This window comes from Balaenoptera musculus, chromosome 2 (genome assembly GCF_009873245.2).
Source record: "Balaenoptera musculus isolate JJ_BM4_2016_0621 chromosome 2, mBalMus1.pri.v3, whole genome shotgun sequence".
In the NCBI taxonomy this organism is placed as follows: domain Eukaryota; kingdom Metazoa; phylum Chordata; class Mammalia; order Artiodactyla; family Balaenopteridae; genus Balaenoptera; species Balaenoptera musculus.
In genome coordinates this window covers 88,092,966-88,318,626 of record NC_045786.1, presented here as the reverse complement: position 1 = coordinate 88,318,626, position 225,661 = coordinate 88,092,966, and the positions used below count along the sequence as shown (strand labels likewise).

The following is a 225,661-nucleotide window of genomic DNA, read 5'->3' as shown; positions in this document are numbered from 1 at the left end:
ATCCACATTATGGAGGGTAATCTGTTTTACTCAAAATCTGTGTCTTAAAGGTTAATCATAAACAAAAAATACATTCACAGCAACAACTAGACTAGTGATTAACCAAAAACTGGGTACCATGGCCTAGCCAAGATGACACATAAAATTAATCATCACAGTCACTAAATTCTGTTGATTCTGACCCTTAACTATTTCTCTGATTGGTTCCTTCCTCTTTTGCCACTGCCTTGCTTTAGGATGGTGTTCTTCTCTATTAATTCATAAAATATTTACTTATGTATTAGATACTGTGCCAAATGCTGGAGATATAACTGTTAATAAAAGACAGATTGTGCCCTAGGGACCTTACATTCTAGTCTTTCCTTGCCTTCTGTCTTGCCTCCTTCCAATCCCTCTTTATAAATGGATGGCTGTATAGCATTGCCTCTCACACTTTAACATACAATCATCTGAGGATCTTGTTAAAAGGCAGATTCTGATTCTGGGATGGGGTCTGAGATTCTACATTTCTGACAAGCTCCCAGGTGTTGCTGATCAGGAGCAAACTTTGAGTAAGTGGGCTGTAGGATATCTTTTGGAAGACCATCTTTTTTTTTTTTTTTTTTTTTTAATTATTTTTTTTAATGCTATTCTTGTCTGCTTACATTCTTTTTATTTATGTATGTATGTATGGCTGTGTTGGGTCTTCGTTTCTGTGCGAGGGCTTTCTCTAGTTGTGGCAAGCGGGGGCCACTCTTCATCGCGGTGCGGGGGCCACTCTTCATCGCGGTGCGCGGGCCTCTCACCATCGCGGCCTCTCGTTGCCGAGCACAGGCTCCAGACGCGCAGGCTCAGTAGTTGTGGCTCACGGGCCGAGTTGCTCCGCGGCATGTGGGATCTTCCCAGACCAGGGCTCGAACCCGTGTCCCCTGCATTGGCAGGCAGATTCTCAACCACTGCGCCACCAGGGAAGCCCTGGAAGACCATCTTTTATAAAATGTGTACTACTTGTAGACTCTGAAAAGGTACACAAGAAGTGGGAAACAATAGTTGCCACCAGAAAAAACAGAAGGGCTGATCACTGTGTATACCCTTTTATAACCTGAACGTTGTACCAAGTACGTGTTACATATTCAAAAATAAATTAAGAAAACAACAAAAACAAAATAAAAATATCTGAAACTGCACGCCTCTGAAAATCCTGCAGTGGAGCCCAATGGCCCAAAGGACAGAGTGAAGGTTAACCCATCTTAAACCCTTTATTACGATCAGTTTACCTGTTCAGCTTATCTCCAATTGCGCCATTCAGTCAGATCAGGGATCATATGCAATCTTTCTACTGGAAATGCACTGGAGCAAATTTCACTTGGTCTTTAAAACTCGTTACTGCAGTGCTTACCCTCCCGAAGCCTTTCATGTAGCCTAGAGCTCCCCGCCCGCCCCCCGCGGTTAATGTTACCCTTTTACATTTAACCTCGCAATGCTTCTTTTTGTTGCGGTCATCGCACTGCGTCGAAATTTGTTTACATGTCTATTTTTGCTACTTGATTGTGCGCTCCTTTAGGGCAAGGCTAGAGTTTATGCTTAGCACAGACCGAGTTCCGAAATTATTCTGCGAAAGAATGAATCATGTATTGGCTTCAAGGAGCTCAAAGGAAGGGAAAATCCTTGAGCACTGGGGGCTGCCTTCGATCCCTTCGTGACGAACTGGAGGCAAGTGTGCCAGGAGCTGACTCTGAGCACCCTGGCTAGGAAGGCTGCCAGGAGCTCAGCCCTCTCCGCTCGCTTCTTCCCGGGAGCCCTGCGTACCCCGGCTTCCAGAGGGACCCCACCTCGCCCAGCGCAACCGCGCCCTCCAGGGATCTGGGAGGCCAATCCACCGCCCCCACAGGTGGGCGTGGAGTTCAGAGCCCGCTTCTGAGTGAGGCGTGGAGAGGCTGTGGATCTCCTAGGTATCAGCCAGCGGCAGCGAGTGGCGATCCGTGTGACCAGAGGAATGGCGCATCCGACTGGTAGGGGCGCGGATGGGGTTGACAGGGGAGGGGTGGAGAGGGCAGGGGAGAGCCCAGCGCCAGGCAAGGTACCGCCCTGCTAACTTCCTCGCACTTACATTTCCTTCCCAGGGCCCAGGATTGGGTGCCTTCCCTCTGCCGCTTCCTCTCTCCCCACCCCACTAGCCCACAGGACCTCCCCGGGGCGTGGAGTACAGGACACTCCGCCTCGCCCGCCGCATTCCGCGCCCCCTTCCGGCCCGCGCGCACGTCGCCCCAGCAGCCGCCAGAAGGGGCGGGGCCTGGGCCCTGGCTTTCAGTCAGCCAAGGTCCCAGCGTGCCCTGCGCCGGCCAACGAGAGCAGATCCAGTGAGTCACCTCCGCCGCGCTAACTCTTTGCTCGCTCTCTACTCGCACACGCTTACACCCGGCTCGAGATGGCGGCGGCAGCGGCGGGGGACTCCGACTCCTGGGGTGAGGAGAAGTTCCGGCGGCAGGGCCCGGGCCTGCGCTGGCCCCACGCCCAGGCAGGCATTAACGTGGCTCGCTCTCTTTCGTAGACGCGGACACGTTCTCCGTGGAAGACCCGGTGCGGAAGGTGGGGGGCGGCGGCACCGCCGGCGGGGACCGCTGGGAAGGCGAGGACGAGGACGAGGACGTCAAGGTGGGTGCGGGCCGGGGCTCCGAGCAGTGTTGGAGCGGGCTGGCGCCGTCGCGGGCAGAGTTGCCCGCCGACGGGCGGGCGGACGGACTGTGGGCCCAGGGGCGCCGCCCGGGCCTGCGGGCCGTGGGTCTAGGCGGGAGCTTAGGGCCTGGCGGTGCCCTGTTCCCCTCCTTTCGCCGGCCATATGGGCCGGAGGCGGGCAGCGTGGTCTGTTGAACTTCCCTGGCGAGTCGCCGGCCCCAGCCCTAACCTTAGCCCTGGGGCCAGCCCTTCTTTGAAGGTCTGCTCTCCGGCCTGGAACCCACCCGCCAACTGGGGACGGGAGGTGACAGCAGGGGCTGGACCGGCCCACGTGCAAACTTCGCGGTCCGGAGTTGCTCGCGGGGATGAGACTGGGAAGCTGAGAATGGAGCCCCTGGCTTATCCCATATGGAAAGTCTTGCAGCCCACCTGCGCTTTCAAGCCCAGGTCTCCCCGGGGCCAATAACTCATTTATATCCCCGAAGGCCCATTTGTAGAGTTTGTTTGAGGTGTTAAATGAGTGAAATATTGTGGTTTAATTTCAGCCACTTTTTTTTTTCCCCCCACACAAATGCAGTAATTTTTAGCCTCTCTTCTTGCATCCTGTGGTAAAAGGATGAACTGAGTACTGAGATAGCTAGCAATTAGTGATGAGAAACCTGGGTAGTCCACACAGCGACCTATTATTCATCTACACACGAACGCGTAAGGGAATAGTGAAGATTTGGTGGTTGGAGAAGACGAGGGAGTCAGTGTTTTGTGTTTTTTTGGTGGTTGTTTGTTTTTCCTATGCCTTGTAGATTTGAACCCGATTTACCATGTTCGTTTGTTTTTGAGAACTCCTGGGGGCTTTAGATGCAGCTTCAGATGACATTATGCCTACTGCATTCGTTTTTGTTTTTCAGGTAGCTACAAAAGTCTTAAGCACAGAATGTTAAGACTCTTATTAACAGAGTTTTCAAAATCTTTTTATTTTTGTGAAGATAAAGTTTAGTATGAGTTGGAAAATGGTTTTTTATGGTTTCGATTCATTTAGTGAATGTTTTACTCTTCTAACTTCTACCCTTCAGCTCATGCTAACAACCCTACAAATCCTTCTGCTTGGGTTGAAAAAAATTTAAGCTAGGTAATCACTCTGAATTTTGTGTTAATACTGCTTTTGTTACATTTTACCCATTTTACCTGAGTCTGATGAGGTGGATGTCCAATTCATTGAACAGCCTGAGGTTCAGGGATGACCTGAGCTTTGCAAATCTTGGGGTTAATAAATGAGCAATACTATTGTGAAGATACTTAAATGCTTCATTTAAATGTTGTATAGACATGGGAATGGATTGTGTTATCAGCCTCATTGCAAGATATTAGTTACCTCCCTACATTGTAGCAGATTTTCTGTTTTGAGCCTTTAGTTCAGATTTGTCCTTTCACTTTTTCTGTGCAGAGTGGATGTAGGAGTTAAGACATCTGTTATGAAAATTGGGAATAAGTGAGAAGAAACGACTAGAGAAATCAGAAAAGAATTACCAGAAAATGAAGTTTGAATGAAGTAGTCTAGACTGATATCATGAAGAAGCCTGACTGAAACTATTGTATCTAAATGGTGTCAATCCTGATAAATATAATTCTTACCACTTGGAACTAATTTTGGAGATTTATAAGTTGTAAATCTTATTTACAAAAAGGTAAATCTTATGTACCCTAAAGGTCATCTCGCCTCTTTGCACTCTTTTAGTGCAGAATTTCTTTCTTTTATACAAGTAGCTTATTTCTTTTACATAAACTTTGAAGTTGATATTGGAGTAGAAAGCTGAACTTGTCCATTTTATTTCCATGTTGAAATGCTGGTTTATTTCTGTTGAGTTTCTCCAAGATTTCCAAGATAAGGTGTTCATGGAATAGTTTGATTCCTAGTAGTTTGGAATAGACAGACCTGGATCTATATTTTTGCCTTGACATTTTCTGTTTGTGGTCATGAACCAGTTTTTTAATCCTTTTTTTTTTCTCTTCCATTTCCCAATCTTGTCATTACAGAAGCTACCTCAGAGGATTATTTTGCACTTTAAATGAGATAATATGTCAAGCATTAAGCAGAGTTGCCTGGCACTTGGTAGGCACTCAGTAAATGTTAATTCTCTCTCTCTGCAAGAGAGAATATTTTTCTGGCTAATGGAAAATATCTTTAGGCTGTTTAGATCGAGTAGCTGGGGTTATTTTTGTGCCACATTTTTTTGTGCTTTCTTAAGCTCAGTAGGAGTAAGTTCTCTCCACGGTGGCTGTTTACTGTGAATTTTTTGTTTTGAACTGAATGACCATGGTTATCAAGCAAGTTTTTGCTTGCTCAGAGGTTACCAGTCTAGAGTTGAAATTTGTCACTTTGAATGGTAGTGAGTACAGGTTTTCCCTGCTATCCGAAAGTAGAGCATTCCTATGAAACCTTCCCTAAGCTGAAAGAAGCAATTGCCTTAGGACACATCTTGCTAACAAATGCACAAGATGAATCAAGGTAAAGCACAGATGCTCGCAGACACAGTTCAAAGCTATGACAGCTTGATGCTGAGATGCTGAGCAGCTTGGTGGAGAAGGAGCTTGGCCTTGGCGGTGCCACTCTTGCTGCTTGGGTGCACGCTGCCTCTATAATGGCTCAGTGCAAAAACAAATGCTATTTTCACTTGTAATAAAAGCGAAAATCCTCTTTGGATTTCTTTTACTTAGCGAGCACAGTTATTAATGAAGGTCATTCGAAAAAGCGAAGTGGCATAAAGTGAACTTTAAAAAGTGAGGGGATACCTATAATACCAAATTTCTGATTTCTAATGTTTTAGCGTTTAATCCTTTTGTAAGGAGATGCTAACAAGGTTTAGTTTCCATGAGATCGAATAATCATAGTCCTTAAATAATACAGTATGTGAATTTTTGAAAAGTCCTTCAAAAGTAAGGTATGTAGAAACAGTAAGTTCTTCAGTTTATGTCAGCATCTAGTGTTTAACCTTTAAGAGTATAGGTTTAATGTCATTTGTAGTGTCCTGAGAAATGAAAGGAAAACTGAGGTCTTCGTTACAGTAACTTGCTTCAGTAGTTTACTGTCTTTCAGTAGATATAGCATTTTGCTGCCCTTGACTTTTCAAATAGCTATCTGAAAGTGGCAGTGCATTTAGGTGAAACTGTAGAATTTTTAATATTCATGGGGGGGGGGAGTCTATGCTTCTTCCCAGTGAAAAGGTGAGAACTAGGGAGCGTACTTTCATGTCACATTAGCTTTATATTCCCTTTCTGTACTATTCTGATGTTATGCAGAGGCACTGGGAGGAATTGTTTGCTTGGCATATATCTCTGGACTCCTTCCCCATTGCTGGAATGGTGTGTAGGCTGTGTTGATTAAGAAGGCACAGACTTCCCTGGTGGTGCAGTGGTTAAGAGTCCGCCTGCCAGTGTGAGGGACACGGGTTCGATCCTGGTCCGGGAAGATCCCACATGCTGCGGAGCAACTAAGCTCGTGTGCCACAACTACTGAGCCTGCTCTCTAGAGCCCACGTGCCACAACTACTGAAGCCTGTGTGCCTAGAGCCAGTGCACTGCAACAAAGAGTAGCCCCCGCTTGCCACAACGAGAGAAAAGCCCGTGCGCAGTAGTGAAGACCCAACGCAGCCAAATAGATACATGGAAAAAAAGAAAGAAAGAAGGCAGTGAGTACCTACCCACTGCAAGCTGGAACAATACAACTTTTACTCCATTTTACTAGTATCCCATCATTTCAGTAAAACAGATTAGAAGCTAGATTTATTCAGAGTGTGTAGAGTTTGTTTTGAGAAAACTTCTGGCTTTGATCAAGCATCTCAGACATTTGCTTCTGTAATGTTATTACAGAATTTCTTTAAAAGATCCTAGAGAGCTGACTTAGTTGAAAACTCTCTGCCTCATCGTGCCCGTTCAACTGTCTGTTAGGATCCTATCCTGGTTAATAGTTTAAATCTACCAGAGTAAGGACATTTTTAAGCGTTGGAAACATTACTTCTGAAGTAGGGGATCTGTATTTCAAAGAAATTGGAGATTGCTGGGAAGTTCTCAGAAGGTGGCATTTTGCTAGGAAATGGGTATCTGGAAGTGTGTGTGTGTAACTTATGAAAAGTTCTAAACACATACAGAAGTGGAAAGAAAAGTTTAATAAACCCGTGACCAGGGACTTCCCTGGTGGTCCAGTGGTAGAGAATCTGCCTTCCAATGCAGGGGACGCAGGTTCGATCCCTGGTCAGGGCACTAAGATCCCACATGCCACGGGGCAACTAAGCCTGCGTGCCGCAACTACTGAGCCCACACGCCTCAACTAGAGAGCTCATGTGCTGCAAATTACAGAGCCCACCTACTCTGGAGCCTACGCGCCACAACTAGAGAGAGAACCTGCACACCACAGCTAGAGAGAAGCCTGCGTGCCACAACTAAGACCCGACACAGCCAAAAAATAAAATAAAGAAAAATAAAATTTTAAGAAACCATGACCAATCTTTTATCTTCTGTATCCCCACTTACTGCTTTCCTCCCCAAACCAGATTATTTTGAAGAAAATACCAATTATATCATTTCAATACCTTGACAGTTTTTTTTATAAACTAGTAAGTTTTTAGTTAGGAAGCATGTTTAGTTAGGACGGTTATTTTTACAATAAGGCATCCATTACCCCCTCCGGGCCCCCTACCCAGTTCGCCATAATTAAACTCGGCTACCTTGTTTCTATCGAGTAAACAACTCCTCCACTTGTGCCTCTGTATTCTCCTTTGTTTTGCAATTTGAATCTCCTTTTACCTTTTTTGTTTTGTTTTTGTTTTTTCCTTTTTAAAAGAAAAACACAATAAATGACATCTTAAGAATTTAAAAGGCAGAAAAAAAATACTGAAAAATGTTTACCTAATATGTTTGTCATGCTGGACCATTGAAAATAAATAAGCCACTTGTTTAGAGTTCAGTGTCTTGTTCTTGATCTAGCTTAGCCAGGAATTTAAAGTAGAATTGATAACAGTTCCAAATATGAGACAGGTCAGCATTCAGATGGAATTTAGCAGAGTGCTGAGCCATAGTAGGGTGTTAAAAACTTAATGAATTGAATTAAGTGAAGTAGAATTTATTGAGAGAGGTACCTTGGCTTCCAGAGACCATCATAGTTTTGAGGTGATGAAAGAATATTTGGGCTTCTTTTAAAAACTAAACTTTCCTGGCAGGTCTAGCCATGGCAGGAGCTCACTACAGAGTTCTGAGGCTTCTCAGAGCAGGTTGGTACAGCTTACAGAACACCAGTAAATGACTCTTACTGCAAGAGATTACGCTTTATCTAAACCAAACTAAAGAAAGGGGGAGGAGTATATGTTAGTTAATGGGCTATTGCTGTGGGACAGAAGAAATTTACTGCTCATTTGAAGCTACTTCTATTTGACGATCTATAAATATATCTTGCTTAAGTTGGAAAACATTTTCAGCCCTAAATGTGTTCTCTCATTGCATGTGACATTCTGTAGTTGTACATTATAAAAATGACAGACTGGCCAACTATTGGCTGCATTATTAAGAATAAAAAGAAAGCAGGGTTTAAATTTTTTATGTTATGTTTTCAATTCTTAGTCATATTTGATTGGGAAGCAGGTTTTAAACTTGAAAAGCAGCCATCTCTCAGAGAAGTGGCTCAAATGATGCTGGGTGTGTGTCTGTAGAACATGAGTATAGATAAGCGAGTAGTTTATCAACAGCCTCTCTTCTAAGGAAGCTGGCCATTTCAGGAGAGCAGCCTGGTTAATACTTTTGGAGATAGATTGGATATTATAGTTGGAAGAGTTATTGGCTACCAATGATAATTGGGTAAAGAATGTAACTGGATATTTATAGGTAATCTTTTGAACCAAAAACAACCATTTAGGGCTTACTAAATTATAGACTTAACTCCCTATTTTAAGTGTTCATTTTAGGTGTTTCTCTTGGAACCCTTCTTACATTTTATCTGAATTTATTGTCAGCATTTACAAAGTCCTGATGTTTATGGAAAATTGGGCAGATGTAGACATTCGTCTACTTTTATACATTTACTTTTATAACTAAGGATGCAGAAACTCTTAAGTTCTGGGGGAAAGCTACCTGGCCTTCTGCATCTATTTGCAAGTATGGCCAGTCTCTTTTTGCTGACATCACTATGCTCCTTCTTTAGGAATTTGTCCTCAGTATAGGAATAACTTCAGGGCAGTTATTACTGTTTCAAGCAGTCTGGGGTGAGGGTGCCTTTCATGGTCCTTTTATGAACTGAGGAGCAGATGTCATGGCTGTTTCCAGGACTTATTGATAGGAACCACTGTTTTTGCTACTAAAATCCATTCTGTGGTGGAATTCTAGGTAGCCTTGTTATGCTTGCACTGATGGGACAATGTAATGACTGTCTGGAATAAGGTTTATTCTTTGATAGGGAAACCAGGGCGGGGTAGGGGTGGGGCATAGAGTTAGTGCAAATGAGATACTGAAGGAGCAGTGATATGGGTGGGGTGATGTTTTACTGGTAAAGGGAACTGAGGCACATCAGCATTGAACAAAAATGTTACTCTGTTGTGCTGTTTCTCTATGTTGGAGTTACTGGGATGGAGCTGCTCATTTCCAGCTATACCTCTCCCTTCTTGGCCTCCTAGTACCAGAGGCTGCTAGACTCATTTGTTAAAATTAGTGGAAATCTAGCACAGGCAATTTGAGATGAATAATTGACATAGTTGTAGCTGGGCATATCTTAGTATGTACTGTAACCCTTCTCTTTGATATGGGGTTCCTTGAAATTCCAGGGGACCTCATTCCAGAACTAATTGAAAGAACAGATTTTGGTGTGGAGGGACCTAGTTCCCAGACATTTATTTTATACTTCAGCACTCAGTTAAGAAGTCATGTTTAATATGACGCTTTAAAGGAACTTTGGCCTGTTCAAAACAGGTTCCTTCATTATTTTTCCATTCAGATTGTGGGATAGCTATCTCTGGGCCTTAGTGTACTTATATGTAAAGTAGGGATAACACCACCTTACTTACAGAACTTTTGTGAGGGTTAATTGTTACTATATGTAAAGTCCTTTGGGGAATTCCCTGGGTTTCCAATGGTTAGGACTCTGTGCTCTCACTGCCAAGGGCCCAGGTTCAATCCCTGGCTGGGGAACTAAAATCCCACAAGCCTCTCTGTGCAGCCAAAATTTTTTTTTTTTTTTTCACACACACACACTGTATTTTATTTTTACAAGAGATAAATAGACTGACACCAAGCATTGTACATGGATGACCACAACAAAAGCAACAATGATTGCAATTTCCAGACCTGAAACACATTCATACTATGTTATAATATTGACATTCAGTCCAGTAATCCTCCACTGTAACAGCTCCTTTACTTTGCAGTGAAAATTGATTTGTATATTCTTTGCCTCTGAGTCCTTGTGGGATTTTTTTTTTAATTCAGACAGAAAGTCACAAAAATTATACTCATCCTCATCAGTTCACTCAGTCCCATGTAATTAATTTTGTTTTCCATCTTGATCTTTTGTTAGCACTTTTTTGAGTTCATCAGTTTTTCATTAGAGTTCTGAAAATGCTTATTCATTCAGTTCAGCAGTACAGTCAGTTACCAGAAACCTGTACTTGTCAGAGTCTTTTCCATGAATTTCTTGAAGATGAAACCCTTTTATAGGAACATATTTGCAAAAGCATCAGAGTACACCCAGAACTGTCTGTAAATGACAAAAGACTTAAAAATGACCACAGTTAAAGATTTGATGAAAGTTCATAATAATGCAGTTGACAAGAAAATTGGTTATTTCTGAGATATACATTTTAAAGTAATAACTAGGATTATTACTTATAACATTATACCAGAACATATAAGATTTTTAGAAATTTCATGTAATGTCTGAAACATTTATATTAACATATTTCCATACATATTTCCATACAAATACAAATATAAGATTTTTAGAAATTTCATGTAATGTCTGAAACATTTATATTAACATATTTCCATACATATTTCCATACAAATACAAATATAAGATTTTTAGAAATTTCATGTAATGTCTGAAACATTTATATTAACATATTTCCATACAAATAACCCAATGAAAGTTTAGTATTAGTTGTTTTGTTTGTTTGTTTTTTCATACTACAGGTTCTTATTAGGCATCAATTTTATACACATCAGTGTATACATGTCAATCCCAATCGCCCAATTCAGCACACCACCATCCCCACCCCACCGCAGTTTTCCCCCCTTGGTGTCCATTCTCTACATCTGTGTCTCAACTTCTGCCCTGCAAACCGGCTCATCTGTACCATTTTTCTAGGTTCCGCATACATGCATTAATATACGATATTTGTTTTTCTCTTTCTGACTTACTTCACTCTGTATGACAGTCTCTAGATCCATCCACTTCTCAACAAATGACTCAATTTCGTTCCTTTTTATGGCTGAGTAATATTCCATTGTATATATGTACCACAACTTCTTTATCCATTCGTCTGTTGATGGGCATTTAGGTTGCTTCCATGACCTGGCTATTGTAAATAGTGCTGCAATGAACATTCGGGTGCATGTGTCTTTTTGAATTACGGTTTTCTCTGGGTATATGCCCAGTAGTGGGATTGCTGGGTCATATGGTAATTCTATTTTTAGTTTTTTAAGGAACCTCCATATTGTTCTCCATAGTGGCTGTATCAATTTACATTCCCACCAACAGTGCAAGAGGGTTCCCTTTTCTCCACACCCTCTCCAGCATTTGTTGTTTGTAGATTTTCTGATGGTGCCCATTCTAACAGGAGTGAGGTGATACCTCATTGTAGTTTTAATTTGCATTTCTCTAATAATTAGTGATGTTGAGCATCTTTTCATGTGCTTCGTGGCCGTCTGTATGTCTTCTTTGGAGAAATGTCTATTTAGGTCTTCTGCCCATTTTTGGATTGGGGTGTTTGTTTCTTTGATATTGAGCTGAATGAGCTGTTTATATATTTTGGAGATTAATCCTTTGTCCGTTGATTCGTTTGCAAATATTCTCTCCCATTCTGAGGGTTGTCTTTTCGTCTTGTTTATGGTTTCCTTTGCTGTGCAAAAGCGTTGAAGTTTCATTAGGTCCCATTTGTTTATTTTTGTTTTTATTTCCATTACTGTAGGAGGCGGATCAAAAAAGATCTTGCTGTGATTTATGCCAAAGAGTGTTCTTCCTATGTTTTCCTCTAAGAGTTTTATAGTGTCCAGTCTTATATTTAGGTCTCTAATCCATTTTGAGTTTATTTTTGTGTATGGTGCTAGGGAGTATTCTAATTTCATTCTTTTACATGTAGCTGTCCAGTTTCCCCAGCACCACTTATTGAAGAGACTGTCTTTTCTCCATTGTATATCTTTGCCTCCTTTGTCATAGATTAGTTGACCATAGGTGCGTGGGTTAATCTCTGGGCTTTCTATCTTGTTCCATTGATCTATGTTTCTGTTTTTGTGCCAGTACCATATTGTCTTGATTACTGTAGCTTTGTAGTATAGTCTGAAGTCAGGGAGTCTGATTCCTCCAGCTCCATTTTTTTCCCTCAAGACTGCTTTGGCTATTCGGGGTCTTTTGTGACTCCATACAAATTTTAAGATGATTTGTTCTAGCTCCATAAAAAATGCCATTGGTAATTTGATAGGGATTGCATTGAATCTGTATATTGCTTTGGGTAGTATACTCATTTTCACAATGTTGATTCTTCCAATCCAAGAACATGGTATATCTCTCCATCTGTTGGTATCATCTTTAATTTCTTTCATCAGTGTCTTATAGTTTTCTGCATACAGGTCTTTTGTCTCCCTAGGTAGGTTTATTCCTAGGTATTTTATTCTTTTTATTCTAAAAAGTAAAAATAAAACATAAAGTACGTTGCACAGTGCTTGGTGCAAAGTCAGCCCTCAGTAAATGCTATCTATTGTTATTATTATCATCATCACTGTTATTAGTAGGGAGTTATAAATAAACATCCCCTGGAAGTAAGCAGATGGTCCTTTTATCTGAAGCACCATCTAGGCAGCACATCACTCACAGACCCAGCTTTCCTGTGTTCTGTGAAGAATAAAATGACAAAAAACTCCTGGTAGTAGTTAACTTTTATATTTAGCTCTCTGGTTCCTTTTGTACTATGGTGTATTGATACAAGCACTTAAGCAAACCAGCAGGGTAATATAAACATTTGCTGTCTAATTTCTAATCTAGTGTCTCAGATGTTCAAACAATGACTAGCTGGTTTGCTTTCATTCTGTTTGTTAACTATGAACTAAGGGTTAAATTGCGAAGGTAAAGTTATTATAAAAATGCTTTTGTACAAAGTTCTTCCCACTGCTTGCAGACCCCATGGCAGCCTTAATCAGGATTTTTTATTTCTTTGGATTTACAGATTTTTATTAAGAATCAAGGCTTGGTTAGTTTATATACCTAGACTGATTCAGATTTATGACCTGTCTTGTTAAAAACCAGAAGCTTGGTGTCATAGTTATGGCACATTAGTCAGCCTCTGCATCTTCCAGTAGCGTCAGGGCCTCCTGCTTTGCACCTGCCATGCTGTGGCTCAGCTTCCAGTGACGTGTCCTGGTGTGCCTGGCGGTTGTTGAGACAGTGGTCAGGCTACCTATAGATTAAAGCATATTTAAACACAGGGCTGTGTCTTTCTCTATTAAACTTAAACCTTCTAACTTCTTTGGAGCCTTTAGAAGATTGTTTGATAATTGGTTTATATTTAGCCCAGTGACTGTGCTGGCCATAGAAAAGACAGTATAGATCCACCTTAAAGTGCCTCACCCAATTTAGGGAGTGGGTTCCACGAAGCTGTTGATCAGCTCATGACTTTTCTAATACTGGGATTAACTTTTTTTTAATTTAATTTTTTAAAATTGAAATATAGTTGATTTATAGTGTTGGGCTTAAATTTTTATAAAGATTTAATTCATTAACCAGGGTTGTGTTGTATGGAATATTGCTTGAAATAATCAAGCCATTAGCTAGAATGTTGGATGCCTTTACATTTGGGGAAGTAAGAAGTATAAAGACTGCTCAATTTTTCATTTAAAACAACTGTGAATTATTTAAGAGAGGCTGTTAGTTTTGGCTTGGTTGTCTTGTGTTTTAATTGTTAATGGAGAAGCTTTTTTGTGGAGTTAGACCAGTTGATATAAGAGTTCATATGGAAAAACAAATGTGCAAGAATGGCCAGGAAAACAGTAAAAAAACCCTGAAAACCTGCAAGGGGTGACTAGCCCCAGCTTACATACGATAAAGCCTCTAATCAAAACAGTAGGTACTGGTACGTGAAGAGACAACAGACCAGTGGGTAGAATAGAAAACAGAAATAGACCAGGTACCTAAGAAAATTTAGTATATGGTAAATCACAGGGCAAAGATGGACTTTTTTTAAAATTGAGATATAGCTGATTTACAATATTATAAGTTTCAGGTGTACAACATAGTGGTTCACAATTTTTAGAGATTATACTCCATTTATAGTTAGAAAATATTGGAAAGGTGGACTTTTCAATAGATGGTGCTGTGACAGTGGGTAACCATTTGGAAAAAGATAAAATTAGATCCATACTTGACACCATACAAAAGAAAAACCTCCGGTGGATCAGAGATCTAAATGAAAAAACAATGAAAGCATACACGTTCTAGAAGAAAATTCCTTGCTTTAAGAAAAGACTTTCTGGGCTTCCCTGGTGGCGTAGTGGTTAAGAATCCACCTGCCAACGAAGGGGACACAGGTTCGAGCCCTGGTCCGGGAAGATCCCACATGCCGCGGAGCAACTAAGGCTGTGCGCCACAACTACCGAGCCTGCGCTTTAGAGCCCGCGAGCCACAACTACTGAAGCCCGTGCGGCTAGAGCCCGTGCTCCGCAACAAGACAAGCCACCGCAGTGAGAAGCCTGCATACCTCAATGTAGAGTAGCCCCCGCTCGCCGCAACTAGAGAAAGCCTGCGTGCAGCAACGAAGACCTAACACAGCCAAAAATAAATAAATAAAATAAATAAATTTAAAAAAAAAAGAAAAGACTTTCTAATTGACTTGGAATCCAGAGGGAATAAAAGAAAAGATTAAATTTTACTGCATAAATGTGGTGGGGTACATAGCACTTAATGGGGAAAACACTAGAGGCATTTCCATTAAGAGAAGAACAAAGCAATGATGCCCATTTTCTCTGCCACTGTTCATTCACACTGTACTAGAGGTTTTGCCAGTGCAGTTAGAGAAATCAACTGTGGAGGCACACGAATTGGTAAAGAAGAAGTAAAGCTATCTCTTGTTTGCAGATGATATGGTAGTATACCTGGGAAAACCCTAGAGAATCAGTGATGGAACTAACTTAAGTGAAATGAATTTAGTAAGGTAGCAAGATATAAAATTAACATAAAAAAACCAATAGGTTTTCTATACTAAAATAGTAACTGGTTAGAGGACATAAAAGGGAAAAAAAAAACCTATTTACAATGGCAACAGAGATGATGAAATACTTAGGAATAAACCTAAAGAGAAATGCGCAAAACCTCTAAGAGAAACTTTAAAACACTCCTTGAAAGATACAGAGGTAGCCTTGAACAGATGGAAAGATAGCCCTTTTTCTTGGCTAGGGCAGTTCAACATTATAAGATGTCAGTTCTCCCAAAATTAATTTAGAAATTTAATGCAACACCAAAAAAAACCCCAACAAACTTGTTTCTGTGGAGTTAGACAAGCTGATAATAAAGATCACATGGAAAAGTAAACATGCAAGAATTATTAACGGAGGTCCTTTTCTTTAGGATAACTGGGATGATGATGATGATGATGAAAAAAAAGAAGAAGCAGAAGTAAAACCAGGTGAGCCATTGGGGTTCTTCCATTTTTGGTTTTATATCTTAGTGAATATCTGATGCTTATGTTAAGACAAATGAGAAAATGCCTACAAAATCGGAAATTTTGGTTATTTTTAGAAACCAAACATCCTTCCATTCCCACTTCATTCTCTTCTCCTTGTATCTCTTCTCTCTCCTCAAAACATAATCAGATTAGATACCTGCCAAATTTCTGTTTGAGTGTTTTTGTTAAAGGAGAGAGTAAAAGATAAGGCATCATAGTTGAATGATCTAAGTCCTGCCTAAAGGACTGTAGGGAAATAAGAAGGGAGATGTTTGGATCTTAGGGGTCAAATTAGAGAGGAGAAAGGAAGAGTCCCAGAACTTTCCTATTCTTATTTGCCAGGAAATCACCATACGAAATTGGAGCTGGGTGAGGTTTGGTCTCTTGAAGTATATAAGTATCATGTCTGTCTCATTCATAAACTGGCAAGTATTCAAGATAACTGTGATTAAAACATTACTTTCAGAAGTAAAAATTTCAGAAAAGAAAAAAACAGCAGAGAAGATAAAAGAGAAAGAACGGCAGCAGAAGAAAAGGCAAGAAGAAATTAAAAAGAGGGTAAGTACTATTTATTTTCTAAAATACAGAATTCTCACATCAGTAGTGGTGCAGCATCTTAACAGGCAGTATTACCTAATATTACCTAATAGTAAGTACTATTTATTTTCTAAAATATAGAATTCTCACATCAGTAGCGGTGCAGTATCTTAATAGGCAATATTACCTAATCATTTGAAGGGCTTTGTAAGGACTATAAATGGATACCGTCAGATAAGATGATCCCAAACAAACTGAATTTGTGGTTTTTGCAAAAACCAAACCCAGAAGCTTTATGTATTAGAATGCCTTTTTAAGTTTTCACAGACATTTGGGAACATGACTGTGTTGTGACCATAGTCAGTGATTTTTGTCAGTGCCTGCAGTTCTCTCTAGCTGTGATTAGTCTTTTTTTTTTTGCAGTGTACATTTTGAGTGAATACAGAAAGTGTCCATTTCTCTGCCATGTGCTGTATAAATGTTTTTGTTCTTGATTATTTGGAGCAAGATCAGGAATTTTGTGTTAATTTACTTGCTTTTTGAATAGAACACATTTACATGATTCAAAAATCAGAATGGTATTAAGAAGCACTCCCAACTCTTCACTCATTTGTCCTGTTTCTCTCCCTCTATCCCATAAGTAAATATTGGTTTATGATGTCTCCAAGGTGACTTTGTACATTTGTATACAACTGTATAGTCATATTCCTGCCAATTTTTATAGTTTTCACCTTGCTTTATTTAATATATCATGGAAATCTTGCCATAGATCATGGCGAGCTTTCTTATTTTATTTTTAGCCTGGGCCCCCGCGGTGAAAATGCCCAGTCCTAACCACTGGACCACCAGGGAATTCCCTTGACTTTTCATTAAGAAAAATTTCAAGCAAATAGCATGATGGATAATCATACAAATTACCTAAATTTAACAGTTGTTAATATTTTACCATACTTCATCTGTTCTTTTTTTGCTAAAATATAATCAAATAAATAACAAACATTATGCATTTTACCTTTAAATACTTCAGTATGCATCTCTGAAAAAGCAAGAATGTTTCTCACATGATTACTTTCCTAATGTAATGAACAATAATTTTTTAACATCATCTAATACTCAGTTTATATACATTTCTTTAATTGTCCCAAAATGTTTTTACATATGGTTTGTTCAGACAAGGACCTTGCATTTACTTTGTTGTTAATGTATCCTAAGTCTCTTAGAGTGTATGTCTTTCTCTTTAAAATGACATTGACTTATTGAAGAGAGTAGGGCAGTTGTCTTGTAGAACACCCCACCTTCTAGATTTGTCTTATTGCTTCCTTGTAGTTACAATTTCCTGTAACTTGGCGGTGAAGTCTGAAAGTTTGATTGGATTCAGATTAAACATTTTTGGTTGGAATACTTCAGAGGTAATGCTGTATGCTTCATATTGCATCACACACATCAGGAGTCATGTAATGTCTGTCCTATTATTAGTGATGCTAAAATTGATTACTGGGTTAAGTTGGTGACAGTCTGATCCTTCTGTTGTAAAATTAATTACATATTTCTTCTTACAGGTAATCCAGTTTCACATCAACTTGTCACCCAGTAGTTTTAGTGTCATTGATGATCATTGCCTAATTATTTCTTAAGGGATTGCAGAATGGTGGTTTTTCATTCTATGACTTTTCTTCCATTTTTTTATTGGCTGGCTTTTTTTTCTTTTTTGCTATTTGGTTACTTTGGATATGGTTTGTATTAGAAAATGTAAAAGCTTCTTTTCTTTTAATTGCCAATTTTCAGAGTAAGGAGGGGGTGTAATAACTTTAAGTGGTGAAAAATGAGGGATTTTGTGGGTTTTTTTTTTTTTTTTAAGGAAAGAGAGAGGATGCTTTCACTCTCCCTTATTTTTATTTTTATTTATTTATTTAATTTATTTATTTATTTATTTTTGGCTGTGTTGGGTCTTCGTTTCTGTGCGAGGGCTTTCTCTAGTTGCGGCAAGCGGGGGCCACTCTTCATCGCGGTGCGCGGGCCTCTCACTATTGCGGCCTCTCTTGTTGCGGAGCACAGGCTCCAGACGCGCAGGCTCAGTAGCTGTGGCTCACGGGGCCTAGTTGCTCCGCGGCATGTGGGATCTTCCCAGACCAGGGCTCGAACCCGTGTCCCCTGCATTGGCAGGCAGAGTCTCAACCACTGCGCCACCAGGGAAGCCCACAGCGATTATTTTTGATGCTGAAATTGTTCCAACATTGGACAGTAGGGGTCCCTCTAAGCTGTTCCTATCTTCATCCTTTTGACAGAACTCCATTAGTCTTTGAAAGGTTCCTTGTTTTCTGGCACAATAAGTAATGCCTGGGGCTTCCCTGGTGGCACAGTGGTTAAGAATCCGCCTGCCAATGCAGGGGTCACGGGTTCGATTCCTGGTCTGGGGAGATCCCACAGGCTGCAGAGCAACTAAGCCCATGCGCCACAACTACTGAGCCTGCGCTCTAGAGCCCATAAGCCACAACTACTGAAGCCCGCACACGTAGAGCCCGTGCTCCGCAACAAGAGAAGCCACCGCAATGAGAGCCCACGCACCGCAACTAGAGAAAGCCTGCGTGCAGCAACAAAGACCCAATGCAGCCAAAAATAAATAAAAATTAAAAGAAAAAAATGTAATGTCCAGCTTATCTGGTAAACTCCCTTAGGCCTGGAATCAGCTACTAAAATTCCTTTTTAGTAGCAAATTGTCATGGCCAACAGTGTGTGAGAATGTCTGTTTCCCCCAAGTCAGGAACATTTTAGATTCTTTTTAATAATTTGTATATCTAAAAATACCTACATGTGTGTTTTTTAATTAATTAATTAATTATTGGCTGCGTTGGGTCTTTGTTGCTGCGTGAGGGCTTTCTCTAGTTGCAGCGAGCGGGGGCTACTCGTCATTGCAGTGTGCGAGCTTCTCATTGTGGTGGCTTCTCTTGTTGTGGAGCATGGTCTCTAGGCACACAGGCTTCAGTAGTTGTGGCACGTGGGCTCGGTAGTTGTGGCTCGCGGGCTCTAGAGCGCAGGCTCAGTAGTTGTGGCACACGGGCTTAGTTGCTCTGCAGCATGTGGGATCTTGCCAGACCAGGGATCGAACCCATGTCTCCTGCACTGGCAGGTGGATTCTTAACCACTGCACCACCAGGGAAGTCCCTACATGTGTGTTTATATGATCAGAACAAGCAATGGATTCTTACAGCTCAGTCTAAGAAGTTGTATTGATTTCATCTTTCTTGGTCATTGAAGTTAGAATTATACTTATTTTGTTGTATCTTGATATTAGTCTCCAACATAAAGAAACCTTAGTTTGAGTAAATTAATTTTATCTTAGCTCAAGTATTGAGTTAAGATATATTCAATTTTGATGCAGGAAATACTTAATGATGTTCATGTCTACTAAAACAATTGAGATATTTCCCTTTTTCTTTCGAGAAAGTGTTCTGAGATTTCCTAACTTGGCATCATGACCTTTCTTATTTCATCTTCTCCATGAGAAATAAAATGTGGTCTATTTCAGAAGTGGACTTCTGAATCAAACTTGTCGAACTGCACAGGCATGGGTAACCATGAATGGCACAAATTCCCTTCATCTTTTCCCACTTTGATAAATATTATCAAAGATAGCCCCTTGTAGTAACATATTTGTTGTAGAAACTTGTATCACAGTATATAGAAAGGATATAAACTAAACTGTTAACTGTCATCTCAGAGAAGTGGAACAAAAAGATAAATAGGGGGGAAATGTTTTTCTGATTCTTTGAAAAAATTTTTTTTTCTGTCTACATTGTATTGTCATATGGATGTGCCATCTACTTTATTTAACCATTCTATTGTGGAACATTTAGGTCACCTCTAAATTTATTTGATATTATGAATAATACCCCATTTGACCTCCTTTTGGTTAAATATTTGTATGCAGCTTTGGTTTCTTAACATGAATACCTACAAGTGGAATTATTTGATTAAAGCATATAAGAATATTTTTAAGACTTGATAAATATTACCAAGTTACCCTAGAAAGGTTGTTTCAATATACAGTCTTAGCCACAGTATGTGAGAGTGCCATTTTCAACTCGTCTGCAATCTCAATTCCTTAATTTAAAAAAATTACCATAAAATAAACCCAGTCTTCAAATCTGAACTCTGTCACATGACCACCTGAGTTAACCCTCTGTTACCATGGGCAGGTTGCTTACCCTCTCTGTGCCTCAGGTTTTTTTCTTGTAAAATTGGGATAAGAGTATCTAAAAGAATGCCTGAAATACAGTAAACACTTTATAAGTGTTTGCTATTATTTATATGTGTCTAGAAAAAAAATTCATACAATACAGAAATGTTCTGAGTCCATTATAATCCCAGCCCTTTTAAAACTTCATTGCTGTCTCATTTTAGTTAGAAGAACCTGAAGAATCTAAAGTGCTAACACCAGACGAACAATTAGCAGATAAACTGCGGCTAAAGAAATTACAGGAAGAGTCAGACCTCGAATTAGCGAAAGAAACTTTTGGTAAGTGGGGGTGTGATAACAGTGCAGTATTGAAGTTCCAAGTGAACACCGTGGAAGTCTTACTAGTCACGAAAATGCAGAAAACACCTTTTTGAAGAAACATGATACTGGCTAATTTAGATAGTAGAAAGCAGTTTTTAATCTCTTTTGTTTATATTTGAGATTTCATTACTTAAGGTAGAGTGAGATACATGTTCAGATTTTTGAATAATTTATTTTGAGTATTGTATAAAAGATGATTAAGATAAAAAGTCATTGTGGAAGCAACCTAAGTGTCCATTGACAGATGAATGGATAAAGAAGATGTGGCACATATATACAATGGAATATTACTGAACCATAAAAAGAAATGAAATTGAGTTATTTGTAGTGAGGTGGATGGACCTAGAGTCTGTCATACAGAGTGAAGTAAGTCAGAAAGAGAAAAACAAATACCGTATGCTAACACATATATATGGAATCTAAAAAAAAAAATGGTTCTGAAGAACCTAGGGGCAGGACAGGAATAAAGACGCAGGCGTAGAGAATGGACTTGAGGACACGGGAAGGGGGAGAAGGGTAAGATGGGATGAAGTGAGAGAGTGGCATGGACATGTATACACTACCAAATGTAAGATAGCTAGCTAGTGGGAAGCAGCTGCGTAGCACAGGGAGATGAGCTCGGTGCTTTGTGACCACCTAGAGGGGTGGGATAGGGAGGGTGGGAGGGAGACGCAAGAGGGAGGAGATATGGGGATATATGTGTATGTATAGCTTATTCACTTTGTTATAGAGCAAAAACTAGCACACCATTTTGAAGCAATTATACTCCAATAAAGATGTTAAAAAAAAAAGATAAAAAGTCATTGGACCCAAATAAAGTATACTGCTGCTTTAAATGTATGTATCCGCTGGATGAAATTTGGATGAAATGTGAAGTCTGTAGCTTTGAGACTTAAATATTGAACTGACTGTAGGACTGTCCTGTTGTCTTATGTCTGGATAAGATTTAGACAATAGTATGCTGGTCCCAGTGGGGCATTCAGCTTTGGTTGTGCCTTCTTGTGCTCAGGGTCCTTTCTTTCTGTACCCCTTCTTGGCCTTCACCATGCCCTATCTTTAGAGGACTTCCATTTCTGTGTGCCATGCCTGCAGCTGTGGTTAGTGTGTACGATAAAAGATATGTTCAGGATTCTGTGAACAGATAATAAGTTCAGAGTGTTCCAGGGGGATAGTTACATGGCACAGAGGGTAATGTAAGAAACATTGTCAGAGAAATAATTAAAGTTCTCACTTCATTTAACCAAGTTTGTTGTTGTCTATTGAGTGCTTTTCAGAGTAGAATGTTGTGTTGAAACAGTTAAATAACTTTTTTTTTTTCAGTATTTATTTGCTTGTCCTGGGTCATAGTTGCGGCACACAGGCTCCTTAGTTGCGGCATGCAAACTCTTAGTTGCGGCATGCCTGTGGGATCTAGTTCCCTGACCAGGTATTGAACCCGGGCCCCCTGCATTGGGAGTGCAGAGTCTCAACCACTGTGCCACCAGGGAAGTCCTGAAACAGTTAAATAACTTTTAAATGAAACCTAGAGCCAAGAAGGATCTAGTTATTTTGATTTCCACCCCCCCCCCCTTCTTCTTTAAAATGGATCAAGCAGGCTGACTGTAGCGATCATTCTCCTTTTCACTGGAAGTATGACCTTCTCTCTCAGTGCGTCTTTAGCAATCTCAAGAGTTGCTATGGATGCTCCACTGGCGAGTGCTTGGCATGTCTTAACCACACGCATCTCATTACAGAGAGCACTTGGCCACTATCCTGTCTTTGTAGCATGGTAAAAGCCACCCATGTGTTTATTAAAGAGAAGGGTTTATGTGGTAATAAATTCTAAGATGGGACACCAATTATAGATTAAAAAGCAAAAATATGTATTCATACAGTGATCATTTGGTTAATAGGATTTTAATGTGTTTCTCATACTAAAGTACTGGATCAATGTTAACAACTAATTTACTTGATAATTGAGGAGTATACAGAAGCATAGTGTCTAATCGCCTAGAATCCTTTTAGGCCAGATTAATTTTTCTATTGGGATTTAACACATGGTTTGCTCTTATTTAGCTTCTGTAGTTAGCTGGATACTTTCACAGGAACCATCTTCGTTTGCTTTGCTTTTTTCTTTCTCTCCCAACTTTTCTGTGGGCTGTTCTTGGACAGATGCTTTAAGAGCATCGCTTTTGTGCCAGGGACTCTTTGGCAGTCTGGTGAAGCCTTTGGGCCCCTTCTTAATATACTGTTTTTAAATGCATAAAATACACAGGATTTTACTTACAAAGGAAACCTGTTATATTGAAATAGGTATCAAAATATTGAAATAACCTGTGATACAGTAATTATGTACAGACCATTTGAATTCTGTCCAAGGATTTCAGTAGATTCAGGTTAAGAACCTCTGTTTTAGAATGAAATAACAGGGTTATTCAGGTATCTAATTAGTTTCTAAACTTTAAAAAAATCTTTCTGATATTTTCTGTGTCCCCTTTCTCCTACAGGTGTTATTAATACAGTTTATGGAATAGATGCTATGAACCCATCTTCAAGGGATGACTTCACAGAGTTTGGAAAGTTACTAAAAGATAAAATTACACAATACGAAAAATCACTATATTATGCTAGTTTTTTGGAAGCCTTAGTTCGAGATGTGTGTATTTCATGTAAGTAATTCTAATCTCTGGCCTCTGTGAATGGATTTAAGTAGGGGCACATCATACTTAGGAGGATGGAGATTGACTTTCGAGGGGAGGGGATGCTCTAATATATTTAAGATTTGCTTTTTAGCGGTTAGCTTGGGAGTGTTGTTCTGCAGATATACATTGAGTTTGAGCGGTTTTGTTTTTGCTTTTTGAGGGTGCCTTCTGAGTGTTTTTACAGTGGCTTCCCAAAGAGACATCTGTGCTTGTTGGCACAACAGCTAATAAAACACTAGTTTCTTATTTTATCTAATTATACATTGGAGGCGGCGGCTAGCAAAGTGTCTTTTGGGGAAAATCATACAGAATTTTAGAGCCTGAGTGAGACCACAGTTCATTTTATAAATGAGGAAGCCCATGACCAGATGCAAGTTGCTCAGCAGAGCTGGCACCCATTCTCTGGGTCCATGGGTTTGGCTTCGTGCTCTGAGTCATATATTTCAGGGGGCAGGGGATATGGGAGTGACAACCCGGGGTGGTATAGCACTAAGGTGGGAAGGATGCTTTTGCTAGTGTTCGCTGTTTTTAAGATTGAGAAAAATAAATTCTACACAATGAGTTTTTTTTTTTCCCTTAATTAATTAATTAATTAATCTGGTTGCGTTGGGTCTTCATTGCTGCACGCGGGCTTTCTCTAGTTGCCTCAAGCGGGGGCTACTCTTCGTTGCGGTGCACGGGCTTCTCATTGTGGTGGTTTGTCTTGTTGCGGAGCTCAGGCTTTAGGCGCACGGGCTTCAGTAGTTGTGGCACATGGGCTCAGTTGCTCCACGGCATGTGGGATCTTCCCGGACCAGGGCTTGAATCTGTGTACCCTGCATTGGCAGGCAGATTCTTAACTACTGCGCCACTAGGGAAGTCCCTACACAATGAATTTTAAGTTAGGTTTTCTTTGGGAAATTATTACTAAGCTGAAGGTTCTGAATTTGATCAGTGATATACCCATAGTTGGTATTTTATTTTCCATATACTATTTTTACTGTTTTTTATTTTTTTTAAAGTTTATTTTTTTCAAGTTTATTTATTTATTTATTTATGTTTGGCTGTGTCGGGTCTTCGTTTCTGTGCGAGGGCTTTCTCTAGTTGCGGCAAGCGGGGGCTACTCTTCATCGCGGTGCGCAGGCCTCTCACTATCGCGGCCTCTCCCGTTGCGGAGCACAGGCTCCAGACGCGCAGGCTCAGCAGCTGTGGCTCACCGGCCCAGTTGCTCCGTGGCATGTGGGATCCTCCCAGACCAGGGCTCGAACCCGTGTCCCCTGCATTGGCAGGCAGATTCTCAACCACTGCGCCACCAGGGAAGCCCTATTTTTACTGTTTTTGAAGGTGCTCTCTAACCAGACCGAACACTTTTTTGGGTAGCTAAAAACTCATGTCTGTTTCCAGCTTTATATTTTTATAAGGATGGAAGGATGTGTTGTCCACTAAACAGGCTTATTTCCTGGTGGGGCACTTAGATTTCTGAGATAACTACCATCTTCATTCTCGTTCCTATGCTAGAAGATGGAGACCCCGAGGGGTGGGGAGTTATCATCTGTAGGTTTAAGAATTGTCATTACATATTCATTCAGATACTCCTCACTGAGCATCAAGGATGTTTATTTCCATAAGTCATGGTTATTCTCTGCGTATTTAGACCGGATAAGGAAAAATGGTAGGGAGCACTGTGAGCTATACAGACATTTCTAGTTTCTCTCTGGTTGAGCAGTGTCATTATAATTACAGTTTATTATAAATTTTTGTTGCTGAGTTTGCCATTTTACTTTAAACAGTTCTGATCTGTGAGCCTAGCCATAGACTGAATGATTCTCCATCGTGTTATGTTAAACAGGAGAAATTAATAGTCTTTTCAAGTTACCGAAGTTCATGATGGACAAATTAGATTTCTCATAACACTGTGGAAGAATGTATATTTTGCTTTTACTTATTCTCCAAAATGCTTAAAAATTACTGGTATTTTTTTTTTTTTTTAGTGGAAATTGATGACTTGAAAAAGATTACCAATTCATTGACTGTACTTTGCAGTGAAAAACAGAAGCAAGAAAAGGTAAGAGCTAGCTGCATGGGAAATGTGTATTACACAAGGATCGGGGTATAGGCATAATATTCTCAACAAGTGTAGTAGGAGCCTGAGAAGTCAAGCAATTCACCAATACCATTTATATTGGAATAGAACAGGAGTATGAGTGCCATTACCATCCTTTTGTTTACAGACATGTTCCATGTTTTTCTGAATAATAGAAATTTCTCTGGGTCAGGTGTGGGATCTCCTTTAGAGAACTAAGGTTTTTCTGGAAGCAGAGCTTTGTTGACTCTATGAGGGTTGCTGTACCATATGAGATGCCCATAGTAGATAAAATCTCATGAATTAATTCTCTTTTTATCTTCAGCAAAGCAAAGCCAAAAAGAAGAAGAAAGGTGTGGTTCCCGGAGGGGGATTAAAGGCTACCATGAAAGATGATCTGGCAGATTATGGTGGTTATGATGGAGGATATGTACAAGATTTTGAAGACTTCATGTGACGTTTTATCTTCTCCTGGTGTCTTCTTTCTGTTGCCCACAATCCCTTCAACATGTAGCACAACTTCCTTTCCTTTCAGTTCTGCCAAATGCTACAATCAGAAGTGCAGTATCTTTTGTGCTGGTTATTAACCCCTTGACACTTAGGTGCTAATGTGCAAATGAGGGAACTTGGATCTTGCTGCCAAGGGGTTAAAATTGGGAACCTCCATTGCTACTAAATCATAGTTTAAAAAAACAGACCTAATAATGTTGTTGTTGTTGCTATCTGATTCCATAGCAGCAGTCACTAAATTGGAAACAAAGGTTGCAACATGACAAAAAATTGTGTAGTATTTACCAGCACCATTCAGTAATACAGCCTTAACCATACCTCCTTGAACTACTTCATAACTTGTCAAGAAAAGCAGTCTGCTGCAAGGGCATGTGGTGTGCACCTAGTATTAAAGTTGCTTTGTCTTAAAATTGAGCGTGAGGATATTAAAAATACATTGTGAAGAAGACTGCTTATCTCAGAGTGAAGATACGGCGGCTGAAAAGCACTAGTTTGATACTTAAAAATTAAATGACCAAAACCCTCCAACTTTGAAGCTGAAGAAGGTAAACCTCTCCATTATTGCATTACCAAGTTGTGGAATCTCTTGAATGCACAGACTGTCTAGTTTCTATTTATCAGACTATTCTGCTGATGGAGTGCTTCAGATGGGGGAGGGAAACTCCTTACCTATTATTTTATTTGTCTGATTGATTTAAGTGTCTGAGAAACAAATCTCCTTTGTTCTCTGAGGCTGCAGTGGATCAGCTTTAACAGGGTTTTGGCATTTCCTTTCCTTTATAAAACGTGTTCAGCAAACTGCGCCACTTAACTACAGTTTGGTAAATTGTTATGTTAACAATTATGACATCTGCAATGTTTTATAAAGCAACTAATTTAATAAAAGTCACTATTGTGAGGACTTAAATTTTGTGTTACCTCCCAAGAGATATTTTTGGAGAGTAAAGAACAAAGCTCTTGGGACTACAGTTCTCTGTATACTTAAAAAGCTTAATAAGTGCTTGATGAGTAGATGTAGTTTTAAAACAAAAATGATTTGTGAGGTCCTTAATAGTGTCACCCTAGAGCAACAAAGGCATAGAGCTGCCTTCCTTTTCTTATTTATTTGGGGAAATTGTTTGGTTGTTTAGATACTAAGGCCTAATTAAGTACCTAGAAGAACTATCTATTTGGAGTAATTGAACTTATAACTCAGGTTGTGGCTGTAAGCAGAGATAGGGTGATCGTCTCTATTATATATTTTCTTTTAAGCAATTTAACCAAATCTGTGGTTGGAGTCTTTTTTTTGAAACTGCCACAGAATCAGAAGTAGGGACAGAGCAAAAAATATTTTAAATTTCTCTTACACAGGAATTAGGAGCCTCAATCAAAGCTGTGTAGACCACTAAGTGGAAGACAGGACCATCTAAATGATTTGAGGAATTAACAGAAAGCAGTGACTACACAGCAATAATTACAGCCAATAAAGATTGTTTTAAGGCAGACAAGGGCTAAGATTTCCTTAGCAGTGATAATGACATACACTGAATTTAAAATTATTTCATTATAGAGATCAGTTTCTAATAAATGGAAATGTATCATCTGTTCCTTAACTGTGTAAATAATATTAAATTCCTTTGAAACTGGAATCTGCAGGCACAGGTATTCTTTACTAAATATTGTATCATCTCCTAAAGTAGAAGCTATCCTGAGGAAGATGGAGCTTTTGATCTTAATACCAATATCTATATAAAATGGTACAGATGAATAATTATTTTCAAATAGGAATTTCCTTGTGAAAATTCTCCTTCTTCACCCACTATTCACAAAGGACTGGTATGGTCAGTCCTGGGGTTTTACAATCAGACATCAAAGATCCCCATGGCATTTCTCTAGTCTGACCACAAACATCTGTCAGTACCTCATTTCAGTATAAGAAAACAGGCATGTATGAATTCTTGGCAGTAACCATCCTCATGTCATCTGAATCCAGCTAACCTGCTAGCATGTCCTTTAGACAGCAACCTGTCTGAGGGTCCTTCAGAAGCACATTTACAACGTCATAAAATTTGTGTTCATATGCCAGCTTGTAATACAAGTAGACATCTTCACAATATGTGAGTAACTTCTTCAGGTTTTTCACAACTAAGTCAGTAGGCTGATGATGTTTACATCTAGACAAAGAAACAAGAACGTACAGGTTAAGATACTGTATCTTGAATGAGGCTATCAGCTCTGATACTTATCACTGTCTATAGAGGAGAAGGTGCTTGAATCTGAGAAATCATTCAGACTATTAGGGAGTGCTTGATAGACAATGAAATTATTTCATTAAAAATGAGTATCTTAATGCTGGCCTTAATTAGAATAATTTCAGTAATCCAAAGGGGACCTCTGATGTTTAGTGTTTTTGGCACCTCAGACAAGCTGAGTAGCTCTCCTCCCATTTTAAGTACAGAGCACCATAAGCAAACTATTCTCATTCATCTGTTTGCATAAATTTGTTAAAAGATTGTCTTTCTGGGTATTCTTGACATCTCTTTGCCATCTCAAGCAGAGGAGTAGCCTATAGGCATGTTATACGTGGTCATAAAATTCTTACCCGTGCCTGATCTCAAAGCTGAGGCATTTTAACTTACTTTATTGAAATTTCTTCAAATATACTGGATCTTAATAACCTTTGCTGCTTAAATTCTTCCAAGTAATTAAAGTCTCCTTTAAGAATCACTTGTTGGTATAGAATTTCAGCCCAATCAGGAACAAAGTCATAGGCCTCAGCCACAATAGAAGCCTTAAAAGGATGGAGGGGAAGGAGGACACCATTAGAGCCTATTGGATGTAAAACTGAAGGCAAACTGCTCTAGAAAATGACTTCATATTCACTCTATGAGTGTACAGTATTATCATCACCAATAATGTTAGAAGGCTCTACGTATCAGGGTTGGTGAAAAGTTTGCTATTTCCCCTTCCCTGACACCCCAAACACCTTCCTTCAGTGTTTTTAATCTTCCTCACAATGGGTTAAAAGAACTGCTGATGAATATTTTTCTCACTAACTCAACTCTCTAAGGAACAGTGAAAGGGCTGATTCCCTGATAACCGTCCCTCCTTGTTAAAGGGCTAGAACCAGCCTCCCAGAAGCCCTGACTTTTAAATTTATTTATTTATTTATTTTTGGCTGTGTTGGGTCTTCGGTTCGTGCGAGGGCTTTCTCTAGTTGCGGCAAGCGGGGGCCACTCTTCATCGCGGTGCGGGGACCGCTCTTCATCGCGGTGCGCGGGCCTTTCACTATCACGGCCCCTCCCGTTGCAGGGCACAGGCTCCAGACGCGCAGGCTCAGTAGTTGTGGCTCACGGGCCCAGCTGCTCCGTGGCATGTGGGATCTTCCCAGACCAGGGCTCGAACCCGTGTCCCCTGCATTAGCAGGCAGATTCTCAACCACTGCGCCACCAGGGAAGCCCGCCCTGACTTTTTATGCTAACCCAAGTGCACTGTTCTGGAATTGCTGGGGCTAAGAGGTGCTTGCAGGACCACTGGCAGGGATGTTCCCCTGAACCTCAACTGTCTTAAGTGCAAAGATGTCTGCCTCTCTGCTGACTTAATAGTGTGGGGAAAGGAGACAGTATGTCTCACTGTTCTCCAACCTCTGCCCAAACAGTATGCTGGTAAGAAATACTACTATGGAAAGGCAGCTGGAGAGCTGGACTGTCCTGGTTCTGTCACTAGCCCCGAGACCTTAGGTAAACCACTCAGTTTCTGGGTCCCATGACAGAGACAGCAGGAGAGGATGCTGGCAGCACTGGCTAGGTTTTTCCTCCTTGCTCACCTGGTAGAACCGAGGTAGGGCCATGATACAGTCCATCAGCCTGTGGCGGCCCAGGTTGATGAGCATTGTGTTCTGGCCGGTGTTCAGAAAGTGAATCTGCAGTGTTATCAGCTTGGTGAGCCGGTGACAGTGCAGGGCCTGTCGCACGCAGGAGTCCTGAAGGATAAGGGTGGCAGTAGGCACAGATTAAGACTTTGTTGCCGTCATCTCCCCCGTGAACCCTCCAGCAATGGAACAAAATAAAATTATTCCTATGGCAGACACCAAACCCCAAGTCCAGTCTGGAATAAGACTCTCGTGGTTACCTTGGCATAACTCTCTGCTGCATCCAGCATCAGAGTCAGGGCCTTCAGCAGCAGCTGCTTCAGGTGGTGCCCATCCTTGAGGCTGTCCTCTGCAGGGGAGTAAAGGAAACGTGGGTGTGTCTGACTCCCAAGGCTGGCTACTCTCATCCCACTCAGTAGTAGGGTGGACTGTAGAGACAAGCCAGCTCCTGTTCACAGGGAGGCAGGTATGTCTCACTCAGGTAAAGGCTATTGGGCCAAAAGTACACACACACACTGGAGTAGGATTCACTGCCCCATCTAGTTCAATTTCTCTCTGAAACATCAAGGCAGGCTTACACAGCATCAACATACATTGGTTCTTGACAGATGACACCCCTGGATGCACTGGCTACAAGAGGGGTAAAATGCCTTCCAACCCCCCTTCTGTCTCCTTTCTGCCCCCTGGGGCCCCACTGAATAAATGTTAGAAGCTGAGGTGGGTATTAGTCTCATGGACTCTTGCCCTGCTTAGCCCTGAGAACCTTCCCTGGCCGGCAGCACTGCCCTGCTGTGACCTCTGCTCACCCCAGGGCTGAGACTCAATCAATTTCAATTGGATGCAGGCAGCTGCCTCATGGTTCTCCCCAATCTCCCGGCACATGCTGAAACACAGGGCAATCATGTTGTGCTTCTCACTGTCCCCAGGGCGGCAGCGTTTGATGTAGTCCAGTAGGGCTGTCTTCAGGGTACCACTCTGCCCAGAAAAAAGGGGGGGATACCAAGGTCTCAGCCATGTACTGCAAGGTAGGCAGGACTGGCCTAGTCCTTTGATTCTGAAAGTTCCTCAGAAACTCCCAAGGAAAAGGAAAAGATAAGCAAAAATGAATACCAAAGTTTATACTATCCTGGGTATAAGGAAACAGCCACAGCCTCTCTGCTGGTGAGTGTAAATGGTAAGACCTGTCAGAGGCGAGAAGCCTTACAAATGTACACACGTGCATTAGTCTAACGGTTCCACTTCTAGGACTCTATCCCTAAAGAAGTAAGCAGAGAAAAGTGCTAAGATGGATGTAACAAGGATATTTAATAGCAAACAATTAGAAATAATCCAGATGTCCAGAATAAGATCTAAGAGAACACCATGTAGCCATTAAAACCGATGTTGACTTGAAAATTATTCATGCTTATTGTTAACTGAGAAAAGCAGGCTATTTCCTATCTGCACAGCATGACAAATTTGATAAAAATATGTGAACATGTATGTATATATGTTTGTGGGTATATGTGCAAAGAAAGGGCCTATACCAAATTGTTAGCAGTGGCTGTCTGCAGACAGTAGCTAGACACACAGGGCTTTTTTTCGTGTTCTGTTTTCCAGGTGTCTTTTTTTATTTTTAAATATGGAACGCTTCACGAATTTGCGTGTCATCCTTGCACAGGGGCCACACTAGTCTTCTCTGTATTGTTCCAATTTTTAGTATATGTGCTGCCGAAGCGAGGACCCAAGTGTCTTAACGTTGAATATTCATTACTTTTGTAATCAGAAACAAAGTTATTAAAAGAATATTTAAATGCAGGAACAAAAATGCCTCAAAAACAATTTTAAAAATCCTGAAGGTGTCCCTATGTCCAGGACTTGCTCCTTTCCTTACAACCGGACTGGTCTGTCCTGAAACTAGCCCGGCACTGAGGAGAGTTTTTCTGCTTTGTCTCTTAATCCTGCTTGTCTGGGCCCAAGTTCCCAGATGTCAAAAGTGCACCTAGGTTTTTATTTATTTATTTATTTTTTGACTGCGCCACACAGCATGTGGGATCTTAGTTCCCCGAAGCGCAGAGTCTTAACCACTGGACCGCCAGGGAAGTCCCATAGGTTTTTAAATCTTTAGAGGTGAAAACAATGAATTAGCCAATGAATAACTTGAAAACAGAGGCTCTGTGAATGCATGCCTGGTGTCACATAGTATGCTGAGGACAGACAAGCGCCCAGAGACCAAAGGCCTGGCAAGTCAGGCTTTTGCTTCCCAGCCTCCTTCCTGGTCATCATCATAAATAGCTCCACAGCTTTCTAGACCCAGACCTTGGCATTCACTTCTGAATAGCTCTCGGCAACACACTTTTTCATGGTCCCCTGAAAACTCTCCACTCTAAAAGGCCCCAGACACAGCCTTCCAAGCTGGTCAATCCATTCCCACCTGGCTCTCAGGAAGGGTTTTTGCCCCTGCCAAAGCAGGCACTGGGACAGTAAGGCAGGAGACAGAGACAGGTGGAAGCGCACAAACTCTTTTTCTTCATTATTTAGCACCTATCAGCATAATTGTGACCTGGTCTGAGCTCTGTAACCTTAAAGCTACTGGTTACAGTATATGTCTTAGGGAGGTCCTTAATTCCCTCCCTCTATATCCTGGGAGTCCATCCTGATTGGGATTATTCCTGAGAAAACCTGAGACTCCCAAGTATCAATAGTACATGTCATACTGCAGCTCAAAAATACTGTACACCTACCGGGTCCAACTTCTTCCTCATCAGCACTTCAAAGTAGTGTTTTTTATGCAGCAAATCAAATATGTATGTCATCTCATTGTACCTTCCAATGCCAGTGAGGAGACGCACCTACAAAGGGAGAGGGCAGCTTGCATCAGCATTGCTTGGAGTTCTCTGAGCCAGACCACTACCCCAACAGTTTGGTTGCTTTCAAATACCAAACTCTGGCGGGAAGAAGGGTTAATGGCCAGGCTGCCATGCTTATTAACTCCTTTCCTCCTTGCCTGTCTCCCCCCTTCCCATCCCATGTACCCAACAGGGGCCTTCTCTGGAGGATTCAGAAATGCTAAGTCATTGGGAAACCACTGGCTGTCCCCTCCTCTGTTGTCTCTACACATGACTATCAAGTGCTGAAGTGCCATCCTCCTGGGCAGGCACTCTTCCTCTTCCCACCACTCCTTATTACAGCACCCAATGGCTTGCTCAGACACTTGGGTCAGTTTCAAGCCTAGAGAATTTCGGGGAGGTACAGGAAGCTTGAGTTGTCAGTTCATTTCAATTCAGATATAAGAGGCAGGTCTGACCCTTGTTTTGCGGGGGAAGTAACTGCCGTCTTAGCCCTCTAGAAAAGCTAACTGCTTGGTAAGGGGGTATGACAGTCCTGGAGCACGGCAGGGATCCTCGTTGATTTCTATTCCTTTGGTGCAATCTCTGATTTGGAGAGAAATCATAACCTGGAGCAGAGGGTTGAACTGCCCAGCCAGCTACCAAGTAGGTAGTGGTATCCAGATAGGCAAATTCCCTAAGACCACATCAGCTCTGAGCTGATAGTCTCCAGCCTATCTGTTCTATCAAAGGTTTCCTCAGGATGGAGGGTGAAGGTGAGGGGGTGACTTACCACCAGTCCATACTCCTCACTGGGGGCCAAGTGGTTGTCTGTGAGCAGCCGGGCGGCCTGCAGGACTCGGATGATGCCCTCCATGTGGCAGGTCAGTGTGAAGCAGTGATGAGCCAGGATCAGCAGCTCTGTGGCTGGGTGGGTTGGGCACTGGTGAGACAGGACTGTCAACCCTGGCTAACCCCTGTCTAGCTCTGTGCCTGGCAGGAGGGTCAAGGGGCCTGGGACAGCTGGGCCTGTCTGGAGAAGGCTCTCTCACCAGTCCTCTGAGATCCCTGACCTCACCAGTTCTAGCTCTGGGATGGCCCCCAGATGAAGTCAGTTCTTCTCTCAGTGACAGCACAGGGATTAACTCGCTCCTCAAAGACAGTCTGCATATAGAGACAGCATTTCCAAAAGGCTCAAAAAACGAGAACAAAAAACGCTAGCTTTCTAAAGATGGAGAAACTTTCTGCAGACAAACTGATGGAGTACCTTCCAATACAAGTCCGAGGGCATTCTCTGTAGCTGAGTGGAGAGTCTTAGGACCTAATCAAGTGCTATTTGATGCTCTGCACTTCTATAGGCTTTCTAGATTGAGATGTGACACACACAAATTTAAAACTACTATACACAATCACTATGAGCACAATTAAAAGGCAAACTGGGAAAAATATCTGGAATGCTGGAAGACAGAAGAGGGGTTCTCAGCCTTAATACATGCTGTGCCCTCTGGGCCTCTGCACCTGTGGGGCCCTCCCCAAACCTACTGGCTACTAATGCTTCTGGTCTTGGTTTGCACATTTCCTCCCAAAACCTTTGTTGGCCCCATCAGTATGCTTACTGTGAATTACACCCCTAGTCTGTGAGCTCCAGGACTGCTGCTTAACTTGTTCACCATACCCCTGATTTTAGAGTGCCTGGTACACAGTCAGTACTCAGTAGATGTTGCTGAACTGGACTGAGAAGAGATACAGAAGGCTGTTTTATTTATTTATGTTTTGGCCGCGCTGCACGGTTTGTGGGATCTTAGTTCCCTGACCAGGGATCGAACCCGGGCACACAGCAGTGAAATTGCCGAGTCCTAACCACTGGACCGCCAGGGAATTCCCAGAAGGCTGTTTTAAAAATAAACCTATTCAACCTCTTAAAATCTCACGTGTTCACTAAACATCAGTAAAATGCCTTTTTCACGTCAAATTTGCAGAGTATAATGGGCTCCAGGAAATGATACTCTCACACACTGCTTAAGAGGGAGTGAGAAGTGAATTTTTTTTCCTGAAGTAAATTTGGCAATATATATATAAAACCTTAAAAATGGGCATACTCCTGAATCAGGAATTTGTCTTAGGGAAATAACCGTGGATGTGCACACAGATTTGCCTATAAGCATGTCTATCACAATGCTTAAAACAGCGGAAAATTGGAAGCAATCTATAGGTCCTACAATAGGGTATACATTTTTTAATTACATACAAGAGAAATATTATGTAATGACTAAAAATTATAAAAAATTATATAGAATAGTGTCATGGAAAGATATTAATGACAGCATAGTGGTAATTATAAACAGTATACACAGTATAATGCTATTTTTGAAAAATAAAAACCTATGGACTTGCATAGAAAAAGATGAGAGGGACACATACTACTGAATGCATACAGCAACACTGTGAAAAGTGAGCAGGCTTTGAAATCACACAGACAGGGTTCAAATGCCAGCTCTGCCACTTAATAGTTATAAATTAATCAACTTTTCTAAAGCTTCAGTTTCCTTCTTCTAAAATGGGGACAATAATAGCCATTTTTCAGGGTAATGTAAGAATAAAATAAGCTAAATATGCCAAATGTTAAAAGGTTACCTTTTTGTGTGATTTTAAATTTGGGGTTGCTTTGCCATACATATTTTCTAGCTTTTCTTCAATGAACTTATGGCTTTCTACTAAGAACTTATAAACAATCCTGGAGGAGTAGGGATCCAGAGAAGGAACAAGGATCCAAATTGAGTTTTGAAAAGACTTAACCTCAGAAGACTTCTTAGAGACCTGCTTGGGCCCAAAACATGTAAGAAAGTGGCCAAGAACTTACTGCAAGACAATTCCCCATGGGGAACGGAGGAAATCTTATCCAACAACTTCATGCCTACCAAGGTGCGGTCTTGACACAGAGCGGTCAGCTGAAGAAACGTCTGGCTTTCCTCTGTTGGGGTGAACGTCTGCTTATGTCCTATACAGAAAGATGTGGAGAAAGGTGCTAGTTTTACCTTGAGAGAGATGAAAGGAAGACAAGAGCCCCAGGGCAGGAGGCCCACCCTGCCCAGGCCTGGGCACCAGGAGGTAATGATGAAGACGCTCCGGGGCAGCTCTCCTCTTGCTGGGGTCAAATATCTCAGGTGAGATGCCATCTTACAGGACAGCAGGAGCTCATTAGCTCAGAGAAAGGCACAGTTACTCTAAATATAATCATAAAACAATAAACAAAAAGCAATAACAACAAAATAAATGCAATGTGTTCTCCTCTTACAAGTGCAACCTGGCAACTTGAAAGGACAGCATACAAGATATATATGAGCATAACATCAAATCCTTAATGCTGGGAACTTGAGAATGTGGTCTGAAAGGCTGGGGAGGCCTGAAAGGTAGGGCACCTGTTCCCTCTGATGGGGTCAGCAGCTCCCGGGTCACCTCTTCAGCCACAAGTTCAGCCACTGTGTCTGGCTCGAGGCCCTGGGTGCTGATGAAGGCTTGAGCTCGCTTGCATCGGTCAGGCTGCTGAGAGGCCAAGATTACCCGGAGAATGGCCTCACCATCCTGGGCAGCGACATCTGTGTAGGGACAGCCCAACTCCTGAGAGGAAGGCAGAGCCAATCCAAGCCATCATTAGGAACCAGGAAAAAGCTAGCAGAAGACAGCCTTTCCTGAAATCTGATGTGGACAGACGCCATGGTTTTCTGAGCTTAAAGATCCCTCATCCTGAGCAGGAACCTTAGAAGAAGCCAACACTGTTTTCTAGCCCTTTCTACTGCTTTGCCAGTGAGGTGAATCCAAGCAAGAGAAAGGCTTGTCTTCAGAAAACATCAGGTGACTGATCTCTCACTGAACACTGAGCTTTTCAAATGTTATGAAACCTAAGGAAGTTGAAGAAAAGGCAGAGCCCCTTCTTTACTGTTCCCATGGCAGCAGGAACCCTCAATTTCCAAAGAAGTCTCTGAGCCTTGTTGTCCAAGGAAGGGCTTTTAGTGCTCGGCTTGCTTTCTCTCGTGCTCTTCCATTGCACTTAGAATCTACTCTTTTTCTCCCTCAATCAGCACAAAGCCAGAACAATTCCTGGCTGCTCTGGCTCCTGTTTTATAGTCATTACATTCCATTTAATTTTATTTTAAAACTTATTTTGGGCTCTTTCCCATATGGAAAGCTCACCACTATTCCCCAGGGATGGATTTATAGGGGCCAACGTCCTGACAAGAGCTCTACTCCCAGGTCATGATTATAATCTGAAGGGCTGACTGAGGGCAATGTCCAAAATCCACCTTCACCTTCTCCCTTCCCTCCCTCTCAGAGGGAGCTCCTGTGGAGACCCAGCCCTTTGGCACGTACCTTGGCAAGTGCATAGAGACAGAGGACCTGCCGGCAATAATTCTTCCCATGGAGGCATTTGCTTGTCAGAGTTTCCAGAGTAGTCACCACTTCATCACTGGGGGGCAGCATCACAAATGACTGACTATCCAAACTTGAAGCTGGAAGCAAATACAGGTCTGAGGGGGGCTTTAAGGGGCTTTTAAGGTCTCTCCTCAGCCCCCTATGACTCTACCTCTCTGCTCACAGCTTCCTTCACTGCACCCTGTTGACTCCCCCTGGGTCTGGGACCACTTCTAACAGGGCTCACACCCCACTTAAACTTCTTTCATTGCCTTCTTCTAGGAAATCCCCAGCCCAGGATACTTCAAAGACTCAAAGCCACCTAATGAACACTCTAGAGATCATCACCAAAGATGCCTGCCAGACTCTCCTCCACATACACTGCCTCCCAATTTCCCCTTATGTCAAATAATCACCAGGTCTACCTGACTGTATCTCCAAAACATCTCTCCAGTCACCACCTTAGTTCCAGCCTTTATCACCCTGCATCTAGAGGTGTTACTGTCTCCTGCCGCCAGCCTCCCTTCTTCCCCAACTCAATCTTCCAAACACTCAGCATTCTTCACATTCTAAAATGCAAATCACAAAAATCAAGGATCATCTGACAGATACCTTAAAGGCACGGTAAAATCAGAATCCATTCCTGATTTTTTAAAAAAAGCTCTTAGCCTAAAATAAAACTTTCTTAATTTGAGAAAGGGTTTCTCTTAGTGGAAAAAAGTAGAAAAGAATATTTATATAACACTGTTTCTAATAGCAAAAACAAAATGGAAAAATTTTAAACGTGTCTCAGTAAATCATTGTTAAAAAAATCATAGTACATGACCTAACTGAGAAGGAAATCCAAAAAAGAGGGGATATATGTATACATATAGTTTATACTGTACAGAAAAGTGAATCAGCTAACACAATATTGTAAAGCAACCATACTCCAATTAAAAAAAAAAATAGTACATTCATATAGTAGAATACCCTGCAGTTATTAAAAGAATGAGGTCAATCTATCTGTACTGAGAGGGAAAAATGTTGCAGAACAATATAACCGTATTTTTGTTGAAAATAAATATTTGTGTGTGTGTGTGTGTGCGCACACCCGCACACATGTGCGAGCCCACACGTAGAAAATAATGCACGCCAAGCAAGTAAAAGATGTTATTCTGGGGAATTTGGTGGGCGTGGTGTTCAACGGATAAATAACTCACTTTTTACTTTATGCACTTCTGTATTGTGTGATTTATTACATTAAGCATGTAATACTTTTGCTTTTAAGACATTACTCTTTTAAAAATATGCTTTAAACACAAAAATATAAAAGGCAACTCAGACCATGTTATTCCCCTGCTTAAAATCCTTCATTAGAGTTTTCAGTTCTAGGTCTCTCCCACTGACCTCAATATAAAAGCTGGACACAGCGCATGCAGTGCTATATGAGGACTCTGAAGAGCAAATAGCAGCAGATGGATCGAAGATAACCTGCATTACCATTTTCTCCCCTCTAGGAATCTCCAGAGTGAATGCAACGCTGCCCGAAACCCAGAGCCAAGCACTACAGCTCACAAAGAGAGTGGGCTCCAGGAGACGTCCTCCAGAGCAGGCTCAAGGAGCGGAAAGGGAACTCCCACAGCCCGTTCTCTCTGGTCCTAGCTCCTAAGCAACCACTCAGCTGTGGTGGGAGGGGCTGCAGCAGCAGCTGGCAAGAGCCAAAACTCAGAGAGGGACCTTCTTTTTGGATCAGAAGTGCTCTGGTCCTAAGGGGGCAGACTGAATCCCTGTTCCTTTTTGTATTATCCTCCTGTCAGCTGGCCCTAGATGCGGGCAGTCAGGAAAGTACATGACAGGATGGGGTAACTAAACCTCCAGCTTTGGCCAGAATACTGAAAAGGAAAGCCTCGGGTAACCAGAAAGTACTTGGAAGACAGATTCAGGAAAGCAACACAATAAAGTTGTTTATAAACATTAGGGCTCATTCCTGGGCTTTGCATGTATGGATCTGATCCCGACCAACATATCAAAGACTTTGAGAACTAAGTCAACAGATAGACCACTACGCAGGTTGCGGACTGACCACAGGATGGCACATACAGGATGGATGTGAAGAGCACCACAAAGAATTTGAAAACTGAACTGATGTTAGAACCACAGCCCACAGAAAGTACATTGGAACGTGTAGTCTGAACATAGTCTGAACAATTGACTGCTAAAAAAATATCAACATTCTTCATAGGATTTAAACAAGACACAGCATCCCATAACACACTATTCGAAATGTCCAAGATACAACATGAAGTTATTCAGCATACAAAAATACAGGAAGATCTCAACTCATATAAGACAAAGGAAAGACAAACGATGAAACCCAGCACTAAAATGACATAAATGTTGAAATTATCTGAAACAGACTTTAAAGCAGCTATTACAAATGTTCCAACAAGCAATTATGAACGCTCTTAAGATAAACAGAAAAACAGAAAGTCTTAGCAAAGAAATTAAAGGTATAAAGAAGAATAAAATGGAAGTTTTAGAACTGAAATTTAAAAATCACAGAAATTAAAAAAAAAAATCTTGATAGCAGAATGGAAATGCCAGAGGAAAGAGTCAGTGAAACTGAAGATAGATAAATAGAAATTATCCAATCTGAACAACAGAGAAAGATTGAAAAAGACTGAACAAAGCTTCAGGCACTTGTGAAACAATAACTTTTGTTTTTGTTTCATTGGAGTCATTGGAGTCCCATAAGGAGAGGAGTAAGAGTATGGTGCTGGAAAAATATTTGAAAAAAATGATGTCTGAAAACTACCTAAATTTGATAAAGCTACATATTTAAGAAACTCAGTGAACCCCAAATAGCATAAGCCCCCCAAAATACATGTCCAGTCATGCTATAACCAAACTGCTGAAGACAAAAGACAGGAAAAAATCTTGAAAGCAACAAGAGAAAAATGCATTATCTACAGGGGAACAATGATTCGAATGACTGCAGATTATTCATCAAATACCATGGAAGTCAAAAGGAAGTGTCAGAATATTTTTAAGTGTGGAAAGAAAATAATAAATGTTCTATATCCAGCAAAAATCATCCTTCAGGAACGAAGGTGCAATAGAGACATTCTCAGATGAAGTAAAACTAAGAGAATCTGTTTCCAGCAGACAACTCTGAAAGAATTACTAAAGGAAGTCCTTCACACAGAAGGAAAAAGAAACTAGAAGTAAACTTGGAACATCAGGAATGAAGGAAGAGCAACAAAAATTGTAAATATCTGAGTAAATATAATAAACTACTCTCCTCTTGAGTTTGTTAAAATATATTTTCTGGTTGAAAACAAAAAATTAGCATTGTTTGATGAGATTTTCAGTGTATGTAGGTGTAATATAATAAGGCAACTAAGACATAAAGGGAGAGAAGTAAAGTAACCTACATGATGGTAAGGTTTCTACCCTTAAAATATAATTTTAAGTAGACTGTGAAAAGTTACAAATGTATAATGTAACCCATAAAGCAACCAATTAAAAAAGCTATGCAAAGCTATACAGTCAAAATCACAAATTAGGGCTTCCCTGGTGGCGCAGTGGTTGAGAATCTGCCTGCTAATGCAGGGGACATGGGTTCGAGCCCTGGTCTGGGAGGATCCCGCATGCCACGGAGCAGCTAGGCCCGTGAGCCACAAATACTGAGCCTGCGCATCTGGAGCCTGTGCTCCGCAACAAGAGAGGCCACGATAGTGAGAGGCCCGCGCACCGCGATGAAGAGTGGCCCCCGCTTGCCGCAACTAGAGGAAGCCCTCGCACAGAAACGAAGACCCAACACAGCCAAAAAAATAAATAAATAAATAATTAAAGGTGCTAATAATTAAAAAAAAAAAATCACAAATTAAAATGGATGACTAAAAAATGTGCAAATAACCCAAAGGCAAGAAAAGGTTTCCTCAAAAACTGCAAACTACCAAAACTCACCTGAGATGAAAAAGATAACCTGATTAGTCATATAACTATGAAATAAGTTTGTAGTTAAAAATCTTCCAGGGCTTCCCTGGTGCCGCAGTGGTTAAGAATCCGCCTGCCAATGCAGGGGACACGGGTTCGAGCCCTGGTCTGGGAAGATCCCACATGCCGCGGAGCAACTAAGCCGGTGTGCCACAACTACTGAGCCTGCGCTCTAGAGCCCGCATGCCACAACTACTGAAGCCTGTGCACCTAGAGCCCGTGCTCCGCAACAAGAGAAGCCACCACAATGAGAAGCCTGCACACTGCAATGAAGAGTAGACCCCACACACCCCAACTAGAGAAAGCCCGCGTGCAGCAACGAAGACCCAACACAGCCAAAAGTAAATAAATAAAATAAATTAAAAAAAAAATCTTCCAAAACAAGAATCTCCAGGTTTAGATGGTTTTACTGGTAAATTCTACTGAACATTTAAAGAAGAAATAACACCAATTCCAGGTAATGTTTTCCAGAAACGCATTAAACTAGCATTACCCTGATGCAAAAACCAAAGACGGTATTAAAAAAAAAAGTACAGATCAATATTCTTCATGAACATAAATGTAAGAATTCTCAACAAAATAGCAAGTTGATTCCAGTAATATATCAAAAAGAATAATGCACCATAACCAAGTCAGGTTTTTCCTGGGAATACAAAAGCTGGTTCAGTATATTAAAAGATCAATTAATGTAATCTACTGTATTACTAGTCTAAACAAGAAAAAAAAAACAAAACACGATCATATCAATGGATGCAGAAAAAAACAGGAAAAAATTCAACATTGATCCATGATAAAAACTCTCAGCAAATAGGGAACTTCCTCAACATGACAAAGGGTATCTTCAAAAAACCTACAGCTAATATCACACTTAATGATGAAAGACTGAATGCTTCCTCCCTAAGATCAGTAACAAGGCAAGGATGTCCGCTCTCACCACCCCTATCCAACATCATGCCGGAAGTCCTTGCTAGAGCAGTAAAGCAAGAAAAATAAATAAGGCAAATAGATTGGAAAGGAGGAAACAGAACTGCCTCTATTCACAGATATGATTATCTCCATAGAAAATCCCAAGGAATCTATAAGAAAACTCCTAGGATAAGTGAGTTCAGCAAGATCACAGGATTAAAGGTTAACCTAAAAAATCAATCATATTTCTATATGTGATCATGTACAATTGGAAACATGATTATGTACATAGGATAAATTTCAGTGAACTAGCCACAAGTCAGAGAGATTCCCTCTAACTTTGCTACTTAGCTAGTTAAAAGACCTAGATGGGACTTCCCTGGTGGTCCAGTGGCTAAGACTCCACGCTCCCAATGCAGAGGGCCCGGGTTCGATCCCTGGTCAGGGAACTAGATCCCACATGCTACAACTAAGAGTTCGCATGCCACAACTAACGGTTCTGCATACCACATCTAAAAGATCCCACATGCTGCAACTAAAGATCCCACATGCCACAATTAAAGATCTCGCATGCTGCAACGAAGATCCCACGTGCCACAACTAAGACCCAACGCAGCCAAATAAATAAATAAATAAATAAATAAATAAATAAATGAATGAATGAATAAATAAATAAATAAGTGCGATAAACTAGAGCTCTAGGTTTAAAAAAAAAAAAAAGACATAGGTGTTTCTACTTCATTGACTAGTTAATTACCTAGTTTATGAATTACCCTTAACTTAGTGTAACTGGTACACCAAAAGGGACCCTTTCTTCCTGGAGAGAATGCCAACAGCACCTCACAGGACTCAGGGCAATTTGATCTCCTTCACTTACTGCTTTGGACTTTCCTTAGAGGAACGCCAGGTTCTTCTTCTTCCTCAAGCAGCTCAGCACTTTGTAAGAGAGCATGGATCTCTGGGTGCAGGTCATCTACACTAGCTTCCCCTGAAGCTAGTGCTCTGCAATGCAACACCAAGGCAACATCTTGGTTATAGAAATGAAAATATCGGCATACTCTACTTGCTTCATGCACACAGCCATCATCCAATAGGCGCCCAATCAAAAAGTTTAGGGACTCCTGCTCCTTCCAATTCAGTTTGTTCTCACAAGTGTCTTTGGATGGAAGGCCATTAAATTCTAAGTATTTTGATGTGTTCAGAGCAGCCAACTTAGAGAATGAAAACTCATTGGCTAAGCTTTCAAAGGAAAGTTCACCAGTAGTTGAAATCTGTTGAGAACATCTGGGGTCTATTTCCTCCTGGTTTCCCCTGAGGGTGTGCTGGGTGATGCGGCAGAGCCAGATCTGCTTCTCTAGCTCCTCCAGCTCCTCCAAAGGCACCAGGTCCTCCTGGGCAAGCCAGTGTCCTGCCAGAGTGAGCAGCAGATGGCGCTCCTCAGTGCTGCTTGGTCCCTCTTCAGCTGGGCACTCACATGCCGTAAGAGCCTGGGCTGAGAAAAAGGAAGAAGCTGCTTTGCTTGAAATGGAATTTTTCTTAAAATTCTCATGACATTTTTTCCAGAAGTCAATTCTTGCTTGTTTCAGGGACCACTGGTCAATGTGTTTTAAGGTCTGCATTTCCTGTGTTATCTGTGAAATTGAACACAGCAATTTTTAGCCTTTCCTGGATAAAAAAATATCATAAATGCTAATGCTCCCTCGGTATACCATACTTGTTAAAACCCAAATCAAGTTAGAGAACATGGGACTTGGCTACAGATGCTCCTGGATATTTTATCTGGAAAGTTAAGGTATGAAAAACAACTCTAAATTGATCTAATTGAATGAGGTTCAAGAGGAAGCCACCTTATATTTAATTCTATTCAAAGTAAAATAATTGTAGCATGTCCTGTAAGCTAACCTTATATTAAAGGAAACATTCGTCAAAAATGGGCATTCTAGGCTCATTCATTTCTGAAAGTAATGTCTGTGTCGAAAGCGAAAAAGTATCATCACTGGTAAATCACATACCTCATTTAGTTCTGTTTAATGCTGGTTCAAAAAGCTAAGATTTTAAATAACTTAAAAGACTAATGATACCTCTTCAATAACCAAGTTGTCCACAGGTAGCTCAGCTAGTTCTGCTACCCTCCTGGCCAAAGCAAAGTATCCATCTGTCTCCAGTTTTTCCAAAATTGATCTACATTCATGCTGAAAATTCTCAAGGCTGTAGCTGGTAATAATTACACGATTAATGGCTATGGACGTATCCTTCAAAATTTGGCTAAGGACACACAGCTTCTTCACATCTGGACCTGTGCCAAAGAGAAGCAGATATAAGCATTTAATCAGTAAAATACTGCTATGGCATTTCAAGAGTAACTAAATATGAGGGGAGAATATATTTAACATAATAATGTAGTTAAAGGGAAAATAAAAACCGATTTTTCTACTCTGGTTGGCTGGCAGAGGAAGCCAAAGGCAACTCCTATATAGTAAGAACTATTAAGATTAGCACATGGACTCCATCTATAAATCTGGCTTTATATACCAGGCAGAAGTTGGTGGCCTACTATGTAGTAGCAACTCAGTTAACCTTGGGAAGATTTGGCCATTCATTCAGGTTAGTTCCATCTTTTTCCAGATTTTTCTACCTTGAACAAATTTGTTGTTTATGATTGTTCACTCATTCATTCACTGCAGGCATCATGTGGATCAAGACACAGAACTTCTAGGACAGTTGAAACTGCAGGTGGTCAACAGCCAAAGCTCTAACGTGGTACACTGTATTCAGAATGGAGCACCACTTGCTCCTCCAGATACCTATCTAACTTAACCCAGGGAGACCCAGCTAAGCACTGCCTGATGTCCCCAGGAAAGTCTCTCTCTCTTTTTTTAATCAAAGTATAATATAAGTGACTTAATAATATTATATCAGTTTCAGGTGTACAACATAGTGATTTGATATTTTTGAACATTACAAAATGATCACCATGATACATCTAGTTACTATCACCATACAAAGTTATTACAATTTTATTGACTATATTGTATATTTTATTGACTATAATGTATATCTGGTACATTACATCCTTGTGACTTACTTATTTTATAACTGGGAGTTTGTACCTCTTAATCCCCTTTACTTATTTTGCCCATCCCCTCACCCTCCTCCTCTCTGGCAACCAACAGTTTGTTCCTGGTATCTATGAGTTTGTTTCTGTTTGTTCATTCGTTCTTTAGATTCCACATATAAGTGAAATCAAACACATTCTTATCCTTAGTAACATTAGGAATTCTCTGCCAATAATTTATGTGGCTGGGTTTGCTCCTACTCCCAAATATAGTATGCATAGAGCCTACGTGTGCCCTACCATAAAGGAGGGGCATGAAAAACATTCTGTAGGAGCCTGCTCCCAATGCCACCTGCTGAGCTGTGCTCTGATTTACGCAGTTCCAGGGACAGTGAGACACCTCGCACAATAACCACCAGTATGAGCATACTGGGTTTCTTTGCAGGCATAATATAAAACATAAGTCTTTTAAAAAACCTTTCTTTTCTCTAAGCACGTACATGATATACACGTACAACTATTCTATAAAAACAGAAATAATTTAATTACGTGAATAAAAGCATTATAGTAATGGTTAACAATGTAGACAATCCTTGTAATTTTTTAAGGATAGGGTTAACTCTGGCAAGAGAACAGGAAATTTATTTCTTAAGAAAATTAAAGTTGCTAGAGACCAATGAAAGTACCTTATATTAAAAGGACCTACTGTCTGGTCTACGTAGTAACTGACAGTAGCTTATATACACTGCATTTTGGAAACACCCCCCTTCCCTTCTAGTCACCAGCCCCACAGCCTACAACACGGGCATGAAGCCCAGGCATTCTGCGCCTGTTCTGTGCAAATGTGAGCTTTCCAGTTGAACATCTGTGAGTTTAAATGTGATAAAATATCCCTGGTAGTGAAAAATACCAGAATCTAGCGTAAAAGAACATTATCACTCAACAAAAACTTGAAATTATCAGACAAGTAGAAAAGAGGGTAAGGCAATACTGGTTTCATTCAATCAGCAACAAGCTTAGAGACTGCCAATGTCTGGAGGAATCTGGAAAAAATCGACACAATTAGTCTCTTAAAACCTTCAAAATGAATTAGGCATTCCTGAAACAAGTCTGTGACCTTGAACAATGATGACGTGTTAAGGTTACTTGTCAAAGAAAACAATAATAGTGACAGGGTAGTATAGAGGTTAGCCAGGGGAAATTTGGCTATTTGCTTAGAATTAGTAGATAGTTGTACTACTTGTGTTATACCCTGTTGTGCTGTTGTAAATGCTTTAACCATGACTGAAGTTTCCTGTAACCTCTTCTTCACACCCTGTTCTGGACTGTAATGTCTTATATCCTATGCATTTTAATTTCCTGAATGCCCTTCTAAAATATTTTCAGGATTAGGTAAGCTAACTTCTTAACAGCAACTTACCTGTAAGTATTGTCTTACCGTCAGAGAAGAGATGCTCTATTCCAACAAACAGCTGTAAAAGCTTCCCCAGCTCATACTGGGTCCTACACTGCTGCAGCATAAGCTTCAAAAGAAAATACACATGCTCCTTCAGCCATGGGGCAGGAATGATAGCGTGGACCCTTGTGGCTGCCGTTTCAAGCTATGAAAAAAAAAGAAAGGGTCAGGGAAAGTGGTTTCTCAGGAACAGCAAATCAAAACCTCTGAACTTGGGAATGTCTAAGAAAGCCAAGGTACCATCAAAGGCATCTCCTATTACAAAGGAGAATGCTTATTCAGGTCCTTTTCAAACAGCAGTCATTTGTAATGCAGCTCAGAGGAGTAGCAAAAATAAGCCCTCTTTGGCAGCTTTGTAGTTTGTCTCTTTGTGGGACATCCTGTTGTAGAGAGCTATGTGTGTGAAAGTCAAAAATGGGAAAGAGACCTAAAGACTGAATGGAGTGAAGCAATGCAAATACCGCCAAGTTAGGGACTGCCAAAGTAACAGTCCTGTGAGTGGCTGTGAAATTAACCAGACATGTTTCACTTAGCAGCTTCTTTAGAGAGGGGTCTAGTCCTGCCCTGAGTCCAGAAGATTTGAAATTCACATACGAAGACCTCTTAAAAAGACCTGCTTAACATTGCTGAGCTGGTTCTATTAGTTTGCTTGTAGTTTATACTATCATTAGAGAAGGATCGCAATTAGCAAGCCTGAACTTTTGTCATTTCAATCAAATGCTAAAAATATTAATAGGAAGATGACCCCAAGAAGCAGCCACATCAAGCTTGAATCAGAGCATTAGTTCTTTTTTTAAAATTTTATTTATTTATTTATTTTTGGCTGCGTTGAGTCTTCGTTGCTACACGCAGGCTTTCTCTAGTTGCGGCGAGCAGGGGCTACTCTTCATTGCGGTGCGCGGGCTTCTCACTGCAGTGGCTTCTCTTATTGCAGAGCATGGGCTCTAGAGTGCAAGCTCAGTAGTTGTGGCGCACGGCATGTGGGATCTTCCTGGACCAGGGCTCGAACCCGGTCCCCTGCATTGGCAGGCGGATTCCTAACCACTGCGCCACCAGGGAAGCCCCCAGAGCATTAGTTCTTAGTCTTTATTTACTTGTTTCCCTACCTCTATCGCTCTAAGAAGAGGGTCTATGGCAGACAGACGATGGAACTGGTTAAAGTAAAAAATAAATGGAAGTAAAGGGCTCAGGTAACGACGGAGCAGCTGCACTGCCCCTTGGTTGGGGGCTGGAGCACGGGCAGACAAGCAAGAATAAGAAGAGACCTGGAAGGATCTAAATGTAAAATGCAAAACTATAAAACTCCTAGGAGATAACATGGGAGGAAACTTAGGTGACCTTGGGTATGGTGATGGCTTTTTTAGATAAAATACCAAAGAAAGAATTCATGAAGGAAATAACTGACAAGCTGGACTTCATTAAAATTAAAAACTGCCCTACAAAAGACAATGTCAAGAGAATCAGATGACAAGCCACAGACTGGGAGAAAATATTTGCAAAATACACACCTGATAAAGGACTGTTATCTAAAATATACAAAGAACTCTTAAAACTGAACAAAAGAAGACAAACAACACTATTAAAAAAAATAGGCCAAAGAGCTTAACAGATACCTGACCAAACAACATACACAGATGGCAAATAAGCATATGAGAAGAAGATTCATACCATATGTCATCAGGGAAATGCAAATTAAGACAATGACATATCACAACATACCTAAGAATGGCCAAAATCTGGAACTCTGACAACACCAAAGGTTAGCAAGGATATGGAGACACAGGAACTCTCATTCATTGCTGGTGGGAATGCAAAACAGTACAGCCATTTTGGAAGACAGTTTGGTGGTCTCTTCCAAAACTAACATACTCTCACCATATGATCGAGTACTCCTTGGTATTGATATTTACCCAAATGAGTTGAAAACTTATGTCCACAGAAAAACCTGCACACGGATGTTTAGAGCAGCTTTATTCATAATTGCCAAAACTTGGAAGCAACCAAGATGTCCTGCAGTAGGTGAATGGATAAATAGACTGGTATATCCAGACAATGTAGTATTATTCAGCACTAAAAAGAAATGATCTATCAAGCCATGAAAAAGACATGAAAGAAACTTAAATGCAGGGTGTGGAGTCAAGATGGTGGAGTAGGAGGACGTAGAGTTCATGTCTCCTCACATCTAGGGCACCAACCAGGCGCTGGTGAGGGACCTTGGACACCTAAGGGGACGGGAGGAATCCCTGTGTGACCAGGGCCTTGGTTCCCAGGCCAGGGGTCAGGCCTGAGCTCCTGTGGTGGGAGTGCTGAGTCCAAACCACTGGACTAACAGAGAACCTCAGACCACAGGGAATATTAATGGGTGTGAGCTCTCCCATTGGTCCTCATCTCAGCACCAAGACCCAGCTCCACCCAACTGCCTGCAAACTCCAGTGCTGGACGCCTCAGGCCAAACAACCAGCAAGACAGGCACACGGCCCCACCCATCAAAAAAAATGAGATGACAAAAAAATATGGTACAGACGAAGAAACAAGGTAAAAACCTACAAGACCAAATAAATGAAGAGGAAATCAGCAACCTACCTGAAAAAGAATTCAGAGTACTGATAGTAAAGATGATACAAAATCTCGTAAATAGAATGGAGGCACAGATCAAAAAAATACAAGAATGTTTAACAAGGACCTAGAAGAACTAAAGAACAAACAAACAGTGATGAACAACACAACAACTGAAATGAAAAATACACTAGAAGGAATCAATAACAGAACTGAAGGAGAAGAACAAATAAGTGAGCTGGAAGAAAGAATGGTAGAAATAACAGCCAAGGAGCAGAATAAAGAAAAAAAAATGAAAAGAAATAAGGAAAGTCTCAGAGACCTCTGGGACAACATTAAACGCACCAACATTTGAATTACAGGGGTCCCAGAAGAAGAGAAAGAGAAAGGGTCTGAGAAAATATTTGAAGAGATTATAGTCGAAAAATCCCCTAACATGGGAAAGAAAATAGTCAATCAAGTCCAGGAAGCACAGAGAGTCCCATACAGGATAAATCCAAGGGGAAACATGCCAAGACACACATTAATCAAACTAACAAAAATTAAATTCAAAGAAAAAATATTAAAAGCAACAAGGGAAAAGCAACAAATAACCTACAAGGGAATCCCCATAAGGTTATCAGCTGATTTTTCAGCAGAAACTCTGCAGGCCAGAAGGGAGTGGCAGGATATTTAAAGTGATGAAAGGGAAAAACCTACAAGCAAGATTACTCTACCCAGCAAGGATCTCATTCAGATTCAACAGAGAAATCAAAAGCTTTACAGACAAGCAAAAGCTAAGAGAATTCAGCTCCACCAAACCAGCTTTACAACAAATGCTAAAGGAACTTCTCTAGGTGGGAAACACAAGAGAAAAAAAGACCCACAAAAACAAACCCAAAACAATTAAGAAAACAGTAACAGGAACATACATATTGATAATTACCTTGAATGTAAATGGATTAAATGCTCCAACCAAAAGACACAAACTGGTTGAATGGATACAAACACAAGACCCATATATATGCTGTCTACAAGAGACCACTTCAGACCTAGGGACACATACAGACTGAAAGTGAGGGGATGGAAAAAGATATTCCATGCAAATGGAAATCAAAAGAAAGCTGGAGTAGCAATGCTCATATCAGATAAAATAGACTTTAAAATAAAGACTGTTACAAGAGACAAGGAAGGCCACTACATAATGATCAAGGGATCAATCCAAGAAGAAGATATAACAATTATAAATAGTTATGCACTCAACATAGGAGCACCTCAATACGTAAAGCAAATGCTAACAACCATAAAAGGGGAAATCCACAGTAACACAATAATAGTGGGGGACTTTAACACTCCACATACACCAATGGACAGATCATCCAGATAGAAAATAAATGAGGAAACACAGCTTTAAATGACACAGTAGACCAGATAGACTTAATTGATATTTATAGGACGTTCCACTCAAAAGCGGCAGAATACACTTTCTTCTCAAGAGCACACAGAACATTTTCCAGGATAGAGCACATCTTGGGTCACAAATCAAGCCTCGGTAAATTTAAGAAAGTTGAAATCGTATCAAGCATCTTTTCTGACCACAACACTATGAGATTAGAAATCAATTACAGGAAGGACTTCCCTGGTGGTCCAGCAGTTAAGAATCTGCCTTCCAATGCAGGGGACGCAGGTTCAATCCCTGGTCAGGGAACTAAGATCCCATATGCCGCAGGGCAACTAAGTCTGTGCGCCACAACTACTGAGCCCGCATGCTCTAGAGACCCTGTGCCACAACTAAAGACCCCACATGTCACAACTACTGAGGCCACGTGCTCTGGATCCTGCATGCCACAATTAGAGAGCCTGTGTGCTCTGGAGCCAGTGCACCACAACTAGAGAGCCTGTGCACCACAACTACCGGGCCTGCGTGCTCTGGAGCCCGTGCGCCACAACTAGAGAGCCCACATGCCACAACTAGAGAGCCCACACACTGCAATAAAAAGCCCGCACGCTGCACCTAAGACCCGATGCAGCCAAATAAATAAATAAATAAATAAATATTTTTAAAAAAGAAATCAATTACAGGAAAAAAACCATAAAACACACAAACACATGGAGGCTAAACAATACGCTACTAAATAACCAAGAGATCACTGAAGAAATCAAAGAGGAAATAAAAGAATACATAGAAACAAATGACAATGAAAACACAACAAACCAAAACCTATGGGACAGAGCAAAAGCAGTTCTAAAAGGGAAGTTTATAGCAATTCAATCTCACCTGAAGAAACAAGAAAAATCTCAAACAATCTAACCTTACATCTAAAGCAACTGCAGAAAGAAGAACAAAAAAAACCCTAGAGTTAGTAGAAGGAAAGAAATCATAAAGATCAGAGCAGAAATAAATGCAACAGAAACAAAGAAAACAATAGCAAAGATCAATAAAACTAAAAGTTGGTTCTTTGAGAAGATAAACAAAATTGATAAACCTTAAGCCAGACTCATCAAGAAAAAAAGGGAGGGACTTCCCTGGTGGTGCAGTGGTTAAGACTCCACGTTCCCAATGCAGGGGGCCCGGCTTCGATCCTTGGTCAGGGAACTAGATCCCACATGCATGCTGCAACCAAGAGTTTGCATGCCACAACTAAGGAGCCAGCTAGCTGCAACTAAGGAGCCCATGAGCTGCAACAAAGGAGCCCATGTGCTGCAACCATGGAGCTGGTGAGCCATAACTAAGGCGGCCACATGCCGCAACTAAGGAGCCCACCAGCTGCAATTAAGACCCGGTGCAACCAAATAAATAAATATTTTTAAAAAAAGGAGAGGATTCAAATCAGTAAAATTAGAAATGAGAAAAGGAGAAATTACAACTGACACTGCAGAAGTACAAAGGATCATAAGAGACTACTTACTACAAGCAACTATATGTCAATAAAATGGACAACCTGGAAGAAATGGACAAATTCTTAGAAAGGTATAACCTTCCAAGACTGAACCAGGAAGAAATAGAAAATATGAACAGACCAATCACAAGCAATGAAATTCAAACTGTGATTAAAAATCTTCCAACAAACAAAAGCCCAGGACCAGATGGCTTCACAGGTGAATTCTATCAAACATTTAGAGAAGAGCTAACACCCATCCTTCTCAAACTCTTCCAAAAAACTGTGGAGGAAGGATCACTCCCAAACTCATTCTATGAGGCCACCATCACCCTGATACCAAAACCAGAAAAAGATACTACAAAAAAAAGGAAATTACAGACCAATATCACTCATCAATATAGATGCAAAAATCCTCAACAAAATACTAGCAAACAGAATCCAACAACACATTAAAAGGATCATACACCATGATCAAGTGGGATTTATCCCCAGATGCAAGGATTCTTCAATATATGCAAATCAATCAATGTGATACACCATATCAACAAATTGAAGAATAAAAACCATATGATCATCTCAATAGATGCAGAAAAAGCTTTTGACAAAATTCAACACCCATTTATGATAAAAACTCTCCAGAAAGTGGGCACAGGCCACTACCTCAACATAATAAAGGCCATGTATGACAAACCCACAGCAAACATCATTCTCAATGGTGAAAAACTGAAAGCCTTTCCTCTAAGATCAGGAACAAGACAAGGATGTCCACTCTCACCACTATTATTCAACATAGTTTTGGAAGTCCTAGCCACGGCAATCAGAGAAGAAAAAGAAATACAAATTGGAAAAGAAGAAGTAAAACTGTCACTGTTTGCAGATGACATGATACTATTCACAGAGAATCCTAAAGATGCCACCAGAAAACTACTAGAGCTAATCAATGAATTTGGTAAAGTTGCAGGATACAAAATTAAGGCACAGAAATCTCTTGCATTCCTATACGCTAATGATGAAAAATCTGAAAGAGAAATTAAGGAAACACTCCCATTTACCATTGCAACAAAAAGAATAAAATACCTAGGAATAAACCTACCTAGGGAGACAAAAGACCTGTATGCAGAAAACTATAAGACACTGATGAAAGAAATTAAAGATGATGCAAACAGATGGAGAGATATACCATGTTCTTGGATTGGAAGAATCAATATTGTGAAAATGACTATATTACCCAAAGCAATCTACAGATTCAATGCAATCCCTATCAAATTACCAATGGCACTTTTTATGGAACTAGAACAAAAAACCTTAAAATTTGTATGGAGTCACAAAAGACCCCGAATAGCCAAAGTGGTCTTGAGGGAAAAAAACCGAGCTGGAGGAATCAGGCTCCCTGACTTCAGACTATACTACAAAGCTACAGTAATCAAGACACTATGATACTGGCACAAAAACAGAAATATAGATCAATGGTACAGGATAGAAAGCCCAGAGATTAACCCACATACCTATGGTCACCTAATCTATGCCAAAGGAGGCAAGAATATACAGTGGAGAAAAGACAGTCTCTTCAATAAGTGGTGCTGGGAAAACTGGACAGCTACATGTAAACGAATGAAATTAGAACACTCCCTAACACCATACACAAAAATAAACTGCAAATGGATTAAAGGCCTAAATGTAATACTGGACATTATAATACTCTTACAGGATAACATAGGAAAAACACTTTTTGACATAAATCACAGCAAGATCTTTTTTGACTCACCTCCTAGAGAAATGGAAATAAAAACAAAAATAAACAAATGGGACCTAATGAAACTTAAAAGCTTCTGCACAGCAAAGGAAACCATAAACAAGACGAAAAGACAACCCTCAAAATGGGAGAAAATATTTGCAAATGAAGCAACTGACAAAGGATTAATCTCCAAAATATACAAACAGCTCATGCAGCTCAATATCAAAACAACAAACCCAATCAAAAAATGGGCAGAAGACCTAAACAGACATTTCTCCAAAGAACACATACAGATGGCCAAGAGGCACATGAAAAGATGCTCAACATTACTAATTATTAGAGAAATGCAAGTCAAAACTACAGTGAGGTATCACCTCCCAATCAGAATGGCCATCATCAAAAAATCTACAAACAATAAATGCTGGAGAGGGGGTGGAGAAAAGGGAACCCTCCTGCACTGCTGGTGGGAATGTAAATTGATACAGCCACTATGGAGAACAGTATGGAGTTTCCGTAAAAAACTGAAATTAGAACTACCATTTTTTAGCAATAAAGTGTTTTTAAATTAAGGTATGTATATATATATTTTTAGACATAATACTATTGCACCCTTAACAGACTACAGTATAGTGTAAACATAACTTTTTTTTTTAAAGATTTATTATTTTTTTTTAAATTTATTTATTTTATTTTATTTATTTATTTTTTATTTATGGCTGTGTTGGGTCTTTGTTTCTGTGCGAGGGCTTTCTCCAGTTGCGGCAAGCGGGGGCCACTCTTCATCGCGGTGCGCAGGCCTCTCACTATCGCGGCCTCTCTTGTTGCGGAGCACAGGCTCCAGACGCGCAGGCTCAGTAATTGTGGCTCACGGGCCCAGCCGCTCCGCAGCATGTGGGATCTTCCCAGACCAGGGCTCGAACCCGTGTCCCCTGCATTGGCAGGCAGATTCTCAACCACTGCGCCACCAGGGAAGCCCTAAACATAACTTTTATATGCACCGGGAAACCAAAAAATCTATGTGACTCACTTTATTGCGATATTCACTTTATTGTGGTGGTCTGGAACTGAACCTGCAATATCTCAAAGGTATGCCCGTACTCTGCTTACAATAATGGACAGAATAACCTGACAGGAGACAAGTAAGGAAATAGAGGACTTCACACAATAAACCAACTAGATCTAACAGACATACACAGAACACTCTCCCAACAACAATAAAAAACACATTCTTCTCGAGTTCACATGGCATATTTTCCAGGAGAGAACATATGTTAACTGCAATTAAGTCTCACAGATTTTAAAAGACAGATATCATATGAAGTATCTTCTCTGACTACAATGGGATGATGTTAGAAGTCAATAACAAAAGGAAAACTGGAAAACTGACAAAATTGTGGAAATTAGACAACACATTTTTAAAGAAAGAAGACTCAAATTACTAAATCAGAAATGAAAGTGGGGACATTACTACCTATTCAACAGAAAAAAAAGGATTATAAGAGAGTACTATGAACAACTGTATGCCAAAAAGTTGGATGACCTAGATGAAATGGACAGATTCCTTGAAACACAAAATCTACCAAGACTAAATCACAAAGAAACAGATAATCTGAATAGACCAAATCTCCTAGTAAGGAGATTTAATCAGTAGTCAAAAATCTCCCAACCAAAAAAGCAAAACAAAACCAAAACCGATTCCTAACAAAGAAAAGCCATGGACCTGATGGGTTTACTGGTGAATTCTACCAAACATTTAAAGAACTAATACCAATCTTTCTCAAACTTTTCCAAAAAACTGGAGAAGAAAGAACACTTCCCTACTTATTCTATGAAACCAGCATAATCTTGATACCAAAGACAGATAAAGACACTACAATAAAACTACCGACCAATATCCTTTATGAACACTGATGTAAAAATCCTCAACACAAGACTGGCAATCTGAATTCAGCAGCATATTAAAAGGATTATATACCATAACCAAATGGGATTTATTCCTGGAATGCAAGAATGGTTCAACATACAAAATTCAATATATACATCACAGTTTTCTTCAACAGAATGAAGAAAAAAAAAAAAAAACCCACATGATCATCTTAATTGATACAGAAAAAGTATCTGACAAAATTAAACACCACCGCATGATAAAAAAACACTCAACAAACTAGGAATAGAAGGAAACTACCTCCAGATAGTAAAAGCCTTATGTGAAAAACCCACAACAAACATCATACTCAACGGAGCAAGACTGAGAGCATTCCTCTAAGATCAGGAACAAGGCAAAGATGCCTGCTTTCACCACTTCTATTCAACACAGTTCTGTAAGTTCTAGCCAGAGTGTTTAGGCAAGAAAAAGAAATAAAACACATCCAAGCTGGAAAGGAAGAAATAAAATGATCTCTGTTTGCAGGTATGATCTTATATAGAAAACCCTGAAGATTCCACCATAAAACTTAAGGGTAAATGAACTGAGCAAAGTAGCAGGATACAAAGTCAACACACAAAAATCAGTTGCATTTCTATACACAAACAATGAGCAATCTTTAAAGGAAATTATGTTTCCATTTCCAATAGCATCAAAAAGAATAGGACTTTCCTGGCAGTACAGCATTTAAGACTCTGTGCTTCCACTGCAGGGGATGGGGGTTCAATCCCTGGTCAGGGAGCTAGGATCCCACATGCCACATGGTGCAGCCAAAGAAAAAGAATAAAGTACTTAGGAATTAACTTAACCAATGAGGTAAAAGACTTGTACAATGAAAACTACAAAACACTGCTGAAAGAAACTAAAGACATAAGTAAATGGAAACACATTCCATGTTTATGAATTGGAAGTCTTACTATAGTTAAAATCTCATTACTATCCCAAAAATCTACAGATTCAATGCAATCCCTATCAAAATCCCCATGACATTTTGTTTTTTTTTGTTTTTTTTGTTTTTAATTTTATTTATTTATTTATTTATACATATTTTTGGCTGTGTTGGGTCTTCGTTTCTGCGCGAGGGCTTTCTCCAGTTGTGGCAAGTGGGGGCCACTCTTCATCGCGGTGCGCGGGCCTCTCACTATCGCGGCCTCTCTTGTTGCGGAGCACAGGCTCCAGACGCGCAGGCTCAGTAGTTGTGGCTCACGGGCCCAGTTACTCCGTGGCATGTGGGATCTTCCCAGACCAGGGCTCGAACCCGTGTCCCCTGCATTGGCAGGCAGATTCTCAACCACTGCGCCACCAGGGAAGCCCCGACATTTTGTTTTCACAGAAAATTCTAAAATCATATGGAATCTCAAGGGACCCCGAATAGCCAAAACAATCTTGAAAAAAACTAAAAAAACTAGAGGACTCACTCTTCCTGATTTCAAAACTTATTACAAAGCTACTACAGTAATCAAAATAGCCAAATGAAGACAGACATATAGACCAATGGCTAAGAACAGAAAGCCCAGAAATAAACCCTCATATACATGGTCAAATGATATTTGACAAGGGTGCCAAGACCATTCAATGAGGAAAGAACAGTCTTTTCAACAAATGGTGCTGGGAAAACTGGATATCCACATGCAAAAAAATGAAGTTGGACCCTTACTGAACAACATACACAAAAATTAACTCAAAATGGACCAAGGACCTAAATATGTAAGACCTAAAACAATATAACTCTTAGAAGAAAACACAGGACAAGAGCTTCACAACACTGGATTTGGCAATAATTTCTTGGCTAGGATACCACAGGCACAGGTAGCAAAAAAAAAAAAAATATGCAAATTGGACTTCATGAAAATTTAAACAATTTTGTGCATCAAAGGACACCATCAACAGAGTAAAAAGGCAACCCACAGAATGGGAGAAAATATTTACAAATCATATGTATGACATGGGATTAATATCCAGAATATATAGAGAATTCCTAAAATTCAACAACCAAAAAAACAAGCAACTCAATTCAAAAATGGGCAAAGGACTTGAATAGACATTTTTCCAAAGAAGATATACAAATGGCCAATAAGCACATGAAAAGATGCTCAACATCACTAATCATTAGGGAAATGCAAATCAAAAATACAATGAGGGGCTTCCCTGGTGGCGCAGTGGTTGAGACTCTGCCTGCCAATGCAGGGGACACGGGTTCGAGCCCTGGTCTGGGAAGATCCCACATGCCGCGGGGCAACTGGGCCCGTGAGCCACAACTGCTGAGCCTGCGCGTCTGGAGCCTGTGCCCCGCAACAGGAGGGGCCGCGATAGTGAGAGGTCCGCGCACCATGATGAAGAGTGGCCCCCGCTCGCCGCAACTAGAGAAAGCCCTCGCACAGAAACGAAGACCCAACACAGCCATAAATAAATAAATAAATAAATAATTAAAAAAAAAAAAAAAACAATGAGATACCATCTCACACCCATTAGGATGACTACTATCAAAAATACAGAAAACAAGTGCTGAAGAGGATGTGGAAAATTGGAAGCCTGTGTACTGTTAGTGGGAATAGTATAGCTGCTATGGAAAACAGTATGGCAGTTCCTCAAAATATCAGAAATAGAATTACCATGTCATCCAGCAATTTCACTTCTAGGTAGATACCCAAACAAATTGAAAGCAAGGTCTATATATATTTGTACACAATGTTCATAGCAGTATTATTTGCAAAAGCTAAAAAATAGAAGCAACCCAAATGTCCATTGATGGATGAATGGACAGGCAAAATGTGGTATATAAATACAATGGAATATGAATATTATTCAGCACTACAAAGGGAGGAAATTCTGACACATGTTACAACATGGATGAATCTTGAGGACATTATGTTAAGTGAAATAAACCAGTCACAAGAAGAAAAATACTGTATGATTCCACTTCTATGAGGTACTTAGTCAAAATCATAAAGACAGAAAGTAGAATGGTGATTGACAGGGGCTAGTGGGAGGGGAGAATGGAGAATTATTGTTTAATGGCTATAGAATTTCAGCTTTACAAGATGAAAAGAGAGTTATGGGAAAAAAAAAAAAAAGAAAAGAGATCTATGGGGATGGATGGTGGTGCTGATGGTTGCACAACAGTGTGAATGTAGTTAATGCCACTGAACTATGTACTTAAAAATGGTTAAGATGGTATAGGGCTTCCCTGGTGGTGCAGTGATTAAGAATCCGCCTGCCAAAGCAGAGGAAAACGGGTTCGAGCCCTGGCCCGGGAAGATCCCACATGCCGTGGAGCAACTAAGCCCATGCACCACAACTACTGAGCCTGCGCTCTAGAGTCCACGAGCCACAACTACTGAGCCCACATGCCACAACTTCTGAAGCCCACACGCCTAGAGCCCGTGCTCTGCAACAAGAGAAGCTACCGCAATGAGAAGCCCGTGCACCGCAACGAAGAGTAGCCCCCACTCGCCACAACTAGAGAAAGCCCATGTGCAGCAACGAAGACCCAACACAGCCAAAAATAAATAAATAAAATAAATTAAAATTAAAAAAAAGAGAGAGGCACCTGTTTTTTTTAAGAAAAAAAGGTTAAGATGGTAAATGTTATGTGTATTTTATCACAATATTTTTTTTTAAGTTTTTAATTAATTATTTATTTATTTTTGGCTGTGTTGGGTCTTCGTTTCTGTGCGAGGGCTTTCTCTAGCTGCGGCAAGCGGGGGCCACTCTTCATGGCGGTGCGCGGGCCTCTCACTATCACGGCCTCTCTTGTTGCGGAGCACAGGCTCCAGACGTGCAGGCTCAGTAGTTGTGGCTCACGGGCCTAGTTGCTCCGCGGCATGTGGGATCTTCCCAGACCAGGGCCCAAACTCATGTCCCCTGCATTGGCAGGCAGATTCTCAACCACTGCACCACCAAGGAAGCCCCTGACAATTTTTAAATATAATTAAAAAAAAAAAAGAAGATACTGTATGGCTCTAGCCATGGAGAGTGACAGATGAAGGAAATGAATGTCCCTATTTTCTGTGATTTAGGAACTTCAGGCATATTTGAATAACTGATTCAGTATTTTCGAATAATAAAACTTTAAAATCTTCATTACAGTTAAGACGAATGTGATTGAGAGGAAAATCATATACACAGGTTCCACTGTGATGTATTTGTTGGGTAAAAGCAGTATATGGTTCTGTCTCATTTATCATAAAGCTTTTTTGGGATAGAGAGGGCAAAAGTGCTGAAACCCCAAGCAGGACTAAGGTGTATTTTCCTTTTTTACAGCTTCCTCTTTTTTCCATAGGGTTAATTAGCTCCACATGTTAATAGGTCTGAAACAAGCATCAGAATAGGTAAAGCCTGAAATTGACCATAAGGCTCAGCATCATTTGGACAGAGACCACAAGGAGTGTTGATGGAAAAAACCATTATTTTCTGTCACAGTGAATAAAGCAGCATTAAACACCCTTCACTCTCAATGCTCTTGGAGTTATTTTGGATTGGCAAAACACGGCCCAGGTACCACCACACTCCTCTGTAGCATCCATAGTGGATACCATTATTCCCTTTCCCACTGAGCTTGGCTGCAGCATCAGGATACTGATCAGAGTTCATTAGCACACTGGATGAAACCTCTCTGTCATCCATGGCAACTGATGTGCTGTACGCAAGGTCACTGCAACCCCTGTCCTGCCTCTCCATCTCTGGAACAATACAGATGATTCAGTTTGCATTATGCCACGTAACAGCTATTCAACTGCTGCCCTATCCTGACTACGAGCAGACAAGAGGCCACTTGAGCCAATTTCAGATCAGCGAGAAAGAGCACTATAATTCCAACTTACAGTTTCAAGGCTCTTCTGGAACTCCAGAAGTTTAGCTTCGGCTTCCTCATAATTCTTGAAGAACATACACAGTTCATACATCTCCATCATGAATAGTAATGGGGACTCCTTTGAGGAAGAGTTTGAATGAAGTTAAAAATCCTGAAACTTAATCAATACTATATTCTCAATGAGTAATGCCAATATAAGAGAGGTTAAAGTAAAAAACAAAACAAAACAAAACAAAACTATTAATAACAGCTTTGTAGTAGAATGAAATCATATATATTAAAAAGAAGGGAAATTAAATTTATATTTCCTTTCGGAAAAAAGATACTCAGGCCAGGTACACCTACTCAACAGTCCATACTCCAGTCTATACTTGGTCCACTACACATGAGCAGGAGATGTTCCATTAGACGCTGCTAAGACATCTCTACATACACTCCTGGGTAATGGGCTCCACTGATCTGTTAACCTACTGCTTGTTTGTGGCATTAATCCATACATTTCCATCACTTCGGTGGGAGCTTTTTGGTCAGAGGATAGGAGTTTTAGAATTAGAGATTATGGATCTGAACCGTAAGTAAACCACTTACTAAAGTACTTTGAGACCGTGGGCATGTTACTTAAGTTCTGTGAGCCTTGGTATATCACTCTGAGGATAAAATGAGGATAATATCACTTCATAACATTCTTCTAAAATATTAGTTTATATAGGATTATTGTTAGAACTGACTAAAATAATATATATAAAGCACTTTGCTAAATAAATGATAGTTCTAATATCGTTATCTGTTGTTGGCTTAAAAAAAAAATCCCAGAGATAGGAATAATTTTAAAAGCCAACGGGGGATATTCTGAAGTAACCCTTTTAAACTGAGGAAAGAAATGAACTAACACTACCTTAAAGAAAAGCTGGAAACCTCTGATGAGAGTTTTGCTCTTCTGCCATGTTAATAATGTCCTCCAGATGACTGAGAGGTCCTCAAGGTCCCAGGTATGGCCCTCCAGTGAGTCCTGAATGTGTCCCATTGCTTCAGCTGCAACACTGTGCTCCACAGAAGTGATGATCCAAACACAGAGGCAAGGAATAGCACTGGCGTCCTGCCAGTGGATAAGAACTTTTCAAAATAAGATAATGACTGCGCATGGATTACTTGACTGCAGAAGCTTCCAGCAATGCTACAACTACAGATGGATATTTCCTGTTTAGAACAAGTCACCTCACTAAATTGGTTAAAATGACTTGAAAATCCTTCAAACATGAAACAAACTCTAATGAACAACCAAGGGACTGTTATAAACTGTCCTGCAGAGTATAGTAGGTCAAAAGGCCAAGAAACCGAGGGGATATGTGTGGAGGTCAGGAAAGTACTAAGTATAAGAAAACAAGACTGTCCCCTACAGAACTGCTGATCAAGGGACTGTTCGGAGCATCCCTCCTTCCCTGCTCAAGACACAGAGGTGGTCGGTCCACCAAAGCATCCTTCTCTATGACTGCCAACCGGAAGCCAAGGCTCTGATCACTTAAGTTACTGAACATTAAGGCACAAGGAAATGCACTAGATGGCCTGAAGCCTAAGCTGGGGAAGCACAAAAAGTGGCAGTGACCTTGGAAACACATGCTAGGGCCTCATTGTCATCACCTCACATCCTCCCTGATTATCAGCCTTCCCTGTCTCTTCCCACTTTTTCTACTGCCCTCTGAGTCCCTAATGTAGGCTTCTCAAGATTCTCACCTGGACACATGAGGCCAGGACACTAAGGATTGGGGCCTGTTGTTTCACTGCTTCTGCCAGGAGCCAGCACCAGGAGTTTGGCACCTCTGAGCACTGAAGCAGAATTTCAAAGAAATCAGTCATCTCTACTTCGTTTCTTTGGAGTTCCTGCGGGGACTTGTTGCAGACTTGATCACTGTCCATTCTAGACTTGGACACTGAGGGCAAGTTCTCAAAAGCCAGTCTTAAGTGGTCTTGAAGAACAGGGCTGAAATACTGGAGAAGAGATTTCACCTAGAAAACATATTAGATGAGTGATGATCAAAAAAGACAACCAACTTCCAATTTCAGCTGGAGCTGAAAATGCTGGAGAAAAGCATAGGCAAAGTTCTTTCTCACCCTGAACTGCGTCAGAGGTGACCATATAATTTTACATAGTTGTTGTGTTTGAGTGAGTTTCCATATTCAATCTGGAGTCACAAAAACTCTTCCTTCAGCTCTTTAGTAGTAATGACTAGTCCTCTGAAGCCAACCCACTGGAATCTTTGTAAAAATAACAGTATCATAGCAAACAAAAGCCTAGGTATACACAACAGAAAGAACACTGTCTTCTGAGAAGTGTTCCAATTCCCGCTTCTTGAGTAACTGGCAACAATCGGTGGCTTACCTCCTCTGGGTGGTAATTATGGAGTTGGCTGTGGATAATAAACTGTAACCAATCATTTGCTTTGGCACATTCTCTAAGGTAAGATGTGCTCAGTTTCAGATTGTGGAGCCTGCAGAATTGTACCACTAATGCCCACTGGCTGCTGGATTCACTGGATAACCTACAATTGGGAGTGGGGGTGGGGGGTTAAGAGGAAAAAAACTTGTTAAAATATAGTTTTAAACTGGAAACTTAGTAAAAAATAAACTACAGTATATTCTCTAAAAAGCCTTTCAACAAATACCAAATATTTATTAGACTGCTTTGGAAAAAAAAAAGGACTCTTTCACCCATAACGTACAATAATTTTCTTAGCATACTGGCAAAATTCATTCCTCATTTTATCGACCAAGTATCTATCAAACAGCTATGCACCATCGTTAGGAGAATTGAGAAAAATAGTCACTCAGAAATTGTCTGAGTGCTTAATTCTCTTGCATGATTCACTTTAGAGTATCAGAGCCCTGACAGGTGCCTGGGCTTCCTTGCTAAGGGGAGGGTACCTGCTGAGAAGGAAACTGTTGAGAACAGTCAGTGACAGGAGGTACATGAGAATGGTGCATTCCCAGGGTCGGGGTAGCTGGGTCAGCCCCAGCGGATAATAGCACAGAGGAAAAATGACATCAATGTATAAGGAGAGGGGCTTTCGTGGACAGATGGTCACCTCACCTTGCATTATCAACTGACATATATTAGCAAGAAAAAAATCAAGGACATCACTTAGAGTCAAATTTTGTGAGATCTATCCCGCTCCTTCTGAAATGATTTCAACATGTAACACTTAAAGAGACTTCTCAGACCAGCAGCACAGTGGAGGAGACAAAGCTCTTCTCCACCTCTTGGAAACTCTATCTGTAAAGAGGGAATCATTATCTTCACCCTCCTTTTACTGATGGCAAGATGCAATTGAAATCTGTTATGTGCTCGACGAGTAAGAAGATAAGGTCTAGGGGGACTGGTGAAAACATGTGTTGGAAAAAAGACTAGGCAAACACAGATTGGAACAATAAAGCTTGCTAGAAAAGAGGCTGGGATCACAGCTCACAAACCTCTTTATTTCCTGCTGCTGAATGCTGTCCCATATACCTTCTTCTACGAGAACAAGCAATTCTTCTATGGTTGACTTTTCACCCATAGCCAGTTTAGATAGTTTTTCAGCTATAAGAAATATAAACAACAAAATATGGTCAAGAGGGCTTCCCTGGTGGCGCAGTGGTTGAGAATCTGCCTGCCAGATGCAGGGGACACGGGTTCGAGCCCTGGTCTGGGAAGATCCCACATCCCGCGGAGCAACTAGGCCCGTGAGCCACAACTACTGAGCCTGCGCGTCTGGAGCCTGTGCTCCGCAACAAGAGAGGCCGCGATAGTGAGAGGCCCGCGCACCGCGATGAAGAGTGGCCCCCGCTCGCCGCAACTAGAGAAAGCCCTCGCACAGAAATGAAGACCCAACACAGCCAAAAATAAATAAATAAATAAATAAATAAATAGCATTCCGTTAAAAAAAAAAAAAAATATATATATATGGTCAAGAGAAAAGGTCAGGAACTAGGCAGTTCTGTTTGAAGAGTGTGGCCCAGAGACATTTCAGAAACCCATTAAAGTGCCCAATAATGTGAGATAAAGTGTAAAAAATTCTGCAGAAAAAGGATGAAACAGAAGAAAACTGTTTCCTCCCCAACCACTCACAATTCAATGCCTTAGACCTATTTGTCCCTTGTCCTCTCAACAAAACAAATGAAATAAAGGTGCTGTACCTAGAGACTCTCTGATAAAGTTGTACTGAGCATCTTCATTTCTACACGTGTAGCTCAAAATTATATTGGCCACTTTCATATCAACTCTGAGCTTGAGGCTGTCGAGGCCAAGCAGTTCTAAGAAACAAACACAGGCAGCTCCTATTGAAGGTATGTGGAAGGAGGAGAGCCCTAAAACATAGGCTTCATTGCCTACTTGCTGGATCCTGAAAAAGAAAGGAATCAAAATCACATGAGCATGTGAAAATTTTTTCTCACCAGGAAAAGCGGATTGAATTACATCAGTGATACTTGGAGCGTCAGACGCATGCGATTTTTGACTTCCTCCCCCTTCCCTTTTTCACCCCTCGTGTAAATCCATTTAGGTTCTTGGTAGCTTTTAGTCACCTTCCGGCTCCATAGCCCCCTATTCCCTTGTATTTTACCTTCTCCTAAAACGCCTACTCATAGTCCAAATTATTTTTGCTTCCAACTTTATTCAGGGAACATGGAATAGAACTTATGAAAGACTACCAACTTATGATCTTATTGTGAGTATGTACACGAACTACCAAGAAAATTAATGCCACCTAAAATTTGACATCATAAAGCACATACATTTTAAATGACTCATGTATGTACTTTTACATGAACAGGAAAATTTCGAGGACCATGTTTATATACTATGTAGAATGAAGATGAGAGAATGAGGGACTTTTCTCTTTCATTTTTCACCCTTCTGACCTACTTAAATATTTTAACATAAAGATGCATTACTTTGTTAACTATAAAACAATAAATCTGTATTTAGCTGCTGATTATATCAAATACTCCTCCCAATTCTGTGCTTTATAAAAGTGAATTATAAAAGACCAAGATCTTAAATACAGAATTCACATCTCACTATAGAATTCCCTCTTTATAATAAGCGCTAACATTTGGCAAGCTCCTGGATCATTATTTTAAAACATGGTTTTCAGATATATTTATTATCTTATTTAAAATATATTTTAATCTTTTTTCCCTGGTGGTCCAGTGGTTAGGACTCCATGCTTCTACTGCAGGGAGCATGGGTTCAATCCCTGGTGGGGGAACTAAGATCCCGCAAACTGCATGGCGCGGGCCAAAATACAAACAAACAAACAAACAAAAAACACAAAAGACAAGCTAAATGCCAAAAACCTGGGATATACAGAAAAGCACAAATGAAAAAATACATATATATATAATTCCCCAGTCAAATATAATTACTAACTGTGGTATGTTTCCAATAGGTTTTTTATATGCATTTACATGCATGTGTAAAAGTACACAGATATGCCTTTTATTAAGAGTGCAAATTATGTCTTAAATACTCACAGCTGCTTGGGGGTCTTGCTCTTGGTTAATTCCTGAACCAGAAAAGTACCAAACGCAAATGATGGTCGTCCATGATGTAAATAATAAGCAAAATTCAGACGTTCTACTATAGCATATTTATTAACCAGGTCAGGGCTAGAGAAATGTGGGAGCTGACTCGCTGCATCTGGGGGGAAAGTGAAGCAGTATTAATCCTCTGCACCTCACCGTGATTAATTTCAGATCTGCATGTGGAAAACTTTACTCTGCAATGGTAAAAGAAAACTGGTTGCTATAATCATTTTGTACCACTGTGTATCACTTTGAACCACCAAGATGTAATAATTTTAACGTGTGGAGGTAGCCCTCATTTTACACAAAAATGTGTACCTGAGAAGTTGCATAAAAACTTATAAACTATGCTTTTCCCCTACTGAACTTACTTGTTATTTTAGATGCTTTAATTTTACATCTGATGATCCATTAAGTTCACAGTGGCAATAACCCTTTAACTACAATATCTCTGCTAATGATTTGCAAATGTAGCTTTTAACTTCATTCATGCAGCTCATTGCACAATGAAATCTCTTCGTCTCATATTTATATGAATCCTCTATTCACCAAGGCCAACTCACTGTACCTTTCTCCAACAAATACTTTGAGAACATCCTTTTCTCCATATTAATACCCTCCTAATAAACTTTTGTTATCACTACCTGTACTTTCTGATGTTGGATTCATAGAGCACCTTATTATCTACATCATGATACCATCTTTCCAAGACCAGCAGAGTAGTTCAAAGTTCCTCTGTGCCCACGAAAAAGGCAGAAAAAAAATTTTTTTGTCTTTTTAGAAAAATACGAAGTCAAAAGATATTTGGATGTGAAAAGTTGGTATGAAATAAAGTTAGGGCTTGATAGGAACAGTTAACTGCTTCTTAACCACTTACTACCTATTAAAAAAATGAGACAAAACAACATTTTGGACTGTTAACAGTGTATCTGCTCTTATTACCAAAGTTCAAAGCTTATTTCTGAAATAAAGTTGTATCCCTCCCATGGAATTCCAAGGACGTTTTATATTGTGACTTAGCTCTTATTAAAAAAAACAGGACTTGAAGACTTTAGAGGAGTCTGTCGTCTTACAAAGCTATTACTTAAAAGTATACCTCCTTCGAGATTAAAAAACTGTCACACGCCTTATCTGTATTCTTTGTAAGATCAGAGTGACTCTGGTAACTTACAATTACATATAAAACCATTCATTCATTCAATATTTGCTGAGTTCATATAAAGCTGAACGAACAAACTTGAGTTTTTATTCAAATAAGACCCTGATTAGTGGTTTGGTGGCTAGTATGGAGATTTTTTATAAGAGAAAATTCTACCTGAAGAGAAATTTTTCTCTGGCCTGCTGCAGAAGCCAAATCACCACGCAGGTGCCTTGTGGCCACTTTCAGTGGTAAAACCATATGATAAAAGAAGTCAACATTCTAATTAAATACAACTCTCCAATTTTAAAAATCCGTATTATCTCTTCATGATAATTGTTTCATTTAATTTGTGCTTTATTTCCTCAAATATGTTTTAAACTTCTAAAAATTAGGCAGGGAACATGCCTTCAACTTCCTCTGTGTACCCAGTAGAAAGCTCCATCTCCACCAGGGTCTCAGGACTCTGGCTAACTGATGGAGTTGGAGCCATTAGAACAGTACAGGGGATTCTGTCTACTCTCCAGTAACCTCACTGAGATTAGAATGAGTATTTTCACTTGAAAATGCAATAAGCACTACTTTATCCTGCACTGAACAAATATCGATTGAATATCTATTATAGGCCCGGCACTGCACTAGGCACTAGGTAAATTCAATATATTGAAATTTGAACTTATAAAAGTGACACACTAGAAAATGCACTTTTACATAAGTCAATAAATATTTACAGGGTATATATTATGTGGAAAGTACTAATTTGAAGCCTCCTTTAGAGTAATATAGGCAGAGGCACCACAGGTAATATGATATTAAAGGCTAATTCAAAATGAATAAGTAAAAAGAAAATAGAAAAAGCAGAGTTTAAGAACAGCACAAAAAAAAATCCGGGGAAGTTTTATGGTCTAGAGAGGATGGCAGTGTGTGCGCATCTGGTGCTTACCACGTGTCAGGAACTGCAAGAGCTTTTTAGATGCCTTGTCTCCTTTCATTCTCATGTAACATGTGAGGTGGACACTGTCACTTACCTTATTTTATAGAAAACTGAAGAGAAGTTAAATCAGTTGCCCAAGGTCATACAGCTATTACATGGTAGAGTCAGGATTTGTCTAATGCCAATACCTATGCTCTTAACCTTTATAATACTATAGTGCAAGTGAACAAGGATTTTTGGAAAGGGAGAAATTTAAGCAGGTCTATATTACATTCCCCAGCAAGTAAAGCACTAGTGACCTCATACAATGACTTTTAACTCACAGTATGTTTTCAATTCAGCTTCTAGAAAATGTTTTCCATCAAAACTACCATGAGGTATCACCTTACTATGGTCAGAATGGCCATCATAAAAAGTCTAAAAATAATAAATGCTGGAGAGGGTGTGGAGAAAAAGGAACCCTTCTACACTGTTGGGGAGAATGTAAATTGGTACAGCCACTATGGAAAACAGTATGGAGGTTCCTTAAAAAACTAAAAGTAGAGCTACTATATGATCCAGCAATCCCACTCCTGGGCATATATCCAGAGAAAGCAATAATTCGAAAACATACATGCACCCCAATGGTCACTGCAGCACTATTTACAATAGCCAGGACATGGAAGCAACCTAAATGTCCATCAACAGAGGATTGGATAAAGAAGATGTGGTACATATATATATAATGGAATATTACTCAGCCATAAAAAAGAATGAAATAATGCCATTTGCAGCAACATGGATGGACCCAGAGATTGTCATACTGAGTGAAATAAGTCAGACAGAGAAAAACGAATATCATATGATATTGCTTATATGTGGAATCTTAAAAAAAGGGCATAAATGAACTTATCTACAAAACAGAAACAGAGTTACAGATGTAGAAAACAAACTTATGGTTACCAGGGGGTAATTGGCAGGGGAGGGTGGGGAGGGATAAATTGGAAGATTGGGATTGACATATACACACTACTATATATAAAACAGATAACTAAGAAGGACCTACTGTATAGCACAGGGAACTCCACTCAATACTCTGTAATGGCCTATATGGGAAAAGAATCTAAGAAAGAGTGGATATATGTATAAAAGATTTACTTTGCTGTACACCCGAAACTAACACAACATTGTAAATCAACTATACCACAAATTAAAAAAAAAAAAAAAGGCCGGGTGGAGGGTACATTGCTGTTCATTTTATTATTTTTACCATACATTTACATTATATACACTCTTCTATATATGTTTCAGAATGTAAAAGCCAACCTAAGGAAGGGCATCATATATCCAGTGAGAGCTTTGGGTGTTTTTTTTTTATATCCTCCATAGCTGATTCAACATAGAGAGTGTCTTGATATTATTTATGAGAATAAAGGATAAATATAAGTGGGGAAAAAAAAAAAGATCCAGCAATCCCACTCCTGGGCATATATCCAGAGAAAACTATAATCAGAAAAGATACAAGCACCCCAAAGTTCACTGCAGCACTATTTACAATAGCCAAGACATAGAAGCAACCTAGATGTCCATCAGCAGATAAATGAATAAAGAAGATGTGAGATAGATATAGATATATATATAGATATAGATTTATATATATATATATATATATAATTATACTGAGCCATAAAAAAGAAATAATGCCATCTGCAGCAACAGGGATGGACCTAGAGATTATCATACTAAGTGAAATAAGTCAAAGACAAATATCATATGATATAGCTTATATGTGGAATCTAAATAAATGATACAAATGAACTTATTTACAGAACAGAAAGAGACTCACAGACACAGAAGACAAACTTATGGTTATCAAAGGGGAAAGGGTGGGGAAGGATAAGTTAGGAGGTTGGGATTAACATATACATACTATTATATATAAAACGGATAACCAACAATGACCTACTGTATAGCACAGGGCACTATATTCAATATTTTGTAATAACCTATAAGGGAAAAGAATCAGAGAAAGAATATATATACAACTGAATCACTGTGCTGTACACCTGAAACTAACACAATACTATAAATCAACGATACTTCAATTAAAAAAAAAGAAAATGTTTTCCAGTGGAATGTGCCTTTATTTTTAAAATAGAAAGCAGGGGGGAAACTAGGTTGGCTTTACATAAATGAACTTCTGTCAACACTGCTGAAATGCTTCTAAAGCAAGAAGAATCCATAATGACTTACCTCCTATAGTCAGTGTGTTGGCAGACTGCCAGCCAAACAATCTGCTAGGATCAAAGGGCAATAATGACTGAAAAAGGGGAAAAGTCAAATCAGAGTTAAAAGTTAATTGATTCTAAAGCGAAGTAAACAAAACCATATGAAAGAGCTTCACACGCAGTCTGCTTCCCTTCTTCAGGGCAATTAAAAACTTTTATCTTTCTAGACATAAATTCTTTGAATACAGAGCATATGAGACATTTTTCTACTTTAATAAAAATAGAACTGGCTATGTTCCTTTTAAAGACTCTCCGCACTTCAAACTGTGTCTTCAAAATATACTCTCTTTTGGTAGAACCAGCATCAATTATAATGTAAAAATGGGCTTTAGAAGTCCTTTGGAATCAAAAGGCAAGAGGACTAAGAGGCAAGAAAATGTTACCACATAAATACAACAAGGTGTGCTGAGGCAGGTCAGGAAAGAGTGAGACAACTAGATCAAGGGTTAAAGGAATGTGATGACCAAACCATCAATAACAACAGCAAATATGTATGGAAATATGTTAATATAAATGTTTCAGACATTACATGAAATTTCTAAAAATCTTATATGTTCTGGTATAATGTTATAAGTAATAATCCTAGTTATTACTTTAAAATGTATATCTCAGAAATAACTAATTTTCTTGTCAACTGCATTATTATGAACTTTCATCAAATCTTTAACCGTGGTCATTTTTAAGTCTTTTGTCATTTACAGACAGTTCTGGGTGTACTCTGATGATTTTGCAAATATGTTCCTATAAAAGGGTTTCATCTTCAAGAAATTCACGGAAAAGACTCTGACAAGTACAGGTTTCTGGTAACTGACTGTACTGCTGAACTGAATGAATAAGCATTTTCAGAACTCTAATAAAAAACTGATGAACTCATAAAAGTGCTAACAAAAGATCAAGATGAAAAAAAAATTAATTACATGGGACTGAGTGAACTGATGAGGATGAGTATAATTTTTGTGACTTTCTGTCTGAATTTAAAAAAAAAAAAAATCCCACAAGGACTCAGAGGCAAAGAATATACAAATCAATTTTCACTGCAAAGTAAAGGAGCTGTTACAGTGGAGGATTACTGGACTGAATGTCAATATTATGACATAGTATGAGTGTGTTTCATGTTTGGTAATTGCAATCATTGTTGCTTTTGTTGTGGTCATCCATGTACAATGCTTGGTGTCAGTCTATTTATGTCTTGTAAAAATAAAATACAGTGTGTGTGTGTGTGAAAAAAAAAAAAAAAAAAAAAAAGAAAAAACAGCCGACTAAGATCAGGACAGTCAGAAAAGGTTTGAGAGCAAGGAGCGCTGGCTGTTTTGAAATCTGTAGGCCAAAGGTTTAGCAAAGACAGTAAGTAGATGGTGGGAGGGATATAGGAGATGACAGAACTCTTAGGCCAAGATCTGGATGGCTAAGAAAAGAGCAGCTTTAATTTTATTTATGTATTTATGTATGCATGTATGTATGTATTTACTTATTTATTCTTAGTTCCCAGACCAGGGATTGAACCTGGGCCATGGCAGTGAAAGTGCCAAGTCCTAACCACTGGACAGCCATGGAATTCCAAAGCAGCTTTAATTTTAAATTAAGGGAGACTCTTGTGGTCTATTAAGGAAGGAATACTTTGCCTAAAATAACAGGACTAAAAAATTGCATCAGTCAACCTGAAAACAGAACAAAGAACAACCTGAAACTGCTTATGTTTTAGGCTGACTGAATCCACTTTAGGTAGTAAAACTATGCTTTTATATAATCTACTTATATCTAGTTTACATACCAATGTTACTCAAAGTGCTGGTCTGCAATGAGATAAGAAGCTTGTGATAAATATAAATCTAGCTTACTGCTTCCTTCTTTGAGAAAGTCTTGCTACATAAAAACAAAACAAAACAAAACAAAACAAACAAACCAAAAAAAAAAACCCAACTCTGCTGACACATACCAGCAACAAGCAGTTCACGGACTGGCACCTGCCTGGGGACCACATTTTTAAGTAGCACCAGTCTGTATCCTAAAAAGTTTTCACATTAGAGTAAGAGAGGTTTTGTACCTTTATAGGATTATAGAGTTTAGATTGAACTGAAGACACTATAGGAATATTTGTACCCAGGAAAAAAAGCAAAGGCCTTTTGAAATGAGAAATGAGCAAAAGAAGGTGTCCTTAATTGAGGATCCCTGGATAGGTTTCAGGGAATCTGTGAATTCCTCTGAAATATAAGCAAAATTATGTGCAACTTTTCTGGGTAGAGAGTTCACAGCTCTCTCACATTTTTTTTTTTAATTTATTGTTTTTGGCTGCATCAGGTCTTGGTTGTGGCACATGGGCTCTCTAGTTGTGGCACGTGGGCTTCTCTCTACTTGAGGCACACGGGCTCTGTAGTTGCGTCACACGGGCTTAGCTGACCGTGCGGCACGTGGGACTCTTAGTTCCCTGACCAGGGATCAAACCTGTATCTCCTGCATTGGAAGGCAGATTCTTAACCACTGGACCACCAGGGAAATCTCTCACATTCTTAAAGAGGTCTTTGTCCTAAAGGTGACTTAAATAAACAAACAGCCCTATTCACTGAGAAGAGACAGAAATTATCAGTGGTAGAATGAAGCAGCTTTCAATGAAAGTAGCAGACAAGTATGCTGGCCAACTATCTGTCTGCTCTCAGATCCATTTCTACCTTTCCCATGTTCTGCCCTGAATTGCAGAGAACTGCATTTCCCAAACTCACTTGCCCTCTGGCTACCAGACAGGTTTAGCCATGAGAGACAACATGGGAGATTAAAGGTGGGAAGAGGGGAGAAACCAAGATATTTTCCCCTTCTTTGTTTTCTAGGGCATCTCTTGCATGGTTCCAGCCCTACCCTCTCGTCCCAGCTCCCAGTAGGTAGCCCGGTTGTGATTTTAGCTCCCAGAGAGGCTCCAGCTGTTGGGTTCAGACACCACCACTTTCTTGCAGCCTTAGGGGGTGTTGACTGCTTCCTTCTTTGTTAATTTTTAGGTTGTCTCATCATCACACGTTTGGTTTCTCCATTTTGCTATCATTCTGTGTAAGTAATTCCTTATATTAAATGGCTTCCATTTAGAAGACCCACAGTGGTTCCTGTTTTCCTGGCTGAACGCTGACTGATACTCCTAAATACTGTACCTGAATCAGGTGGTAGAGTGTAATATCTGGTGGCAGGACACTAGGGGCAGTGTACTGTGGGAAGAGAGCAGTTTTAAGCTTGGGGTAAGGAGTTAATGCCATCTTCAGTAGCTGGGGGTCTACTTTCTTCACACAGTTCTCATTTTCTTCATTCTGAACAACCTAAATAAAAAGATAACATGGTATAGAATAATGTTTTTCTCTTCTCCAAATTTAAGTCCTTTTTTCTTTTTTTTTTTTTTGTTTAATTTACAAAGACTCTACTGAGTCAGTTGTTGTTTTTTGTTTTTGTTTTTTTTTTTAAATTTATTTATGGCTGTGTTGGGTCTTCGTTTCTGTGCGAGGGCTTTCTCTAGTTGCGGCAAGTGGGGGCCACTCTTCATTGCAGTGCGCGGGCCTCTCATTATCGCGGCCTCCCTTGTTGCGGAGCACAGGCTCCAGACGCGCAGGCTCAGTAATTGTGGCTCACGGGCCTAGTTGCTCCGTGGCATGTGGGATCTTCCCAGACCAGGGCTCGAACCCGTGTCCCCTGCATTGGCAGGCAGATTCTCAACCACTGCGCCACCAGGGAAGCCCTAAGTCCTTTTTTCATAAGTAGCCTGTGAAACAAGATTAGCTTGATATAATAGGTGGTAGTGAAAACAGCACTGGACAAGGGGTCAGTAGCCAACAGTCTAGTTCTGGTTCTAAGACAAACAAGCTGTATGACCTTGGGCTAGATATTTAATATCAGGCAGGCTTCAGTTTCCTCATCTACAGAATTAGAAAGTTCAGCTAGATCAGTGGTTTTCAAACTGCATAAGGAAAAGCTGTTTGAAAAAAGGCTCTGCTACTACAATATTTTAAAATTTTAGATATTAAATAGTAAATATTTTACAAGAAAAAAACCTATTAGACTAGATGACTCTTAGGTCCTTTCCTCTCAGGTCTCAAGTTATTCTGACTGATTTCTGACAGGTGATCAAAAACAGAAGAATAAATAACCATGAAGTTAAGGTATACTGCAACAATCTAAAAGAGGTGGTATTAAATTAAGCTAGCATCAGTAACAAATTTTTGCAGATTAGATGTTTAACAGCATTCTTAAGTTCCCTCTAACCAGCCACACTATACTTTCAAAAAAGCAGAGATGGGCAACTTTTCACTGGATTCCTCAAAAGAGTTTTTAAGGGTAGCTAAAAATTATGATTTCCTTTTTAACTCTCAAAGAGGTCAAATAACAGAGAATAATTCCCAAGTCACAGATTTAAAGTATACTTACTCCAAGGAGCAATTAGATCTTGATTCTATCCTGAAAACAAACCTGGAGTATTAGAGAACAAATAAACGGGAAAAAAATCGCTATACAACATTCAGTCGCCCCTTGGTATCCACAGGGGATTGGTTCCAAGATCCCCAAAGATGCCAAAATCCGAGGATGTTCAAGTCCCTCATATAAATACTGTAGTACAGTCAGCCCTCCATATCTGTGGATGCAGAACCCCCGAATATGGAGGGCTGACTATAGCAGTCTCCTTTCAACTTGAGAGGATATGATATAAAGTTTAAAAATTCACCCTTGTTTTATGCTCTTTAATCTAATGAAATACTTGTAAGTGGTCATATTTTAATATCAACTGAGATCTAGAAAATCCACCGATATTTCTGCTAAATTTAAAATCAGTCCTATTTTGCCATAACAGGTAGAAGTGCTGTCCATACCTGGCTGACGCCCCCAGGGGCATACATTGTGGTAGCAAGGGCCAGGAGGGTATGTCCTTCCAATAGCATACTGCTTACACTGGCCTGGTTGCTGGGAATAAGTATCTGAGCATTTGCAAGGCTAGCCTGGAAGATCAGTTTGGGATCTGAAAAATAAGAGAGTACATTTTTCTCCTTGAGAGAGAGAAATACTAAACTAAGGACTACATAATTCTGAGAAAGAAAATTAATTTTTAACTCTATCCACAGTAAGAAGGATTTTCTAAGTTTAAGAGCAATGGGAAAACGTCACAAAGGGAAAAAAAGAACGATTTGTCCACATAAAAATAAAAACTTCCATTCAAACAAAGAAAATTGAAAGGTAGTAATGAACAAGGGGAAAAATCAACAACAGATGACAACCTAACAATTAATGCCTTCAACAAAGAGCTCATATCAATACAAAAGCCCAAAATACTGACTGTAACAGATAAATGGACAAAAGAAATAACCATTTTACAAACAAGGAAATATAAATGGTCTGACACATAAAAGTATATAATTCATTAGCAATAAAGAAATGCAAATTAAAATAGTAATTAGATGCCATACATCACCTATCAAATCAGCAATGATTTTTAAAAATATTCATCCTCAAGCACAGAGCTGGTCAGCGTGCATAGAAGCTGGGACTTACATATAACCCTCCTGGAAAGCAATCTAGCCTTATATCAAGAACCTTCAAAATGCATATAACCCCAGACCCAGGAATTTTATATCCAGGAACCCATCCGTACTAAGGAAATAATCTGAAACAAGCACAAAAATTTTAAGTTCAAATATACTCAAGATTATTATTTATAATAGGAAAAATTGAAAACAGCCTTAATGTCAAAAAATGAGAGGATAGTAAATTAAATAAGACTATTTCTATACAATGAAATATTATGTAGACATAAAATGGTCATTGTCTCTAAGAACATAGGAAAATTCTTACGTTATAATTACTATATGAAAAAACGCAATATACAAATACATAGATGTTTCTGGTTATATCCCTAGCACTTACAGACTGTCACAAGGTAGGGGATAAATAAATATTTGTTGGATGAATGAAATACAATACTGGGTTTAAAAAAAGTATAGAGAAAATAACCAGAACAAAATATATTAAAATATATCAAGAGTTCCCTATGGATAGTTATCTTCCTGTTCACTTAGGCTATCTACCTATTGAGGTGTTATCTTGATAGTTGTCTGTGGCTTCCTTTTTTATTATTATTATTTTTTAACAATGAAACATGTTACTTTATGATCACCAGAAAAATAAAACAAAACCAAAAAAACCTCAACCCACATTATGAAAAAAATTATTCATTAGGAAAGAAACCGGGCATTACATAAAAGTGAAAGATCGGCTGTTGACATTCCTTGCCTATGTTGCGGCTTGGCCTGTCCCCTTTCCTGACCCTCTAGAATAACACCCACTAAGCCCTCAGGGGTCACAGGGTTTTTCTACCTGATTATAACCAGAGCAAGGCTCTCCATCACTGGCTCCACTAAAGACACAACAATCCCACATATACGATGGATTTCTTTTCACTCCAATTGGAGTTCCTTACTAAAAGATTCAGGGCAGCCATTTGGAAGACAGACCACCTCCTCATGGAAACAGGGTGTCAGTCTACCAAAGAGCAGGAACCTGTGATGAACCGGTAGGATAAGAGATGACCAGCATAACCACACATGCTATCTGCTCCGAGTCTGGTTTTCTTCACTGTCAAGAGGCTAACATTTTTGGTCTTTTGCTTTTTAAATAAAGCTTGAGTCTAGATTATGGTCAAATATTTGTCTACAGCTAGACAGTTTATTCAAAGAGTTCGCAATTTGAATTCCATTCAACAGACCAGTTATTTATCCAAAGCAAGTTTTGTTATTTAATACAATACACCCATACCTGTTAAATTACTGGAAACTTGTCGACACTGAACTAAAAATTCAAACCAAGGGTGAGCTTCATGTAATTCTTTTTTTTCCAAAAAGGGACAATTTGGAGGACTAAGTCTGTATATAAAACAAACAAACAAAAAAACTATCTGATTAACACAGAGGATAAGACAGACAATTACAACCATGTTTGCTCAGGTGATAACTAGCATTAAAAAGAAAAGAACTTTGTAATTAAAAAGTAAATATAACACAATATAATCCCAGTCTTGTGTTGTGTTTTACATATGCCTTATGATCTGGAAATAGAGAACTTTAGAGACAGGGATAATATCACTTAAAATGTATTTCCTACCATGATGAAATTTTACCAACTCTGTATAAGATTACCAGATATCTTTGCACTTGAAGATACGTTGTACTGTTTTTTGTTTTTTTTTTAACAACAAAAGCTCTTTAGCTTTTTCAAACTTAAGAGGTTTTTGAAAACCTTTACATAACTACAAGAGAAGCTGGGACTAAGCAGTTAAGGCTCATAACAGGTCCTCTAAAAATACAGCTTTTAAACTTCCACTTGCCAGTAGCTTTGAGGAAAACATTTCTGTGTTCAAGTAAGTCTTAATGATATGAACAAGAAATACACCCTTTGCTTGACTTCCTAGTCTTCACTACACAAAATAAAATAAAAATGTTCTCATTAGCACATGAATGTGGGTTCTGGAATCAAACATAAGTATAATTAAATCTAGCTTTACCAATTACTAGCTGCACGCCTTAAATAGGGCACTTAGTCTCTTTCAAAGCTTCAGTTTCCTCATCTGTGAAATGGAGGTGTAAGTAACCACCTCACAGGGTTTTCTGAAGATTAAAAGAGATAATGCATGTAAAGTACTAAGGCTAGTGTCAAGAACACTGTAAGCACTCATATGTTAGAGACTACTACTATTTTTATTATTACTGACCCAATAGCAATTAACATTGGCCACAGATACGATTGTGCAGGTTGACCTTAGACATCTATATTGATGTCTATCTAACTATAAACTTTAGAGCATTTCTAAGATACCTTGCAGTGGCAATGAATTTAAAGTTTTTAACATTTGCTTGGTAATGGAAATGTCAAAGAAGTCCAAGTTAACCTTTAGAATCCTCCCTCTTTTAAACTTGTAAAGCATTTCTTTCTAATTTCTAGTTATTTAAAAGGTTAACAGAGATGTTACAGAATTAACATCACCAAAAAACATATAATAAGCATTTAGTTGAACGCAGTATTGAACTAAAAGATGTACCAAATGTTAGAGTGGGAGGCACTACTTCAAATAGATCAGTATTCCTCACGACAATGCTTAATATTTTCCTAAAAGTCACATTCAGAAGTAGTATGGAAAGAGGGAACGTGAAGGCCTGCTCAAGGACAAGTTAATTCTTAGTACTCACTTGTAATAGTCAAGAAAGACATAAAGAAGATACTGCAGACTGTGTTCCAAACAATAGAGAATGAAGTGAGAATGGAAATCCCAACCATCTTTGGACCTATAGTTTTGAACAGGGAGGGTATCTTGCATCACGCCCCCAATACGGTTCAGTCTTTTGAGAAAGAGTTCAAAGTCTTCTAGTTCAGATGTAATAAAAATTCCATTCCTATTGGGCAGGTTTAAATAAAAGACGGCAAGTTAAAAAGTTGCTATATTCAGAGCAGACCAAATCATTTCCATTGTTAAGTAGTCTCAACTAGTTAAAAGTAAGTATTTACAAATTAATACTTAACAATTCTTATCCCATAAATATGTTCTGACACACATATTTTGCTAGTTTCCAATAAAGGTTTCTGCACCACTGCAGTATTTTAAGGTAGTAATGACAGTCTCGAGTTATATTAAATATTTCAAAAACCTAAACTAAGCTACCTCCATTACTTTGTTTTTACTGAAACTGTACAACCCAGTGTGGCAACAGTGGTTAACTCTTGAAGCTAGATGCTTTACACACTGAGGAATTCACCAAAATATCCAAACAAAATCATTAAGAAATTAAAGCAGAATAATTTAAATAGACCAACAATTAAAGAACAGAAATTTGCATTTAAATATTTTTTATAAGTTTACTGATGAATACATCACACATACCATTAAAGGAGTATAGAGAACATATTACGTGGAGTTTAGAGAAACACTGCATAGCCACCACCCAGATTACAGAACATTGTACCTAGAAGTCCTGTGTGTATTCCTCCCCCTTTACATGTGCTTTGCCCTCAGAGGTAACCATTATCCTGACTTTCATGATAACTATTCCCTTACTTTTATTCACCCATATAGTTTTACCACCCATGTGTGTAACCCCAAATAATATAAGGTTTGGTTTTGCCTATTTCAAACTTTATATAAGAAGGGAACGTCCTAGATATATTGTTGTCTTGTTTCTTCTACTCACCATTGTGTGATTTATCCATGTTGATACCTATGGCTATAGTTTTTTAGTTTTCGTTGTTATATAGTGTTCCACTGTACGATTATACTACATTTTACTTATCTGCTCTAACTTTGATGGTCATTGTTCCTAGATTTTTGGTAAAATAAATTTCCATTTCCATGATTACAAATGAGGAAGAACATCTCCTCCTTTGTTTATTGGCCATTTGTGCTTCCTCTTTTGTGAAATGTCTATGTGTGCCGGTATCTTTCCCCTCCAGATCCAAGCTCTACTCTCCTGCTCTGTGTCCCTGGAGGCTCACCTGTATGGGTTGCTCTAGAAGACTCCTGTGCCCTCAGGTTTCTGTTTTGGTTTCGTCTCCTATGGGAGACTCCCATCGGGAGATAAGAATTAGAGAAAAAGGTAGGATGGGGATACCTTGGCACTCTCTGTGTGAGGTGAGAGCAGGTTGGCTGACATTCTCCACTAAGAGACACAACTCCTGTCAGGCAGCTCCCTTGGTCTCAGTAACTGTTGTCTTCCTTTGCCCCATCAGGCCTTTTAGAAAGCACACCCTACTCCCAAGGTCATGAAGATATTCTTCCCTACCTTCTAAAAGCATTATAATTTTTACATTTTACATTTAGGTTTTAAAATCTACCTGGAATTGATTTTATGCATGATATAAGGCAGAGAGTCCAATTTCATTTCCCCCATATAGCTATCTAGTTATCCCAGCCCCATTTGTTGAAAAGACTATTGTTTCCTCCAAAAAGACTGTTCTGCAGTGGCACCTCTGTCATATATAAGGTGAGCATACATATGTAAGTCTGTTTCAGGGCTTCCCCGGTGGCACAGTGGTTAAGAATCCGCCTGCCAATGCAGGGGACATGGGTTCGATCCCTGGTCTGGGAAGATCCCACATGCCACGGAGCAACTAAGCCCGTGCACCACAACTACTGAGCCCACATGCCACAACTACTGAAGCTCGCATGCCTAGAGCCTGTGCTCCGCAACAAAAGAAGCCACCGCAATGAGAAGCCCGCACACCGCAACGAAGAGTAGCCCCTGCTCACCACAACTAGAGAAAGCCGGTGCGCAGCTATGAAGACCCAATGCAGCCAAAAATAAATAAATAAAAATAATTAAAAAAAAAAAAAAGTCTGTTTCTATGCTCACTATTCTGTCTTAATTGCTATAGCTTTAGAGTAAGTTTTAATATCTGGTAGGGCAGGTTCTTCTTTTTCAGGGTTGTTCTTGACCCTCTGAATTTACATATAAATATTTATAATCAGCTTGTCAAATCCATTGCTGGGATTTTTATTGAGATTGCACTATATCTAAAGATCAACTTGGGAAGAATTGATAGCAGGCTTGTCTTGTTCCAAATCTAAAGAGAATGCTTGTGATGTTTCACCATTAAGTATAATATTAGCTAGAAGATTTCTTTTTTAACACCTCTTTAAAGTTAAGGAAGTTTGCAGCTATTCTTAGTTTGCTAATAGGTTTTATTATAAATAGATGTTGAATTTTATCAAATGCTTTTCTGTATCTATCAGGGTGGTATGATTTTTTCCCTTTAATCTGTTAATATAGTAGATCTCACTAATTCGTTATTGTCATAATTCATGTTAAAACACATATATTATCTTTCTAAACAATCAAGTATTAAGCAAAATATTTGATAAGCATACAAGTTATACAAAAGTCTACTTTTAGCAAACAAGAAGAAAAGGATTTAAGTGCAATGAAAAGAACAGTGACTAGAAAGTCAGGGGTAAAATGATTGAAGCCTGTAAGTAACTGGGTTAGGCAAAGCTGTTAACTTCTTTAGATCTCCCTCTCCACATCTTTAAGTTGGGTAGGACAGTACAGCTATACTTCCCCAGTAAGTATAAATATAAAAGAATACATGGGAAATAATTTTAAGAAACTTAAAAATTAACAAATATGTTAAGTCTCATATTATTTTGACAGCTTAGGGAGATAGGTTGAGCTCTATGAAATTGCTGATATTCAACCATTTTTGACCTCTACAAACGGCAAGTTCACATGGTTCAAGCTAACAATTATTTTTAGAAATGAATTAAAAGTTTAAAGTCTTCAGTTATCACTTAAAGAGATACTTCCCCTCACTGTTTTCTTAATTGAGCAGCCCTCTTTAGTTAAAGGCCATACATGGCGTACGGGTGCAGTGATAGTACTGAGAATAGTGGGAAACATTAGAGGATACTAAGGTATCCTCATCTCAGCTCTTGTCACTTGGTCCTTGTAGCCCCATGGATAGCTTACCATTTCTACACCAAAGCATATACAGTGTTTTGGGAAGAACCTTCATCTAGAATTTGAGGGCCTATTCACTACCTAATGTTAAATGCATGTGATTTTAAAACCTCAATATACAATAATGCCCTTTCAATTTTAAAATATCAATATTATGAAACAATGTTGCATTGGATTTATGGCATTTCAAAGGAAAAGTTGCACCACTGTATTTTATTGTTCTTCCTTTTACACATCCCCACAGTTTACAGTACCTGGCCAGCGTATCTAAAATTTCATTCCTCATGTAGTTGTTGCAGCGAGTATTCTGATCAACAACGTCAACAGTCAGAGGGGGCCATTTGTTCTGCTGAAGTGAGGCATAACTATTTCGGGTCTGAAATTCTCCAATCCACAAGATAATGCTGAACCAATCATGGCGAGCTGTGAGGTATCTCCAGAGGGCTTCGGGAGAATATGATTTGTATTCTACATTAAGAACAAAATACATTTTAGAATAGCAATGAATGATGATTACTGACACAAAACTCAACACTAATTGAGTAAATATGATGATCTGGACAAATATTTATATAACAGATGAATTATTCAGGCCCTCTGCTTCTTTTACTGTTTTCCTCTTTTGTGGTGGTGTTCATTTTATAAACGATATATCAGCTGGAGGAAGAGCTAAATGTTTCTTCTCATTACTACAGTGGTTAAATGAAACTTGGGAATTATCTGTGTGTTTCATTTACCTTTTCAGCCCTCTTTTTCCCTTTTCTTTTCCTTAATATAAATAAAAACTCTGGCTGTAATAATAAACACGAATTTGACACCCTATGAATTACCACTATTTGCCAGTGTTACATATTCCCCAGAGCCCTGGTATGATACAGATCCTCAGTTTAAATAAGAAGAAACCAAAGACTATTTGGAAAAACAAAGAATGTCACTCTGAGGCTGGGAAGAGAACTCTTAGCCTTGAAATCTCAATTCACTGAACCACGTGACTTTTCTCTTTCACTATCACATTATAAATCCCTTACAAAAACCTCAAGATAAGAAAAAGGGCTCAATGTAATGACTTACATTTTAAAGTAACTGAATATATTTTTTCCCCAAAAGGAATTCTAAAATGAGGACACACCAAAATATTCAAATACCAATGCCTAATTTAATCCTCATTCACTATGTTCAGATTTTAGGCTCTTTCACACTTGCCTTCTGGACTTATCCTGGGGAGAAGGATGGATTCTTGTGTTAGTTGATTCCACCACTGAGCCCAAGTTAACACAATTCTGTGATCTTGCTTGTTAAGTTTATCTGTATCTTTATGATCATATTTCAGGAATGAGTCCAAAACAGACTTGTGCTTGAAAAAATCTTGTTCCTTTATCGAATACCTAAAAGAGTGATATGAAATTTTTTTAACTTTGGAGGAAAAAGCATCATTCCTTTTTCTCTGCTCAAGAAAGTTCTACTCTTTTGGGGAACATAAAATTCAATACTCTTAATTTTGTATTTATTATTTTAAAAATATATATCTGATTATGCACATATTGAAATGACAGGGAATTCCTAAGTCCCTTCTAGATGATACAAGTTTTATCTTCATAAGGAATGTAAGCTCAGTTCCACATAAGAAGTCCATGCTAACAATTATAAGCTAAGCTTTGTCTACAATATTCTTCCCATGTTATAAAAAGGGGGCTAATGAGACTACCTGGGAAAAGACTGGATCTGCATATTTTCTTGGAAATGTCCTGAATAAAACTTCTCAACTTGATGCACGAAGTCTATAGTTCTTTTTTCTTCTTCAGAAAAATAGTTTTTTTCTTTTAAAATTTCAACCTTGAATAAAAAGTAATTAAAGCAGTGACCTCACAAAAATCAAGAACATTTGCAAAACAAATGTCATGATATTAAATATCATTTAAGAACTGTGTTTTGAATTTTTGAGGCAATGTATGTATTTGCACAAATTTTCCTTTACCACAAATGCAAAATGATCATTTAAAAAGACAAAAGAATTGTCATACTTTTACTTACTGGGCATTAGTTGAATATTAAAATAATTCGTTTTGAAGTTTCACCAACATTTACTAGAAAATGTAAACTACTTAGTCTCACCTTTACCTACCAAAAAGTCCCGTATGTTTTTATCAGTTGTATAGAAACATATCTTGAGCAACTGGTCTTTTACGTTAAAGCCCTGAAGTAAACACAGAAAATCAAGAAAACTTACATTTTGTAATGGAGCTATTTTGAACATAAATATATGTTAAATACAGAAGTACTCTATTATAGACATATGCCTTGTTAGAATTCCACAACTTTTCAGCTCTTGTAAACATTCATTTTCTACATTTATCATGCATATTTACTGCCTATCCCTAAACTCCTTAAGGCACTTTGTTTGCCAGAAGAAAGGCAGCACATAGAACAATTTAGGGTAATGCCAGGCGACCATAGTACCAAAACTACAGCTATCTGCTATGATGATTCACTTGAAGACAAAAGCCTGTGTAAATAAAAACCTTTACATAGTTTCACTCCTCTGAACTTCCAGAAAGTTACCGTGGGCAAGACCTCAACCACGCAGATGAGGCCCAGATCTCAGCTTAGTCCAAGAACCCCACCTCTAGGACATTCCCTTCTCAAATGAAGTAAAACCATGGAACACAAAGCAAAGGTAAAAGCCACTGGAAAGTTCAAACGGAGATATAAGAGGTCATATAAACAATAAAGAATGTCCTCCAACAAATAATGAGGTCCTGTGCATGCTCTGACATGTGTGAAACCTTTTATGAGAAACACTGTCTCCTTCTAACCAAAGTACCATATCTAACAGAGAACAAATGATGGAAATGCCAATCAAAAAATCTCTTCAAGAAAGTTCTTAGTACCAAAGAATGTTTCCCAGTATTACTGTCATAATTTCCTAGTAAAGTTACACAGATTTCTTAGTTTGTGACACATCTATGAATACAAGTCAATTTTTATATCAACCAGAAATTATATTAAATACATAAGAGAACTTCTCTTACATTAGAGACTTTATGATCAAACAGATTATGCCACTTACCATATTCTTCAAAAGCTCAGAGGCTTCCTTTATATTATTCTTTTTCAAATTGTCAAAGACCAAATCTAGGCCTATTCTAATCAACTCCTCGAGTCTTTGAGCAGAATGACTGTTAATCCTGAAGAAAGTTTGTGCCTCTGGTATTTTGTTGTTTAAAATGGCATTGGCAATAACTTCCTAGGAAAGATGGAAGGAAGAAAAATATTTGCTTTTTGAGTTCCTTTTTATTACCTTATTATGATTATCAACATGGGACATTTACTGAGTACCTCAATAAGGGACTTTTACTGAAAACCTTCTACTAGATTTGGGGCTTCGCACAGGGGACATGAATTGACCAAAAGATGGACTCTGCTCTCTAGGAGGTTTTAGACTAGTAGAAGAAATGCAAATAAAGCACTGATTATAGTACTGTATGATAAGGGTGATGATATAGGTATCCCAGGGTTCCAGAGAGGAGGGTCCAGAAAAGGAACATCTAAATAAGACAGATGAAAAAAAAAGAAAAGGTTTCCTAGTAGAGATGACTGATGAAGTAAAAGTTTTAAAGACAAGTATGTGTTACATACGTTTATTGAAAAAAGAACATGTGTTCCAAAAAAGAGAGAATATTATACGCAGAGGCATAAAGGCAAGAAACAGTATCAAGCATTCAGAGAACTCCAAATTACTTAATATAACTGGAGAAAAAGCTGAAGAGAGTAGCAGGCGAGACTTGAAAGAAAAGCAAAGGCTCCATCAGAAAGGGCATTGTGTGTGTGAGATGGATTTTATCCTGAAACTTATGCAGAGCCACTGAAGGATATTAAAAGCAAGGGTGATATAATCATATATATATTTTAGGAAGATATATATGTTTTAAAAAGAACATACATTCATATGCATGTTTTTGGAGACAGCATCCACAGCTTTCATCAAAGTGGACTGTGACCTCCCCCAAAATTAGAAATCAATGATTATGAGTAAAACGAGCAGAAGACCACGGATGAAGCCATGGAGCACATTAAAAGAGGGGAAAACAGGAAATGAAACCTGCGAAGGAGACAGGAAGAGAGACGCCCAAAAGAGTGGAAGGAAAATCAAGTATTTTTGGCTAGAGAATGATTAAGAGACAGAAAATGCAGTCACAGCAGGTCCTTCCCTACCCTTCCACCCCAAGAAGAGCAGTCTTGTGAACCTGGCAGCATCTCAACCGTATCAACTTTCAAACCCTATCAATTCTGATCCTCTGGGTTAAGCTATTCTGGCCTTTGTCTTTCCAATGCCAACACTCTCCAAGAGGTTAGAGGAATTCTTCCAGTCCCTAGTCAGAAAAAAGCATCAGAGTTTGGCTGTATTAACTTACACTATAAAAAGAAAGGCAAGTTGATAAATACAGGAAACTTAATTTACCAAATATCTTAACTAGAATCTGAGATAGGACTCAAATATACTTCTAAGCAATAATGTCATAAAATAAAATTTTCCTAAGATAGAATCAACAGCAGCAATTTGATTTATTCAAGGGTCAGGCAGAATGCATAAGTCCAAAGTGCCAGGCCCTAGACATTGAAGGAGTGACAGTTCACAATAAGTTTGGGGTTGGGTGTTTGTCCCTGGATCCAAATTGGCAGATCTGGCATAAAGAGGGAGCCTATCTGTGTTCTGAATTAAATAAATGAAACTTGTAGACATAAATTTGAAGTTGTGCCCAGAGATCCAAAAATCTATAAAACCTAAAACCCTTGCCAAAGATTCTGAATCACAAGTGTACAGATTCTAAATTCTGTTTCTTCTATCGTTTTCTCAGATCCTCTAAATCTGGCAAATAAAAGAAGTGATAATTACTCATATTTACCTCAAGGCTGAGCTTCTCCCATATATTGCTCTCCTTTACTCTGGGGACATTTTCATTTACATCATATTCATCTATAGCATCTGTTAGCTTCCAAGGAAACTTTATCATGAAGGTTCGAAGTTCATTAATGTAGCTGGTCAAAATGTTCACTCCTTTCTGTAGATGTTCATCTAGCCCTATGGAAAACACCAATGTGCCAATTTCACGTACATAAATGTGTGTGTGTGCGTGCGCGCAGACAGAATAAACCATGAGCTATTATAATTATAAAGAAATTTACAAAATGGGAAAATTCAAACTCAGCGTTTTCATGTCAAACAAAAAATCTCTGAGCTTTCTCCTATTTACAAGTACGTCCATGTTTTAATATAACCCTTTTCACCCTCTTCACAACGATTAGTTCTTTCTGCCAAATTTCCCAGTATTAAAACCCAATTCACTCACTCAGTTACACACTGACTTTACCCAACCTAAGCAAATGGTACTCCCCAGCTTATGCTCTCTCACGCAATAGGACTACTTATATCTCTGTCCTGACATAAGAATGGGCTAATTATCCCCTTCTTTGCTGCTGTTCTTACCTTCATTGTGAATAAAAAGCTCCTTTATTTGTTTGTTAAGGAAAGACAGTGTAAGATTAAGCAATTGTTCTGAAAAGTGTTTGCTCTGGGTTTCAGAATCATTTTCTCTAATTGCTGAGCAAAGTAAATCCAATGCTGGTGTCAGCTCTTCCACATCTGAGGAAAAACCAAAGAAAGGAACATGAAGAACACCAGGATACTCCCAGTAAAATTAACCTATCCAGAAATACCATGCTGCAATATCTTAAAACATAAGACAAAGACTGATGTTTTATTCTCAAAAAGCTCAAAAAACTTTCATGAAGTCTCATTATTTGCAAACTTTAGTTACTCTACTTACTACTAGTCATCATTTACTGATACTACTAGTAACTACGATTTTGCTGACCAACTACTATATTTTAAATACTGTACTTGGTGTTTTATAAATGCTACCTCATTTATTCCATTTAACAACCTGAGAGGTAGGTGTTATAGCCCCCTTTCCACAGATGAGGAAACTGAGGTTTAGAGTGGATAAATAACTTGTCCAAGCTAATTTGAAAGTAAGTGGCACAGACAAAATTTGAATTTAAGCCTGTCTGATTCCAAAACCATTCTCTTAAACACACAGGTGAAAGCAAGGCCCCTGAATCCTCTATTTGCCAGCTGCAAATAAATAAATCCTCTATTTGCCAGCTGCAAAATAAAAAAAAGATTCCTGTTTATCTTAGCATTGGCCCCACCTCTAGAATTGTACCTGTGTGAGAATGATGGGAAACATGGATTTTACCCTGAGAAAGCAGGTAAAGTTAGTCCTATGCTTCTTGTTTCCAGATCCATCCCTACCCTTTAAGGAAGAGCAGTGCAGCTGAGAGTGGAGTAAGGAGTAATCACTGACCACCAAACAGCAGAAGTGAGTAATGACCATATAATCGTTGATGGAGTCTCCTTCAACACCACAAACCAGGCCTTTCTCTATAAATTCAAGCAGACTTAAAAAAAACAATGGAGCATAAAATAATTAGCAATTCAAGAGGGAGGAGACCAAACTCTGCATGCAAAACAAAAGAGAATGTTTTTAAAAAGAAAATTTCTAATCCACATTGTCAGTAAGGACTAACGTTAAATTGATAGAAAAAGTAGGTTGTCATTTTCTCCACTTAAGAGTACAAATTGGTGAAACTTTTCTGGAGGATAATTTATAAAAAAATTTAAGAATGTAAATTGTGTGTCTCTTTGACCTGTGAATTCTACATCTAGAAATTAATCCCAGTAATTGTACATATGGGAAATTACACAAACACACAGCATTTATAGCACATTGCCAATAATAGTAAAAATCAGAATCAACCTAAATGTGTAATAGGAGTTTGGTTGGGTAAATTATGGTACAGCCCATACAATGAAATTCTATGCCACCATAAATAATAGGTATATCTATCATTATCAAGAAAGATGTCTGTAACATATTATCAAGTAAAAAAAAAAAAAAAGCAGGTTATAAAACTTCATGTACAAGGGAAAACACACTTTATTACCCTGTCCCTCTAAAGAGAGGATTTGCATGACTACCTGGTCCAAGAAGAAAAGCAGAGCTCCCATTTATTAAAAATGAAAGCCGAGTTGGGGTATTTTGAGCACTCGCACTCCTGAATTCCTTGCTTGGTGCCCTACAATAAACGCTGCGCTTTCCTTCACCACAACTCGGGATTAGCTAGATTAACCAAGATGGCGGAGTAGAAGGACGTGCTCTCACTCCCTCTTACAAGAACACCAGAATCACAACTAGCTGCTGGACAATCATTGACAGGAAGACAATGGAACTCACCAAAAAAGATACCCCACATCGAAAGACAAAGGAGAAGCCACAATGAGACGGTAGGAGGGGCGCAATCAGAGTAAAATCAAATCCCATAACTGCTGGGTGGGTGACTCACAGACTGGCGAACACTTATACCACAGAAGTCTACCCACTGGAGTGACGGTTCTGAGCCCCATGTCAGGCTTCCCAACCTGGGGGTCTGGCAACGGGAGGAGGAATTCATAGAGAATCAGACTTTGAAGCCTAGTGGGAACTGATTGCAGGACTCCGACAGGACTGGGGGAAACAGAGACCCCACTCTTGGAGGGCGCACACAAAATAGTGTGCGCATCGGAACCCAGGGGAAGGAACAGTGACCCCGGGGGAGACTGAACCAGACCTACCTGCTAGTGTTGGAAGGTCTCCTGCAGAGGTGGGGGGTGGCTCTGTTTCACCGTGGGGACAAGGACACTGGCAGCAGAAGTTCTGGGAAGTACTCCTTGGCGTGAGCCCTCCCAGAGTCTGTCATTAGCCCCACCAAAGAGCCCAGGTAGGCTCCAGTGTTGGGTTGCCTCAGGCAAAACAACCAACAGGAAGGGAACCCAGCCCCACCCATCAACAGTCAAGTGGATTAAGGTTTTACTGAGCTCTGACCGCCACAGCAACAGTCAGCTCTACCCACCACCAGAGCCTCCCATCAAGCCTCTTAGATAGCCTCAAACACCAGAGGGCAGCCAGCAGAAGCAAGAAAAACTACAAACCTGCAGCCTATGGAACAAAAACCACATTCACAGAAACATAGGCAAGATGAGAAGGCAGAGGGCTATATACCAGATGAAGGAACAAGATAAAACCCCAGAAAAACACTAAATAAAGTGGAGATAGGCAACCTTCCAGAAAAAGAATTCAGAATAATGATAGTGAAGATGATCCAAGACCTCGGAATAAGAATGGAGGCAAAGATCGAGAAGATGCAAGAAATGTTTAACAAAGACCTAGAAGAATTAAAGAACAAACAAACAGAGATGACCAATACAATAACTGAAATGAAAACTACACTAGAAGGAATCAATAGCAGAATAACTGAGGCAGAAGAACAGATAAGTGACCTGGAAGACAGAATGGTGGAATTCACTGCTGCTGAACAGACTAAAGAAAAAAGAATGAAAAGAAATGAAGACACCCTAAGAGACCTCTGGGACAACATTAAACGCAACAACATTCGCATTATAGGGGTCCAAGAAGGAGAAGAGAGAGAGAAAGGACCAGAGAAAATATTTGAAGAGATTATAGTCGAACACTTCCCTAACATGGGAAAGGAAATAGCCACCCAAGTCCAGGAAGCGCAGCAAGTCCCATACAGGATAAACCCAAGGAGAAACACGCGGACACACATAGTAATCAAATTGGCAAAAATTAAAGACAAAGAAAAATTATTGAAAGCACCAAAGGAAAAACGACAAATAACATACAAGGGAACTCCCATAAGGTTAACAGCTGATTTCTCAGCAGAAACTCTACAAGCCAGAAGGGAGTGGCAGGATATACTTAAAGTGATGAAAGGGAAGAACCTACAACCAAGATTATTCTACCAGCAAGGATCTCATTTAGATTTGATGGAGAAATCAAAAGCTTTACAGACAAGCAAAAGGTAAGAGAATTCAGCACCACCAAACCAGCTCTACAACAAACGCTAAAGGAACTTCTCTAAGTGGGAAACACAAGAGAAGAAAAGGACCTACAAAAACAAACCCAAAACAATTAAGAAAATGGTCAAAGGAACATACATATCGATAATTACCTTAAACGTGAATGGATTAAATGCTCCAACCAAAACACACAGGCTTGCTGAATGGATACAAAAACAAGATCCATATATATGCTGTCTACAAGAGACCCACTTCAGACTTAGGGACACATACAGACTGAAAGTGAAGAGATGGAAAAAGATATTCCATGCAAATGGAAATCAAAAGAAAGCTGGAGTAGCTATACTCATATCAGATAAAATAGACTTTAAAATAAAGAATGTTACAAGAGACAAGGAAGGACACTACATAATGATCAAAGGATCAATCCAAGAAGATATAACAATTATAAATATATATGCACCTAACATAGGAGCACCTCAATACATAAGGTAACTGCTAACAGCTATAAAAGAGGAAATCGACAGTAACACAACAATAGTGGGGGACTTTAACACCTCACTTACACCAATGGACAGATCATCCAAAATGAAAATAAATAAGGAAACACAAGCTTTAAATGACACAATAGACCAGATAGATTTGATTGATATTTATAGGACATTCCATCCAAAAACAGCAGATTACACGTTCTTCTCAAGTGCGCACGGAACATTCTCCAGGATAGATCACATCTTGGGTCACAAATCAAGCCTCAGTAAATTTAAAAAAATTGAAATCATATCAAGCATCTTTTCTGACCACAACGTTATGAGATTAGAAATGAATTACAGGGAAAAAAACGTGAAAAGCACAAACACATGGAGGCTAAACAATACGTTACTAAATAACCAAGAGATCACTGAAGAAATCAAAGAGGAAATCAAAAAATACCTAGAGACAAATGACAATGAACACACGATGATCCAAAACCTATGGGATGCAGCAAAAGCAGTTCTAAGAGGGAAGTTTATAGCTATACAAGCCTACCTAAAGAAACAAGAAAAATCTCAAGTAAATAATCTAACCTTACACCTAAAGGAACTAGAGAAAGAAGAACAAACAAAACCCAAAGTTAGCAGAAGGAAAGAAATCATAAAGATCAGAGCGGAAATAAATGAAATAGAAACAAAGAAAACAATAGCAAAGATCAATAAAACTAGAAGCTGCTTCTTTGAGAAGATAAACAAAATTGATAAGCCATTAGCCAGACTCATCAAGAAAAAGAGGGAGAGGACTCAAATCAATAAAATCAGAAATGAAAAAGGAGAAGTTACAACAGACACCACAGAAATACAAAGCATCCTGAGACTACTACAAGCAACTCTATGCCAATAAAATGGACGACCTGGAAGAAATGGACAAATTCTTAGAAAGGTATAACCTTCCAAGACTGAACCAGGAAGAAACAGAAAATATGAACAGACCAATCACAAGTAATGAAATTGAAACTGTGATTAAAAATCTTCCAACAAACAAAAGTCCAGGACCAGATGGCTTCACAGGTGAATTCTATCAAACATTTAGAGAAGAGCTAACACCCATCCTTCTCAAACTCTTCCAAAAAATTGCAGAGGAAGGAACACTCCCAAACTCATTCTATGAGGCCACCATCACCCTGATACCAAAACCAGACAAAATTCTACAAAAAAAGAAAATTACAGACCAATATCACTGATGAATATAGATGCAAAAATCCTCAACGAAATACTAGCAAACAGAATCCAACAACACATTAAAAGGATCATACACCACGATCAAGTGGGATTTATCCCAGGGATGCAAGGATTCTTCAATATATGCAAATCAATCAATGTGATACACCATATTAACAAACTGAAGAATAAAAACCATATGATCATCTCAATAGATGCAGAAAAAGCTTTTGACAAAATTCAACACCCATTTATGATAAAAACTCTCCAGAAAGTGGGCATAGAGGGAACCTACCTCAACATAATAAAGGCCATATACGACAAACCCACAGCAAACATCATTGTCAACAGTGAAAAACTGAAAGCATTTTCTCTAAGATCAGGAACGAGACAAGGGTGTCCACTCTCACCACTATTATACAACATAGTTTTGGAAGTCCTAGCCATGGCAATCAGAGAAGAAAAAAAATAAAAGGAATACAAATTGGAAAAGAAGAAGTAAAACTGTCACTGTTTGCAGATGACATGATACTATACACAGAGAATCCTAAAAATGCCACCAGAAAACTACTAGAGCTAATCAATGAATTCGGTAAAGTTGCAGGATACAAAATTAATGCACAGAAATCTCTTGCATTCCTATACACTAATGATGAAAAATCTGAAAGAGAAATTGTGGAAACATTCCCATTTACCGTTGCAACAAAAAGAATAAAATACCTAGGAATAAACCTACCTAGGGAGACAAAAGACCTGTATGCAGAAAACTATAAGACACTGATGAAAGAAATTAAAGATGATACCAACAGATGGAGAGATATACCATGTTCTTGGATTGGAAGAATCAATACTGTGAAAATGACTATATTACCCAAAGCAATCTACAGATTCAATGCAATCCCTATCAAATTACCAATGGCATTTTTTATGGAACTAGAACAAATCATCTTAAAATTTGTATGGAGACACAAAAGACCCCGAATAGCCAAAGCAGTCCTGAGGGAAAAAAACGGAGCTGGAGGAATCAGACTCCCTGACTTCAGACTATACTACAAAGCTACAGTAATCAAGACAATGTGGTACTGGCACAAAAACAGAAACATAGATCAGTGGAACAGGATAGAAAGCCCGGAGATAAACCCACGCACCTATGGTCAACTAATCTATGACAAAGGAGGCAAAGATATACAATGGAGAAAAGACAGTTTCTTCAATAAGTGGTGCTGGGAAAACTGGACAGCTACATGTAAAAGAATGAAATTAGAATACTCCCTAACACCATACACAAAAATAAACTCAAAATGGATTCGAGACCTAAATGTAAGACCGGACACTATAAAATTCTTAGAGGAAAACATAGGAAGAACACTCTTTGACATAAATCACAGCAAAATCTTTTTTGATCCATCTCCTAGAGTAATGGAAATAAAAACAAAAATAAACAAATGGGACCTAATGAAACTTCAAAGCTTTTGCACAGCAAAGGAAACCATAAACAAGACGAAAAGACAACCCTCAGAATGGGAGAGAATATTTGCAAACAAATCAACGGACAAAGGATTAATCTCTAAAATATATAAACAGCTCATGCAGCTCAATATTAAAGAAACAAACAACCCAAACCAAAAATGGTCAGAAGACCTAAATAGACATTTCTCCAAAGAAGACATACAGATGGCCAAGAAGCACATGAAAAGATGTTCAGCGTCACTAATTATTAGAGAAATGCAAATCAAAACTACAATGAGGACTTCCCTGGTGGCACAGTGGTTAGGAGTCCGCCTGCCAATGCAGGGGACATGGGTTCGGGCCCTGGTCTGGGAGGACCCCACATGCCACGGAGCAGCTGGGCCCGTGCGCCACAACTACTGAGCCTGCGTGCCACAACTACTGAAGCCCGTGTGCCTGGAGCCTGTGCTCCACAGCAGGAGAGGCCGCCGCAGTGAGAGGCCCGTGCACTGCAGCGAAGAGTGGCCCCCATTCGCCACAACTAGGGAAAGCCTGTGCACAGCAACGAAGACCCAACCAGCCATAAATAAATAAAATAAATTAAAAAAAAAAAAAAACTACAATGAGGTATCACCTCACACCAGTTAGAATGGGCATCATCAGAAAATCTACAAACAACAAATGCTGGAGAGGGTGTGGAGAAAAGGGAACCCTTTGCACTGTTGGTGGGAATGTAAATTGATACAGCCACTATGGAGAACAATATGGAGGTTCCTTAAAAAACTAAAAATAGATTTACCATATGATCCAGCAATCCCACTACTGGGCATATACCCTGAGAAAACCGCAATTCAAAAAGACACATGCACCCCAATGTTCACTGCAGCACTATTTACAATAGCCAGGTCATGGAAGCAACCTAAATGCCCATCGACAGATGAATGGATAAAGAAGATGTGGTACATATATACAATGGAATATTACTCAGCCATAAAAAGGAACGAAATTGGGTCATTTGTTGAGACGTGGATGGATCTAGAGACTGTCATACAGAGTGAAGTAAGTCAGAAAGAGAAAAATAAATATCGTATATTAACGCATGTATGTGGAACCTAGAAAAATGGTACAGATGAACCGGTTTGCAGGGCAGAAGTTGAGACACAGATGTCGAGAACAAACGTATGGACACCAAGGGGGGAAAACCGCGGTGGGGTGGGGATGGTGGTGTGCTGAATTGGGAGATTGGGATTGACATGTATACAATGATGTGTATAAAATTGATGACTGATTAAAAAATAAATAAATAAATAAATAAATGAAAGCCAAAATCCTGAAAAGAAGTGTTGGTAATGTAGCAAAAAAGCAGAAGAGTCAGGCTGGAAAGTCTTATAACAAGTCCCAGTCCCCAACTCAGCCAGCTGCACTGCCACTATACATCAATATCTCAGACAATTGCAAGAGTGGGAAATTTTTGCAAATGAATTTTATTCTCTTTTGAATAAAATTCTCTTGAATTTGAAAGATCATCTCTTCTTTACATACCAAAAATACAAAGCACAGTACAGGATATGAATAATCAACACCCAACATATGATAAGAACATTTATAGATTCTCACAACTATCTCAAGATTCCAGAAAGTAAACAAAATGTTATGACTGACACCTGGCAAATAAATGTGATCAGAAAACACAACAATAATTTGAAAGTGATTAAAAAGGAAAAATGATAAATACAAATGTAGAAGTCTCTACTTACGTTTTAAATATGAATGGGATGGAAAGTGATCAAACTGATCAGGTACAGAAGATTTTGAGGATGGACTCAAAAGATTTTCCTTGCTCTTCAAAAAGAAATCTACTGTGTCCAGCTGACGATTTTCTATTCCTGCCTGAGGTGAGAGAAAATCAGAAAAAAATTACAATAGGAAAAAAAATTGGGATACAGATTTTTTAAACTTTACAACTTAATGTACTAACACAAAGAGACACAGGCTATCTTTTTTTTTTTAAGATTTTTATTTATTTATTTATTTTTGGCTGCGTCAGGTCTTTAGTTGCAGCACGCGGGATCTTCGTTGAGGCATGCAGGATCTTTCATCGCGGCGCACGGGCTCTTCGTTGCAGCGCACAGGCTTCTCTCTAGTTGGGGCATGCGGGTTTTCTCTCTCTAGTTGTGGTGTGCAGGCTCCAGGGTGCGTGGGCTCTGTAGTTGTGGTGTGCGGGTTCCAGAGCACGTGGGCTCTGTAGTTTGTGGCACGCAGGCTCTCTAGTTGAGGCGCGTGAGCTCAGTAGTTGTGGCGTGCGGGCTTAGTTGCCCCGCAGCATGTGGGATCTTAGTTCCCTGACCAGGGATCGAATCCGCGCCCGCTGCATTGGAAGGCAAGTTCCTTACCACTGGACCACCAGGGAAGTCCCCACAAGGCTATCTTTATCTTGCAAGAGTACCTGAGTTCTAGTGAGGATTCTGACAATGACCATGTGACTTGGGGCAAGTCTCTGTAACCTTTCTGAACATCAGTTCTGCTTTAGCTCTACCATTCTGTAATTCTAACACCATTCAAAGCTAGGTACTCAGGGATCACCCTCACAGTTATCGTCTATTTGAATTAAAATGTTAAAGCAGTATGATACAAAGTTAAACTGAAAAAGCAGGCTAAATACAGACTCCCATTTCTAAAGTAGGCATCTGAGGAAAGTTTTCTATAAAGAACACGTAAAAATCACAGATTTAAAAATATATATACAGTTGACCCTTGAACAACTCAGGAGTTAGGGACGTTGACCCTCCTGTGCAGTGGAAAACCCATGTAATAACTCTACAGTCATCACTCTGAATCAGAGGTTCCACATCCATGTATTCAACCAGCCTTGGATTGTGCAGTACTGTAGTACTCACTATTGAAAAAAGTCATCATACAAGCGGACCCACGCAGCTCAAACCCATGTTGTTCACGGGTCAATTATGTGTGTGTGTTTATAAAATATACCTTTAAATGCTCAGTTGAACTGGAAAGAAAGAGAAAAATCCTCAGAGAGTACAAACAAATCTCTGATGGCCTAAATAAAGCAGGGGCTGAAAAACAGGGCCCACCAACCAAATTCAACTCCTGTCTGTCTTTGTAAATGAAGTTTTATGGGAACATGGCCACATCCGTTCATTTACCTATTGTCAATGGCTATAATGACATATCTGAGTATTTGTAACAGAAATCTTCCTGGAAAGCCTAAAATATTTATTTTCTGGTCCTTGACAGAAAAACTTTCCCATGCCTAGCCTAAAGCACTGTGCCTAAGGATCACCTGGAGGGCTTGTTAAAATGTGGATTGCTGAGCCCATTCCCCAGAGATTCTGATTCCCTAAGTCTGGGGTGGGGCCTGAAAATTTACATTTCTAATAAATCTGCAGGAGATAGTGATGCTGCTGGTCTGGGGACCACACTGAGAATCAACGGGCTGAAGTTCGGGGTGCTAGGCCAGGCAGGCCAGGTGAGAGGTATTGGTGAAAGTTATGTGTGAAGGAAGAAAAGAGAGGATAAACCTAGGGTCTATGCACAGTGACAATCTCCAAGAGAAGATGAACTAGAAAAATTACTCCACCAGAGGGAGACCATAAACAAACCATGCCTTTGCACTAGGTAGTGAAAGGAAAAACTATATTATGTATGCTTAAATAAGAACATTATTGCTCTTAGGAGATATACGTTAAAGTACTTAGAATGAAAAGTTATGAAGTTTGCAACTTTCAAATAGTTCAGCAAAAATAAGAAGTACACATACAGTCAAAACAAATGTGGCAAAATGTTAACAGTCGGTAAATGGGAAAGAGGTAAATGGATGCTCATTTTACTATTTTTATAATTTTCCTATAAATTTGAAAAATTTCAAAATAACACATTTAAAAATAATGACCAAATAGTAATTCTAGAAATAAAAAAAATAAAAATTGAAACTAGATGCTCAGTGGATGTATTTAATACCAGATTAGATATAGCTGAAAAGAGAAATAACGAGCTAAAAGAGGGATATAAAGGAATTATCCAAAGACATGAGTTAAGAGAAATTAAGAGAAACTGAGGAAAGTATGAAAATTCTAACTACTTCTGATGGAAGTACCATTGTGACAACTGGAAAATGCATATTCAATTTTCACACACATGGAACATTTATGAAACTGAGTACTTACTAGGCTATACCTGAGTCTCAACAAATTCACTCGTTTGTATGTGGGGGGAGACTAAGGCCAAAACAATGCTGTAATACCACATCATCCTAATTAAACTCACTACATGGACACACTATGTATAAAGACAGCGGCTTTACAGTCACACTGCCTGGGTTCCAACCCTGGTGCAACTGCTTAGTGTCCAACTATATCTGTATTAGAATTCACAACCTCTTATTCACAGAAAGATAGACAACATGAAAAGGCAGAGAGCTACATACCAGATGAAGGAACAAGATAAAACCCCAGAAAAACAACTAAATGAAGTGGAGATAGGCAACCTTCCAGAAAAAGAATTCAGAATAATGATAGTGAAGATGATCCAGGACCTCGGAATAAGAATGGAGGCAAAGATCGAGAAGATGCAAGAAATGTTTAACAAAGACCTAGAAGACTTAAAGAACAAACAAACAGAGATGAACAATACAATAACTGAAATGAAAACTACACTAGAAGGAATCAATAGCAGAATAACTGAGGCAGAAGAACGGATAAGTGACCTGGAAGACAGAATGGTGAATTCACTGCTGCTGAACAGACTAAAGAAAAAAGAATGAAAAGAAATGAAGACAGCCTAAGAGACCTCTGGGACAACATTAAATGCAACAACATTCGCATTATAGGGGTCCCAGAAGGAGAAGAGAGAGAGAAAGGACCAGAGAAAATATTTGAAGAGATTATAGTCGAACACTTCCCTAACATGGGAAAGGAAATAGCCACCCAAGTCCAGGGAAGCACAGCGAGTCCCATACAGGATAAACCCAAGGAGAAACACGCGGACACACATAGTAATCAAATTGGCAAAAATTAAAGACAAAGAAAAATTATTGAAAGCAGCAAGGGAAAAACGACAAATAACATACAAGGGAACTCCCATAAGGTTAACAGCTGATTTCTCAGCAGAAACTCTACAAGCCAGAAGGGAGTGGCAAGATATACTTAAAGTGATGAAAGGGAAGAACCTACAACCAAGATTACTCTACCGGCAAGGATCTCATTTAGATTTGATGGAGAAATCAAAAGCTTTACAGACAAGCAAAAGGTAAGAGAATACAGCACCACCAAACCAGCTCTACAACAAATGCTAAAGGAACTTCTCTAAGTGGGAAACACAAGAGAAGAAAAGGACCTACAAAAACAAACCCAAAACAATTAAGAAAATGGTCATAGGAACACAGATATTGATAATTACCTTAACCGTGAATGGATTAAATGCTCCAACCAAAAGACACAGGCTCGCTGAATGGACACAAAAACAAGACCCATCTATATGCTGTCTACAAGAGACCCACTTCAGACCTAGGGACACACAGATTGAGAGTGAGGGGATGGAAAAAGATATTCCATGCAAATGGAAATCAAAAGAAAGCTGGAGTAGCAATACTCATATCAGATAAAATAGACTTTAAAGTAAAGAAGGTTACAAGAGACAAGGAAGGACACTACACTACATAATGATCAAGGGATCAATCCAAGAAGAAGATATAACAATTATAAATATATATGCACCCAACATAGGAGCACCTCAATACATAAGGCAACTGCTAACAGCCATAAAAGAGGAAATTGACAGTAACACAATAATAGTGGGGGACTTTAACACTGCACTTACACCAATGGACAGATCATCCAAAATGAAAATAAATAAGGAAACAGAAGCTTTAAATGACACAATAGACCAGATAGATTTAATTGATATTTATAGGACATTCCATCCAAAAACAGCAGATTACACGTTCTTCTCAAGTGCGCACGGAACATTCTCCAGGATAGATCACATCTTGGGTCACAAATCAAGCCTCAGTAAATTTAAGAAAATTGAAATCATATCAAGCATCTTTTCTGACCATAATGCTATGAGATTAGAAATGAATTACAGGGAAAAAAACGTAAAAAAGACAAACACATGGAGGCTAAACAATACGTTACTAAATAACCAAGAGATCACTGAAGAAATCAAAGAAGAAATCAAAAAATACCTAGAGACAAATGACAATGAAAACACGACAACCCAAAACCTATGGGATGCAGCAAAAGCAGTTCTAAGAGGGAAGTTTATAGCTATACAAGCCTACCTAAAGAAACAAGAAAAACCTCAAGTAAACAATCTAACTTTACACCTAAAGGAACTAGAGAAAGGAGAACAAACAAAACCCAAAGTCAGCAGAAGGAAAGAAATCATAAAGATCAGAGCGGAAATAAATGAAATAGAAACAAAGAAAACAATAGCAAAGATCAATAAAACTAGAAGCTGCTTCTTTGAGAAGATAAACAAAATTGATAAGCCATTAGCCAGACTCATCAAGAAAAAGAGGGAGAGGACTCAAATCAATAAAATTAGAAATGAAAAAGGAGAAGTTACAACAGACACCACAGAAATACAAAGCATTCTGAGACTACTACAAGCAACTCTATGCCAATAAAATGGACGACCTGGAAGAAATGGACAAATTTTTAGAAAGGTATAACCTTCCAAGACTGAACCAGGAAGAAACAGAAAATATGAACAGACCAATCACAAGTAATGAAATTGAAACTGTGATTAAAAATCTTCCAACAAACAAAAGTCCAGGACCAGATGGCTTCACAGGTGAATTCTATCAAACATTTAGAGAAGAGCTAACACCCATCCTTCTCAAACTCTTCCAAAAAATTGCAGAGGAAGGAACACTCCCAAACTCATTCTATGAGGCCACCATCACCCTGATACCAAAACCAGACAAAGATACTACAAAAAAAGAAAATTACAAACCAATATCACTGATGAATATAGATGCAAAAATCCTCAACAAAATACTGGCAAACAGAATCTAACAACACATTAAAAGGATCATACACCACGATCAAGTGGGATTTATCCCAGGGATGCAAGGATTCTTCAATATACGCAAATCAATCAATGTGATACACCATATTAACAAACTGAAGAATAAAAACCATATGATCATCTCAATAGATGCAGAAAAAGCTTTTGACAAAATTCAACACCCATTTATGATAAAAACTCTCCAGAAAGTGGGCATAGAGGGAACTTTCCTCAACATAATAAAGGCCATATATGACAAACCCACAGCAAACATCATTCTCAATGGTGAAAAACTGAAAGCATTTCCTCTAAGATCAGGAACGAGACAAGGATGTCCACTCTCACCACTATTATTCAACATAGTTTTGGAAGTCCTAGCCACGGCAATCAGAGAAGAAAAAGAAATAAAAGGAATACAAATTGGAAAAGAAGAAGTAAAACTGTCACTGTTTGCAGATGACATGATACTACACATAGAGAATCCTAAAAATGCCACCAGAAAACTACCAGAGCTAATCAATGAATTTGGTAAAGTTGCAGGATACAAAATTAATGCACAGAAATCTCTTGCATTCCTATACACCAATGATGAAAAATCTGAAAGAGAAATTATGGAAACACTCCCATTTACCACTGCAACAAAAAGAATAAAATACCTAGGAATAAACCTACCTAGGGAGACAAAAGACCTGTATGCAGAAAACTATAAGACACTGATGAAAGAAATTAAAGATGATACCAACAGATAGAGAGATATACCATGTTCTTGGATTGGAAGAATCAATATTGTGAAAATGACTATATTACCCAAAGCAATCTACAGATTCAATGCAATCCCTATCAAATTACCAATGGCATTTTTTATGGAACTAGAACAAATCATCTTAAAATTTGTATGGAGACACAAAAGACCCCGAATAGCCAAAGCAGTCTTGAGGGAAAAAAACGGAGCTGGAGGAATCAGACTCCCTGACTTCAGACTATACTACAAAGCTACAGTAATCAAGACAATATGGTACTGGCTCAAAAACAGAAACATAGATCAGTGGAACAGGATAGAAAGCCCAGAGATAAACCCACGCACCTATGGTCAACTAATCTATGACAAAGGAGGCAAAGATATACAATGGAGAAAAGACAGTCTCTTCAATAAGTGGTGCTGGGAAAACTGGACAGCTACATGTAAAAGAATGAAATTAGAACACTCCCTAACACCATACACAAAAATAAACTCAAAATGGATTCGAGACCTAAATGTAAGACCGGACACTATAAAACTCTTAGTGGAAAACATGGGAAGAACACTCTTTGACATAAATCACAGGAAGATCTTTTTTGATCTACCTCCTAGAGTAATGGAAATAAAAACAAAAATAAACAAATGGGACCTAATGAAACTTCAAAGCTTTTGCACAGCAAACGAAACCATAAACAAGACAAAAAGACAACCCTCAGAATGGGAGAAAATATTTGCAAACGAATCAACAGACAAAGGATTAATCTCCAAAATATATAAACAGCTCATTCAGCTCAATATTAAAGAAACAAACAACCCAATCCAAAAATGGGCAGAAGACCTAAATAGACATTTCTCCAAAGAAGACATACAGATGGCCAAGAAGCACATGAAAAGATGCTCAACATCACTAATTATTAGAGAAATGCAAATCAAAACTACAATGAGGTATCACCTCACACCAGTTAGAATGGGCTTCATCAGAAAATCTACAAACAACAAATGCTGGAGAGGGTGTGGAGAAAAGGGAACCCTCTTGCACTGTTGGTGGGAATGTAAATTGATACAGCCACTATTGAGAACAATATGGAGGTTCCTTAAAAAACTAAAAATAGATTTACCATATGATCCAGCAATCCCACTACTGGGCGTATACCCAGAGAAAACCATAATTCAAAAAGACACATGCACCCCAATGTTCATTGCAGCACTATTTACAATAGCCAGGTCATGGAAGCAACCTAAATGCCCATCGACAGACGAATGGTTAAAGAAGATGTGGTACATATATACAATGGAATATTACTCAGCCATAAAGAGGAACGAAATTGAGTCATTTGCTGAGACGTGGATAGATCTAGAGACTGTCATACAGAGTGAAGTAAGTCAGAAAGAGAAAAACAAATATCATATATTAACGCACATATGTGGAACCTAGAAAAATGGTACAGATGAGCCGGTTTGCAGGGCAGAAGTTGAGACACAGATGTAGAGAACAGACATATGGACACCAAGGGGGGAAAACTTCGGTGGGTTGGGGATGGTGGTGTGCTGAATTGGGCGATTGGGATTGACATGTATACACTGATGTGTATAAAATTGATGACTAACAAGAACCTGCAGTATAAAAACAAACAAACAAACAAACAAAATAAGAATTCACAACCTCTCTGTGTTCCCTCACCTATAAACTGGAAATAATAAACAATATTTATCTATAGATAAGAAACTTAATGAGCTAGCATCTGACTATTAACATTAATATTTAGGAAAAATAACTATAGGAAATAACCTAAGAGTAAACACTATTCCTTCTGAATAATAGATTTATAAGAGACTAATTTTCTTTTTTCTCCCATTCTCAAATTTTCTACAATAAATATTTTGTAGTATATTAAGGTAAGTTTTTCAACAAATGGTGCTGGACTATTGAATATCCACATGCAAAAGAATGAGGTTGGGTCCCTTCCACTGACCGTACACAAAAATTAATGAAAATGCATCAAAGACCTAAACGTAAGAACTAAAACTATAAAACTCTTATAAGAGTAAATCTTCATGACCTCAGAATAGGCACTGGTTTCTTAGATATGATACCAAAAGCCCAAGTGACCAAAAAAAAAAAAAAAAAAAAAAACCCCAAAAAACAGAAAAAAGGTAAACTAACTTCATCAAAATTAAAAACTTTTGTGTTTCAAAGGACACCATCAAGAAGGTGAAAAGACAACCCATAAAAACAGGAGAAAATATTTACAAATCATATATCTCATAAAGGTCTAGAATATAGAAAGAACTCTTAGAATTCAAAAATAAAAACAAATAACTCAATTACAAAATGAACAAAGGATTTAAGTAGACATTTCTCCAAAGAGATACACACATGGCCAGTAAGCATTTGAAAACATGTTCAACACATTAGTCATTAGGAAATGCAAGTCAAAACCACACGAGATACCACTTCACTTTGACTTCACAGCTAGTAGGATGGCTATGATAATAAAAAATTGGACAATAACAAGTTTTGGTGAGAATGGAGAGCTACAGGAACTCCCACACATTGCTGGTGGGAATGTAAAATAGTGTAACCACTGTGAAACTGTGAAACTGTGAAAACAGTTTGGTGGTTCTTCAGAAAGTTAAATGACTTCGTAATTCCACTGCCAGGTGTATACCCAAGAGAAATAAACACACATGACGACACAAAAACTAGTACACCACCTTTCATCGCAGGATAATTCCTAACAGCCAAAAAGGAAAAACCACCTAAATGTCCATCGACTGATGAATGGATAAAAAATATCTGCTTTATCCACATAATGGAATGTTATTCAGCCATAAAAACGGATGAAGTACTGACACATGCGACATGGATGAGCCTTGAAAACATGCCAAATGACAGAAGCCAGTCATGAAAGGCCACATTTTTTATAATTCCATTTATATGAAATTGTCAGAATAGGCAAATCCAGAGACAGAAACGAGATTAAGTGTTTAGAAATTAGGGTTTGTGAGGAATTGGGAGTGATTGCTAATGGGTATGCTGTTTCTCTTTGGGGTGATGAAAATGTTCTGGAATTACACAGGATGGTTGTATAACTCTGAATATACTAAAACCCACTGAATTGTACATTAGATAGGTGAATTTTATGGTATGTGAATTATACCTCAATAAAGCTGCCACTAAAAAAACAGTCTGGTACATAACATTATTAACTTCCAGTTTTCGACCTTGCTGGGCTGTGTGGTACAGTAGAAAGTGCCCTGATTTTGATTCTAGACCCTGCCTTATTAGTATGGCTATGGGCCACTCACTCAACCCTTCTGAGCCTTACGTTTTTCATCTGTAAAATGAAATGAATAAAAACTACCCAACCCGTCGCATGTGATTATTTTAGCACAATTTAGAGAATTCATAAAAAAGAGTGTTTGTGAACTATAAAATGCTACATAAATTCAGGTATGTCACTACCACAGCTGGATTAGAGGATTAGGGGCTATAGAGCAGGAATAAGAGATCACTCCTGCTCGAGCTTTCCATAGCTTGTTTCCACTTCATTTATTCTCATCAGCTTATTGTTGCCTCCAACTCTCGTAACTTTTTCTTTCTTAAATAGTGTTTATTATAATCTTTTATCTTTTAAAGCCAAAAAGGGTAAACAGCTAAGCAAAATTAGGGTAAAAAAACCACCAAAACTAACCAAACGGATGGGTAGAGGCTACAGATCCTTTGCTGCTAAGTTAAATGAATCTCCGAAATTGTTAGTCAAATAAGGGTAGATAACAGAAAATAACCAAGCAAAGTTCTACAGACATTTAATTCTGTTACCTCTAGTGCATGTATGGGAATGGAGCACCTCCCCCAACCATTGAGATGGCAAAGAGAGTCCACAGTGCTGGCACTTCCATGGATCATTAGCCTATTCAAAAATTCCTCTTGAGTCAAACCAAACAAAATCAGAGAGAGTCCACCTTCTATAAGAAAAAAAAGTTAGCTTTAATAAATTATTAGGAGTTAGGTTTTAGGATTATGACAGGAATTTCTAATTACTCAATACTTCAGCATTGTAATTACAAATAGATTTATTGGGTACTAGTAACTAATGACCTGAAGTAATAAATTCATCATGATTTTTCAAAGAATGTTATTTTTTAAAACAGTAACTGCAAGACAAATTCTCATAAGAACAATGCATCCTATGAAATAACATTGAACCTCTCTTTTCTACATTGTACTATATTGCACAATCAATACCTGGAACCTTTAACTATTTACCGAGATGTCAGATTTCTGGTTTACTAAAATAAAACAATTAATAGCATCCTCTTGACACAAAGAAATACATGATTACCAAAATTGAGATACTGAAGAAGAAACACATGGTTAGTTCAATGAGAACACTCAGTAGCTTTATAGGAGGTTATGGCATAAATGCTGAATCAATGTGTATCTGACACACCAAACCCAAATGCCTATGGGACCAAACAGGTGGGGAGAAGAAGTGCAAGAAAACCTAACCTGAAAGAAACTAACCCATCTAAGAGCACTGAAATTTGGCTCCAATCCATAAATTACTATGAGGGATGAGGGGCAGTGTGGCAGATCTTTTAATTTTTCAGTAACAACTGAAATTCCAGATTTCGTGTGAAACCCTCTAATTTTACATGTTTATAATAAATAAAATATTTTTTAAAAAGCCTAGGTAGTGTAGGCCAAACAAAATGAATCTGAGTTCATGCATGGCCCACGAGCTAACAGCTTGCAACCTTTGCCTGTACAGACTGAAGTCCCATGAACGACTCGCTGGGTTAAAACCAACCTTTCTTACTCTTAAACTCTTCCTGACTCAGTCCTAGCATTTAGCTGAGCAGAAATAACCTTAATTAAAAATCAAACACATGAGACAACATTACTGAGAGTAACACCAAATTTTCTCCATCAAAGCCTAGGCTTAGAGGAGTAGGCACCACCACCACCCGGGCAGCAGAAGTAAAATAGATAAGAGAGCACCTCTCAGCATGGATTTCAACCTGATACAAGACATTCTCACCTGTCAAAACAAGGCACAGTTGCTGGTCTCCACCACTGTCTACAGGAATACACTTCTTGCCCAGCGAAAAACACTGCATGCTCTGGGTCTCCAAATCCCACAGGACAATGGTACAGCCCGTCCTTTCAACTGACCAAGTAAACAGCGCAGTGAAGCCTGTCACAGACATACATGTAAGCTCAAGGGGTTCCTCCTGTTCACTGATGTGTATTCTTTTCCATGATCTTCCTGAATCACTGGTCTTGGCAGGACCTTTCTGTGGAAAACTATACTGGCTGCACATTACATCCTGTGGAGTGAAGGCCCAGTTTGGCACACTGGTACTGTGGTTACCAGATTCAGGGGGCTCCAAATGCAAAATATCCTGGAACCACGGAGCACAACAGGTACCTTCCAGCTTGGAGTTCTTTATTGTTTCATTCAGTGATGACAGCTGGGCTTTCCAAGACCTGGAAGATAGGGCAGAACTTACATCTGTGACAGTGAAAGGCACAAAGTAAAGCACTAAACCAAGCAAAGATGCACTTAGGAAAATAAAAGTGTCTACCTCTGTAAAGACTTTTTGTGAAAAGGCACAGTATCAGCATGACAAAAAATGGAAATAATAAAGTAAATCCAAAAAGGAGGTTTCTGTACCGATCAACTTGGAAGGAAAACTTGGTCAGTTTCATGTTGTAGTCAGAATTAACAGGATCATCTTCATCTATCCCCTTAGGGCCTTCAATAGGAATGTCTTCTAGTGTTCTTTCACATAGTAGGTGTCCTGGGTATTGCCTATGTTTTAAAAACAATAGTCATGGTAAAAAAATGATGATCAAACAAAATCTGTGTTATTATTGCTCCTGTTAAAAATGGAAGGGCAGGGGAAGGGGGGAACTTCCCTGGTGGTCCAGTGGTTAAGAATCCACCTTCCAATGCAGGGGATGCGGGTTTGATCCCTGGTCAGGGAACTAAGATCCCACATATTGCGGGGCGACTATGCCCGCACGCCACAACTAGAGAGCCTGCGTGCTGCAACTACAGAGCCTATGTGCGCTGGAGCCTGTGTGCCACAACTAGAGAGAAGCCTGCACGCTGCAACTAAGGGCCAAACGCAGCCAAAAATGAAATAAATATATATTAAAAAAAAAATGGAAGGGGGTATGGGGTGGAGGTGTTACAGAGTAGAAAGAGTATAGACAATAAGTTTCCTTTACCCAGACTCCTTACCTCCATTGCTTAAGGCAGATTGATAAAGTCAGCCTTAAAAATTTGACCCACTTGTAACTATGTGTGAAGATAGATGTCAACTAGATTGATTGTGGTGATCATTTCACAATATACATAGATATATGTTGTGTATTTGAAACTAATATAATGTTTATGTCAATTAAAAAATATTTGACCCTTAAGGAAAGTTAGCTTTATGTAGATAAAAGCATGGATTATCTGCTACATTGTAGATGTTGTGCTAAAAACTTTACCTAAACTAAGGTATTTGAGCCTTTCAACAACCCTATGAGGTAAATAGAAGTCAGTTTTGTAGATACAGAAAGTAAGGCTCAAACAGTGGAGCTGGATTTGAACCAGGTGAATGTGACCATAAGCCCAGGTTTTTAATCAGTCACCATACCGCCACCACAAATTAAGACTTAGGCTGAGACCCGGGGAACACATAAAAGCTAGGAAAGCAAAGTATGAGTGCAGGTGTGGATGGAGAGTGTATGTGGAAAGAGGGCTGTCACATTGCAGAAGGACAAAGAAGGCTACAGTGGTTAAAGCATAGTGAATGAGAAGCAAGGTGGTGTGAGATGAGGCTGGAGAGCTTGGCAAGAGCCAGATGGGGTCAGGTTTTATGGGCTACTAAGGATTCCTAGCTTCTATCTTGGGGTCGGGGGGCGGCGCGGGAAGAAGCTAAATAAGGGTTTTACGCAGAGAAGCCATATGATCAGACACAGAGGAGTAGCTGTGGGGAGAATGGGATGCATGTAAACCCCCTGAACACTTAAATTATTAACCCTTTCAACAATTTGAAGGTAACAGCTTGATATACATTTGTCAAGGAGATGATGTTAGAGAAGGCAGGGTGACAGTGAGAAAATATGATCCATGGAGAAGGTAGTTCCCGCACCAACAAAAGATACATACCCTGCCCCAGATGTTCATACCTGGCTATACTCTGATAAGACATGCATTGTAACACCACCACTCTGGCTACTCCGTAGATGATGGATTTGAGGGGGGAAGAACAGATATGGGGAGACCAATTACGAGGCTGGTAAGCTAGTTCAGGTAAGTGATGACAGCAGAATAGATCACAATGACGACAGAAGAGTTGAGACAAGTGGGCAGATTCAAGACACACTCAGGAGCTAGAATGGCTAGGACCTGGTGATTAGCTGGATGTGGATCTAATACTTAAAAGAGGCTAGAGATCTAGAAAAGAGAGGAAACAGAAAACGGTCCCTGAGAAGGAGGGAAGGAATGGGGTCCAGAGTACACACAGAAGGACTGGCCTTCATAGGAGAAGGGAATCCCTCCACTGTAACAGGAGGGAAGATGGAGAAGACGAGTGCAGGAAAGTGGGTTTGCAATTTAATGTGAGAAACTGAAGGAGCTCCCATTAGATGGGTTCTACTTCCTTTATAAAGTTGGAGGTAAAGTCATCCAAGAACAGTTGGGGGTAAAGAGATGAATAAAGGTTTGAGGAAAATGGAGGTTTAAAACATTGTTGTAAAGAATGGACTCATGAAAAATCATTGTAAAATTTCCAGGCAACATGAGAGACCACAGGAGGCACTGAATGTGAACTTATAGTGGTATCAATTTTCCTCTGTGGTTTTCTCACAAGTGCTCAGTTGCTTGAGTGCAGGGAATGAGAAGACAGAATAAAAAAAAAGATTTGTCAGATCAAGTGCTACCACAGGGCAAGAGCAAGAGTTTAGGGCTCATTCAAGAAAGTGACTGAAATGACAGGTCATAGAATCTATGCTGTAAAGGGAGGGCAGCGAAGACAGAGGGGGCTCCTGTCTTCACTCGTGAAGTCAGCATATTAGAAATTCCAGTGAGGTCAGATGAGAGAAGTGGGGGTACTTGAGTAAGCAAGCTGTACAGTTTGGCAAGTTGTGCTCAGAGTGGGATGTATAGAAGAGTGATTTGGGGGAGGAGCCGTGTCATATAATGACAAAGCCCTGGGTATGACTATGGGAATGGACAGCTAAGGTAAACTGGAAGAAAAAGTCATTGACAGTGAATTGAATGGACAAACCATGAGGAGCTTACATGGAGCTTACAAACTCTGTAGGCAACACAAAAAAATTAGAGAAATAATACAAGACTATACACAATTAAGTGCTAAACTGTAGTTCAAAGCAAAAGTGCTACAGAAGTTCAAAGGAGAGAAAAATTATAAAATGAGTAGAAATTTACAAGTGGAAGGGATTTTAGTAAGGAATGACTTCATGAAAGAGGTGGATCTCAAAGCATGAATAGGACTTGATAAAATGAAAAGGGGTGGCTGACTTTCTGTATGGCAGGAAAGAACAACTAGGGTCAGGAGGCAGGAATGGTAAAAAAAACACTGTTAGATTTCAGAGTACACTTAGAAAATAAACATGCAGTCAACTTCCTCAAGAAATTATACTAATTAAAGAGCACTCATGTAAATAATTAACAAACAGAGATCACTCATTTAGTTGGACAGGACAGATCCCTAAATTGACTATAGGGAACAGAACAGCAGCTCTTCACTGGCTGATGTTACAGTGGCTGAGTTCAATGAAATTTGTTCAAAGGAATGTGCCTGGTGCCCACTTCAGTGTTCTTCTCTTGCGGTGTTGCCAAAACATCCAGAGGAACAGAACCCTACACTCAAGGATCAGAGTAGCTGAGTGGGCTTTCCTTCCCCCCATCACCTGTCAAATTATTTTCCAAGGAAGTTGATTAGAAGGTAACTCTACACATACAGGATATATTTTAGTCAGTGAAAATGGCCTACTGATACACAAGCACACAGTCTGAAAATGTGACAATCATCCCTGCTCAAAGATTAAAAAAAAAAAAAGTATTAAAAGGCCATTGAAAACAAATGAAAAAATCACAGTAGTAAGAAGTTCTGGCTGATATGTGAAGATGAAATTAACCCTTTTTTGTAATCCAAACAATGAGCAATAAACCCATCAAAGTACATTCCCAATTTCTCAAGGATATGTTTATTTCATTCATATTAAGTTAGGACCAAAAATCCTAATGGTTTGAAATGTCCCTTAATACTGAAAGTCAACAAGCCTACCTCAAGAAACAGGAAACATCTCGAATAAACAACCTAACCTTGCACCTAAAGCAATTAGAGAAAGAAGAACAAAAAAACCCCAAAGCCAGCAGAAGGAAAGAAATTATAAAGATCAGGTCAGAAATAAATGAAAAAGAAATGAAGGAAACAATAGCAAAAATCAATGAAACTAAAAGCTGGTTCTTTGAGAAGATAGACAAAATTGATAAACCATTAGCCAGACTCATCAAGAGAAAAAGGGAGAAGACTCAAATCAATAGAATTAGAAATGAAAAAGGAGAAGTAACCACTGACACTGCAGAAATACAAAAGATCATGAGAGATTACTACAAGCAACTCTATGCCAATAAAATGGACGACCTGGAAGAAATGGACAGATTCTTAGAAATGCACAAACTGCCGAGACTGAACCAGGAAGAAATAGAAAATATGAACAGACCAATCACAAGCACTGAAATTGAAACTGTGATTAAAAACCTTCCAACAAACAAAAGCCCAGGACCAGATGGCTTCACAGGTGAATTCTATCAAACATTTAGAGAAGAGCTAACACCTATCCTTCTCAAACTCTTCCAAAACATTGCAGAGGGAGGAACACTCCCAAACTCATTCTACGAGGCCACCATCACCCTGATACCAAAACCAGACAAAGATGTCACAAAGAAAGAAAACTACAGGCCAATATCACTGATGAACATAGATGCAAAAATCCTCAACAAAATACTCGCAAACAGAATCCAACAGCACATTAAAAGGATCATACACCATGATCAAGTGGGGTTTATCCCAGGAATGCAAGGATTCTTCAATATACGCAAATCAATCAATGTGATACACCATATTAACAAATTGAAGGAGAAAAACCATATGATCATCTCAATAGATGCAGAGAAAGCTTTCGACAAAATTCAACACCCATTTATGATAAAAGCCCTGCAGAAAGTAGGCATAGAGGGAACTTTCCTCAACATAATAAAGGCCATATATGACAAACCCACAGCCAACATTGTCCTCAATGGTGAAAAACTGAAACCATTTCCACTAAGATCAGGAACAAGACAAGGTTGCCCACTCTCACCACTATTATTCAACATAGTTTTGGAAGTGTTAGCCACAGCAATCAGAGAAGACAAAGAAATAAAAGGAATCCAAATCGGAAAAGAAGAAGTAAAGCTGTCACTATTTGCAGATGACATGATACTATACATAGAGAATCCTAAAGATGCTACCAGAAAACTCCTAGAGCTAATCAATGAATTTGGTAAAGTAGCAGGATACAAAATTAATGCACAGAAATCGCTTGCATTTCTATACACTAATGACGAAAAATCTGAAAGTGAAATTAAGAAAACACTCCCGTTTACCATTGCAACAAAAAGAATAAGATATCTAGGAATAAACCTACCTAAGGAGACAAAAGACCTGTATGCAGAAAATTATAAGACACTGATGAAAGAAATTAAAGATGATACAAATAGATGGAGAGATATACCATGTTCCTGGATTGGAAGAATCAACATTGTGAAAATGACTCTACTACCCAAAGCAATCTACAGATTCAATGCAATCCCTATCAAACTACCACTGGCATTTTTCACAGAACTAGAACAAAAAATTTCACAATTTGTATGGAAACACAAAAGACCCCGAATAGCCAAAGCAATCTTGAGAACGAAAAATGGAGCTGGGGGAATCAGGCTCCCTGACTTCAGACTATACTACAAAGCTTCAGTAATCAAGACAGTTTGGTACTGGCACAAAAACAGAAATATAGATCAATGGAACAGGATAGAAAGCCCAGAGATAAACCCACACACATATGGTCACCTTATCTTTGATAAAGGAGGCAAGCATATACAGTGGAGAAAAGACAGCCTCTTCAATAAGTGGTGCTGGGAAAATTGGACAGGTACATGTAAAAGTATGAAATTAGAACACTCCCTGACACCATGCACAAAAATAAACTCCAAATGGATTAAAGACCTAAGTGTAAGGCCAGACACTATCAAACTCTTAGAGGAAAACATAGGCAGAACACTCTATGACATACATCACAGCAAGATTCTTTTTGACCCAGCTCCCAGAGAAATGGAAATAAGAACACAAATAAACAAATGGGACCTAATGAAACTTAAAAGCTTTTGCACAGCAAAGGAAACCATAAACAAGACCAAAAGACAACCATCAGAATGGGAGAAAATATTTGCAAATGAAGCAACTGACAAAGGATTAATCTCCAAGATTTACAAGCAGCTCATGCAGCTCAATAACAAAAAAACGAACAACCCAATCCAAAAATGGGCAGAAGACCTAAATAGACATTTCTCCAAAGAAGATATACAGATGGCCTACAGACACATGAAAGAATGCTCAACATCATTAATCATTAGAGAAATGCAAATCAAAACTACAATGAGATATCATCTCACACCGGTCAGAATGGCCATCATCAAAAAATCTAGAAACAATAAATGCTGGAGAGGGTGTGGAGGAAAGGGAACACTCTTGCACTGTTGGTGGGAATGTAAATTGATACAGCCACTATGGAGAACAGTATGGAGGTTCCTTAAAAAACTACAAATAGAACTACCATACGACCCAGCAATCCCACTACTGGGCATATACCCTGAGAAAACCATAGGTCAAAAAGTGTCATGTACCACAATGTTCACTGCAGCTCTATTTACAATAGCCAGGACCTGGAAGCAACCTAAATGTCCATCGACAGATGAATGGATAAAGAAGATGTGGCACATATATACAATGGAATATTACTCAGCCATAAAAAGAAATGAAATGGAGGTATTTGTAATGAGGTGGATGGAGTTAGAGTCTGTCATACAGAGTGAAGTAAGTCAGAAAGAGAAAAACAAATACAGTATGCTAACACATATATACGGAATCTAAGGAAAAAAAAAAAAAAAAGGCCATGAAGAACCTAGTGGCAAGACGGGAATAAAGACACAGACCTACTAGAGAATGGACTTGAGGATATGGGGAGGGGGTGGGGTGAGATGTGACAGGGTAAGAGAGCGTCATGGACATATATACACTACCAAATGTAAAATAGATAGCTAGTGGGAAGCAGCCGCATAGCACAGGGAGATCAGCTCGGTGCTTTGTGACCACCTAGAGGGGTGGGATGGGGAGGGTGGGAGGGAGGGAGATGCAAGAGGGAAGAGAAATGGGAACATATTGTATATGTATAACTGATTCACTTTGTTATAAAGCAGAAGCTAACACACTATTGTAAGGCAATTATACTTCAATAAAGATGTTTAAAAAAAAAAAAATACTGAAAGTCATAAATGTGGATTACCCTACTTGCAAGTTTCAATAAACAGGGTGCTGTGTGTGTGTGTGTGTGTGTGTGTGTGTGTGTGTGTGTGTATGCATACACACATATTCCTTTCAAACATTATAGAATTGGAAGCAATTAGAATTTCTAAATCAAAAAGCTACACAAAGAAATACTCAATTGTCACTAATATATTTAGGAAGTGTGTGGGCCCTCCAAGGGAAACACCTGAGGAAATCCTAAAATGGAGAAAGCACAGTTAATACATCTTGTCAAAGTCCTTAAGTGAAAAGTGATCCCCTAGGCAGCCAGGACCCTAACCCACATAAGATACAATTCTAACACAGGGTAAATCCCATTTTTCTTCTACTCTAGTGTTGAGAAGAAGTGAGTAGATAATGTATAATAGCTAAGGGCTTTTAAAATTGTGCTTGGTTACTTTTTACGTATGATGATATAAGCCATATATAATAATAAATATAAATCAAAATCAAACTTGGATATGTATCCAGAAATAAAAAGGTAGCCAGTGGTCACTTGTACATATTTTTATATAGTAACAAGCTCATTAGGTAGTAGCTAGAATGTGATCAAGAAATAGAGGAAGAAAACTGGTTAAAAGAAAAAAAAGAAGCTAACAAGTACATTTTTAACCTCTTATGGCTCTAATTATTTACCTGAAATCAGAGAAGGAAGTAATCTACATACCTGAAATACAAATTTAAGTTAAGAGCAACTGCAGTGTTGGAGGAGCTGACAATCACTACAACATCTAGGTCTTGAGACACTTTCAATGAAGTAAAGGAAGAACTCTTGGCTGGCTCTTGTTGCTGCTCATTATACATATCTTCTTGAGGAAGTGCTAAATCCACATGAGCTACATGTCTACCATCCACAGTGTCAAAAATGTCTTCGAGTTAGAGTTAAAGAAAATGTCAGTCTTAAGTATGCCTAACCATTTAAAACACAGGACGAAACAGAGTTATAGACTTCACTGCTCCAACCTTGTAGGAATAATAATAGAAGGAAGACGGACACTAAAAACCCCATCATATTAACCAGGTGACTATGAAGTTGGGGACCCATAAACAACCTGATAGAGAGTTCACTCAACAATACTTGCTGAATCTCCACTCTGTGCCAGGCCCTGAGACAACAATATCTTCCACTAGTGTCCTACAACAGTGCTGTCCAAAAGAAACAATGCGAGGCACATTTGTCACTGTAAATTTTCTAGCAGCCTTATTAAAAAAGTAAAAAGAAACCAGTGAACCTAATTTTAAGAACATATTTCATTTATCCTAGTATATCCAAAATATTATCTCTATTATGTAATCAATATTAAAAAATTGAGATATTTTACATCGTTTTTCACATAAGTGTTCAAACCTAGTTATTTTATACTTATAGCACATCTCAATTTGGACAATTAAATTTTCATTGGAAATATCTGGCCTGTATTTAGACTTCAAAAATTTATATTTAAGAACTTGGAACAGCCAGAGTTGTTCCAAACATACTCAAAAGTTCTCCAATAACTGAATCAAGTATCTGACTTTAAATCTAAAGTAATTAAATACAATTAAGAATTCAGTTCCTCAGTCACACTAGCCAAAAAATTTCAAGTGTTCAACAGCCACATATGCTTACTGCCTACCACATCGGACAGCTCAGTTCTGTAACCTGGCAGCAAAAATGAAGTTAATCCAATATTCTATAACATTTTTTACAAAATAAATTTTAACACAGGCTATGATACATGTAAAATAGAAAAATTACTCCTTTAATGCATAAATGAAAGTTCCAAAAACACATAACGGGTCGTTCTTCAAATAGTCTTCAAAATAATTTTGCTGGTGACCTATGAATCTGCTAAAGACAAAAAATCTGTGATATTTTCCAGCAACAAATTTCAAACAGTTATGCAAACCATCTGATTCCCTAATATGATGGAATCATCATCAGAGATGATAAGAATAGGTTATAATCATACATGAAAATGTGTGTATCGTATCATAAGCAGTCATCTAAATCTCTCCTGGAACAAGCACAAAGTAGATATTTAATAAGTATATTTTAAATAAATGGGTAATGCAGAACATATACAATTTAAAAACAACATAAATAAGTTGGCCAAGATGATTGATTTATAAACTGAAAAATATTTGAATGGAATATAAAGCAATGTAGTTGAGTATTTTAAGTTCATGAAGATCTTTTTCCCTGAAAGTTTTACTGAAAAATTAATCTTTCTACCTACAGCCCAGTACCTAAAACTAAGAGCCTATAAAAAGGCTCATTTTTCTACATATTCTCCTCCCCCACACATCAACATCTTTACCAACAAGGATACAGATCCAGCCTAAACGACTCAAAACAAAAAGAATTCCTCTGCAGAGCTGTGTGTCAATAATTCTGTCCACTGCCTGTGCAGGCAAGGATAATGTGAAACAGTTGAGTACCCTAATCTCAGCATCTCTTTCAGGAAATATAATGTGCAGGACGATACATTCATTGATGAACAATAATGATGTGTTACTGTGAAATGACAGAATTCTCAAAGATAATAAGGAAATACCTATAAAACAAAAGGATATTACGTCAAACTCGCTGGTCACAATTTTACAACTGGTAAATTTGATTCTGTTAACATAACACAAACAGGTAAAACAAAAAAAACAGCATTTAACTTAGTCCAACTCTAGACAATCATTGGTCAAACTCACCTAAGCAAGTGGAAGGTAAGTAAGGAACTGAATAAAGATGGCCTACAATGTCTCTATGCCTTCTGTTTACAGCCAGAGTGTGACAACACACCAGAAGATGATCAAAAAAGCCTACTTACCCATGAGACGCAATAAGAATAATCACAGACTCTTTTTTTAAAAGGAAAAGAAGGAACCTTATAATCAGGGTAGCGAGAATGCAACTGCCTTAAAGATAGAAGCCTGAGTGCTTTGATTTTTGCTCCCTGCAGCCCTCAGGATGGGACATAGCAAACAGGTCTGTAACCAGTCTAGATCAGCACATTATCCAACAGAAATATAATGTCAGTCACAAAAGTGAGCCACACATGGAATTTTAAATTTTCTAGTAGCTGCACTGAAAAAAGAAAACAGGTGAAACTGATTTTATTATATATTATTTACCTCATATTCAAAATATCATTATCAACATGTAATACAAAAACTATTCGTGAGATATTTTACATTTTTAGTACCAAGTCTTCAAATCTGGAATGTATCAATATTTGACATTTGAAGGACATATTAATTCATATTAACCACATTAAGGGCTTAATAGCCTCACGTGGCTAGTGCCTACTATACTGGACAGGGCAAATATCCCTCCCTGACTTCACCTCTATATAAGAACTTTTCCTGAAATACATAAAATTACATAGTAATACACAAATTCAAACATGCTGAAAGACCACCTGCAAATACTTACTGATAATTTGATCTTCAACGAGCTTTTGCAATGTCTCCTCAGTATAGCTATATGAAATGGTTGCATCACATCTTCCATCTTTCAAATTAAATTCACAGATGAGCAGTTCATTATTTTCACTAAGAGCAAGCAGTCTGGGCTTGTCTGTTGGTGTCCCACTGTTATGAGAGTCCTCCCATACAAACCTAAGGAAAAAGTTTAGACTATTTATTATATTCTATATCTACAATAATACTTACCCACAATGGTGAAGGTAGAAGGACAGAAGAAGTAGAGAACAACTCTTTGGTTCACCTAATAGCATTACTTCTATATACAACCTAAGGGAATGTAAACTGCTCTAGAACTTCCAGCCCCTTCCCCCATCTCCTTCCCCTTCCTCACTTCTTTCCCCTCAGCCCCCTTCAGGGCAACACAAGAATATAGGAGTCATTCGTGAAAAGGGGGCAAAGAGCAAGAAATGGTGGCTGCTTTTTTCCTTCATCCTAAATCTGGACTGATGATATGTATAAAGGAACTGTCATGATCAAGGATATGTTTCAACAACCAAATATGTCTCCTATTTATAAGAGATGGTCTTCACAATTAACAAAATACGTTTTGCTAACATAAATGCTTTCAATAACTTAAAAAAAAGAAAGTGATTATTTGCATTTATAGACTTTGAAGACTCTGAAGTGGCATATTATAAAATAGCTCTGTCCAATGGAACTTTCCATGAGATGCAAGTGTTCTACACATTTGCAAAGTCCAATACAGTAGCCAACAACCTCATGTGGCTACTGAGCACCTGAAATGTGGGTACTGCAACTGAGGAACTAAATTTTCAATTTTAAGTGGTTATAGAATATTTAAAGCAGTGTAAAGTCAACATCCCAACATGACTAACAAGGATGGAAAGAGGCTAATGATGCTACAGCTTCAAATTAAATAATAAAATTAAGTTACATTAAAAGAGAAAAAAAAAGCCCCAATTCTGAAAACAATGCAATGGAATGAGATGAGGTTACCATGCTGATAAAGTTTCACCTTTTAAAAAAAGCTTTTTTCTACAGAAGTAATAAGTTTTATATCTAAAAACAGTGGACTTGGTGCTACTATGTTATTATTAGAAAAAAACATTGACATTTTATATTTCTGTCTTTATTCTTAGAATGATGTTTCATAAACAGCCAATTCCTGACTGTTCACACTGAAATCTGAGGCCAAATATGGAAAAGGTTAAACAAATTAAGATATAAAAGGCTGAATACTGTGAAACCAGTAACATCATTAGCACATGGGACTATACTGCCACGTGGAAAGAGAATTTTCAGTGAACATAATATATAATGTACAGTGATTTCAACAATATACAAAGGACCATACATACTTTGAGAAGAGGAGGAAGCAAATTCTGTACACTATAAGCTTGTCCTTATTTTTACCCTACGAATTATTTTAATTGAATTAATTCAACTAAAAAAACTAAAAAGTAGCCCTTCTTGATCCTCCCCCACTAATTTCATGCAATAGCTTACAAAAGTCCCCATTATTTTATGTCTGTTCTGCTTATCTTCTCTGAGGTTCTCTCTCTGCCTCATTCCTTTCTTTACATGGCTGTGTTCACAGGTACTTAATACTGTTGAATCAACTAACTTATGGTAAGGAGAGATTCCTTTTCCTAGCAACTAGAGATCAGGAATAAAGAAGACAAACAGGTTAAAACATTCAGTGATTGAACAAACCAATCTCTACTGTGAGGCACTTTTATAGGACCTGGAGATTCCAGAAACTCCTCTGTGGCTACTCAAATCGTACCATTTCTACGTGTTTTGTTACTAAAGAGTCCAAAGTGTCGGAAGTCACTCTCAAACTTAATGATGTAAACTGTAAGAGTTACATATGTAGAAAGTAATACATGATTGAAATTGTTTCTTTTCTGTCTTCCCAACATACAACCTCACAGTAAGAACTGTCTTATTAAACCTTTAGGCACTCTGCTCTTAGGTAACGAACAAGAAGCGCATAATAAGTATTGTTTCAGTGAATACATGAATAAGAGAGTAGAAAAAGTAGGCTCTGTCCTTGAAGGAAGGGGGTGGAGGGAGGGGAAGCCCAAATGTGAAGGAAACAGCTACTTGTATCAGAGATAAGGAAAAAGGTAACAGGAGATTCAAATGAGAGAATAATGCCCCTCAGCTGGCATCTTTAACAGATTTTAACTGAAGAAAATGGGCGTGGGGCACGGCACAGTGACGATTAGTCAACCTGTGTTAAATGTAATTAAAAAGCGTCCAAGCTGGATCATTACAGGTTTCTCCACGTCCGGGAGAAGATCTGGATACTGTCTCCACCCACCCGGAACGGGAAAGAATGGGTGCAGGGACGCGACAAACCGAGGAAAATGTTCCGAGAAGGAACAGGGCCTGCCTCTGAGGCGTTGCCCTCCACCGTCATCCCTCTCCCGCTACCTCCAAGGTAGGAGGGGAGCAGAGGCGCCAGCCAAGCTAAGGCTGCGGACTCCCTCCACAAGGCCAAGCCCGGCCACAGCACTTACTGCCGAAAACGGCCTTCCAGGCGGCAGCCGCCCCCGCCCCGGCCGCCGGGCGCCAAGGGAAGCACTTGAAGGCTGCCTGCAGCCGTCAGGCTCCCCAGAACCTCCTGCTCCCTGTGCAACTGCGCCCGGGATCCCAGCCGCCCCGTTGCCTCGGCGGGGACCGGCACCAACAACACGGGTAGAACCCGCTCCACGGCTTCAGCGCTTCCAGCCCCCTTGTCTGCAGCCATCCCGCTCGCACCGGTCCTTCCGGTCCGTACGGCCCGCTGCGTCCTGCGCGTGCGCTGTGTAGCCGACCCGCCCCCGGCCTCGTGACTCCCGCGCGGAGAGATGCGCTGACGTAGTCTGCCCGGTGACGTAGTCTGCCCGGTTACGTTCTCCGCACCACCCACTCCAGCAAAGCTACATCTGCGTATGTTTTGAGCCCACGGTTTGCTGAGAGAGTTGAGGGCCTCCATTAGCGGCCTAAGGTGGCTGTAGCAGCTGTTCTCACTCAGTGGCATTACCCTTTGCTTTCTTACCCTTGCTGCCTCCTACCTATTGGAGGCCTGTGCCTGCCACTCTTCGCTTTTATTGGGCTGTTATTTTTGCTTGCAGGCCCTGAGTGGTGCAATGTCCTGGTATTTGACCGATCCATGATGAGGGAGCTGACTTGATGCTGACATCAAATAATATCCATTGTAACAGCCAGGGCAACAGGCTGGGTGGAAGTGGTAGAGTTCCTGTTTCCTACTACTCTTTCCTCTGGAAGGTATAATCCAAGATCGGCAGCAGAGGGGGCGAGAAGAGGTGGGAAATAGGCATTTTGGAATGGTCTCCTAAAGGACAGCAGTGCCTTTCTTAACACATTCTCTTCCACAATCAGATGGGGTCACACAGCTATCAAAGGTCACCTCCTTTGTCTGTGCTTTGATTCCCATCCTCCTCCTGTTGTAGGACTTTGTAAACTTTCTTCGCCTTCGTTACTCTCCACTCTTCCCTGCCCTGGCCACTTTATTGGAGTGCTTTCATTATCATGCAGGCATGCTGTAATATCACTCTTTAAAAGAAAAGTGTTCCTTAACCTACATAGACTACTACCTACTGTCCAATTGCTCTGCTACCCTTTCAGAAGATTCCAAACTGACTCTTTCTGTAGTCAGTGCCTCCCTCCTCCGTCACGTCTCTCTCCTCATTCCACACTCTTTTTTAAAAAATAAATTTAATTTTTGGCTGCATGGGTCTTTGTTGCTGCGCGTGGGCTTTCTTTAGTTGCGGTGAGCCGGGTCTTCTCACTGCAGTGGCTTCTCTTGCTGCGGAGCACCGGCTCTAGGCGTGCGGGCTTCAGTAGTTGTGGCACGCGGGCTCAGTAGCTGTGGCTTGCGGGCTATAGAGCGCAGGCTCAGTAGTTGTGGCCCATGGACTTAGCTGCTCTGCTGCGTGTGGGATCTTCCCGGACCAGAGCTCGAACCCGTGGTCCCCTGCCTTGGCAGGTGGATTCTTAACCACTGCGCCACCAGGGAAGCCCACACATGCCTTTCTTAAAGTACTTTCTTTCCAACTTTGGTAGCACCACTTCCGTAATCTTCAACCTATTTTTTTTCAGATAACTCCTCCTCAGTCCCCTATGTTGGCTTTTCTTCCTACATCATCTCTTCCTCACTCCTAACTTGTAATACATCTGTGTGCTGATACTCCCACTTTTGTGTCTTGATCCCTGACCTTTTCCTTCGCCTCCAGACTGCTCTTTACCTACTTGATATATCTACTTGGATTTCTAACAGGACATATTAAAGCGTCTACAATGTTGATTATAACCCTTCCCAATGCATTTTTCCTCATGTTTTCCCCACGTTAGTCTAGGGCACCCACCATTCACTCTGCCTGGGAGTCATCCTGGATTCTTCACCACCACCCTTATCCAGCCCATCAGCAATGTCTGTCAACTCTTCCAAAACCTTTTCCCAACTTCTTCTCTTTCTGTTCCTAAAGCTCTTCACTTCTTGCCCCAGCTTTGGAAAAAGAACTTCTGAACATTTTTTTCCTCTGCTTTCTATCCTGTTCCCCTAACAATCAACAGTCAGAGTGATCTTCTTCAAACAAAATCACGTCATGTCACTTCCCTGTTTAAAATTCCGACTTCCCAGCAGTTAAAAATCCAGACTTTAAAAAATAATCATGGCTTACAGATGTGTACTCTGCTTACCTCTCTCCTACTATATCACCCTCCCCCCCACCCCTTACCTGTATACTTCAGCCACACTGTCCTTCTTTCTTTTCCTGAAACACACCAAGTTCATTCTCACTTTGGGGGCTTTGTGCTCACTAGTGCCTCTGCATGGAATACTTGTCATTGATTCCAGCTTAATTGTAGGCTCTACTGACAGCCCTTCCATTCCACTCCGGTCACTCATCCCCCAATTTTGTTTTCACCACGGTATTTATCACTATTTGATGTCTTTTGTCAGTCCCTGTCCAATCAGAATGTAAGCTTCAGAAGAGCAGGGGCTTTTCCTTGGTCACCACTGTTTCTCGACCACCTAAAATGGTACCTGGTTCATAAAAGGGACTCGTGTTTTTTGATGAGTGCATGACCTTGTTTGTCAAAGTAAACCAAACATCCCATATCTCAAAGGAGATATTTATATAAAATGCTCTTAGCTCAGCTAGGGCTACTTATAAAAAATGGCAACAGCGGAACAGTTTCCAAGGTCAGTCTATTGTTAGACATAACAAGGACTTGTCCCTTACATTAAGGACACTTAAAGCTTCACACATAGGAGGTATAATGAAAGCCATTTTCTTAACTTACAAACAAACTGCAACACTTCATTATATTATCTTTTTAATTATACCTCATTTTGCCATGCCTTTTTAGGCACATAGTTCAACTTTTTGAAGCATAAGAAAAGGTTTTGGGCAGGGTTCACCAATATACCAAGGCATACAACTGTCTTCAGACTCTCTGGATCGCTTTAGGCAAAACCCATACACAACTAGTGTCTGATCATTAAACTCTTCCCACATATACGTATTCTGGAACAACCTGATCAGTAGATCAAGGCAAACCTACAAAGAGAAGAGATGTTAACTCCAAACAACTTCCCTTTAAAATATTGTGTGATGTGATTAATATGTCTCTTTCCAGCAGATGGTAAGTTCTGAGAGATGACCTACATGTTGTTTGTGTGTTTACATCTTATTTACGTTTGAGTTGTCCCTCAAATACTTCTTTAATGAACAGTTCATCTTCTCAAACTAGTTCTTACCCTCAGATAGCTTAGCATGATAAATAATCAAAGTTCCTGGGAATAAATGGAAAGGTTTAGCTGAAGAAACAGGCCCCACGACCCTAACTTGGAGCAGACTGGTTACTCAGTAAGTACCAATGTCTAGAATTACTTCTAAAAGCAAGTTATCCTCCATACTCTTGGTTTAAAAGTAGTAGAGAAGTGACAGAACCTAGTCTGGGCTTGAACAGGGGGCTATGACCTTGTTTCCACAGTCACTTACTCCATCCTAGCCTCCAGCTGCTGTACCAGTTGTTTGTCCACATGGTGACAGAACAGAGGAAGAAGGTTGCTGGGGAAGGCCAGGGGTTCTGCCAGAGAGGCTGTGGGCATTTGAGCTATCTCCCAGGCAGTGAGAACTACCATGTCTGTCCTGGAGGGCAGAGAAGTAATACATCAGCATCTTTGTATGCATGCAGGAAATAGGCTCAGGGCCCAGGTTTCTTATTATCTTTCTACCACCACTATCACCCTCTGTACCTCCAGCAACTAAGAGAGAACATTTGCACATTTGGTATGTGCCAGGCAACGTTTAGTGCTTTACACATCTTCCATTTCATTTAATCTTTAGATCTCTAACTGGTTAGTACCCTTATCCTTAGATCCCTAGTTTATAGATGAGGAAACAGGCTAAGGAAAGTAAAATAATGTGCCCCAATGTTATGTTCCTGATAAGTGACAGAAGCAGAATTCACACCTAGGCCTGTGAGTAATTAAAGGGACAAGCTTTAGAGTCTATCTTACACTGCCTTGCATGGGGGACAACGCTCTAGGGCATTACAGAAAAAAAAAAAAAAAAGGGCAGAACAGCTACAACTCTGTTTCTCTGTCCAACCTCCTCCCTGGTGCTTGAATAAACCACTCAGGAAACATCTCATCTGGCTCAGCCTATACATCCCAGGGGTATTGAAATAGTATTTACAAGGCTTTTATGATCTTACCAAGCTGTGTGGTCACTGCTGGGTTCCTCTAGGGAAGAATCCAGGGACATCAGCTGTTCCCCATGACTTAGCAGGGCATAGAGCAAAGATATTCCAAACTGCAAGTGATAAAGTATCCAGAGTAAAATGAGTTTACCCTAGGCATTCAGTGCTTCCCTGGCTCTGCTATTTCCCAACTAAAAGGGCAAGTTCACAGGTACAAATGGAGTCCAACACCCATAAACCCATCAAGTTTTATACTGGCTGACCAAGAACTCTGAGCCCTTTCCAAGGAAACCACTGCTCTGAATATTCCAAAAGATTCCTCTGGGGAGCTGATTAAATGCACACTTGTGGGCTCCGCCCCCGGAATCGGAGACTGCGGATCAGGAATGGACCCAGGAATCTGACGCGGGTAGGCCGTGGAGCCCATTTTAAGAGGCATTGCTTTAGGCAAAGATCTTCAGAGGGGTTCACAAGATAATCCACTAGGATATTAGAAGATATGAGATCTTTCACATCTAGAGTCTCATCTTGTATTTATTATGTACCTAAGGTAAGTATAGTGTTCCACGTACATGATTTATAAACACACACAGGTGGTATAGTTCAGCTTTTTTTGGTAAAAGGGATTCACTATCAAAAATGTTTGGTGACTTCTGATCTAGAGGTGATAGCAGCACCACCATCAGGGAGCTTGTTAAAAAAGCAGCCCCACCCTGGGTCCATTCCAGATAGCACCTGGAGCCACCTGTGGAAAGACAAAAGCCTCCCACGCGTGTTACCTGATTCTGCAGCACCACAGTGACTGGCCGCTCTGAGGAGCCAGGTGGTTGCAGCATGAGTCCCTGAAGTCCTTGGAGAAGTTCATGGAAGGTCAAGTGGCTGATACATTTGCCCAGAGGTTCGAATAACGTTTGCAGGGCCTGCAAGAAGGTCAGTAAGGGCCTCTCTCTGACTCCTCGACATCTTCATCTCCGGTCTCATTCCTTGCTCACCTGCCTCTGGCCCCTTCTGGTCAGGTCAGACCTACCAGGCCTATCACCACTCAGGTGTCTCCATCCCTAACACTGGTCCTTCAATACCCACTTGTCTAGGATGCCTTCCCTAAGCAAAGTAGCTATGGGGCTCACCACTTATCAGGGAGTCCTGAGCTTCTCAACCTCCAGAGCACATTCACACCTGTGTAACCATAGGCCTGTGGGTTTTCCTCTCTTCATTTGCCTGAAGATGATCAGCTGTTCCTGCGGTAGTTTGTTCTGAAACCCCCTCACCTGAGGGTGGCAGGGTCCACACTCCTCACTGCCCAGCACCTTCTCTGGCTTCTCTGGGGGTGGGGATCGGAAGGAGGAGGAGGAGGAGGAGGAAGGGGAAGAGGAGGAGGAATAAACACTCCGAACCCATCCACAAAACCGTCCTCTCCTCCACTCAATGCCACAGTACCTGATCAGCCACATCCCTCTTGACAAGGAGGGGCAGATGGCGGGTGATGGCCAGAAGAAGGCTGACAGTTCGATCTCGGGGCAGAAAGGGGAGCAGCCGGGCCACTAGGGCTTTTCCCTTCCTCACGGAGAGCACCTGCAGGAAGCCATCCGCTGCCTCCCTACGGGTGACGTAGGAGAGCATTGCAGGGATGTGCATAGAGCAAAGGGCCACAGGCCAGAAAGGAGAGGCAGAAGCTAAGCCACTGTCTTTGCTGAGCCGTCCCTTCCTGGGCTGAGGTGTGACCCTCCCACACTCACTCCAGATTATTCTGTTCCTGGGTCTTTAAGGCCTGGAAGAGCTTCTCAAGCTGGCTGCTCTGCTGCTCACAGGGCTGTGCGGGCCCGTCCTTCTGGCCCTCCTCTATCTCTAGTAACTGAAGGAACAGCTGGGGATGTGAGGGTGGGGAGAGAGGAAGAAGGGGTCAATGTCAGTATATCCTGTTCTCAAGGGAGGTAAGGAATTCACTGCTAAGGCTGATGTCTCACCTTCTCAATCCGGTACAACACCTGAAGCCTCTGACTGCTTGCAGCTCCAGTCTCCTAGAGAAAGAGTCCCTGGCTGTCAGCCACACCTCCACAGCAGCAGCCCAAGCCTCGGTGAGCTAGAACGTGGTCCGGAAAGGCTAGACCACAAAGCCCGATCACTCTTCTTCCTCACTCTTAGGTCCCAACCTGAACTCAAGCATGAGAGTGTTCCAGACCTTTCTCCAAAACAGGGGAGAGAAAAAGGCTGTAGGAAGATAACGCTCCTACCTGCTCTTGAGTTCCATGGGGCACAGCATCAATAGCTCGGCGAGGGCTAAAACACGTTGATACAGCTACCTGGCCCAGGGAACCCTCGATGCGAACCACTGCATGGAAGGAGTCAGACAGGCATGTGCCCCTCTGCTTTCCACCTGTGTCAACCCGGATGTCCACCCCAACCCAGCAGGTCAGCCCCGGTCCTACCTGACTCATAAGCCTCCGCCTTCTGAATGTAAGGCGTGACCAGCTTGAAGGACTCAAACCTGCTCCTTCGCCCAAGCAGCTCTTCATCTGCCTGCTTCTTCTCTAGTTTCTGATAATATTCCTGAGAGTCCATGGATTAGTCAAATGTATACTCATTGGCTGAACTTAGAGTTAGGGCTCTGCAATGCAACATCTTAATATACCCTTGCCTACAGCATTCATTCCAGAAATGCTCCTGGCACCTTAGGGCTTTATAGTAGCCACTATAATGCATCTTAAAGCACCCTAGGCCTCATGCCAGCTGTTTTAGGGTCCCCATCCTAAGGACTTGAAGAGCTAGTACCACCACCAGATCTGATGGAAAGGCAGAGAGCAAGGCAGAGAGCAAAGCAGAGAGCCAGGAAGCAAACGTGTCCCAGGGTCTGCAACCTTCCTGCAATCTTTATTCCAGGTTACACATGGGACACCGCTATCCTTCCCCCTCCCCATTTTAATTTGGTGATCCTACCTGTGATCTCCAAAATCAGAGTTATCTGATGGTATCTGTTATACCTGTGATCTCCAAAATCAGAGTTATCTGATGGACCAATCAGCAGCTTGAAGTACAGAGAGAACACTACTTCAATTGGCCTCTAGGCCAGTCCTACGCTTGTGAGGATTTGTGCAGCAGCTCTAATATCTTCTTAAGGAAGACTGTGAAATCCAGAACTAAAATAAAGCCACTGACTGAGAGACAAACAAGGATTTAAATACAGCTCCTTCATTGAGGAGCAATGTCTAAAAGTCAAGAGTGGAAGATGATCACATTCAAGGAATCCTGGCAGAAGGCAGAGGGTTTTGAAGCTGGTGGGAAGAAAGGAAGAAAGTAATGTCAATAGGAAGGAGATAAAGGTGGAAATCTCGGTAGGGGTCTTATGGAAGTTGAAGAGAAAATTGAAATACAACGTAGACAACCCAAAAACTCATGGACAAAGGGCAGACAGGAAGCAGACAGAAAGGAGTTCAAAAGTCTGCCAGCATTTGTTCAAGAAATTGAATCCCATGACTTATAAAAGTTCCCTGTGTTTTAGATCTTAAAAGTAAAAAGTAGATGAATGTTTATAACAAGTCATTTCTGAGAGAACCAAAGTGTACAAAGATGAGAGAGTCCTCATTTGCAACTGAATAGGAGAAATTCTTGCAAAGGACGGAGACAGAAACCTCAGAGTGTGTTTTGGGGAATCATAACTAATCCCATGTGGCTGAAATTTAGGAGAAGGGGAAGGAGAGTTTGGATGTCAAGTGTAGAAATATGACCCCCATCCTTTAGCAATCGTTCCTCCCACCTGAAGGGACGTGGCCACTGTGAGGAGAAGGGAGAATCTCAGAGGACCCACAGAGTCAGGCCCATTTGACACCAAGGTCAGAGTCGGGGCAGAGCCCCTGGGGCTCACCTGGTAGTAATAGTCATCCAGGCGGGGGTTCTCACTCTGCAGCTGAACCATCTGCACTTTTACCACCCAGTCCTTCTCTTTTCGGGTCATGAGGTTAGCATAGGGGTCTGGCTGCTGAGACCAAGGCTTCTTGGCTGGGGGACTTCAAGCCAGGAGGAGTGTCCCTTTAGACCTACCCACCCCTGCCACAGAGAACTCCCCCAAGGAGTGGAGAGCTCGGAGCGGGATGTCGGGGGAGGACAGCAGAGTGCAGAGGTGGGCCAGGGTGTGAGAGGCTTAACTGGTGGGGCTTTGGGGGAGGTGCTCTGTCACAAGGGAAACCCCAGCATGCAGGGGGCTCCCCTTAATCTTGCTTCTCCTCTCGGTTTTACCTTGGTGGTCGACCATGCTGCTGCTGTTGCTTCAAGATCCGCTGGTGCTGAGGGTGGAGCTGGGTCAGATGACTGGGAAGACGTAGAAAGAAACTTGGGCTGGGTGGGAGCAAGCTCTCAGCCCCCCGCCCCCATTCCTTTAGCCTCTGGGAACCTCAGCCAGACATCTAAGGGACCCTACCTGCTTATGACCCTGCCCAAGCGTCAGCCACATGAAGCATCACTATCCTAGCTCAGCAGGGCTTACCTCCCCTCCAGGATATGCTTTTCCCTGAAACTTGGCTGCAGGAAATCCTGACACAATATAAAACCATTTGGCCTGGTTGTCAGGACTTCTGAGTCCTACTCTCAGTTCTGCTGTGCTGGCTGACCTCAGATAGTCCCTGGGCCTCCATTTCCTTACCTGTGAGGGGAAGGAATTGCACTCTACCACATCCTTCTCTTCGTGAGTTTCTCTAAGTATTTTCTGTGGCAGCTGGTAGAGGAGCAGCCATGCCTCCTCAGCCACTACGTCCTGAGACTTCTGGAGAAGAGCTCAGCCTGTCCTGGACCCTGGGACCCTGGGCACTCTGAACCAGTACCTGAGCCTAAGGGGCCATGAGGTCGACGGGCTGCAGAGGACAGATGGGTCTGGAGAGGGCAGTCGAGGTCCGAAGTGCGGGGCTGCAGTGCTGGTGCTGGGAAAGGCAGGCCGGAAAGGAAGTGGTGCCAGGTAGTCCAGAGTCTGGGAGAGGAATTTCAGGGTCTGGGAGAAGGGCATCTCCACCAACAGAATCCTGCTTTTGCTGTTGATTGCCTTTCTGCCTCTATGGTCTCACCTGCCTTTTCCTTCAAGAACCTCACTCATCTTGGGGCCCCTCGAGCCAGTTGTGAGGACACCAGACTGTAGAGCCCGTTCTTGTTTCCAACAGGTTTGTCACCTCCTAGGGAGCAACTCCATGGTCCCTGACAATGGGGAGGCCTGTGCTTTCCCCACTGTGAGTCAACTCCCTGCCCTTTCCTCTCTGAGCGTTCACTCAGATCTTGTCTTTAGCCACTGGTGCCATGCTTAGCTCTTTTCGGACACCTCTGAAGCCCTCCAGGGCAAGGTCAAGGGCACAGTGAACATAACGGAAATAAGGGACAGGCGGCATGCTGCTTCTCAACACCCAGCCTATTTCTCACAGGATGGAGACTGGAGTGACTCACCTGCCACAGAAAGTGCAAGGAAGCAGGCGACATCCCCAGCACACCAGGGGCCTTGATTCCAGGGGAGCTGAGAAGACCTTTCTGGAATGAGAGGGAGGAAACCCCAGGCTGGAATGAGCCCCTGTGGCATCATCTACATTCACCTGTGTTAATGGGGGGAGGGGAGCAGCAGGACCAACCATTTCCAATACCCAGGACAGTGGCAGCCTGGCCCTCCCTCAATTTCAAAGTCAATACAATCAGGACCCCTCTCCTTCCACTGAAGGGAAGCCAGACTGGCATCTTAGGAGTTAAGCTGAAGCAGGGTCTGAGTAACTTCATTTCTACATGGGACTCCTTTGTGTCTCTCCACCTGCTGGGGGAATCCAAGGGAATAAAGACCAGGGATGGACTGGGAAGACACAGGGGCCCAGGGTCAAAGATGACTCACTTTCACCACCAGGAGCAGGGCCAGCATCTCTAGGTGATGCACAGCCCTGCTAGGACCTGGATTCAGGTGAGGGCAGCATCAGAAACTAAGTAGGAGACAGAAGGAGAGAAGGAAGGAAGGAGAGAGTCTTTACTGGGGTTCAAGCCTGAAATAGAAAGTGTTAGCCCACCTAGAAAGGGGTGAAGAAGAGGAGAGAGATGTGTAGCAACAGCCTGTGAGAGGCAGACAGTTCAGGACAACCCTCCCCCACGTCTTCCTGCTCTGGTACCTGGATGTTACGGACAGCGCTGAGGACAGCTGGATCCCCGAGATCATTCTCTTCCTCCTCCTCTTCCTGCTCCTCCTCCTCCTCCAGGTCAGGGGCTAAATCTGGGTCCACCTCCTCCTCCCTCTCTTCCTCATTTTGTTCCTCTTCCTCCAACTGGGAGGCACACACCAGCACTTCCTTAAGAGCCAAGGGGTCATAGGACTTGCCTGGGCTTTGGTTTAAGTGGGTGCCTGAGGAGGAAGTAGACAGGGGTTCAGCTGTGAAGGGCCTGGTCTAGAAAGGATGCTTCTCTGTAGCACTTCTGTTCACAAGCCATCTCCAGCACCATCTTCAAACATCTTCTCTTGTTCTATGAGTTCAACTCAGCCTCACTACCCCAGGGCACCCCTAACCATCCCCATTAGAGCAAACAGAACCTGGCAGGTGCCAATCACTTTCAGTTTCTTCATCCCCTCTTCCATTGCCTCATTAGTCCCAGCACAGGCTTCTCCACCTGCTCACCCCCTCTGACAGCCCTTTCTGTGCCTCTTTAATCAACCAAGTTCCAGCTGCCCTGACTCATAACAATTTAACCCCAGTGTGCCAGGGATTTTACATCTATCTGTTCATTTAATTCTCACAACAACCACACAAGGCCGGTATTGATCATTTTTCTCTGAAGGTGAGATAAATACAGGGCCCATAAAAGTTATCTCAGTCACCATCATGACGTCGCTGGGAATCACTCCCAGGAATTCTGGACATCCAAACCCATGTCTATCCCCTGAACCAGGCCATCAAACTGCCGCACTCCCGGGCCTTTTATCAGATACCACAGACCACTTGGTGATACTACCTTGAAGGCGTTTCATCTCTTCGGGCTGGCAGACTTGCTCCATGGCTGTTTCCTCTGGTGAGAGAGCACTGTCAGCCTCTGGAAGGTAAACCTGGGAAAAGGAAGAGACCCAGAGACCCTGTCCTGGGTAAGGATGGCATGGCACCCAAACAGCCAAGGTCTCCCCCCCAGCAAGGTTGTCAGAAAAGTTTTGACCCAGATCTCAAGGAGCAGGACCCTGGGCTCTCAGACTGCCCTAAACCTCCACCCTCTGAACTCACTAGCCCAGCTCTAGGGAGCTGTCCTGCAAAGGGACAGAAAGGAGGAGCAGGGCTAGGAATTGGAGGGGAAGCACTTCTTCACAGTCACCACCAGCCTCGGTCTGTGCACAGGGAGGGGGCTCACAGCTACCTGGGTGGCGACACCCACCCCAGGACTGTGGCTGTCCGTCCTGCTTAGCTTAGCCATGGCGGCCTGGGCCAGGCAGGCTCTTGGCCCCTGGCTTTAAGATTCCCAGCCCCTCCCCTGCTCCCCTGTTAAAGGGCCAGCATCCCCAACCACTGCATCCTGGTAGAAATGTCAGAACACAAACTCATGAGAAAGAAAACCCTTGAAAGGGCAAGAGAATTAAAGTGCATTTTTATCCATCCATGGTTGTGAGTACAGTTTATTGGGATCGCTATTTGGGAGCAGATACTTAAAAAGAGGATCCCTGTTTTCCACACCCTTAATAGGAATTTTGTGAGGTTCTGTTCTCTTCAATCCCTAAGCTTTGCTCCATTAAATTGGATAGGAAATCCCTGGGTGGATCTTGAGGCAATTACTGAGCAGCCAAATTCTCAGTGCTTCAGGGCAGGGTGCTTGTGGATCCCTAAGGTCCACCTGGTGATGCTTGCCCTTCACCGTGTCCTTGAGTCCGCTTGAGCTTGAGTCTACTAAGCATTCCTACTGACGAGGGACTCCTGTGAATATAGAAGCCAGATCTTCGAGGTAAAAACACTTTTGCATGAGTTACACAGATAATCCCACATCTTCTTGGCTGCTGTAAATGAAAACTGGTTCAGAAGCTCAGGACTAAAAAGAAAAGGAAACAACAACAAAAACAAGCACCTCGGGACTGCTGGTGGCAAAACCTGAGACCCATCTGCGCCTCATCTAGCCCCTCAGCGATTCTGGGTTCTGTGCCCACATCCTGTGTTCAGCTGAAGCACACAGGCTTTACAGAACTTCTGAATAAAACTAAAAATGAAGCTAATTCTCTACATTAAAAATGCAAGTTAGGGCCCTATTGTCATGGTTATAGGGCCATGATTCTTGGTGCCTCTAAAGAAAAATATTCTTTTCAAAAGTTTTGCTGTAGGTAGAACCATATGGGTGAGGGAAAAAATTTAAATAGCTTGAAAGTTATTGAAATTATTTTCAAATATCTAATTGGGTTCAGGCCTTTTTGGTAATGCTATTCAGCTGTTTCTCTCAATAACTCCCTAATCATTTACCCTGGTATTATTATCAAAAGGGCCAAATGGTGGGCTTCCCTGGTGGCACAGTGGTTAAGAATCTGTCTGTCAATGCAGGAGACACGGGTTCGAGCTCTGGTCTGGGAAGATCCCACATGCCACGGAGCAACTAAGCCTGTGCGCCACAACTACTGAGCCTGCGCTTTAGAGCCTGCGAGCCACAACTACTGTGCCCGTGTGCTACAGCTACTGAAGCCTGCGTGCCTAGAGCCCGTGCTCTGCAACAAGAGAAGCCATCGCAGTGAGAAGCCTGCGGCACCACAAAGTAGAGTAGCCCCCGCTCGCCACAACTAGAGAAAGCCTGCGCGCAGCAAAGAAGACCCAACACAGCCAAAAATAAAAATAAATTAATAAATTAATTTTTAAAAAAAGGGCCAAATGGTGACTTTCAGGGTTCCAGAAGTGATTTATCGGGTTGTTATAGAGACCAGGTGTTGGGGGAGATTCACTTGCTGTATGCAGAACTTCATTTTGAAGGTACTTCCTTGTACCAACTAGTACCAGAGCAGGTGGACTAGGGGTAGTCTGCAAGATTACAGCCCTCTCTTGGCTGTCTGAAGTTTCACTTGGGACCTAGAGCCTTTTGTAAAAGTCCCCTCCCCTTTTGAAGTCTTATATGTCTACTGATCCTTTAGATTTTCTAGCTTTCTGCCATAGTTTGTGCTAAGTTTAAGCCAAGCCTGTGCTAGCCTTGAGGCATAGGCAGTGAATGAGGTAATGCTAGCCATGGACTCTTAGAACTTCCCATAATAGAATAAGAAGTACAGACAGCTTAACAGGACTTTTGGATCAGACAAAACATATATTAGAACTGTATAGCACAGGGAACTATATGCAGTATCCTGTGATAAACCATAATGGAAAAGAATATAAAAAATGTGTGTGTGTGTGTGTGTGTGTATATATATATATACATAGAGAACTGAATCACTTTGCTGTTCAGAAGAAATTAACACAACATTATAAATCAACTATAGTTCAATTTAAAAAAAAGATACATTACAAAGGTTGGGACTTCCCTGGTGGCGCAGTGGGTAAGACTCTGTGCTCCCAATGCAGGGGGCCTGGGTTCAATCCCTGGTCAGGGAACTAGATCCCACATGCATGCCGCAACTGAGAGTTCACATGCTAAAACTAAGGAGCCTGCATGCCACAATTAAGGAGCCAGCGAGCCGCAACTGAGCCCGTTTGCCACAACTAAGATCCCACGCAACTAACTAACTAACTAAATATTAAAAAAAGGAAATGTTTACATTTGCTGAATAAAACACCTAAGGACTGCTCCACTTTTTTTTTTTTTAAGGTTTGCATTTTTTTTTTTTAATTTATTTATTTATGGTTGTGTTGGGTCTTCGTTTCTGTGTGAGGGCTTTCTCTAGTTGCGGTAAGTGGGGGCCACTCTTCATCGCAGTGCGCGGGCCTCTCACTATCGCGGCCTCTCTTGCTGCGGAGCACAGGCTCCAGACGCGCAGGCTCAGTAATTATGGCTCACGGGCCCAGTTGCTCCGCGGCATGTGGGATCTTCCCAGACCAGGGCTCGAACCCGTGTCCCCTGCATTGGCAGGCAGACTCTCAACCACTGCGCCACCAGGGAAGCCCTCCACTTTTATGGGGAGATTTTTAATCCGTTATTTCAGTTCCTTTAATGGTTGTCAGTCCATTCTGGTTTTCAATTTCTTCTTGAAGCTGTCTTGTTCAATTATATATCTTCTAGGAATTTGTCCATTCCTTGTAAGTTTTCAAATTTATTGGCATAAAGTCGTTCATAGTATAAGAGTATCTTTCAAATCCATGCTATACCTGTACTTTGTCCCCCTTTTAACTTCTAACATTATTTATATATTATCCCCTCCTTTTTTCTTCTTTCCAGAGTCTACATATTTTATTAGTCTTTTCAAAACATCACACATAAGTCAGGGTTTCTGCAGGGAAAATTAGGACACTGAAATTGGATAATTTTAATAAAATTAAATTTATTAAGATATAGAATTTTAATAAAAGGATATTTATAAATGTATAGAAAGAATATAGTGCAATCATAAGGAATAGTACAGTCCCCTGGGACTAGTAACAGTTGGTAGTAACCACTTTAGGCAAGAGAATGGAGTGGTTACCAGAACCTGGAGACAGAGAAAGCTGCCTGGCTGGCAGATAACTTCAACATCTGCATCCAGTGGGCTCCAGTGTGGCAGCCCTCTCCTAAACAATATCCCTTCTCTTTGAGATCTGGGATCCTCTCTCTCCTCTTGCCTCCTGAGGCCTCAGTGTGGTAAAGGCTCTCCACTCTTGCTAGCCCCTGGGGGCTTCACTATTCTTTATGCATTTCCCTTAACCGTGCTCACAGCTTGGTAAATATTCCCTTCCCCAAACTCTCCTCAGTTACCCCACTTGAATGTGCTGTTTGCTTCCTGTCAGGACCCTGACTGACACCATCTCCATCACCAGCTTGCTGAGCCATTCTTTCCTTGTTCTTGTTCAGCTTCCTCTCCCATTTGTCAATCATCAGGGATTCTAAAACAAAACCATTGGCCTCAGGGCCCCTACACAATCTCATCTCTTGACTCTCAGCAGTCAACCTCGCCCCTTGTGTTAATGAGAAAATAGAGGCCATTTGGGCTGATCTACTTAAATTTATACTTGAAGGAAATGTATACGCACCACAGGCCTCCTCACCTCATTCTGCCTGGTGGGGTGTCCCTCCTCCTTTCTAAGTCCAGCCTCTCTTCTGGGATTCTGTGCACTCCAGACACTGCAGGCCTGCTTCTCTCCTCTGTGTATTCAGCCTCTCCATCTGCCTTCATTCTTCTTCTTCTTTTTTTTTTTAAGTTTTATTTTTATTTATTTATTTTATTTGTTTATTATTTTTGGCTGCGCTGCGTTGGGTCTTCGTTGCAGCGCGCGAGCTTTCTCCAGTTGCGGCGGGCGAGGGCTACTCTTCGTTGCGGTGCGTGGGCTTCTCATCTCTGTTGCTTCTTTTGTTGCGAAGCACGGGCTCTAGGCGCGCGGGCTTCAGTAGTTGTGGCACGTGGGCTCAGTAGTTGTGGCTCGCGGGCTCTAGAGGGCAGGCTCAGTAGCTGTGGTGCACGGGTTTAGTTGCTCCGCGGCATGTGGGATCTTCCTGGACCAGGGCTCGAACCCATGTCCCCTGCTTTGGCAGGTGGATTCTTGACCACTGCACCACCAGGGAAGCCCTCCTTCATTCTTCTTATAGGAAAGCACAGAAATATCAGGACGTGTTCATTCATAGAAACAAAGTTACTTTCTTGTTTTTGTTTCTTATGTTAACTGCCCCTTATCGGGCTCCTATTCAACAAACCAAGCTTCTCCATTTCCTCAGCTCACATCATTCCTTCAGCCATTGCTCTCTGGCTTCTGACTCCATCATACTGGGGGCCCTAGGGGATGGATGAACTTAATCCCACATGCCCCTCAACCCTCTCTATGGACAATTCACAATTTTTCAACTTTATGTTAGTACTCTGCAAACACACCATCAAGACAAGTCCCCTACCCTCATTTCTACCCATATGCCACCCCTAAACACTTCTCGGGTTAAAAAAAATAAACCTGGAACTATCATTACCCATCACTCCTCAGAAACTATTCTCAATACTATTCTGAATCACCAGTGATTTCTTAACTAAGTGCAAAAGACGTGTTTCAGTCCTTACCTCAGCGGAAGTCTCTACAGCATGTGACACTGTCCTCTTTACATCTCTATTCTCCCACAGCTTTCTGACACTTCAGTCTCCTGGTTCTTGACTTCTTGGGTCTCCTCTCATTGGCCCCTTTCCTGCTCTGCTCATTTTCTTCCCATCCTTCAAATATCCTCTTCCTCAAGCCTCTTCCCTTTCCCCTCTGTGTCAAATATTCTTAATCAGAGGGTCCCCTGAAATTGTATAGACGTTTGTGTGATTTTTAACATGTGCATTTTTCTGGAGAGACAGTCCAGACCTTTCATCACATTCTCAAAGAGATCAAGAATCCCTCTAAAGGTTAAGTCCTCTGTAACTTGGTATCTCTGGGCAACCTCATCTACTCACATTTTCCTACCAGCCACACTCTGATGATTTCCAAGTCCTTTTGACAGATCTGACACCTCCCAACTTAAAGCATCTCAGTGGTTTTCATCTCCCGTCCTTTACGTAAGGCATTAGACTCTCTACAGTTGCACCCTGACTGCCTCTCCAGCCTCCTGTTTTCAAGTTCCCTGATCTCGAGTTTGTGTTTCAGAAATAGTGAACTGCTTTTAGTTGTGTGGGAAGAGTGGGACTCCAATGGAGCCCTCTCTAATTATCACTCTGCACCAGGATGTCTCTCCCTACCCTGGGGACCCCTCACCCTTGGTCTGGGAGTTATATTTAATTGTTATTAAAGAAGCTACCTGTATATCTTAGCAGGTAATATGCTGTTCACTATGTCACATCAGCAAAATGAATTTGTGAAGGAAGAGTTATTTTAATTGGAAAGCGATTTCAGACGCTTGATTGAATTGTCTTATACTAATATTCTAAATATTCAAATGGAGAACAACTCAGCTCAGGCCTTATCTCCTCCAGGAAGCCTTCTCAGACACCCTCCTCCCTTCCAGGTTGGATGAGGTGCCCTTAGGTGCGCTCTTTGGCCCTTACAGTTTTTTCTTCATTGTACCTACCACACTGAGTTGTAATTCTGCTTCTGTATTTGCCACTCCCAGTTGAGAACAGAGATGTGTCTTCTCCATCTTTGTGCCTCCAGCACTTAACACAATATCTACAACAGAGTAGGTTCTCAGTAAATGTTAAATGAGATGAACTTAAATGAAAAATAATGCTCCTTCCCTGCAAAGACTTCTTCAGATGGGGTTTCTTGCCTGTCCCCTGGATGTGTCCTACTCTGGCCCACTGTCCACATTGCTCCCAAGAAATGTAATTCTATGGAAACAAACCTCATGATACCTAAGCCAGAAATCATAAAAGAAAAGACATACAGATTTGACTGTTAGCCTTCCATACTGAAGACATATTTATGCCAAAGTAAATTCTTATGGAGCAAAGTTTTACATATTAAAAAAAATTAAACCTCAAAAATATACAAAGAAAATAGTGTAAACATTTTTTTTAAAAATGTGGAGTGAGTAGAGAAGGCTCTTCTAACCATGACCCCAAACCATAAGCCATGAAGGGTGACTGATAAATTTGCCTACATAAAAATGTCCAGCTTCTGAGTGTCAAAAAATAAAGCCATAAACAAAGAGCCATAAACAAAGTCAAAAGAACTTTATTTTGATCTGGTAATCTTATACTTACCTTTAAAAATTATTTAAAAGAACTTTTAGATGAAGATACTCTGTAATGTTTCTGAATTTTGAGGACTCAGAAAAAGAGATATTTATGTTAGACCCAGATCCTTTTATCCATATTTCCTTCACAACTGCTGGTAATCAATATTATCCTATCAGCACCCATGTCAAAATTAACATAACACTGTTGATGGATAATATAAAAATAAGATAGCTATTTTCTCTCACATTTACTTTTAAAGTCTTATCCTTAATTATGTGCTGAATATCTTGTAACATAACATTGCATCCTGTGGAAACTGAGAAATCTTTTACCATGTTCTCACTTCTTCAAAAGGAAAATTCGTCCTAATTTAAATAAATATGACTGTATTTTTAATTAATTATCGAAATGTGTCTTAATCCATTTGAGCCACTATAACCAAATACCAGAGACTGGGTAGCTTATAAACAACAAAAACTTATTTCTCACAGTTCTGGGAGGCTAGTAGTTCAAAATCAAGGTGCCAGCAGATTTGGTGTCTGGTGAGAACCCACTTTCTGGTTCACAGATGGTGCCTTCTCACCGTATCCACACATGGTAAGAGGGACGGGCAAGGGAACTCTCTGGGGTTTCTTTTATAAGGGTACTGATCCGATTCGTGAGGGCTCTACCCTCATCACATAACCACCTCCCAGAGGCCCCCTCCTCCTAATACCATCACCTTGGGGGATAGGATTTCAACATATGAATTTGGGGGGGGACACAGATATTTAGTCCAAAGCCATGACCTTTGAGGAATATAGGCTAAGGATATAAAACTACTATTTTTTAACCGATATTTTATGTTGAATTACAATATTTGGTTATAAAAATCTCAAAAATGATATTGTTTCCCAAAACTATGCTTCTATTTACATTATAGGACAGGTGCATATGTAGACAGAGAAAAGTTGAGACTTTGTTTTCCAAATCTATATTCACTCTATAATCAGGTAATTCAATTTCTGTGATTAATCTGTAATTGTCACATTTATAAAGAAACTCCTGGTTAAGAGAAACTTTTAAAAAGAGACTGTTTGGTGCTGCATTTAGTCTCAATGTTTGTTTGTTTGTTTGTTTATTTATTAAAAATTTTACTTTCTTCATTTCAATGTTCATTCATTTTATTTTTTTTTAATATTTATTTATTTGGTTGCGCTCAGTCTTAATTGCAGCAGGTGAGCTCCTTAGTTGCGGCATGCAAACTCTTAGTTGCAGCATGCATGTGGGATCTAGTTCCCTGACTAGGGATCGAACCCAGGCCCCCTGCATTGGGAGCGTGGAGACTTATCCACTGTGTCACCAGGGAAGTCTCAAGGTTCATTCATTTAAATCACCTATAATATTTGGAAAATTTTTTCACCTTAGGAAAGTGCAGTTTAGGGTTTCATTGAATTATACCTAAGCTCTAAAATATTTCTGTTACACAAAATTGAATGAATTACAATTGAATAAATAAGATTACATAGACAAAAGTGAAGATTTTCCTTTCACATTTAAATTATATTTGTTTTACACGTAAGACTGCCTGAAAACAAGTTGGAAGAGACTATTAATGACAGTGACAGTGACAGTTTATAGCATTTTTCAGCATCTTTTTTTTTTTTTCATGTTAAATAGTTGGGAGTACTAAGTTCAACTTTTCTGCTTACTTTCAAAAAGATGGATTAGCGTAAAACCTGAATGGCTGACACTACTACCATGACCATTAAATTGTTCATGGATCAGAACTCAACTCTATCAAAGTTGCTTCCTTGTAAATTTTGATCATGAGCTTTAAATGCTCTAAGCAGAATGTGGATATGACTACATTTGCCTAACCCTGATTCGATGCTGAAGATGGTTCCAGGATGTCTTTTGGTTTCATATCCAATTCATCTGTGCCTATAATATATTTCCTCCTATGCTTGGTCCTGTTCCCCCATATTATCCAGGATTAATTCAGAGGAAGTCACCTTTCAGAAATGGTGCTGAATGTATAGTCACCAACCTTAGTGTCCACCATGTGTACTCTACCTGATTTTCTCTGTTCAAAAACTGAGGTTTTCATTCCTGGAGAGGCATGATGAAAATCAATATCTTTTCCTGCTTTACCTGAAACGTGGTAGTTGATTTCCACTGAGGTGAAAGTCACTGTACAGAAGAGCTGAGGCTAGCTCAGGAGCAGGCTGGCTCTTGTCACCCATCCTGTTGGAAGAGGTGGACTCATTCAGGTTGGCTGAGAACCTCCAGATAGCGGTGTCAATCGTCCTCAGAGCTGGGAGCATGGTCGGAGAACGGGAGAGATCCAGGTTGGGCTGCAATCACTTTCTGAACACTTGTGGGCCTCTGTGTCCTCAGTACCCTCTTCCTCCTAGTGTTTTATTTTGAAAATCTTCAGTCCGACAAAAAGTTGAGAGGATAATAAAATTAACTTCTGTGTATCCTTTACTTAGCAGTTGATAACATTTTGCTTAGCAATATTCTTTATTTTTTTATTTTTTAAAATTAATTAATTAATTAATTTTTGGCTGTATGGGTCTTCATTGCAGCCCGCAGGCTGTCTCTAGTTGCGTGGAGCAGGGGCTACTCTTTGTTGTGGTGTGCGGGCTTTTCATTGAGGTAGCTTCTCTTGTTGCAGAGCACGGGCTTCAGTAGTTGGGACATGCAGGTTCAGGAGTTGTGGCTCGTGGGCTCTAGAGTGCAGGCTCAGTAGTTGTGGCACACGGCCTTAGTTGCTCCGCGGCATGTGGGATCTTCCCGGACCAGGACGCAAACCCGTGTTCCTTGCATTGGCAGGCGGATTCTTAACCACTGCGCCACCAGGGAAGTCCCGCAATATTCTTTAAATAAACTCCTTCTCTGCTACATCAGGCAGTGTCTGTCCCTAGTGATCAGGGACTTTGGCTGACAGACTATGAACAGGAAATTCACAGGAGAAAAACAAATAACAAGTAAACATATAAAACATCTTAAACATTTCCTCCTTGAGAAAATAATTTCCCCAAATGAGCCCAGTGCCCAGCACCTAGCAAGGTGACAGTAAAGGTTTGTAGAACCTGAATGATTGCTGTGAACACTGAGGCCTGATGGATAGGTTGGGGCCAGGCTAAGAAGAAAGAAGCCAAAGCTTTGGGGCACCTTTGTCCTGGGGACTAGAGGGCTCCTCTTCTTACTCTCCTTCCCTGTTCAGCACTGGCAACGGCAGGTAGAGCAGGAGTGGTTTGGCCCACTGGGTGCGTGCTGTCGGAGAAATAGTCCAGAAATGGCAGGGCCAGCTGGGCCCACATCACTGGGGATGACCCAGCTCAGTCGGGGCAGGGTAGGAGGGGGAGGACCAAGGCTCCTGACCAAGCCAGGCTACAGCAAAACTCCTCCCCCCTCAGCTGTTGAGCTGATGATAGCCCTCCCTCACACGAGAGTACCCAACATGCGCTGTGTGGCCAGATCTGGTTAACCGACAGGTAAAGACAACATTGAAAAGGCAAATATTTACACTGCGCTAGGCTCCTGGCAACCAAGGCCCAAACCTGTATGATTCTGGAGCAGTACGAATGGGGTTTGTTTTTTTTTTTCATGCTGCTGTTATAAATTACCACACACCTGATGGCTTAAAACAACACAATTTACCATCCTACAGTTCTGTAAGTCAGAGGTCCAACACAAGTCTCCTGGGCTTAACATTAAGGCAGGGCTGCTTTCCTTTCTGCAGACTATGGGACATTCCATGTCCTTACCTTTCCCACCTTCTAGAAGTTGCCTACATTCCTTGACTCATGGTCCCTTCTTCATCTGCAAAACCAGCATGCTGCATCTCTCTGATCATACTTCTGTAGTCACATCTCCCTCTGACCACAGTCAGGAAAGTTCTCTGCGGTTTTTTTTTTTGCCACTCAGCGAGGCATGCAGGATCCTAGTTCCCCGACCATGGATCAAACTGGTGCCCCCTGCAGTGGAAGCTCAGAGTCCTAACCACTGGACCATCAGGGAATTCCCTATAGTTTTTTGATTGTTCCAGTTTTCTATCATATGCATATATAGGGAAGCCCCAAAGTTCTCTGCTGTTAAGTCCTATGTGGTTATACTGGGCTGACCCCAATCATTTCTGATAATCTCCCCATCTCAAGGTCCCTAACCTTAATCACACCTGCAAAGCCCTTTATGCCATGTAAGGTAACATATTCACAGGCTCCAGGAATTAGGCTATGAACATCTTCTTTTGGGGGGAGGGGGGAGGCATTAGTCTCCCTACCACAAGGTATGGTAAGGAGAAAAGTATAATATTGTTAATGATAAGTAGGCAGCTCTGTACATAACGACAGGCATAGTATCGATGATATATAATGAAATGGAAATAAGCAAGTTCAGTAAGTATTTATAGAATGATCCAAATTTTGTGGAATCTCCCTTGCCCCCAATAAATGCTGAATGAATTCTCTCTGAGCCGCACCCCACCGCTCATAGCCTGGCTTCTTCGGGGAGATGGTGGAGCCCACCTCACCCACTCAACCCTCAAGGCACTGGTTTCTTCACAGTCCTCTTTTAGGAGAAGAGTTTAGAAAGGTCCGAGACACCAGAGAGTAGAGAGGAAAGGATCTGATGCAGGTTCAACATAGCAGGGGACAGCCAGAAAGGACCACACACTGTAATTGGCCAGAGGCAAGCATCAGCCAAGCAATGTGGAAAGTGAGAAGGCGAGGCTTACAGGAATTTGCCAAAAGGGAAAAAGGGCATTTGAAGCAGAGAGTCTTCATTTTTAATAGTGCTGAATAGAATCCAAGGCAGGATAGAAAGTCCAAGCAGGAATTCTGCAGTTTTAAGTAGGTTCTGAGATGCAGACCCAAGGACCTATGAGAGGAAAACACCCATGAAAGGAAGCTGTGCCAGTAACTTAGTCACTGGGCGTAGCATTCCCCAGGGATGGTGCCCAATCCTTGGCTCCTGGGATTGTCCTGTTGTCCCCACAGCGTCAGGGGGTCTTGGCTTCAGCATTTCCCTAACCCTCTCTCCATCCAAGCTGAGGACCGATGCTACCTCTAACTCCCTTTATGTTTTAGTGGGCACTGAGTTCTTAACACATAATAATTGCAGTCTCTGTAGTTATAATTTTAAAATTCCTCACCTTCCAAACTATATACAATATATATCCACGAAGGGATAGGCACCAAAGCTTAACAATGTTTCCAGAGGAGAGGACAGTGAGACGGGAAGAGACACAGGAGGGCAACTTTCACTTTCACTCAGTAGACCTCTGACTGTATTTTTGCAACAGACATACATTCATGTATCAGAATTGTAATTAAAAATAAAAAGTGCTTGAAACACTGTGGTTACTACTGTTTATAGTTCTGTACTGCTTGATTTATTTCATACCAAGTCTGTGCGGTTTTCCCAATAAAATCACCCTGGCAATTGGAAGAGCGTGGTGGTTACACGCAAGCCTGTGAGGCAGAGATTCCTCACCAACGAGATACTTCACCTGTCTCAACTTTAGGCTTCCCACATACTCTCTCTCAATTAGTGAAAACAGTACTTGACTTCCTGGGATCTTGTGAGGTTTTCCCCCTCCTTTGTATGGCGTCTGACTTTGTAACTATCAGGAAACAAAACAGCTCCCCTCTGTGTCCCATTTGCTTTGGGTCTGTTGCCTGTTACGTAACAGCACAAATCTGAGAATTCAGTCGGCATGAACACCTTAGGTGGCTGCTAATAAATTAATTATTGGGCTGATTTGAACTCTAGATTGGATTCTCCTGGTTGGCAGTCTGGCATCTTCTGATTTATCCTTACAGTATTTCCATTTGCCACAAAGCCTGCACTCAACTGACATTGGCTGTATTCAATGGAATTTAACACAGAAGACTGAGGATTTCCAGCCCCAAAACAGATCTAACCAGGATTGACTTTTTTGTTAATTCTATTTTTCTAATTGAAGTATAGTTGATTTACAACGCTGTGCCAATCTCTGCTGCACAGCAAAGTGACTCAGTTATACACATAGAGACATGCATTCAGGATGGACTTCTGAGCAGGCAACCACCTTCAAACTCATTAAATTAAACCATTTAACGATAGTTCTCTCTAGGTTGGAGGGTCACTATGGTTTTAATTTTCCTCTGTATAGTTTTTCTTATTTTTAATTTATTTTTAGTTTTTAAAAAATTTTATTTATTTATTCATTTCGGTCATGCTTCACAGCTTGTGGGATCTTAGTTCCCCAACCAGGGATCAAACCCCGGGGCCCCTGCAGTGGAAGCTTGGAGTCCTAACCACTGGACCATCAGGGAATTCCCTATAGTTTTTTGATTGTTCCAGTTTTCTATCACATGCATATATTATTTTTGTGGGCAGACAAAAACAAATGTGAGTTAAATAAAAACTACCATACATTGTGTTACTTGTTCCTGCTTCTCTGCACCTTCTCATATGCTTTTTTTTTAAATACATGGCTTTAAATTTATTTATTTATTTATTTATTTATTTAGGCTGTGGTGGGTCTTCGCTTCTGTGCGAGGGCATTCTCCAGTTGCAGCGAGCGGGGGCCACTCTTCATCGTGGTGCGCGGGCCCCTCCCGTTGCGGAGCACAGGCTCCAGACGCGCAGGCTCAGCAGTTGTGGCTCACGGGCCTAGCCGCTGTGCGGCATGTGGGATCTTCCCGGACCGGGGCACAAACCCGTGTCCCCTGCATTAGCAGGCGGACTCTTAACCACTGCGCCACCAGGGAAGCCCCCTCATATACTTTTAATCCTTGCCCTGATCCAAGCCACCCAATGAACCGTTTCCCGTGAACCCCTTCTCAGAAGTGGTTGTCAAGTGGACGTTATAAGCCCTTTCGAATCACATGGACCAGCATTGGAATCATAGCTCAGAGCTAACGTGGACAAGCATCTTAATTCTCTGAAACTGTCTCTTTATCTGTAAAAGAAAGTAAGACCTACCTTCTGGATTGTTGAGTAGTTTGGGGCAGCGGCTTCACAAACTTTAATGTGTATACGAATCACCTGGGATGTTGTTAAAATGCAGGCTAGGATGGGCCCGAGTGTCTCCATTTCTAAGAGCTCCTGGGTGTTGCTGATGTTGTGATGCATGTACCACACTTTGATTAGTGACATAACATTTGAAAGAGCCCAGGCACAAATGTCCTACATGTGCTTGTTCCTCTCCTTCCAGGGGGCCTGGATTTTCTGGCCGTTTGATGAGTTCACCTCAGAAGAGTGCTGACTGAGATCCACTGAGGTGCAACCCAACTCATTTGAGCTTTAACCTAGTCCTATTTTCTCCCCACTTCAATATCCTTCTTTTTCTTTCTGTTCAAGGACGTCATTCTTCCTTGGCCTAACAAAGATACAGGTACCTGTGCCTTTAGGTTTTTTTGGGTTTTTTTTGTTTTTGGTCGCACCACGTGGCCTGTAGAACTTCCCTGCCCAGGGATTGAACCCATGCCCACTGCAATGGAAGCGCGGAGTCTTATTAGGTTATTTCTTTTTAAAAGGAGCTTTACTGAGGTATAATTGACGTATGATAAATTACACTTAAAGTATACACTTTAATAAGTTCTACTACATGTACACACTTGAGAAACCATCATCATGCTCAAGATAATGGATCAAGTTTCCTTAGCCTCCTGATGCTCCCTCCACCCTCTGGAAACCGACCATCTGCTTCTGTTACATAGATTAATCTGCTTTTTCTAGAGTTTTAAATAAAAAGAATCATACAGCACGTACTCTTTATTGTCTTGCTTTTTTCCTTCAGCCTCATTATTTCATCCATTAATCTGTGTACCAATAGTTCATGCCTTGTTTATTGCTGGTAGTATTCCATTGTATGCCTGTTGATGGAAGTTTGGATTGTTTCCAATTTCTGGCTGTTACCAATAAAGCTGCTTTGAACAGTTTTGTACAAGTCCTCATCATGAAAATACACTTTCATTTTCTCTTGGGTAAATACCTAGAGTGGAGTGGTTGGGTCATATGGCCAGCATATGTTTAACTTTCTTAAAAACTGTGAAACTGTTTTCCAAAGTAGTTGTACCATTTTCCATTCCCAGCAAGAGTGTATGAAGTCTCAGTTCTTCCACATTCAGAAAATATTTACTATTATGAATAACATTTATTGTAAAAAATTTTTTTAGAAAAGTCAGTAGGCCAAAAAAAAAAAATTCCGTCATTCATTCCACTAATGGGAGATAACACTGTTAAAAGGCCATGTTTATACATTTCCAGAAGTCTGCCTTCCTAGGCAAACAGTGGTCTCCTTTAAAAAAAAACAAAAAACTGAAAACATATAATTTTCTCTGTCTTCACTGTTTTTTTTAAAGTGTTTTTAAAACTGGTTTTCCAAGTGAATAGATCAGATTCTATCGTTTAAGAATTTTTAGTACTCCAGTATTTGTCTGTGATGTGGTAAACAAAGAATACAGAGGTGACCACTAGCCCCGTCTCTTCCTATACTCCCAAGGCACTAGAAAAGAATTCAACACTGACATTCCAGGCGTTAGGACCCTTAAATGAGTTAACAACAAACAAACAAACAAAAGGGAGGGGCAGGAGTGTCTTAACTCATCACTTTATGACTAACAATTATTCTTTCATTTCGAGAGAGTTATAGAGAGCTGGTAGAAAAAATAGGTAACTAGCATCAATAATCATAGTACACTTCTTAATCATTACTGAACACTCCCTCTGTTCTCCCTGGGGCTCTCTCTGTGCATTATCTCCTTTCATTAGGTCTGCGGAGAGTATCCTACTTTTTCTAGTTTAGACACAACCACCACAGTAGGCGTAGTTGAAACATCTAAAAACATGTAAAAGAAATCCAGATGACATTTGTTGTGCTCTTTGGGGAAGCACCACCCAACTCCCTTCAACTGCAAACTAGGGTGATTTCCAAGATCTCTGCCCCTCCCCGCCCCCATGGTTCACTCCCTCTTCTGAGTGTTCCACTCAGAAAAGATCCCTGGACTCAGCCACCAGGTGATGTCAGCATCTTTTTTTTTTTTAATTTATTTTATTTTATTTTTTCTTTGATGACTGTGTGTCCTTTCTGGGTTGTTACCTTCTTTCTGATAGAGCATGATCTTGTCAGCAGGCAAATCACATGAATTCTGGGTGTTTCATACAACCCCATGTTTCAAAATTTGTATATAAGTGGTGTGGATTTGGCTGGGATTGAGGATTTTTTTTTTAATTAATTAATTAATTTATTTATGGCTGTGTTGGGTCTTCATTTCTATGCGAGGGCTTTCTCTAGCTGCGGCGAGTGGGGGCCACTCTTCATCGCGGTGCGCGGGCCTCTCACTGTCGCGGCCTCTCTTGTTGCGGAGCACGGGCTCCAGACGCGCAGGCTCAGTAGTTGTGGCGCACGGGCTTAGTTGCTCCGCGGCATGTGGGATCTTCCCGGACCAGGGCTCGAACCCGTGTTCCCTGCATTGGCAGGCAGACTCTCAACCACTGCGCCACCAGGGAAGCCCTGTCAGCATCTTTTTATGGTATCTCTGGAGTGGAGGTTTCCTTAAGGAGTCTAACACTGACACGGTCTTAGAGTCAGTAGGCCTAACTTCTTTGGCTGGGCCCACAGCAGATGCAAGCCAAATTCTCACTAAAATTGTCCAGTCCTCTATCTTCCAAGTGTCTGAAGCACGAATGACAAATGAATCAGGCCCGTCTGAAACCTAACACTTAGCCTTTGTTTTCCTATCCATTAAAATGTAACGGGGTAACTCCTACATCCTAATGTTTACTCACATATTCCCTCGCATGTTCGTTCGTTCCTTCATTCGTAGGTTCATCCATCCATCCTTCCATCCATCCATCCATTCATTCAGTCAGTTTACCAAGTATTTACTCCATGCCAAGCACCATTCTAGTGTGGTAATTCGCAGGGAATGATGTTCCTCAAGGGGTCGGTGAAGTCTAACGCTCTAAGCACTTACTGCTTTTACCTTTTACTATCAGGGGTCATGTCCCCACAAATCAACAAAACAAAGAAAATTACCTAAACTACAGCGGCAAGATACAGGCCACACTTTCTCCGCACAGGATTTTCCCTGAAAGGACTCAGGAAGCAAGAAGGTCCTCCTTCACTCTGGACGGTTCTCTGAGCTGTCCTCATGAGACCTCGAGGTTTCTGGACGACTTTTCTTGCCCAAAGAATCCAGAAGCCCTACAGCGTATTTCCGGGCTGTAATTGTGAACCCAAGTTCTGATTCTGCCCAGTACCATTCAATCTCTGTCCTTACGCTTATTAATTTTTCTGGGCTTCAGTTTTCCCGATCGAAAACCAGGTTCTAGGCTCCTAACTCGCTGGGGCATGCTTGGGGAGCAAGTGCCTGAGCGTTTCTGGTGCTGTTCCGAAAAGCGAAGCTTCCTCCAGACTCAAGTTCTCGGGTGGGCGGCCCGCGCCCCAAGCTTGGGCGCGCACCCCTGATAAGAGGGCGCTGATGTACAGACAGCGAATCCACCCGGTTCAACCCTGCCTTCCTAAGCATCACGAGACTTACCAGAAAATGAAACTGAAAACCGGGAAGTCCCTCTTTCTAACCTGCCCGGGCCTCGCTCGCTAGGAGACCGGTGACGTCCCGGCGGGCAGGGTTCTAATTGGCGGCCTGGGCGTGGAATATAAGTGCGGGCGCGGGACCGGGCCCTCACTTCGCTACCCGGGCTGCTCCTGTAGCGATGGCTCCCTTCGTGACCTTGGTCCTGCTCGGGCTGCTCTCGCTGTCTGGCCTGGACGCCGTCCAGCGTGAGTGTCCCCTCCTCCCTTTCCCTCTTCCACCAGCCCGTCCTGTCCCGCTCGCAGCCACTGGGCACTAACTCCGTACCCCTCGGTCCCGCTCCCAAGTTTTCCTTCCCGACTCGGTGGAGTAGCACGCGGCTTTCTCTCGGGCTGTGGAGGTGGGGGGTTGGGGGTGGGGAGTGGGGAGGGGGTGCAAGCCCAGGACGCCTGCTTCTCCGGGATGGGGGAGGGGACCTCTGGCACGCCCGCACCGGGTGGGTCGGGACAGAGCGACCGAGGTGGGGGAGGGGTTCTCTTCCGCTGGTTCGCGGGGCCTTTGGCTCCCCCCGCGCAGCGGGAGCGGAGGGCGGGCTGGCAGGTCCCAAAGGGCTGGGTTGGGGGCTGCGAATGGGTGGAGACCACGCGTGGGCTTTGGGGGAGTCGCCGCCAGGGTGTATCAGTCCGCTGGGAGCCCGAGGGCCTCGAGCTTCCTCCAGGCGCCCGCCAGGTTCAGCTGACGCTCTGCACTTTCCCCAAATACGCGACGACCAAACCACGGCGAGGAAGTTGCACGCGACTTTTGTGGAATGTCCTGAGGTGTTTACATACCGTTTCACGTCGTTCATTCTCTTGTTCCCGCTACCTGTCACTCTTAGTAATAATCATAGAGCTACGCGTTGGCGGCTCACTGACCTGCGCTATGCGCTGTCATTTAATTGTGAAATGCGCCTGCGATGTAAACAGGATGCCTTTATCATCAGTTTGTCACAGATGAGGAAAGAGAAGCTCGAAGAGCTGAAGTGACTTAATCACGCAGGGGATTAATGGCAGACAGTAGAGCCTGACCAGAGCATTTGGCGGGTCGTGAGCCCTTTGCCTGTAATCTGTGCGTTTTTCACAACCTTCTGGGGTGAGATTCTCGGGAGCAAGCTGGGCGGACATGGGCCCCTGTTGCCTTTCTTCACAGAGGGCCCCTCCTTTGGCTCCTTGCCTGGTTCTTTCCAAGATGAGCTGAGTCTCTACTTTCAGTTTTGAGTAAGCGAAGGTTTATCATTCAGAAAGGTTGTAAAACTAGGGATAAGAGTAATCAATATGCTTACCCAAGCTGTCTGTCAGCGACACCATGGATACTGAGTACCTTCTAAATACCCTGCAATATATCGGACCCTCAGATTTTTCTCTCTCACAAAAGGCTCTGTGAAGCGGGGTTTTTTGTTTGTTTGTGTGTTTGTTTGTTGTTCATGAGAAAAAGGAAGTTAGTTTAAAATTTATTTACAAAAGAAGCATAATGTCTGTATTATCACTATTATTGATATTTGTGGTGGCATATAGCTTTAGAAAAATAGCAAGCCGACATTAAAAACTATCTGAATTTGAAAATTTCCTAAGTAGTACATGCCTGGAAGATATACAAGGCCATTTCCGGAACGTATACAAGAAACATGTAATTGTGATTCCCTCTGGGGGATCTATTTTCTGCTCTTTCCCTTGTGTGGGTTTTATTTCACTCTGGGTGTAGATAATTTTTCGATTAAACTACAGAAACTAAAATAACTCTCCCCAAAACCCAGAGCCAGTAAGTGGTTGAGGGCAGATTCAAACCCAGGCCTGTCTGATACACCTCCTCCTCTTAGAAGCCACTATTGTGATATTCTTCCAAAAAAAAAAAAAACCCACAAACTGCCTAGCTCCCTCAGAGAGAGAATTCCAAGTGGGATGAAACTGTGCTCTTACTACTGTAGCACCTACTATGTTCTAATTATTAGAAGCTCAAATGCAAAGAGGTTTCTGAATTATCTTCACTTTGAACTATGAAAAAATATCGAGGCTTCATGGTATTTCCAGTCTAGCTGTTGGTGGGCCTAGGGGCCTTTTCTTTGATGATGGGACATTTCTAGACAGATACATCTGTTCAGAGTGGCCTGGTACTCCACCTTCTCTCTACCACTGGACATGGAGGATGAGCTCACCTTTATAACCATGTACTCTGAGTATATTTGTATTTAAGTGGTTATATATATATATTTATATCAGTCTGTATATTCAGGAGCAGTAACACTTCACTTTGGAAGAAAAATATAGAAATAGAGTTTATAATATTTTCTTTACACATCCCCATGAAGGGTCTAGACATGCATCCCATTTTGGAAGCCACTGTTCTGTAGCATTATGCAATATTCCCAACCTGGCAGATTATGGCAATCACTTGAGCATGCTAATTAAAAATACAAATTCCACTGTCACATGCATTACTCCACCTGGTCCTAATGGAGAGTATGTTCTCTCCCATTTGCCATAGTCCTCACCCTTCCCTGTTGTTCTTACCCAGCCCAACTACTTCATTTAAGGTATTTGCCAGCTCCTGTAGGTGTTTCAGTTTTATTTCTTTGTTTTCTAGGTCATGAAATCAGATACAGATTCAGATAGAGATTTGTCATATAAACTCTGGACATGATGAAGAGGTTGTGTTTTGTAGAAATATACTTTTGGTTGACTCTGTTAGGAACCTGAGCAAGGAGGTAAAATAATTACACCTGCCACTTACAGAGCAATTGCTGTGTGCCAGGCACTGTACTAGGCACATATTGAGAAGTCTGATCGGTCTGGATCTAGGCAGGAGGCAAAAAAAAAAAAAAAAAAAAGGAGTAAACATAGGGGAAAAAAATTGACTGGGTTGAAACAGCGTACAATAACGGGAATTTTTCATGTGGCTAATCTGGAGGGAGTGTGAAGTGAGAAACGAAGCTTGATAAGTAGATTAGTGCCAAATCATGTATACTCTTGAATGATAAGGAATTCTGTGGGTGCTGAAGAGCCATGAAAAGTTCTTGAGATTCTCCACAGAGAGATTATTAAAGATACAGCACAATCTCCACTGACAGAAGAAGATGTTAAGAGAAATCTGCTAGAAAAAGCCCTAAAGGCATGTGTAGGGGAATTATGTGGGAAAGATACTAAGTCATGGTTTATCCCAGAAAATGGAGGCTGCCTTTTGGAAAAATGGAAGCTCATTTGGCATGAGGGGAAATGGAATTGGGAGAAATGGAGGATCATATATAAACACCTGGGGCCTGATCTAGCTTTAGACCAAGGTAGCCCCAAGTGAAATACTCTGCAATTTCATCTGTCTTTTCCCTGCTGCTCCTCAGGTCCTCCGAAGGTTCAGGTTTACTCACGACACCCCGCAGAGAATGGAAAACCAAATTACCTGAACTGCTATGTGTCTGGGTTCCATCCACCCCAGATTGAGATTGATTTGCTGAAGAATGGGAAGAAGATGGAAGTGGAGCAATCAGACCTGTCTTTCAGCAATGACTGGTCTTTCTACCTTCTGGTCCACACTGCGTTCACTCCCAACGCAGTGGATCAGTATAGCTGCCGCGTGAAACACGTTACTCTCAGCGAGCCCAAGATAGTTAAGTGGGGTAAGTTCCCTTCCTTAGCTGCTGACAGTTGTATCTGAACATAGCCACAGCATAAAGCTGCCTTGATATAAAAACATCTGCATACTGGGATTATCAGGGAATGTTATTAAAGCTCTGATTAGTGGCACCTTCTGAGAGATCTCTGCACAGCGTGGTCACTGAGACAGTGGTTTCCCTGTAGTGAGAGCAGGGGGCAGTAGCAGCGCTTCCACAAGTGCACAGGCATTCCCAGTGGTTCTTCCCTGCTGGCTCCCTTGGGCCTTCCTGACAGCCTCAGGGATACTCAGGACCAAGGAGAGTCTCAGGAAGGCACCGGCCTTGTCTGTAAGCCCTGCTGTGGTCGTGCCCTCCAATCCTAGACTCCTGCAGTTCTCTGGCTGGCTTGGGGTCTAAGGCTAGTAGGCAAGGTGGGCACCTCCTGGGTTTTTCTTAACAAGACACTCACGGTGAGGGACAGTGGGCTCTTCTGCCGGCTTTATTTATAACAGTTTTAGACATTTGTTAGTACATAGTATTTCAAAAGTGAAACTTAACTGTTTTTCTTTTTCTTTCTCCATTTTCTTTTCCGTAGATCGAGAGCACTAACCAGCATCATGGAGGTGGGTTTCTAATCTTAAGAAAATCTTTCTTTTATAAATTTATTTATTTATTTTTGGCTGTGTAGGGTGTTTGTTGCTGCACACGGGCTTTCTCTAGTTGTGGCGAGCGGGGGCTACTCTTCGTTGTGGTGGGCTGGCTTCTTACTGTGGTGGCTTCTCTTGTTGCGGAGCACGGGCCTAAGCGTGCGGGCTTCAGTAGTTGTGGCATGTGGGCTCAGTAGTTGTGGCTCGCGGGCTCTAGAGCGCAGGCTTAGTAGTTGTGGTGCATGGGTTTAGTTGCTGCGTGGCATGTGGGATCTTCCCGGACCAAGGCTCGAACCCATGTCCCCTGCATTGGCAGGTGGATTCTTAACCACTGCGCCACCAGGGAAGCCCCAGAAAATCTTTTTTTAATGTCACTATCCTGGAGACTGTTATAGACAGCTCTAATATGATAACCCTCACCGTCTGGAGGACATTAATCAGGGTAGCAATTTAGCAGGCAGAGAAGAACCCCATGGGGTCACATTCCCTTCTCCTGTGGGGTGGCATGAGGAAGGCATGTGGCCGTGGGTGGGGCTCTGCCAGCATCACTGACCCTCTAAAGGGAGGACAGAAGAGCTGCAGGTGTGCTGTGACAGGACAGAGGCAGCGGTTACCCACAGCACCTGCAACGGTTTGCTCTTTCTTACGCCATTTCTACCTTGGGCATCTCTGGGCTTTCAAAAGTGAACCGTCCCTTCCTTTGCATGGCAGTTACTTTGTTATTTAGCCAGAAGGGAAGAGTGACATGGTTCTGCAGACGCATCATTCCTAAGTGTGTGGGCACTGTGGTTGCCTTTAGAAGCTCCCAGTCCAATAGAGGAAAGAAATGGAAACAGATTGTTGTAACCTAATGTAAAGCTACTATAACAGACGTATCTTGCAAGTATCTGTAGCAGCATGAAACAGGGAGCAATTGGACTTCTCTGCATCTTCAGTTGGAGGCCAGAGGCAGATAATCCAGCTTTTCTGGGAAATTTTACTCCACAGGGTATCTTGGCACTGAAAACATATTCAAATTTCCTGTTACACTGTAGGACAGGGAAGGTAATTTTCGAGAGCATGAGAGTTTGGGTGACCTGCCCAGAGTCACACAGTTACTAAATGGTAGAGCCAGAATCTGAACTATAGTACCAGCATTCTTTCCTCTAAGGTCGTGGGGAAACCAGTGGGATAAACTAGTAGGATATGCTCTTTTAATGGATCTGGAAAATCACCTGCACCTACTACTTTTACCAACAGTGAGTTATTTATACAGCACAAGTTACATAAGTTTGGTGGTGCTATCTGTAATCCAAATAAAATAAATGTATTTGCTAATATTCCATTTTTTCTTTTTTTCAGGTTTGAAGATGCCTCATTTGGATTGGACTAATTCCAAATTCTGTTGTCTTGCTTTTTATTTTTAATTTTCTTTTTTATTTTCTTCTTTTAAAATTTATTGAAGTATAGTTGATTTATAATATTGTGTTAACTTCTGCTGTATAGCAAAGTGATTCAGTTATTGTTGTCTTGCTTTTTAATGCTGATATGCTTTTTGCTTTACGCATATAAATCAGAAGTTGTATTGATGTTACCGCAAATATCATCTTCCTTATAATTCTACCTAGGGCGCCACGTCTCCCATGTTTGACCTGTCTTGGCAGGTAACTGGCGCTATGTCTCCATGTTTGACCTGTCTTGGCAGGTAGCTGTTGTGGGGGCTCTGGCAGCCTAGAGGTGGGGAAGACGGAATTTCAGGTTTAACATCAACATCTTGGTCAAATCTGAACTCTTCAGTCTCTTCTGCATACAAAACTGGATAATAAGATAGTATGCATGTTTAGAGTAAGCCTCCAATTTGTAATTTTTCTTAGAATTTTGGAAAAATTTTGAAAGATAATTTTCAGAATTATGGAAATTTGTTATAGTGGATAAAACATTTTGCCATATAAAATTCATATTTACCTCTTAACATCTGTTGGAGACTTGGTTGTACCTATTTTGTTTGTTTCACTAATTAAAACAATGGTAAAACATTGTGTTCAGCTTCTCAAAGGAACAACAGCTGACTTCTCAATGTCAGTGGGATCCAGAACATAGCAGAAAGTAATCATGAATGTAGTAAAACAACTGCCTACCTAGAATTCCATACACAACAAAAATATCTTTTAAAAAATGACAGCAAAGTAAACATCGTTAGATAAAAAGTCAGATTTCAGTACCCTTTAGATCCTCACTAAAGGACATTCTAAATGATACACTTCAGGCAGAGAGAAGGCCTAAAATGTGAGAAGAAAGGAAGAGCAAAGGAAATGTATCAGTTTTGTGTAAAAAGAAATCAACCTAAATAAGCACATAAACTGAATATTTAATATCTAACTAGTAGAGGGCACAGGAGCTTATGGAGTGCTAGTAATGTTTTATTTCTTGACAAGGATGGTGGTTACAAGAGATTTTGCTTTGTAATTTTTTGTTAAATGTACATATATTCTGCACATTTTAAAGGAATGTTATATTTCACATTAAAAATCATAAAATTGATTAATGTGCTTTATTACAGTAACAGATTAAAGGAGATGATTTATATGCTTATTTCAAAGATTCAGAATAAGTGTTCAATTAAATTTCAACACTCAATGAGTTTATGATAAAAAACTCATAGCTGGAGGAAAAACAGGCTAATTTACTTAGACTTATAAGGGTTTTCTTAACACACATAAACAGACACATACACACATTGAGAGATACCGGTATTTTACAGGTAAAATCAGAGATAAGATAAGGAGGCCCAATGCTACTTCTGAGTGTTATTATACTAGAGGTCCCAGCAGCAAATTAAGACAAGGAAAAAAAGTAAAATGAATAAGGATTTGAAGAGAAGAAACAAAATTATATTATTTTGATGTTATATATAGATTAACTGTATAGAAATGTCAATAAGGTATAAAAGATGAATTATTAGGATTAATAAGAGAATTTAACAAATTTGCTGGACACAAAAGTCAACATAAAAGTTAAATGCATTTATACTGGTAACAAAATGTAAATTAAAAATATTTAATTTATAATAGCAATATACATAGTACTTAAGTATATATAAATATATATGCTATATATGTTCAAATAACAGTATTTAAATTTAAATACACACACATTTAAATATATACAGTGTTTAAATATAAATGCATATACCAATATAAAGCTAACAAAAGATGTTAATGGAAGCTCTTAATGGAAAAATTGTAGGAATTGTTTTATTGGAGGAAATTAATGAAAACTTTAAAAAATGGGGAGAGAGAGTATGTTTATGTATAGGAAGATTAAATATCCTAAAGATACCACTTCTTCCCAACTTGATATATAGATTTAATGTAATTATTAACAAAATTTTAATAGTTTTTCATGAAACTTGACAAACTGATCCTAAAATACGGAAGAGGGTTAATGGAGGAAGAAAGACAAAGACACACTTGAAGAATAATAAAGTGAGAGATTTATAATTAAAACAGGATGGTATTGGCCCAGGGATGGACAAAGACCAATGGAATAGAAAAGAGCCCAGAAACAAACTCATGCATCTATGGAAACTTGACATACAAGACATTTCAGATCAATGGTAAAAGAAAGGACTTCTGAAAAAAAAAACGGTGCTGAGACAAATGGTTATCAATATGTGGAGGGAAAATAGGTCCCTACCTCACACTATGCACAAATGTTAAGTTCCATCAGAAAAGGACTTAGATGCAAGATTCAAAAATTTTAAACATAGGAAAAAAATATAAAACCATTTTTCTGACCTCAACATGGAAGTCACAAATTACATGCATATAGCAAAAGACTGATTGATTAATCTCATTAAAATTTAGAACTACATTAAAATTAGAGACCCCATGAAAACAGTAAAAAGTCAAGCCACAGATCTGAATATATTCACCACACCTACAACAAAGATTGGTATCTAGAATATATCAAACACTACAAACCACTAAGAAAAAGGCAACACCCAAAGAGAAAAATAGGCAAAAGACTTGAATAGTCATTTTACAAAAAACTCCACACCATATATATATGGTGTTTAACATTAATGCAAATTAAAACCCATCATACCATCAGATAGGCAAAAGTTTTAAAAATCTGGATATGCTAAGTGTTGGCAAAGACATACCCCAATGAGAACTTATTACATTGCTGTTGAGAGCATAAACTGATAAAACAACTTTGGAAAACTAGAGTATTATGTAGTAAAATTAAAGATGCACATGCCCTATGACCCAGCAATTCTACTACCAACATAGAGAAACTCTTGCACATGGGCTGCAATAGATGTATAAAATGTGTATGCATATGGCTGATTCGCTTTGTTGTACAACAGAAACTAACACAGTATTGTGAAGTAATTATACTCCAATAAAGATCTATTAAAAAAAAAAAGTTTACTGCAACACTGTTTCTAACAGCAAACAATGGAAACAATCTAAAGTTGGATAAAGATACATTCAGACAATGGAATGCTATGCAGGGGTGAAACTGAATGAATTGTTGTTATAAAAATTAACATGGATGAATCACAATAAATGTTGAGTGAAGAAAAACCCAGCAAGTCCCCCCAAAATATATACAGTGATTCCATTTTATATAAAACTCAACAGTAGCCAAAACTAAATAGCACTATTTGGGTATATATTTATATGGAGTAAGTAAGATAAAGAAAAACAGGGAATGGTAGAAAATTTCAGAATGGTAGTTAACTCTGAGGCTGGCAAGGTAAGGGAATAGAATGGGGATGGGCACACACATTCAACAGGAGGGGCACACATTTAAAGATATTGGAGATACCTGAGTTCTTGCCTGGATGGTGGGAACAAGAGTATGTGTTTTGTTATTATTGTTGTTATCAATTAAATCATACATATTCACTCATTTGTATGTAGGGGGAGACTAAGGCTAGAACAATGCTGTAATACCACAAAATAATAATTTAACTCACACACGCCTGCACACTGTAGAAGTGCAGAGGCTCTGCAGTCACACTGCCTGGGTTCAAATCCTGGCACTACCACTTACTGCCCAAGTACATCTGAATTAGAATTCCTAATCTCTCTGTGTTCCCTCATCTGTAAAATGGAAATAATAACAGTACTTACCTATAAAATTGATAAGATTAACTAGATAACACCTGATTGTTAACATTAATATTTAAGAAAAAACAACTATAAGGAAATAATCCTAATAGTAAACAAGATCACTTTGAGTAATAGATTTATAAGTGACAAATTTCCTTTTTTCCTCTATTACTCAAATGTTCTACAGCGATATTCTGTAGTATATAAAGGTAAGTTTTTCAACAAATGGTGCTGGAAAAATGGAATATCCACATGCAAAAGAATGACGTTGGGTCTGTTAGTCATACCATACACAAAAAATAATCAAAATCCATCAAAGACATAAATGTGAGAGCTAAAACTATAAAACTCTTGTAAAAAAATCTTCATGATCTCAGATTAGGCAATGGTTTCTTAGACGTGACACCAAAAGCACAAGTGACCCGAAAAAGGTAAAAACTGACTTTTAAAAACTTTTGAGTTTCATAGGACACCATCGAGAAGGTGAAAAGACAACCCATAGAAGAGCAGAAAATATTTACAAATCGTATACCTCAGAAAGGTCTAGAATATATAAAGAACTCTTAGAACTCAACAATAAAAACAAATAACTCAATTACAAAGTGAACAAAGGATTTAAGTAGACATTTCTCCAAAGTCATATATAAATGGCCAATAAGCACTTGAAAACATGTTCAACACATTAGTCATTAGGAAAATACAAGTCAGGGCTTCCCTGATGGCCCAGTGGTTAAGAATCCGCCTGCCAACGCAGGGGCCACAGGTTCGATCCCTGGTCCAGGAAGATCCCACATGCCGTGGAGCAATGAAGCCCGTGCGCCACAACTACTGAAGCCCACGCGCCCTAGAGCCCACGAGCCACAACTACTGGGCCCACGCACCGCAATACTGAAGCCCGCCTGCCTAGAGCCCGTGCTCCGCAACAAAAGAAGCCACCACTATGAGAAGCTTGCACATTGCAACGCTGCAACTAGATAAAAGCCCGCGCGCAGCAACAAGACCCAATGCAGCCAAGAAATAAATAAAATTTAAACAAGAGAACAAAATACATCCTCTTTAAAAAAAAAAAAAAAAGATTCCCAGCCCCTCCCCCGCTCCCCTGTTAAGGGCCAGCATCCCCAACCACTGCATCCTGGTAGAAATGTCAGAACACAAACTCGTGAGAAAGAAAACCCTTGAAAGGGCAAGAGAATTAAAGTGCATTTTTAACCATCCATGGTTGTGAGTACAGTTTGTTGGGATCACTACTGGGGAGCAGATATTTAAAAAGAGGATCCCTGTTTTCCACACCCTTAATAGGAACTGTGTGAAGTTATGGTCTCTCAATCCTTAAGCTTTGCTCCATTAAATTGGATAGGAAATCCCTGGGTGGATCTTGAGGTGATTACTGAGCAGCCAAGTTCTCAGTGCTTCAGGGCAGGGTGCTTGCGGACCCCTAAAGTCCACCTGGTGATGCTTGCCCTTCACTGGGACCCGTGAGCTTGAGTTGGCTACCCACTCATGGGTACTACACTCAGAATGTAGAAGCCAGATGTTCAAGTTAAAAACACTTTTGCATGAGTTACACAGATAATCCCATATCTTCTTGGCTGCTGTAAATGGAAAACTGGTTCAGAAGCTCAGGAGTAAAAAGAAAAAGAAACAACAACAAAAACAAGCACCTTGGGCTTCCCTGGTGGCACAGTGGTTGAGAATCTGCCTGCCAATGAAGGGGACACGGGTTCGAGCCCTGGTCTGGGAAGATCCCACATGCCGCGGAGCAACTGGGCCCGTGAGCCACAGCTACTGAGCCTGCACGTCTGGAGCTTGTGCTCCACAACAAGAGAGGCCGCAATAGTGAGAGGCCCACGCACCGCGATGAAGCGTGGCCCCCGCTCGCCGCAACTAGAGAAAGCCCTCGCACAGAAACGAAGACCCAACACAGCCAAAAATAAATAAATAAATAAATTTATTTAAAAAAACAAGCACCTCGGGACTGCTGGTGGCAAAACCTGAGACCCATCTGCGCCTCATCTAGCCCCTCAGCGATTCTGGGTTCTGTGCCCACATCCTGTGTTCAGCTGAAACACACAGGCTTTACAGAACTTCTGAATAAAACTAAAAGTGAAGCTAATTCTCTACACTAAAAATGCAAGTTAGAGCTCTTTTGTCATGGTTATAAGACTATTAATAATCTCTACTGTGACAGTTTATTGCATTTCAGCCCCCTTTATAAAATGTTAAATAGATTGGAGTAAGTTCTACTTTTCTGCTTACTTTCAAATAGATGGATTAGCATAAAACCCGAATGGCTGACACCACTACCATGACCATTAAATAGTTCATGGTCCAAAGGGCAGTTTCATAGTGTGCAGGATGAGTTATAATAGAAAAAAACTGGAAACATCCCCAATACAGGATTGGATAAAAATATGGAATATTCATATAATGAAATGCTATGAAAGTATGAAAAAACTATGTACATCTTTTATTATAGAAAGAGATATATTTTCATGACACATCATTAAATAAAAAAGCTGTTGCAAAGAAATATGAGCAGAATGATTACATCTTTCCAAACATATATATCCATGCTTATATCTGTATATGAATAGACAAAGTCTGGGAACAAACATCAATTCATTAGCAGTGGATATTTTTGGATGGAGGGTTAACAGGTGATTTAAATTTTTATCTTTATTCTTACCTATATTGTGTGAACTTTTCATAATGGATATGAATTTTATAATTGGAAAAAAATTAAGCTAAGTGGAAAAGTTTTTTAAAATATCAAACAAAAAATGCTCAAAAGAAAACCACAAGGAAAAAACAAAAACAAAACCCCAGCTCCACTGGCACCAGCATCATGGTCTAAAGGTTAAGTCCACATTATTTTTCTTGGCTCCAAAGTCGATCACAGGCACTTTGACCCCTCCAAGTGGAATAGGCTGCTTCCCTGGAATCATAATCTATTAAAGGTATATAAACCAGAGTCCATGAATTCTTTGAGGAAAGAGTTTTCCCCAGACCAGCCCAGTGCCCAGCACCTAGCAAGGTGACAGTAAAGGTTTGTAGAACCTGAATGATTGCTGTGAACACTGAGGCCTGATGGATAGGTTGGGGCCAGGCTAAGAAGAAAGAAGCCAAAGCTTTGGGGCACCTTTGTCCTGGGGACTAGAGGGCTCCTCTTCTTACTCTCCTTCCCTGTTCAGCACTGGCAACGGCAGGTAGAGCAGGAGTGGTTTGGCCCACTGGGTGCGTGCTGTCGTTGAAATAGTCCAGAAATGGCAGGGCCAGCTGGGCCCACATCACTGGGGATGACCCAGCTCAGTTGGGGCAGTGGTAGGAGGGGGAGGACCAAGGGCTCCTGACCAAGCCAGGCTACAGCAAAACTCCTCCCCCCTCAGCTGTTGAGCTGATGATAGCCCTCCCTCACACGAGAGTACCCAAAATACGCTGTGTGGCCAGATCTGGTTAACCGACAGGTAAAGACAACATTGAAAAGGCAAATATTACACTGCGCTAGGCTCCTGGCAACCAAGGCCCAAAACTGTATGATTCTGGAGCAGTACGAATGGGGTTTGTTTCTTTTTTTTCATGCTGCTGTTATACATTACCGCAAACCTGATGGCTTAAAACAACACAATTTATCATCCTACACTTCTGTAAGTCAGAGGTCCAACACAAGTCTCCTGGGCTTAACATTAAGGCAGGGCTGCTTTCCTTTCTGCAGACTATGGGACATTCCATGTCCTTACCTTTCCCACCTTCTAGAAGTTGCCTACATTCCTTGACTCATGGTCCCTTCTTCATCTGCAAAACCAGCATGCTGCATCTCTCTGATCATACTTCTGTAGTCACATCTCCCTCTGACCACAGTCAGGAAAGCTCTCTGCGGTTTTTTTTTTTGCCACTCAGCGAGGCATGCAGGATCCTAGTTCCCCGACCATGGATCAAACTGGTGCCCCCTGCAGTGGAAGCTCAGAGTCCTAACCACTGGACCATCAGGGAAGTCACAAAGTTCTCTGCTGTTAAGTCCTATGTGGTTACACTGGGCTGACCCCAATCATCTCTGATAATCTCCCCATCTCAAGGTCCCTAACCTTAATCACACCTGCAAAGCCCTTTATGCCATGTAAGGTAACATATTCACAGGCTCCAGGAATTAGGCTATGAACATCTTCTTTTGGGGGGAGGGGGGAGGCATTAGTCTCCCTACCACAAGGTATGGTAAGGAGAAAAGTATAATATTGTTAATGATAAGTAGGCAGCTCTGTACATAACGACAGGCATAGTATCGATGATATATTATGAAATGGAAATAAGCAAGTTCAGTAAGTATTTATAGAATGATCCAAATTTTGTGGAATCTCCCTTGCCCCCAATAAATGCTGAATGAATTCTCTCTGAGCCGCACCCCACCGCTCATAGCCTGGCTTCTTCGGGGAGATGGTGGAGCCCACCTCACCCACTCAACCCTCAAGGCACTGGTTTCTTCACAGTCCTCTTTTAGGAGAAGAGTTTAGAAAGGTCCGAGACACCAGAGAGTAGAGAGGAAAGGATCTGATGCAGGTTCAACATAGCAGGGGACAGCCAGAAAGGACCACACACTGTAATTGGCCAGAGGCAAGCATCAGCCAAGCAATGTGGAAAGTGAGAAGGCGAGGCTTACAGGAATTTGCCAAAAGGGAAAAAGGGCATTTGAAGCAGAGTCTTCATTTTTAATAGTGCTGAATAGAATCCAAGGCAGGATAGAAAGTCCAAGCAGGAATTCTGCAGTTTTAAGTAGGTTCTGAGATGCAGACCCAAGGACCTATGAGAGGAAAACACCCATGAAAGGAAGCTGTGCCAGTAACTTAGTCACTGGGCGTAGCATTCCCCAGGGATGGTGCCCAATCCTTGGCTCCTGGGATTGTCCTGTTGTCCCCACAGCGTCAGGGGGTCTTGGCTTCAGCATTTCCCTAACCCTCTCTCCATCCAAGCTGAGGACCGATGCTACCTCTAACTCCCTTTATGTTTTAGTGGGCACTGAGTTCTTAACACATAATAATTGCAGTCTCTGTAGTTATAATTTTAAAATTCCTCACCTTCCAAACTATATACAATATATATCCACGAAGGGATAGGCACCAAAGCTTAACAATGTTTCCAGAGGAGAGGACAGTGAGACGGGAAGAGACACAGGAGGGCAACTTTCACTTTCACTCAGTAGACCTCTGACTGTATTTTTGCAACAGACATACATTCATGTATCAGAATTGTAATTAAAAATAAAAAGTGCTTGAAACACTGTGGTTACTACTGTTTATAGTTCTGTACTGCTTGATTTATTTTATACCAAGTCTGTGCGGTTTTCCCAATAAAATCACCCTGGCAATTGGAAGAGCGTGGTGGTTACACTCAAGCCTGTGAGGCAGAGATTCCTCACCAACGAGATACTTCACCTGTCTCAACTTTAGGCTTCCCACATACTCTCTCTCAATTAGTGAAAACAGTACTTGACTTCCTGGGATCTTGTGAGGTTTTTCCCCTCCTTTGTATGGCGTCTGACTTTGTAACTATCAGGAAACAAAACAGCTCCCCTCTGTGTCCCATTTGCTTTGGGTCTGTTGCCTGTTACGTAACAGCACAAATCTGAGAATTCAGTCGGCATGAACACCTTAGGTGGCTGCTAATAAATTAATTATTGGGCTGATTTGAACTCTAGATTGGATTCTCCTGGTTGGCAGTCTGGCATCTTCTGATTTATCCTTACAGTATTTCCATTTGCCACAAAGCCTGCACTCAACTGACATTGGCTGTATTCAATGGAATTTAACACAGAAGACTGAGGATTTCCAGCCCCAAAACAGATCTAACCAGGATTGACTTTTTTGTTAATTCTATTTTTCTAATTGAAGTATAGTTGATTTACAACGCTGTGCCAATCTCTGCTGCACAGCAAAGTGACTCAGTTATACACATAGAGACATGCATTCAGGATGGACTTCTGAGCAGGCAACCACCTTCAAACTCATTAAATTAAACCATTTAACGATAGTTCTCTCTAGGTTGGAGGGTCACTATGGTTTTAATTTTCCTCTGTATAGTTTTTCTTATTTTTAATTTATTTTTAGTTTTTAAAAAATTTTATTTATTTATTCATTTCGGTCATGCTTCACAGCTTGTGGGATCTTAGTTCCCCAACCAGGGATCAAACCCCGGGGCCCCTGCAGTGGAAGCTTGGAGTCCTAACCACTGGACCATCAGGGAATTCCCTATAGTTTTTTGATTGTTCCAGTTTTCTATCACATGCATATATTATTTTTGTGGGCAGACAAAAACAAATGTGAGTTAAATAAAAACTACCATACATTGTGTTACTTGTTCCTGCTTCTCTGCACCTTCTCATATGCTTTTTTTTTAAATACATGGCTTTAAATTTATTTATTTATTTATTTATTTATTTATTTAGGCTGTGGTGGGTCTTCGCTTCTGTGCGAGGGCATTCTCCAGTTGCAGCGAGCGGGGGCCACTCTTCATCGTGGTGCGCGGGCCCCTCCCGTTGCGGAGCACAGGCTCCAGACGCGCAGGCTCAGCAGTTGTGGCTCACGGGCCTAGCCGCTGTGCGGCATGTGGGATCTTCCTGGACCGGGGCACAAACCCGTGTCCCCTGCATTAGCAGGCGGACTCTTAACCACTGCGCCACCAGGGAAGCCCCCTCATATACTTTTAATCCTTGCCCTGATCCAAGCCACCCAATGAACCGTTTCCCGTGAACCCCTTCTCAGAAGTGGTTGTCAAGTGGACGTTATAAGCCCTTTCGAATCACATGGACCAGCATTGGAATCATAGCTCAGAGCTAACGTGGACAAGCATCTTAATTCTCTGAAACTGTCTCTTTATCTGTAAAAGAAAGTAAGACCTACCTTCTGGATTGTTGAGTAGTTTGGGGCAGCGGCTTCACAAACTTTAATGTGTATACGAATCACCTGGGATGTTGTTAAAATGCAGGCTAGGATGGGCCCGAGTGTCTCCATTTCTAAGAGCTCCTAGGTGTTGCTGATGTTGTGATGCATGTACCACACTTTGATTAGTGACATAACATTTGAAAGAGCCCAGGCACAAATGTCCTACATGTGCTTGTTCCTCTCCTTCCAGGGGGCCTGGATTTTCTGGCCGTTTGATGAGTTCACCTCAGAAGAGTGCTGACTGAGATCCACTGAGGTGCAACCCAACTCATTTGAGCTTTAACCTAGTCCTATTTTCTCCCCACTTCAATATCCTTCTTTTTCTTTCTGTACAAGGACGTCATTCTTCCTTGGCCTAACAAAGATACAGGTACCTGTGCTTTTAGGTTTTTTTGTTTTTTTGATTTGTTTTTGGCCGCACCACGCGGCCTGTAGAACTTCCCTGCCCAGGGATTGAACCCATGCCCACTGCACTGGAAGCGCGGAGTCTTATTAGGTTATTTCTTTTTAAAAGGAGCTTTACTGAGGTATAATTGACGTATGATAAATTACACTTAAAGTATACACTTTAATAAGTTCTACTACATGTACACACTTGAGAAACCATCATCATGCTCAAGATAATGGATCAAGCGTCCTTAGCCTCCTGATGCTCCCTCCACCCTCTGGAAACCGACCATCTGCTTCTGTTACATAGATTAGTCTGCTTTTTCTAGAGTTTTAAATAAAAAGAATCATACAGCACGTACTCTTTATTGTCTTGCTTTTTTCCTTCAGCCTCATTATTTCATCCATTAATCTGTGTACCAATAGTTCATGCCTTGTTTATTGCTGATAGTATTCCATTGTATGCCTGTTGATGGAAGTTTGGATTGTTTCCAATTTCTGGCTGTTACCAATAAAGCTGCTTTGAACAGTTTTGTACAAGTCCTCATCATGAAAATACACTTTCATTTTCTCTTGGGTAAATACCTAGAGTGAGTGGTTGGGTCATATGGCCAGCATATGTTTAACTTTCTTAAAAACTGTGAAACTGTTTTCCAAAGTAGTTGTACCATTTTCCATTCCCAGCAAGAGTGTATGAAATTCCAGTTCTTCCACATTCAGAAAATATTTACTATTATGAATAACATTTATTGTAAAAAAATTTTTTAGAAAAGTCATTAGGCCAAAAAAATAAAAAATTCCATCTTTCATTCCCCTAATGGAAGATAACACTGTTAAAAGTCCATGTTTGTACATTTCCAGAAGTCTCCCCTCCTAGGCAGTGGTCTCCTTTTTAAAAAAAAAAAAAACTGAAAACATATAATTTTCTCTGTCTTCACTGTTTTTTTTAAAAAGTGTTTTTAAAACTGGTTTTCCAAGTGAATAGATCAGATTCTATCGTTTAAGAATTTTTAGTACTCCAGTATTTGTCTGTGATGTGGTAAACAAGGAATACAGAGGTGACCACTAGCCCCGTCTCTTCCTATACTCCCAAGGCACTAGAAAAGAAGTCAACACTGACATTCCAGGCGTTAAGACCCTTAAATGAGTTAACAACAAACAAACAAACAAAAGGGAGGGGCAGGAGTGCCTTTACTCATCACTTTATGACTAACAATTATTCTTTCATTTCGAGAGAGTTATAGAGAGCTGGTAGAAAAAATAGGTAACTAGCATCAATAATCATAGTACACTTCTTAATCATTACTGAACACTCCCTCTGTGCTCCCTGGGGCTCTCTCTGTGCATTATCTCCTTTCATTAGGTCTGCAGAGAGTATCCTACTTTTTTTAGTTTAGACACAACCACCACAGTAGGCGTAGTTGAAATGTCTAAAAACATGTAAAAGAAATCCAGATGACATTTGTTGTGCTCTTTGGGGAAGCACCACCCAACTCCCCTCAACTGCAAACTAGGGTGATTTCCAAGATCTCTGCCCCTCCCCGCCCCCATGGTTCACTCCCTCTTCTGAGTGTTCCACTCAGAAAAGATCCCTGGACTCAGCCACCAGGTGATGTCAGCATCTTTTTATGGTATCTCTAGAGTGGAGGTTTCCTTAAGGAGTCTAACACTGACACGGTCTTAGAGTCAGTAGGCCTAACTTCTTTGGCTGGGCCCATAGCAGATGCAAGCCAAATTCTCACTAAAATTGTCCAGTCCTCTTATCTTCCAAGTGTCTGAAGCACGAATGACAAATGAATCAGGCCCGTCTGAAACCTAACACTTAGCCTTTGTTTTCCTATCCATTAAAATGTAACGGGGTAATTCCTACATCCTAATGTTTACTCACATATTCCCTCGCATGTTCGTTCGTTCCTTCATTCGTAGGTTCATCCATCCATCCTTCCATCCATCCATCCATTCACTCATTCAGTCAGTTTACCAAGTATTTACTCCATGCCAAGCACCATTCTAGTGTGGTAATTCGCAGGGAATGATGTTCCTCAAGGGGTCGGTAAAGTCTAACGCTCTAAGCACTTACTGCTTTTACCTTTTACTATCAGGGGTCATGTCCCCACAAATCAACAAAACAAAGAAAATTACCTAAACTACAGCGGCAAGATACAGGCCACACTTTCTCCGCACAGGATTTTCCCTGAAAGGACTCAGGAAGCAAGAAGGTCCTCCTTCACTCTGGACGGTTCTCTGAGCTGTCCTCATGAGGCCTCGAGGTTTCTGGACGACTTTTCTTGCCCAAAGAATCCAGAAGCCCTACAGCGTACTTCCGGGCTGTAATTGTGAACCCAAGTTCTGATTCTGCCCAGTACCATTCAATCTCTGTCCTTACGCTTATTAATTTTTCTGGGCTTCAGTTTTCCCGATCGAAAACCAGGTTCTAGGCTCCTAACTCGCTGGGGCATGCTTGGGGAGCAAGTGCCTGAGCGTTTCTGGTGCTGTTCCGAAAAGCGAAGCTTCCTCCAGACTCAAGTTCTCGGGTGGGTGGCCCGCGCCCCAAGCTTGGGCGCGCACCCCTGATAAGAGGGCGCCGATGTACAGACAGCGAATCCACCCGGTTCAACCCTGCCTTCCTAAGCATCACGAGACTTACCAGAAAATGAAACTGAAAACCGGGAAGTCCCTCTTTCTAACCTGCCCGGGCCTCGCTCGCTAGGAGACCGGTGACGTCCCGGCGGGCAGGGTTCTGATTGGCGGCCTGGGCGTGGAATATAAGTGCGGGCGCGGGACCGAGCCCTCACTTCGCTACCCGGGCTGCTTCTGTAGCGATGGCTCCATTCGTGACCTTGGTCCTGCTGGGGCTGCTCTCGCTGTCTGGCCTGGACGCCGTCCCGCGTGAGTGTCCCCTCCTCCCTTTCCCTCTTCCACCAGCCCGTCCTGTCCCGCTCGCAGCCACTGGGCACTAACTCCGTACCCCTCGGTCCCGCTCCCAAGTTTTCCTTCCCGACTCGGTGGAGTAGCACGCGGCTTTCTCTCGGGCTGTGGAGGTGGGGGGTTGGGGGTGGGGAGTGGGGAGGGGGTGCAAGCCCAGGACGCCTGCTTCTCCGGGATGGGGGAGGGGACCTCTGGCACGCCCGCACCGGGTGGGTCGGGACTGAGCGACCGAGGTGGGGGAGGGGTTCTCTTCCGCTGGTTCGCGGGGCCTTTGGCTCCCCCCGCGCAGCGGGAGCGGAGGGCGGGCTGGCAGGTCCCAAAGGGCTGGGTTGGGGGCTGCGAATGGGTGGAGACCACGCGTGGGCTTTGGGGGAGTCGCCGCCAGGGTGTATCAGTCCGCTGGGAGCCCGAGGGCCTCGAGCTTCCTCCAGGCGCCCGCCAGGTTCAGCTGACGCTCTGCACTTTCCCCAAATACGCGACGACCAAACCACGGCGAGGAAGTTGCACGCGACTTTTGTGGAATGTCCTGAGGTGTTTACATACCGTTTCACGTCGTTCATTCTCTTGTTCCCGCTACCTGTCACTCTTAGTAATAATCATAGAGCTACGCGTTGGCGGCTCACTGACCTGCGCTATGCGCTGTCATTTAATTGTGAAATGCGCCTGCGATGTAAACAGGATGCCTTTATCATCAGTTTGTCACAGATGAGGAAAGAGAGGCTCGAAGAGCTGAAGTGACTTAATCACGCAGGGGATTAATGGCAGACAGTAGAACCTGACCAGAGCATTTGGCGGGTCGTGAGCCCTTTGCCTGTAATCCGTGCGTTTTTCACAACCTTCTGGGGTGAGATTCTCGGGAGCAAGCTGGGCGGACATGGGCCCCTGTTGCCTTTCTTCACAGAGGGCCCCTCCTTTGGCTCCTTGCCTGGTTCTTTCCAAGATGAGCTGAGTCTCTACTTTCAGTTTTGAGTAAGCGAAGGTTTATCATTCAGAAAGGTTGTAAAACTAGGGATAAGAGTAATCAATATGCTTACCCAAGCTGTCTGTCAGCGACACCATGGATACTGAGTACCTTCTAAATACCCTGCAATATACCGGACCCTCAGATTTTTCTCTCTCACAAAAGGCTCTGTGAAGCGGGGTTTTTTGTTTGTTTGTTTGTTTGTTGTTGTTCATGAGAAAAAGGAAGTTTAAAATTTATTTACCAAAGAAGCATAATGTCTGTATTATCACTATTATTGATATTTGTGGTGGCATATAGCTTTAGAAAAATAGCAAGCCGACATTAAAAACTATCTGAATTTGAAAATTTCCTAAGTAGTACATGCCTGGAAGATATACAAGGCCATTTCCGGAACGTATACAAGAAACATGTAATTGTGATTCCCTCTGGGGGATCTATTTTCTGCTCTTTCCCCTGTGTGGGTTTTATTTCACTCTGGGTGTAGATAATTTTTCGATTAAACTACAGAAACTCAAATAACTCTCCCCAAAACCCTGAGCCAGTAAGTGGTTGAGGGCAGATTCAAACCCAGGCCTGTCTGATACACCTCCTCCTCTTAGAAGCCACTATTGTGATATTCTTCCAAAAAAAAAAAAAACCACAAACTGCCTAGCTCCCTCAGAGAGAGAATTCCAGGTGGGATGAACCTGTGCTCTCACTACTGTAGCACCTACTATGTTCTAATTATTAGAAGCTCAAATGCAAAGAGGTTTCTGAATTATCTTCACTTTGAACTATGAAAAAATATCGAGGCTTCATGGTATTTCCAGTCTAGCTGTTGGTGGGCCTAGGGGCCTTTTCTTTGATGATGGGACATTTCTAGACAGATACATCTGTTCAGAGTGGCCTGGTACTCCACCTTCTCTCTACCACTGGACATGGAGGATGAGCTGACCTTTATAACCATGTACTCTGAGTATATTTGTATTTAAGTGGTTATATATATATATATTTATATCAGTCTGTATATTCAGTAGCAGTAACACTTCACTTTGGAAGAAAAATATAGAAATAGAGTTTATAATATTTTCTTTACACATCCCCATGAAGGGTCTAGACATGCATCCCATTTTGGAAGCCACTGTTCTGTAGCATTATGCAATACTCCCAACCTGGCAGATTATGGCAATCACTTGAGCATGCTAATTAAAAATACAAATTCCACTGTCACATGCATTACTCCACCTGGTCCTAATGGAGAGTATGTTCTCTCCCATTTGCCATAGTCCTCACCCTTCCCTGTTGTTCTTACCCAGCCCAACTACTTCATTTAAGGTATTTGCCAGCTCCTGTAGGTGTTTCAGTTTTATTTCTTTGTTTTCTAGCTCATGAAATCAGATACAGATTCAGATAGAGATTTGTCATATAAACTCTGGACATGATGAAGAGGTTGTGTTTTGTAGAAATATACTTTTGGTTGACTCTGTTAGGAACCTGAGCAAGGAGGTAAAATAATTACACCTGCCACTTACAGAGCAATTGCTGTGTGCCAGGCACTGTACTAGGCACATATTGAGAAGTCAGATTGGTCTGGATCTAGGCAGGAGGCAAAAAAAAAAAAAAAAGGAGTAAATATAGGGGAAAAAAATTGACTGGGTTGAAACAGCGTACAACAACGGGAATTTTTTTTTTTTAAGCTTTTTTTTTAAAATTTTATTTATTTATTTATTTATTCATTTATTTATTTATTTAAAATTTTATTTACTTATTTATTTATGGCTGCGTTGGTCTTCATTGCCGCGAGTGGGCTTTCTCTAGTTGTGGAGAGCGGGGGCTACTCTTCCTTGCGGTGCATGGGCTTCTCACTGCAGTGGCCTCTCGTTGCGGAGCACAGGCTCTAGGCGCACAGGCTTCAGCAGCTGCAGCACGCAGGCTCAGTAGTTGTGGCTCGTGGGCTCTAAAGTGCAGGCTCAGTAGTTGTGGCACACGGGCCCAGTTGCTCCGCAGCATGTGGGATCTTCCCGGACCAGGGCTTGAACCCGTGTCTGCTGCATTGGCAGGCGGATTCTTAACCACTGCACCACCAGGGAAGTCCTATTTATTTATTTATGGCTGTGTTGGGTCTTCGTTTCTGTGCGAGGGCTTTCTCTAGTTGCGGCAAGCGGGGGCCACTCTTCATCGCGGTGCGCGGGCCTCTCACTATCGCGGGCTCTCTTGTTGCGGAGCACGGGCTCCAGACGCGCAGGCTCAGTAATTGTGGCTCACGGGCCTAGTTGCTCCGCGGCATGTGGGATCTTCCCAGACCAGGGCTTGAACCCGTGTCCCCTGCATTGACAGGCAGACTCTCAACCACTGCGCCACCAGGGAAGCCCAATAACGGGAATTTTTGATGTGGCTAATCTGGAGGGAGTGTGAAGTGAGAAACGAAGCTTGATAAGTAGATTAGGGCCAAATCATGTAGACTCTTGAATGATAAGAAATTCTGTAGGTGCTGAGGAGCCGTGAAAAGTTCTTGAGATTCTCCACAGAGAGATTATTAAAGATACAGCACAATCTCCATTGACAGAAGAAGATGTTAAGAGAAATCTGCTAGAAAAAGCCCTAAAGGCATGTGTAGGGGAATTATGTGGGAAAGATACTAAGTCATGGTTTATCCCAGAAAATGGAGGCTGCCTTTTGGAAAAATGGAAGCTCATTTGGCATGAGGGGAAATGGAATTGGGAGAAATGGAGGATCAAATATAAACACCTGGGGCCTGATCTAGCTTTAGACCAAGGTAGCCCCAAGTGAAATACTCTGCAATTTCATCTGTCTTTTCCCTGCTGCTCCTCAGGTCCTCCGAAGGTTCAGGTTTACTCACGACACCCCGCAGAGAATGGAAAACCAAATTACCTGAACTGCTATGTGTCTGGGTTCCATCCACCCCAGATTGAGATTGATTTGCTGAAGAATGGGAAGAAGATGGAAGTGGAGCAATCAGACCTGTCTTTCAGCAAGGACTGGTCTTTCTACCTTCTGGTCCACACTGCGTTCACTCCCAACGCAGTGGATCAGTATAGCTGCCGCGTGAAACACGTTACTCTCAGCGAGCCCAAGACAGTTAATTGGGGTAAGTTCCCTTCCTTAGCTGCTGACAGTTGTATCTGAACATAGCCACAGCATAAAGCTGCCTTGATATAAAAACATCTGCATACTGGGATTATCAGGGAATGTTATTAAAGCTCCGATTAGTGGCACCTTCTGAGAGATCTCTGCACAGCGTGGTCACTGAGACAGTGGTTTCCCTGTAGTGAGAGCAGGGGGCAGTAGCAGCGCTTCCACAAATGCACAGGCATTCCCAGTGGTTCTTCCCTACTGGCTCCCTTGGGCCTTCCTGACAGCCTCAGGGATACTCAGGACCAAGGAGAGTCTCAGGAAGGCACCGGCCTTGTCTGTAAGCCCTGCTGTGGTCGTGCCCTCCAATCCTAGACTCCTGCAGTTCTCTGGCTGGCTTGGGGTCTAAGGCTAGTAGGCAAGGTGGGCACCTCCTGGGTTTTTCTTAACAAGGCACTCACGGTGAGGGACAGTGGGCTCTTCTGCCAGCTTTATTTATAACAGTTTTAGACATCTGTTAGTACATGGTATTTCAAAAGTGGAACTTAACTGTTTCTCTTTTTCTTTCTCCATTTTCTTTTCCGTAGATCGAGACCTCTAACCAGCATCATGGAGGTGGGTTTCTAATCTTAAGAAAATCTTTCTTTTATAAATTTATTTATTTATTTTTGGCTGTGTAGGGTGTTTGTTGCTGCACACGGGCTTTCTCTAGTTGCGGCGAGCGGGGGCTACTCTTCGTTGTGGTGGGCTGGCTTCTTACTGTGGTGGCTTCTCTTGTTGCAGAGCACGGGCCTAGGCGCGTGGGCTTCAGTAGTTGTGGCATGTAGGCTCAGTAGTTGTGGCTCACCGGCTCTAGAGCGCAGGCTCAGTAGCTGTGGTGCACGGGTTTAGTTGCTGCGCGGCATGTGGGATCTTCCCAACCAGGGATCGAACCCGTGTCCCATGCATTGGCAGGCAGATTCTTAACCACTGCGCCACCAGGGGAGCCCCAGAAAATCTTTTTTTAATGTCACTATCCTGGAGACTGTTATAGACAGCTCTAATATGATAACCCTCACTGTCTAGAGGACATTAATCAGGGTAGCAATTTAGCAGGCAGAGAAGAACCCATGGGGTCACATTCCCTTCTCCTGTGGGGTGGCATGAGGAAGGCATGTGGCCCTGGGTGGGGCTCTGCCAGCATCACTGACCCTCTAAAGGGAGGACAGAAGAGCTGCAGGTGTGCTGTGACAGGACAGAGGCAGCGGTTACCCACAGCACCAGCAAGGGTTTGCTCTTTCTTCTGCCATTTCTACCTTGGGCATCTCTGGGCCTTCAAAAGTGAACCGTCCCTTCCTTTGCATGGCAGTTGCTTTGTTATTTAGCCAGAAAGGAAGAGTGACATGGTTCTGCAGACACACCATTCCTAACTGTGTGGGCACTGTGGTTGCCTCTAGAAGCTCCCAGTCCAATGGAGGAAAGAAATGGAAACAGATTGTTGTAACCTAATGTAAAGCTACTATAACAGACGTATCTTTTTTTTTTTTTAACATCTTTATTGCAGTATAATTGCTTTACAATGCTGTGTTAGTTTCTGCTGTATAACAAAGTGAATCAGCTATACGTACACATATATCCCCGTATCCCTTCCCTTTTGCATCTCCCTCCCACCCTCCCTATCCCACCCCTCTAGGTGGACACAAAGCAGAGAGCTGATCTCCCTGTGCTATGTGGCTGCTTCCCAGTAGCTATCTATTTTACATTTGGTAGTGTATATATGTCAATGCCACTCTCTCACTTTATAACAGACGTATCTTGCAAGTATCTGTAGCAGCGTGAAACAGGGAGCAACTGGACTTCTCTGCATCTTCAGTTGGAGGCCAGAGGCAGATAATCCAGCTTTTCTGGGAAATTTTACTCCACAGGGTATCTTGGCACTGAAAACCTATTCAAATTTCTTGTTACACTGTAGGACAGGGAAGGTAATTTTCGAGAGCATGAGAGAGTTCGGGTGACCTGCCCAGAGTCACACAGTTACTAAATGGTAGAGCCAGGATCTGAACTGTAATACCAGCATTCTTTCCTCTAAGACTGTGGGAGAACCAATGGGTTAAACTAGTAGGATATCCTCTTTTAATGAGTCTGGAAAATTGTCTGCAGCTATTACTTTTACCAACAGTGATTTATATAGCATAGGTTAGGTAAAGTTTGGTAGTGCTATCTGTAATCCAAATAAAATAAATGTATTTGCTAATAACCGTTTTTTCTTTTTTTCAGGTTTGAAGATGCCTCATTTGGATCGGACTAATTCCAAATTCTGTTTTCTTGCTTTTTAATACTGATATGCTTTTATGCTTTATGGACATAAATCAGAAGTTATATTGATGTTACCACAAATATCATCTTCTTTATAATTTTTCTTTGTGCACTACGTCTCCACGTTTGACCTGTCTTGGCAGGTAGCTGTAGTTGGGGCGCTGGCAGCTTAGAGGTGGGGAGGAAAGAACTTTCATGTTCAGCATCAACATCTTGGTCAAATTTAAAGTCTTTATTGTCTTTTGCACACAAAACTAGGTAGTAAGATAACTATGCATATTTAGAGTAAACCTCCGATTTGTAATGTTTCTTAGAATTTTGGAAAATTTTTGGAAAGATAATTGTCAGAATTATTGGAAATCTGTTATAGCGGATGACATTTTGTCATATGAAATCATATTTACTTCTTAACATCTGTTAGTATGAGACATGGTTGTGCCTGTTTTTATTTTATTTTGTTTCACTAATTAAAATGCTGGTAAAACTTGATGTGTTTAGTACTTATATATCGCTCCTCTTCTAACCCCTTTGTTCAAACAGGGAAATGATCTTCCAGTATCACTTGGAGGAGAGTGTGAACTCCTGATGTATAGGGTTTGGCTCACAGTGGAAGGGGCATCAGCGATCTACATTTTCCGAATGAGGAACAGCATCCCCAAGAAGTTAAATGACTTAGGGTGACACAGCTATCTGCTGGAAGACCTGGCTTCTGTCTTTTAACCAGAATTCTGTTCCCTGGGCTAAGAAATGAGGACTGTGCAGACTTTAAGAGGGAGCAAAAGTATCTGGAGGATTTCCTATTTTAGCAAGCAATATACCTAAATGAAAAATACTAGATTAAAAAATTTCAAGGCATACTGGCATACTTGATGACCGGCTTTGTGCATTTAAAAAAATTTGAGCAGGAATTTGAGTGAGTTAGTGCCAGGTACTGACGAGATGAATAAGACACAACACTGCTCTCAGATAGCCTTAGTGGAGGGGTAGACATGCACTTGAAGAAGTAAAATATATCCTGATAAAGAGTATAGCATAGTTGTGCCCAAAGAACTAGGTGATAGGAAAATGTGTTCAGGGAACAAAAATCCTTAGGTAGGTTGTACGGTAGCTCTGTTTTTATTTCTTAAGGAGCTTCCATACTGTTTTCCATAGTGGCTGTAGCAATTTACATTCCCACCAACTGTGCACCAACTGTGTTCCCTTTTCTCCAATATTTATCTATATTTCTGCCTAACTAACTAACTAACTTCCAATATGCAAAAACAAAACTTTAGGTAAGTGTTAAGGAAGGCATTTGCTTGTGCTGAGACTTACTGGGTAGTGGTTCTTCCAAATGGTAAACGGGGCCTGAGGTAAGGAGGTAAAATTATAAGACGTATAGAGGTGTGACAGGTGTGGATAATTCCAACCAGTGGAGCAAGGGTACCTGGGTGAAGACTTGTAGGAACTCAGCTGAGCAGATTGAGGGGTGCCTTATTTAGACTGGTAACTCTCCACCATCGATGCACATTAGAATCACCTGTGGAACTTAATAATACCAGCTCTAAAAAATAAAGTCTATTAAAAAAAAAAAAACCCCAGCTTTCCAGGCACCAATCCAGACCAACTAAATCACAGTCTGTAAGTATGAAGCCCAGATATCAGTATTATTATTACTGGGTTTTTTTCTTTTAATTAAGACCTTATGTTTTTAGAGCAGTTTTAGGTTCACAGCAGAATTGAGGGGAAGGTGCAGGTATTTCCCATATACCCCCTGCTCCCACACATGCATAGCCTCCCCCATTATCAACATCCCCCACCAGAGTGGTACATGTGTTACAACTGATGAACCTACACTGACACATCATAATCAACAAGGTCCATAATTTAAGGTTGCTCTTGGTGTTTTGTTCTGTAGGTATATACTATGTATAATGACATGTATCCATCATTATACTGCCCTAAAATTCCTATGTGCTCGGACTATTAATTTCTCCCACCCCCGGCAATCACTGATCTTTTTACTGTCTCCATAGTTTTCCTTATCCAGAATCATACAGTATGTAGCTTTTTCATACTGACTTTTTAAATTTTTAAAAAATTTTATTTTTAAAAAATTTATTTATTTATTTATTGGCTGCATTTGGTCTTCGTTGCTGTGCGCAGGCTTTCTCTAGTTGTGGTGAGGGGGGGCTACTCTTCATTGAGGTGCGCGGGCTTCTCATTGCAATGGCTTCTCTTGTGGAGCACGGGCTCTAGGCACGCGGGCTTCAGTAGTTGTGGCACATGGGCTTAGTTGCTCCACGGTATGTGGGATCTTCCCAGACCAGGGCTCAAACCCGTGTCCCCTGTGTTGGCAGGTGGATTCCTAACCACTGCACCAGCAGGGAAGCCCCTCATATTGACTTCTTTCACGTAGTTATATGCATTTAAAGTTCCTCCATGTCTTTTCATGACTTTATAACTCATTTTTTAGCTGGATGTACCACAGTCTATTTATCCATTCACCTACTGAAGTACATCTTGGTTTGTTCCAAATTTTGTCAATTATGGATAAAGCTGCTATAAATGGCATGTGCAGATTTTTGTGGACATAAGTTTTCACAGTATTGTTTGTTTAAATTTCTGAATAGTTCTTATGTGCAGCCAGGGTTGAGACCTATTGGGTTAAATCAAAGGACTTTTTGTTCCATGTCACTCAACAGAACAATTTTGTGAAAAGCTGCTTTGCTGGCTAATGGTTCAATGTAATGCCCCTTTGGAGCATGGCTTAGTCCCCCATTTCAGAAAAAGAGATTGATCAAAGAGGAAAAATATTGGAGCTTAATTAAGCTTATTAAATATAACTGTGCAATGCAAATTAAAAAGTCTCAATTTCAGTAATAAAGAATTAGATCTTATATACTGACATGGAAGAAGAACCATGCAATATTGCTGAAACAAAAAGCAGTTTCTAGAAAATATATATTGGAAGCCATTATATACAAGCACATGCATTTTATATTTGTTATCACACACCATAGCAGGTCTGGTAGGTAATGCCCTTAATAGTTGTTACTCAAGGCATGGATGAGGGATAAATAAAGAAGAGAAAGCTGACTAGTATGTTAGAAAATCAATTTGCTAAAATCCATTTTCCTTGGTGTCAGTTGGTGTTTTTCTGAAACCATATGTATTGGGGGGAAGGAGGAGGGATTTTGGGGTGGGATGACAGTGGAGGAGTAGACGGGAAATGGCAGGGTCAGACCCTGAACAGTGGTGTTTCCCTCCTGCTCACCATGGCCAACGATAGAGCCTGTGTCTTGCTCTTCTAAACACTGGGGGATGTGGCAGCTGAGCCAACCACCACCTACCATGGCCTGGCCAGATGGAAGGAGGGTGGAACCCACAGTACTCCACCATTCTCCCAGGCAAAGGGCTGGTCTCACCCCAGGCTGTGCTGATGAAAGGTCCCAAAGAAGCTGTCTCTCAGTTTGGGGCAAATTGATTATTTGAAGAATTATTTGGCTAATTGATATATAACATTTTTCTTTTAGGAAATTGATTTTATAATTGTTCTAAAATTGTCCCCCTCATCATCAAATACTGAAAATAAAGAAAAAAATATCATGAACTCCTGTAATCTCTTATAACAGGATTACCACCTTTTGGATTCCACTGGATTCTCTCAATGTTTACCCATCACTCTCCATTTTATGTTATGGCTATTTTAAAAATTTAACCTTTGGTAAATAGTTCTCCTTGCATTTCCTTATAATTCCCCATTTAGAAGAATTTAGAAAGATCCAAGAAACTAGAGAAAGACAGCATATGATCAGATGCAGGTTTTAGAACTGCAGGGACAGCCTGAGGGGACCCCCTACCTTAACTGACCAAAGCAAGCAATAGTGAGAAAAAGCTTTAGGGAGGGACCCATGGCTTAAGTCAATTCACCAAGGTAAAGGGAGAAAAAACACACCTGGAAGAGAGAGTCTAAAGAAATACAGAAATGTGAGTTAGGATTCATCAGTTTTAACCTGCAACTGCTCTGTTGATCCAAAGACCTACAAGGAAACATCAAGAGATGAGACTGTGACTGTAACTTAGTGGTTTGTGTATTCTTCAAGAATATTCCTCAAGAATGGTGCTCAGGGGCTTCCCTGGTGGCGCAGTGGTTGAGAATCTGCCTGCCAATGCAGGGGATACAGGTTCAAGCCCTGGTCTGGGAAGATCCCACATGCCGCGAAGCAACTGGGCCCGTGAGCCACAACTACTGAGAGTGCGCGTCTGGAGCCTGTGCTCCGCAACAAGAGAGGCCGCGACAGTGAGAGGCCCGCGCACAGCGATGAAGAGTGGCCCCCGCTCGCCACAACTAGAGAAAGCCCTCGCACAGAAACGAAGACCCAACACAGCCAAAAAAAAAAAAATTAAATAAATAAATTAATTAATTAATTAAAAAAAAAAAAAGAATGGTGCTCAGATCTTGGCAGCTGTGGTGGTCATCCTGCTCATCCCCCATTTCAGAGCATCAGCGTTTGCCATCTCAGGTACTCCAAGCTGAGGTGCTACCTCTGACCACATTTTTATATAGATTTAAAACAAACTACATTAACTTTTTTTCTCAACCTCTCTAAGCAGATACACCGACAAGAAAAGGTCCAAAAATGTATCCAACAACCTCTTAACAATGTTTACCTGGGGGTAGGGGCTAAGATGTCAGGAGAAGATGGAGGCAGACTTTTAAAATATAATTCTACATACTTCTATATGATCTGAATTTTTACCACTTTTATTGAGTGTATGTTCATTATTTTTAAAAATAGAAAGTTTGTATAGGCAGAAAAAAAACTTGTTAATCCCACCACCTAGAGATGATCACTTATCAGTGTTCATTTTGGTGTGGTTGGCTTTTCAGGAGATTTTAGTTCTATCATTTAAAAAATGGTCATTATTATTATGTTTATTTTAAAATTGTTTGAAATAATAATTTTTATATCTCACTTCTTTTTCACTGTCCCAAATGAAAACATGGCATAAAAGGAAACAATACAGAGAACTGGCAAATGTTCTTTTCTAGTTTTTGTCGACAACTACTCTCCCAATATGTTTGGGCTTGTTGCTTTTTACTTATATTTCTTATGTTGTAAACTCTTGAGGTAAAACTCAAAGCCTTTCTTTAATAAAAATCAGTATTTTGTCTGCAATGTAGCCATCAAGATTTTAGGGCCAAAAATCAGCCTCATCTTTCCTTGAATTCTAGGCTTTTACAAAAAAAAAATTGAAGACTAAAATTTGGGTCCCAGTTATCTTAAGAAATAAAATATCTGTGAGTACCTTAATTGGAAACTTTATGCATTAAAAACTATTCTGATACTTTAGAGAGCACAAGAAGGGCTAACAGAAAAAAAACCAACTAGTAAATATAATTAAAAATCACAGTTTGATCATATATCAAGTACTTACTATGCACTAAATTCCACACAACTTCTCTCATTAATTGGATACAGTTATTCATCTTCTTTGGTCCTCCACAACACAGATGATTAAAAAGTCTACAAAACTAAGAAGATATTTATATCTCTATAGCACACAGGCCCAACTGAAGACCTCAGTGATGTGCAGCCTTCCCCTCCCCCATGGCCCACTTCCTCTTTTTTACTGTTTTCACTTAGAAAAAACAGAGAGGACTCTTGATGCCACACAATGCCATACTGTTATTTGAAGTGGTTTTCTTGGTATACTAAGCTATCTACAACTTTGCATACCATTTTCATCATCTGAAGAGTCAGGTTGAGTTCTTGCAGAAGCAGGCCCTGAGCCAGGGATTTGGATGTAAGTGATTTAGTATTAAGAAAGGGCTTCCATGCAGAGAGTCCCATACAGGATAAACCCAAGGAGAAACATGCCAAGACACATAGTAATCAAACTGGCAAAAATTAAAGACAAAGAAAAATTATTGAAAGCAACAAGGGAAAACGACAAATAACATACAAGGGAACTCCCATAAGGTTAACAGCTGATTTCTCAGCAGAAACTCTACAAGCCAGAAGGGAGTGGCAGGATATACTTAAAGTGATGAAAGGGAAGAACCTACAACCAAGATTACTCTACCCGGCAAGGATCTCATTCAGATTTGATGGAGAAATCAAAAGCTTTACAGACAAGCAAAAGCTAAGAGAATTCAGCACCACCAAACCAACTCTACAACAAATGCTAAAGGAACTTCTCTAAATGGGAAACATAAGAGAAGAAAAGGACCTACAAAAACAAACCAAAAACAATTAAGAAAATGGTCATAGGAATGTACATATCGATAATTACCTTAAACGTGAATGGATTAAATGCTCCAACCAAAAGACACAGGTTTGCTGAATGGATACAAAAACAAGATCCATATATATGCTGTCTACAAGAGACCCACTTCACACCTAGGGACACAAACAGACTGAAAGTGAGGGAATGGAAAAAGATATTCCATGCAAATGGAAATCAAAAAAAAGCTGGAGTAGCTATACTCATATCAGATAAAATAGACTTTAAAATTAAGAATGTTACAAGAGACAAGGAAGGACACTACATAATGATCAAGGGATCAATCCAAGAAGAAGATATAACAATTATAAATATACACGCACCCAACATAGGAGCACCTCAATACATAAGGCAACTGCTAACAGCTATAAAAGAGGAAATCGACAGTAACACAATAATAGTGGGGGACTTTAACACCTCACTTACACCAATGGACAGATCATCCAAAATGAAAATAAATAAGGAAACACAAGCTTTAAATGACACAATAGACCAGATAGATTTAATTGATATTTATAGGACATTCCATCTAAAAACAGCAGATTACACTTTCTTCTCAAGTGCGCACGGAACATTCTCCAGGATAGATCACACCTTGGGTCACAAATCAAGCCTCAGTAAATTTAAGAAAACTGAAATCATATCAAGCATCTTTTCTGACCACAACGCTATGAGATTAGAAATGAATTACAGGGAAAACAACGTAAAAAACACAAGCACATGGAGGCTAAACAATACGTTACTAAATAACCAAGAGATCAATGAAGAAATCAAAGAGGAAATCAAAAAATACCTAGAGACAAATGACAATGAAAACACGATGATCCAAAACCTATGGGATACAGCAAAAGCAGTTCTAAGAGGGAAGTTTATAGCTATACAAGCTTACCTCAAGAAACAAGAAAAATCTCAAGTAAACAATCTAACCTTACACCTAAAGGAACTAGAGAAAGAAGAACAAACAAAACCCAAAGTTAGCAGAAGGAAAGAAGTCATAAAGATCAGAGAAGAAATAAATGAAATAGAAACAAAGAAAACAATAGCAAAGATCAATAAAACTAAAAGCTGGTTCTTTGAGAAGATAAACAAAATTGATAAACCATTAGCCAGACTCATCAAGAAAAAGAGGGAGAGGACTCAAATCAATAAAATTAGAAACGAAAAAGGAGAAGTTACAACAGACACCACAGAAATACAAAGCATCCTAAGAGACTACTACAAGCAACTCTATTCCAATGAAATGGACAACCTGGAAGAAATGGACAAATTCTTAGAAAGATATAACCTTCCAAGACTGAACCAGGAAGAAACAGAAAATATGAACAGACCAATCACAAGTAATGAAATTGAAACTGTGATTAAAAATCTTCCAACAAACAAAAGTCCAGGACCAGATGGCTTCACAGGTGAATTCTATCAAACATTTAGAGAAGAGCTAACACCCATCCTTCTCAAACTCTTCCAAAAAATTGCAGAGGAAGGAACACTCCCAAACTCATTCTATGAGGCCACCATCACCCTGATACCAAAACCAGACAAAGATACCACAAAAAAAGGAAATTACAGACCAATATCACTGATGAATATAGATGCAAAAATCCTCAACAAATTACTAGCAAACAGACTCCAACAACACATTAAAAGGATCATACACCACGATCAAGTGGGATTTATCCCAGGGATGCAAGGATTCTTCAATATATGCAAATCAATGAATGTGATACACCATATTAACAAACTGAAGAATAAAAACCATATGATCATCTCAATAGATGCAGAAAAAGCTTTTGACAAAACTCAACACCCACTTATGATAAAAACTCTCCAGAAAGTGGGCACAGGCCACTACCTCAACATAATAAAGGCCATGTATGACAAACCCACAGCAAACATCATTCTCAATGGTGAAAAACTGAAAGCATTTCCTCTAAGATCAGGAACAAGACAAGGATGTCCACTCTCACCACTATTATTCAACATAGTCTTGGAAGTCCTAGCCATGGCAATCAGAGAAGAAAAAGAAGTAAAAGGAATACAAATTGGAAAAGAAGAAGTAAAACTGTCACTGTTTGCAGATGACATGATACTATACATAGAGAATCCTAAAGATGTCACCAGAAAACTAGTAGAGCTAATCAATGAATTTGGTAAAGTTGCAGGATACAAAATTAATGCACAGAAATCTCTTGCATTCCTATACACTAATGATGAAAAATCTGAAAGAGAAATTAAGGAAACACTCCCATTTACCACTGCAACAAAAAGAATAAAATACCTAGGAATAAACCTACCTAGGGAGACAAAAGACCTGTATGCAGAAAACTATAACACACTGATGAAAGAAATTAAAGACGATACCAACAAATGGAGAGATATACCATGTTCTTGGATTGGAAGAAGCAATACTGTGAAAATGACTATACTACCCAAAGCAATCTATAGATTCAATGCAATCCCTATCAAATTACCAATGGCATTTTTTACAGAACTAGAACAAAAAATCTTAAAATTTGTATGGAGACACAGAAGACCCCGAATAGCCAAAGTAGTCTTGAGGGAAAAAAATGGAGCTGGAGGAATCAGACTCCCTGAGTTCAGGCTACACTACAAAGCTACAGTCATCAAGACAATATGGTACTGGCACAAAAACAGAAACATAGATCAATGGAATAAGATAGAAAGCCTGGAGATAAACCCACGCACCTATGGTCAACTAATCTATGACACAGGAGGCAAGGATATACAATGGAGAAAAGACAGTCTCTTCAATAAGTGGTGCTGGGAAAACTGGACAGCTACATGTAAAAGAATGAAATTAGAACACTCCCTAACACCATACACAAAAATAAACTCAAAATGGATTAGAGACCTAAATGTAAGACCAGACACTATAAAACTCTTAGAGGAAAACATAGGAAGAACACTCTTTGACATCAATCACAGCAAGATCTTTTTTGATCCACCTCCTGGAGTAATGGAAATAAAAACAAAAATAAACAAATGGGACCTAATGAAACTTCAAAGCTTTTGCACAGCAAAGGAAACCATAAACAAGATGAAAGGACAACCCTCAGAATGGGAGAAAATATTTGCAAAGGAGTCAACAGACAAAGGATTAATCTCCAAAATATATAAACAGCTCATGCAGCTCAATATGAAAAAAACAAACAACTCAATCCAAAAATGGTCAGAAGACCTAAATAGACATTTCTCCAAAGAAGACATATAGATGGCCAAGAAGCACATGAAAAGTTGCTGAACATCACTAATTATTAGAGAAATGCAAATCAAAACTACGATGAGGTGTCACCTCACACCAGTTAGAATGGGCATCATCAGAAAATCTACAAACAACAAATGCTGGAGAGGGTGTGGAGAAAAGGGAACCCTCTTGCACTGTTGGTGGGAATGTAAATTGATACAGCCACTATGGAGAACAGTATGGAGGTTCCTTAAAAAACTAAAAATAGAATTACCATATGACCGAGCAATCCCACTACTGGGCATATACCCTGAGAAAACCATAATTCAAAAAGACCCATGCACCCCAGTGTTTATTGCAGCACTATTTACAATAGCCAGGTCATGGAAGCAACTTAAATGCCCATTGACAGACGAATGGATAAAGAAGATGTGGTACATATATACAATGGAATATTACTCAGCCATAAAAAGGAACGAAACTGGGTCATTTGTAGAGACGTGGATCAATCTAGAGACTGTCATACAGAGTGAAGTAAGTCAGAAAGAGAAAAACAAATATCGTATATTAACACATATACGTGGAACCTAGAAAAATGGTACAGATGAACCGGTTTGCAGGGCAGAAATTGAGATACAGATATAGAGAACAAACGTATGGACACCAAGGGGGGGAAGCGGTGGGGGGTGGTGGTGGTGGTGTGTTGAATTGGGCGATTGGTATTGACATGTATACACTGATGTGTATAAAATTGATGACTAATAAGGACCTGCTGTATAAAAAAATAAAGAAAATAAAATTCAAAAAGAAAAAAAAAAAGAAAGGGCTTCCAGGAGAAACCAATAAGGGCATGGGGGATGAAGGATAGGGAATGGTAAGAAGCCAAATGAGGGTGTGACTTCAGAAGTCCTACACTCAACCTATGCCCATGGGAGTTCAGAATAAAAGAATAGACATCAGAGTTTGTCCTGCCTTGAAACAAAGGACCTGGGCTTTGGTACTCCACATTAGCCTGGCTTTGGCTATAGGCTGCCAGGAGGGTGAAGTGGGGTGAAACACAGAACTCCCAGGTACCTTCAGCTCACTCCAGTGCCTGAGTGTAATTTGCAGGACTAGGGGTAATGGGCAGGTGCAGCTGATAGCAGCAAAATATGAAAAAGCTGGGGATGGGCTCATAGACCATGGGTGGGGCTTCAGTTTGGTACTGTGAGTTTCCTGTTAACTTCCTCTACTAGGCCCACAACACATGTAATCCCAAACTTCCAATAAAGTTCAAAGTTTCTAAGCAGCTGGCATTAAAGTGTGAATACCATTGAACCCCAATTTGAGTTGAAATCCTAATTCCACAGAAGGAATTGGAAAAGTCATATTACTGTTTAAGTTTGAATCCTAACCCCATAAAAGAAATTGGAAAAGTCATTATTACTGTCTTGACTCTTTGTCACCATATCCATAAAACGGAAGAATCATCCCTACATCAGAAAGTTTACTCATTTATTTGATCAATCATTCATTGCATGAATATTGAGTGTGTACTCTGAGATTCTGTTCAAGGGTTATTCTGAGAAGCGGATGGTGATAAGAAGATCTCTGTAAAATGTAAAGTTCTAGGCAACTGCTTTTATTTCCAGTGGTTATTTATTTTCACAGCCCACTAGAAAACATAAAATTACCTAAAACCACAGCAAGGAGATACAAGGGAAAACTTCTTGGTACTGAGCTGGTATAAGCAGGTTTTTCAAAGAGAGAGAGGAAGAGAGAGAGAAACAGAGTGTGTGTATAGGCTGGGGTCCCTGGCCCTCAGCCCTTAAATACCCGTAGGGACCACATCATTGGAAGAAGCAAAAGAAACCCAGTCAATTTCCGCCTCCATTGAGAACCACTTTTCTCAGCGTGAGAGTTGCTGATCTAATGACTAGAAAAAACAAAACAAAAAAACAACAAACTACCCGGTCGGAGAACCGGGCACGGGAGATATATATATATATATATATATATATAGAGAGAGAGAGAGAGAGAGAGAGAGAGAGAGAGAGAGAGAGAGAGAGAGAGAGAGAAAATAGGGACGGGAAAGTCCCCTCTTCTAACCTGGAACAGCGATTTCTGCCCAGAGACCTGTGACGAGCTACTACGGGATCGAATGTTGATTGGGCAGTTGAGAAACTAAACTAGCGGGTTGAAAGGAGAGAAAACCCCAGCGTTTTCTGCCATCAGGTGGGTGGGAGTAAGCGCCGGGACTGCTGCTCCGTGACCTTGGCTCTGTTCTTCACTGGGCGCTTCCGCCAGCCTGGGCGCGTTCACCGTGAGTACCCGCTCCCGTGCCGCCCCCTCCCTCCGCTTCTCCTTTTCTTCCCTGGCCTCTGGCTCCTTGGTGCTCTTTCCCGGCCCAGTGTAGTCAGGCGCCAGGTTCGGCTGGTTCAGGATCGGTCCCGAGCGGACCGACAAGCAGCGGAGGGGCCGGAAAGTGACAGGCCGCTGGAGCGCAGGCTTCCTGCTCTATTCTTAGTACATAGCTACCCAGGCAGGACAGGGCGCAACCGGACAAAACACTAGGTCATTGATGAGCTGCTGGCTGCGTGGGTGGAGTCGAGGGTGGTGGGCACTGTATTGCAGGGCTGCCCGGTGTCACCCCGAGTGTTGTCTTTCCCTGAGTGCAGAGCGTTGGAGGGGCAGGCCGGTCACGAAGGTAGTGATCCGATGAGAGACAGGTGTTTGTGGGGTCTAAGATAAGGACTGACTCAGTATGCAGGTGGGCGCCATCTGGTGGAGCATTGAGCACTGCACCCTCCTCTGGGCTCCCCCCATTTTCTTCTGGGGCTCCCAGCTTCCAGGGCTTGTGTCTAAATTTAGATATCTCACACTGTTTTGTGAAATATTTCTATGGCATCTTAAAGTATTTGTTTTCGTTAAAGCTTTATTAAGGTATTTGTATTCATTAAAGCCTCCTCTAGGCTCCCCCCATTTTCTTCTGGGGCTCCCAGCTTCCAGGGCTTGTGTCTAAATTCAGATATCTCACACTGTTTTGTGTAATATTTCTATGGCATCTTTAGGTTATTTGTTTTCGTTAAAGTTTTATTGAGGTATAATTCACAAACCATAAAATCCTCCTATTTACAATGTACTTCAGTGGGTTACAGTATATTCATGGAGTTGTGCAACCATTTTCTCAATATTAGAACATTTTCATCACCCCCAAAAGAAACATTGTACCGATTAGACATCATTCCTCATTTCTCCCCAACCACCCCCAGCCCTAAGGAACCACTAATCTTTCTGTCCCTATGGATTTGCCTATTCTTGATTTATCATATAAGTGGGATCATACAGTATGTGGTCTTCTGTGATTGGCTTCTGTCATTTGATATGATGTTTTCAAAGATCATCCATTATAGCAAGTATTGGCACTTTATTTCTTTTTTTATTGCTGAATAATATTCCATTGTAGGACTATACCACATTTTATTTATTCATTCATCAGTTTATGAGCATTTGGGTTGTTTCCACTTTTTGGCTATTAAAAATAATACTATTACTGGGCTTCCCTGGTGGCGCAGTGGTTAAGAATCCACCTGCCAATGCAGGGGACACTGGTTCGAGCCCTGGTCCGGGAAGATCCCACATGCCGTGGAGCAACTGAGGCTGTGCGCCACAACTAGTGAAGCCTGGTGCCTAGAGCCCGTGCTCCGCAACAAGAGAAGCCACTGCAATGAGAAGCCCGCGCACCGCAACAAAGAGTAGTCCCCGCTCACCGCAACTAGAGAAAGCCCACATGCAGCAATGAAGACCCAACACAGCCAAAAATAATAAATAAATTAAATAAAATTTTTTAAAAAATAAAAAATAAAAATAATACTATTATTGACATTCATGTACAACTTTTCAGTGTGAACAGAAGTTTTCAATTCTCTTGTGTATATACCTAGGAGTGGAATTGCTGGGTCATATAATAACTATATGTTTACCATATAGTTATGTTTACCTTTTGAGGAACTGCCAGACTATTTTCCAGAGGTGCCACACCATTTTACCTTCCCAACAGCAGTATGTGAGAGTCCCAATTTTTCTACATCCTTGCCAACACTTATTTTTTCTTCCAGTTTTATTGAGATATAATTGACATACAGCACTGTATAAGTTTAAGGTGTTACATCACGAAACAATTATCACAATAAGTTTAGTGAACATCCGTCATTTCATATGGATACAAAATTAAAGAAATAGAAAAAAATTTTTCCTCGTGATGAGAACTCTTAGGATTTACTCTCTTAACAATTTTTATATATAACATCCTGCTGTTAATTATATTTATCATGTTGTACATTACATCCCTATACTTATTTATCTTATAACTGTACATTTGTACCTTTTGACTGCCTTCATTGAATTCCCCCTCCCACAACCCCCTGCCTCTGGTAACCACAAATATGGTCTCTTTTTCTATGAGTTTGTTTTTGAAGTATAATTAACCTACAACACTATATTAGTTCCTGTCACACAATGTAGTGATTTGATATTTCTATACATTTCAAAATAGTCACCATGATTATAGTGTCACCATACAAAGATATTACATAGTTATTGACTATATTCTACACACTGTACATTTTATACCCATGGCTTATTTATTTTGCAACTGGACATTTGTACCTCTTAATCTCCCTCATCTATTTCTTTCCTCCCCCACCACTGCCCCTCTGGCAACCACCTGTTTGTTCTCTGTAATTATAACTCTGTTTCTGTTTTTTTATGTTTGTTCATTTGTTCTGATTTTTAGATTCCACATATACGTGAAATCAGACAGTACTTGTCTTTCTCTGATTTATTTCACTTAGCACAATACCCTATAGGTCCATCCATGTTGTCACAAAAGGCAAGATTTCATTCTTTTTTATGGCTGAGTAATATTCCATTTTATATATATATATATATATATATATATATATATATATATATGATCTGTAATATTTTATGGGAAAACCCAAATGAACTTTTTGGCCAATGCAATATATATACACATACATACCAGAACTTCTTTATCCATTCATCTATTGATGGGCATTTAGGTTGCTTCCATATCTTGGCTATTGTAAATAATGCTGCAATGAACACAGGGGTGCATATATCTTTTCTAATTAGTGTTTTTGTTTTCTTTGGACAAATACCCAGGAGTGGAAATGCTGGATCACATGATAGTTCTATTTTTAATTTTTTGAGTAATCTCCATACTGCTTTCCATAGTGGCTGTACCAGTTTACATTCCCACCAACAGTTCACAAGTGTTCCCTTTTCTCTACATCCTCGCCAACACTTGTTATTTGCTGTCTTTTTGATAATGGCCATTCTGATGGGTGTGAGGTGATATCTCATTGTGGTTTTGATTTGCATTTCCCTGATGATTAGTGATGTTGAGCATCTTTTCATATGTCTGTAACCATCTGTATGTCTTCCTTGGAAAAATGCCTGTTTAGACCCTTGGCCCATTTTTTAATCAGGTTCTTTGTATATTGTGGATACTAACCCCTTATTGGATATATCATTTACAAATACCTTCTCCTATTCCATAGGTGGCCTTTTCATTTTGTTAATAGTTTCCTTCGCTGTGCAAAAGCTTAGATGCAGTCCCATTTGGTTATTTTTGCTTTCATTTCCCTTGCCTGAAGAGACATATCCAAAGAAATATTACTAAGACTGATGTCAGAGAGCTTACTGCCTTTGTTTTCTTCTAGAAGTTTTATTGTTTCAGGTCTTACATTTAAATCTTTAATCCACTTCGAATTTATTTTTGTGTATAGTGTGAGAAAGTAATCCAGTTGGTTTTTTGCATGTAGCTGTCCAGTTTTCCCAACATCATTTACTGAAGAGGCTATCTTTTCTCCATTGTATATTCTTGCCTCATTTGTCCTAGGTTAATTGCCCATATAAGTGTGTGTTCATTTCTGGCCACTCTGTTCTGTTCCATTGATCTATGTGTCTGTTTTTGTGCCAGTACCATACTGTTTTGATGACTGTAGCTTTGTAGTATAGTTTGAAACCAGGGCATGTGATACCTTCAGCTTTGTTCTTCTTTCTCAAGATTATTTTGGCTATTCAGGGTCTATTATGTTTCCATACTAATTTTAGAATTACCAGATTCATTGGTGAGCTCTAGTAGTTTTTTGGTGGTGTCTTTAGGAATTTCTACATATAGTATAAAGTCATCTGCAAACAATGACAGTTTTACTTCTTCCTTTCCAACTTGGATTCCTTTTATTTCTTTTTCTTGTCTGATTGCTATGGTTATAACTTCCAATACTATGTTGAATAAAAGTGGTGAGAGTAGGCATCCTTGTCTTGTTCCTGATCCCAGAAGAAATGCTTTCAGCTTTTCACCATTTAGTATAATGTTAGTTGTGGGCTTGTCATATGTGGCCTTCATTATGTTGAGGTATGTTCCTTCTATACCCACTTCACTGAGAGTTTTTTTCTTTTTTAAACATCTTTATTGGAGTATAATTGCTTTACAATGGTGTGTTAGTTTCTGCTTTATAACAAAGTGAATCAGCTATACATATACATATATACTCATATCTCCTCCCTCTTGCGTCTCCCTCCCACCCTCCCTATCCCACCCCTCTAGGTGGTCACAAAGCACCGAGCTGATCTCCCTGTGCTATGTGGCTGCTTCCCACTAGCTATCTATTTTACATTTGGTAGTATACATTAGTCCATGCCACTCTCTCACTGACAGTTTTTAATCATAAGTAAATGTTGAATTTTGTCAAAACCTTTTTTTTTGCATCTATTGAGATGATCATATGATTTTTATTATTCAATTTGTTAATGTGATGCATCACATTGATTGATTTGTGGACATCAAACCATCCCTGCATCTCTGGGATAAATCTCACTTGATCATGATGTATGATTCTTTTAAGGTTTGTTGAATTTGATTTACTAATATCTTGTTGAGGATTTTTGCATCTATGTTCATCAGGGATGTTGGCCTATAATTTTCTTTTTTCTGATATTTGTTTGGTTTTGGCATCAGAGTGATACTGGTCTTGTAAAATGAGTTCAGAAGCATTCCTTCCTCTGCAGTTTTCTTGGAATCGTTTGAGAAGCATAGGAGGATAGGTGTTAACTCTTCTCTTAATGGTAGAATTCACCTGTGAAGCCATCTGGTCATGGGCTTTTTTTTTGGTTGGGAGTTTTTTGGTTACTGATTCAATTTCATTACTGGTAAAGTGGTCTGTTTCTTCCTGGTTCAGTCTTGGGAGACTGTACATTTCTAGGATTTTTTCCATTTCTTCTAGGTTGTCCACTTTATTGGCATATAATTGTTCCCAGTAATCTCTTATGATACTTGGTATTTCTGTGGTGTCAGTTGTAACTTCTCCTTTTTCATTTCTGTTTTCATTTATTTGGGCCCTCTCTCTTTTTTTCTTGATGAGTCTGGCTAGAGGTTGATCAATTTTGTTTATCTTTTCAAAGAACCAGCTCTTACTTTCATTGATCTTTTCTATTTTTTAAGTCCCTATTTGTGGTGGCCCCCAAGCTGTAAGCTTATTCAGCTTTCTGCTTTCTGGAGAACTGCTTGTCTCTTTCTTGGTATGCACTCCTGACGCTGCGGTATTGAGCGTAAAAAAGGAAAATGGCTTGCGGCCAGTTTCTTTCCAGGTGCCTGCTCTGGATCTAAGAGCCCCTGGTTGTTCCCCAGAAGAAGGACGTGCTGCCCTGAGGGGAAGTCTGTATCTCCAGAGAATGGCCCATAAGGCATGCTGACGCATAGATAGTGGCGCATAGATAGTGGCGACAGAATTATGTGTAAATACAAGGTTTACTGATTTATTGTCTAATATTCGTTCCATACTAAACCTATATATACATTCATGCTCTTTGAATAAACTTGCCTTGCAACCATCAGTTGTCTTGGCCCTTCTGACCCCATACTGGTGCTTTTCAGTTCCTTACCCCTCACCGCCAGGAACTTCTAGCTTTCTGCAGCCGGTCTGCGGCACCTATTTCATTTATTTCCACTCTGATTTTTATGATTTCTTTCCTTTCACTAATTTTGAGTTTTGTTTTTCTTTTTCTAGTTCCTATAGGTGTAAGGTTAGGTTGTTTATTTGAGATTTTTCTTGTTTCCTGACTTAGGCTTGTATCACTATAAACTTCCCTCTTAGAACTGCTTTTACTGCATCCCACAGATTTTTGGATCATGTTTTTGTTTTCATTTGTCTCCAGGTATGTTTTAAATTTCTTCTTTGATTTCTTCAGTGATCCATTGGTTGTTTAGTAGCATACTGTTTAGCCTCCATGTGTTTGTGTTTTGTGTGGTCTTTTATTTCTTGTAGTTGATTTCTAGTCTCATAGTATTGTGATTGGAAAAGATGCTTGATATGATTTCAGTTTTCTTAAATTTACTGAGACTTGTTTTGTGGCCTTGTTTTGTGACCTATTCTGGAGAATGTTCCATGTGCAACTGAAAAGATGTGTGTTCTGCTTCATTTGCATGGACTGTTCTTTATATATCTATTAAGTCCATTTGTTCTAATGTGTTTCTTAAGGCCAGTGTTTCCTTATTGATTTTCTGTCTAGATGATCTGTCCATTGATGTATGTGGGGTGTTAAAGTCCCCTACTATTATTATGTTACTTTCAATTTCTCCCTTTATGTCTGTTCATATTTGCTTTATGTATTTAGGTGCTTCTGTGTTGGGTGAACACTTGTTATTATCTATCTCTTAAATTATAGTCATCCTAATGGGTGTGAAATGGTATCTAATTATGGCTTTGATTTGCATTTCCCTAATGATGACTAATGATGCATTGTTTTTAAATTACAAAATAATTTTTAAAAAGTATTTGCATGCTGAGGTTTTGAGAACTTTGTCTAGGTCACATGTCCCAAAGTCACAGAGCCTACACTCAAACCAAGTCTCTCTATGACTAATGCTTGAACTCCATCTCTTGTTCCTAGATCAGAATCTAGGATAAAACTCTTTATAACTTCACTTGCTGCCTCTGTTAGAAAGGGAATCCCGGGCAAGATGAACCTCTGCATAGACTAATTGGTTCATTTCTTATTTGCTATTAGAAACTCAAATTATCAAAGAGCTTTTTAGTCTCTCCATTTTTACTCTGGAAAAAAATAAGTGTTTTCTTGAGATCCTCATACTGGATCATGTATGAAGTAGTGACCCTTTCTTAGTGTTTAATGATTTTGTGCTTCTCTTCATGTAAGTGCCCATTGGGCTTCTCCTTCTCCTCACTACCATCAGGACACAGAATGAGGAGGGACGCAAAGTTTAAACTTTGTTTAAATGCACAGTTATCAAAAACTTCTGAGTACACATTTTTCTCTATTTATCTATATATTTTATACTGCTGTCAATCTTATTTTAAGTATTACTAATGCTTAATCTTTGTCTCATTTTTTTTCAGTTAAAAATTCAGATTGAGCTTTCTCATAAGTGGCTCCCAGAAGATTCACCCCACCCCACTGTGGGAACACAGCAGCTGTGGAGATGGAGACAGGAATGGAACCAGAATCAGAGTTCAAATATACCAGAAAATGTGGGCTCTAAATTCTTATGTAAGTCAGAGACTGACTGGCCAAGAGCTGTGGGACATTGAGGACTTCAGCATTCGCTGTAAACTTTGGCACAGGTCACTTATTTCTCTGAATACTGGATCCAAAAAGCACAATGAACACAAGAATGTGCTATGGTACCAGGGTGAATTCCAGACAAGCACGAGAATTCTGTACACCGGGGCAAGGAGGCACAACTCCTGAGGTGATTCTGGAAGTGGAACTGATAGAACTTGGGGAAAGTGATGAAATAATTGACCTCACTTGTGACTCTCTAGAACCTTCAGTGATTGACCTAACTCACCATGACTCTATTGTGATTACTGAAGAAAGGAGGAGGCCAAGGGGAAATACAAGGTCACTCCAAGGCCAAACTGGCAGCTGTGTGGTGAGCAGTGATAAGGAGGGGTTGATGAGGGACAGAGATGTATCTGTAACCAACAGTGCCTACCATAATGTCCTGGAAGAAGAAACTTTAAGTTGCACACTACCTGGTTATATCTGGTGTCGAATTTGTATGGATGGGTACTTAGAGATTGAACTGAGTAAATGACATATCTACTCTACAGAATGTGGCCACATCTTCTGTAGTCAGTGCCTCTGCACTTCCCTTAAATATACTAGAAATTGCCCAGTTTGTTTGAAAAAAATCAGCTGCCATCTGTACCACCGCATCTATATGTGATGTGTGCTGTGTTGCTCAGGACAGACAGACAACCTAGCTAGATTCTTCCATGTCCTTGTGCAGAAACTATGGGTTGTTGGCATTCAGTGCACTGAGTTAAAAATGCCTGATTTTAAAAATTGCTCTCTGAAGTATATAAAATTTTTTTTATTTCCCACACACAATGAGACTACCTTTTGATTTGTTTTGTTTCACACTGCAGGACTGGACTTGGTTGTCATAGTGTGCCAGAGACTGGTGGTTGTCCTCAAAGCAAATTTTCCTTTCTTTCTCATAACAATCAATTTTTAATTGGCCACATGTGAGCATTTTGGGTCATGTCAATAAGGGCAACATCCTAGAGATGATGGAACAAGAAGATGGAAGGAACCTGAGAGACTGACAACTTTGCAAACCAGAGCCACCTACAAGTTTGGGCTTTTACTTGAGAGATGAATAAACTTCATTCTTGTTTACACAACTATTATACTGAGTCTTGTTTAGAGCAATGGGAACTTTATTTTAATTAATGGAGCAGGCAGGGTGATATATTCCTGGTTTTTCTGAATTTCCTGACTCCACTGGAATAAAAGGAAGTCAGTCCTTTCTGACCACCTCTCCGACCAGCAAGGTGGAGGCAGGTATACAAGCAGGCACCATGTCCTGCTGGGACTCCTGGTGGCCTTTGAAACCAGCCTGAGGAGTCACCTAGACACACTGGAATCTAGAGTTGTGGTTCTGTGCTCTCTGACCTGCCACACCAGAGAGAGGCTCCCTTCACCCTGGGCTTACAGGTGTGCCTGCCTTCCACCATACTGGTCAGCTAATCAACAAGTTGGTCTGCTTCTCTGTGAACAAATACATCACTGCATCACCATCCTAGCTGCTCCTGCAGCCTGACTGGGTCACAGGCTTGAGAAGACCTCATCGCCACTGCCCCCAGACCCCCAACACACAGACACACACACACACACACACACACTAGCTCTTTTTTCTTTTGAAGAAAATCACAAAGGACTCACAATTCCATCTGTACTTTAGAATTAGAGAGGACATGATTTCTACTGTGCTCTCTCCTTTTCCCTCATAATGAAATGTGCAGTAAAGCTTGTTCCTTACTTTCAATGGTTGTAGCAGTGTTGCTTTCCTCCGTGGAGGCTCAGTTGTGCCAATGGAGCAGTGCCCATCCCAGCATCATGTCTGTTCTACACACTGCATTCTCTGCAATATCTCATACTCCAAACCTCAGTTGCTTGTCTTGGCACAGGATATGCAAGATAAATGGGTATACACCCTTGCGAGGGTTTCTTTGTATGTTCTAAAATGAAATGAGGGGATTTCCCTGGTGGCGCAGTGGTTAAGAATCCGCCTGTTAATGCAGGGGACATGGGTTCGATCCCTGGTCTGGGAAGATCCCACATGCTGTGGAGCAACTAAGCCCGTGTGCCACAAATACTGAGCCTCTGCTGTCTAGAGCCCGCAAGCCACAACTATTAAGCCCGCGTGCCAAAACTACTGAAGCCCATGTGCCTAGAGCCCATGCTCCACAACAAGAGAAGCCACCTCAATGAGAAGCCCGCGCACCGCAATGAAGAGTAGCCCCACTCGCCGCAACTAGAGAAAGCCCACGTGCAGCAACGAAGACCCAACGCAGCCAAAACTAAATAATAAACTTATTAAAATTAAATAAAATAAAACGAGGAAGAAAAACAACATGAAAATTTTTTTAAAAGAAAGAAGTTCTAAATATTAGATGTAGAACTTCCTGCATTTCAATAGGACATCTTGTGTGTTCCACTTTGGAGACTGTTAATTGCTCTGTCACATAGCACAGTGTATCACAAACTTGGCTAATGATTGAAACACCTGAGGTGCCTATTAAATATACAGATTCTGCTTTTGCATATATTGCCCATGTGATCAGGAAAAAGAGCATACTCTCTCCAGCTTGCCAGCAGCCCTTGACCCTCCCTACTGTGTTCTACCCAGTCCACTACATTTTTACCTTATCTACCAAACTCATGTAGACATTTGAGTTTTTGATCTCTGCTTTAGGGGAAAAAATAGAGGGGATTCTGACTTTTCTGAAAAATTGAGATAAATTTTACAGACAGAAAAATTCACTGATCTTAAGTGTATAATTAGATGAGCCGGGGCAAAAATTCACTGATCTTAAGTGTATAATTAGATGAGCCGGGGCCAATATGTACATTCACAGGACCAACACCCCAATCAAAATATAGAACAATTCCAGAGCAGTTCTCCTGCGTTTCCTTTTGCTCTCCACCTGGGTGCCCCTTCCCAGTAAAGTCTTTTGCTTTGTCAGGAAAAAAAAAAATACATATATATATATACACACATACACACACACACACACACATATATATAAAACAATTCCATCATTCCAAAAAGTTCCCATCTAGTCAATCCCCATCCCCCACAGGCAACCACTTTTTTGATTACTACCAACCACTTTTTTGATTACTACCAACCACTTTTTTGATTACTATCATCATAGATATGTTTGGGGACACTGACTTTTATTACTTCATTAGCCCAGATCATCTGGGAGGAAAGTTTGATAGGGAAATTTGGAACATAAGCATTAGGCAAGGGTTAAGGGTTTATTTTAGTGGGAGTATGACATATCATCTCTCTTAAGAATTGAAGTAAGAAGGTATTAATAATGACACCTGCTATTTATTAAACAATAGCTATTTTCCAGGGGCTTCCCTGGTGGCACAGTGGTTAAGAATCTGCCTGCCAATGCAAGGGACACAGGTTCGAGCCCTGGCCAGGGAAGATCCCACATGCCGCGGAGCAACTAAGCTCGTGCTCCACAACTACTGAGCCTGAGGTCTAGAGCCTGCAAGCCACAACTACTGAGCCCACATGCCACAGCTACTGAAGCCCACAAGCCTAGAGCCTGTGCTCCACAACGAGAAGCCACGACAATGAGAAGCCTGCGCACTGCAACGAAGAGTAGCCCCCACTCACTGCAACTAGAGAAAGCCCGCGCACAGCAACAAAGACCCAACACAGCCAAAAATAAATAAATAAATTTTTAAAAAAAAGAAAAAAATAGCTATTTTCCAGGCACAGTACAAGGTACTTCACACATCACAGGCAGTCAAGGTATACATCTAGGCAACAGCAGGAACCCAACAGGATGTAAGAAAAGAAGTTGAAGGCAGCTGCCACGGGCACATTAGTGTGAATAGGTTGGCTGACTATTGTACATGGCTGTGGGAAGAACTGAGAACTAAAGCTAGAAAAGAATATTAAGGCCACATCATGAGTAGAGCATTGTGTGCTGTGTTATGGAGTTCAGATTTTAGTCTACAGTTGCTAAGGAACCATTAAAGGCTCTGAAAAAGAGCCTCCAGAGAAGGATTCTTAAGGATTCAGCATGATATCAGTGAGGGTTGAAGATACTGTTTGAAAATTGGGGGGAAAATATGGAGGTAGGATCAGGAAGGAAAGATCCTGGTATTGATTTTCCTCTCAAAATAGAAGTGAATTTTCTGAAATGTGTAAGAAAAAGGATGAAAGTAACCTTGGTCTGAGGAATGTGGTAATGCACTGGTACTCTCTTGCCCTTGATATTAACAGTTTCATTTTAGCACAGCCAGCAGGGCTGTGCAAGTCTTTTGAGCTATGGCAGCTCTTGGGAGATGGTTGTTGGTCTGAGGTGGCAATGATAGGAATCAAGAGAACAGCTGTGGTGGTTTGGATTTAGCTTTCAGGTACCTTTTTGGAAAAGTGGAAGCTCATTTGACCAGAGTGGAAATGTATTAGAAGAGGTTGGACAATCAAATTTATCCACTTGATGACCAATCTAGCTTTAGAACAAGTTAGCCTCACAGTGAGATAATCTGGCAATTTAAATTTGCTGTTTCCTGATGTTCCCTGAAGTTACAGCAGGGAACTAAAGCCAAACTTCTTGAGCTATAATATGTGAGGATTTCATCAATCACTGATTAAAATCAAGCTGTTCAAGAAAAGGGTTAAGAGAGACAGAGTGGAGAAGTCAGAAGCGTCTTTCAGCAAGGATTGGTCTTTCTATTGTCTGATCCACACTGAATTCATCCCTGCAGCAAATGTTAAGCACACCTGCCAGAAGGAACAAGTTACTCTCTGAGAACCTAAAATTGTTAAGATGGATAAACTTTTAGATCCTTTCCTTAGCTATATCAATTAGATCCCACTGATTTGATATTAAAATCTGCATACTGAGATGACTATCCCAGGGAGTGTTAATTAAGTAGCTTTCAATGATATCATTGGCTCAGTGTCTTGTCTCTAAAACAGTAGTTTCCCTGCAACAAGAGCAGGGAACAGCAGCGGCACTTGCACAAATGCACAGGCACCCCCAACGGTTCTCTCCTACTGGTTTCCTTATTTATAAGAGCTTTAGACATTTGTTAGTACATAGTATTTTGAAAGTAAAACATATAGTTTTCTTTTTCCATCTCCAATTTCATAGTTCAGTTTCATGTTATTATGCAGATGGATTTCCGACTTTGAGAAGATGTTTTTTGTTTCACTATCCAGGGACTATTTACAGATAGCTCTAACATGATAACCCTCCTGTGTGAGGAACATTAATCAGGGCAGCATTGGACATGGGCCCTTCCCTGCCCCCTTAGCTTTCAGCAGGCAAAAAGATCCTACAGGGCATAGTCCTTTCTCCTGTGGAGTGGCATGGAGAAGGCATGTGGCCCCAGGTAGGACTCTGCCAGCATCACTGACCCTCTAAAGGGAGGGCAGAGGGGCTGCCAGTGTGGTGTGACAAGACAAAGGTAGCCTTTACCCACAGCACTTGGCTTCCCTGCTGAGATGAGAGCCTTTAGAGAACAAATTTCTCTCTTCCTTTCCTCTGAACAAGGCCAAGTCACAGAAGTAGCAGCTGCTGTATTCTCCAACCAGAAAAGAGAAGGTGCAGTGCATTGCTGGGCATGGCCATTCATTAATTCTTTCATTCATCTGCTCATTTGCCTAGTATTTATTAAATTTTGATAGTGTGGTAGACCTATATAGTTAAAAAGATATATAAGACAGTCTCCAAGAAGCTCACAGCTAGTGGGGAAGAGATGTGAAAATAGTTATAATACAATAAAAGAAATAATGCAGTGAAATAAAAGCTATGACAGAAATATCTGCCAGGTGCTGCCGAGGCATAAAAGAGGAAATAACTCTGACTTCTCAGTAGCTTCCTTGGAGTCTAGAAGGTGGAAAATTGAACTTTTAATTTACATTCAGCTCCATGGAGTCCTTGAAGATTAATACCTACTTACATTTCTTGTTATATTTCAAGACAAAGTTAATTTGAGGGGGCATTAGTTTTGTAAACTATTTTCTATACCAATGTTAGTACAATAACAAAAGCTATGACCATTTATTGGGTGCTCACTATGTGCCAGGTACTGTTAAGCACTTTACATACATCATCTCATTTAATCCTCACCACAATCCTATGAGGTAAGTATTATTATCTCTATTTTTAATTTTTTTATTTTTTGGCCACACTCCACGGCTTGTGGGATCTTAGTTCCCCAACCAGGGATTGAAGCCATATCCCCTTCAGTGGAAGCATGGAGTCCTAACCACTGGACCGCCAGGGAATTCCCTATTATCTCTATTTTATATATGATAAAATTGAGGCTTGGAAAAGGAAAGTAACTTTGGTTTATGACTTTGTTTTTGTTTCCCATCTCCTGGTACCAATTATATGGTAAAACCTGGTATGTAGTTTCTTAAACATCACTGTTCCGCTGCACAAAACTTGGTTTTTAAATAGTAAAACAGAAGCTTGAAGTGCCTTTTTGTGAGATTTGGGACCTCTTGCTACATAGGTTGTGGAATCACAAACTTTGGAGGTGGAAGGGGAGTCTTAGGAACTCATATTTTATGGTGGAAGAACTGATGCCCAGAGGAGTTAAACATCTTAACCAAAGTTACTCATTGTTCTGGTGGGAGACAAGGCTTCTCTCTTCTTTTTTAATAAATTTATTTATTAATTTGTTTTTATTTTTGGCTGTATTGGGTCTTTGTTGCTGCTCATGGGCCTTCTCTAGTTGAGGCAAGCGGGGGCTACTCTTTCGTTGCGGTGTGCAGGCTTCTCATTATCTTGGCTTCTCTTGTTGCAGAGCACAGGCTCTAGAGCGCAGGCTCAGTTGCTCCGCGGCATGTGGGATCTTCCTGGACCAGGGCTCGAACCCGTGTCCCCTGCACTGGCAGCCGGATTCTTAACCACTGCACCACCAGGGAAGCCCAAGGCTTCTCTCTTCTAGCCCACTGTTCTTGCCCCAGGGCCAAAGACTCAAGAATGTGCAGACTTCAGGTTTTCATACAATCATCTTTACTAAACATTGTTAAACATTTTAGCCAACAACAAAACATTCAAGATGAAACAAAAAAAAATTCTTTTTTTACTTGGGGACATCGTTTCTAGGTGATCATCAGCATTTCATAGCCATTTATTTGACAAAGAATTTGATCCAGTGAATGCCATGTACTGTCAAGGTAAGCAAGACACAGCACAACCCAGCAGTTGTTCACAACTTAGGGAAGGGGCAGACATGCAATCAAACAATTAAAATAATTATGTACAAGCATGTACAAAGGTTTAGGGTGCTATAGAAATGTGTAAAGCAATGATTCCCAGCTGGGGGTGGGTCCCACTCCCATATACCCAACAGACGTTTGGCAATATCTGGAGACAGTTTTGGTTCTCACAACTTGGGGGTGGTGGTGGTGGTGGTGATACTGGTATCTTGCGATCAGAGGCCAGAAATGCTGCTAAACCTCTTAAAGTTCACAGGTCAGCGCCCCAGCAACAAAGACTTAGGCAGCCCAAAATGTCAATAGGGCTGAGGTTGAGAAACTGTGGTAGACAGCCAGCAAAATATTTTCCACAAGGGATGGTTGAGGGGGTTATATCTTGGGGGACTGGTTGTGAAGAGTTTACTGAAGAGATAATGATTGGGGTTAGGGAGGGAAGATCCCCAGAATAAGGAACAACATGTACAAAGCCACAGAAGCATAGCATATTTGGGCAATCCCACACACTGGTGGAAGAGCTGTAGGCATTAAGGCTGGACAGCTAGGCAGGGGCTAGACATTCAAGAAAATATATTGAGTTAGAGGAATTATTGTAAGAAAAACTGGTTCCATGATGGCTCTGTATAAGTCACTCAGGAGCACTGTCTAGGTATGTACTGCTGTGAGCTAAAACTGCTAAAGAAAGCTGTTTGAAATGAAGCTTTTCTCATCTTGCTTCCTTATGGTCTAGAGTTTTCCAGGCATTTGTTACTTTCTCAGAGTCCAAGCTGTTTCAATGGAATGTGAGCTCTGAGAGGTGGAATAACTATTAAAGTCAATTAGCTGGTGTCTCAATGCTGTGATGAAATCATGAGCAGGGATAAGGTGGTTATTTCTCATGTGTTAGACTTATAGGCAGATGATAATGATTATTTCCTCTTTCGTAGAGTGCCCTAGGACAGAAATGGGGATATGTGACCCTTAAGATTAGACTGCCACCTTGGATCTAAATGAGTTGCCTTCCCCTCCCTCACAAAAAATGGTGGGCAGGTAGGCCATTCCAGTCAGGGTTTCTCTTTCTTTTAAGCTAATGATGATCAAAGCAACTGACAAACTGTCACGGAATCTGCCAGACCTCACTCTGGCCTTCCCCGCCTCCCAGCTCCTGAACTTTCCCTCCTTCCGTCATGCTCTGGGCCCATTCTTAGCAAACTAACAGGTCACAGACTTCTGGTCTGAAACCATCCTAGGCCTGTGGAGCTCTGGTCCAAGTGCCTGCCTCTGTCCCCTGGTGGCCTGATGATAGAGCTTCATGGAGGTGAGTTACCTTTTTCTAACTTAGCTGATTTCCGGAGCATAATGTGGAAAACTGGATCACAGAAGAGGGTATGGATTTTATAGCATGAAAGAAAATTCAGGGAGATAGTTAACTTGTGGCAGCTTATAGCTTCTATACTCTCTCTAGGCCTTGGAATAATTGAGAATTTAGAGAAGAGAGTTTGGTAGGAAAGTGATGAAACCCACCAAACACTTTTGAGAAAAATTAAAATAAATACTATACAAAAATGTACTTTCCTTATTAATATAATCACTTTATTATTTTAGATTGAAAAAATTTATTATGTATAACTTGATTTGCTCATTATACTATCACACTCGGTATTTTATACTTAAAGTGGAGTTGACTGAACATTTTAAATTGAATTCCTTCAAGATCTCTTCGGAGCGAAAAGTAAATGCAGTTATATTCTGAATTTAGTGTTTTCTTGATGGTCATACAGATAAAAGAAAATGTTTATTTACTACAAGAAAGGTAAAAAACCTCACTAAAATTCATCAACAAGAGATTGTGACACTGAGCCCTTAGGTTCTGAGTTATCATTTCCACCAGTTACCATTCTTACAAAGTTTAATTTAATTATATGTATATTAATCATTAAGATCAGGTTCTAATTTCCTCTATCACAGGACCTTTAGATTTGCTCTTATCCTTCTCTGTCCTTAGCTGTTGAAACAAAAAAAGGTATAAGTGTTTTGTTTATAATTTCTAGAGGAAAAAAAAAACCACTATTGCCTATTCCTACTACATTCTTGTTCCTTTAAGGCGAGGTCAGTAAAAATAGACACTTTTCTCTAATAGTAAAAAAAAAAAAAAATCATTTGTGTAATCATGAACTTCCCCTTATTTCAAAATTTCAGGCAGAGGCTGGAAAGGACTGAATTAAATGACTTAAGATCTCTTTCAATTTTGAGTTCTGATAAGTCAAAAAGTTCATTATCTTTCCTTCTTACGTGAAAATGGCAGGATGTGTGAAGCATGTGTCCTGCTCTTATGGTAACTGTGCCATGTGGTTTGTCCTCTATAGATGAATCGTATTTCTCCATGTTTAAGGTTAATTCTTCAGAAAACCTGCCCATCAGATATTTTTTTAAATTAATTAATTAATTTGTTTATTTTTGGCTGCATTGTGTCTTCGTTGCTGCAGACGGGCTTCCTCGTTGCGGCAAGAGGGGGTACTCTTAGTTGCAGTGTGTGGGCTTCTCATTGCCGTGGATTCTCTTGTTGTGGAGCATGGGCTCTAGGCGTGCGGGCTTCAGTAGCTGTAGCACAGGGGCTCAGTAGTTGTGGCTCACGGGCTCTAGAGAGCAGGCTCAGTAGTTGTGGCGCACGGGCTTAGCTGCTCGGCGGTATGTGGGATCTTCCCAGACCAGGGCTCAAACCCGTGTCCCTTGCATTGGCAGGCAGATTCTTAACCTCTGTGCCACCAGGGAAGCCCTGCCCATCAGAATTTTTAAAAATTACTTTGAAATAATAAAAACTGAGCAAAAAATGCTCTTAAATATGCAACAAAGGCCCTTACCAAGCAACAAATTCCCTTAAATATTTTATTAACCATGATTTCAAAAATCACAATCCAAAACTTCTCAGGAAAAAAAAATCTTGGGGAAAAATCATTTCTTCTGCAAGTTTCCAAGGACTACATTACTCCTTGCCTTTTCTCTGTTCTAGGAGACTATGCTTGGTGAATGGAAGGAGGAGGATGGGCTTTCTTAGACAGGCTTAGAAGGATGAATATCAATCCCTGACTTGGATTTCTCTCCCTCTGCCTTAAGGTTAGACTTTCTGTAAGGAGCTCCTAAGATTTCCAGGTAGAGAAATTGCAGAATCTTCTTTGGTTTCCAATTCCATTCCTCCCTCTAGAGCAGTGGGAAGTTTTTCTAGGTATTTTGCCTCACAAATTTGATCCATTTAATAAATTTAATTGCACAAAACATTGATTGGCTTTCTGGTGACTCAGTGATTAGGATAATGGGCTCTGGGTCAGATAAACTGTTCAAACCCAGGCTCCACCACTTAATTACTATGTGACCTTGGCAAGTTATTTAACCTCTCTAAGCTTCAATTTCCTTAAAAATGGAATAATATCTGTCTTATAAGGTTATATGAGGATTAATGTATACAAAGCATTTTGCACAGTGAAAGCTCAGCAAATATTAGCTAATATGATTAAAAGAATCCCTTGTTTTATAGCAGAGGCTATATTCATGAAAGGCAGGGTAACTGGCAAAACCTCAACTGGAAAGATGAATTCACAATCCAATTACATCAACAATTAATAGGGACTTCCCCAGTGGTCCAGTAGTAAAGAATCCGCCTTCCAATGCAGGGGACACGGGTTCAATCCCTGGTCAGGGAACTAAGATCCTACATGCCATGGGGCGACTAAGCCTGCGCGCCACAACTACTGAGCCTGCATGCCTCAACTAGAGAGCCTGCGTGCCATAAACTACAGAGCCCACAGGCTCTGGAGCCCGCGCGCCACAAAGAAAGATTCTGCATGTCGCAAAGAAGATCCGGAGTGCCACAACTACGACCCGATGCAGCCAAAAATTAAAAAAATATAAATAAATAAATTTAAAAAAATTAATAACATTAAATATGTATATTTCATATCATGAAATTCACCCTTCTACCAGTGGCTTTTAGCATATTCACAGTTGTACAACCATCACCACTATCTAACTTCAGAACATTTCATCACTCCAAAAGAAATTCCATACTGTTAACAATCACTCCTCATTTTCCCCTTGCCCCAGGCCTAGCAACCACTTATCTACTTTTTAAAAAAAATTTTAATTTTATTGGCGTATAGTTGATTTACAATGTTTTGTTAGTTTCAGGTGTACAGCAAAGTGATTCAGTTATACATAAACATATGTTCATTCTTTTTTGGATTCTTTCTCTTATACGTTATCACAGAATATTGAGTAGAGTTCCCTGTGCTATACAGCATGTCCTTGTTGCTTATCAATCTTATACATAGTAGTGTGTGTACGTTCATCCCAAGCTCCTGATTTATCCCTCCCCCCACATTTCCCCTTTGAGAACCAAAACTTTGTTTTCACTATCTGTAAGACTGTTTCTGTTTTGTAAATAAGTTCATTTGTATCATTTTTTAAAAATTAGATTCCACATATGAGTGATATCATATGATATTTGTCTGTCTGATTTACTTCACTTAGTATGATAATCTCTAGGTCCATCCATGTTGCTGCAAATGGCATTATTTCATTCTTTTTTAAGGCTGAGTAATATTCCATTGTATATATGTACCACATCTTCTTTATCCAGTTCTCTGTTGATGGGCATTTAGGTTGCTTCCATGTCTTGGCTATTGTAAATAGTGCTGCAATGAACATTGGGGTGTATGTATCTTTTTGGATTATGGTTTTCTCCAGATATATACCCAGGAGTGGGGTTGCTGGATCATATGGTAGTTCTATTTTTAGTTTTTTAAGGAACCTCTATTCTGTTCTCCATAGTGGTTATACCAATTTATATTCCCACCAACAGTGTAGGAGGGTTCCCTTTTCTTGACACCTTCTCCAGCATTTATTGTTTGTGTTTATAAAACACATGAAATAAAATTCCTAAATGGCATCCACTTCCAAAAGATACTGCATTCACAAGGCTTAAAAACCGGCTCTAGTAGGCAAGACTTTCTCTTAAATCACCTTCAATTGGCCAGGTTCTTCTACAAGTTTTATCTTATACAGAATGTATCTAATTTTAAAGTTTTCAAGATAGTCTGAGTGGCTTAAAATGCAATGTTTTTTGTCCTGTCATATTCCCTGATGGGCATAATTTTCTGAGCACATATTGAGAGAGGGTGGAGAATAAACACATTTTTTCCTCTTTACTTCCACAGAATTTCCCATTCAGCCTAGTACAAAAAAAAAAAAGGAATAATCTTTTAGAAAATCATTTGTTATCTTTAGTTAATGGAATTAAATGAATCATTAATATGTAAAGGGATGGTAAATTTAAAATTCTCACTGTACAACAGAACCATAGGAAATAAGACTAGAAATATGAGTTTGCAACATGTTGTAGAGAATTCTGAATTCTGGGGCCCTTTAAAAAAACACAAAACTTATTTTGGTAGGCTACGGAGAGCAACAGAAGATTTTTGAGGCAGAGGAGGGTTAGCAATTATTATTTCTATTAGCATTATTAACTAGACTCTGCAACTGATTAGACGATGGAGAATGAAGAAGAAAGCAGCCAAAGATAATTCAGATTTCAAAACTGAGATACTGGTAGTGCAATAGAAATAGGGAAGTCAAGAGAAGGAACTGATTTAGAAAGAAAGACACATTCTGTTTAAGTCGTGTTGACTTTCAAGGACCCAGTTGTGGGCTCAGAGATGTGGGCTCCCAGAGATTCAGATTTGGGAGTCACCTCTATAGCAGCTATACATGAAGTTACGGGCATGAATAGCTCACTTGGTAAGAAGAGAGTATAGAACTAGAAGAGAGCTGAAGACAGTCCTTGGTGATTATTTACTCAGGAAGAGAAGAAAAGGAAGAGAAAGCAGCTGAGGCAGGGGAGTGGTCAGAGGCAAGAGAACTAGGACAGTGCTGCACTACAAGAGCCAAAGGAGAGACTCAATAAATCGAGGAGAATGAAGAATAAGTCATTAAATGAGTGTTTAGCAAACTCCACGGCAAGCTTTAAGAAAACAGTTTCTATAGAGTGCTGGGGTAGAGGGTCTGTAACAAGAGCAGAGATTCAGACAGGTTACCTTAAGCAAAGAGGTAGCCTCACTTATCCTGAGGATAAACATCCATCCCTCTAACACATTTGTTGAGGCCCTACTATGGCAAGGTGTTGTGTTAGGTACAGGAATCCAGGAAAAGCCAAAGGACAGTGCTGTGGTTAACATAACAGAGCCACTCTCCACATTTGTTTCTATGTGTAATTCTTGTCTCTACCAACTAATTGACTCTTTCCACCCTACATCTCTGCATTTTTTTGCCTCCTGTTTAAAATTCATCTCTTAGATTCTGTTTCCTTATGATTCTCCATGTCATGACCTTTCTGTCCCAAACTCTACCTCATAGAAATCTTTAAGCTTTTGCTTCGACTGTCAATTTCCTGATTCTCTCTTTTGTTCCCAGAGCTAAATTTGCAAGAGGTTCTGGTTTGCCCAGATCATCTTTTTTCATTGAGTTGTTGAACAGCCCATGGAATCAGTCAGAAGCCCACCTGTATTTTCATCACCTGTGGCCCAGGAGAAGGATTGGAGGCCACAAGCTACGTTCAGGCTTAACCTTTAGCATGGACTATGGGAACGACAGCAACTGTGATTAATATATCGAGTAGGTATTGGGGGTGAATCTCAGTTGTGCGAAGAATAGTGCATAGCCTTTTCTATAACACTGTTTATATTGACTTTGAGTCCCCATTCCTGTGGCTGGAAGGAAATTCAACTTGTAATCTTTGAAGAGAGGCATCCATATTGATTATTGCTGTAAGTCCATTTACTCAATCTGGTTAAGATGGTGTATAGAGGACATACTGAAATATCTTCCCCTTTCCCTCCCCCCAACCCTTCTCTGAATACATAAAATGGTTGGATAAATTGTGAAAAACAGTTGAAGCTTCGGTTTTCAAACGGCAGAATAAAAACAGTGATTTTTTTTTTCCTCTTCTCAGAAATTCAACCCTCTTTAACTCAAAACTACAAGGAGAGTGAAAAATAGACAAACTTTTTTTGTGATGTAACTAGAAACACCTGTAAGCCTGGACTACAACCTATGAGTAAGAACTGCCCAATATAGTGAAAGTCAAACAGGAATGTGATAATGGATGCCTAAGGATGCAGATTTTATACAAAGTGAGAGTGACATAGCTCTCCAAAGAAAGTGACCCAAGACCCACAAGTCCTTGTACTGAACAATAAGAAGAGGCAAGCAGAGTGAAGTAGGGGCTTTTTTTACACCCATTTGACACAAAGACTTGAGATATAGGGAAGGTGAAGTTGAAAAGGGACAAACAGCTATATTTGTAGAAAGCAGTCTGTTGGTGAGGAATAGTGAAGGACATAGACTCTGCATTGTAAGCAACCCTGAAATGCTAATCATGGGAAAAAGCAAGGGCTATAAGAACTCATGCAAATACTATTTCATAAAGAAAATGGCCTTAAATATGGTACTGCCTCCACCCTCTTGCAAGTCTCTTGCAAACAGCTGATTCAGGAAGAACTCACCTCATTCAATGTTTAAAGAAACAAAAATATAAGTAGCGTCCATAAAACAAGAGTGGGGAGAAATGTCCAGAGCAAAGCACAGAGAACTATGGAGTTAGAGAATATGAGAAGGAAATTAAGAGGAATGTGGGCTAGAGTAAGAGATTCTTACATTTGTCTGATATGAGTTTCAGAAAGACTGCAGAGAATACACGAGAGGTAATATTCCAAGAGAAAATGGCTATATTTGGTCCAGGCAGGCAAGACCCAGGTTTGGGAAGACCAGGTATCAGGGGTAAGGAACACAGGCAGTATGGGAAACTAGGGAGCAAAGGTCTAGGGACTCAAGCTAAAGAATTTGGATAGAAAGAGGTGAAGATATAGGTATGGAAAGAGAGCAAAAGAAAGAGTCATCAATGAGTATGGAATTTGATGGATGGTGAGGCAAAGGATTTTTAGCCATGTTCCCTTGGCTAGAACAGATCTGACTATGAGTGAAACTAAGCTCACAAATAGAGGCAAACACAAAGTTATGACTGGGAATGGAGGGTTAGAAATGAAGAATAAAGAGTTCTGGATACTCAGATTCTCAAGGGGATGTACAGAAGATGGAGACAGCTCTGGTCTTAGGGTTAGAATTCTTTGGATTCCCTCGATTCTACCACTGACTTGAGTGTCAAAGCAAGTTCTGAGTTCTAGTTTTCCTTTCAAGAGCATGAGACTAACCCATGGACCAATCCTCAGGGATTCTGCCTCAGAATAAATCTTCTGTCTATATTTAAGTTTTTCATCCTTCAGAGGCCACAGTGTGCAAACTGAAAAATAGTGTATGTACATTGAACATTTCTTTTCCCCCCATAATAATCTTCCTCACTTTTGTCTGCCCAATATTTGATCTTTTAAGTCCCATCTTAGTATCCTATATATTTCCCTTGACCACAACCCCTAGTCATGCATCAGGGACCCATCTATTATTCTCTCCTAAAACGTACTTATCTCCATTATATTGATACAAATTATCCTCCTACTTTGAGGAGGTTTCATCTCAGTCCCCATTTTTATACTCCTGGATCATAGCTTTTCATCTTTAGCATTTAGGAAAAGGTAAGAACACAGAGAGCTGGTAATGGAATATGCTGGGAGCAGTGGATCCTGGCATTGGAAAGTCTAAGGTGGGTAAGGTCACTTCAGGAATTCTGGCAGAAAACTCTGCAGGAAGTAGAGTCCAAAATCCTGGAATCTGGGAAGTCAATGGTGACAGCAAGGTCTTCCACACAGCTAAGTCAGACAAACCCCACAGGGTCCCTGAGGCTCCAGAAATTCAGTTCTGGTAAAGGTGTAGCCTGTGAGATGAAACACCAGACTTTCTTTCAGGCCAGCCTCTCCTTGTTGATTCCAGAGCAGAGACAGGCTCTATCCATGGCTGGTGCTCAGATGGACAGAAAAGGGTGAGTGGAGTGGGTAGGGAAGTACCACCCCTAGACCTGGGCAATGAAGGGCTTTTCCTTTGGCTTATGCTTTAAGGATCCCACTCTCACCCTCCTCCAGCTATGTTCCTCTTTACAAGATAAGGAGTCAATGAGCCCACAGAGTCTATGCTCTTTCCTACTTTAAATTACATGCCATGTATCCAGGACTCTAACATTCTCTGTCCAAAAGATTCTGAGTCCACTGTTAGGACTTCCATAGCTCCCATAGGCAACTGTGTGCCTAAAGGGCAGCTGTGTGTAGGGGTGTGTGTACATGTATGGAGCTTGGTTCTGTGGGCTAGGTTTTCCACACACATGCTTATGATGTATGGGACAGGGTGAGGGGGTCAGGAGCGGAAGAAGAATGGGCCAGGGACTTCTAGTTGTACTTTGCCTTGACCCACAAGTGCTAGTGGAAACCCAGATATGAGCAGTTCATGGGCAGAGCCTCTATCTTACCCACTTCTATGCCCCAGCAAGTATGGTCATTAGAACAGAGCTGGAATTATTGAATGTTTACTTCATCAGACTCTTAGGTATTGAGCTCAAAGCCACTTCTGGTGGCTACTTTTTGATAATAGTAGCTATAATACAGCATTCTTCAATGCAGGATACTGTCAACATAAAAATTCTTGCTCTGGAGTCAGATATAGCTTCAATCTTTTAAAATTGAGGTAAAACTTACATAACATAAAATTAACCATTTTATCATTTTTTAACCATTTTAAAGTATACAATTCAGTGACATTTAGCTCATACACAATATTGCGCAACCACCACCTCTATCTAGTTCCAAAATATTTTCATCGCCCTCCCAAAGAAACCCCATACCGTTAAAAAGTCACTTCCCATTTCTCCGTCCCCCAGCTTCTGGCAACAACTAATATGCTTTCTGTCTCTATGGATTTACCTATTCTGGATATTTCATATAAATGGAATCATATAATATGTGATTTTTTTTATGTCTGGCTTCTTTCACTTAGCATAATGTTGTTGTAGCAGATATCAGTGCTTGATTCCTTTCTATGGCTGAATAACCTTTCATTTTATGGATATGCCACATTTTGTTTATCCATTCATTAACTGATGGAATTTGGGTTGTTTCCATCTGTGGCTACTGTGAATAGTGCTGCTATTAATATTTGCATACAAGTTTTTGTTTGAATATCTGTTTTCAACTCTTTTGGGTATATACCTACGAGTAGAATTGTTGGATTATATGGTAATTCTCTGGTTAACTTTCTGAGGAACTGACAAGCTGTTTTCCACAGCAGCTGCACCATCTTACACTTTCAACAGCAATATATGAGGGTTCCAATTTCTCCACATCCCCACCAATATTTGTTATTTTCCATGAAAAAATATAACAATCTTAGTGGGTATGAAGTGGGATATCACTGTAGTTCTTTTTTTTTTTTTTAATTAAACCTTTCTTACAACACTTCTTAATTTAATTTATTTATTTATTTTTGCTGTGTTGGGTCTTCGTTTCTGTGCGAGGGCTTTCTCCAGTTGTGGCAAGCGGGGGCCACTCTTCATCGCGGTGCGCGGGCCTCTCACTATCGCGGCCTCTCTTGTTGCGGGGCACAGGCTCCAGACGCGCAGGCTCAGTAATTGTGGCTCACGGGCCCAGTTGCTCCGTGGCATGTGGGATCTTCCCAGACCAGGGCTCGAACCCGTGTCCCCTGCATTGGCAGGCAGATTCTCAACCGCTGCGCCACCAGGGAAGCCCCCATCACTGTAGTTCTTATTTGCATTTCCCTAATGATGTTGAGCATCTTTTCATGTGCTTGTTGGCCATCTGTCTATCTTCTTTGAGAAATGTCTGTTCAAGTCCTTTGCTAATCTGTAAATTGAGCATCTTTTTGTTGTTGATTTGTAAGAGTTCTTTATATATTCTGGATTCTAGACCCTTAGGTATATATATTTGCAAATATTGCCCCCCACTCCCACTATTCTGTGAATTGCCTTTTCACTATCTTGTGAAAAGAAAACTAAAATCAGTTTCTTTTCTTGTGATGTCTTTATCTGCTGTTAATATCAGGATAATGCTACCCTCATAGAAAGAGTTAGGAAATGTTCCCTTCTATTCTATTTTCTGGAAAAGTTTGGAAAGGAGTGATGTTAATTCTTCTTTAAATGTTTGGTAGAATTCACCAGTGAAGTTATCTGGTCCTGGGCTTTTCTTTGTTGGGAGGTTTTAAATGATTGATTCAATCTCTTGTTATAGGTCTGTTCAGATTTTCAATTTTTCCTTGGGTCAGTTTTGGTAATTTCTGTGTTTTTCTACCACCATGGAAGTCCCACTACTTTCATTTCTGATTTAGGTAATTTCAGTCTGTCCTCTCCTCTCCTCTCTTTCTCTCCTCTCCCCTCCTCTGCCCCCTTCCATCTCTCTCTCTCCACCTCCCCGCCTCCATCCCTCCCTCTCTCTCTCTGTCTCTGTCATCAGTCCTGCTAAAGGTTTATCAATTTTGTGGATGTTTTTCAAAGACTGAACTTTTGGTTTCATTACTTTTCTCTATTGTTTTTCTATCCTTTTTCATTTATCTCCACTCTAATCTTTATGTCCTCTTTTGCTAGCTTTGTGTTTAGTTTGCTTTTCTAAATTCTTTAAGGAGGAAAGTTAGGTTGATTTGTGATTTGTGATCTTCCTTCTTTTTTTAATGTAGATGTTTATCAGTACAAATTTCTCTGTTAACACTGCTTTCACCACATTCCACAAGTTTTTGTATTTTGTGTTTTTGTTTTCATTCATCTCAAAGTATTTTCTAATTTCACTTGTAATTTCTTCTTTGACTCATTGTTTAAGAGTTGTTCTTTATTTCCATGTTTGTTAAATTCCAGGTTTCCTTCTCTTAATTTATAATATCATTTCATTGTAGTCAGAGAAGATAGTTTGTATGACTTTAATCTTCTAAGACTTATTTTGTGTCCTAACATATGGTCTATCCTGGAGAATGTTCTCTGTGCACTTGGTAAAAATGTGTGTTCTGCTATTGTTGGGTAGAATGGTCTATATATGTCTGTTGGGTCTAGTTGGTTTATAGTGTTGCTCAAGTCCTCTATTGCCTTACTGATAGATACTCTGTCTAGTTGTTCTATTCATTATTGAAAGCTTAGTATTGGGGCCTACAACTATGAATGTAGAACTATCTATTTCTAACTTCAATTCTGTCAGTTTTTGCTTCACATATATATATTTTTTTTTGCTTCACATAATTTGGTGCTCTATTGTTAAGTGTGTATATGTTTATAATTGTAATCTCTTCTTGATAGATTGACCCTTATATCAATATATAATGTCCTTATTTTCTCTTATAACAATTTTTGTCTTAAGTCAATTTTTGTTTAACATTGGTGTAGCCACTCCATCTCTCTTTTGGTAATTATTTGTATGAAATATCTTCCCCATCCTTTCACTTTTAACCTATTTATGGTTTTGATCTAAAGTGAATCTCTGGGCTTCCTTGGTGGCACAGTGGTTAAGAATCCTTCTGCCAATGCAGGGGACATGGGTTCAAGCCCTGGTCCAGGAAGATCCCACATGCTGCAGATCAACAAAGCCCGTGCGCCACAACTACTGAGCCTGCGCTCTAGAGCCTGTGAGCTACAACTACTGAAGCCCACGCACCTAGAGCCTGTGCTCCACAACAAGAGAAGCCACCACAATGAGAAACCCACATACCGCAACGAAGAGTAGCCCTTGTTCACCGCAACTAGAGAAAGGCACACACAGCAACAAAGAACCAAAAGCAGCCAAAAATAAATAAATAAATAAATAAATAAATTTTAAAAAAACTATTAAAAAAAAGTGAATCTCCTGTAGACAGCATATAGTTAGATCATGTTCTTTTTATCCATTCTCTCAATCTTTGCCTTTGAATCACAGGTTAATCCATTTTCATGTAAAGTAATTACTGATAAGGAAAGACTCACTTATGCCATTTTTCTATTTATTTTCTACATGTAATATCTTTTTGTTTCTAAATTCTGTTACTGCATTCAAATAAATTTGTTCTTAGTGTCCCATTTTGATTCCCTTTCCTTTTCTTTTTCTATATATTGTTTTTATATATTTCTAGTGTTTTTCTTTATTGGTTACCCAGGGGATTAAAATTAGTATTTGAATTTTCTAACAATCAAGCTAGAAATTCAATTCACATTAATCAAGTGTGAATTAATACCAACTTAGTTTCAATAGTACGCCAAAACTCTGTTACTTCTCTTTATGTTGTCATTGTCACCAATTACATCTTTATACATTATATGCCCATTAATGTATGCTTATAATTATTGTTTTATGAATTTAAAAAATGATAAAGGAGTTAAAATCCAGAAACTGCAACAATTTTGTCTTTTATATTTACCTATGTTTACCTTTACCATTGTTCTTTTTTTTTTATACATATTTCCATACAAATACAAATATAAGATTTTTAGAAATTTCATGTAATGTCTGAAACATTTATATTAACATATTTCCATACATATTTCCATACAAATACAAATATAAGATTTTTAGAAATTTCATGTAATGTCTGAAACATTTATATTAACATATTTCCATACAAATAACCCAATGAAAGTTTAGTATTAGTTGTTTTGTTTGTTTTTTTATACTGCAGGTTCTTATTAGGCATCAGTTTTATACACATCAGTGTATACATGTCAATCCCAATCGCCCAATTCAGCACACCACCATCCCCACCTCACCGCAGTTTTCCCCCCTTGGTGTCCATATATCCATTCTCTACATCTGTGTCTCAACTTCTGCCCTGCAAACTGGCTCATCTGTACCATTTTTCTAGGTTCCGAATACATGCATTAATATACGATATTTGTTTTTCTCTTTCTGACTTACTTCACTCTGTATGACAGTCTCTAGATCCATCCACGTCTCAACAAATGACTCAGTTTCGTTCCTTTTTATGGCTGAGTAATATTCCATTGTATATATGTACCACAACTTCTTTATCCATTCGTCTGTTGATGGGCATTTAGGTTGCTTCCATGACCTGGCTATTGTAAATAGTGCTGCAATGAACATTCGGGTGCATGTGTCTTTTTGAATTACGGTTTTCTCTGGGTATATGCCCAGTAGTGGGATTGCTGGGTCATATGGTAATTCTATTTTTAGTTTTTTAAGGAACCTCCATATTGTTCTCCATAGTGGCTGTATCAATTTACATTCCCACCAACAGTGCAAGAGGGTTCCCTTTTCTCCACACCCTCTCCAGCATTTGTTGTTTGTAGATTTTCTGATGATGCCCATTCTAACAGGAGTGAGGTGATACCTCATTGTAGTTTTGATTTGCATTTCTCTAATAATTAGTGATGTTGAGCATCTTTTCGTGTGCTTCGTGGCCGTCTGTATGTCTTCTTTGGAGAAATGTCTATTTAGGTCTTCTGCCCATTTTTGGATTGGGGTGTTTGTTTCTTTGATATTGAGCTGAATGAGCTGTTTATATATTTTGGAGATTAATCCTTTGTCCGTTGATTCATTTGCAAATATTTTCTCCCATTCTGAGGGTTGTCTTTTCGTCTTGTTTATGGTTTCCTTTGCTGTGCAAAAGCTTTGAAGTTTCATTAGGTCCCACTTGTTTATTTTTGTTTTTATTTCCATTACTCTAGGAGGTGGATCAAAAAAGATCTTGCTGTGATTTATGTCAAAGAGTGTTCTTCCTATGTTTTCCTCTAAGAGTTTTATAGTGTCCAGTCTTATATTTAGGTCTCTAATCCATTTTGAGTTTATTTTTGTGTATGGTGTTAGGGAGTATTCTAATTTCATTCTTTGACATGTAGCTGTCCAGTTTTCCCAGCACCACTTATTGAAGAGACTGTCTTTTCTCCATTGTATATTTTTGCCTCCTTTGTCATAGATTAGTTGACCATAGGTGCGTGGGTTAATCTCTGGGCTTTCTATCTTGTTCCATTGATCTATGTTTCTGTTTTTGTGCCAGTACCATATTGTCTTGATTACTGTAGCTTTGTAGTATAGTCTGAAGACAGGGAGTCTGATTCCTCCAGCTCCATTTTTTTCCCTCAAGACTGCTTTGGCTATTCGGGGTCTTTTGTGTCTCCATACAAATTTTAAGATGATTTGTTCTAGCTCCGTAAAAAATGCCATTGGTAATTTGATAGGGATTGCATTGAATCTGTAGATTGCTTTGGGTAGTATACTCATTTTCACAATGTTGATTCTTCCAATCCAAGAACATGGTATATCTCTCCATCTGTTGGTATCATCTTTAATTTCTTTCATCAGTGTCTTATAGTTTTCTGCATACAGGTCTTTTGTCTCCCTAGGTAGGTTTATTCCTAGGTATTTTATTCTTTTTGTTGCAATGGTAAATGGGAGTGTTTCCATAATTTCTCTTTCAGATTTTTCATCATTAGTGTATAGGAATGCAAGAGATTTCTGTGCATTAATTTTGTATCCTGCAACTTTACCATATTCATTAATTAGCTCTAGCAGTTTTCTGGTGGCAGTTTTAGGATTCTCTATGTATAGTATCATGTCATCTGCAAACAGTGACAGTTTTACTTCTTCTTTTCCAATTTGTATTCCTTTTATTTCTTTTTCTTCTCTGATTGCCGTGGCTAGGACTTCCAGAACTATGTTGAATAACAGTGGTGAGAGTGGACATCCTTGTCTCGTTCCTGATCTTAGAGGAAATGCTTTCAGTTTTTCACCATTGAGAATGATGTTTGCTGTGGGTTTGTCATATATGGCCTTTATTATGTTGAGGTAGGTTCCCTCTATGCCCACTTTCTGGAGAGTTTTTATCAGAAATGGATGTTGAATTTTGTCAAAAGCTTTTTCTGCATCTATTGAGATGATCATATGGTTTTTATTCTTCAATTTGTTAATATGGTGTATCACATTGATTGATTTGCGTATATTGAAGAATCCTTGCATCCCTGGGATAAATCCCACTTGATCGTGGTGTATGATCCTTTTAATGTGTTGCTGGATTCTGTTTGCTAGTATTTTGTTGAGGATTTTTGCATCTATATTCATCAGTGATATTGGTCTGTAATTTTCTTTTTGTGTAGTGTCTTTGTCTGGTTTTGGTATCAGGGTGATGGTGGCCTCATAGAATGAGTTTGGGAGTGTTCCTTCCTTTGCAATTTTTTGGAAGAGTTTGAGAAGGATGGGTGTTAGCTCTTCTCTAAATGTTTGATAGAATTCACCTGTGAAGCCATCTGGTCCTGGACTTTTGTTTGTTGGAAGATTTTTAATCACAGTTTCAATTTCATTACTTGTGATTGGTCTGTTCATATTTTCTGTTTCTTCCTGATTCAGTCTGGGAAGGTTATACCTTTCTAAGAATTTGTCCATTTCTTCCAGGTTGTCCATTTTATTGGCATAAAGTTGCTTGTAGTAGTCTCTTAGGATGCTTTGTATTTCTGCGGTGTCTGTTGTAACTTCTCCTTTTTCATTTCTGATTTTATTGATTTGAGTCCTCTCCCTCTTTTTCTTGATGAGTCTGGCTAATGGTTTATCAATTTTGTTTATCTTCTCAAAGAACCAGCTTTTAGTTTTATTGATCTTTGCTATTGTTTTCTTTGTTTCTATTTCATTTATTTCTTCTCTGATCTTTATGACTTCTTTCCTTCTGCTAACTTTGGGTTTTGTTTGTTCTTCTTTCTCTAGTTCCTTTAGGTGTAAGGTTAGATTGTTTACTTGAGATTTTTCTTGTTTCTTGAGGTAAGCTTGTATAGCTATAAACTTCCCTCTTAGAACTGCTTTTGCTGCATCCCATAGGTTTTGGATCATCGTGTTTTCATTGTCATTTGTCTCTAGGTATTTTTTTATTTCCTCTTTGATTTCTTCAGTGATCTCTTGGTTATTTAGTAACGTATTGTTTAGCCTCCATGTGTTTGTCCTTTTTACGTTTTTTTCCCTGTAATTTATTTCTAATCTCATAGCGTTGTGGTCAGAAAAGATGCTTGATATGATTTCAGTTTTCTTAAATTTACTGAGGCTTGATTTGTGACCCAAGATGTGATCTATCCTGGAGAATGTTCCGTGCGCACTTGAGAAGAACGTGTAATCTGCTGTTTTTGGATGGAATGTCCTATATATATCAATTAAATCTATCTGGTCTATTGTGTCATTTAAAGCTTCTGTTTCCTTATTTATTTTCATTTTGGATGGTCTGTCCATTGGTGTAAGTGAGGTGTTAAAGTCCCCCACTATTATTGTGTTACTGTCGATTTCCTCTTTTATAGCTGTTAGCAGTTGCCTTATGTATTGAGGTGCTCCTTTGTTGGGTGCATATATATTTATAATTGTTATATCTTCTTCTTGGATTGATCCCTGGATCATTATGTAGTGTCCTTCCTTGTCTCTTGTAACATTCTTTATTTTAAAGTCTATTTTATCTGATATGAGTATAGCTACTCCAGCTTTCTTTTGATTTCCATTTGCATGGAATATCTTTTTCCATCCCCTCACTTTCAGTCTGTATGTGTCCCTAGGTCTAAGGTGGGTCTCTTGTAGACAGCATATGTATGGGTCTTGTTTTTGTATCCATTCAGCCAGTCTATGTCTTTTGGTTGGGGCATTTAATCCATTCACGTTTAAGGTAATTATCGATATGTATGTTCCTATGACCATTTTCTTAATTGTTTTGGGTTTGTTTTTGTAGGTCCTTTTCTTCTCTTGTGTTTACCACTTAGAGAAGTTCCTTTAGCATTTGTTGTAGAGCTGGTTTGGTGGTGCTGAATTCTCTTAGCTTTTGCTTGTCTGCAAAGCTTTTGATTTCTCCATCAAATCTAAATGAGATCCTTGCCGGGTAGAGTAATCTTGGTTGTAGGTTCTTCCCTTTCATCACTTTAAGTATATCATGCCACTCCCTTCTGGCTTGCAGAGTTTCTGCTGAGAAATCAGCTGTTAACCTTATGGGAGTTCCCTTGTATGTTATTTGTCGTTTTTCCCTTGCTGCTTTCAATAATTTTTCTTTGTCTTTAATTTTTGCCACTTTGATTACTATGTGTCTCGGCATGTTTCTCCTTGGGTTTATCCTGTATGGGACTCTCTGCGCTTCCTGGACTTGGGTGGCTATTTCCTTTCCCATGTTAGGGAAGTGTTCGACTATAATCTCTTCAAATATTTCCTCTGGTCCTTTCTCTCTCTCTTCTCCTTCTGGGACCCCTATAATGCAAATGTTGTTGCGTTTAATGTTGTCCCAGAGGTCTCTTAGGCTGTCTTCATTTCTTTTCATTCTTTTTTCTTTAGTCTGTTCCGCAGCAGTGAATTCCACCATTCTGTCTTCCAGGTCACTTATCCGTTCTTCTGCCTCAGTTATTCTGCTATTGATTCCTTCTAGTGTAGTTTTCATTTCAGTTATTGTATTGTTCATCTCTGTTTGTTTGTTCTTTAATTCTTCTAGGTCTTTGTTAATCATTTCTTGCCTCTTCTCAATCTTTGCCTCCATTCTTATTCTGAGGTCCTGGATCATCTTCACTATCATTATTCTGAATTCTTTTTCTGGAAGGTTGCCTATCTCCACTTCATTTAGTTGTTTTTCTGGGGTTTTTTCTTGTTCCTTCATCTGATACATAGCCCTCTGCCTTTTCATCTTCTCTATCTTTCTGTAACTGTGGTTTTTGGTCCACAGGCTGCAGGATTATAGTTTTTCTTGCTTCTGTTGTCTGCCCTCTGGTGGTTGAGGCTATCTAAGAGGCTTGATGGGAGGCTCTGACCATTGTTCTTTATTTCTTAATGTCTTCAAGTTACTTTCTAGTGTCCTTTCATTTTAGCCTGAAGGACTCCCTTTAACATTTCTTGTAGAGCGGGTCTACTAGTGATTACCTCCATCAGTTTTCATTTATCTCCTCTTTCATTTTTGAAGGTTAGTTTTGATGAATATAGAATTCTTAGTTAACATTTATTTTTCCTGCATTTTAAATATATCATCCCACTGTCTTCTGGCTTCCACGTTTTTGAAGGAGAAATCAGCTGTATATCTTATTGAGGCTCTCTTGTACATGATGAACTGCTGCTTTTTTTTTTTTTCTGCTTTCATGATTCTCTTTGTCTCTGTCATTTGACAGTTTGACTATACTGTGTCTTGGCATGATCTCTTTGAATTTATCCTGCTTGGAGTTTGTTGAGTTTCTTGGATGTTTATAGATTCATGTCTTTCATCATATTTGGGAACTTTTCAGCCATTATTTCTTCAAATACGGTTTCTGCACATTTCTCTCTCTCCTCTCTTTCTGGGACTTCCATTATGCATATGTTGGATGCCTGATAGTGTCCCAAAGGTCTGTTAGGCTCTGTTCATTTTGGTCATTCTTTTCTCTTTCTGCTCTTCAGTGAATTTTTAATTTCAGTTATTGTACTTTTCATTTCCAAATTTTCTATTTGCTTCCTTTTCATTATTTCTATCTTTTTATTGATAGTCTCTATGTGATGAGACATTGTTCTCCTGGCTTCCTGTAGTTCTTTGTCCATGGTTCCTTTAGCTGTTTAACCATATTTAAGATAGTTGATTTAAAGTCTTTGTCTAGTAAGTCCAAATCCTGGGTTTCCTTCGGGAAATTTTCTATCGATTTTTCTTCCCCTGTGAATGGGTCATACTTTCTTGTTTTTTTGCATGGCTTTTTTGTTTAAAACTGGATATTTTGAATATTATAATGTGGCAACTCTGGAAATGAAATTCTCCCTACCTGTTTTTGTTTTTTTTTCCTGCTTATTGTGGGTTGCTGTTTTTCACTTAGTGACTTTTCTAAACTATTTTTTTACAGTTTGCTATCTCTGTCATGTGTGGCCACTGAAACCTATGTTCCATTAACTTAGTGGTCAGCTAGTGTTTTGACAAAATTTGGCTCAAATGCTTGGAGCCAAGAAGAGAAAAAAAGAAAAATAAAATGTAATCTTCCAGTCTTTTCCAGTTGGCTCTGTGTTGGGCACTCCTTCAACATTTAGCCAGGCCACTTACAACTCTGCCTTAGCCTTTACTTCTCACTCATGTGGAGCCTGACGGTCAGCCAGAGGTGAAAGGTTAGTGTCTTCTCAGGCATTTTCTGAACACATATCCAGACCTGCGCATGCACTTGGGTTTCTTGACTCCCCAGTATATACTGGAGCTTTTAAAAGCTCTTATGCCCCACTTATCTTATTTTCTAACTTCCTTCCAAGGCTTTTTGGTCTTGTCCTATTATCCCTTCCCACAGGCTGATGTATCCAATTCTTTTGCCTTTAAGTACATTCAGCAAAAGCCTCCCAGGAGCTGCCCCAGCCCTGGGAACTCTCTGGGTTAGACAAAACAAAGGCAAGCCCTTGTTCTGACCCTTGAGGGAGCCACCAGACAAAGTGGAAAATACTACCACATTTCTTTGAGAATAAGGTACATATTTCCTCTGGCACTAGCAACCTGCACCAAGAGTGCAACTGCCATCTTCATGGCTGCCACCAATTTGGAGAGAGAGGGATGGTAAGTGAATGAAAACACTACAGTACATTCTTACTACAATGTGGCAGCTTCTTTCTTCCTTTAGTTTTCCCCTAGTTGTAATTTTTTTTTTTTTACTAGGTCCTGGAGTTCTGCAAAGGTTGATTCTGACAGTTTTTGCAAGTTTATTAGTTGTTTTTGTGGAGTTCTCCCTTGACTTCCTCCTCTGCCATATTTAGTGATGTCAATACTGAACTGAAAATTTTAATCTACTGCATTTTGTACTTAAATTTAAAACTTAGAGCTTGGGGGCTTCCCTGGTGGCGCAGTGGTTGAGGGTCTGCCTGCCAATGCAGGGGACACGGGTTTGAGCCCTGGTCTGGGAGGTTCCCACATGCCGCGGAACGGCTGGGCCCCTGAGCCACAATTACTGAGCCTGCGCGTCTGGAGCCTGTGCTCCGCAACAAGAGAGGCCGCGATGGTGAAAGGCCTGCGCACCGCGATGAAGAATGTCCCCACTTGCCGCAACTGGAGAGGGCCCTTGCACGGAAACGAAGACCCAACACAGCCATAAATAAATTAACTAATTAATTTAAAAAACAAAACAAAACTTAGAGCTTAAGCATATTTAGTACAGGTGAGGAAATAAAATGAATCAGGCAGCTGCTAAAGGCCCAATTCAATGTTCTTCTGTAGAAAAGTGTGCAATGGTTACTATTAATCAATAGGAAGGGCTGGGCTCCTTTTTCAGTTTAATGCTTTGCCTGACCTATCAAAGCTACTCTTGTTTTATTGACTGATGTTCTTAAAGTCTATCTGAAGCCTCTGCTGGCTCTGCAAACTGAAATCCCCAAAGTGTTCAGAACTACAGAGAAAGAAGGTATTTTCTTCCTGAGTTCTCTTCTCAAAATGAGGGGTGGGAAGTACTAGGTAATTATAGTGCCTGCTTGGTCCACTGAGTTTGGACTTGGACACCTGAGTCTAGGTAGAGTGAGAGCATATTTGTTGGCTCCAGAGATCAGCTTGAGAGTAAAAAAGACTGGCTTATTTAAATCACTCAGAATCTGGGTCCTAATTGGCCAGAAAAGAATCTTTCCTGCCCTTCTCTCTTCTTCCCCTTTTACTATTTCTGTGTGTTTTTTCCCCCACAACTTGCCCTTGATTTGTGGCCCTTAGCCTTATACATAGACAGAGAGGTGGTCATGTAAGTGGTATAGTTAGAGTATAGCCAGGAATGCAGCATCTAAAAGACTACTAAAGTGGGATTTCCCTGGCGGCCCAGTGGTTAAGACTCCACGCTGCCACTGCAGGTGGAGTGGGTTCAATCCCTGGTCGGGGAACTGAGATTCTACATGCTGCGTGGCATTCCCAAAAAAATTTTAAAAATAAAAATAAAAGAGTACTAAAGCTTGAAATTCTGTGATTTAAAATGTATTACTTTGAACTACCAGTTCAAGATGGCAGGCTGCACATACTGTCCACCTTCTCAAAAATCCCATACAAATTTCATAAAGTATACATATAACAAAGAATAAATCCACAACTGTGCTAGAACATAGTGAATTGCTAGGAGTGGACCAAGAACACTGGGGAATGTTTGCATGATATAAAGAAAATGGGATTTGGTGGTATAGAAACCAAACTGATAAAAAATCTGCAGCACAACTCTAGAGGAGAGACTGCTGAAGTGTTAGATCCTGACAAAACACTTTAATAACGTTAAGTTCAAAGTCAGCTGTGCTTACAGTAGAATAAGGCTAAAGTTCAACTGAGTATTAATTGAGAGGTTGGCAGAGATGGACCAGATCTTGACTCTGTGTAAACCGGCTTTGTGTTAGTGCCAGGTACAGCTGGCAAGAGCCTCTCTCTAAACAATGCAGGAATATGCTCTCAGTGTAGGAGTGAAAGCTGGAGAGAGAACAGGACAGTGTTCCTGGTAACTTCAAATTCTTACAACAGACGTGGGACCTTCACACACTGAAGGGATGTTTATCTGTTGGCACATTCCATCTGATTCATTTAAATCTGCCATTGCACTAACTTCTTATATGCCAAAGAGACCCACAGAACTGCAATATTAATAGATCTAGGCTTTCATTTATAAAATGGATATTTAAGAATCATCAGAAATTTTGAGTAATACCCACAAAATGAAAGAGAAATCTCAAGCTACACCAGCAGAACAAATAACCAGAACAAAGAAACAAGAGTTACTACCAGAAACAAAAGAGAACTAAAAAAAAATTTTAATCTACATCTCAATAGAGATTAAAGAGAACAACTTCATCCTGGAATATTTGAGAAGGGAATAACTAAACAACAAGAAAGCAGTCTTGGAAGTTAAAAACATGATTGCCTTCTAGCCAAAAATAGCTCTGAGAAAGGACTGAATATCAGAATGAATGCAGCCAAAACTGAATTAGGGGATTAGAATATCAAATTTAAGAATGCTCCTAGAATGTAAAGGGGTGGGGGAGGGAGAGAGAGGGAGAAGCTTTAAAGAAAAATTACGAGACAAAGATGTTAGATGTAGTAGATTTAATGTCCATCTAATATGAAGTCTAAAGGAAGAAAACAGAAGATAAAAAGGAAGAAATAACCAATAAAGTGAAATAAAAATTATCTGAGCTAAATAATGTTTTGATTGTTTAGGCTAAAAAGATCACTTAATACTGAGAAATACTGAAAAGAGAAATAAACTTAGAGTCATCCTGCTAAAAATTTGTGAATTCCAAATAAAGAGAAAATCCTACAAGTTTCTAGAGGGAAATAAACTCATTCCTAAAGGAAATGAGAATCAAACTGGCACTGGATTTCTCATCCGTAACACTAAATGCAAATAAAGGAAAATGTCTATAAAGTACTGAGAGGGAAAGGTTTGGAACTGAAAGTTCTAAACCTACACAAGCTATCATTCAAATGCTAGGACAAAATAGGGTTACTACTACTGGAAGTGAAATTATTCCAATGGAATATACTCCCTATTCAGACTTTCTTTAAAAATTACTTGAAGATATACATTTTAAGTTCCATTTCTGGCAAAACTGTGAACCATTTATCCTGGAAAACCTACCACTATAGAACATCTAGAAATGCCAGTTAAGCTGTAACAAACATCCTTTGTAATGCATACTTGAGTGTAAAAGAAAGTAAAAAGAAATTCCAAAGAATACAGATTGGAAAGCAGTGAGATGGGCTGGAGTTACTGAGAGCTGTATCTGCACTGAGACCTTCTGTGTATCTCAGGAAAACCCAGATTTAACAATCTTTAGACCCACACCAAGTATGTAGTTGGACCTGAGAACCTTGAATAAAGGTAAAACATTTGAAGAGCTACATCCTCAGTGAAGGAGTAGCAAAGAGAAAAAAAAAAAACGAAACTTAACTATCTTGATCTGGGGTCTGAGTGATAAACAAGAGTGTCCCTAGAGAATTTTTAACCACAAGCTTGCCCTCATACAGGGTTAGGCTTAAAATTTACAATCCCTTTATGATCTAGAGACTTGAAACCAATAATATTAACATAAAATAGTGGAGGTTGGTAGTAATCTGGATCTCCAAGCAGAAGTAAACACAGATATTCTCTGTAGGGACTCACCTCTAATATAGGCAAAGTATAAAATAGAAGAGATTTATAAACCGAATTACACTAAAATTAAGAACTTCTGTTCATGGGAAGACACTATAATAGGGGTGAAAAGACAAGCCATATACTGAGAGGTGGGAGAAGATATTTACAACACAACCAAAATAGAACTAGTATCTGGGATATATAGACAACTACTCTGAATCAATAAGAGGACAAACAACTCATTAGAAAAAAATGAACAAAAGACTTAAATGGACACTTCTTCTCTTAACAAAAGAGGATCCACAAATACGTGAAAAAACGTTCAACTGCATTAGTAATCACAAAAATGCAAATTAAAGTTATACTGAGGTACCATTACACACCTGCTGGTTTGGCAAAAAATAGAAAATTTGACAATAATATGTGTTAGTGAGGATATGGAACAACCAAAATTTTCATCCTCTGCTAGTACAGTGTAAATTGCTACATTTATTTTGGCAAACCGTTTGGTATTATCTAGTAAAGGTAAAGAGTTACATATCCCATGATCTAGCAATGCTATTTCTAGGTACAGATCCTTGACAAATGCTTACACGTGTTCACAAAGAGACACAGACAAGAATGTTATTAATAGCATTGAGCATTTTTTACAGATTGAAGGTCTGTGTCAACCCTGTGCTCTGCAAGTCTATCAGTGCCATTTTTCCAAAAGCATTTGCTCACTTTGTGTCTCTGTGTCACATTTTGATAATTCTTGTAATATTTCAAACTTTCAAGTTATTATATTAATTATATGAGATATTACATATTATTATATTTATCATTATATAATTAAATATATAATTATATATTATTATTCTATTTATTATCACAGATAATATGTTATCTGTGATTAGGGATCTTTGATGTTACTATTGTAATTGTTCTGAGGCCCCACAGATCACACTCACATAAAACAGGGAACTTAATCGATAAAGGTTGTTTGTGTTCTGATTGCTACACAGATGGGTCATTCCTTTGTCT

General features: G+C 40.3%; 5 protein-coding genes, 1 non-coding gene and 2 pseudogenes across 9 annotated transcripts; 4 read left to right on the top strand and 4 right to left on the bottom strand.

Moving 5' to 3' along the window:
- Positions 1-2,372: 2,372 nt before the first annotated feature.
- EIF3J (eukaryotic translation initiation factor 3 subunit J) lies at positions 2,373-27,445 on the top strand. The gene is made up of 8 exons (XM_036844770.1): positions 2,373-2,444; positions 2,531-2,634; positions 15,461-15,518; positions 16,024-16,115; positions 20,496-20,610; positions 23,139-23,300; positions 25,304-25,377; positions 25,721-27,445. The coding sequence occupies exons 1-8, from the start codon at positions 2,408-2,410 to the stop codon at positions 25,850-25,852; spliced, it is 774 nt and encodes a 257-aa protein (XP_036700665.1). The 5' UTR covers positions 2,373-2,407; the 3' UTR covers positions 25,853-27,445.
- Positions 27,157-120,325, bottom strand: SPG11 (SPG11 vesicle trafficking associated, spatacsin). Of its 2 annotated transcripts, XM_036844768.1 has the most exons (40): positions 120,044-120,325; positions 117,505-117,689; positions 116,408-116,632; positions 114,763-114,964; positions 107,123-107,260; positions 106,487-106,935; positions 105,265-105,410; positions 95,431-95,563; positions 87,099-87,254; positions 86,518-86,693; positions 84,681-84,857; positions 83,736-83,807; positions 83,319-83,446; positions 82,817-82,998; positions 81,868-82,081; positions 78,356-78,559; positions 76,929-77,035; positions 74,993-75,138; positions 73,292-73,453; positions 70,123-70,189; positions 65,768-65,933; positions 64,430-64,635; positions 63,725-63,833; positions 62,637-62,796; positions 61,991-62,263; positions 61,155-61,355; positions 60,270-60,377; positions 46,353-46,515; positions 43,941-44,155; positions 42,737-43,490; positions 36,931-37,070; positions 35,982-36,180; positions 35,423-35,560; positions 33,356-33,489; positions 32,479-32,586; positions 30,562-30,730; positions 30,016-30,104; positions 29,711-29,866; positions 28,524-28,675; positions 27,157-28,058 (listed from the first exon to the last, which is right to left on the bottom strand). In XM_036844768.1, exons 1-40 carry the CDS (start codon positions 120,271-120,273, stop codon positions 27,878-27,880), a joined length of 7,320 nt encoding a protein of 2,439 aa, XP_036700663.1. In that variant the 5' UTR covers positions 120,274-120,325; the 3' UTR covers positions 27,157-27,877. The 2 variants fall into 2 exon arrangements, 1 of the variants encoding a protein (XP_036700663.1); XR_005018904.1 differs by lacking the exons at positions 27,157-28,058; positions 28,524-28,675; positions 29,711-29,866; positions 30,016-30,104; positions 30,562-30,730 and having other exon boundaries at positions 32,480-32,586; positions 35,481-35,560.
- LOC118891394 lies at positions 31,371-31,478 on the bottom strand. The gene has a single exon (XR_005018977.1). It is a non-coding gene; the product is annotated as a U6 spliceosomal RNA (small nuclear RNA).
- Positions 120,326-123,531: 3,206 nt separating the features above from the next.
- Positions 123,532-131,636, bottom strand: PATL2 (PAT1 homolog 2). The gene is made up of 15 exons (XM_036842007.1): positions 131,580-131,636; positions 131,190-131,280; positions 130,355-130,584; positions 129,657-129,737; positions 129,050-129,192; positions 128,469-128,540; positions 128,098-128,239; positions 126,665-126,785; positions 126,470-126,567; positions 126,203-126,256; positions 125,975-126,102; positions 125,676-125,835; positions 125,018-125,158; positions 124,254-124,351; positions 123,532-123,685 (listed from the first exon to the last, which is right to left on the bottom strand). The coding sequence occupies exons 1-15, from the start codon at positions 131,634-131,636 to the stop codon at positions 123,532-123,534; spliced, it is 1,770 nt and encodes a 589-aa protein (XP_036697902.1).
- A 7,987-nt stretch (positions 131,637-139,623) lies between these two features.
- Positions 139,624-140,255, bottom strand: LOC118889850 (annotated as a pseudogene).
- An 8,321-nt stretch (positions 140,256-148,576) lies between these two features.
- LOC118889778 (beta-2-microglobulin) lies at positions 148,577-174,898 on the top strand. 3 transcript variants are annotated; one of them, XM_036841907.1, is made up of 4 exons: positions 148,577-148,711; positions 151,834-152,109; positions 172,702-172,729; positions 174,371-174,898. In XM_036841907.1, exons 1-3 carry the CDS (start codon positions 148,645-148,647, stop codon positions 172,713-172,715), a joined length of 357 nt encoding a protein of 118 aa, XP_036697802.1. In that variant the 5' UTR covers positions 148,577-148,644; the 3' UTR covers positions 172,716-172,729; positions 174,371-174,898. The 3 variants fall into 3 exon arrangements, with proteins under 3 accessions (XP_036697802.1, XP_036697801.1, XP_036697800.1); XM_036841906.1 differs by lacking the exon at positions 172,702-172,729 and adding an exon at positions 152,681-152,708; XM_036841905.1 differs by lacking the exons at positions 172,702-172,729; positions 174,371-174,898 and adding exons at positions 152,681-152,708; positions 154,074-154,870.
- On the top strand, positions 167,911-174,898 carry LOC118889777 (beta-2-microglobulin-like). The gene is made up of 4 exons (XM_036841904.1): positions 167,911-168,039; positions 171,855-172,130; positions 172,702-172,729; positions 174,371-174,898. Exons 1-3 carry the CDS (start codon positions 167,973-167,975, stop codon positions 172,713-172,715), a joined length of 357 nt encoding a protein of 118 aa, XP_036697799.1. The 5' UTR covers positions 167,911-167,972; the 3' UTR covers positions 172,716-172,729; positions 174,371-174,898.
- Positions 174,899-185,953: 11,055 nt separating this feature from the next.
- LOC118890402 lies at positions 185,954-195,137 on the top strand (annotated as a pseudogene).
- Positions 195,138-225,661: the final 30,524 nt, after the last annotated feature.

Bases quoted from the DNA above. Each gene is read 5' to 3' on its own strand.
- LOC118889777 (XM_036841904.1), top strand. From the start codon at position 167,973: ATGGCTCCATTCGTGACCTTGGTCCTGCTGGGGCTGCTCTCGCTGTCT. The intron at 168,040-171,854 runs GTGAGTGTCCCC...GCTGCTCCTCAG, and splicing joins TGGCCTGGACGCCGTCCCGC to GTCCTCCGAAGGTTCAGGTT.
- SPG11 (XM_036844768.1), bottom strand. From the start codon at position 120,273: ATGGCTGCAGACAAGGGGGCTGGAAGCGCTGAAGCCGTGGAGCGGGTT. The intron at 83,808-84,680 runs GTAAGTGGCATA...TGTTTACTTCAG, and splicing joins CTGAGCTTTTGAAGAATATG to GGCTTTAACGTAAAAGACCA. The intron at 65,934-70,122 runs GTAAGTCATTAT...CTTTCCCCCCAG, and splicing joins CAACACACTGACTATAGGAG to ATGCAGCGAGTCAGCTCCCA.
- LOC118889778 (XM_036841907.1), top strand. From the start codon at position 148,645: ATGGCTCCCTTCGTGACCTTGGTCCTGCTCGGGCTGCTCTCGCTGTCT. The intron at 148,712-151,833 runs GTGAGTGTCCCC...GCTGCTCCTCAG, and splicing joins TGGCCTGGACGCCGTCCAGC to GTCCTCCGAAGGTTCAGGTT.
- EIF3J (XM_036844770.1), top strand. From the start codon at position 2,408: ATGGCGGCGGCAGCGGCGGGGGACTCCGACTCCTGGG. The intron at 15,519-16,023 runs GTGAGCCATTGG...CATTACTTTCAG, and splicing joins AGAAGCAGAAGTAAAACCAG to AAGTAAAAATTTCAGAAAAG. The intron at 23,301-25,303 runs GTAAGTAATTCT...TTTTTTTTTTAG, and splicing joins TCGAGATGTGTGTATTTCAT to TGGAAATTGATGACTTGAAA.
- PATL2 (XM_036842007.1), bottom strand. From the start codon at position 131,636: ATGGCTAAGCTAAGCAGGACGGACAGCCACAGTCCTGGGGTGGGTGTC. The intron at 129,738-130,354 runs GTACCAGAGCAG...CTCTCATTCCAG, and splicing joins GCGCTGTCCGTAACATCCAG to AAAGGTCTTCTCAGCTCCCC. The intron at 128,541-129,049 runs GTACTGGTTCAG...ACGTCTTCCCAG, and splicing joins TCATGGCCCCTTAGGCTCAG to TCATCTGACCCAGCTCCACC.